The sequence below is a fragment of the Barbus barbus genome, assembly GCF_936440315.1.
Source record: "Barbus barbus genome assembly, chromosome: 3".
Classification (NCBI taxonomy): Eukaryota; Metazoa; Chordata; class Actinopteri; order Cypriniformes; family Cyprinidae; genus Barbus; species Barbus barbus.
This window is the reverse complement of record NC_136731.1, coordinates 29,797,520-30,003,342: the sequence shown is the minus strand read 5'-3', so window position 1 is coordinate 30,003,342 and position 205,823 is coordinate 29,797,520. Positions and strand designations below refer to the sequence as shown.

The 205,823-nt window shown below is 37.2% G+C and overlaps 8 protein-coding genes across 20 annotated transcripts; 5 read left to right on the top strand and 3 right to left on the bottom strand.

Moving 5' to 3' along the window:
• Nucleotides 1-7,698: 7,698 nt before the first annotated feature.
• Nucleotides 7,699-8,622, bottom strand: cdk5r1a (cyclin dependent kinase 5, regulatory subunit 1a (p35); the record flags this gene model as incomplete). The annotated part of the gene is made up of 1 exon (XM_079401628.1): nucleotides 7,699-8,622. One exon carries the CDS (start codon nucleotides 8,620-8,622, stop codon nucleotides 7,699-7,701), a length of 924 nt encoding a protein of 307 aa, XP_079257754.1.
• A 4,840-nt stretch (nucleotides 8,623-13,462) lies between these two features.
• On the top strand, nucleotides 13,463-20,714 carry LOC306851197 (26S proteasome non-ATPase regulatory subunit 11A-like). The gene is made up of 13 exons (XM_079387345.1): nucleotides 13,463-13,773; nucleotides 14,990-15,091; nucleotides 15,237-15,433; nucleotides 16,155-16,212; nucleotides 16,324-16,518; nucleotides 17,153-17,297; nucleotides 17,394-17,454; nucleotides 17,953-18,015; nucleotides 18,110-18,235; nucleotides 18,321-18,356; nucleotides 18,522-18,573; nucleotides 19,326-19,468; nucleotides 19,578-20,714. The coding sequence occupies exons 1-12, from the start codon at nucleotides 13,686-13,688 to the stop codon at nucleotides 19,466-19,468; spliced, it is 1,266 nt and encodes a 421-aa protein (XP_079243471.1). The 5' UTR covers nucleotides 13,463-13,685; the 3' UTR covers nucleotides 19,578-20,714.
• A 413-nt stretch (nucleotides 20,715-21,127) lies between these two features.
• Nucleotides 21,128-44,501, top strand: LOC306857025 (vesicle-fusing ATPase-like; the record flags this gene model as incomplete). 6 transcript variants are annotated; one of them, XM_079396662.1, is made up of 22 exons in its annotated part: nucleotides 21,128-21,211; nucleotides 29,064-29,149; nucleotides 31,135-31,234; nucleotides 31,646-31,685; nucleotides 31,770-31,936; nucleotides 32,027-32,134; nucleotides 32,236-32,311; nucleotides 32,408-32,563; nucleotides 32,734-32,933; nucleotides 33,032-33,197; nucleotides 34,903-34,977; nucleotides 35,086-35,273; nucleotides 35,368-35,463; nucleotides 35,571-35,727; nucleotides 36,383-36,516; nucleotides 36,672-36,738; nucleotides 38,003-38,082; nucleotides 38,220-38,354; nucleotides 38,798-38,911; nucleotides 39,261-39,316; nucleotides 39,469-39,520; nucleotides 43,497-44,501. In XM_079396662.1, the coding sequence occupies exons 1-21, from the start codon at nucleotides 21,200-21,202 to the stop codon at nucleotides 39,497-39,499; spliced, it is 2,244 nt and encodes a 747-aa protein (XP_079252788.1). In that variant the 5' UTR covers nucleotides 21,128-21,199. The 6 variants fall into 6 exon arrangements, with proteins under 6 accessions (XP_079252788.1, XP_079252789.1, XP_079252792.1 ...); XM_079396664.1 differs by having other exon boundaries at nucleotides 21,164-21,220; XM_079396663.1 differs by lacking the exon at nucleotides 39,469-39,520 and having other exon boundaries at nucleotides 21,130-21,211; nucleotides 43,497-44,496.
• Nucleotides 44,502-51,701: 7,200 nt separating this feature from the next.
• Nucleotides 51,702-109,692, top strand: LOC306845152 (thyroid hormone receptor alpha-A-like). The gene is made up of 9 exons (XM_079377779.1): nucleotides 51,702-51,968; nucleotides 93,520-93,733; nucleotides 101,216-101,277; nucleotides 102,002-102,123; nucleotides 102,205-102,352; nucleotides 103,182-103,387; nucleotides 104,009-104,152; nucleotides 104,750-105,008; nucleotides 106,292-109,692. The coding sequence occupies exons 2-9, from the start codon at nucleotides 93,684-93,686 to the stop codon at nucleotides 106,540-106,542; spliced, it is 1,242 nt and encodes a 413-aa protein (XP_079233905.1). The 5' UTR covers nucleotides 51,702-51,968; nucleotides 93,520-93,683; the 3' UTR covers nucleotides 106,543-109,692.
• Nucleotides 109,693-110,859: 1,167 nt separating this feature from the next.
• Nucleotides 110,860-114,567, bottom strand: LOC306845165 (dual specificity protein phosphatase 3-like). Its single transcript, XM_079377805.1, has 3 exons — nucleotides 114,179-114,567; nucleotides 113,665-113,888; nucleotides 110,860-112,962 (listed from the first exon to the last, which is right to left on the bottom strand). The coding sequence occupies exons 1-3, from the start codon at nucleotides 114,298-114,300 to the stop codon at nucleotides 112,748-112,750; spliced, it is 561 nt and encodes a 186-aa protein (XP_079233931.1). The 5' UTR covers nucleotides 114,301-114,567; the 3' UTR covers nucleotides 110,860-112,747.
• A 238-nt stretch (nucleotides 114,568-114,805) lies between these two features.
• Nucleotides 114,806-125,136, bottom strand: LOC306845157 (homeobox protein Dlx4a-like). The gene is made up of 3 exons (XM_079377791.1): nucleotides 124,639-125,136; nucleotides 123,415-123,608; nucleotides 114,806-115,636 (listed from the first exon to the last, which is right to left on the bottom strand). The coding sequence occupies exons 1-3, from the start codon at nucleotides 124,940-124,942 to the stop codon at nucleotides 115,388-115,390; spliced, it is 747 nt and encodes a 248-aa protein (XP_079233917.1). The 5' UTR covers nucleotides 124,943-125,136; the 3' UTR covers nucleotides 114,806-115,387.
• Nucleotides 125,137-177,587: 52,451 nt separating this feature from the next.
• On the top strand, nucleotides 177,588-183,999 carry LOC306853472 (uncharacterized protein). 5 transcript variants are annotated; one of them, XR_013782742.1, is made up of 13 exons: nucleotides 177,588-177,826; nucleotides 177,916-178,117; nucleotides 178,772-178,804; nucleotides 179,323-179,519; nucleotides 179,636-179,723; nucleotides 180,273-180,308; nucleotides 180,414-180,467; nucleotides 180,950-181,183; nucleotides 181,808-181,914; nucleotides 182,156-182,321; nucleotides 182,615-182,698; nucleotides 182,786-182,873; nucleotides 183,882-183,999. XR_013782742.1 is itself a non-coding variant. In XM_079390914.1 (12 exons), exons 1-12 carry the CDS (start codon nucleotides 177,759-177,761, stop codon nucleotides 182,819-182,821), a joined length of 1,305 nt encoding a protein of 434 aa, XP_079247040.1. In that variant the 5' UTR covers nucleotides 177,588-177,758; the 3' UTR covers nucleotides 182,822-183,665. The 5 variants fall into 5 exon arrangements, 3 of the variants coding, with proteins under 3 accessions (XP_079247040.1, XP_079247039.1, XP_079247041.1); XR_013782741.1 differs by lacking the exon at nucleotides 178,772-178,804; XM_079390914.1 differs by lacking the exon at nucleotides 183,882-183,999 and having other exon boundaries at nucleotides 182,786-183,665.
• Nucleotides 184,000-184,762: 763 nt separating this feature from the next.
• LOC306856770 (nicotinamide riboside kinase 1-like) lies at nucleotides 184,763-201,687 on the top strand. Of its 4 annotated transcripts, XR_013783041.1 has the most exons (13): nucleotides 184,771-184,970; nucleotides 185,051-185,141; nucleotides 185,250-185,298; nucleotides 185,427-185,592; nucleotides 186,190-186,261; nucleotides 186,348-186,454; nucleotides 186,548-186,644; nucleotides 193,115-193,173; nucleotides 195,249-195,276; nucleotides 195,487-195,584; nucleotides 196,460-196,510; nucleotides 201,147-201,292; nucleotides 201,533-201,665. XR_013783041.1 is itself a non-coding variant. In XM_079396225.1 (8 exons), exons 1-7 carry the CDS (start codon nucleotides 184,942-184,944, stop codon nucleotides 186,634-186,636), a joined length of 603 nt encoding a protein of 200 aa, XP_079252351.1. In that variant the 5' UTR covers nucleotides 184,763-184,941; the 3' UTR covers nucleotides 186,637-186,644; nucleotides 186,736-187,762. The 4 variants fall into 4 exon arrangements, 2 of the variants coding, with proteins under 2 accessions (XP_079252351.1, XP_079252352.1); XR_013783040.1 differs by lacking the exon at nucleotides 193,115-193,173 and having other exon boundaries at nucleotides 184,763-184,970; nucleotides 201,533-201,687; XM_079396225.1 differs by lacking the exons at nucleotides 193,115-193,173; nucleotides 195,249-195,276; nucleotides 195,487-195,584; ... (1 more) ...; nucleotides 201,147-201,292; nucleotides 201,533-201,665 and adding an exon at nucleotides 186,736-187,762 and having other exon boundaries at nucleotides 184,763-184,970.
• The last annotated feature ends 4,136 nt before the right edge of the window (nucleotides 201,688-205,823 follow it).

Below are 205,823 nucleotides of genomic sequence, written 5' to 3'. Positions count from 1 at the left end.
ATGACAGAATTTTCATTTTTGGGGGTACAATCCGCTTTAATTATGTGATGGTGGACCCTGCTGAACTGGCTTGGAAAGATGACGCAGAAGTGCATTCCAAGGAACATTTTTTGGTGCCCTGGACCCTTCATCACTTCAAAGCTCTCACTCGGGAGGGCAAACCCTTCGAAGTGATTAGGGCATCAGAATGAGCACTTCAGAATGGAACACAGTTTGTGATACGAGAGACATGAAAGCAGAGTCGTTTCAGTTGCTCAAATGAGAGGATGGATATACAGTAGTTGATAGATGATGATGAATTTTGGGAAATATCAGACTGCTCAATGTCACATTTGACCAATCAGAATCAAGTATCACAGGGACCTGGGTAATATGAATATAGCAAACACTAACTAATGATCAAAAGGATTATTAATTTTAGAATTTAAAAAAAAAAAAAACAACACTCGACATTAAGTGCTCATGTGAAAATCTCTGCCTGTTGACCTTACTAAAATGTAACTCTTCACCATGTTGACACACAGTAATTAGACTGTTTTAGGTTTTTCGTTCTAGGTGTCCTCAGGATACACAGTCAGTGATTAGAATCAGAACATGCCATGTAAAGCTGCTTGATTTACTCACTTGTCCCAACATTGTCCAACAGTTGCCAACATGTTTTTGTACATGCCAGATGTGTTCTGATATTTTGAGAGTCTGGTCTGGTCTCGAGTGTAAATCACAGATAATGTACCTGCTTTTCCAAAATGTTTTAGTTGTCAAGTTGAGATAAATGCAGAGCTAGAACGTAGGAAAAACTTTATTCAAAACCCCAAAATCCTTAGCTCAAGAAATCCTTTATTTAGTTTGAATACAGGCTAACATACAATCTTTGAGTTTGCAAGAGAATTGATACTGTACTACTGCTTATTTTATTTTATAAGAGAAATACCTTGAACACAAAAAGAAAGCACATTAGCTGTCCAAGTGTCAAGCCTTTGTTTATTGTATTGTTTCATTGTTTTCATGATTTTGTCTTATAAGTGTTAATTTAAGGAGAAGAAACTGACAGCAACGGTAGGCCATAAAAACGTGAACCCCAGTATGAAAACACATTATATCTTAATAAAGAAAAAACAGGACACATTCAGAGTGTGCTAGGCCAAGCAATGGCATCAGAATAAAGCTAAAGATTTATATGACATTCTCATAAATGTTTGATGAAATGTGTAATTTCTTAAATAACAATACAATTAAACTTTGCCATGGCTTAATGTAGCCTACTTTCAGTGATGTTTTAACATTTGATCATTCTGGCAGAAAGAGAAGAAAATCAAATTTACAACTTGAGTATAGTGATAAAAGAATAAGGATGCTGTTTGTCTGAGGTAAAGCACAGACAGAGTGTGTCACATCCAAAGTTTTCAAATATCGATCTCGGTCTATCTCTAAATTACTGTCAGCCAAAGTTAAATAAACTGTGAGAACTCACAGAAACAGACCACAGCGTGAATTAGAATGTACTGTGAAATGACTTCCTCATTTTCATATATTTTACACCTCATCTATTTCCTCTTGATAGTCTAGTGCTGTTGGGTAATTGTGTTGACAGGCTGGTGAATTAGTCATTTTGTTTTGTGTGTGTTTTTAAAAGTCATGGGTGAAAAAGGACAGTTAGCGTTAGCATGTTAATTTTAATAAACCGAGTTGTTTTTGAGATATTAACAGAATAATCAGGACAGAATAATTAGAAAATGTTAATTACAGACGATATTACTGAGCCCTAAAGTCTTCTGCAGCAACACACATTTTTTGCCAGTAATTTATCGGTTCAGTAATTCAAAAGTGACTACAGCATTGAGTAACAAGTAATATTCTTTCATTATGAGGGCTCGGCTTTTCCATAAATCTCTCCATAAGCACCCCTAAAAGAAACAAATTAACAGACTTTCATCTTTTCAGACTGTATTTGTCTCACTGACAAACTGACAGACACAGTTTAAATGTAAATGCAGTGTCATCGAATGTTAGACTGAGTCAGATTTGACAATAATGCTTCATTATATGTTATTATACAGCTATATTATAGTCTAGCAAAGATATGTTAAGTCATTCCCTGATTATTTTAGGCGTACCATGTCTGTAAGTGTGAGGATAACACTGCAGATTCATATGAAGTCATCCATTTGAGGCCAGCTCTGCTGAACACGTGTAGTTTGAGTGCCACCTTCTGACCACTCAATGCATTATACAGAAACGATGGGGAGGGTCAACAATGTACCTTTTTTTTTAAAAATAAATATGTTACATACATCCACATTATATAAACATGGTTTTTATTGCCTAATAAAATGCAGTTACCACATGCAGACACATGCATTTTTTTCTGCTTTCAAGAGAATGAGTCTGATATGCCCAGTGTAGTGGCTGTGTTGTGTGTGCTGTGACAGTTATTGCTCTCTATGACAGTCTGTTGTGCGTCTCTTTGATGTGGCTGCAGCTCCATCTGTGTTCTGCAGTGTGCACATGGTAGGAATATTCAGGAACAGCTGGTTTACAGTGTCCATGCTCTTAGATTTTAAATGGGTATTCTGCTTACAGACCCTGCGTCCCAATGTCCCAATTTAGGATGGATAGTATGTACATTGGGATGCAGGTAGAGACTTGGTCAGCCTGTCATAAAGTGTGTGTATAAGCATGCAAGCTACATTAAGAAGTATTTCTTAATGTAGCGTAGCTTGCATGCTTATACACACACTTTATGACAACTGACATTTTTTGACAGTGATGGCTGATATATGGTAAGAACAATGATTTCAATAAATGAATGTGAACTGAAATCAATATTTCTTCTTTGGCTGTGAATGTGAATTCTAACCCTTGATAATATTTCTTGAATATTTTCTTTATTAATCTTTATTCATGTCTTATTGTTTTCGACCTTGTGTGCAACCATAAGTTATCTGAAATCACAATAAAGAGAAATGTTCAATTAATCAGTTAATATGAGATATACAGTTTAAAGGCATTTATATTTTGATGTCTATATCACATATATACTAAAAAAGAAAAGAAAAAGTGATATAAGGACCAATCAGACAGAACAGAGACCCCAACAAATTCAGAATATTGCTGAATTGTGAAGACATGACATCACTTACATCTAGCCAGCGTAATTTGTATTAAAGTGTTACTTGTGTTATTTTAATAACTGCTTTGGATGACAGTTTTATCATTATTTAAATACTATTATTATATATTTTTAAATATACTTTACTTTTTTATTTTAGTTTTAGTGATTTGGTTATTTGTTTTGTCAGTTTTTAAAATCTTTTTTTTAATACATTGCTATAGCTTTGACCTATGTTTATTTCACTTTTAGTTCTAGTAATGTTAGTGTTTCATCTTTACATTATTTCAGTTCATTGACAATGTATTATTTTTCATTTTCGTTTAGGTTTTAAGTTTTCATATGTATGATTTATATTTTAGTTTATCTGTATTTCAATTACCAAAAAAAAAAACGAATTTAATTGTGTAATTTTATTTAACCATAACAACACTGCAACACTGTGGGGCGGGGCTGTCTATTTGCAGACCAATGACAGGCAGGGAAACTTTCTTCCCTAGGGAAACCTGTTTGAAAACAGTAGGCCTAATAATTTTGTGGTGGCACCATTAACTCGTCCTCACTGTGTGTCAATAGCGTTTGATACTTTAGTTACAGGTAAGCCACAGAGCTCTCTATGAATCTTGCAAATTAGACAGTAGGCTATTTAAGTGGCGGGAATACATTTAAGGCTGTTTTACATCTGCAATAACCGCGACGTTAGAAAGATGACAGGCAGCATAACGGAGGCGGCAATGAAAGCTTCACCCCACCCATATAGCTAAAATACAACCCACTGATATGAAAATCCGAGTTTTGTAACTCTGTTCTCCAGCGGATGGCAGTGTGCCGCATTGTGATGTGTACCTTACTGAGTTACGTAATACTGCAGTTGCCCCTCATTACTAGTCAATGAGGTGCCCATGCTTGTCTCTTATACTGTAATGTATGGTCACTGAATTAATACAAAGAAAATAAAAATAAAAAATAGAGGGGAAAAAATATTATAAATTTATAAGAAATGAAATTATGTTCAAATATATCAAGCAATAAGCCATTTGTTAATCTATCTATCTATCTATCTATCTATCTATCTATCTATCTATCTATCTATCTATCTATCTATCTATCTATCTATCTATCTATCTATCTATAGGAGTTGCAAAAGTATATAGTAAGCCATATGTATACAACATAGAATAAAAAACAAGACACATAATCAATGTTTTTGCTTGCAAATGCACATTTTTATATAAAGTAGATAGAAGAGTTGACCAAAGTCATTGCACAAACTCACATTCATACACACCCATATACTGTAACAGATTGCTTCTTTAAATATATTAGTTACATCTCATTTTTGTTTCATTTTGATCAACAAAGTTCACACAACGTGAAACATAAAGCAAAGAGAAAACCATATTTCAGTCTTTTGTTGCTATACAGTGTTTTTTTCTGTTGAAGAATGTTACATCAACCACAAAAATTGTATTAAACATAATAACACAATTTGGCCTCTTTCATTATCTATGACTAGAACAGAGTTGCTGTAATTAATGGTCTTTCTCCACCCCAATCTGTTATGGTCTGTTATCATCACATCCTGTATCCCGTTCTACCAATGGAGCCATTGTAGCATCAATGCAAGTACAGTCTTTTTGCCCTATGTACAAAACTTAACTACATTCAGCTAACCAATGAGAAAGGTCTTGTTATGGGTAAAATGTGATATCTTCATTAATAGCACCATCAGAATGTTTTATCAGAATGAAGCCAGACACAAAATATGGGGGATAAATGTAAATGCAGTATCAGCAAATGATCAGAAATATGTAAATAGCCTTGTGTTTAAATGATCCCATACATCAACTAAAAAAAAAAAAACTTACAAAAGACAAATAAATGGGTTTAAAGACTGTGGTCTGTTAGCTTTTGTTTGTCATTGATCTTTAAAACTTCAAATATGCATATTGCTAAACATTGACCTGCCATCTGAGTTGATTTGATCAGTTTTTGTGTGCTGCAGGTAATTCATCTTAGTATCTTACATTTCATCAGTATCTTATCATTTGCATATTGAAAAGCTGCTGTACTTCTATAGAGGCCTCTTAAGACTCTTAAGAAAATCTATTCAAACGCCCCTTTGCAAATGTTAATATTATACCTGTGAACTGTTTTAAAGTCCCTCCTTCATTACTGTTCATCACCTTTAACAAAAACTTCGCTTGTCCTCATGTCGCATGAAGAGTGAGTGAACAATGTATGGAGAGAATGCTGATGAAAATCTCTCATTCACAGGAACGACTACACCTCGTTCTCAGGATGATTACTGATTACACCACTTCAAAACATCTCATCAGCAACCAATCTACTACTAACACTGGTTTGTAATGTGTGTCAAATTATGGAAGTAAAATCAAATCAACTGTGCTTTCAAATTTGTTAATACTCTATCAGATATGTGAGAGCGCATTAAATTGCAGAAAAAAAGAAGACTAAAAATGAGTGTTTTGGGCAAAATTTTTGTAAGTGCTTTCTTTTGACAGGCTGACTTAAAACTGTGAAATAACCCTTTTTTGACTTAAATAACAATGGTTTTAACAATGGCAATTTTGCATGTGACCCATGTGACCCTAGAGGGTTTTTTTTGTATGTGATATAGGGCTTTTGTGTATTTAAAATAACTGTATGGTTTTGTTTTTATGTACGCATAATTATGAAAATAGTATTCTGAATCTATTATGGACTGAAAACAATGTTGATTTTCTAACAATACAAGCACGTTTTCCTTTCTTTTTTAACAAAATATTTGTGACATTGTATGTCTCCTACTCAAGTCTTTCTATAATGCCCCTTCTCCTTTGCTCCTTCAAAAATATCCCTTTCCTAATGAGAAGGCTACAAAAACTTAGTGTACTTCTAGCTGACTTTTATAACTTTTACGTTTTTATGGCACATTATTTTTGGAACACCGTCCAAAAGAACGTCATACAAAAACTGTGACCATCAAATCATAAACAAAGATCTTTTAAAAAGTGTGTGGTCTGTCAAAGAAGCATGCATTAACACCCGTATAAGAACATACAGTACTTGCTGCTGAAAATACATAAAATATCTACCTCTCCTTTTGTTTGTTCCCTATTAGACATTTCAGTTCTTTTCACAATGACAAGGTAGTGCAACTTGGAAAACAAGTCTCCTTCTCAAGGTGAAAGTTGGAAGCGGTGTGGTCATTTCTTCATCACAAATTGTGAATCATTTTAGCTCATAAAGCATAATAAAGTTCCTTAATATAAAATGTCATTAACAACAACTGATGTATGTTTGGACAGACCACTTCAACAAATGGCCTCAAACCTGCAGCAGTTTAAGTCCCAGACCTTCTTTAAAGGCCACTAAGATATGCTAAACAAACATAACATGTTGAAAACATGATGCCATGCAAGAGCAGCAGTTCATGGTCCTCATATATAGCACTTCATCAATCTGTAGGATTTATGTGAATGTAGAAATCGTAGAAGGTCAATCTAGAGTCTTTGGTTTGTATAATTTTGAAAGTGTTGCTAACTTGGCTCTCGTTTTCAAACTACTCACTCTGTTGTGAGCACGGCAAGCTGTAAGTATACAGCACAAGCTGAGCTTTTCAATTCATGCCGTTCAGTCTTTGTTGTGAGTCAAGAAGCATTTTTTTATTGGGAGTCATAAAGACTGCTGCTCATGTTTGTGTATGGATAGAATCACATGGAAAGGTCAACATGCTGCACGGTCGGTATATCCTGCAGTTGATTCGTTGAACTCAGGAACGCCGCACGACCAGTCAATGAACACCTTGTTGGTTGGCAAGGTGTCGTCCTGCATCTTGGTCAGATCTTAAAGGAATAGTTCGCGCACAAATAAAAATTTGCTGAACATTTGCTCACCCTCAGACCATCCAAGATGTAGATTAATTTGTTTGTTCATCGAAACAGATTTGGCATTACATTACTTGCTCACCAATAAATCCTCTGCAGTGAATGGGTGCCGTCAGAGAGTCCATAATGAGTCAAAATCTCACATCAAAATCCACCAACATCTTTGTTTAGCATGGTTTTGAACAGTTTTTGTTTGTAAATAGTGCTTTATTGGTGCAAATTTCTCTCCTGATCACTGGAGAAAGCAATAACATGGATAGAGAACTCGTATTTAAGATGAAACCCTTACTGATGAATTTATTTATTACAAACACACAGCTTTTAACTTCGCAAGACATTTATTGATTGGCTGGAGTCTTGTGGATTACTGTGATATCTTTATAAGCAGTTTGGACTATCATTCTGATGGCACCCATTCACTGCAGAGGATCCATTAATGAGCAAGTGAAACAAACTCATCTCTCTTGGGTGGCCTGAGGATGAGTAAAAATGCACATTTTTATTTGTAGGTGAACTATTCCTTAGAATGGCCAATCTAGTCGCATTCATTGCTACAAATAAGCTTCAAAAATATTCTCTGAAGCTTTTTAATACTAATGACACTAAAGTGTTTTTGTAAAAAAGAAAGAAAACAATGTTTTTTTCTGTGCACAAACGTTTTATGCACATTCTTTTTCTGTTTATGCACAAGCGCCTTACTTATCGATCCAGGCCTATAAGCAGCCGGCTCTCCTCCTCCTTTTGACTTTCGTTTTTCAGGTCAGCGAAAACCTGCGTGAAGTAGTGTGGGTCAGAGTTAAGCTGGAGCATTCTGCTACTCATGCGGTTGATGATCGCCAGACTGCGATTCCAGAAGGCATCCTTATCCGTCTCCACCAGGAAGGGCTTGAGCGGGTATGAAATCTCGTTTCCCATGTAGGAGTAAGACAGGTAGAGACAAGTGAGCAGCTCGGCCTGTAGCTCGCGCTCACTGGACACCTCGGCTGAAATGACCTCACGGCAGAGCATGTAGAGGAAGACCACGTTAGCCGGGGTGATGAAGCCCTGGTCCTGCCAGCCCTGCAACAGAAGGGAGCGGTCCACGCTGCGCAACCACAGAACGGGGTCGGCAGGGGAGAGCCGCTTCAGTCGGTAGCAGCGTCGGCACAGAAACTCGCCCAGGCTCCTCAGGAGCTCGCTGGTGGAAGCCTGCACGATCACTCTTTTGGGTGTACCCGCGTTGGCTGCTTGGCCCACCAATCCGGTGATGGAGGTCCTCTTCGCAGTGGAGGCCACATTGGCGGTGGTTTTGGAGGTGGGAATGGAGCTCACGGCCGGCTCCTGGGTGAAGCCGGCGAGGTTGGCACAGGACTGGGATTTCTTCAGGTTTTGGCTGTTGAGCGTGCCCACGCTCTCTTCATCCTGACTGTCCCCAGAGGCCAGCTTCTTAGAACCTTTTCTCTTGGCCGAAGCTGCCACGATGCGCTTCCATGGCAGGACATTGATGAACGACTGACGCTTCAAGCTCTTGTCCTTGGCATTTTTACTGTTCTGCACAGCTGTATAATGTGCCAGAGGGGGTGGTATTTCATCAAACAGGCCTGCCTTTCGGTAGCTCGGGGAGACTGAGAGTACAGTTCCCATGTTGCCTTGATTATTACGGGGTCTTTAGATACAGAATCTGCCCATAAAATAAATAAATATGAATGTTTAGAGACACAATACTGTTCTAAATTAAACTGTGATTTTGATGAAACCACAATCACCACTTAAACAGAACATTCGCGTTCAAGTTTCAGTATGTCTAGAAAACCAAATGTAAAAATATTACAATTATTTTTTGATACAGATACAGGTAGATTTCTCTTTTTTTTACTGAACTCTACCGCTGGTATGCGATTCACCAGGAGATTCAGCAGAATATGCGAAAGCATCCATCTTAGCTTCAAAATGGAAGGCGAGAATGTAGGCTAAACACATTTATTCCCAATTCATATCCATTCGTAAGAAAAATCCCTCTCGGTGCAAATTGGTCATTGTTTGCTGACTTACAAATGATTACATTTAAGCCTTAGCGCGTTTTGGTACTCATAATTTATCGAGCTTTTTAAAATTAGTGGGTCAACACGAGGAAATGAGAACATCACGCTGCAAACAAAACAAGCAGTCGTAAATCAAGATAGCATCTTTATAACGACGGGCTCGTGTGAAAAAAATCGTTTTTGAAATGAACATCATTTGATTAAAAAACCAGCATAAATAGGTTATAGGCTATACATAAAATGGGTTTCTTACTTACTAATCAATACGTCTTCCTCGCGGTGATAAATGTAGAATATATATATATAGGTGAATATAGAAATATTCGTCGATTATCCCCTTTTTCCCTCAGCGTGTCGCACTGTGGAACGTGCTCGTCGTTGTCCAAGGTTCTGAAAATGGGACGTCAGCGATTAAATAATGCTTCTACTTAAAGCAACTATGCAGGGTTCAAGATTCTCCGGTTGCTAAGGTTACTTCCCAGATGCCCGCCACGTCTTCCCACATAAACCCTCGATACAGGGCAATTTTGTTGTTTCTCGTTCATCACAGTCAATCTCGGGTCTGTTGCACATCTGCCCGTCTGTGATCTTGTCGTAGAACTGCGCAGGCGGAGGAATAACACGCTAGGCTTGAATGTAACTGGAAATGCGTAAAAATAAAGGTCCGTGCAAGACTAATCCTTAAATGAAGTCGATGAATTGCGTTCATTGAGCGCTATTTTTCTCGAGAGGGGGGCATCGGGGCTCTCTCGTTGGAGATGCTGAATCTCAGATGGGTGACTGAGCTCCCTCTGGTTATCTGTCCATGCTTCATGTGTGCGCTGTCCACAGCACCAGCATCTGTTATAGCGCTACCTGAGCTTGAACATGAAAGGTAGACTTTTAACTTTAGACGCCCTGTTTTTTTATGACGGGCCAGCTGTTGACAGATTAGAGTCTTTAATCAAGAACCAGAGAGTGTGGAAAGTTTCACACACAACGCTCGAGACTCCGCCGTAATGTCCGCCGAGGCTTTGTAGACCTCAGTGGCGCAGTGACATGAATGGGCAACCCCATCCCCCTCTGATCGCTCTCTCACACCCACCCACACACTCTCTCCATCTCTCATGCTTATCCAATCATCCTGCTCTCACTTTTTAAAAGTAAGCAATAGTTTTCTTAAAATGTTGACCCACCCCAGTGTTTTACACCCTTTTATGCTAATATTTTTAAGCTTATCCCATCCCACCTATAATCAGGACCTGTCTATCTATCTATCTATCTATCTATCTATCTATCTATCTATCTATCTATCTATCTATCTATCTATCTATCTATCTATCTATCTATCTATCTATCGTGGTGTGAAAAAGTTTTTATTTTTTTATTTTTTTTACATATTTGTTACACTTAACATCCCGTGGTAACTAGGAATTACAGAAGCTTCAGTCTGGATCCTACCCTTAAATGATCTGAGATGACCGAACACCTGAGAAAAGATAATGCCAACCCCTCAGAGGACCTCAGAGGATGCCAATGCTCAGACAACACACAGAATTACCACATTTTGCCATAAGTTAAATATATTAAGGTTCTGCAACATATAAATATATTGTGGAAACTTAATTTCCTGTAGAGCTGCTTTGCAACGATTTGTATCGTAAAAAGCGCTATACAAATAAACTTGAACTTGAACTTGAACACTTGAATGATTCAGATCATCAAACTAATTTTAATACTTTTACTTTACTTTTACTTTTAGTCATTTAGCAGACGCGTTTATCCAAAGCGACTTACAAATAAGAAAAAGTAACTAAAACTAAAAGTTAACACTCTGTAAATACTCTATACACACCCATTTAAGAAAATACAGAAATGAAATAAAATTGGCAAATGCATGCAACAACATTTCAATAGTAAACATAAAAAGGGAAAAAAATAAATAAATAAAATAAAAATAAAAAGCGATTCTTATATCCTTTGCCGGTGTCCTAGCCCGGTGGAGTCGCACGGTAGAGTCGATGGTCTTTACACTCTTTACTTTTTACTTTTAGTCATTTAGCAGACGCTTTTATCCAAAGCGACTTACAAATAAGAAAAAGTAACTAAAACTAAATGTTAACACTCTGTAAATACTCTACACACCCATTTAAGAAAAATGATTACACAAAGATAATCCGAGTAAATACAAAATGCAGTTTTGAAATAATGATTTTATTTATTAAGGGAAAAAGCTGTCCAAACCTGCCTGGGACTACATGAAAAAGTAATTGCCCCCTGAATCTAACAACTAGTTGTGCAACACTTTGCAGCAACAACTGCAATCAAACATTTGCAATAACTGGCAACGAGTCTTTCACATCGCTGTAGATGAATTTTGCCCCACTCTTCTTTGCAGAATTGTTTTAATTCAGCCACACTGGAGGGTTTTAAAGCATGAAAGGACTATTTAAGGTCATGCCACAGCATCTCAATCGGATTTAAGTCTGGACTTTGACTTGGCCACTCCAAAATCTCAATTTTGTTTTTCTTGAGCCATTCATGTTGTTGAGCTCACTTGATGGTGTGTTTGGGATCATTGTCCTGCTGCATAACCCAAGTGTGCTTCAGCTTGAGGTCACAAACTGACGGCCGGACATTCTCCTTTAGGATTTTCTGATAGAGTGCAGAATTCATTGTTCAATCAATTATGGCAAGTTGTCTAGGTCCTGAAGCTGCAAAGCAGCCCCAGACCATCACACTACCACCACCATGTTTGACTGTTGGCATGATGCTCTTTTTATGAAATCCTGTGTTGGTTTTACGCCAGATGTAACAGGACACACACCTTCCAAAAAGTTCAACTTGTCTCATCAGTCCACACAATATTTCCCCAAAAGTCTTGTGGATAATCAAGATATTTTTCGGCAGATGTGAGATGAGCCTTTGTGTTCTTTTTGGTTAGTGATGGCTTCTGCCTTGGCCCAGTCTCTTTCTTATTGTTGAATCATGAACACTGACCTTAATTGAGGTAAGTGAGGCCTGCAGTTCTTTAGATGTTGTTCTGGGTTCTTTTATGACCTCCTTGATGAGCTGTTATTGTGCTCTTGGAGTAATTTTGGTAGGCCGGCCACTCCTGGGAAGGTTCATCACTGTTCCAAGTTTTCTCCATTTGTGGATAATGGCTCTGACCATGGTTCGCTGGACTCCCAAAGCCTTAGAAATGGCTATATAACCCTTTCCAGACTGATACGTCAACAATTTTTTTTCTCATCTGTTCTTGAATTTCTTTAGATTGCAGCATGATGTGTTGCTCTTTAAGCATGCTTCACTTTGTCAGACAGGTTCTATTTAAGTGATTTCTTGATTCAACAGGTCTGGCAGTAATCAGGCCTGGGTTTGGCTAGTGAAATTTAACTCAGATTTCTAAAATAATGCGGTTAATCACAGTTCTTTCATGATTAAACATTTGCCAGTTGCCAGTTATCGCAAATGCTTGATTGCAGTTGTTGCTGCAAAGGGTTGCACAACCAGTTATTAGATTTAGGGGGCAATTCATTTTTCATGTAGGGCCAGGTAGGTTTGGACAGATTTTTTCCCTTAATAAATGAAATCATTATTTCAAAACTGCATTTTGTATTTACTCGGGTTATCTTTGTGTAATATTAAAATTTGTTTGATGATCTGAATCTTTTAAGTGTGACAAATATCTGTCTATCTATCTATTTATATTACAGTAGCCTACAAAATTATTCTTAAGTTGATTAAAAACTAGCTTCTATCTATAATTATTATTATTATTATTTTATTTTATTTATTTTTTTCAATATGGTATAAGGTTTTAAACTTGAGTTTGAAGAATTTTTGTGGTGGCTGTGTCTGAGTGAGAAAAGAAAAGAATAAGATATATATACAGTGGTGGCCAAAATTGTTAGAACACCTGACAGATCTGAAAATATTGACCTTTTTTGCCTCCAAAACATGATTTCATTTCATAATGTTCATGAAACATGCAGATAGTTGTACTGTTTTTATCCACTTTTTGCAGCAATAACAGCAGCACCTCTCTCTGGCATAGTGTCAATATATTTCCTGAGAGCTTCAACACTAATGTAATCCCATGCCTTCTGTAACTCAAGGCTTTCCTTTGAATGTACAATAGATCTGTCCAGTTTACTTTCCAACTCGCCCCAAATTTGCTTGATGGGGTTGAGGTCTTTGAGGGGGCCAGTCCAATGTTCCAGCAGATTCCTTCCATTGCAGTTCCAGTTCGTTTTATGATTACGTCTATGGTTTTATGGGTATTGTAATGGCCAATTCAATAAAAACTTCTGAAACCTCTTAAATATGCCAAGTGTTCTAAAAATTTTGGCCACCACTGTAAATGGAAAAAATGTCCTCACTAAATGTATTTGAAAATATTTGAAAAGCAGTTGAAAATGATCCACAGTTTATCTTAACCTACATAGATTGCTGTTGAGCTCACTCACTGTGTGAAGTTTGAAAATCATTTTTTAAAAATGGGTCGAGATTGTAAAAAACTGTATTTCTGATCAGCTAAACCCAAAACCCAGCACAGCCTCCTGGAGTGAGTCTTTCAGCCCGCTGCCTCTGTGAACTCAATCTCCCAGCGTGCCTCGGCGGCGCTTCCGGTAGCGTGTGTGGTGATGATTGTTATGTGAATCAGGCAATTGGGGAATTGGTAAGATGGCGGCTGCGGCGGTAGAGTTTCAGAGAGCACAGTCGCTGATCAGTACGGATCGGGATGCGTCCATTGACATTTTACATGCCATAGGTAAGCGTCTTCTGTCCCGCTGGCTTTGTAACCGCTTGTGCTGTTTTAGCAGAAGAAACTGTGCTTTCAACACACGGGCCATGTCCCTCATGTGATTTGCAGCTAAATGTGTTAGCCGGTTTCATGCTGCTGACTCACTGTGACAGGCGTGAGAAAGACTATAGCTGGACAAATACACTGCGATTTTACTAAAGGTTAGCTTTATAAACGAGCTGTTGCGCTCTTTCAGACTTTGTCCTCAAAAGTAGTTTTATTGCTTGTAGTCTGTAGTGGAAGAAAAGACTATTTTCAGTGAACTGCCATCAGTGTAAACAGTTAGCCAATCAGCTAGCTTCAGTTCTCAATGAACGCGAATCCCCATGTAGTGATCATCTCAATGTATTTGGAAAAACAGGGATAAATCAATGTTTGTGTTTAGGTGATGGGCCTCCTAAGTATGGGGAATTATGTACAATTAGAGAAACGACAGACGTTTTTCATATTAACGTTACGTTTGAAGGAACTGCCACAACTTTGCAAACTGAATTAACTGACAACTGAATTAGCTTCGCAAGCAAGTGACTTTCTGTTTGCTAACATTTAGGTATGAATTATCATCGGAAAGACAATTAATGTCAAGAATAGTCATTTCAACTACGTCATAAAAACATAACTTTAGATTTACAGCCAGTGGTCAGATACTTTTTTTCTCTTATTGCTTAGTTATGCTATAATATGTCAGTGTCAGCAAGTTTAGTTTGGCATGAAGTTTGATATGTGTTAGTTTGTCACGGATCATTTGATAGCATACCACGCCATATTTTGTTTATCTGCAGCAGAATATCATGTTTCAAGGGTTTTAACCTTTTTTAAACCTCTTCGTATAATAAATGTGACCTTGGACCACAAAACCAGTAATAAGTGTCAATTTGTTTTTTAAAAAATTGAGATTTATACATCATCTGAAAGCTGAATAAAAAAGCTTTCCATTGATTTATGGTTTGTTAGGACAATATTTGGCCGAGATACAAGTGTTTGAAAATATGGAATCTGAGGGTAAAAAAAAAAATATATATATATATATGTAGAAAATCGCCTTTAAAGTTGTCCAAATGAAATTCTTAACAATGCATATTACTAAACAAAAATTAAGTTTTGATATATTTACAGTAGGAAATGTTTGGCTCTACACAATTAAATTTAATAGTAAAATTATCTACTTTATATGCATTCACAGTCAAACGAGACATCCAAGACGATGATGAAGAGGCTGTGCATGTCAAAGAACAGAGTATCTTGGAGCTGGGCGGACTGCTGGCCAAGACTGGACAAGCTGCTGGTAAACATCTTTGACTAGTGGGTCATCATGGCCCAATCAGCATACACGCATATTAATGGATCTAATGTTTTTGAAGGCCACTTTTCTGTCAGCTGTCATTTTTCTCAAGGTTAGTACCTATTGTGCATGTATTGGTATTTTGCAGAATTGGGAGGTTTGCTGAAGTATGTCCGACCATTCCTGAACTCCATCAGCAAAGCAAAGGCAGCACGGTTGGTGCGCTCTCTGCTCGATATGTTCTTGGACATGGAGGCAGCTACTGGTCAGGAGGTGGAGTTGTGTTTGGAGTGCATTGAATGGGCCAAATCAGAGAAGAGGACCTTCCTACGACAGGCCCTGGAGGTGAGCACATCTAGTTTTGTAAATCAGAGGCTTCAGCAAATATCACCATTAAAATGTTGCTATATGTAGTTTTTTCAAATGGTGCACTCGGTAACTTGTTTGTTTTATGTTGAGTTTGGACAATGTGTTACTGATGTTTGTACCAAGGTAAAGTGACTGGTATTTAACTGGTCATGTGTTTGTTACATGACTCTCACTAGTTCGCTGTATGAGGAAGGATTGTGAGAATATGACTGTATTCAAACACAAATTCAAAACAATATTGTGCATTTTTTGTGATGTTGAGTAGACCACCGTTCAAAAGTTTTTAAAAGGTCTTTAATGCTATAAAGGCTGTATTTAGTTGATCAAACACAGTAAGAGCAGTAATATTGTGAAATATTATTGCAATGTAAAATAACTGTTTTCTGTTTAAATATGTTGTATATTTATTTTTTTATATTTAATTTATTCCTATGGTGACCAAGCTGAATTTTCAGCATCATTACTCCAGTCTTTGGTGTCACATGATCCTTCACGAATCATTCTAATATGCTATAGTATGCGTCCATATCAGATTTTAATCAGAATTAAAACCATATATCAGTGCTATTTGGATAGTGCTTGCAAACACTGGATTCTATTTATGGTTTTGCTGTCAGAGCTACTAAAAACAAAAAGGATTTGAGTTCGACATGCAGAGAAAAAAAAAAATCTTATCACTGTTACTTCAATCCTTTAGGCCCGTCTGGTCTCTTTATACTTTGACACCAAATGTTACCAAGAGGCTCTACAGCTTGGTGAGTCCCTGACAAGATCTTCCCTCGTTGTTGACACTTTCATGTTCTTAAGCTTGAGCGATGTACTTGCGGTCTGTAACCACTGTCCTCCTCTTCTTCCTCATCAATTAGGCTCTCAGCTCCTGCAAGAGCTGAAGAAGATGGATGATAAAGCTCTGCTGGTAGAGCTCCAGCTGCTGGAAAGCAAGACATATCATGCACTGAGCAACTTGCCCAAGGCCAGAGCGGCTCTCACCTCTGCCAGGACCACAGCAAACGCCATCTACTGCCCCCCAAAGCTGCAGGCTGCTCTAGACATGCAGTCAGGTACGTTTCCACAGAAGACCCTTAGTATCACACAAAGCCCTAACCAGGCATGACACCTAATTTGTCCCTCCACACTGAAAGCAAAATTGCTGTGCAACATGATACAATTACAGCCAGTCAGAACATATTTGTTTGTATTGTAACAGTGAGACATTCACATGCATCGATTGAAACGGCGTTAGCGCACACACTCATGACAAATGTCACTACCTGCTTCTCACAGCTTTGCTGCCACATAACATTTGGCTTGATATTTGCATAAAGTCAAGCATTTTCCAACCTTTTCGAAGCTCTCAATGCTTTCTCCGGTGCACTGTCAATCACACAGTTCACTGTGAAAGCATGAATTCAACTCCCGTAGAAAAGAATTGAAAACGCGTGCTCTGCTCTGCATCAGTGGGCAGCCATACTTCATCCTGCATTATCGGGACTGAGCCATCTTCCTGCAAATGTTTAATTAATAGTTATGTGCATTACGTAAGCTGAGCAAATGGAGGGAAAACAGATCATGCGTACTATAAGGATTTGCCCGATTTGTCAATGTGGGGAATTTTTGAGCTTGTATTGGGTATACCTATATATAGTTATTGTACTGAGTGCATCACATCCTCTTTGTTTTTTTTTGCCCTTGCAGGCATTACTCACGCAGCTGAGGAGAAGGACTGGAAGACAGCATATTCATACTTTTATGAGGCTTTTGAAGGCTATAACTCTATTGACAGTCCCCGTGCCATCACTGCACTTAAGTACATGCTCCTCTGCAAGATCATGCTCAACTTGTGAGTCCTGGGTTTTTCTAGTGTCTCTCGCATTTTCTTTTTTTTCTTCTTTAAACACTTTGAGCTCGTTAAACCTGTATGTCTTTGTCTTAACAGGCCAGAGGATGTGCAGGCCCTGATCAGTGGAAAGCTTGCCCTAAGATATGCTGGCAGACAGGTAGATGTCTGAGCTGAGCTCAATCTCATGGTGCAGCTGTGCAACACAGGAATAAATTACATCTTACAATATATTCAAATAGAGAAGTTATTTTTCAAATGTAGTAATATTTCACAGTATTACTGTTTGTTTGTTTTAATCAAATAGATGCAGCTTTTTTAAGCATAAGAGACCTCTTTCAAAAATATATATATTAAAAAATAAAAAATAAACTTTTGAACAGTAGTGTAAAACTTTGATTAAATGACAGTCTGGGGTGGAACATGTTTTTGAGAGAGCCTGCTAACTCACTTGGTACTTAGACTGAAATTAAAATAACATTGCAGACTGCTGCTGCATAGTATCCATCCATTTTCACTTTTATATGACCCTGTAGTGCCCTCTAATATGCACTCAGTCACAGCACCTCACCCTGTTTGCTGCTTGACAAGGTGACGTTTTTCTGTTGTGTTGGCGGAAGATTATGTGGATTAACTTCTCCTGTCTCTTTTTCTGTAGACAGATGCACTTAAATGTGTGGCTCAAGCCAGCAAGAACAGGTCACTTGCAGACTTTGAGAAGGTGCGTCAGATTCTCTTACTTAATGTTACCTCGTTCTCAGTCCACCTGCTGTTTTTTTTTATATTTAATTTCCTTCTGTCTGATCTGCATTCAGGCTTTAACAGAGTACAAAGCTGAGCTGCGGGAGGATCCCATCATCAGCACCCACCTGGCCAAACTCTACGACAATCTGCTGGAACAAAACCTCATAAGGGTCATTGAGCCCTTCTCCAGAGTGCAGGTAATGACATGGTTTACCTCAGTGTGAGGTGATGTGTGCTTAAAACACTTAAAATTGCACTAAAATTGCTCTTCCATGCCAACAGATGGAACACATTTCTGAGCTAATAAAACTCTCCAAGGTAAGGACTCGTTCCCTCTAATTTGCAGTTAAAACATCTACCTTCTGCCTTAAACTTTTAAATGGCAAGCAAATTCTCACTGTTCCTCTACTGCCATGTGTGTCAGTAATGTGTGCAGTTTTGTTTTAAGCAATTCTCATCTCTTCTCTTCCATTATCTCTTCAGGGGGATGTTGAAAGGAAACTGTCACAGATGATTTTAGACCAGAAATTCCATGGTATGCCATCATCCTTGTCTTTTATTTGATAAGTGTGCTGTCACACACAGGACTGGGTGTAAATGCAGATTTACATATTCGATTCTGATTTTCATTTGATTCTGTGATTTATTTCGGTATAATTTAGTTACAAATGAAAGATTCTCTGCCAATGCTGTTAATTTATACATTGTGTAACCCAATGATTTCCTCTAAGTATTTAAGTATGAAAAAATTAATATTACTTTCATTTCTTAATATAAAATGAAACGATAAACTCTGCTTAAATACCTGGTATAGATGAAACGTTACGGAGTTAAAAACATTAATATATTAAACTCAAAACCCTGTTTGTAAATTTAAATTTTAATGTAAATTCTTATACAGTCCAAAGTGAAGCATGCTGGGGAGGTAGAAATCTTTAACTCATTCAGTTTGCATTCTGCTTAATATAATCAGTTGAGTTGACATACCTTTTTGCAAATGCAATGAACTTTTAGTAATATTTAAGAAAAATAAGGAATTCAGTAAGTTTGACCATTAGGTTTTACAGTGTACAAAGCAGTGTTTCAGACTGATTCAAACCATCCGAAATTAATCAAACAAATCATTACAAGAACTTGCTCAAAGGAGTCATTCATTTCAGGAATTGGGCTTCACTGGATGCGCTCTATGTTATGGTCTATATTTTTACCCAGCCCCAGTCAAACATGCATTGTTATAAAATTAAATATTTTGTTCGTTAAGTTATGTGGTTTTCTCAATGCATTTAGGAATCCTTGACCAAGGGGAAGGTGTCCTGATTGTATTTGACGAACCTCCAGTAGACGAAACATATGAAGCCGCCCTTGAAACAATTCAGAACATGAGCAAAGTAGTGGACTCGCTCTACAACAAAGCCAAGAAATTGACATAGGCAAGTGCATGTTGTGCTTTTTGCATAATATTGATACTTCTCAGAGTGACATGGCATTACATTGAAAAATGACTCATCTCAGCTGATCTCTGCTCTTTCTTTTGTGCAGGTTGAGCATTGGACCCTGCAGCTGAGAGCATGGCCAGTGTGGCAGACTCTGAGGGAAGGGGAGGGGGATGTGATGAAGACATCATCAAAAAAGGTCTAACACCCCAAAAATGGACTGACTCCTGCTTTTGTCCTCTCTGGCTTCCACTTGGACATTTTTTACCACCTTCCTCAAAGGACAAATTACTTCTAGTACTATGGGATCACTTGTTTTTTTTCCACTTTTTTTTTTTGCTGGTAATGCATTTCTTTGTATCTTGGCTGTGCCTAATGGGCCATCAGGGAATCTTCAAAGAAATAAAAAAACTCACTTGCATTTATAACTCTATTTGAAATGTATATACATATATCTCTCATAGAGCAAAGCTGATATGAGAATGATTCAGTTCCCTTGCCAATCCAGGGGCCATTGTGTTGACAAGATTCCCTGCATCCCCAATCGAACGGTTTTAGCCCCAACTCCAGTCCCCTAAAGAAGCCCCTGGACTTGCTCCAGGCCTACCTCTCGTGTGGACAGCATACTTGGACTTTTTATGTTGGGCAGAAAAATTCTGATAAGATGCTGTCATCAGGACGGGGTCGTGAGCTGTTGTCATTCCCTGGCCTGTGCATTCCTGCCCTTCCTCCTCCTTCCTCTTTGTACATATCGTTACCAAGCGCCTCTGTCTGGCCTGTCATGCTATTGCCCTTTTTTTATAACGCTAAAAAGCATAATAAAGTCACCAAGAGAATAAGACTCTGAGTGCTTCTGTATGAGGTCCTAGGATTCATATCACCTGATTGGCATCTTTTGGGGGGTTTTTTTGTTAGCATTTTTTTATTTCTTGTATAAAAGTGAAGAAGTGCTACTTTTCCCTTGTAGCTTGATATTCAGTCGACTGCAAGTAAGAGTACTTGTCAGTTTACCTTAAAAGAGTGAATACCCCTGTTTGGTAGAGCATGTCGGTTGTGAGGTCTGTTAATACCTTTTCACAACCAGCCAAACCAATTGTGTGAGTTTGGAACTAATGTACGTACACACACACACACACACACACACACACATATTACAAGTTCACAAAATTAAATGCTTTGTTCATGATTTGAATTGGGTCATTTTCTTTCATCCATGTCCCATTCACAATGAGCGGAGATAACCAAATGAACTGATTAATTTGAGTATATTTTGTAGAACTGACCATTTTATTAACATACAAAGTCGCTTTGGTTTTATTACGTTTAAACAAGCAACAGGTCTTCAGTTTTGTGACGCACATTAATTTAAGTATTTTATGTAAATAATTTAGATTCTAGATTTGTTTTATGAGCTAAGTCATGGCTGCAACAAACTAAACTAGGACCGTGAAACTGTAATAACCTAACGAACTGCAGTAGGTTCTAAAAATTATCTTATTAGAACGTTTTGGATCACTACGCCAATCCATGACATCATTAACTGCGTGATTCCGTAAAGAGCAACTGACTCGTTTTTTGGAACGGTTCTCTGAAATGAACTGTTCGAAAGATTCGATTCACAGTAGTGCGAAGCGTCCATGCGCATGCGCAGCACTCGCCTGTGTCGCTGTCCGCTGCTGTGGTACTGCTCTAGTACTGCTGTGTGGAGCAGCATCATCTAACGCAAACATGGCGACCCGGGTAAGATATGCTTCCATTTTAATAATTCAACGATTAAGCTTATACGACATTAAGAATTAGCGCTGAGTTTAAATGTAACATAATATTTCAACAACAATCGCTCCGGAAAAGAGCTTTAGTGTCTCGTTTTCTAAAAAACCTTTCCACAATATAACCAGCCTACAGACAGTAGCAGATGACGACACGATCACCTGTGTGCACCAATGCAGATCTGCAGCGATATTGCTGGTGTTTGGTTTAAGTTACATTATTTTTCATAGCTTGCTAATATATGGCTACTGCACAATGATACGCGGGAAGCTTTGAACAGCCTAATAATAATAATAAGCCCCCGTGAATACTTGAATCTCGATGGTGGCACATTCATTTATTTTCCAGCATTTGCGTGAATGTTGAAATAGTGGTGATTGTTGTGATTGTTTCTTGTCTGAGCCCATCGGTAAACAAGCACAAGCCTAAAAGAACCGAGGTGGTTGTCCATTTGCTTTAGCCCATCGATTCGGTACAACACGAACCAGCAGGCGGTTGTTTCATTAATCTTGTGTGTTAATATGTATGTGTACAGTAGCCATGCACCGTATTTTGTGCTGCAGAACGCTGTCGTGAAGAGTGAAATAACAGGACTGTGCTCGGTCAGCGGATTTAACCTTGACATGGCTCGCGTAATGCTCCCATAAGCTCATCACACCACACTGTTTCTGCTTCGAGAGCTCGCGAAGTATAACCTTTAGCAAGCCTGCGATTTCCCCTACAGAATCATGCTTTCGCTTCAAAATGTCCACAGAAACGCATTGCTCCACCAATAGGAATATGTAGTGCGCAAAGCTACACTCCCTCTCCGTGCTGCAGGATGGTGCGCGGTAGAGCTCAACGGGAGCTTTGCCTGTCATTGGGAAAAAATGCTTTCAAAATGGCATCATTATTGTCTTTAGTTTTATCTGTGGATGAACTGAGATTTCAGTGTTTCATTTAGGTCCTTCTTTAATTTTCTATTTATTTATTTATTTATTTACCTAGGCTACTTATTCATTCAGAATCAGAATGATCTTTATTGCCAGGTATGTTTACACATGCATGGAATTTGTTTTAGTGACAGAAGCTCCACAGTGCAACAGAATGACAGTGACGACAAGACAGATAATAAAAAGAATAATATACAAAATAGACAATGTACAAAATAGCAAAAACACAATATACAAAATAGACATTCATTCATTCAATATCAGTAATATAATATTAATAAATGTTTTTTAGTATACAAATAACAAATAATATTAATGTTAATTATGTAGTAATATCATATTTAATAATAAATGTTTATTTTTGTATTTTAAGAAAGGATTTTTAATGATAATTTCATGATTATAATATATATATATAGAGAGAGAGAGATTTTTTTTTTAATTATCGTTTAAAAAAAATTGTAGATAATGTAATTCATTCCATACTCTCTAAATGCACTGCAAAATAATAAGGGATTTTAATTATGGTGGTAATCAAGCCAAATATTATTGGGACATTAATAAACCACGATAGGTATTTGGGATGTACACTCTTAAAAATAAAGGTGCTTCAAAAGGTTCTTCAAGCGATGCCATAGAAGAACCATTTTTGGTTCCACAAAGAACCATTCAGTCAAAGGTTCTTTAAAGAACCATCTCTTCCTTACCTTTTTATAATCTGAAGAACCTTCTTTCACCACAAAGAACCTTTTGTGAAATAGAAACGTTCTTCAGATGTTAAAGTTCTTTATGGAACCATTTAGACAAAAAGGTTCTTCTATTGCATCAGGAAGCACCTTTATATTTAAGAGTGTAATTGGACAATTAGGCACAATCAAAGTGCAAAAAATAAATAACTATACATTTTTGATCAATTAAATTATATATATATATATATATATATATATATAGAGAGAGAGAGAGAGAGAGAGTGATAAATGTAGATTGCATAAAAGATTGCAGATTACACAGTCACAGTTTACTATAGCTGTCACTGTATTTAATGGCTTTAGTATGCTTAAGGTAGGAGAGAACATGCCAGTGAAAGAGCAGGTGAAAGCTGTTCAGAAATTTGTGAATGCTTGTCACACACCCACGAACAACTGTACGAAAAGATGAGCATTTATGAGTCACACAGTCTCAATTGTTTTATTAGGTCCATCATGTTCCCTGGTGCGATTCTACTCAAGAAGAAGAAATCAAGATGAGAATACAGAGAGTGAACATTGAAGAATCTGTTATTCAGGTTGTTTTTGCTGAGATGTCATTGTCAGCAGAACAAATGATTCATTCTTTTGGTTATTATGAGATATTTCTTGTAAGCTGCGCTGATCAAACTAGACCAAGCCAGACAAACTCTGTGTGGGCATCCTTCACCCACAGAGTTTGGCTCAGTGTTAAATTATTTAATACTTTCACTGCCTTCTCAGAGAGTGTATGTATGATACACAGTCTGGTTGTGTCTGTCATAAAGCTCTCTATAGATATATGTCAGAGACAGTGAGTTCTGCTCAATATCTGTTACGATGAACCAAAGGAATATGAGATTTTCTTTTGTGAGTGTCTCCCATAAGTACTGGTTGTCTCTTAAGAGTATTTCCCTTTAATTCCAATTTACCCTGCTTTAAATAAATGCTTCTGTAGCACAAATATACAGCTCTTTATTTAATCAAAAATGACTAACTGTTTGAATTAATGTATAGGTGTGTGGCATGAGCACTAGAATAACTGCCAAGCTCTAAAGTATATTAAAACTAAACGAATAATTGATGTTGTTGAGAAATCCTCCCCATCAGTTGTAGCTCTAATCAAAGGCCCTGCATGAAAGCTATTTTTTTATTGTTGTGAATGCCACAGAGCTAATTAACATCACTTTTTTTTTGGCATTGATTTCTGTCTTAAGTCTACATTTTACCCATTAAAACCAGTCTTTGCTGACATTAATGGCTTCTTACTTCAATAAACTCACAAGCAGCAATCATCATCATGCGATTATTTTACATCAAGCAGATAAATGCATCCCACATGAGCCAAAAAAAAAAAAAAAACTGATCATAAGTGATTACAAGTTTTCTCTCTGCCCAGGAAATGATTTCAACTAAGATCTCCCTCTGGGGTAATTGTAAGCAAATGATAAATAAAAAAAAAAAACTTGAAATGTGTTTCCAAAATTGCAAGTCATGGTGTAGCAGTGTAGCAGACTCATTAAACTGTCCTTTTTTGTTCTCCTTTTTAAATTTTCTTTACTAAAATACATTGTATTTATTTTTCTTTAAACTGCTTAGACTGTAGTTTTTCTCAGAATGCTTTTCAGTTAAAGCTCTATCACACCAAAAACAATTATAATAACTCTAATCATAATTATATTAGTGTCCATACCAACACATGGGATGTGGTACTGTTTGGTTGTCTGCTTCAAATGCTCAAGTTATTGATTGTCTGTCAGTGCTTTTATTATTTATCAGCTGGACAAAAAAATGTTCTGTTGTTATCGTTACAGCTGTGGCGTGGACTCTCATAGAAATAGAATTAGAATTAAACTTGATAGTTATTGTTATAGTGATCGTCCTTGGTGGAGCCTTTTGGACTTTAACCTTTTGCAGTCCGCTCTGGAATGGCATTCCTTTTCTGATGATGTCAGTTTGAAGGCTCGGGCCATGGCTTGGGCAGAATATGTTTAGCCAACCATTGAGTTTGCTGCGAGTAAAAGATGAGAAGAGAAGCTTAAAAATAAAACCACGCCCTCTATTCGGTATTCCAGTTGGGAATATGTCACTGTACTGAAATAAAGTTAGCAGCAACTTCCGGTTCACACAGACTTTGATCTTCATGTTTTGCTTGCTATATAAGGATCATCCTCCATTAAGTGTATCAGGGGTACAATCCATAAACCGAAAGTAATTCAAGCCACCTCTGCACCCCGGTGTAATCCAGTAGTCTAGCCATTTAAAGTGAAGCCGCTTATGAAATGGCCACAGAAACTAATAATTCTTAATCATATCCTCAGGGTAGATAAAGTCATTAGCTGGTTACAAGAGCAGTTGTATTCAGTCCTGTGACAGGAGGTCCTCTGTGCAGTCAGGAGTTTATTCTCGACAGTATCGATCAGGCTTCTCCTCATTCCTCATTGAATATCTCTCCAGAGGCCCAGCCTCATTAAACATGGAGAATAGTGCTGCTTGAAATAGATTTTTACTCTGACCGATGAAATGGCATGCAGCAATTTATTTTGTTTATTCAGTGCTGAATTATACTACGTTTGTCTTTCTTTTGAAGCTTTATTTTTGTTCATATATAGGCTGCAATACAGTAAAAACAGCAATAATGTGAAATACAGTATAACAATTTAAAATAAGTTTTCTAGTGTATATACTTTAAAATGTAATTTATTCCTGGGATGGCAAAGCTGAATTTTCAGTATCATTACTCCAGTCTTCAGTGTCACACGATCCTTCAGAAATCATTCTAATATGTTGTATGCTAATATGCTGATTTGCTGCTCAAGAAATATTTCTTATTATTGTCAGTGTTGAAAACATTGTGCTGCTTCACATTTTTAAGGAAACCATTATACATGTTTTTTTCAGGATTCTCTGATGAATATAAAGTTAAAAAGGAGAACATTTGCAATAGAAATCTTTTGTTACATTGTAATTGTCTTTACTGTCACTTTTGACTAAATGAATGCATCCTTGCGGATGTAATTTTTACAATTCTTACTGACCCCAAACATTTGAACTGTACATACTATACATACATATTACTATATTTTTATATTTATGTAAGTTTTTTTCTTTTTTTTTGGTATGCAAGTAATGATTTAAAAATTCTAATTAATGGCCGACATTGATTTTGGCCGATAAAATCTTTAGTCTTTTTTATTAGATTTCTGTTTTCACTAAAGATTTTTTTGTTTTTGCTTTAATCTCTCACATGTGATATATTTTTCAGCATGTGCATTAAACCTTATTAATGCAACTTTTCATATTTCAAATGACTGACGAAAGTACATACACATTCCCCTACCACATCAGGGTTTGGTTTGCCTGCGATTTGCTCTTGCTACTCCTTCAAACACACTTGCAGTTGATCCTGATTCTGCTCTGCATGCTGCCTCATGCTGCACACTCAGTTGTTTCTCAACCACACGCTGTCTTTGCTCAATGTGGTGCTGGCTCTCTCAACTGTTTGTCTTATGTCCTTCTGCCCTCCCTCTTGCTTGCGTGCATTCATTGGCCCCCAAGGTTGTAATATTTTTCAAGGTATGTATGCTTTCCGAATGCCCTCTGCCTCTGCTTGTCTCGCTTGCCAGATTGAGCTGTATGCTTCACTTGCACTAGCTTTCTGCATCGCCCTTAGTGTCCTGAGAGCTGGCAGGCTGTAACCCCTGTTGCTATGACCCTTTTTGGTAGCAACGACTCGAGGGAGCACTACAGCGGTACAATGCCCAAACTGCATCACGATGCCATAGACACAAACCATCCAACTCAAGATCATCTGCTTGTGTTCTCACTCTCACAAATAAAGGTTGATTTGAGCTTGAGTGCTAAAAGGCCAGCTGTAACGACTGAATGGTGTGAGGGCCTGTGGCGAGTTTATTATGCGTGCTGGCAGGGAGCCATGGATTATTGCTATTCTGATCTGCAACTAAAGTAGGTCTAATTCCTGGACCGCTCTTCGTTAACCGGATTATGTCAGCCTGTTGAGTTAACATCCATGCCCAAGCTTTGAATCAGATGCAAACCCTCAAAGAGCCATTTACTGTCCTCTAGTTCTGCTTCATGGCCTGGTTCTGCTTTTTTTTAGAGTGGAATAGTGCAGTGTTTACCATTATTTGTGAACATCATCAATTTGTTTTTAATTTATTAATTGTTTAATTAATTACATCAACTTCCCCTTCCCCTCCAGCAATCTGTCAATCACTGTTTGCAATTTACAAGCGGCAAAGATCCAATGATCAAATGAATTTCAGGTGGACCAAATCAAGTCCCGTTGTTTTTACACATTTGAGAAGCCATTTCTCTCAGATATGTCACAATAGGGAAGAAATGACGATCACAACTTTCTTTGTGACTTTAATTCCACTGACAGGAAAAATGGTACCTTTAGAGATACAATAGCTTGTCACTCCTCTAAAGCAAAACAGTATATATAAGTGCCTTATATGTACCGTTAAGGTACTACTGTAAAACTTTTAGGAGTAAATAAGGTACAAAGATTTGCACTTTTGTCTGTGTTATTAACTTTCTCAGTTTAGGTTACATTTCCTTTAGTTCAGTGTTTATTTCTATTTTTTCATCTTGTGCTGTCCTGTAGACATGTGTTCCTCATTATGTGCAGAAAAAGCATTGTCATGTTTTCATTCATTGTTAATTCACTGTTTAATTTTTATTGCCAGAATCTTCAGGATACTAAATTCCTGAAATTTCTCTTAAAATGTTCCAAGGATTGTAAAACATTCAGAAGTAATTTTCTCTGTCTGTCTGTATACTTTCTGACCGTTATTTGTTGCATTTTGTTAATTTGGTGAAAACTTGGCTTCTTGAACTCAAAATTGTTATTGGTAATTGAATCATTAGCTGATTACCCTGTTATTAAGATCAGCTAAAGATTGTTTACAATTTTAACTGAATATGTTAACAGTGTTAACATATTCAGCATTTTAAACTAAAAATGTATAGAAATTACCAGTAACTTTGATTAATAAATGCAGTGAAATTATTGATTTTAATTAATGTGAACTATAGCTTTAACTACATGGAAAAAAGTTTAGAAATCTGATCTGTCTAGTTTTTATTCTCTTAATCTCTAATTGTTTTCACTGAAGCTTTGTTTTCTTGTTGAGTCATTCATTATCTTTCTTTCTGTGGCACAGTTCTTTTTATTTTGTAGTCTGTTTTATTTATGGTTCTTTGGTTGGTTGCATCAACTAAAGAAGGAACAAATACAGCTAGAACACGCATGAACCTTCACTGTCAGTCTTTGCTTAAAATATTTTTTTTGTCTTTTGTGTTTCTCATTTACCCATGTTTAACGCACTGGGGCTGTCTTGTAGATTTATGATTAATTTTTTGCTACTGTTCCCTTGGCTTTTTGTTTATCGCCTCATTTGTTGTTATCTAACACTGTTTATATCAACCCCCTGGTATTGTAGGTTTGTAGGATCTGTATTGCAATAAAACATGATGCATGTGATCCTGGAAGGGATGATTAGATGAGGTCTTTAAAAGAACAATCTCAGTGCTTCGAATGTTGGACACGTTTTCAACTTGCACAGTAGAAACAGCCTTCCATCTTGCTATTTTGCACCATGGGATTTTCTGTTTTTTTAAATTCTGCAGAGAATCATGGGAACTCCTTCATATGGTGTGGTTTACTGTAAATTTTTCATGAGGAGAAAGATCTTTTCATATAAGACATGGCACCCAGTGAGCTAATATAGCAAGATGCAATTATTAAAGCTGAAGTGTGTAATTTCTGTTCCACTAGCGCCACCAAGTGAAACTGCAAAGGGGATAGTTCTCAAACAGGTTTCTTTGAATACTCTCCTAATCACCATTGGCCAGTCAAACAGATAGCCCTGCCCCCAAAGCACACCATTGGTTGAGCCAATGTTTTTCTGTGAATCTGCTCAAATAAATTTGTGGAGAGCACTATAAGAGCACTATAACACAGAGCTACAAAACTAAGGGAAGTTAACTGACGAACGGCTTTAACAAAATATAAATTACACACATCACCTTTAAGCTTCAACATCAATGGTCAGACGTCTTGTTTTCATATTAGGCAAACCTTTCTTCTGCCTCTCGCCATCTTACTCTCTCTCTTCATTATTATCTGTCTTTCTGCAGACAATGCAAGCGGCTCGATGCCCGACAGATGAGCTGTCACTGACAAACTGTGCAGTAGTGAGTGAGAAAGACCTGCAGTCTGGGCAGTGAGTATTCACCCACACCACGCAGACTCATTCATCACATTTGCACACAGAAGCCACTCAAATGGTGTGATGGCCAGTACATGTATTGATATGTGTTAGGCAGCGAGTGAACAGTCAGTTCTTGAATTTCATACATTTGATACAGGAAAAAATGGGCAAGTGAAAAGGTCTGAGTGACTTTGAAAAGGGCTAAATAATGATGATTGGGTCTTAGCATCTCAAAAACAGCATGTCTTGTGGGGTGTTCTCGTTTGGCCGTAGTCAGTACCAACCAAAATGTTGCAAGTGTAACTGGTTCTACTTCGCCTTGCTCCGAGCGGGATTCAAACCTCAGTCTCCGGCGTGGGAGGCGGCGCTCTAACAAGGAGGCTAAAGGGCACGGCCTCTAACATCAGTCGCTAGAGCACCTCTTTTTGAGATCAGGGGAGTGAAGTTTACACACACCAGCACTTACTTGCCTATGTCTGTTACACTCACCCCCCTAAACCTCACTCCCAAATGTACGGAACCAAATGTAACCGGTTCTACCTTGCCTCGCTCCTAGCGGGATTCGAACTGCGGTCTCCAGCGTGGGAGGAGGGCGCTCTAACAAGGAAGCTAAAGGTCACGGCCTCTAGCGTCAATCGCTAGAGCACCTCTTTTTGAGATCAGGGGAGTGAGGTTTACACACACCAGCACATACTTGCCTACGTCTGTTACACAAGGAAGGACAACAGATGAACAAGGCTCAGTGTTGCTTGTGGGGACCAAAGGCTAGCCTGTCTAGTCCAATAACATGAGAAAACTATTGTAGCTCAAACTGTACAAAAACATACTGGCCATGAAGTGTCAGAACACACAGTGCATCCCAGTTTGCTTTGTTTGAGGCTGACGACCTTGATGACCCCTGTCCAAAAGTGCTAAGAAATAAAAGTTACCACAGTGTCTCATGTATATAAAATGTGTGACCAAAAATGTGTTATGTAACATTTCATGTCATAACATTCTGTTCTCATGGATTTAGTAGAAAGTTATATTCCTATGGGTTTGGTAGGGGGAAAAAATGCTTGAATGAACATACCTTATAAAGGTAAAATTTACCCCTAAAAAAATCACTTCTATGGGGCTAATTCTACCCCTTAATAAAAATGATCCTGTCATTTCTTTTAAGTTGTGGATACACATTATATGTGGATTCACATGTAACATGTAGTACATACTGGTAATATCTTTATGCAGTTGCAGCATATGGGTGTATCCAACACTGTAGGAAAAGTTTCAAGCATATAATTAGTGCTCCAGGAGCAGAGCTGATGATTTTCCCCAAGTGTGTGTGTGTGTGTGTGTGTATGTCCTTGGGATGCTGAATCAGTCCAGACATTAACTCAGACTGACAGAGTCTGCCCCAGTACCTCCTGCTGATGCCTCATGTCCAAGAATATCACAGCATGAGGGCCGATTTGTGTTGCCATATTGATATATGGCATGTTAATATGTGATGTAAATTGATGTGTCCTGTAATATATACTGTATATATTTTAAAAATCAATGTTTACATTATTATTATTATACATTTATGTTTATGCAAACACTTTTATCCCAAGTGAATTGCAACAATTATTATTTATAATAATAATAATAAAATTATTAGTAATTTTGGTGGAAATAACAAATATAGTCATCAAAGCTTCCAATTAGACCCCAAATATTTAGTCATCACATATATAAATATATATTATCCATGATTATGGTTAACTTGTGCTTTAACTGAATGAATTGTTGCGTGATGTAAATTTACAAAAAAAGGAACCATTGTCAGAGGTTCACGCATATAATCCCATGTGCTAATCTCAGATTATGTTGGATTGGTGCAGTTGTAAACGTAGGCAGTACTCGACTAAAAAAAAAAAAAAACTAGTTAAAGTGATGTTTCCAGATAAAAAGTTATCATAGTTTGTGTTAAACACTGTATTTTTTTATCCTTGTGTCATTGCCTCTCTCTCCAGGCATGTGACTGTGAGGACAACACCCAGCCACAAGTTTGTGTTCACAGTGAAGTCTCACCACTCTGTGCTTCCTGGAACCGTCGCTTTCAGTTTGCCACAGGTGCAGGACTCCTGCCAAGATCTTTTACTTGTGACACAAACCCAACAGAAGACAAACACTTAACATCTTATCCAAAACAACAGCTAACCAGACATATTTAAAGGGCTATTTCACTCAAAAGTGTCTTTGGATGTTGTTTCTTCTGTGGAACACAAAAGATGATATTCAGAAGAACATTGATAACCAAACAGTTTAGGTTACCACTGACTTCCATTTTATGAACAAAAATGTTGTTGAAAATGTTTTATGTTCCACAGAAGAAAGAACTGGTTTGAAATGACACAAGTTTGAATAAATGACCATTTTAATTTTTGGGTGAACTGTCCATTTGAGTACAGATAATCAGACGGTGCTTGGGTTTTTATGGACTTTTTGCTGTTTTATTCATTCTCTTCTTACTTTTTCTTAAAGAGGAAATGGGCAGGCCTGTCCATCGGACAAGAAATAGAAGGTGTGTACATGGCTCTTGGGTGAACATTTGCACAATTTTTTAGATCAAATACTCAAAAAAATGCATTTTTTCCTGTTATTTCAGTGGCCAACTACAACTTTGACAAATCCAAGCAGTGCATTGGTGCTTTGACCATTGAGATTGACTTCCTGCAGAAGAAGAGCACCGACTCCAGTCCCTACGACTCTGACAAAATGGCTGCTGAGTTTATTCAGCATTTCAACAATCAGGGTTTCACTGTGGGGCAGCAGGTCAGAATCACGTCACAAAAACCGAATAAATGTTATCTGATGTTTAATTATACATGCTAATTTTTTTGTCTTGTGCTTTTCCTGCCATAGCTGGTCTTCAGTTTCTGTGACAAGCTCTTCGGCCTAGTTATCAAGGACATTGAGGGGATGGACCCCAGCATACTGAAGGGTGAACCACCATCTGGCAAAAAGCAAAAGGTATTGGAAAGAGAGCAGAAATATGGAATTTGCACTTTAATGTCATATAAAAAAAAATGTACACAGTTAATCATCCTTTGTTTTGACATCTAACTTCACAGATTGAGACTGGTCTGTTGATTGGAAACAGTCAAGTGATTTTTGAAAAATCAGAGAGCTCATCTCTTACTCTAGTTGGTGAGTTTTATCACACTTAAAAATACGTTTCTATGGCCAAGTAAACAGCCTTGTAACTCTGCTCTGAATTTTCCTCTTTGTCCTCATGCTCACCAGGCAAGGCCAAGACCAAAGAAGCCCGTCAGGCTATCATTAACCCTGACTGGAACTTTGAGAAAATGGGCATCGGTGGTCTAGACAAGGAATTCTCTGATATCTTCCGCAGGGCCTTTGCCTCTCGAGTTTTCCCGCCAGACATTGTGGAGCAAATGGGTTTGTGCTGTCTTCACTTTCAATTTTTGTTATGTAATCTCGTAAAAAGCAAAATGGTTCGTTTATGTTGATGTTTGTAAGCATTATAAACGCATTACTTGGATGCACTGACTGTGTATAATGTCTGTTTTTTGAGTGTCTTTTGTAAAAGTGAGTTGTTTTCTCTGCAGGTTGTAAGCATGTGAAAGGCATCCTGCTCTTTGGTCCTCCTGGCTGTGGTAAAACACTGATGGCCAGGCAGATCGGTAAGATGCTGAACGCCAGAGAGCCAAAGATAGTCAACGGACCAGAGATCCTCAACAAGTATGTGGGTGAATCTGAGGCCAACATTAGGAAACTGTTCGCAGATGCTGAGGAGGAACAGAAAAGGGTGAGATGACAAACTGCCCTCTTAAAGGCACTGTCCTTATGATCCCATACATTATTGTACTATAGTATACTATACTTCTTTTGTGTTTTTCTCTGCAGTTGGGTGCTAACAGTGGCCTGCATATCATCATCTTTGATGAACTGGATGCTATCTGTAAGCAGCGTGGTACAGGTGCCAGCAGCACAGGTGTGCACGACACTGTGGTCAACCAGCTCCTGTCCAAGATCGATGGAGTGGAGCAGCTCAACAACATCCTCGTCATCGGTGAATAGGAGCAGCTAATATATGTTCTGTTGCTTTGCGATATTTAGTAGTCATAAAAGAGCTCTAAATCTATGATTGCATAGAAAGTTTAATACTACATACCAAGCTTTTCACAAAATTATTGTGACTTTTGAAGAACAAAAAAAAGATTGATTAACGTACAATTTTTTTTTAATAATGATAAGTTTTTAATAACAAAAAATATTATATAACTTAATTATATAAAATTATATAATAAACTTTTACTATTGCTGAAAGCTAAACATTTTTATAATATAAATTAATAATAACAACAATAACTTTTTTTGTACTATTATTATTGTTATTTAAATTGATAAGTAATCTAATGTGACTTGAAAGAAATGATTCATAAAAAGTAGTTTTTAATAATAATAAAAGCATTATATAATAAACACTTATTATTATTGAAAGTGCAGCGTGTTTAGCGTGTCACACTAGCGTAACGTTCAGTATGGGCCAACTGATCAGAAGAAAGATGTGACTACTGGAGAGAGGAAGACAGCACAGCAGGTGAGTGAACAATCAATACAAAGTCTTGTTTTCTGATTCAGTTTGATTTTGTATTCGGAGAAAAATGTACTCTTTAGCTTTTTGCTCAAAATGTGTGAATCACATAGGTAAACAATTAAAGTACAATAAATGATAATATCCACACTCTTGTTGGGTTTTTTACAGATACGTGGACTCAGTTTTGGACAGCATTTCTGAACACTTTCGACTCAATTGGAAACAGATTCTCATACACTTATGAATAATAAAAGAATAAAATAAAACTCGTGTAAAAATTCAACACTGTGTCAGATTCTTTGTAACAACAAAATGAAAGAAAACAATAGACAATGCTTTCACACAAAATATTGTTATCAGTAACTTGAATACCTCAACAATGCGATCAAATAGACAATCAGTTTGATTCAATATACAGAATGAAGTTCTGAATTTTCACTTTCAGTTGCAAATGAACCACTTTCTCCTCAAAACTTAATGATCTGTCCAATGTGAATCAGAGGCTCAACATTTGACATAAATTCTGTTAACCCGAGTTCATGAATTGAATAGATGAGTTCAGAAAACTGTTGATTCTTTTAGAATAGTTCAGGATCACAATTAATGTCTTTCGTTGAGAAATCAAAAAGGAAAAAATAGAAAAAACAAGATGATCTCAATGAGTCCGAGTCCCGTTTGTCAAAAAGTAAAAGAAAGAATCCTCCTACCAGTTTGATGGCTCAAAACACTGTTTAACAGAGGAAACGGTTCCGTGGGTGGCCCGCCATGTACAAACTGCACCTCGTGCGTCCAGCATGAATCAGGGCAGGGCTGCCGTAGGGGTCGGGGGGGGGGTTAGGGCGATTCTAAGGGCCCGACGATGGGAGGGCTCTGATTGGGAAACGTGATTTCTACCGAGAGGGGAACGCTAGAGTCACCATTATTATTATTATTATTAAAATATTTTATAACAATAATCCAATTTTCATAAAATAATCAATTATATTTTTAATAATACATTTTTTTAACAACAACAACAAATAATAATAATAATAATCACCATTAATATTATTATTACTATTAGTAAATATGAAATTACTGTCAAGTTTTTATTATGTTATTCATATTAAAATTAACTGAAAGTCTCAAATAAAAGCTTAGGTTTTTTCTAACCTTTGCATTTGTCTTTGTCTGAAAGGCATGACCAACAGGCCTGACCTGATAGATGAAGCTTTGATGAGACCTGGCCGATTTGAAGTAAAGATGGAAATTGGTAGGACCTCAAAGACTTGCCCTTTGTTTAGCAACAACGACAAGAAAAATTCAACACTCTCTCCATCACCGTTCATTCTTACCTATTTGTCTACGTCTTATCACCCAGGTTTGCCAGATGAAAAGGGCCGTGTTCAGATCCTGAACATTCACACATGTAAGATGCGTGAGTTTAACCTCTTGTCTGGTGATGTGGATGTTAAAGAACTGGCTGCCGAGACCAAGAACTACAGTGGAGCTGAACTGGAGGGCCTGGTCAGAGCTGCCCAGTCTACTGCCATGAACCGCCACATTAAGGTACAACATATAATGATCTATGCATTCCTTATCAAGGATATACTTTCATAATACTCCATCTGAAACGTCTAAACTGAATCGAATTGTATTCCAGGCCACATCTACTGTAGAGGTGGACATGGAGCGAGCAGAGAAGCTGCAAGTCACCCGAACAGATTTCATGGCGTCCTTGAATAATGACATTAAACCTGTAAGTGAATGATTAATAGCTTTCATCAGCAGAAGGATTGCAGAGTTCAGAGAAACTTAGTAGCTGAACTCATCGAGCGAAACCATTTTATCTTGTACTTTTGTCAGGCTTTTGGCACCAACCAGGAAGACTATTGCAGTTACATCATGAACGGCATCATTAAGTGGGGTGATCCAGTGACCCGAGTGCTGGAGGACGGAGAGCTGCTGGTGCAGCAGACTAAGAACAGCGACCGCACTCCACTCGTGTCTATGCTTCTTGAGGGTGAGTCTTCATTTTTAACATCAAAGTATGCTGACTGTTCATCATAACACAGGAAGGACGCCCCATGAATGATCTTCTCACAGAATTGTATGCTAATATTACGAAAACGTTCAGCAAATATTAACATCACAAGGACCTTCTGAGAATGTTGTTCTCTCAACATTATTAGAAAGCTCATCAAGTACATATAATATCACAAGGATGTTCCATAAATGTTGTTCTCACGTTTTATAATAACGTTCTGAAAACATTCAGCATCATAATGACATTCAGACAATGTTCTAAGAATGTTGTTCTCTCAACATTATTGTAATGTTCATCAAGAATAAAATAACATCATGAGGATGTTCTATGAATGTTATCCTCACAATATTTTATGCTAACATTGCAAAGTATTTTATTGTAATATTATCAGAATTTTCAAGAATCATCAAGTAAAAAATAACATCATTAGAAGATTACACACATATATCTAATGTAAATAATGTTATAAGAAAATTCCATAAACACTATTTTGAGAATGTTTTGTTTTAACATTTACATAACCTTTACAAAATGTTAGTGAGAGTAGCCTATTTTGTTAGGTAGGATTATCTCTGTTCCAATCCGATGTAGACTATTTTTCAGTCCTGACACACCATGTTTTTTGCCTCAGGACCTCCTCACAGTGGAAAGACAGCCCTGGCTGCCAAAATCTCAGAGGACTCGCAGTTCCCCTTCATTAAGATCTGCTCTCCAGACAAGATGATTGGCCACTCAGAGATCTCCAAATGCCAGGCAATCAAGAAGGTTAGTGGTAACATACTGTATGCTCATAAAGTTTAATATCATTTTAATTTAAATGTTACATTTTTACTCATGCAATCTATTCACATTTTTTATACTCAAAGCCAAAGTTATTGCATTGCACACTATCATTAAAAATGTTCCATATTTCTTCTCAGGTCTTTGACGATGCTTACAAGTCTCAGCTCAGCTGTGTTGTGGTTGATGACATTGAGCGTCTCTTAGGTTAGACTGTTTTATTATTTAAATGGTTGAATTTTTTTTATTAAAGTAGGGGTCTTCAACAGGGAAAACTGCCAATAATTGTTTGATTTTTAATCCGTTTTTAATCAGAAAAAAAGAATATATGCCTTAAGTTGAGTTTGAATGTCCCTTGTAAAAACGTTTTATACACTATATGGACAAAAGTATTGGGTCACCCCCTTCTATTGAACATGTTTGACTACTTTAGTAATTTCTATGAGTACAAATCTTGATTTTTAAACGTATAATGATGTTTTAAGGAATTGTGTGCTTCTAATTTTATAGCAACAGTTTGGACAGAACCCTTTTCTATTGCCTCTGTGTATAAGGCACGGTTCAAAAAGACATGATTGATTCAGTCAGTGTGGAAGAACTTGACTCGTCTGCAGAAAGCCAAGTCCTGATCCAAGCTGAACTCCTCTGGTGTGACTTTAAATGCAGACCTTGAGCCAAAAACTCATCACCAAACACCAAGAATATCATTATATGCTTTAACATTAAGATGCTTTAACATTAAGGGGGTGTCCCAATACTTTTGTCCATATAGTTTATTTAAAATGTGTTTATTTCATACTATGTGTAGTTCAAATCTATTATATTGACATATCTACATATTTACTGACATATCGTTTGAGACTTACTGATACAAAAATGATAATCAAACTTTATTTGGAGTACTACTTGTGCACAATGCACATTTCTTAATATCAAGCTTAAAATGTGTTTTAATGTCACTATTGAAGATTGTATGATCTTTGAATAATATTGGTCTTTAAATGCAAGATATTTCAAGTGTGCCTGAAGTATACTTGCAGTAATTCCACTTTAGTACAACCAAATATACTTCAGTATATCTTTAGGTGGACTTCAGCACAATTAAACTGCATCAGATACAAAATGAGTTGTTTCAGTGTAGCAGACTTTAAGTATACCAGTTTAGTATACCAAAAGTACAATTGCAGGGTATTTTTATTAAGCACATAAATATGTAAATGTATGTGTAGTATACTTAGAATGAAATAAATGTATTTCAAATACCTTTTTGTTATATTTATTTTTCACTAGGGGTATCTTTAACTAAAGTCGACAAGAAAATGTTTCATTGTCCCTCCCACATTAAAATGTAGATAAAACCAATGCACAAGTATATGACTCTGTACTTGAAGTGGTGAAGACCCCTAATTAAAAAAAAAAAAAAAATGCTATATTACACTATTAATGGTATTCTAATAATTATGTGAAACAGATTACGTGCCGATTGGTCCTCGATTCTCCAACCTGGTTCTTCAGGCCCTGCTGGTTTTGCTGAAGAAGACTCCACCTCATGTAAATTCTGATGCTTTTACATATGGGTCATATATGTACATATGCGACGGTGTTTTAATCTTTTTTTTATCATTGAATGCATTTATCTTGTTAGATTATGGGCATAAAACGTCTGGTGTTCTTCTCTTGACCTTAAGGGTCGTAAGCTGCTGATCATCGGCACCACCAGCCGTAAAGATGTGCTGCAGGAGATGGAGATGCTGGATGCGTTCAGCACCACCATCCATGTGCAGAATATCTCCAGTGGGGACCATCTGGTTGAAGCTCTAGAGGTGAGATCAAATGAAAGTCAGAGCTTATTTCTGTACTATCTTCTATCTATCTATCTATCTATCTATCTATCTATCTATCTATCTATCTATCTATCTATCTATCTATCTATCTATCTATCTATCTATCTATCTATCTATCTATCTATCTATCTATCTATCTATCTGTCTGTCTGTCTGTCTGTCTGTCTGTCTGTCTGTCTGTCTGTCTGTCTGTCTGTCTATCTATCTATCTATCTATCTATCTATCTATCTATCTATCTATCTATCTATCTATCTATCTGGACATGAAATCAGGAGACAGGATGTTATTTCAGGATTCTAGTTTATTTATTTAATGTTGTTTCAGCATTTGCCAGTAGAGGGCGATACCACCCTTTCTGTCACTTCATTTACATGCACAAAATGTTACTATCATACTTAGCTTTTTTTCTGTTAATTTCAAGCTCCTGGGCAGCTTCACAGATGCTGAGAGAACCACCATTGCCCAGCATGTGAAAGGAAAAAGAGTGTGGATTGGCATTAAAAAGCTTCTCATGCTTATTGAGATGTCTCTGCAGGTAAGCCTTAGTCTGTAAATACTGAACCATTAAGAGTCTCTCACTCCCATTAAATATTTGGATTTTTTTCTGCTAGAAGTATTCACTTAGAAATTCTCTCTAATTCATGTGGACTAGAACTTTAATGAGCTCAAGCTTCTTGCTTCTTGAAATGTGGTCTAAATAATTTAATTTATTTGCTGTGCTTTTTATAGCCGTTTCATGCACCGAAGAATCTGACACTACATCTAAAGTGCTGTCTAGCAATTTCATGAGCTCACTTCATCTTGTGACAGAGTCACATGCAGAGAACCATAAACGTGAAAACGAAAGTTTATTTATAGCATGTTGTGTTTACTGTCCTCTTTAGATGGATCAGGAGTACAGAGTCAGCAAGTTCCTCTCTCTACTCAAAAACGAAGGAGCGTGAGTACACCACTATGTTCATCATATGTTGCATATTTGGCACAACAATGTCTAATAAAAGAGTTATTGCCACAGACTCACTGGATCACAAACCTGATGGGGAGTTAAACAGGCATTAAGCTTGTTTTATACTTGATTTTCTTAATTGACAGGCTGGATGAGAACAATCACATCCGAATTTAACTCTGCTGGTGAAAACTGATGGTAAGGTGTCATGGTAACTATGAGTGCTGTATTTAGAGACATCAGAGTAGTTGCTTTGAAATGTCTTGATCCTTAGTGTATCACAGTCATATCACCCTGTAGCCCAAGACTGGTTGCCCACTGAAGCTAAGCAGGGTTGAGCCTGGTCAGTACCTGGATGGGAGACCTCCGGTGAAAACTAGGTTGCTGCTGGAAGAGGTGTTAGTGAGGCCAGCAGGGGGTCCTAACGCCCCAGTATAGTGACGGGGACACTATACTGTCAAAAAAGCACCGTCTTTCGGATGAGACGTTAAACCGAGGTCCTGACTCTCTGTGGTCATTAAAAAAATCCCAGGATGTCTTTTGAAAAGAGTAGAGGTGTGACCTCAGCATCCTGGCCAAATTTCCCCATTGGCCTCTGACCATCATGGCCTCCTAATCATCCCCTTACACTGATTGGCTTCATCACTCTGTCTCCTCTCCACCAGTAAGCTGGTGTGTGGTGGGCGTTCTGACGCACTATGGCTGCCGTCGCATCATCCAGGTGGATGCTGCACACTGGTGGTGGACGAGGAGACACCACCCCTCACAATGTAGAGCGCTTTGAGTGCTTAGAAAAGCAGAAAACGCTATATAAATGTAATGAATTATTATTATTATTAGTGTTTCCCTTATTAAAGATACAGAACCTTAAAACTAGTATCCTATAGAAATTCCAAGCCAGGCAGAACCCGACCTCTTCATGTGCTTTAATAGCTGCTTCGGAAAGCTTTGGGTCAGTAAGATTTTTTTTTATTTAACAAGGATGCATTCAATTGATCAAAAGCAACAGCAAATACATTCATAATGTTACAAAAGATTTTTATATAAAATAAATGCTGTTCTTTTTAACTTTTTATTCACTTTGGAATCATGAAAAATATATCACAGTTTCCAACAAAAATTTTAAGCAGCACAACTGTTTTCCGCGTTAACAATGAGAATAAATGTTTCCTCCTTTGACATCACAGGAATATTACATTTTTAAATAATTTTTAATGAAATAGAGTAATTTTAAATTGTACTAATATTTCTGAATATTACTGTTACTTGAATATTACTGTGTTACTGCAGCTTTGGTGAGACTTAAAAATAAACATAAAAAAAAAAACTATTTACCACAAAACATTTGAGTATCACCTTATAAATGATCATTTAATGTTGTGATTATTAGATATGTTATACCACACATTTAAATATTCAGTGAGATATTACATATACAATTGTTTAGATCTTCCTGCTCAGGGCCTGTAGAGATCAGACTTTTCCACTGTAAATCATCACCGATTATATTTACAAGTGATTCAGTCTAGTGAAAGTCAACATGCTGTTTTCAACTCATTCTAGAATCAGACATATTTTCAGGTGACACAAAATATTCAGGAAAAAGGAATGGGAAGAAGGAAAAAAAGAGCACATACAATTTGTATCACAATAGAGTGCACATATTATTTTCACAACAAGGATAGTTTTCACATGATGCTTTTACTAGGTGTTAGTACATTTAAATTATTATTAGTGCTGTCAAATGATTAATGGAGATTAGTCGCATCCAAAATAAAACTTTTTGTTTACATAATATATGTGTGTGAACTGTGTATATTTATTATGTATATACAGAGGGGCAAATAATTATTTGATACACTGCCGATTTTTCCCACTTACAAACAATGGAGAGATCTGTAATTTTCATCGTAGGTACACCTCAGCTGTGAGAGAAAAAATCCAGAAAATCACATTGTATGATTTTTAAATATTTAACTTCCATTTTATTGCATGAAATAAGTATTTGATCACCTACCAACCAGCAAGAATTCTGGCTCTCACAGAACTGTTAGTTTGTCTTTAAGAAGCCCTCCTATCCTCTACTCATTACCTGTATTAATTGCACCTGTTTTAACTCGTTACCTGTATAAAAGACACCTGTTCTCACACTCAATCAATCAGACTCCAACCTCTCCACTATGGGAAAGACCAAAGAGCTGTCGAAGGACACGAGGGACAAAATTGTAGACCTGCACAAGGCTGGGATGGGCTACAGGACAATAGGCAAACAGCTTGGTGAGAAGGAAACAACTGTTGGTGCAATTTTTAGAAAATGGAAGAAATTCAAGATGACTGTCAATCTCCCTCGGACTGAGGCTCCTTGCAAGATCTCGCCTCGTGGAGTATCAATGATCCTGAGAAAGGTGAGGGATCAGCCTAGAACTACACAGGAGGACCTGGTTAATGACCTGAAGAGAGCTGGGACCACAGTCTCAATGGTTACCATTAGTAACACACTACACCGTCATGGATTCAAATCCTGCAGCACGCGCAAGGTCCCCCTGCTCAAGCCAGCACATGTCCAGGCCCGTCTGAAGTTTGCCAAAGACCACCTGGATCAGGGATGGGCAACTTCGGTCCTGGAGGGCCGGTGTCCTGCAGAGTTTAGCTCCAACCCTAATCAACCACACCTGTCTGTAATTTTCTAGTGATCTTGAAGACATTGATTAGCTTCTTCAGGTGTGTTTGATTAGGGTTGGAGCTAAACTCTGCAGGACACCGGCCCTCCAGGACCGAAGTTGCCCATACCTGATCTGGATGATCCAGAGGAAGCATGGGAGAAGGTCATGTGGTCAGATGAGACCAAAATAGAACTTTTTCGTATGAACTCCACTCGCCGTGTTTGGAGGAAGAAGGATGAGTCCCAAGAACACCATCCCAACTGTGAAGCATGGGGGTGGAAACGTGCTTTGGGGATGCGTTTCTGCAAAGGACTGCACCGTATTGAGAGGAGGATGGATGGGGCCATGTATCGCGAGATTTTGGGCAACAACCTCCTTCCCTCGGTAAGAGCATTGAAGATGGGTTGTGGCTGGGTCTTCCAGCATAACAATGACCCCAAACACACAGCAAGGGCAACTAAGGAGTGGCTCCGTAAGAAGCATTTCAAGGTCCTGGAGTGGCCTAGCCAGTCTCCAGACCTGAACACAAAATCTATGGAGGGAGCTGAAACTCCGTGTTGCCCAGCGACAGCCCCAAAACCTGAAAGATCTGGAGAAGACCTGCATGTAGGAGTGGGCCAAAATCCCTGCTGCAGTGTGTGCAAACCTGGTCAAGAACGACAGGAAACGTCTGACCTCTGTAATTGTAAACAAAGGTACCAAATTTTAAGTTCTATTTTTCTATTATATCAAATACTTATTTCATGCAATAAAATGGAAACCAATTATTCAAAAATCATACAATGTGATTTTCTGGATTTTATTTTTTAGATTCTGTCTCTCACAGTTGAGGTATACCTACGATGAAAATTACAGATCTCTCCATTCTTTGGAAGTGGGAAAACTTGAAAAATCGGCAGTGCATTAAATACTTACTTGCCCCACTGTATAAATGCACACTCATACAATATATATTTTCAAAATATTTAAACTTATTTTGGATGCGATTAATCACCATTAATGGTTTGACGGCACTAATTATTATATAAAATTTAATATTATTTGAATAGTGAAAATTGTTTTTAATTTTGCACTTTTGTGTCAAATGCTTTTATCAACTAAACCTCTATATGCAGAGTAAAATGGCCAAAAATTTATGAGTATAACATAAATTTGGAAAAAAGCTTTTAATTTCATGGCAACTTTAAAGGGTTGTTAAGAATTAGGAATATTACGAATATAACAAATGTTTTTATTTAGAACAAACATGCACAAGAGTAGAAATGTGCATTAAGAAAGAAAGTAGGGTTCTTTTTGAACTTTATCTCTTAGAAAAAGAGTCAATATTGGTAGTGATTGACTTTCAGATGGAAGCCATCAAAGTCACAGAGTCTTTGTGCCAGAGCTTGTCTGTAAATTTGGATTGTGCCCAAACACCAAGGGGCTGAGGTGAAACCCAAAACCAACCGACATACACAGTCCCACAGAGTAAACTCTCTGCGCCTCTTCATGCTCCATCCTTCTCTCCGCAGAGATCGTGGTTTCTATGAGTAAGAGAAGACCGGAGAGAGGGACGGCCACTCTGTTCCTCCCAGCTGCATGTTCCCCTGGCAACTATGAGCAAACTCCACCCAAACAACACCCTCACAATACTGATAACCTGACGGAGATCACACAGCCGTCCCTCATATCAAACCAGTATCAAATATCGTCTTGTGCTTTGTGTAATATTTCTGTACGCTGTGTGTTTACATGAATATCCCTTTCGATCTACTCGAAGCCATGAAGATGTAAAAAATCTGATTAAACAATATGTGTATATGCTGCTGGATGCAGAACATATATAGCAAATCTATATCATGCAACATGTGAATCTCTAAGTAGGATATAAGAAAGCTGTTGGTGTGTGTATATACCGTAGTGAAGATGAGCTGTGCTGTTCGTAGTGTGCATACGCTGAACCCTTCCTTTGTGATTGTGGTAACACAAGAAAACAACATATAGATCACAGTGTTATTTGATATTGTACATAGGTTCAAATATGACAATTCGATTTGTTTCGTTTGTTTCAGTTGTATGTAGATTTAGTTTACTGTGCCAGAGCTGGAAATATATAGTATATCTATGTAAACTAGTGTTGGAGAAGCCAGCACTTTGAAAACAACCTTCTACTGTGGATTGATAATCTGTTGTGGTCACTACATGAGTGTGTGTGTGTGTGTGTGTGTGTGTGTGTGTGTGTGTGTATGTGAGTGAATGTATCAACAAAAGATCAGCTTTCGAGTGAACTAATTTGTGTGGCTGTATTCATCTGTGTAAGTGTAGTGTGGGTAGATATTGTTTTTGAAATGAATATTCATGACAATGTTGTTTTATGTATTTTTTTGCCTGCCCATTCATTCATATGGTTTCTGTGACCAGTGTTCAATGTCCAGAGCTTTTTGATCTGTTATGACTATTGGAGATGTACGGCCAGATGCAAAATTGTGTTACTGCAATAAAAAAAAACAGGCTCTCAGTAAGAGTTCAGTCATTTTTGTGCTGTTGTATATTCATTCTATTGCTATGCTAATGTAGCCATCTCAACAGGCATCTTCTAGTGCTATTACTGTTGTAATAATGCATTTAAAAATATAAATTAAATTAATGAATTATTATTAATATATCTTCCTAAATTAAATGGTAAAAAATGTGTTTGTATTATTCAGTGACTTTTTATGAGTCGTTGAATCATTTAATCAACTGATTCATTAAGCAATGAAACAAGTCTGTTAATGAATGAATCCCTGAATCATTTACTCAACCAATTTTCTTAAAATCAGTGTCATTCATGAACAAAACCCTCAGTAACCAGCACTATACTGTTACTTGATATTAACCTCTTTATATAACTTTTGTGTCACAGTAATAGTATACTCTAATTTAAATGAATTAGTTGATCTTAAAGTTGTATGTCTTTAACTGCAACATGATACTGATGTAATATGTGAAGAGCTTCTCCGTTGCTTAGGTCTTTGAGCTCTCAGTTTTATTCAGCTGGTGGCAGCAGAGTCCATTTAGTGCAGCTATGATTCTACCATCTGAGATGCTCTCCTAAATTATGAATAGTATACATAAAAAAAAAATACATTTGGACATCAATGACATGTTGACTCAGAAATGGAAACTAAATAAGCCAGATGAGTCTCAGATTGTTTTTCAGAAAGCAAGTCACTGCACTGATTAAAATATTAACCAAGCAGGTTCCTTGTTTTAACATGTTTTTATAAGAAAATAATTATTTTGCTATACCACAGTTTTCCTTTTGTGCTTTATTTTCTCAGCTAATCTCTTCCAAATGAGCCCTTCTAAAATCAAGAAAAACAGCACATTATCTTAGGCTGGTTTAAAGCAGGGATGAGATAACAAACACAGTACATGTCATCATTTCAGGCTTCCATAGCTGTGATAAGACAGCCCCCTGTGGGGTAAATCTTGAATGCTCTTTAGTGTTTTAACCACATGTAATTCATGCAAAGGTTTAGATTAATAGTTAAGCATTGAGCATGCGAGAACAAGACCAAACATCTGGTGAATCACTGCATTCCTGACATGTAGAAAGATCTTCTTCTTTGTGTTAGAAGGTCTTTAAAAAATGAAAGAGCTCTCTTTAAAAGTGTGCTCATTGTTATCTAATTGATATGCAGGATGTGATATCCTTTTATAAGCATGAGCAATAATAAATAAGAACATGAGGTTCAAACAGGAAGATCATAACGATCTGCTCTTAAAAGCACTGACTGCACGTCGACTGCAGCAGAAAGAACTTGAGCATAATAACAAGCATGTCTACAGTTACTAAGTGGGTGTAATATTTGCAGCTACCCATGTGCAAGAGATTCATCTTTCAACAGAAGTGGAGGAACGAGTTCTGAAAGGTTGCCCTTGATTTCATTTGTACTTCAACAATTCTATTTCATTTCAAGTACAAATGTGGGTGGAACTGAGCGTGACATTTAGAGTTATTCTCTGGAACGCTTGATTCTGATTGGTCAATCGCAACATTCAGCGGACAGGTAATAGTCTTTAACGTTAACACTAAAACCGGAAATGCTTTCGTGTTTCTCTTATCACACCACGCTTGTTTTATAGAATGCAACTAGTACCATCTAATTTTATCGATTATAATGCGTAAATGACCTCAGAAGACTCGAGCAGGCTATTATTTTGCTGTAGTATTGTTGCAGTGTATATCTTGTTGCTACGCCGATGGTTTCACTTTCACTAATGGACTTTTTTTTTTTTGTCTTAGCAGAAGCTTAAAGATAATTTAGGGATAATTATAAAGGAAAAAACGTTTTAGGAAAAAAAATATTATAAAGAGAATTATAAAGGAAAAAAGAGAATTATAAAGGTGAAAAAAGCCTTAAATAAATTCAAATCCAGATCAACCTGTGGCAGTTTTTCGATAAACTGTCTGATTAGGTAACAACATTAGAACTCAAGATGAAATCTGATAAATATTTTTTTTTGTATAATTTGTATTTCAATTTATCACTTGTAAGGAGTTGTCATAATCACTTCTTTGCACATATTGATGTTAATGGAATCAAATCATATTTTTGACATGAAGCAATGGACTTGTTAACAAGCTGAAATGACTTACACACACACACACACACACACACACAGTCCTCTTCAGAAGTACATCTAACACTTTCATGTGCCTGTGCCCTTGCCCTGTGGTGATGACTTTGATATGTGCTTTTATGGGATCAGTGGGAATAGGATTTTGCATGGTTATTATGACAGAGACCTCCCCATCTCTCTCATCCGCACTCCGCTCCTCTTCTTCTGCATAATCCCCACATGTTCTACTTCAGTCTTCATTTCCTTGCTGGTGGGAGGCCCGGAGAAACATGGGGAATGTTGTATTCAGCACCCAGTTCACCAGCAGATCATATCTGATTTGTGAACTTCATTGTAATTCTGGTTGCTCACCTTATGTTTGTCTGTTCAGTCAGATATTAAAGTAGATAAATCTATACAGCTTATTTTTAATTTAAGAATGGGTGCAGCCATTTTGTTACTTAGAAGCGCGAGGTTTCTGGTGTCATCCGGTTCCACTTATTTGATCTGTACAAAAATAGTCCTTTCTACTGCTTGATATTGCAAGCTGCAGGTTACCATGCCATTTGTTAAAATATTATTACATTTAATATCATATCATTTAATATATCATCATATTTTACTGTTTATACACTTTGCTATTCTGTTACCTCAGAAACACTCTCAGGCAAAAAAAAAAAAAAACTGTGCAAAGCTAGTAGTAGCCTATAAGATACTAGAATTTAGAGTTAAATTAAGGTATTTAAGCAGCGTTTATAAAAATGCCTTAAAAGAAAACATTAACCTTAACCTTAATCTTCTCTGCGCCATGAGGCGCATAAGGCCTGGACATTTTCTTTCCACTGCTTCCTAGAAGAAAGCATTACAGGTGTACATCTTGAGACTAACATATTTTAAGATGACATATTTTAACTCAAAGATACATTTTAGTTTGGGACTAGCCTTAAGCTTCATCTGTGAAAGTGGAGGAAAGTGTACATAAATAGCCCCTTTTGAAAGGGTACCACTCCAGTGACAGTTTTGTATTTTTTCAAGTAATGAATCTGAATGAAGTCTCAGGCATTCACAGAAAACAGTTTACTTCAACTATTTTTGTAGATTTATTAAAGACTTGACCGAACTTTGGGTCCAATACAATAAATAACATTTTAGGCCAATGATATTTATTAAGTCTTGCTTGGTTTTGTTGACTAATGAGGCTTGATGACAATATTATTCATAAATGTCATGTTGCCTTATTTCTGCATCGTGTTTTGCAGAACAGGTGACCAAGCAGAAAACGGTGTGTGGTGAACCTGTGTACTGTAAACTTCAGACAGCTGAGCGCCTGTCTCATCTACTCAATACAGAGGATTTCAGACACACAGCTCCCTGATGTTCTCATTTTATAAAAGCTTTCACATTATGTGCTATTTTAATTAATAAACACTTAGAAATGAATGAAGACATACACAGAATGTTGTGCAACATCTCAGTCTTCATTTATTGTAGTTCAAAATGAGACACACATGCCTAATACAAACCCAGATATTTGAATCATCCATAATAATGAGTCATCATATACTAGGCATTAAGCACTTGAAGTGCAGCGTTACTTTAAATTATATGATACAGTTCAGATTGACTGATTGGCATCAGATTCACCTTCAAATGAAAAGTGATCATCTAAGCAACGAGTTCAAGAGAGTATTAACAGAGGAATGCTTTTGAATAAAATAATGTATCACTGACCCAATTAGGTTTTCTAAGTAATATGACTACAATGAGACAAATATCTTAAAGTGAAGAGTCTGTATACTGACGACGTTTCAGCATAATGGAGTAGGATACTGCAATTTCAAAAGCAGCAGGCAAAATAAGTTCTGATTAAAAGAAAGCGTTGCTCAGCAGCAGTCCTTTTCTCGCTGTGAATTAACGTACAAACCGATACCCTACAGCCCAATTCACTAAGAACCGTTCCTCTACACTGGCACACAGTGAGCTGGGATTCTTAAAAGAGAGACTGACAGAGAAGAGAATGGTCAATCGGAGAGTTGATGGAGAGTAAATCAGCCATGAAAGACGATGTCCCCAAAGATTCATTAAAGCTATGGGTTTAAAATAAAATCTATACAGTGGCACTGCAACTGCTACTCATAAAAGCAAGACTAATTATGTGGCAATTTAGAGTGAAAGAGTGAGTCAGAAGTGTTGTTTATTCTGCTGCTGATTATCATTCATAATACATTTAATGAAATGAATATGCTACATTGTCCATATACAACTGTCTCAGCACTGTGAGTGATAATTCTCTCTGCTGTATAATTTTCCTGTCACATGACAACAAAATGACTTCTTGCATGTTGGTTGCACTGTATACAAAAAAAAAAGTTGTAAATAATACAAAATGGAGTACATTTTACTAAATAAATAAATAAACAAACAAACATCAAATCATATTTCTACTTCAAACTTTTTGCAGTTTCTCAGTAAAACCATTAACCTTTTTTTTCAGTGCACCACAAAGACTTTTATTTGTTGAACAAAAAAAATGTTTGAAGTATGAAAATATTTAAAATGTTTTCAGAAAATACTGCTACTACAAACGTAGTAAGCAATAAACAGCCATTTTTTGAACTTTAAAACTTTTATGACAACAAGACATTACGATATATAAGACTTTACTTAAAGGCTTTATGTACAGTATAATGCATTATTATAGGTATTTATAATGTACATTGTGTGCATTATATCATTTCATAAATAACTGTGACCAATGTTAAAATGCATTATGATATTTGAAGTTTTGTTTATCACGTGTTTTAATGGATTATACTTTCAAAAGGTGTAACAATTAATAAATAAGCATTACAATGTATTTTAACTGTGGATTCAATTATTCATAACATCATACATTGCATCATAAGTTGTATTAAAAGGCATAATTGATGCATTAAAACTATTTATAATGCATTACATATAAAGATTTTAAGTAAAGTAAAGAATTTCAATATGAACTGTATTTATAAAGTATTTTTGGATCTTTTTTTTTGGCAAAAATAAGTGGCACATAAGTAATTGTACTAGTAATTGTCATTTAAATGTAGCAGGAACTATATTAGCCTATATAATAGCTCAGTCTTTTTGAACTCATCACACTACATCAGCACTGTGCTAATACAGAAGGCCTGCTAAGTTTAAAACTGACAGAACAATTTTGAATGTGTATGAAGGTGTGAGACAAACACATTTACCCCTCCATTGAGTAGCTGAATGCAGTCTAAAACCACAGACAACCACATTCAAAGCATCGCTATGCAGTTTCTCTATATGAGAAGTTGGTCTCTATCTCAACCCTCTCTCTGCTTGTCCAATTCAGATAGAGATGATACAATTAACCACACACCCTTGGTATTGTTGTCAGTGTGTGATTTTATTAATGCACATGTAATTACTAGTTGACTGACACGCAAACCCCAGGGTATGGAGGTAAATTAAAAGATGCATCATTTGTGGGTGTATATGTGTTTCACTGATGACTGCTGGACTAATGCCATTAAAATGTTTATACTGAGAAAGATAATTTCATAATACTGAATCTAATGCTCCCTGTCTAATCATTACTGGACATAATTTATTTATGGTTCAAAAGTGTTGCTTAAGATGATAACAATTGATAAATATTTTAAAACTAGAAGTTATCTAGATTTGTGCCATGTTCTTAAAAAATATAATCTTTGTATTCATGTTGGTTATGTATGATTCCGTTCAAAAATGTTAATGTAACTTTTAAATAAAAGTTATATGATACTTCACTTGCACACATATTAATCTTTATCAAGAATGTTTCCATATATATTTGTCGAAGTAAAAATTATTTCTTACAAATATCATTCAATTTTAGTCATAGGCCCGGTTTCACAAACGGGGCTTAGCTTAAACCAGGACTAGGCCTTAGTTAAATTAAGTTATTTAAGACCACTTTTACAAAAATGCTTTAGAAGAAAACATTAAGGTGTGCATCTTGACACAGAACAGTGACACTGACATATTTTAAGATATGTCAGAACAAGATATTTTCAGTTGAGACAGCTCAAGCATGCATTTTAGTCTCTGGGACTAGCTTAAGCCTTGTCTGTTAAACCGTGAGTTAGTCTCCTTAAGGTTGCTCAATTTGACCTGAACAAAAAGTGTCTAATATTTGACTTCATATAAAGCAATGCAATATCTGACTGGACTGAATATATTTAATTATTTTTAAAGGAATAAGAAGAACTTTGGCATAATTTTTCATTATTCATATTTCATTATTTCAGTGACCAATAAGCAGTGACTGAGATTGATTTTAACACATTCATATATATATATATATATATATATGAATATATAGTGGTAAATAGTAGTGGGGAATCTACTCACCCTCCAATAAAAGTTGATCTAGTTCACATGTATTTACACATGTTGGACGGGACTAACCTGTTTAAAAAGCTGTTATTCAGCATTAGCTGATTAGGTTTACATTGAAAATCTATGAATTAGATGCTTAGATTTTTTGTAATCTGTCTCTAAATGTTTGTATCTCAGAGGATACGATGCAATTTTAGGGGTATAAATCAAGACATAAAAACATAAATATAGACTCTGTGATTTTGTGGCTTTTGTTTTAGAAAATTAGATCTTTTTGTAATCTTGACAAAACACATATAGAATTCAAATGTACAAATTGCATTTTCAATGTATTTTTGAATAACCACTTTTATATTTTTTACGTCTAAAAAAATAAGGTTTATGTCATTGACCTACACAATACATAGGTTCAATTTGAATGATTTTCATTTGATCATCAAAGAGGGAAATGTAAGCCTTCTCTGTAATAGGTTAATAATCTCATTGTATTGCATTTCCTACAGTAAAAGGGTTTTGAAGTAGCATGCTGCAAGATCACAACATTTCAAGGACGAGATGTATAGATATGGGGGGCACTGGCAACCGCACAGCTGTCTCGGGAAGTGCTTTCACACACAGGGTCATACATCTCACACAGGGTTAAAAGGTTTAAGCTGCTGTGAACCTGTAGAGAGCAGCATTTGATATAATCACATGCTTCTATACCATCAGCTCGTCCTTACAGTAAAGTGGGTGGAGCGATTATAGTAAAGCTCGTGTATTTTGCTGTTGTGGCAGCCGAAACCTAATCGTTTTCACACATAGACAAATACAATATGTATTAACTGCCTTTTAAGTGGATATATTCCGAATACAGGTTATTATTTTAACTAGTTCTTAGCGGTTTGAAAGGGTATCGCAACCCGCAGAAAGGCGATTCGCGACGAAGACCGCTGGTTAAGAAGACTGGTGGGACTTCGGTGGACCATCTCGTTTTTTGGAAGCAGTTTGTCTTTCTTCCTAAGGAGTGGGTGAGTAACTGTCCTGCGGTCAGCTGTCGTGTTGAGCTTCTCACTTCAGAGGTGTCCACTTATGGTGCGCGCAAAGGCGCAGAGCTGTAACACATCTTGCTGCGTCACTGCGCCGCTGCGCATGGTTTGAGCCTCTGCACTCTGCACGCGGCAAACGAGGACACCAAGAGAGGGATTCTTACCAAGTTCTGGGTTAGCGTACACAGCCCAAGACTAGACAACTTAGTTCCCGCTCTAGTGGCTCGTCTAAAGATTCTATAACCAAAATGTACTGTTAATAGCATCAGAGATGACTGGCGCTGGAGAGTGAGTTGTTCACCATCCTACTGTCACGTAGAAACATTTACTTTTTCATTCGTCAAGAGATAATATACAGTCTATCTAATGTATATATACAGTCAATATTTGAAGTGGATCAAAACCTTTCATCAAAGTTGTCCTGAAACCAAAACAATACCCGTTCTTGTCTTATGACAACTTTGATTAACTTTTTTGATCCAGTTCTAATGTTGACTACTGTTGTCAACCGTATGTTCAACAGGTTGCATTTATTTAACAGATTGCATGAACTGCACTCTTGCGTGAACTGCATAAATCACTTCTGCTTTTTCCCTCTCCGTAGGGGGTGGAGTTCCCCGCCCATTGGGTACAATTTGATTAGCCAACATAATAAGCTGGTTCCCGGGCGATTCTCTGAATTGGGTGCCTTTTGGGTCATACCTTTTTTTTTTTATATACCTTAAATAGTTATATTTCTGATCATTTCATGTGATAGTGGATTAGTCAAACCTTTAAGAAAATACATTTTCCCACCTCAGGCATGAAATTCTAATCGATATCGAGTGTTTTTTCTTACTGAAAGTTGTTTTGGAGTTCAACCCCGTCACAGACCACTTGAACCCTGTTTAAATATGATTTAAAAAGATTTTCAAGTAAATTTTTGTAGAAGCTTTTCAATGAGATGTCCCTTGTTTGATATCATTTATTGCATGTAGAATTTTATTTTTAAATACTCACCATTTGAATACCAAATCAGGTCATGAAAACTGCATCTAACATTGGTCTTCATATCTTATCACAAAATATGCATTAACATTAGGATTTAATTAGGCTTTCATATTTTTTACGACTGTCCTGTAAATTCTGCACACAGCAAAACAAACATTGACCTAATTTGTCTTCTTATCACGAAAATATTAATAAAAACTGTCAAATAACAGGGTTGAACTCTGCATAACGGGGTTGAAAATGATAACAGGGTTGAAGTGATGATCATTATTTCAATATAGTATGGATTTCTTACCTGTAAAATTAATGATATCACATTCAATAACATTTTATTTTATTAAAGTTGGCAAAAACAAACAAACATTTTAGTAAGTATTTAACATTAAATCAAAAGCATTAAGCATTAATTAATCACTAACATCAATCGATCTTTCCATTTGGAAATATTGAACATAAAATACCATAATTGATTATTTCTGACAGTTCACATTACAATACAACAAGTCTACAATTGAGTAATCTACTAAGAAGTGTCAAACTTTCAACCCTGTCACAACGATTCAACCCTGTTATAATAAAAAATGTGACGGGGTTGAATGTGACGGGGTTGAAGTTTTTGGCTAACAGTAGCTAAAACAGTTAGCTTAGCTAAGACAGTAGCACCACATGGCATTTAGGACATCATAAAATTTTAATGTTTTGCAAAACTATTATTTAATTCTTCTTAAACCGTTGTTTACTATCATTTAGTCATATAACAGAGTTGAAATGTTGAGCCTGACAATCTTAATCTGACAGTGAAAAACATGAAATATAGGTAAGAAAAGATACTGGCAAGTGCCTTTCTTTGCAGCATGTTCTTCAAGAGACTTGTGTGATGTCACTGCCTGGATGTGATGCCACAGGGATTGATCCATTATTTTTATAGGGGGGTAAATAGTATGGCGTGACGGGGTTGAAAACAAACTGGAGGACGTGTATAAATATTGCAATTTCATATATAATTAATGCATTTTTATATATATATGTATATTTTAGTTTAAGTAGACCAACATATGATTATATTAGCAGCAACATTTTGGTATAAATTGCACTTTTTATTTGTTTGATATTCAATGAAAATGTAATGATGGTTAGTGAGGACATGCAAACATGCTTGTTGTCTACTACTTAGGCAACCCATTATATTTAAATTAAAATAAAAAAAAAGCAATTGTGTTGCATTATAATGCAAAGGCACCTGGTTCTATTAATTGACAGCGTTAAAATGCATTTTGTGATTTCCTTCAATTGAAAATCTTTGAAGTAAGTTTGGGGGACTTGAAGGGCACCCAATTCAGAGAATCACCGAACATTGTTTCTTTTAACACAAAACAAATGAACCATGTTATAACACACATTCCCATTTGTTTCCTTCTAAACAGATTAAGCAAATTAAAGCGCAACATAATGTAATGTTATTTTCTTTTTCTTTCTATGTCACTTTCTTTCAATTATACCCGTTTTTCCTCTTTCTTTCTCTTTTTTTTTTTTTTTTTTTTTTTTTATAGGAACATAACATCTAACTTGAACTCAAATGTGTAACTGAGACAGTCAATTTTAGTCCAGGTAATGTTTTGGTGTTTTCACAACTCTTCCACTGGAAGTCACAACTGGTGGTTTAGTGTCCAGTAAAGGTGCAGCTGGGGGAACTGCATGAGTATTTAAATGTTCAGTTCCAGTCTCAGGAAGAACTGGTTCTTTTCCTCCTATAGGTGCAGCACAAGTTGTAGCATCCGGTTGCAAAGGTATTGCTTGCAAATGTTTCCTGTTTCTGCGCAGAACAGCTCCATTTTGAGTTTGCACCATGTACGATCTTGGTTCTGAAGTTTTGTTCAGCACAACGGCTGGCGTTTTCCAGTGTCTCTCGTTGTCCAGCTTAAGAAGGACCTTCTCGCCAGGATCTAATTCAGGCAGTACACGAGCAGAGTGTCTCCGGTCATAGAAAAACTTGTAAGACCCCTTTGCGGTTTTATCCTTCCTCTCCACTACTTTACAATCATGGGGTTGAGGTCGATATTTTCCCTCAAGCATTGGTAGGTTGGTTCTAATCTGCCGACCAGTCATTAGCTTGGCTGGACTCAGTCCGGTTGCGCGATAGCACATCAATGCCAGATGAGGATCAGGTTGGCGTAGAATCCGTTTAGCAGTTTGAACTGCTCTCTCCGCAGCTCCATTGGCTTGGGGAAAATGAGGACTTGAGGTTGTGTGGTGGAAATCATAGTCAGTACAGAACTGCCGGAATTCGACTGAGGCAAACTATGGGCCATTGTCTGATACAAACTCCCTGGGAATACCCCATCTCACAAACATGCACTTCAGTCTACTGATAACATGGAAGCTGGAGGGTGTCTGTAGGTGAGCTATTTCGATGTCACGCGAGTAGTAGTCTACAACTATTAAGTAGGTTTTACCATCCAACTCACATAAATCTGCTGCAATCTTACACCAGGGACCAGTAGGCAAGGGAGTAGTAATTAAGGGTTCTCTTCTTTGTGTGGGTTTATGGGCCCTACAAAACATGCACATTGAAACCCTCCTGTTAATGTCATTGCCTATTCCTGGCCACCAAACTGACATCTTTGCCCTCTGACGACACTTGGTGAGCCCCAGATGCCCTTCATGAATTCGGCTTAACACCTCCTCCCTCATTGACTCAGGAATGACTATTCTGTCCTCATACAAAAGCAGCCCATTGGCAAACGACAAGGAAGCCCTGGCTGTATGATAGCGGCTCAGCGGGAAGGGTATATGCTTTGGCCAACCCAAACTGAGAAAGCTTATCACTGCCTGGAGATCTGCATCTCCCTCTGTGGCCACCCTAATGGCATCTAGCTTGGATTGTGACACCTCTTTAGATGTGACCACTGCTTCAACATATGCCTTCACCTCATCTTCCACCTCTGACTGGCAGTGCCCACTCAGGGGATTCCGAGAAAGTGTGTCCGCCACCACCAAGCATTTACCAGGAACATGCACTGCTTTCACAATGAAGCGCATCAGGCGCATTAGTAAACACTGACACCTTAACGGAGCACGATCAATATCATACGAGTTGATGAGTGGCACTAATGGTTTATGATCTGTCTGCAGGCAAAATTCATCCAACCCTTGCAGGTAACGGGCAAACCGCTCGCAGGCCCACACTCCTGCCAGGCACTCCTTCTCAATTTGGGAGTATCTGCACTCTGCTTCAGTCAAAGTTCTGGAACAGAATGCAACTGCACGAGTTACATCACCATGGACTTGAAGCAAGGCAGCTCCTAACCCAAAACTGCTTGCATCAGCGCTAACCATTGTGGGTTTCTCAGGATCATAATAGGCAAGAGCAGGAGCTGTGGCCAACATGCCTTTTACTTTGTTCAGTGCCTGCTCATGGACCTCTGTCCAAAACCAGACTGCATCCTTTTTCAGCAGATCTGTAACTGGTTGAAGCTCTGTTGAAAGCCCTGGCACAAATTTGCCTAAATAATTGATTCATTCCTAGAATTTGCCTGAGGTCGGTCACATTAGTGGGACTAGGCATATCAGTTATTGCCATTACCTTTGTTGCATCAGGCTTGATGCCATCCTGACTGATGGTGTGCCCAAAATACTGCAGCTCAGATTTGTTGAAGTGACATTTATCACGGTTCAATTTAAGACCTGACTCTCTGATGGTTTTCAGAACAGCCTCAAGATTTTCGTCATGCTCGTTTTTGTCCTTGCCATAGACAAGTATGTCATCCATGACAACTTCAGTGCCTTTGTGCCCAATTAGAACTTTACTCATTTTCCTTTGAAAAATTTCAGGTGCTGAGGTAACCCCAAATGGTAATCTGTTAAAACAGAACCGTCCTACAGGGGTTATGAATGTAGTCAACGTCACGCAACTTGGGTCCAAAGGGATTTGCCAAAACCCTGAGGATGCGGCTAGTGTAGAAAAGACACAGGCACCTAAAAGTTTGGGGGCAATGTCCTCTAATGTTGGGAGAATATAGCGCTCGTGCTTTACAGCCTGATTCAGCCGCTTCAGGTCTACACAAATCCTGACCGAACCATTCTTTTTCACAACAGGTACCATTGGGGCACACCATTCAGTCGGATCTGTGACTTCTGAAATTATCCCTAAGGACTGCATGCGTTTGAGCTCCTGTTCAACCTTAGGCAACAAAGGAAAGGGAATTCTACGAGGGGTGGACAGACTATAAGGAGTAGCATCTGACTTTAGCTCAATTTTCACTGGTTCACAATTAAGCACGCCAATGTCTCCATAGACATCATCTTGGTCTGTAATTTCATCCACCCTCTGTACTAGGCCCATCTTACAAGCAGTGCTACGGCTGAGCAAATTGTTGGAAAATGGCCCATCAACGACAAAAATCCAAAATTCAAAACTTTCCTCTTTTCTTTCAGTGTTTGCCAGAAATTTTCCCAGGCAACTTAAGCCCGGCTCACACTGTGCGATTTTGGCCAGGATTTGGTCGTCTGAGACAAATTTTGAAAATCCTAAAATCCTAAAAGATTCCTATAATCCTAGGCTAAAATCGGTTGTCTAGATCGCTGGTTTGACATGTTCACCGACAGCCGATTAATGGCCGTTGCGATCAATTTTTTCCTCCGATTAAATTCTGGCAGTGTGACATCTCCTACGACGACCGTCAAACCAAGATCCAATAGGAGCACTGAACTTGATGACGCAATTAGCGCGACAACTTCAAACCATTCATTATTTGTAAAAACAATATATGTACAAAGTAAAGTTTACTTAAAGTTTATTTATTAAGGGGCAGGATGTTTAAACTCGAATAACAAAATTACCTCAAGTTCGCTCTGTAGAACTGGAAGTCACTAAAGTCCTCTTTTGCCCAGCCATGACTTGCTCCACACACGTCGTCTTTTTCGTTTTTTTTTTTTACATCAAGGCATGTAATTAATAAAACTAACGCTACACGTTGCTGTTGTTTGCTAGCTACCATTATAGCGAGAGAACGCGGGTCACGTATTGATGACGTAAAACTCCGGACAAGTCTTCTGACATTAAGACAACTGAGATCCTACAGTCTGACATGGGGATCATGTTCGTACAGTGTGACAAGCAACAATCGCAAAAGACTATTAAAAATCGCACAGTGTGAGCCCGGCTTTACTTTCCCCCCAGGACTCCGCACATTTATACTTGTTTTGACCAGCAGAGGGCGCTCTTGTAAGCTCTCAAACACTGAGCGTGACATGATGGTGATGTCGGCCCCAGTATCAATTTTGAATTTGACCGGCCTGCCCTGAATAGGCAGAGTAACACACCATCTGTCCTCTGCGGCAGACTCATTCATTACAGACCCTAGGAAAAATGCATCACTAGTTTCACTATCACACACTACAAGCTCTTTGACATTCTTCGTTTTACATGCAATTGCAAAATGTCCCAGTTTATTGCATCTCCTACACCTTTTGTTTCGTGCGGGGCATTTATTCTCATTGTGTGTGTGATTACAACGTGTGCAGTCCACAATTTGTTTTCTTCCACCGCCCTTTTCCTTTGTTGCTGGACCCATAAAGCGCTTTGAGCTTCTGTAACGTCCGTGCTGTACAGTGCTCACTTCAGCGGCCGCTCACCGCTCGCATTTTGCGTCTTGATGAGCTCCGACTGCCGGGCGATCTGGACCGCTTTGCCCAATGTCAACTCGGGTTCCATTTGTAACTTCTGGGAAACTTCATCTGCAATCCCAATAACAACTCTGTTCCGTATTTGTTCCTCTTTGCTCACACCAAACTCGCAGTATTCGGCCAGTTCATAGAGGCATCTCACGAAAGCCTCGACAGTCTCTCCCGGTCTCTGTGTACGCTGGTGAAAACAGGCTCTCTCGTGAATAACATTCCTTCTGGGCACGAAATGGTAATTAAATTTGACGACAACAGTCTCGTAATTATTTGCATGTGAAGCTTCAGCAAACGTAAACGATCCGAATATCGCTTCGACATCCTTGCCCATTGCATACAACAAAGAATTTACTTGTACTTCCCCGCTTTCCTTATTCAGCTTCGTCGCAATGCGGAACTGGGAGAACCGCTGGATCCATGCAGGCCAGGTTGCAGGCTGCGTAAAATCAAAAGTCTCTGGTGCGTTGAACTTGGACATTTTCACTTCCAAAACAGGGCGAACTTGGTTGTGGGTGTCGCGTACGATTCTGACACCATGTCATGAGAGGAAACCGTATAATAGTTCAACAGGTTGCATTTATTTAACAGATTGCATGAACTGCACTCTTGCGTGAACTGCATAAATCACTTCTACTGTATATATCAGTGATACTCAAATCTGGCTGGCGAGATCCACTTTCCTGCAAAGTTTAGCTCTAACCCTAATCAAACACACCTATATATATATTGATTGATTGGCAGATTGTAGAGAAGGGGAAACTAATTTTTCAGAAAATATTTGACCCTGCAGCGTCATTGACCAATCAGAATCAAGTATACCACAGAGCAGTGTACTTAAGGTACATATTGAGTGACTTGTCCTTGGGTTTACTAATGTTATTTGTACATTATATGTTATTAGTATGTTATTTGGTGTGTTTTTTTGCCTTATGATGGATTTTATGGCAAGGAATCAGTCAGTCATGTCACCTTGATACAGGTTCAGTTATCAGGGCAGTTTTGTAAGTCTTAAATTTAAAGGCCCCTTTGAAGAAAACTGTCATTTTAATATGCAAAGATATACATCTACAGCAGTTATAAATCTCCAGATGTTGTCATGAAGTCAAATAAACTCTAAATTCTAATTTTAAGTGAATTGAAGAGAAATTAAATATGAAATACTATTTGTAATATATTATTTAAATATTATACTTTCTTTTTCCGGTGCAGTCGTGCACTATGCGACCAAACCTAAACCAAACTCACATATGTAAAGAAGTTCTGCAGTTCCACACTCAAGGCCCGTTCACACTGAAGAGGTGTCCAGATGTTATTCACTTGCAATGAGAGTTGATATTTAGCAGCACAAGCAACAGAAGCATCAAAAGTTGAGCAGTTATTAGCTTTTTGCAAATGAGGGATCTGTCCTGATACAGCTTGAAGCCAAGTAGGCAGAGTATGAAACCAGCAGTAAACCACCTGTAACCTCCAGTTATTTTATTAGTCATTGTGAATGGGGCTTTACAGTGATTAAAATGCTTTGCTTTTGGTTTCTCTTAGATGTTCCTACTGTACCGCGGTATCTAACTACATCAGGGTGTGGGTCACTGTCTCCTCTCCCATTGCTATTTGATGCCTTGTGACCCACATAACATTAAGAAAATGACCAGAAAATGACCGATGCCAGGTTGCTTTTTTTGCTGCAGTTTGAATGTACAAAATTATTAACAAGACATAATAAGCATCGTAAATGAAACGTGTTGTGCTTTCTATTCATGTTATTTTAAAGTTGCAAAGTTTAAGTAAATGAAATTATTTGAGAATCCTGTATACACCACTGGAGAGAAGTCATTTTCACTTTCACTGGAAGGTGCAGTCGTGACATTTTGATTACAAGGTCAAAACATGAAAAATGAAACACATACATGCTTGATTTGTTCACAATATTTTTAACTGTTGTAAGTCGGGCAGTGAAAGCTAAGAATTGATATTTTAGAAATATATTACTATTGCATATGCGTAATATTAACAACAAATAATAGTAGTAAAAATAATAACAATTTATATCATATTGCTATAATAGTCAGTCTAAATCAATGGTGTCAAAGTTCCTGGAGGGCCACAGCCCTGCACAGTTTAGATATAAACAGATCTGATCCAGCTAATATAATCATTTAGGCTTATTTGAAAACTACATGGTGGGTGCCCTGGAGCCTCAGCGGATGCAACACAGGATTGAATAAGAGCACATGAGCTGATCTTGATGGTGAGGGGCTAAATAATTCAGAACACGATGGTAACGCGCGTCCTTAAAGAACCTAGACTGTGGAACATATGCGATAAATAGTCCGCCAGCTCCAGTCTTCCTCAGGTTTCAGCTTCAGACAGCGAGGACGCTATTTACGAATAGGGAAGTGCACTTCAGTGAGACTCTGGGGCCGATGCGACCCAATACGCCGTGTCCTGCATTTGGGGGTGAATCGCCAGTGTGCGCTTATCGGGGAAGTAAAGTAGTTCAGTTGCATAACAGCGCTGACGTGCCGATCTGCATTCATTATATGTTGACGCCAGGCGGCAGGTCATATGAGGGAACTGCTGCTTCTCGCGCTTGCTCTGATTGAACAGAATGTATAGAGGAGCTATTCGTCCATGTGCAGCGTTTCTGCGCCCTGTTTTAAACAGTCGTGGGCGCTTACCATACAAAATAGTGCCCCGTTTGTGCTTTATTTACAGTGCTTTATTTTTAGTGCGGGTTTGTGAGTGAACAGATTTAGCTTCCTGATCGTTTATAGCTCAGTGGTCATTTCTTTACGTGCCTGAAGCATGTAGAACATTGATTACAACAATAGAGACAGATGATGCCTGAAACTGTGAGGTGTTGTAGTGGTCTAGGAAAAATAATCACAAATATAAAGTGCAGTTATGCACAATTTCATATGCTAGACTTCATGTTTTGTATTTAAAAGAAGATATTTTGAAGAATCTTCCAATCAGATTTGTGAATAGATTTGTAGTTTTCATTTAGCCTATATATGTGTATATATTCATTTATTTTTTGTAATGATGGGATGGGATGACATAGGCTAAACCTCAAAACAGAAACGAGTTAACATTTTAGCACTTTTGGTTCCACTGACCTGAAGTCAATGGATTTATTTAAATGCCTGAAATAATAATAATAAATAATACAGAGGTTGTCTGGAACATAGAGATATGCATAGATGCATCAAAAGCTGCTGTTTCTATTGGGCCAAAGCTGGTCCATGAACACTGAAGAGCAAGTTAGCTGTGTGTCTGCATCCGTAGTTATGTACAGTATGCACATTTATATCTGCAATAGACTTCAGATATAAAATTCTAAATTAACTCAATACAACAATTTGAAGTTGTTAGCTAACACAACATTAAAAAGTTAGTATAGTTTAAAAACCTGTAATATTGAGTTAATACATATTAGCACACAAATAAACACATTCTCACCTGTGAAAGGTTTTCCCATTTCTTGGGAAAGTCTTCAGTGGTTTTTACAATCAGAGAATGCGCAGTGTGGCATCTTGGAAGACTCCTTTTCCTGTGAGTGATGTTATTAAAGTAACTTCTCATGTTGTCAAGTTTGAATGTAAAAAGCTGCTGTGGGAATTTCCAGGTCTTCTGTTAGTGAAGACATATTGTCTTGACAAATTTCAAATAAAAAAAATAAAAAATAAAAAAATAAATAAAATAACATGCACTTCATTTTCACTTCATTTTGTGCAAATATTTTATTGAATTACAGTAGGTCGAGAATTTATACTTTGGAACATTTAAATTTCTGCTCATTGAAAAGCCTTTGTTTTGATCAAAGCCAGTGTGCTAGTGTCACAGTTGATATCTGTGAGTGAAGCTGTAATTGGTTTCTATGTGATAGATGCATTTTCTCCCAGACCCTTTATAGGATCCATCACTGTAAATAAATGTATTACGCATATCCATACATGTTTCTTTATTGAATAAACAAGACCTATCGATTACTGCTGTGCAATTTATGGTGTACCAAACAACAGGACACCAGTATTACTGCTAATTAGACTTTTTAAATGAAGTCAATGAAAGATGGATATGGTCCCATGGACACTAATGGCCACTGAGTTTCTCCTCCTAAACCAGGTCCGACCTCGAGACAAGACTTAATGAACAGCTATCATCAGTAATTATCTCAGCAAATCTTAATGGTTATTTTAACACACTTGTGGTCACTGCAAAGAAGGATCTTTTGAAGACATAATTTGGCATGTGGCTCATATAATTGATTTAATGACTTTGATTTTATGAGAATTTAATGTTATGTGAAAACACACTATACACTGTAAAAAAAATGTTTCAAAACGTTGTTTCAACTTAAAATAATTTTTTAGTTTAGTCAACTTGAAATTTTAAGATACTCAATGTTAATTTAAGGGACAACTGGAATATTTAAGTCAGCAGGGTAACAAATTATTTTAAGCTGAAACAACTTTATTTTTATTAATTTTATTACAGTGATTACTGCAGTTAGCTATAGCCCCCAAATTCAGCATTCAAGGAGTGCAGATATTTGCCCAAACACAATATTTTACTTTTGTGAAACTTTGCTTGTTTTACTCTGGTTGAGTCTGCGTGCTGCTTGATGACACACAATATTTCATAAATAGGCTTCTTATCACTGTAAAAAGTGATGTTGACTTAACTTTAAAAAATTAGGAAACTCGTTGTCTTAAAATTATTAAGTAATTAATAATAAAAATATATAAGTTAAGTGAATTGTCAATTGTCACTTAACTTTTTTTTTAAATTATGATTTACTTAATCATTTTAAGGCAACAAGTTTCCTAAATTTTTTTAAGTTATGTCAACTTTTTACAGTGTAAGATTTTTTAAATATTTTAAGAGTTTCTTCAGCTCACCAAAGCTGCATTTATTTGATCAGAAATACAGAAAAACAGTACTGTTGTGAAAGATTATTAACATTTAAGATAACTGTTTTCCATTTAAATTCATATATATATATATTAAAATGTAATTTATTCCTGTGATGGCAAACTCTAGTCTTCCAGTCTTGAAAACAGTTGTTTTGTTTTTTTATTTATTTATTTTTTGTGGAAACGTGATACTTTTTTTTTTTCAAAGGGTGATGCTTTTTAGTTCAAAAGGACAGCATTTATTTGAAATAGAAATGTGTTTGTAACATACATTACCGCTCAAAAGTTTTTGAACTGTATGATGTTTAATGTTTTTTAAAGAATTCTCTTCTGCTCACCAAGCTTGCATTTATTTGATCCAAAATACAGCAAAAACAGTAACATTTTGAAATATTTTTGCTATTTAAAATAACTGTTTTCTATTTTTAAATATTTTAAATATAAATATTCATCCTTGCTAAATAAAAGTATTAATTTCTATTATTTCTTTCCAAAAAAATAAAAATAAAAATAAATAAATTATACTGACTCCAAGGTTTTGAATGGAATAGTGTATAGATGTAACAAAAGATTTTTATTTCAGATAAATGCTGATCTTTGGGTCTTTCTATTCAAAGAATCCTGAAAAATATGTACTCAACTGTTTTAAATATTGATCATCAGCAAATCAGCATATTAGACTGATTTCTGAAGGATCATGTGACACTGAAGACTGGAGTAATGATGCTGAAAATTCAGCTTTGCATTACAGGAATAAATTACATTTTAAAATATATTCAAACAGAAAACAGTTATTTTAAATAGTAAAAATATTTCCAAATTTTACTGTTTTTGCTGTACTTTGGATCAAATAAATGCAGGCTTGGTGAACAGATGAGAATTCTTAAAAAAAAAGAAAAAAAAAAAAATGTTAAAACCGTACTGTTCAAAAACATTTGACTGGTAGTGTAGGCTGATTGTTCTTATAGATTGAAATAAATGTGCTTCAGCCAGGATTAAGAGTATGAATAGTGCTCTGAGTTGCTGCAGAAAACCAAAAAAAAAAAATTGAGCAACAACAAAAGCATGTTGCTTGAGACGGGCTTATTCTTGAAAATGCAATCTGATTGTCTGCCAGCAGGAGGCGCTGTGAGAGCGGCAGAACTAGCGGTTTCCCCCGTAACGGCTGTAATCAAAGCAGCTCCGCTCATGAACACGACTTTATCAGATCAAATGAAAATGTCATCGAAACTTTTCTGAAGATAGTCGGTTCTCTTCAGAGATATATTCATTTAAAACACCCGCGACGCGTTTTGATTTTGAAACGTGTAGTGCTCATGTTTATTCAACAAAGTCAAACGCCACAAATAAATCAATGTATGAGAAACACTGGTAATGTATATCGAAATATCGGAAATGTGTTTAAAAATCATATCACCGTTATTGAAAAAAATTATATTGCGATACATATTGATATTGAATTATTGTCCAGCCCTAGGTTGGGATGCACAATATTTAATATTGGAGATTTGTGTCAGTTTTTTAAAAGATCTAGATGATCATATAATACTAATTTCAAGGGACAATGACATATTATGGCAGTGTTTTCAGCCTACTATCTTTTGAAGAGCACTGTCTCTTTAAGAGTGTATATCAGGAGTGGCTTGTGTGTCTAGTTTCATCCCTAGATGTGGGTCTGTTTTAAGTGTAAAGTCTTGTTCTGTTGTATTTCATATTAAACCGCTGGAGGTAAGAGGGACTGGGGAATCCAGACAGGATGTAGTTTGGCAGCTTGCTTGAAGAAACAGTTTAGTGATGTTAAGTATTTTGACATGAATGGTTCCTAAACATTTTCCAGATGTAAGAAGTGTGAACAGACTGTGTGATGGAACGATAGCAACAAAACTGGGCCCATTTGGACACCCTTTTCAGGGTTTGAGGTTGTTGCAACTGCAAATTAGTTACCTCTTTAGTATGGGTGAGTTACACAAAAGATTTTCCGCAATGGCACATTAAATTGATCAGGTGACAGTAAAGACATTTACAGTATTACAGAAGATTCTTATTTCAAATAAATGTTATTTTCTATTCATCAAATAATCCTGAAAAATATTAATATTCCACAAAAATATTAAGCGCCACAACTGTTTTCAGCATTGATAATAAGAAATGTTTCTTGAGAAGCAAATAATTTCTGACGGATTGTGTGACTCTGAAGACTGCAGTTGAAAATTCAGCTTTTCCAACACAGTAATAAAGTACATTTTAAAACATATTAATATATAATAATAACATTTCACAAAATCACTGTTTTTACTGTATTTGTGGTCAAGTTAATGCAGCCTTGGTGAACAAAAAGCAGACTTTTTTCAAACACATAATACGTTTTTACCATACTATATAATTTTCACAGTTCCCTCACATCACATCATAAGCCAGTACAATAAAATTAAAGTTATGTATTACTGATCTGTCAAGCCATGTGTTATTAGTGTGACTAATGTTAAACATTCACTATTAAGTTTGGATGACATGCATCCATCACTATTTGCTGTGAGTCACATCTCCTTCTCCTTTCTTTTATCCCCTTTGGCTAGAAAAACCTCTCAGATGGCATGATCAGAACATATGCCTGATTTACAAAGAAAAAGATCATATTTCTTGACTGCATTGCTCACAAATGAAGTCAGAATATCAGTATCAAACAGTTTTGTAAGCTTGCCAACAGATTACCTAATTTTTCTTGTTTACTTTATATTTCCTTGCGCAGTATACATCTGGTTAGTTTCATAATTCCTTTTGCAGTCGACAGAAATGCACAAACCCCTCTTTTCCCAGAAAGGCTTACCAAGAATGCTTCGGTATATTAAATGCACGTGTGGTACTGTGTGCCATAAGTGTATGAAGTGTCAGTGACTGTATAGAGTGGCAGCTTATGTAAAGAGCAGCACAGGTGCAGTGCAAATGTCCCCAGGGTCGGACCGTAACCCCTGCGTCTCGCCAAAAAGCCGTTTCACATCACAGCAACAGCACTGTAACCAGAAGATTGTAGCGGATCGTGTTTCACTGGCCTCTGTCTGCCCCCTCTTTCACCTCGTGCAGATTGTTGATTCTGTGCGAGTCCGCATGTATATATGAAAGAGGAAGAGATAGCATGTATATATATTGTCACGGGCTGAAGAATCACGCCACCGTGCAAAGTGAGATAAATTTCCCCGGAGGGTGTATTTATTGGAAACAAAGGTGCAAACAATCGTGGTGAACGTGCAGGGTGTGGAGTTCCTCTTCTGCCCGGTGCTCGATTCCCCCTTTTTTTCCTCCGGAAGCCATTGCTCGGTGACTTGGTGCAGGTGGCGGGCTGCTCGGTCAGCCAGTGCTGTCTGGGAAGGACAAGAAAAACGCACGTTAGCAGGTTGTTCGCTGGAGGCTTTTTGCTCCCCCTCTTCTGTCTTCCCGCGGCTTTTGTAGGGCTCCCCTAAGCCGCTTCAGCTGGGCCCGATCAGCCTGCAGTGATGAGAAGCAGGTGTCTCTTCTCCGTTGCCCGGGCGACGCTGATTGGTTCCCGGGACATGCGTCACAATATATATATATATACACTCACCTAAAGGATTATTAGGAACACCTGTTCAATTTCTCATTAATGCAATTATCTAATCAACCAATCACATGACAGTTGCTTCAATGCATTTAGGGGTGTGGTCCTGGTCAAGACAATCTCCTGAACTCGAAACTAAATGTCAGAATGGGAAAGAAAGGTGATTTAAGCAATTTTGAGCGTGGCATGGTTGTTGGTGCCATTTTCACGCACAACCATTTCTAGGGTTTACAAAGAATGGTGTGAAAAGGGAAAAACATCCAGTATGCGGCAGTCCTGTGGGCGAAAATGCCTTGTTGATGCTAGAGGTCAGACGAGAATGGGCTGACTGATTCAAGCTGATAGAAGAGCAACTTTGACTGAAATAACCACTCGTTACAACCGAGGTATGCAGCAAAGCATTTGTGTAGCCACAACACGCACAACCTTGAGGCGGATGGGCTACAACAGCAGAAGACCCCACCGGGTACCACTCAGCTCCACTACAAATAGGAAAAAGAGGCTACAATTTGCACGAGCTCACCAAAATTGGACGGTTGAAGACTGGAAAAATGTTGCCTGGTCTGATGAGTCTCGATTTCTGTTGAGACATTCAGATGGTAGAGTCAGAATTTGGCGTAAACAGAATGAGAACATGGATCCATCATGCCTTGTTACCACTGTGCAGGCTGGTGGTGGTGGTGTAATGGTGTGGGGGATGTTTTCTTGGCACACTTTAGGCCCCTTAGTGCCAATTGGGCATCGTTTAAATGCCACGGCCTACCTGAGCATTGTTTCTGACCATGTCCATCCCTTTATGACCACCATGTACCCATCCTCTGATGGCTACTTCCAGCAGGATAATGCACCATGTCACAAAGCTCGAATCATTTCAAATTGGTTTCTTGAACATGACAATGAGTTCACTGTACTAAAATGGCCCCCACAGTCACCAGATCTCAACCCAATAGAGCATCTTTGGGATGTGGTGGAACTTCGTGCCCTGGATGTGCATCCCACAAATCTCCATCAACTGCAATATGCTATCCTATCAATATGGGCCAACATTTCTAAAGAATGCTTTCAGCACCTTGTTGAATCAATGCCACGTAGAATTAAGGCAGTTCTGAAGGCGAAAGGGGGTCAAACACAGTATTAGTATGGTGTTCCTAATAATCCTTTAGGTGAGTGTATATTCCAGTGGCGTGATTTATGTGTTTGTCAGGTTTGTTGTGCCCTCACCTCCCTGTTTTCCCTCGCAAGTATGTGTTTGTCTTTCTGCTATAATGTGACATGTGTCTGTTAAGTTGTGTATGTATCTATGTAACTATGTGCTGCCACACCTTGAGCTCCATCGAGACAAAGAAAAAAAAATGGCTGATAGTGATTTGGGCAAACACAGACATATATAGAAACACATGGAGTACTCACTTATTATCAGTAACACAACTCCTGTAGATTGAGTTTACAGTCTATTATATTTGTTTATATAATTGCTGTAACATAACAACAGAGTTCCACTTTTAGCAGTTTTGGGCTGAATGACTGTGGCTATGTCTATCAGGATCAATTTGAAAATGCATGTTTTCTCTACATTTCGCCTTTCACACTGAAACTGCGTTTTTGTTTAGTGATAACTGGGCTTTTTAGGATGCTCTGGATATATTTTAAAACAGTTTTCACTTTGTAGTGTGGACTGACCGAACTGGTATTGGAAAAAAGGTTGACGCATTTAGTGAAGTGACGCATATTGTTCCCACATATATATCCATGTTGTACTCCACAGAGCGCTGCAGTCGTGACGTTAAAAACCAGAAGACTAATTCACTGCTGGTTTACTCCAGGTTTTCCTAAGGTTTAAGAGTAAAATAAGAGTAAAATAAAGCCTATGGCAAACATAATTTGATGATACTTGAACATTTTGTTCTATGACGTAAACCGCACACACTCACACCCCAAACATTCTTATCTAGCTGCTTATTAGAAACATACGTTTTTAAAAATGAACATGCTTCAATTTGCTTTTTTGGTATATACAAAATGTCAGACTTTATTTTACACATGAATTGAAAAATTTGAGGCATCCAGCAGTGAATAGTCTTCCATGTTTTGACGTCTCTACTGAAGCACTCTATTGTTGTGCCTGCTGTTTACTTCAATAATGTTGCTAAATATAAATGTTACTTTGTACAATCTTCATATTACATATTACAAAGATGAAGTATTTTCTGGCAATTGCTTTCCTGTGGCATGAGTTGCATTATAATTGGTGATGGAATGCCGATTTTGAGTGTGACCTGGACACAGCAGTGGGTGGTGGGTATTTTGCTAATAAAATGAGTATACCAGAAGAAGATTGCGAGAACTTTTTTTATGTCTGGTCTTTCGGTATCATCTCAATGAGCATTTATGACATTTTACAGATATGCAGGTAGGCCTAGGCATTTTCAAATGTGTTAGTGTGGACGAATGGAAAGCATTTAAAACCTATAGGCTTTAACGCTCTAAATGGTTCTTGTAGCCATGTTAACCGCAAATTAACCATGGTTTTGTTACTTCAAATAACAATTTACAAAGAAGTTTTAAGATAATATTTTATGTGGTTATAAAAACAAACCTAAGCCAAAAACAGCCTTTAAAATGACTTAAAATGAATTATATAAAAACAATGAGGCCCCTTCTGAAAACAAACAATAGAACCATCACAGAAAATTCTAATACCATCATAAATAAATCACAAATACCATTACAAACGTTACAAACAATCAACTTTTAACCATTAAAACCATTAATAAAATGGTTTTCTGTAGTGTGTTTTGGGACATATTCCATTAGGATTTATTGGTTTTAACAAGGCCAATTACCAATTACCAATTGACCAATTACCAGTAGAGACCCACAGGGTCCATTACAGTTTCCATTAAAACCAATACAAGTCACATTATAACCGGTAAAACCATTGTTGCACTTACAGGATGATCATATCCTTGTTTAATAGGCTATTGACAAAACATTTAATTCAAATATCCACTTAATCTTTAATTTTTGGCCACCTTTTTGCTATAGATGACACAGCCTCTATAATTTCTTCAACAAAAACATGTGGACAGCACAACCCTTATAGTTTTATCATAGTGAAACCGCTTAATTTTCTTTTGCGTGATTTCTGAATGCTTGAGATTAAATCAATCAGACAACTGTATTACTGCCATAGGTAACTGTCTAGAGCTACAATTGTAATTATTAAATAATGCAATTTAATTACTATTTATTTATTTACTTTTATATTGTATTAAAGTTATATTTTGACCCCTATAGTAGGTGTTTTTTTCTTCTTCCATAATATTTGAGGGAGGGGGCACAACAATACAATCCTGCTTAGGGCATCCATTTGGCCAGGAGCGGCCCTGCAGCCAGGACATTGAAAATCGATCGTGGATGGGTATTCCAGCATGACAATGACCCAAAACACACGGCCAAGGCAACATAGGAGTGGCTCAAGAAGAAGCACATTAAGTTCCTGGAGTGGCCTAGCCAGTCTCCAGACCTTAATCCCATAGAAAATCTGTGGAGGGAGCGAAGAGTGTTTAAAAAAAAACAAAATTATATTGATTTAGCCTGTGGCATGAGAGTTGCCTGTGATGTTCTTTGCAGAATCATGGGTATGGTTTATTAATTATCGCTCAAAATCAGTTTTCCCATGGAGAAAATGAATGGGATTACTTGCTTTATTGTTTACACATACTTATATAGGCTGTTTCTTCTTGTTACTGTTTTAAACAACAGATTCAGAGTATACTCTATTCAGTTAGTATTTCATTCCATTTTGAACAGAGAAAAAAGTTTTTTGTTTTGTTTTTAGTGCAGCACCTCCTCTCTTTGCAGTTATCACGTGTAAAGAGCAGTGTTGGCAAATCTACTTTCAAACTTTACTTTGCTAAGCTTGCAAGCATGAGGCTTTTTGATGAATGAGTATCGATTTGGGAGACTGTTTATATAGAGGCTTGAATTGGTGAATCATTTCTTTTTGAACGGTTCATTTATTTGAACTTTACAAACAAACTTTATCACTAAAATGACTCAGACTTTACAATACTTTCACTTTTGAGAGCGAGAGGATATTTTAGGAGCACATGATGTTTGATTATTACCTCAGTTTGTTCGGCTGTAGAGCTGCGTACACAATATAATATAACATAAAACAGCCTCGTAGAACTACTTCTCTGAAAAAGTAGCTTGTTATAGGAAAAGCTCCACTGCTTTGAAAAACAGAAACAACAGGGGCTACAAAAGGACTGAAAACCCACTTGGGATGTTTACAGCTCAAAGTGAAGTGAATTCAGTGTGTCCCCTTGTGTTGGTTTTTATACATCAAGGTCCCTCCAGAGAGCTGATATCTCCCTATAGATCCATTTACACTGATCTATATTGACCCTTATCATTGTTTGCTATACTGTGTCTCTAGAGTAAGAATATTGTGCAGTTAAGGTATATATTACATTTACATTTATATGGGCTAAATTAGTTAGAAATTGCTCTTTAAGGTAACATTTATCTTTTATTTTGTATTATTATTATAATTTTTTTCCTTTTCACAAGTGACTCTGTGATTTAAACTAGCCAACGCCAAACAGGAGAAACAATGTGTGCAACAAGACGATCAGAAGGCTTTGCAATCTACACATCGCCATCATTTACCATAGATTTACTGTAGTAACACTCACTGCACCATGGTATTGTGGCAGAAATGTGGGATATTCACATTGAATTTTATTACAGGAATAATGGTGTATAATTATAGTGTATGTATTTATGATTAAGCTATAGCATGTGCATTTATACAGAATGTTTTTAGACTACTGTTTTTCATACAAATAGGCTAACGTACCTAAAAACCATATAGTTATATTTTTTACCATGGTATTGAGGTGCTATATGTGTGGTTTTAATTGTGTTTATCATGATTTAAATGTATGCTTCTATGGGAGATCATACGCTTAATTTGAAAGAAAAAAACTTAACCACATAAAACTGAGGTTCGTACAATTTTTACAGATGTTACTGATTTTAAAAATGAACAAAAATTTACCTCTGCATCCTAACTCAAGCTACTATCAAATGTGCATTTCTAAGAGACAAAAAAGTGATATTATTATTATTATTAATAATAATATTATCAGGCAACCCAAACCTGTTTCTTGATTTGAAACAATATCACTCATTAGAACATGCAGAAACTAAGAAATAATTTTTTGTATTTAGATATTTATTTTGTTAAGGAAAATTAGCAAATGGTGCAAAATTCTGGCTTTAAACTTGAAAGAAATAAAGATTTGACATTTATTGTGATAATTATCGATATCGACTGATATGAAAAAAATTAACGTGATAATTTTTCTGGCCATATCGCCCAGCCCTAATTGACAGGGATCCCATACTGCAACATTTCATATTCTGGAATATGTTGGAATACACATGAGGATTATATTAATATTTTAATTGGAATACAATACAGTGTCTTTATTTTGTGCTGTAAACAACAAAGTGAACCAGTTTGTACATGAACTTTCACCATCAAGATAATCTCCACTTTCAAATAAAAGACTAAAAAGCATCATGGCACTTTTGAACTTAAGAAGGAATGATCTTTATTATATAGCAAATGCCAAACTGATAAAGCTCTGACACATTCAGCCACTGCTCGAATTGAAGGGGGGCTGGGGGGATCCGGGACCCCCCATAAGGCATTAGGGACCCCCCATAAGAAGTAAAAAATAGACTTAGGGGGGTCCCTCAGACATTTTTACTTGGAGTAAGCCATTTAAAAGAAGAATAGTAGCTTATCTCTCTTTGTTATGCAACATTAAATAGTATATAGTTATGCATATTATGATCAAATATATTGTTTATTTTGTATAAATTGTATATTGCGAGACTAACCCCCACCCCCACCAAAAAAAAAAAAAGTCTGATGGTGGGGACCCCCCATAAGACTTGATTCAATTCGAGCACTGCATTCAGCTATTCATTCACTTACAGTAATGGTTTATGTTGACTATTATAAAGATGAAATGATTAGTGTTTAGCTTGTCAAGAAATGATTTAAGGCTATTATCGAGTATTAATTTCTTTTTGTAAATTGAGGAATGAAGAAAGATTTCTCCCTTAATAAATACTGCTGTCTGTCACTATGTACGACTGTGTTTAGTTGTATTTAGTGTAAATTGATCTGCTCAAGCTTAATGCTATGACAGCAATTAAGAAAACCCTAATTGTTTTTGCCACTGGGAAATAAAGCTCTGATTAAATTATTTATTATATTGTTGAATATATTTTAGAATATATTGCCCTGTTTGTGTGGGATTTGTTGGAGCTCTGCAGGTTGTAATAAGTGATGGAACATCACAGGGTCAGTTGTTTTTTTTTACCTCTCGGGAGCAAGATATTGCCAGAGGACCTAAATCCAACTCCTGCCCATCTATACATTTGCCTGGAATGTTTTAAGCATGAACCTATACAGGTAGATTATGTTTGTAACTTTGTATTCCCTAGTTTCCTGCCCCCATGCTCTCCATTTCTTCCCCAGGAACAACAGTCCTGCTAAGCCCCAGCTAACCCCTAAATCTAATGCTCAGCCTGCCTGGTGCCATGGACCTCATGGACCTAATGCCTGTGTTTTTGTGTTTTGTAGGGATCAGGGGTTGTTGTAAGAGCAAATTCAAACATTGGATTTATGTTGCATTACCGCCAACAATCTGATTTGTCCTTTGCATCGTTAGCAAACAGAAACTCACTACTTCAGGGTTAGTTGGCACTGCAAATCAAGGTAAGGTAAGGACGTGTTCCTTTACATTGTGAAAACATGTGAGAGCCTTTTACAATATTTAATAGAACTTAACATGATCTGACACAGACACTTAATGCAGCTCTTTGCATTTTCTTACACAACCCTGTAACCTGATGGGAAATAAGGCCACACTGTATGTGACAGGTTTACTATTATTTTAGAGAAAAAGAGTAAAATATTACAAAATAAAATACAAATGTTTTCATTCTGCTTTCAAAAGACACATGAGATTATTTATTTTTATTATTTAATTATATTGACAGCCATAGTTTTATTTAACTCCAATGGTAAATAAAATAAATATAAATGGAAAAATAAATATAAAATAAAAAAACTTTTATTTTATTTTTTATTTATTTTTCACAGCATAAGTTTAAACCTTCAGTGTTACATAATCCTTTAGAAATTATTCTAATATACTTATTTGCTCAAGAAACGCTTTTGCTGCGTAATATTCTATAAGATATTATAATAAGATTCTCTGATTAGTAAAAATAACCATTTATTTGAAATAGAAATCTTTTATCACTTTATAAATCTCTTTTACTATTACTTTTGGTTAATTTTAAGCATCCTTGCTGAATAAAAATATTAATTTCCTTTAATAAAAAAAATCGTACTGACCTCAAACCTTTGAAAGGTAGTGTTTTGTTCTCAAGTTCTTCATACAGTTACGAATATTTACCATAGTGTCATTGTTATTGTGTGGTTATGACATTTCTCATTTGGAATTCAAATTGAGCAATTATATAGCTTATGATTCATATCCAGCTTAGTTCCATAACCTAATGCTAAAGGTCAATACAAGATCCTGTCATCATCATACGCTCAAAAGGTCGTATATGGGCTTGGAGCACCATGAGGGTGGGCTGATGATTCAGTTCACAACATGATTGGATTTAGACATTTGAATTGGTGATTTCTTCCACAGCTTTTGTGCATCTCACAAAGGCACCTCACCTTAAATGAATGGGAGTGAATAACCAACACTCTCTCCACCCTCAATACCACGACTGATGTGAGACCCTTGAGCAAGGCACCGAACCCCCAACTGCTCCCTGGGTGCCGTAGCATTGGCTGCCCACTGCTCCGGGTGTATGTTTATGTTCACTACTGTGTGTACACTTGCATGGGTTAAACGCAGAGTGCAAATTCGGAGTATGGGTCACCATACTTGGCCACACACCACTTCCCTTTCCCCCTTTCCCTTAGAGGGGATCGAGCATACATTTCATTCATTTGTTTTCAACCCTCATGACCTCAGCCGCCAGTACCTGAAATAATCGCTCTGAAACAACAATAGTCTGTTCTTCACTTGTTTTTGAAGGCCAAATAGGAGGACAGTTACCACGGTAACAAGCAGCAGATTTGATGGTTTAAGAAGGCCTTGTAAAGACGTTTACTCTCTGTAAGGCACATGATATGCATTCACACTGGGAAAAAATATATATTTTTGTTTTGTTTCCAATTAAAATATCTAAACAAAACAAGTTTCCTTGAGAAGCAAAACTATGTAAGTGTAACAGCACGGCCAGGCTCTCCACCCAGCCAATTGCCATGATCCACGTCACCTGCTTTCTAATCACACGCACCTGCACCCCATCACCATCATCACCGAGAACCACACAAAAGCACTCACCTCCAGTCACTCAGTGTCCGATCTCGTTAATCCAACGTGGACTCCATTCCTGCAAGCCAAAATCGATGAGTATTATCTCCTACCCTTTACCTGTTGTACTTACCTCCTGTTCTCCGTCCCGTTGTCTCCCTGTGTCCAGATTGTTCCTCTCCATGGTCAGTTTCTCTGTCGCCCCGATCCTCATCGGATGCTCTGCTCCTCGCTCCTGGAAAGCACAAAGACAACACTCAGTTCCTTCCCCATTGGCATCCCAAACTTCTTCGAAGCGGACTCTCACCTCTCATCCCCAGCCGCACTCATCCACTGCACGATCTCTGCAAATAAAGTCACTGTGTTTTACACTTACCCTTGTGTCCGGCTGCATCTCTAACAGAAGATCGGACCAACACCGTTGACATGATGAGCTCGCCGGATCCCTTCCAGGAGCTTGTGGACTCGCTGAAGAGGTTCCTCACACAGTCTGCGGCTCCATCACCACCCTCCACTCCGCCAGTTCCGCCAACCGCCAGTTCTCCTTCGCCTGTAATGTTCGCCAGTCCCATGGCCCGACCAGCGCCCTACTGTGGTGAGCCCGAGGAATGCAATGGTTTCCTTATGCAGTGTTCGCTCACGATCGATCTTCACCCTCAGATGTTCACCACGGAGCAATCTAAGATAGCGTTTGTGATCACCTCCCTCTCCGGGCCAGCGCTGAAATGGGCAGAGACGATCATGACTCAGGCCGGCCCCGCTACTCAATCCTTCGCCCAGTTCACTACCCATTTCCGCGAAGTATTTAGTCACTCTCCTGGGGATTCCTCTGTGGGCGAACAGCTGTATCAGCTGCGACAGGGCTCTATGACCATCCATGAGTATTCCCTCAAATTCCGTACCCTCGCGACCGCGAGCGGATGGAACAAACCCTCTTTATTGACTGCTTTCCGCCAGGGCTTAGATCCACCAGTCCGCCTCCAGCTCGCTGCCTATGATGACACCTATGGGCTTGAGAAATTAATTCAATTGGCCATTCGCTGCTCAAATAGGATGCATGCATGCATGCCGCTCCGACTCCATGGCTTCCCCCATCTCAAGCCCGCCTTCCTCCTTCCAACCTGCAACCAGGGACCAGCCCGAGCCCATGCTCACTGACTCCTACCGGCTAACACCAGCAGAAAGACGGAGACGTCTGCAGGGGGGCTTGTGCCTATATTGTGGAGACAGCACTCACAGGATCCAGGAATGCCCTACCCGTCCTTCTCGTCTCTTGGTGAGTGGTATTTGGCCATCCTTCCCTAAGATGAAACCCTTAACCACTCAGGCTCTGCTAACCGTTGGTACCACTTCCCTATCAGTCACCATCCTCCTCGACTCCGGGTCAGCAGGGAATTTCATCGCAGGGTCCCTCTGCAAACAGCTCCAGCTCCAGACCCTCGCCACAGAGACCGCCTACCAAGTACAAACCATAACAGGTAAATCCCTTTCACGTCGTCATGTGAGATGCTGCGTTGGGCCCCTACAGTTGCGCATAGGGATGTTACACCATGAGACTATTCACCTGTTGGTTTTGGAGGAGTCGAGTGTAGACATCATCCTAGGTCTCCCGTGGCTAATTAAACACAACCCTATCCTGTCGTGGCGTACTGGAGACATCCTAAAATGGGGTAACTGCTGTTTTCCTCAGTGCTTCCCTCAAATACCTCGACCCTCTCCAGAAAGGCCCATGCCCTTACCACTCCATGCTACCACCATCGAGAGCCCTGTCGCCCAGCAGTCAGAGGAGATTCCAGATTTTGTCACACCCACTGGCCATTATGAATATAGGGTTATGCCCTATGGGCTCGTCAACGCCCCCTCCGTATTCCAAGGATTCATGAATGAGGTGCTCCGAGAGTTCCTCCACCGCTTTGTCATCGTCTACATTGACGATATATTGATCTACTCTCGGAGCCGGGCAGAACATCGCCAACACGTTGCGGAGGTCCTCAATCTACTTCGCAAACATCATCTCTACCTCAAAGCTGAAAAGTGTACCTTCCACCAACCTACCATCCACTTCCTCGGTTACGTCATCAACAGTGGTGGCATCCGCATGGACAAGGGGAAGGTGGAAGCCATCTCTTCCTGGCCACAACCCCAGTCCATCAAGGAACTCCAACGCTTCCTCGGATTCGCTAATTTCTATCGCCGCTTCATTTCCAATTTCAGCACCGTCACAAGCCCACTCACCGACCTGCTCAAGGGAGGAACCAAGACCCTATACTGGACCATCAACGCCACGAACGCCTTCCAAAAACTAAAGGAAGCCTTCACCTCCACACCTCTCCTGGTCCACCCCGACCCAGAGTTACCCTTCGTCGTGGAAGTGGATGCCTCGACCACAGGAGTAGGTGCGGTCTTGTCACAGCAGCAGGGGACGCCTCCCAAATTCCATCCATGTGCCTTCTTTTCCCGTAAACTCAGCCCAGCGGAAAAGAACTATGACATAGGAAACCGGGAGTTACTTGCCATCAAACTCGCCCTGGAAGAGTGGAGGCATTGGCTGGAGGGGGCCACACATCTCTTCCTAGTACTCACAGACCACAAGAACCTCCAGTACTTGCGTGATGCAAAGCGGCTAAACCCTCGTCAAGCCAGATGGGCCCTATTCTTTACCCGTTTTAATTTTAAAATCTCCTATCGCCCCGGGCCTCGCAATGTGAAGGCAGACGCCCTGTCATGAGTCCATGTATCCGTGGAGAGTCCGGAAGAACCAGAAGGTATCTTACCCACCGAGATAATTACAAGTCCCATCCAATGGTCCTCTCCACCAGTAGCCTCAACCACTCCACCAGCCAATCCACCGGGCTGTCCACCCGATCTCCAGTATGTACCCAGGACCCAACGAACCCCGTTCATTTTCTCAACAATTTTCTCAACACACACTTCCCTCGGTACTGGCCACCCAGGGGCCAACGCTACTCTCTCGTTGCTACAAGATCGCTTCTGGTGGCCCAACATGGCCAGGGACGTGAGGAGGTTCGTTCAGGGCTGTCTGGACTGTGCCATCTCCAAGAGCCCCTGTCATCTCCCAACTGGCAAACTTCTTCCACTTCCCACACCAAACCGCCCCTGGTCACACCTAGGAGTGGATTTCATCACAGACCTACCTTCCTCGGATAACTGCACATGTATTCTAGTCGTAGTGGACTGTTTCTCGAAGTCCTGCCGCCTTATTCCGCTCTCAGGTCTACCCACTGCCCTCCAAACCGCCGAGTTACTCTTCAACCATGTCTTCAGATACTACGGCATCCCTGAGGACATTGTTTCCGACAGAGGACCGCAGTTCATCTCGAGAGTTTGGAGAGCCTTCTTCTCCCTCCTAGGTGTGACCGTGAGTTTGACCTCCGGATACCACTCACAGTCCAACGGACAGACTGAACGCAAGATCCAGGAGATTGGTCGCTTTCTGAGAAACTTCTGCCATAGCCACCAGAACTCTTGGAACCAGTTTCTAGGCTGGGCCGAGTACGCACAAAACTCCTTACGACAAGGCTCCACTGGACTCACGCCCTTCCAGTGCATACTCGGCTTCCAGCCCCCTCTATTTCCATGGTCAGGAGAACCTTCCGATGTTCCCGCAATCGATTACTGGTTCCGAGAGAGCGAGAGAGTCTGGGATGCGGCGCACCATCAGCTGCAGCAGGCAGTGCGCAGGCAGAGGATTACAGCAGATGCCCGACGCTCTGCCACCCCCACTTACCATCCTGGGCAGAAAGTGTGGCTGTCCACCCGGGACATCAGACTGCGCCTGCCTTGCCGAAAGATAAGTCCCAGATTCGTTGGTCCCTTCACCATCCTCGAACGCATCAACCCAGTCACATACAAACTTCAACTACCACCACAATACAAGATTCACCCGACCTTCCACGTCTCACTACTAAAACCCTTCTCTCCTCCTGTCTCCCCAGAGCCTGGTCCGGTCGAGGAACCCCCTCACCCTCTCGTCGTGGATGAAGGCGCCATCTACAGGGTCCAGGAGATCTTACATTCCCAGCGCCGTGGTGGTAAATTAAAGTATTTGGTCAACTGGGAAGGCTACGGCTCCGAAGAACGCTCATGGGCTCTTAGAGAGGATGTTCTTGACCCGACGCTCCTGGAGGAATTTCATGCCACTCACCCAGAACTCCCTGCTCCACGGGGTCGGGGCAGACCACCACGACGCCGGGGTCGGCCCTCAGGAGCGGGCCGTGGAGAGTGGGGTACTGTAACAGCACGGCCAGGCTCTCCACCCAGCCAATTACCACGATCCACGTCACCTGCTTTCTAATCACACGCACCTGCACCCCATCACCATCATCACCCAGAACCACACAAAAGCACTCACCTCCAGTCACTCAGTGTCCAATCTCGTAATCCAACGTGGACTCCATTCCTGCAAGCCAAAATCGATGAGTATTATCTCCTACCCTTTACCTGTTGTACTTACCTCCTGTTCTCCGTCCCATTGTCTCCCTGTGTCCAGATTGTTCCTCTCCGTGGTCAGTTTCTCTGTCGCCCCGATCCTCATCGGATGCTCTGCTCCTCGCTCCTGGAAAGCACAAAGACAACACTCAGTTCCTTCCCCATTGGCATCCCAAACCTCTTCGAAGCGGACTCTCACCTCTCATCCCCAGCCGCACTCATCCACTGCACGATCTCTGCAAATAAAGTCACTGTGTGTTACACTTACCCTTGTGTCCGGCTGCATCTCTAACAGTAAGATAATAAGAATAATTAAAAGAACAGTTTAAGAGTATTATCAGTTTTTCTTGTTTCAAGAATAAACCACTTATTTTCTTTTGTAATTTAGCTTTTCAAATAAATTGATCTTGTTTAAAAGATGCTGTTTAAAAAAATATTAATTATTATTATAATTATTATTAAAATACAAAAATGGTAAATGTAAATAAATAAAAAATAAAGCTGGAAATATAGACATTTTCAGCTTCACTCTTACTTTTGAAATATATTAAATCATGACAGAAAAGTGGGGCCTATGATTTCCGTGAAGTGGAAAACGCAGGCGGAATTGCAGAATCCAGACATAAAAATGTAATTTATTGTATAACGTGGAATGTCACGAAATTTACAACATTTTGGATGTATACAACAAAAGTAGGTTTGTACACTTAAAACGTGAGATATTGTCTGTGAATATTAAGCTGCAAAAAATATGTCCTGCGTGTTCTGCATGTCTCTGTGTGAATGCAGTGTTTTGCTCGCAGTGTTTTCAGCCTCTGCCATCTCAATATATGAACATGTAAACAATCACCAGAGCTGCTCTGAGAGTCACTTCATGAGCACTTTCTTTTGATTAAAACTATCGTCATATATACAAACACAAATTTAAAGGTTTTCATAGCAACTCGTCAAAATAAAAGTTAGGTTTCACTTGAAGAAACTGTGACAGAAATATTTCTTATATAATGATAGTTCTACCACTACTAATAAAATGATTATTAAAACATATTTTTTAGAGTAATATTTACTAGAAAATTTATTTACCAAAATTTAATTAGCAGAAAATTGCAAATACACAACAGTATTTCTGGGGAAAAAATGTACAGAATAATATTTTTTTAATAAAATCAGTTCATTAGAGATGCTGTTGATTATTAATGTAAGGTTATTACATATAATATTAATACGTAATTTAAAGAAATAGTTTAATTTAGCTCAAAGGGAATCATTTATGATTTTATAGGGATTTGAACAGAATCAGTGTTACTGCGATTCACTGAACGAGTCGTATAACAAACTCTGCACTGGATATTAAAATCCAAAATATAGTGAAAACACTATTAAACAGCATTGTAACTAGATCGGCAGATTAAGACATTAACTTGTGAGCAGGAAACACAAGATACTTCTCTTTTCAATATAAATCAGATTTTATTTATATAAACCTAAGACATAAACTAATCTAACACATGAACACAAGCATTCACACAGTCACACGTTGCAGAAAGAGAGAAAGTGAGGAAAGGATGAGTTTAAGAGAATGAAAATGTGAAATCCCAAGTTTACAGCAATATGTTCAATTGCATAGACCTGAACAACCATCAATCACTTATTTAACCCTCGCTTTGAGTTTCTCAATGAGGCTAAAATTTATGTTAACTGCACCTGATTCAGTTAGAATTTGGAGGTGTAGCTTGCGTGCTTTTCCTTGTTAGGGGTTTCCTTTGTGTCGTCGTTGCAGACAGGGGGGGTTTCCCGAAGTGTCTGATTGGCTGGAAGTTCAGTAGTCTTTGAAGTGACGTCTTTTGGGCGTTGGCTGAGGATGCGGAGTTCTTTCTGGTTGAAGTTTGAAGCGGGTCGGAGCTGGACTTTGTAGCAAACTTACATTAGAACACGAAACTCCACGGAAAGAAAATAAACTAAAGTAAAAGAATAAAAAAAAGGATGTAACGAGACTAAGTTGTTTTCTTTCTCATTACGGCACGTGGGCCAGAGCACGCTCAAAGAGCAGCACTCGGTGAGAGGGACAAGGGTTGGAGAGAGAGCTAAGAGAGAGAATTTTACGATGTCCTGAGTTTTTAAACTCAGCTTCTGGACCGTCCCATCTGGATGTCTTGACCAATTAGATACTGTCCTTGCTTGGGGTATTGCTTTGTTTCTCCACCCCTCTAATAAATCTGTTCAGTCAGAGGTCTGAACGTTACAGGCTCGTGCAAAGTATACCTTTTCAACATTGATTTTATAACAAGACTATGATACATTTGACAAAGAATTGACCGGAAGAAACATTTCAAGCATGAATTCTCAAACTCATAGATACTAAACATGCAATAGGTCTCTTTAAGGCTCGAGCCATTCAATACTTATTAAAAGCAAGACATATTGAGTTATTAAAACAAGGATATTCAAATGGGTTACATACACAATATGCAGTTATGCATAGAAATTATTAGTTTCATTAAAATTGAAAATGAAAGTCTTTATGTGGTTCTATGGAGAACGAAGGCATGTTCTTTAGAACAAGGAATGTTGGGTTGGACTGTCTTCTATGTGTGGAGAAGTCAGTCTAAGGAAGCTTGTGAATACAATCGTGGAACACGTGATGGCCATCTCTTTCACAATCAGTCTTGATTATTTGCAACAAATTTGACAGTCTCCTTGTTGAATTGGAATTATCAATAAGTGTTTCTTTTGCCTCAGTGTTGCAAGTTGTTTTGTGAAAGAGGCTTGCTAGTTGGGATTGCTTGCTTCCAACTAGATTTATGACGTCCTGTTCCTTAAGGCCTCTCTGCATTCCAGCTCCTCAGGTTTCAGTGTTCTGATGCATCTTAAAATTGTCTGATTCAGTCTCTGATATCCTACATTAATGTTTAATGAAACCATCAAAAATGAATCCAGAAAATTAATGGAAAATAGAATTTGGTAAAAATAAAACTTAATGAAAGAAGAAATAAAACATATTTCATAGGGCTTTTTTTGATTAATATTTTTTTTTTAACCATTAAAACTAAAATGAAAAAAAATTTGGGAATTTGGGAAAAAATAAAGCATATTTTATAGGGCCCTAGAAATGTCATCCTTTACTAAGAGTTGCCATTAAGTTCTTGTGGATTTGATTGGAAAAGGAGTCTTTTTCTCTTCTGTAATTGTGTTGCATGTACCCAACCCTACCCAACTTACCTGGACTTTAAAAACAATACTCGTCCACACCAGGGCACTTCAGAGACGATGACTTGATTGATTTACATGTCAGTTTGGTAGGCAAATTTACATCTCAAACTGTATGTCACCAGACCAGCTGCACACTATGAACTGACGAATGCCTGGCGAGGAACTGAGTCATTGAGAGCACATGACACACACATTAGCATGCTCGTGCCTTCTAGTTCTCTGCATGTTTCACATAGGCATCATTGTCAGATGCTTAAATTCATTCAGTAAGTTTTGAGATAAAATCCGGCATGCCTTAAAATGAAAACATATCCTTAATGGGTGGTGATGGCGCAGTGGATAAGACACATGCCTTTGGTGTGAGAGACCCAGGTTCGAATCCACTGTGAGACACCAATGTGTCCCTGAGCAAGACACTTAACCCCTAGTTGCTCCAGAGGCGTGCGACCTCTGACATATATAGCAGTTGTAAGTCGCTTTGGATAAAAGCGTCAGCTAAATGAATAAATGTAAATGTAATGGCTTCATCTGGTCATTGATTTCAATTGGTTACAGTTATTTTATAAATGTTGTTATTTTTTAATAGCTTGTTTAATTTTTTAAATATGAATAAAAGGAGCCGCTGACTCCATATTCTTCTTTGTCAGCAAAAAAAAAAAAAAAAAAAATCCAATCACGACGAATAGATTTCCTTGCTCTTTCTTTAGTGTCATAGATTTTAGATTTTAAAACTTTGACATTTAAATAGATATATTTTTTTGTCAAATTTGTATTTTTTAATGCTTTTTTTTACAGAAAGAAGGATACCCCTTCAGTATTTCAGTAGGAATATAATGTAAACTGGAGTAATTTTTGGAATATCAGCATTTTTTAAAAAAAGAAGGGTTGCTGTTACACCAATTTCACACATCAAAGTATGTAGACAAATATGTGTGACAAGATGGAAAGATAAATAAAACAGAAGGAATAAGGGAAATAATAGAAGTTAATTATATACCGACGTCAGTCCTTGGTCATACGATCCCTTTTCTTTACAAAGGGACATTTTACACACAATGTTGTTATTGTTATGAATAATAAATCAATTTAACCATTAAAGAACCTACTCAAAAATACCCCTTAAAAACTGTGACCAGTTACATTTTCTTTTGAAGCACTTATGCAAATGCTCTATTGCAACTTAAAAGTGCCTTAGTTTTATAAGTGAGACTTGCGTGCTGATCAGATGGCTGTCATTATAACTCCTGGTATAGGTAATGCAAAAGAACATTTCATATTCAAGAAGCTTTTGTTTTGATATCTGATTTTCTGGAGATTGGATGCAAAGAATTTGTTGCGCAGTGCATTCACCATAGTATACAGTGTTTGTTTACTATAAGAGCCCATAAATGAGGATTTTTTTCCCATGCACAGTTTTGGGAAATTCCCATGGCCTACTTTCTGGCATCGACTTCTCAAAGAATGTCTCAAGCAGTGTGATCTCATTTCATCTGCTTTTGTAAATAGATAGAAATTGTGGTTTTATTTAGAAATGTCTGCTTAACACAAGTAGCTTTTGAGGAGTCTCAAACAATTCAGTTGTAACCACACAGGAAACGAAACCAATCCACCATAATGGTGTTTATTTACAGCTGTCATGTTTTCTGCTTTTATCATACTTAGAAAGCACAAACTCCCACACAGCATGTCAATCATAGTCCGTTTCTCACCTTCCTCTCAGTTATAGCTCTGTGATGTGTCATAAGGGATGTAATGTTAAACTGATCTCAAGATAAGAAAAAATGGGTAAATTTCATCCCGTGTGTGAATCATAGTTCTGCAACATAATCCTTTAGATTCCCTCTTTTGTGTGCCATTAACAACTTTTTAATGTCTTTACTTGCACAGGGGGAAAAAAATAAGATCAAAGCATAGTTTCATGTGTTCAGAGTTTCAATTAGATTGTCTTGTCTTCAGTTAACTACAGTGAAAGACTCATCCCACATTCATCCTTGACTTTTGAGAGAGAGAGACCAACAAGTGTCCAAGTCATTGTGTTTGACTTTGCTTTTTTAATGGTTAAGTGTGTTAAAACTTGAAAAACATCTTAAAGTGTATTTGGCAAATCTGCCACTTTGCTAACATGGTTTTAGCTTTTCAACTACTGTAGCTAGACAATCTGCCCAGACATGCATTTCCTGACTAATACCCACAAAAGCATGAAAGAAACAGACTCAGTCAGCGCTCAAGGTACTTATTTGGGTTTCTGTTATTTAATTCTAAACACACAATGCTGGTTTCCTGGTTCTGCTCGCTTTATATCCCCATTGAAAATAAGTGAGAGATGGAAAGCGGGGCAAGTGGTCCACTTCACCAGGGAGGAATTGAGAGAGATCAATTTTGTTTTGCAAATCCAGTCATTTTCTTGGCATCCCAAGAGTCCTCTTCTGCCAAAATCTGTTTAAGCCATATGGACTGTGTGCATGTGCTGTATACAAATGTATGTCCTCTGTCTGTACTTGAATGGTTTCGGAAAGCAGCAGAATTGAAGCTGCTTTCAGTCTGCTTAATTTGTTACTGGTTTTACAAATAGCCATTTAGCTGATTGAATCAGGACATTGTGGTCATCTGAAGTACTGCTACAGTGTTTATTTATATATTTAAATTTATTTATTTATTTATTTATTTGAATGTTTAGAGTGTGTTCAAGGCTCTATGGTTGAATCAATCAGATTTAAAGAATAGATTTCCTGAGGGAAGGTTATGTATGCAGCTATGGCCAAGGCTGTTGCTGTGCCTGCTACACACACACACACACATATGTTGGTTTTTGTGGTTTATGGGGACTCTCCATAGGCGTAATGGTTTTTATACTGAACAAACTGTGTGTGCTATTGCCCTACACCAACCCTACACCTAAACTTAGCTCTCACAGGAGACTTTGTGCATTTTTAGATTTTCAAAAAAACTAAATTTAGTATGTTTTTTAAGCCTTTTGAATTACGGGGACATAGGCAGTGTCCTCATAAACCACCTTCATATTGTAATACCTCTGTCATACCCATGTCATTATACAAATTTGTGTCCTCATAAACCACATAAACATGCACACACACACACACACACACACACACACAAAATCAGATTGTTCCATTAGAGTGACAATAGAAGCTATTGCCCATAACTATTGAATGGGAAAAGTACAACCACAGTAGCTTGTTGAATAAAACAAGTTATAGCATTCAGGTTGATATTTTGATTCTTTACAATATGCGTGTAGTGGCTGAACAAAATAAAACAACTTGTCCTATAACCTAACAATAAAAATTGTTTTGTCTAAATAAAAGCTTATTTCTGCCATGTGATTAATATGTGTGATTGCCTCTGTGAATTTAAACTTTTCATAGAGATATAAACTCTCATTTCTGACTGTTTTCACCATTAATTAATTAATTATAAACTACGATTTGTGCCCCAATTAACACCTAGTTTGCTGCTTTTTAATTGTTAGTAAGGTTGTTGTTAAATTTAGGTATGGAGTAGGATTAAGGTATCTAAAATATAGTCATGCAGAATAAGGTGTTAATAAAGTATTTTATGAATAAAGTACTAATAAATAAGCCAATATGCTAGTAATATGCATGATAAGCAAAGTTAATTGTCAGAATTTGTCCCTAAACTAGTGATTATATCTTAGTGAGTTTATTTCTTGCAACTTATGACTGGATTCCACAATTCCATCCATGTTTTCCACATTGCAGACGTCACACGGCCCTACATATTATTTGTATTAATGTAGTATAACAGTGGTTCTCAAACTTTTTATACCACCTCAGAAAATATTTGGCTCTCCAAGTACCACCATAATAACCAACATTAAAATACAGTAGCGTAGTAGGCCTAATTATTCAGCTACAGCTCTGCACAGTTCAAAAACGAGGCAGTTTTATTCCTAATAACAATATTTATTATGGTCGGCCACTTTAAACATGGTAAATACAGAACATTAACGCTGCACTGTGCTCACATACAGGTAAATAAAAAACTTAAATGATTAAATTAAAATGTACTTACCTAAAAGTTCAATAAAAACAGTACTGTACTTAAATGTAAAGTAAAAAAATGTACAGTAGTTGATCAAAAAAATGAACAGGCATCATTTAGCCACTTTGCAAACTTTTTAAACGCGTTTTAACATTAATTTATATTTAATTCAGTGATTCTTCTGCGTACCGCTAGAGGGAGTGCGTACCACACTTTGAGAATCAATGTCAGAAAGCAAAAATAAAAAAGTTTAATTTTAATTTGCACAAAAGCTAATAGACACTAACATAATAAATAATATTTAATTTTAAAAAGCAGCATCTCTACTTACTTTATTGTAGCTTGACCAATCTAAAGCCTAAAACCTATACTTTAGAGTCTCTAAAATAAGAGATTCAGCAGGTCATTGTGTTTGTGTTCAGGGGGCGCCTTATGTCTGATCGTGTCATGGGTGCCGTCAAGTGGGTCACCACTTCATATATCACACTGATTCAGATTGAGGTACTTTGTGACGGCCCTTGTGTGAGTTGGTAATCATCTTTGTCCTTTTGAGGTGATTGTTGATTGGGTGCACCTGAAACCTGTGAGCCAGTGGAGATAAAGCTCCACTTGGTCAAACTACTGGAGGATCTTCTTCTCTGCAATCCAGATATCAACCATGGCCTGAACACGCCGACTGTTATATTTTGTTTTGGGTTTACTTATGTTATAGAGATTCTCTATCGGCATTTAAATTGTTATTTGTTGGTAATTCTTTTGTTAAGTAAAACACTTTTGATTATTTATGCTGCCTCGTTCCCTTTTTTGCCATGACCCTTGAGCCAGGTTGTGACAAAATGGGGGCTCGTCTCGGTCTTAGAATTCGGGCAATTTAATAAGATATCAATATTTAATACGTAGGACTATGTATTGTGGTCCAGTTTGTTGGGAGCGTGGCAGCCCGTTGGCATGGTAAGAAGTTTGTTTTACTTTGGTAATTGTTTGTTTGCTTGTTTGTTCATTTGGGGTAGTGCTGGGGTGATGTACAATAGGTTTGTTGGTTGAACAGGGTAAGTGAAGGTTTGTTTACTGGCATTTGAAAAACTTGTAGGTGATTTTGTTTTCTCACAAATTATTTATTGTTGTTTTTAGTCAACAGGTAATTCAGGTGACTGTTGTGAGCCTTGTGTGTATTATTAAAAGTGGTTGGAGTTTTCTCTTTTAGGCTGTAGCGACGGTCCATTTTTGGGCTTGTTGTGCGGGTCCTTGGTAGTGTTGTGGCGAACGTGGGTGAAGCTTTTAGCTTGGGAGCATGTCCGTGGTTTTGAGAGGGTCGCTAGTGTGCTAGTTGCTCTTTCAAGCCAGCGGTCATTAGTGCATAAATACCCACCACAAGTAGCTGCATGAAGACTAGGGATGAGTTAGTTAGCTGGGTTGATTTAAGACAGTGGGAAAACTCCATACCACGGGAGGTTTAGTCCTTTTAGTACGCACGAGGAAGCTACACTGTCTTGCTGGGTCTGTTGCTGTGGTTTTGATGTGCCAATTGTAATTAGTTGTAATGGCAGATTGTGATGCGTTTATTGCTGCTCCGTCTGAAGAGGCGTTGGAGCGTTGTATTAGGGAGCAGCTACTGAAGATTGCGGAGCACTTCTCTGTAGTGGTAGGTGTCAAACGCCTTAAAGAGAACATTAAGGTAGTTTTGAAGTCTGAGTTGAGGAAGAGGGGTGTGTTGGCTGTAGATGTGAAAGATGATTCTCCAATTTCCGCTGGTGTACTTATCCAGACTCAGGGCTTAACGTTTGCGCAACAAAAGGAACTGTTGTTGATTCAGCTTGAGCATGACAAATGTAAATATGAGTTGCAAATTAAAAAGCAGATTGAGGTGGAGAGGATTCGGCAAGAAATAGAGCAGGCCAAATTAGATCTGGAAGGGCACCGCTTATCTTTGGCAAATGATAGTAAGGAGTCCAGTGAAGATCAGAGTAGACAGTTGTCTAGAGCTATGTGTTCTTTTGATATTAATAATTTAAGACTACTGCCACAGTTTAATGAAAAGGACCCGGATATTTTTTTTGTATTATTTGAGCGTGTTGCTAAAGCTAGAGGTTGGCCTGATGCAGATTGTGCTTTGATGCTTCAGTGTGTGTTGACAGGACGAGCGCAGGAAGCTTATTCATCCTTGAGCACAGAAGATAGCTCTAGCTTTATAAAAATTAAGTCTGCTGTGTTAAAGGCGTATGAGCTGGTACCAGAAGCGTATCGCCAACGTTTTAGGTTTTGGGAAAGACGCACTGGTCAAACTTATATGGAATTTGCTCGGGACGTAACTCGTCATTTTAAATGTTGGTTGGATGCGCTGGAGGTCACTACTTTTGAGTATCTGTGTGACCTTATTGTTTTGGAGCAGTTCAAAAACATGCTCCCTGGCTACATTGCAACATATGTTAGTGAGAGAAAGTGTGTCACGGCGGCAAGTGCGGCTGCATTAGCAGATGAGTATTTGTTACTTCATAAAGGGACTTTTAGAGAGCGTGCTATAACACGTGAGCGTTCTTGGAGAGCTGGTGCGCCAAAGTTAGAAGCAGTATCGCGAGGTAATGTTGACACTAACTGTAACTACTGTCGTGAAGAGGGTCACTGGAAGGCTGATTGTCCGCTGCTGCATTTTAGAAATAAAACTGTAATATCGAAGGTGAACCCTGTGGCAGCAGCTGCGCCGGTTGTTACGGCTTGTGTGTCTGAGTTACTTACAGCGGAGCTTGAACCGGATGTCTTGGCAGCTTATGCCCCATTTATTAGAGATGGGTTTGTGTCACTGGTAGGAAGTGAGGTTAAGGTTCCAATAAAAATTGAGGGACACAGGGGCCTTTGACTCTTATATTGTGGGATCGGTGTTGTTGTTGTCAGAAGAAACTGATACAGGTGACTGCATACTAAGTCGTGGCATGGATTTAACTGTTTTGCCCATACCGTTACATAAGTTAATTCTGGACTGTGAACTGGTAAAAGGAGAGGTAGATGTAGGTGTTTGTCCAGCGTTGCCCATTGAGGGGATTCATTTAATTCTGGGTAACGGGCTGGCTGGTAGCCGTGTCTGGGCTGACACTACTCCCTGGCAAGTTGTTGCGTCTTGCCCAGTTAAGTCTGTTGTTGACCATATTGCCTCTGATTTACCTCAAGTTTTTTCAGCCTGTGTAAGTACACGAGCTATGAGTAAAGCTGAGTCTGAGAGGGAATCTGAGGAGAGTGAAGTGGAGTTCGTGATTCCATCGATGTCGGACTTTCCACTATCTGTGTCAAAAATGGAGTTGTTACAGGAACAGCAAAGTGACTGTTCCCTTAAATAAATGTTTGATTGTGTTGTATCTGCTAAGGAGATCAACAGTTTATCAAGTGGGTATTTTGTACAAAATGGCTTGTTTAGGAAATGGTTGATTTTGGGTACTGACTTCGTTGGGGATGTTGTTGTTCAGTTGGTGGTACCGACCAAATTTCGTTCCCTTGTCTTAAAAGTCGCTCATGATGAGAGTGGGCACTTTGGGGTGAAAAAGACTTTATCTTAATGTTTTGAAGCATTTCTTTTGGCCACGGTTGAAGAAAGATGTTACAACATACATTAAGACCTGTCATGTGTGTCAGTTAACGGGCAAGCCCAATCAGTCTGTTAAACCTGCTATATTACAACCCATTTTGGTGAGGAATGAACCATTTGAGCACCTGATTGTGGACTGTGTGGGTCCATTACCATGCTCTAAGTCTGGCTGTAAATACCTGCTGTCTGTGATGTGTCAGAATACTCGTTATCCTGCTGTGTATCCATTGAGGGCAATTACCACTAAGGCGGTAGTGAAAGCCCTAAGTCAGTTTATTTCGATCTTTGGCATTCCGAAGGTCATCCAGAGCGATCAGGGGTCCAATTTGTCTTCGCACATGTTTGGTCAAATTTTGAAATTGTTGCGTGTCCGTCATAACCAGTCATCAGCCTATCATGCACAGAGTCAGGGGGCCTTGGAAAGATTCCATCAGACTTTGAAGTCTCTCCTACGTGCATATTGCACAGAGCTGGATAGAGACTGGGAGGAGGGTCTTCCCTGGCTTATGTTGGCTGCAAGAGAAGCTGTGCAGGAAAGTATAGGTTTTAGTCCTAATGACTTGGTTTTTGGACACAAAGTGCGTGGACCCTTGGCTGTTTTAAAGGATGGCCTGGTGGAGGCGGAACCGCCTAGAAATTTGGTTGATTTTGTCAATGGCTGTAAACATCGTCTGTTTGTAGCAGGTGAAATGGCGAGCGAGAAATTGCAAGTGTCACAGAGTAAGATGAAAAATATCCATGATCGCCGTGCGGAGCATCAAGAGTTTAGTCCGGGAGATCAAGTGCTTGCACTGATGCCTGTTGTGAGCTCGCCATTTCAGGCTAAAAATGCTGGTCCTTATACAGTTGTTGAGAGAAGGTCTGACCTGAATTACATAATTGCAACACCAGAACAGAAAAAGTCAACACAGTTATGTCATGTCAACCTTCTCAAACCATATTATAAACGTGAGGCTGAGGTAAGCCAGGCAGTAAGAGAAAAGGGGCATCCGGTTCTGCTTGTGAGTCCGGTGGCAGAATCACAGGAGGTAGATGGAGTGCCAGAACCGGATGACAGTTTGTTATATGGTCGTCTAAAAAATTCTGAGACACTTTGTAATCTTGGTAGTTTGTTGCATTTGACTGAATCTAAGCGTGGTGAGTTGTCTGATTTGATACAGAAATATCCATGTTTGTTTGACGATGTTCCTACACGCACAAATTGGATTGAACATGTTGATGTTGGAGATGCACAACCGATTAAACAGCGTTTTTGCCGCATGTCTCCAGAGAAACTTAAACATCTAGACTCTGAAGTTGCTTACATGTTGGAAAATATTGCAGACCACTTGTTGTGTACACAGATCACAACCCGCTGATATTTTTACAGTCACTGAAGTGTCCCAATCAGAGACTCATGAGGTGGTCGTTGTTTTTGCAAGCCTACGCACTGGAGATTAGACATATTAAAGGAGTGGATAACGTAATAGCAGACGCGTTGTCACGTGCCTCTATGCTTTAAGTTGTTGAGGCCGCTTCTTGTTGTCTTAAGACCTGTTTTTCCTATGCCTGTTTTCTTAGTTTGATTCCCAGGTATCGGGGTTGCTGAAGATGGAATGGAGGGAGGCAGTACTCTAAACGCAAGTTGAAGTTTAATGTGTATTTTTGCTGTATATATTCTGCCATATTATTGTATTGTGGTAATTTTGTAATACTTAATGATTTTGCTTATATTGGGTTATATTATTTGTGGTTTGTTTTGCCGGTGGCTCCTTTGGGCCACCGACTTTATGGGGGGGGGGGTGTGACGGCCCTTGTGTGAGTTGGTAATCATCTTTGTCCTTTTGAGGTGATTGTTGATTGGGTGCACCTGAAACCTGTGAGCCAGTGGAGATAAAGCTCCACTTGGTCAAACTACTGGAGGATCTTCTCTGCAATCCAGATATCAACCATGGCCTGAACACGCCGACTGTTATATTTTGTTTTGGGTTTACTTATGTTATAGAGATTCTCTATCGGCATTTAAATTTATTTGTTGGTGATTCTTTTGTTAAGTAAATCACTTTTGATTATTTATGCTGCCTCGTTCCCTTTTTTGCCATGACCCTTGAGCCAGGTTGTGACAACTTTTATTGGCTGTTTAAGAAAATGAGATCCTAAGGTGTGATACGCAGGTGATAATGCATGTCAGTGCAGAGAAAGAGAGAGAAAAGAGCAGAAAGTGTGACATCCATCACAAACTAAATCTCAACGATCTTTAAAAAAAAAATTGGGAGTAAATTAATCCCAAAATGCAATGATATGCTGAATTATTAAACACTGAGGTCAGCCATTATGGAATAATCCAGTTCATCTTTCCTATAATTAGACAGAGGCCAAATGGTTGCCTTGGAAATGGCAGATTTATTGACCTTGCACGGTGAAGCCATATCGGCTTCAGAGCAAGAATGGAAAAATAACACATAGGCGTGAGGGATGTGCATTTATCAGCTGGCCTTTCCCTCTAATGAGAGCAGCTTGGCCTGAGCTCCAGGGGCAAGAGTTCAGACAGGATGATCTGGTGCGCATGTGCACCACCGTGTGTTGAAATGGAGTCACAGCTGCTTTACAAATGGAGTGTGGTGCAGCCTCTAGAGGACAGGAGCAGGGAGGTTTGACTCTTTTTCTGCTAATTCAAGACGAATGATGTGTTTCTTTCAAACAGGTGTAAAGGCGTTTGATCCAGAGGCAGAATACACGTGGCGGTCTGTCACCATGAGCCGTCCAATAGCAGCTGACTGATACTCACCCTGCGTAAGCTGAGCAGAGCGGCGAGGGTCGAGTCCGCCTCAGTCTCCTGTGATTGGACGCTGGATGGAATCAAGGTGAATGGAACACAAAGAGCAGGAGCTTAATCTGCCAGAGGGAGATGAGACACGGTGAGTTATCCCGTGTGTATTTATAAAATGTCAGCTCTTAAAGCGGCAGTTCAGCTAAAAACAAAATTTCTGTCATCGTTACTCACCCTCATGTCATTCCAAACCTGTGTGATATATTTTTTAGTAATGTATTCAATGTTTTTTGTTTGTTTGATGATAATGAAAGTCAATGGTAACCAAAACTGTTTGGTTACCAAGATTTTAACAGAAGAAAGAAAACCATACAGATTTGAAACGACATGAGAGTGAGTAACGATGACAGAATTTTAATTTTAGTGTGAACTGACTGACTTGATTGACTAATTTGCTGGTATTTGTCCGGGTTGAGATGACCACTAACTGTATCTGTTTCAGCAAATAACAGAAGTTTTAGAAAAAAGATATTGTCCAAAAGGATTTTTTAATTAGTAATGTTAAGAATTCAATTCAATTCTACACCGACAAGGTGCTTCATATAAAAGTTTTATTTATAAATATTAATATAATATATCATTTTATTTAAAGTGCTGTTTTGATTAAACCCTGGGTATATTTTGCAATAACGAAGAGCTGACTCTACACAATCCAGAATACTACTGTCACGGTGCACACAGCAGGGAGGAACAAGGAACACGCATACGAGGACGTAACTCAAATAATAACCTTCTTTAATGAAGACAGGGCAGGGAAGGAAAAGGCAAGTCAGACATCAAACACCGGGGAGTAGCGAGTAGACCACACGAAACTTACTTAACAGACAGGACTATAAATACACTGGATAATCAACTCAAACACACCTGGAACAGAATAAACTACTAATCACATTTAACAAGGACAGGAAACAAACCAAATATGGGCACGGAAACACAGGGAGCACGTGGAAAAACAAGACACACAACAGAGGTCTGACAACTACACTTACAATTTACCAAATTAAGTAATAAATAATTTTACGCTATTTTTCGATAAATAATCGAGCAAATCTGTTACCTTTTTTGTGCTTTCATTAATATTATAAACCTTTCAGATCTTAACGTTATTCCGACACCGTCATAATAATATTATAATAATAAATATAATCAACTCAAACATTATTTTTATTATTATTTTAGAATTTATTATTATTATTATTAATGTATTAGAATAACAATTTGAGTGGAAATAATAATAATAACAACAAGTAACAATAATATTTATTTATTTATTAAATATATTAAAGTGTTAAAGTATATATCGTTTAATTATTTATTAATGTCGATAATTATGAAATATTCAAGTTGAATTAATCAAAACAGATGTGTTTTCACTAACTGTCACTCTTACTACTTACCAAATAAAAAAAAAAGAATGGGCATGAAATACTGATTTGAGTTTAAATTATTTTATTATGTGATATGAAAGAGGCCTCGGAGTGATAAGAGACACATAAAACTAGATTGGCTAACAGGAATAATGGTCAATAATACAGTCTAGCGTCATTATACAAACATATTTAACCACTCAGTGCTTTGACTGATCAATCAGACTCAAGTATATAATAAAATCACACATAAGAATTATTATAACATTTAAACTGATATAAGGAGTCATTGCAGCACACATATGCAAGAAGCAAGAAGTCTTTAACATCACCTAACCGAATGCAATTGTAATCCAGAGTGCTTGATGATTCATCAAAGTGTTTGAAGTGTTTTACGATTAGATGATACGATTAGATAATGGAATAAGACAAATAGAGAGTGAGATTTATAGTGCAGGAGAGAGAGAGGTACATAGGCCAGATGGGGCCACAGTGTAGCAAGGGACAATTCAGGACATTGAATCATTACGACAGACGGTGGATTGTCTGTGGCCAGTGTGTGTCATTGAGGCAGAGTGTGTGTGTGTGTATTTGGAGCGTCCAAGCACGTGTCTCTCACATGTGCTGCCTCACGGTCACGCCCTCCCCCAGACGAGTTACTGCATGCACACCACCGCACACACTCTCACACACAGTTCCAGGGCCCCGTGGGTCAGTTATGGGATTATTTTGCGGCTAGAGAAGTTTTAGATGGTTCCCTGAAAGGTATATTTGTCCTGTGCCCTACCTTGCCCTGCCATTTAATTACACCTCTGTAATTTGATTAGCAGAAAGTGCGCGTGAGTGAGCATTTAAAGGCTTATTCACTCTGAGTGTGTGCACTCTCTCAGTGCCTCAGTGCCTAGAAAGCATGTGCGGGAATTAAAAAATGAAGTGGAACTTTGACGTGGATTCTGCTTTGATGTGTCATCCACTCACGTGTAGCTTTAGCCACGAGATTCAAGAGGATAGAACGCTCTCCTTTTTAACTCGTTCGTACTCAAAGAAATGCAGTAGCTGTTAAAAATAAAAAATGGTGTGCATTGATTTTCTAACTAGATGTGTGCTAAAAATATGCATTGAGGTGCAAAAGCCCGAGGAAATCTGGGAATAAAAAAATGTCTTTGATTTAAAATGTTCAAAATCATACAATTTTGTTGACGTTTTTAAAAAGATGTGGAACTTAGATTTTTCAATGTCTTTTTGCATGCATAAAAAGGTAAACCAGAAGAAAACATTGTTATTATCAAACGTGTTGACATAAAATGAATAAAATGCAAAACAGAAGTATTTTCACTAGTATTTTGAACCATACTGAAGATTTAAAATGTTGTTTTCTGCTCTAACACAGTTCTGTTGATGATTTATGCATGAATGTATTAATATGTTGAAAAAAAACCCTGAACATAGTATCTGAAGTATGTGTAAATGACAACAGTGCAGATGGCAGAGGGTCTTTTGCCACGAGAGAGTGAAGAGGAAGATGAGAGCGGAGGGTTAGTGATGCAGGAGAGGTGGGGCTCACAGGGCTGATGCACAGGAGCCGTGGCAGGAGGAGGAGTGTGTGGAGAGGCAGAGCGGAATGGAATGGGGTGAGAGAGAGAGAGAGAGAGAGGTGTCATCCTACCAGCTCAGAGTCCCTGTTACCGCAGATAGATTGCTGACAGCTTTGCGAGAGGAGGGAGACCGCAATCATGCACATTTTACAGCCCCATTATGTCAACAGGTTAGAATATAAGTGTTCTTTCTCCATCCATCCCATTCCCTCTGTTTGTTCAGTCGTGTCTGTTGATGTACGGGCAGATTGTCAGTTGGACTTAATACTGTGCTATCCAATAGAGAAAAGCCATTTCATTGTTGTCAGTGGTTGGATATCTTGTGTGTGTTTGTGTGTTCAAATCCCACATGACTGATAATGTTGGATTGCATTAGAATATGTTACATTTCAGTTATTTGCAATGTTTGCAGGCATGTTGTAGGCTTAGTGGATTTGTCATGTTTTGGTCATTTGTAATATGCAGTGAATAAATAATGTAACACTCGTGTATAGGGCTGGGTATCGTTCAAAAATGTTTGATATCGATACCGATACCTTGAGTTTGATACCTGTTCCTGAACGATACTTTTTTCGATACCAATTTTATGAAAACCGTTTTAACAAGATTACATTATCTCAAAAAACTTTGGTTTTATTTTTTCAGCTTGTTGACATGTATACAGACTCATCTCCTGAGCCACTGCACAAAGGAACAAAATATAGCCAACACAATAAATCAGTACAAATAATTTTAATAAAGCTCAAATAGTTTTCAGTTTACACTAGTGCGTGCTCGTTTTAAAACGCATAGCTCAGACAGAATCATCATTTCTATTCATTTATTCTAGGTTGTTAAAGACTTCAAGAAATTTTAAATCTTTATCCACTTTCATAAGTGGATGTTTTATTTTATTTGTTTATTGTTATTAAATTCTATGTTGTAGTATGTCAAATTTATTCTTAAAACAGCCTTATGAAATGTTTTATTTTTCCTCAGAAATTCTGTGTTCTGTATCTGGTTTTCAAATGAAGGGATAAAACATTAATTTCATTTTTCTTTTAAATTATTGAAAATAAAACTTTATTTATTTTGGCAAACAATTTTACTATTAAAACATGGAAGAAATGTTGCGTGATCATTAATTAAAAAATAAGAGTTTTAATAATTTTAATAGTAGCCTAGTAGTAGCAGTATGTACACTCTGCTGAACAATATTAATTTATTTTTGCCAGTGTCTTCCAAGTTAATCCGAACTTTTATTTTGACGGGTTTCCAGGAATACCTTTACAGTTCTGTGTGTATATGATATGACGCAAGTTTTACTCGAATCAAATGGTAAAATGCTCATGAAGTGACTCTCAGAGCAGTTCTAGAGCTGTTGTTCATGTGTTATGTCCTCATTTAGTGAGACGGCAGACGCTGAAATGTCACGTGAGCTTCAGTCTGTGTCAAGTAAGCGAAACTGCACGATATAGAGAGCAGACTGCTCTGTACGCTTTCGAATTGCTCTCGCAGATGTCAAACACTGATCCATCAGCACCGGGTCACTTCTAGTCAAACACACCTAGTGCTGCAGGCTTATTGGCTCACTCACGTTAATTAGATTAACCCCTTAAGCCAAGTTCACACTACAGGACTTTACACGTCGGCAGATCGTTGTGCCGTTCAGACTACATGACTTGATTGTCTGTCATTTAGTCGTTGCGGTGTTCACACTACATGACTCTATGTAAATTATCCGCAACCAGGGGTTACACACTACAGAGCTGTCACCCAACGACTGGATTCGGTCCCTAAACCACATTTTGTCATGAAAACACGCGAGAATTGACCGTTCGCAAAGAGCTTGATTGAGAGGTGATCTGACCAATCAGAACATGCCTGACAGCTGGCCAGTCTTCACAGAAATACATGTTAAAACGGGGTGAAAAAGATTGACTGAATTGAAAGTTTTTCAATATAACTAAATATAAATATGTGCTGAGGGTTAAGCTGTGTTGTTGTTGGCTGCCATGGTAACGGCAATAAGCTGAGGTATTTAAAAGTGCTTGTTTTGCTTACCAGAAAATCTGCTCATGCACTGTATGCATGGCTTGCAGCGCTAAAGTTAAATAATAAAATATGTTAAAAAGTGTGCTCTTAGCATTCTGTGGACAAAATCCCGTGAACTTCGCCCCGATCAGGAGCTGTATGTACACATGTGCGCTCATCTGTTTACAATGCAGGTTAACCGCGAGCTTCATGTCATCTTCCACTCATTAAACTATGACAGGTCCTTTACTGCAAAAAGACTGTCACTGCGGCACTGGCAAAGTGATGAAACTATGGCGCTATGTGCTTTTTAAAACCATTTTCATAGGTTTCACGTTATACAGTGGATTCGAAAATATGTAAATGCGCATGCCCAATAGCCACAGCTGTATCCCTTCTAACCTTAACCACAAATCAGACAGGAGTAGATTAACTTCGGTGGACTTAAAATGGTGTGTTCCGCGGTTGAAATTAAACACCTTCTGATGTTTATTCATGTTCATTTCGTGCATTAAGTAAATATGAAAAGACGATCGGTTCATGTGTTTGAACTGAGGCAATACAGTGATCTGTCACGACACCTTGAAGAGCCACAAAAAGGAATTTATTGTTTGAATTTCTTTAAAAATGACTCGATTTAAAAGCTGAGAGTCCTGAGACCTTGTTTCATATCAGCAGTAACCTGCTCTGTCTTCTGTGTGTCGGTGTGTGGTCTCCTCTTTGCTCCCAGATGTGTTTTTCACTGCTTGAGAACAGGAGTGTAGTGTGAGTGTTTGTCGGTCATGGCAACAGTAACTATTGGTGGTTAATAAAAAATATAGCAGCCAAAAGCCTGTGAAAGATGCTTATGCGCAAAAATATAAGCCTTTTCTTTAAGCGAAGTTGCTGTTTTTCTTCCGGTGACCTCAACCCATGCCTTGCTCTTTCATTGGCTGTAGCTCGTCACCACATGATGTCGAGTCGGCCGACCTGTCCAGATATTTGGCATGCTAGATATTTGTTTGGCGTCGGCGACGCGTCAGCGAGCGTTTTTGATGCATCGTTGTGTAGTTCACACATAAAGAACGCGGAGTGCCGATCACCCGCACATTTCCCCCCGATTACAGCCCGACCTATCGGCGAGCTTGTTAACTTGCAAATCGGGTTTAAAATCCTGTAGTGTGAACTAGCCTTTAGGTATCGAAATTTGGTACCGAACGACAAGACGTTTTTCGATACAAGGTGGTATCGAGGCAATTCGGTCGGTGCCTAAAAAGTATCGAACTCGATACCCAGCCCTACTCGTGTATATACTATGTGTTGTGTTTAGCTCTATACACACGAGCATTGCCTCACACCAGCTGGACTCTGTGCTGGTTCATGGAGGTTCATGCTGTACACCGCTAGTGAGTTCATAACGTAGACAGAGACTTCTGTTGTTGTTCATAGGAACATGCATGAAAGTGTTGCTTATGTATTTTATTGTGGTTTTGGAGTCATGAAGGCAGTCACATGAGTTTAACACATGACACCGGTTTGTGGTTTGCTTTCTGTTGCTGTACAGAACGTTCCTTTAGTTTTACATGGTGATGCAACACTTGTGATAGACCAATTATGCAGTCAACAGAGGTGAATAATGCAGTGTGAAATTATTTTAAACAGTGCCACCGTGTGGTCACCACATGCATTTATTCTGCCCACTTACTTAAAGGGATTGTTCACCTAAAATGAAAATGCTGTCAGCATGTATTCACCCTCATGTCGTTCCAAACCTGTATAAGGACTTACTTACATGGAACACAAAAGAAGCTGTTCTGAAGAATGTTGCTAACTAAACCGTTTTGGTTACCATTGACTTCCACTCACAAAAAAAGGACACATTTCTCGAAATATCTTAATTTATGTTCCACTGAAGAAAGAGTGTTTGAATGTTTTCGTGTTAAAATAGTGTCTCATTATTGTGTTTGTTTGCACATTCTGACTCGCCTGACAACAGTAGCTCAACGAGTGGTGTGAGTTTGGGGAGGGACTGTCTGTCTGACTGGTGACAGACGAGTGGAGTGTTTGGGCATTATTCCGTTGATGATTTCCATTTTTACTGTTAGGCCTTAGGATACATACTGTAAAACAGTGGAAATAATGAAATGCATGTTACACTACCTTTCAAAGGTTAAGGTAAGTTTTTTTTTTTTTTTTTTTTTTAAGAAATAAATACTTCTATGTAGCAAGGATGCATTAAATTGATCAAAAGTGACAGTAAAGACATTTATAAAGTTACAAAATGTTTCAAATAAATGTTGATCTTTTGAACTTTCTATTCAAAGATTCTTGTATCATAGTTTTCCACAAAATCTTAAGCATTGGTTTTTCATTACATTTAAAACCTATTAAATTATAAGTTATTTATGATTCTAATATTTCACAGAATTGGTGTTCTTACTGTATTTTTGCTCAAATAAATGCAGCCTTGGTGAGAATAAGATCAATCCCAAACTTTCAACGACTGTGTATATACAGTAAGAGGTTTTTAATCTTTAATAATGCCAGTGTTGTGAAATAGAAAAATAATTTAAGATTTTACTGTATACTTATTTCCCCTCTTCTCTTTTTCTCTAGGTGGTCGAATGGAGTGAAGAGAAAAAGAAAGAACAGTCAATGCTCTATGAAGTGCACGTCTGGTAAGGAATCTGTCTGTCTGTCTGTCTGTCTGTCTGTCTGTCTGTCTATATCTATCTATATATATCTATCTATACACACACACACACACACACACACATATATATATATATATATATATATATATGTATATGTATATATGTGTGTGTATCTGTATTTGGTCAGTTCAGTTGATTCAGGTTTCAACATTGTCCGCAGATCTTTTTGGAATAAACTAAAAATACTGTTATCATCTCCTCACCCTTGTGATTCTCGAAATGCTTATGACTTCCCAGAACACAAAAGGAGTTATTAACAATATGACAGTCAGTGTTGGTGAAATGCTATCTCAGGGTTGTAGAGGTAATGTGTGTGTGTGTGTGTGTGGTCCTGTTATTCCCTACATTATGGGGATCAAATGTCCCCTCAAGGATGGTAATACCAGCCATTTTTGACTTTGTAAGGACATTTTTTGGTCCCATTGAAGAAAATAGTTTGAAATGAAGTTTTTTGAAAATCTAAAAATGAGGGAAGTTTTGTGTGAAGAGTAGTGTTAGGCTAAGAGGATAGAAAATAGAAAGTTTGGACAATATTAAAAACCATTACGCCTTTGAAATGTCCCCATAAAACTTGGCTGTGTATATGTGTGTGTTCTGCTGTAACAGCCCATCTCTTTTTCATTTGAGCAATGGAAAGGCGCTATATAAATAAAACTTCTTCTTCTTCTTCTATCTCCTCCTCTTCTAGTGAAGATCATCTCTGTTCCAGGGTATGTTCCCAGCTATCTGGAGAAAGATGAGCCATGTGTGGTATGCGGGGACAAGGCCACCGGCTACCATTACCGCTGCATCACATGTGAGGGCTGCAAGGTGAGATTTCCAACCCCTGAACCACTTGATATTTATAATCAGTCTGTACTTCCGCATTAATCTGCTTTCCTCTTTTCCCAGGGTTTCTTTAGGAGGACAATACAGAAGAATCTTCACCCTTCCTATTCCTGTAAATATGACAGCTGTTGCATCATTGACAAAATCACTCGCAACCAGTGCCAGCTGTGCCGCTTCAAGAAGTGCATCTCGGTGGGCATGGCCATGGACTGTGAGTGTTCACACAAACACACATGCACACACACATTTGTTTGGCTAAATGAAGACATATTGTAGTATGTCATATTCTTTTTGCTATATTAAGTTAATAAAAATGACTACAGACTAACCCAAATATTTTATTTTATTTAGTATATTTATATAAAAAAAAATTTGTATTGGGACCAATTCTCACTATTAACTAGTTCCTTATTAGGATGCATATTACTAGCAAATTAGCTGTTTATTAGTACTTCTAAAGCACACATTCTGCATGACCATATTCTACATCTCTATTCCTACCCAATACCTAAACTTAACAACTACCTTACTAACTATTAAGGTTCATAGTTAACAGTTAGTCAATCGTGAGAACTGGACCTTAAATTAAAGCGTGACAATTTAATTTTATTTGATTTCAATTTTAAAAAGTATTATTATTATATATATATTTTTTTTTTTTTTTAAATTTTAAATTTTATTTTAGAAAACACTTACTAGTATCTTAAAAACAGAAAATGTTTCCTAATGTTTACAATTTTTATATTATAAAGTATAAAATCATATATGTATTTTTTCAGTAGTTATTAATATATAAATCCTGCTGAATTTTTTTCCAAAGTATTAATTCAGCACAATCTGATGGTGAGGTCTCTGTAAAAATCTTTAAATGTCTTTAAATTGCATTGTTTCTCAAAAAATAAAAATATAAATCTGGCCTTTGAAAAAAAACTGCTATAATCTTCTTACACATAATAACATTACATAACTGCCTGTCATTTCCTGTTTAGTACTGAGAGTATTAAATGAGTGATTGTGCGAGTGATTCATGTCCCTGGCAGTGGTGCTGGATGATTCAAAGCGTGTGGCCAAGAGGCGTCTAATCGAGGAAAACCGGGAACGAAAGAAGAAAGAGGAGATGGTGAAAACACTGCACAATCGGCCTGAGCCCACCATCTCGGAGTGGGAGCTGATTCGTATGGTGACGGAGGCTCATCGCCACACCAATGCCCAGGGCCCTCACTGGAAACAGAAACGCAAGTTCCTAGTAAGAGGCCTGGATGTGTCTGTCTGTGATCAGTAAACATATCAAGTAAACACAGTGAAAACAGCAATTCTGTGAAATATTACAATTTAATAACTGTTTTAATGTTTAAAAATGTAAAATAAAATGTATATGTAAATGTAATTTATTCCTGTGAGGCAAAGCTGAATTTTCAGTGTCACATGATCCTTCAGAAATCTTTCTAATATGCTTTGCTACTTAAGAAACATTTCTTATTATTATCAATGCTGCTTAATAATTTTGTGGAAATGGTGTTAATTTTTCAGGATTCTTTGACGAATAGAAAGTTTAAAAGAACAATATGTATTCATTACTGTCACTTTTGATGCAACTTAACGCATCCTTGTTGAATAAAATATTCACTTCTTTCAAATAAAAAAAATAACTGACCCCAAACTTTAAGTGTTTTAAAATAGTAGGCTAGTAATTTATTTATTTACTTTTTAAAGAAAACATACATAATCTCACTTGTTGTTAAAATTAAATGTATTTCTTATGGTGTGGGCAGTAAATATGTAAAAAATGTGAAAAGCAGGAAAAGAACAATCAATAGCAACATCTGTCAGATTTTTTATTGGATTTCTATATTGGTTTGTCTTTTAGCCAGAAGACATCGGGCAGTCTCCAGCCCCCACATCAGACAACGATAAAGTCGACCTGGAGGCCTTCAGTGAGTTCACCAAGATCATCACCCCTGCCATCACACGAGTTGTGGACTTTGCCAAAAAACTGCCCATGTTCTCTGAGGTCAGTGTCTGTGTTTTCAAATACTGCACACGACCGTCTCCGTTCTCCACAGGTCCTGAAAAAGCCTCTCCGCAGCTGATGCTTACTCCATAAATACACATTTTCATAAACAACACCATGCTGCATTATTGCATCAATTGTCAGAGACCACTGCGAAAGAGCAATTATGCGCTCAGGTCCAGCTGTCACTACTTTCTGAACCAAAACTGCATGTCTGTGTTTGTGTGTGAATGAAAGAGGCTGCCTTGCTACTGCATTTGATTAACGTCCTTATCAAAACATTGGCTGTGATTACAGGCTGTTGCTGTGAATCACTTTGAATGTGCTGTGTGCTTTGAATCACTTGTTATTTTGCCACTCTAATTGCTCATGTGAACACATAATGATCACAAATCATCACTTGTTGACTTGCTACATTGGAGGACATTGAAGCCTCTAGTTAGAAGCCTCTAAGGGAGATATTTGATTGTGCTAGGAATCTCAAAAGTCCATTTAAAAGACAGCAATCAAATAATGGTACGTCCTTGGTTTTGAGTCTTGATTAATATCATGCATACAGGAATCATTTGTGCTTTATTGTCTTCCACTGGTGTCCAGCTGCCCTGTGAAGACCAGATCATCCTGCTGAAAGGCTGCTGTATGGAGATCATGTCCTTGCGCGCAGCGGTGCGGTACGACCCGGAGAGCGAGACGCTGACCCTGAGCGGGGAGATGGCTGTCAGTCGAGAGCAGCTGAAGAACGGAGGGTTAGGAGTGGTGTCTGATGCCATCTTTGATTTGGGCAAGAGCCTGTCACAGTTCAACCTGGATGACTCAGAGGTGGCGCTGCTGCAGGCTGTGCTGCTCATGAGCTCAGGTGAGGTGGACTACAGCCATATGTGTGCCTTATTAAGATCTTCATGTTGTTTCAAACCTGTATGACTTTTTCCTTTTCTCCCATTGAACACAAATGGAGAATTTGTAAATATGAAATTTTAAAGGTTATTGTTCACTAATCATCTTGCCCTCCGCTGCAACTTTCAGATCAAATATGGCGTCCATAAAATCACTGTTTGATGTACGTTTGACACACAAACTAATGATGTTTGAACTGGGAAGGAGGTTTATCTGTGAATAATAACTCTCTGTTGGTTCCTCAAATAATTCGTTTGTATATCCTTTCATTTTCAAGTGCTTAATATACAGTTCCATTCAAATGTTTGGGGTCTGTAAGATATTTTTGGTTACACTATTTGAAGGTGTCCTTGTTACAGTGTAATTATACATTTAAGCACTGAGTAATATTAATTAACTACATGTACTTACTATATGGTTAGAGTTAGAATTAGGGTTTGGTTTAGAGTTACTTGCATGTAATTATGCATAATTAATTGTTATTATAATAGTAAGTACATAAAATAAAGTTTCACGATTTGTTCATGAAGAAATCAAAATTGTATTCAGCAAGAATACATTAAATTGATCAAAAGTGACCGTAAAGACTTTTATACGTTTAATTATTAAACTTAAAATGTATTTTACTTAAAATTATTTATTTTTTGTTTGCTCGTTTGTTTCAAATAAATGCCATTATTTTGAACTTTCTTTTAATCAAGCAATCTTGAATAAATGTATTACTGTTTCCACAAAAATATTAAACGGCACAAACGTTTTTAACAGTTATTGATGGATGGATGGATGGATAGATAGATTACAATTGTTGTATTGTATCTACTGACAAATGGCACCATCTAGTGGATCAAAAAATCATAGCCAAAGTAGCATTACAAATATCTTATTTAAAATATTTCATAAAGTATTAACTTTTTATGTAACATCCATCCATGCTCAAGTGAGATGGATTACAGAAATGCCTGATGTATAACATTTTAAATATAACTAGTCTGTTAAACAACTGTACAAAAAAGCATTAATATAACCCTAGTTAAATATTGGTTCTGCATTTCAGTTATCAAAAATAAACGTAAATAACAAAAATAAACTTAAACAACTGTCAAGGAATTTTCTTTTGTGTTCAATGGAAAACATAACAGCATATGGGTTTGAAACCACATGAGAGTGAAACCACTATCCCTGTAACTTTCCTGTTGTGGCCTCTGAATTCTGAATTTAATATTAGTTTAATCTTCTATTGCACAGATCGTTCCGGTCTCACATGTGTGGAAAAGATCGAGAAGTGTCAGGAGATGTACTTGTTAGCATTCGAGCACTACATCAACCATCGCAAGCACAACATCTCGCACTTCTGGCCCAAGCTGCTGATGAAGGTGACAAACCTGCGCATGATCGGTGCCTGTCATGCAAGCCGCTTCCTGCACATGAAAGTGGAGTGTCCCACAGAACTCTTCCCCCCGCTCTTCCTAGAGGTCTTCGAGGATCAGGAGGTGTGATCGAGAGCCACAGGGGAACTCGGGGAGGGAAAACTGATCGTGAATTTGTTTTCGCAAAGCATTTGTTTTTTGCATCCTCATGCAACGCCGAGTCGGGATATGTTTTGGGTTGTCACAGTCACTTGCCATTCAGATTCCTCCCACAGACGGACAAAAAGCTAGCATGCATCAACCTACCTCTCGTACTGACATACCTCCCAACCTCAGAAGGAGCTTGTTTTAAAAGCGTGACAAAGAAACCCACACATTCAAAAGCTATTTCATAACCTGTTTCGGAAACGCTAACTTATAGAGGAAACGTCTATGAGCAACATCGAAGACCTACATTTGGGCTCTACACGATTAACCTAATTTCCGTCTGATTACAGTAGTATTTCAGCATTTATCTTCCTCTTTGCACGCATTGAATATCTCCTTTGTGAACATAACTACCTGTGTGCACTCGTACACTCTGTACATACATTAATATGTACATTAATACTTCTCATACCTCATATACACCAGCATACAGGCATACATGTAGCAACGTCCATACATGTATGTATGCGTACTACTCTACCTGCATTAACCCATTTATCTTCTTACAATGCAGCTTGTATGTTACTTAAGCTGAACATTTAGTGACCTCATTTTCTGAATAGCCTCTTGTTGCTTTCTGGCGTGTGACCCATATAGCTGTTGTGAGGTATTTCCTCCTGTATTCATCTGTCCTAGTGTTGTCTGTTTGGGCAGACAGATTGATGTACATATGTATTAAGCCATATGCTGTGGTTTGAGACGCATCCATTTCCATTATGGCCTTCAGATCGCTCATTGTGCTCCAATTGTCCTTGCTCATCAGATGGTGCTACCATATGGTATTACATAGAACTTCAGAGAAGACTATGGTATTATTCAAAAAACATGGTAGTGCCATGGTACATATCTTAGGGGAATATTACCCTTGAAATCCATCATACCATATATGTGGTCAAATCAAAATAAACAGGATGGTAAATGATTCCTGAAAATCAGAATTTGACAGATGATAACAAAAACAGAAACTAAGCGTTAGATCACAAGAGTAATAGGGTACATTGGGGCTAAACATCAAAATAACCACTTCAACAAAAGGCGTTGAACAATTTTGTTTATTTAATTGTGTTTGAAATATGATTAAATACATTTTTAGTATCATATTTAAAAATATTTTTTTCTACATTGTTTCACACTTTGTTCTCCATTGTTATTGGAGCAGTCCCTCAAATTGTTCAAAACCTCAAGTTGTTGCTGTTGAGCACAAAATAAGATATTTTGGAGAATGTTAGTTCCATAGTATGGAAAAAAATATATATCCTGGACCATCAACTGTTTGGATACCAGCGTTCTCCAAAATATCTTATTTTGTGTTCGACAACAGAAACTCGTACAGGTTTTGAACAAGTAGAAGGTGAGTAAATGATGACAATTGTATTTTTAGTGTGAACTGTCCGTTTAAATCAAGCAAAAAAGCTTCAAGATAAATCTAAAGATAAATTTCAAACTGCTATTTCATCAGTTAATAACATAATTGTAGGTTTGTTGTGAAATGTTTATACAGAATTACAGTTGGCATGAAATGAAAATTCACTACATCTGTTTTCTAAATGCACGTTATTGATGATTTTGTGAACTATTCATTTATGCATATATAATTTTTTTTATGTTTAATCAAAATCATATACACTCAGATGTATGTCACAATACAGAAGAAAAGATTTGTTGCTACTTTAAGTATTTACCTAATACAAATTTTTCCCAATTAAAAGTTCATTTATTTATTAATTGCTAGTTTGCTAAAAAAACAAAAAAACGGTTGACTTACTCACCTTCAACAAAACTGAGAATCAAGTTTTTGTTGCAAAATATATAATTTCAAGGATTCTCATTAGTTACATCTGCAACTTTTACAATAAAAAAACAAATCAATAAATGACTTCAAATAAACCGTATTTATTGCACAGTGACTAGCAACAAACAGGTCCTGGGGGAAGTTCTGTAGTTATGTTTGTGGCTATTCATTGTCTGGAGAGGGAAATGAAAAATTGAAAGGGCTTTTAGCACCATTGTACCCTACATCTTTGCTGATTTTGAAAGTAGAGCACTTACAATCGCCACAACCTTCTTGCAAGAGGAAATGAAACGAGTGTCACTTACCTCTCCATGTCTTCAAACAGACTCTACCTCACCCCTCATCTGTGCATCACCGTCTACAAAGCACTTTTTCCACTCGCCTGATCATGCTTAAACCTGTACATAAACATGCACACATTTACACTAAAAAGTCACATAAGTGTGATAGCAACCTCACTCGTTTGTGTGTGTGTGTGTGTGTGTATACTGCTTTCCCTTTCACTTATGATGTGGGACCAAGTGTCAGTGTTGTTCCCAATTTCTGAGGACCGTAAGATTGTGCTGGACTGAGTTAATTTCACTGTGCTTTGACCGAGCTAATCAACTGCTTAGCAGATTATTTTGCTTTTAAGCAAGCACCGGAGAAGCAGCATAGGAAGATGGCTCCTGTGTAACACATTTTTTGTCAGCCCAGATATGTGGTCCCTGTGCCTCCAAACCTGACCTGTTCATGTGCACCTGTACATCTCACACAAGAACTACATGAACTCTGCCCCAGCAAAGGACACAGCCAGACCCCCAAAGCAGTTTAACCATCTTAATTTTTCTGGTTCAGATGCATAGAAGGGTTTCAATGTCCTTTTTGACTGATACTGTGTCAGTATGGCTCCGGCAAATGAGACACAGCCTCCATTTAAAGTGACACAGAGGAACAAAAGGGCAGAAAGGACAAACTCACTGTGACTAGCTAAACTCAGGCACGGAGCTCCAATGAGGCCATGCACCTGACTCAGGTTCAATCTAACCCACCAGCACTGCAGACATGCACTGCCCACAGTCACAATTTACTGCACCAGCAAAGGTCTGCTCTCACAGACCCTGTTCTTGATAGTGGGGAATCAGGAAGCCATTTGTTTTGCTGGATGTCCAAACCTGGTTTACAGCACTTTTATTAGAACAGAATTCAGTCCTTTACGCCTAGCCAGATCATCAATATGTTGATTTAGACTTTGACTCTTAAAGGGGTCATATCATTTTGAAATAAAAGTTCATGAAATCAGACTGTAACTTTCAGAACTTCTTCCCTTGTCCAAATTTAAAGGGCATTTACTGAAACTACACAGCAAAGATGTCTTTTTCTGAATATTAACATATATGACCACCAACATTTACATATTAGCAGTTCTTGTTTGGTGTCTACTCACAATGACAAAGTAGGATAGGTAATATTATTGGTATAACACCAGAAGGACTAACGATTGGAGTAAAATGTTGGATATTGTGTTAAACGTTGTGCTTTTCCTGGCTGTGCGTAGCACCTACAGCTCTGCAGATCTAAGGAATAGTTCACCCAAAAATGACAATTCTGTCATCATTTACTCATTCTCATGTTGTTCCAAATCCATAAGACTTTTGTTTATCTTTGAATACAAATGAGGATATTTTTTTATATATTCTCCTAATTTTTGTCTTTACTTAAAGTCCACGCAATCGAAGGTTTGACACATCAAAAAGACATCTTAACAGTAATCTATATGAATCAAGCAGTTTAAATCAAGTCTTCTATAGGGACACAAGTGATTTATATGTTAATATAGGATATTGATTTTCAAATGCAAACATATATATATCACCAAATATGATTTTGACCATTTTCTGTAAGAAACCCTAACCCTAAAATCCCTTAAATTAACTTTATGATCCAATAATTTTTGGATGAACTATTTCTTTAAGAAAATTTTTAAGGTTTCAGTGCACATTTCAGAGCAGATTGGATCTAGTTTACAGATGCGTACAGCAAAGCCCTGTTGTTTATTTCACATGCAAATAAACTGTTTATGACTTAAAGGCAAAAAAGCCTCTTCAATGCTGAAGATTAGCAACAAGATGTAAAAACAGTTATTAAAACCTAAATTTTGACTATTGTCATAGCAAAATAAATTATAAGTGGACCTCATGGGAAACATTTTAAACGATAATAATAATAAAATGTATGATATGACTCCTTTAATAGATCTTAAGAAGGGTATAGTCTTCTTAACAGCCATCTGGAATATTCACAGGCACCAATAAATCCCATGTCAACTACATGTCCACAGTCTGCAATGTAGCAAGCCATATTTGAGGTCCAAAAGTCCAAATGTGAAAAGAGGACCTGCCATTCTGTTTGGAAAAAAAAAAAAAAAAACCTGTAAAAAATAAAAAAGACAAAGCACTCATTCTTTTGTCAGAATACTTGCTGTATTTAATGCTGAATGGACATACACTTGCAGGCTGTGAATTTTAAGTGAGCAAATTGCGGCAAAGCAAAACTAAAGTTGATTTCAGACAATGTGTTTTGTTGTACGTTTTTCAATCTGAACTGTGCTGTTGGTGTGTAAGTGCTCAGTGTGGACAGCCATCGTGCTTCTCATGTGTTTAGTTGGTTTGACACACTTCATTACTATTTACTCTGTCTCCCATATCAAGACTCTCTTGTATTGATTTGATGATGAACACTGTTATTTCAAAAATTCGTACCTCACATGTGAACGATTTAAGAGGATGAGTTCAACATAGACTTATTAATGTCACATTTGTGTCAAACAGCAGTTTTCACTCCTCCAGTATTAGATTGCCACAATGTGATCAGGCTGAAATGAATGTAGTTGTAGGTCTGACAGTTTGGAAACAAGATGCCAAGATCCTTGTCCAGTCAGAAAGAGACATCTGCAGCAGATCTGTGTTTCTTTGAGAAGTAATCCATTGTCACCAGTACCTCAGTCTACAGTATTCAACAGGGTCTAACACACAACAGGACCTCAAGCACTTACTTTAAGAAACCATCCTCATCCATTTTGTAAACCCATTCACTGCAATAGACCAGGGGTACAGAACTCAGTTTAGTTCCAACCCTGCTTCAACACATATACAATGTAGTTTTCAAACCTGAAGGACTTGATCAGCTGGATCAGGTGTGTTTAATTGGGGTTGAAGCTTAAATCTGCAGGGCTGTGGACCACCAGAAACTGAGTTCTGCATCCCTGCTACAGACTGTATTTTTATGTTCGATAAGTGATAAATAGCTATATTTTTCTTCTATAAAAATGATTTTATCTGCATTCTCTATCACAAATAGCTCTGTATAATGACAAAGACGATGATGCTTGCACAAATGTTTGTCTGTGTCCTTTTCTTGCTTGTAAAGCAAAATCTATGTGCTTTTACTGGATTTTGAACACTATATGCTTATATGAGAAATTGTTAAGATGCCATCTCCTTTATGGGTCGGTGATACACCATCTAGTCCAGTGATGCAGAATTGCTGTTAAATCATCCTTTGTAGCATTGTACATTATCCTATATGAAACTGTCCTAGTACCAACCTGTAATGGATGTGTAAGGCCTGTGAGGTTTGTCCCCTATTCAATGCCTCTGTTCAGTGGGTGCAATGCAGACTATGTTTATTTTTTTCTTCTTTTTTTGTATTTCAACTTCATTTGAAGAAAAAAAAAATCAAGTTTAACTGATTCTCAAACCAGTGACTATCATTGGACTTTGGCTAGGTATATTCAAGATGTTTGCTTTGAGCAATTATATTTGCATGTAGTAACTAATTTAACAATTAAGATCATATTTTCACATGCAGGAACCAAGTGAAAATGATTAATAAAAAAATGTCCTATTTGCAGCTATACAATGAAAATATGTGTGTGTTCAATACAGAAAGCAGAACGTGTGGGAGGGGTTTAAAAGTAACTCAGGTATGTGTGCTACTTTTCACTTTAAAAATGTTTAATAAATGATTGTTGTCTGTTGTGAAGACCTCTTGTGTTTGATTATTTGGGACAAAGCTGTAATTATCATTGGCTACTCAAAAAGGGCTCACTGTAACTGATACCACAGCACAAAACTAGTAGCTATACCCAGAAAGACAGGTTAGATTTAGCAAATAAGCAAATAAAAACCAGCAAATTATATGTGTCCGGGCAACTATGTATATAGAAAGAGCTAGAGAGCATAGGTGCTTGAATTTTAAAGGGATAGTTAACCCAAAAATGAAAATTTAGTCATCATTTACTCACCCTCATGTCAAAACATTTATTTAGCTATTAATCACTTCAGATATCTATATTTAGGTATTATCAACACACAGCCTTCGTTCACCTTCCAGCCTGTAGTTCAGCTGGCAGAGCTGGCGCAGGAATCCATCATTGGGCCCGATCTCCCGCTTCTCTCTCACTGTGGCCACAGCAGCTCGTACATCCATCCTGTGCTGCAGCATCAGGTGTGCGATAACTAGAGCTGCCGAACGACTGTAGCCTTTCTGACAATGGACATACACTTTACCTACAGAAAAATGAGAGAATGTGACTATTTTATTGGATAACATTGAGCGCAACTTATTCAATTCTCAAAGCAACTGTCAAGATTTTAATGTCAAGAGACCCTGCTGAAAAAAAACAATAGAAACCATCAGAGAAATAGGCCTACTAACGGTTTCCACTACAAATACCATTACAAACCATCAACTTTTAACCATTAAAACTATTTCCTGTAGTGTGTTTTGGGACATATTCCATTAAGATTTAGTGGTTTAAATAAGCCACCAATAGAAAGCGACCAATTACAAGTAGTATAGACCAACAGGATCCAGTACAGTTTCCGTTAACTAGTAACTAGTAATTAACTAGTAAAACCATTACAAATTTTGCCATGGTTGCTTTTGTTTTGTTTTTTGTTTTTTTACAGCAGGGCACTGAACATTGGGCGTGGAAAAAGCAACAGAAAATGTAATAATTTTATGAGTTGACGATTTTATGTGAATATTAGAATGTAGAATTGATGTGCAGAATTAAGGAAAAGGTCAGATTTTTAGAAAACTAACCCTCAAACACGTTCCTACGGTGAGGAACTATCCCTTTAACAGAATGCTTTATTAATGAGCATTTAGCTCTGAAGAAGCAAATGCAGTACCACTGCCACCGAACAAGGGATGAGAAAAATAATTCATTCATTTTAAGTACTTCTTTTTACCAAGACCCTTCAGACCTTGCATTGCCAAAGCCATTTCAATGAAATTAGAAGCCTCTTCAAAATATACGCTGAGATCGAAATGGTCAGTGTCAAAGGCTGGTATCCCATGATAGATGATCCCTGTGTCTGCATAGAACTCCGCATCCGTGTTCACATGCATGTCCGATTGGCCTTCTGCAGCATTGAGGATGTGTGTCACTCCCAGTTGATGCAAACGTGTCACATTTGTAGCTACAGACCTGTAATATAACAGCAAGTGGTGTTTTTCACTCTCACAGTCATTAGAGAATTAGAGGGCGTTTCACACATGGAAAATAGTCCATGTTTATTTAAAGGCTTGCCCTTGACAATTTGCAACAGGATACATAAACATGTTTTGAATCTCAACTTATCAGATAAGCGAGGCTAAACGTATGACTGCAAAATTTAAATGTTTGTTGAGCACTGCTGCTATAATACTTATAATTAAGGGTATGAAAAAAGAAAATAATCCACCCTCGACATATCTGGAGGCTATGTGAGGACTTACTCATTTCCTAGGAGTATCCCCGGGTAGACTTCATTAAAATGTTTGGAGGGCATACAGAAGTCTCCGTTTTCATCTGTCAACAGATCATTGAGCTGCTGAACAGACACTTCATAGTCTGTCATGTTCAGCTCAAGATATATTGCCTTTCAAGTAGAAAATGCTGTTCCTCAGGCCTCAGTGCCGATGTGACTTTCTGTAATCCAGTTCCATCTTCATTGTGTTCCCTTTTAGAGTAATAAATAATGGTCTAGTGTTTTCCGTCCAATGGTCAGTATTCAACTCAACATAATTCTAAAGCGGTTCACATTCATCTGTTAGTTGTTTTTGTTTGTTAGGCCTAGAGTGAGTTAACTACAGCCAAACGCTCAAAGCTGAGACCCTCTTTGTGTGTTTCAAACCACTAGGTGGCATCAGATAGGCAACATACATGAAAATAAATATAGCTTAGGTTGGAAATAGATTATATTTTTAGACTTTTAGATGAAATCCATTTGGTATGTTTACATGTCCTTGTGGCATGACATGCTATACTCAAAAAAATTTAAACATCATTCTGTTAATTATTTTGTAATTATTATGCATGCAACTTTATTTTTCATTTAACTTTATTTGTTTTGTATTTATTTTGGATTTTTATTGTATCAAACTTAGAGTCCACATGGAATAATTGTAGTTTAAAAAAATCATTGTTACATGGCAGGGACATAAAACTTGTCATAAATATAATTTCTAAAAATGAATCTGAAATTCCTGACAATGAAATATTGAGCACATTATATTAATGAAAGGGTCAAACTGAGAAGTTTGGAAACCAAAGCAAGATTTCAAGAATGCTATTGTAACTAAGAAAACAAAATGCAACTGATTGATAAATAGTCAAGAAGAATGACTGAGGTTGCAGGCTTTGAAATACAGGACAGACGTACATGCAATCAGACAATAGTATTTTATTAAAATTTACAAGAGTTTACAAAATCCACATTTAGTTGCTTATTCGGTCTATAAAAAAAAAAAATCCACCACAAAAAACCTCCAAGCAGAAAAGTCAGCATTGTAAATCTTCATGAAGAAAATACTGGGGAGGGACTTGAAGAAAGTTTGGCTGTGAGTAGACAGTGCTAAAAAGAGCTGGTGTGATCTGAAACAGAGCGAGCTGGTCGAATCAGTAGAGGGTATGCAGATCCACTGTAGATTGTCCTAAACATCCCGTCACATCATCTGAGTTCTGGCCATTGGATCTTGATGATGACCAGGGTACCAGTGCCCAAAAGAGTTTATATATCCTCCAGAGTGGATGGAGGCATCTTTGGTTGACATGGAAACATCCCACAGGGGTGGCATTCCTGGTGAACACGGTGTTGCAGAAGCTGCTTGAAGGTGTTCTCCTTCTGGTCCACTTGAGCCATGCTTCATGATCTTTTTGTACTTGGAACGTTTGTTCTGGAACCATATCTTTACCTGCAACATTTGCATTTGGATTAGCATTTGTTATTGCAACACGTTTTCATCTGTTTACAAGTATATGATGAACTTTATTTTTATTATTAATTACACAAAAGTCAAGCAAGATGGGAAGGAATTATCAAAATAAATGCAGAAGAGTAAGCATTGTTTGGGCAGGATGTAGGGTAGGACGTTTCAGATATTGACCTTATATTTCAACTAATAAAATGTCAAATAGAAGGCCCCATGATGATACTGTATAAAGTTGTAATCAAAATCAGCCATTTAAATAAACAGACTAAAATTCACACATAGAAACACATAGACCACAAACGTACTGCTCTAATTATGAACAATATACAATGCAAATAAAACAGCCTGATCACAAAACAAAAGACATTAACCCCTGGTTTCACAAACAAGGCTTAAGCCTAGTCCTAAACTAAAATGCAAATCTGAGCTGTTTCAGCTGAAAGAAACTTGCACTGACTGATCAGTGCCTCTGTTTTGTCTTTAGATGCACGTCAGTAATGTTTTTTCTAAGGCACGTTTATAAAATTACTTAAATGTCCTAATTGAACAATGGCCTAATCCTGGTTTAGTCTAAGCCCTGTCTGTGAAACCGGGCCATAAAGTAACAATTTAAATAAAAAAAAATTAAGCAAATCTAATGCGTCACAAAAAGACTTCTGAGCCTTTTTTTTCAGTGCAAAATTATGCAGTAACTTAAGTAAATGGAGTACTGTAAAAGCCCCCACAGGTTACTATAAAGGGACATATGTTATCTAGTTAAATACAGGTTTTCACAGTAAATTGTTACATGGTTCTTTTTAAACAACAAGTAATATTTTACAGTAAAATTATATGTATTCTCCTATGAAATTACATTTGTTTACTATTTAATGTAAATTAACTTAAAGCATGAACAGATTTTACTGGACCATTTTAATTTTTTTCAGCTAAAAATTACTTACAAGTTTTTACTAACATTTTATTAACTTTCACAGTATCAAACACAGCGAAGTCAGACTTTTTCTTGTCTTTTTGTAGTCGTAGAGCTTCTACATATAGTTCTACAAACACTGGTTTTCAGCATCAGAAGAATAAGCAGAAGAATTTCTTCCAGCTTTGAGTCAGAATGATTTTTTATTTTTTTTTGGCACAGCAAGGCTTCTGCCAACACCAGCTTGAGCTGGCTGCAAGTGAGAAGGGGGGAAAGCTTGACAGTTTTTTTGGATGAAACACAACTCCAAACATTATTGCTGTTACTTAATCAGTCCAAAATTTTACCCAGAACTCTCCCTTGCACAAACTTGTGCATGCCTTTCTTTTTTTAAGAATATATGATATAAACTAGCCATGATATTATACTCATGGTGTTTATAATTTCTTAATTGTGTGACCAGCTGGAAAATTGCTGTTATGAATTTACAATCAAAGTGACACCCACAGAGCTGTAAAATCTTCTATAATGAAACATAATTAAAGTAATGTTTTCCAAGAGACTTTTAAGCTGTATAAAAGTCCAATTACCCTTTTAACATTTTCTTTGCACGCTGACACCCAAAATAATTAATCTAATTTAGGCTTTCAAAATGTTTTTTTAAAATGTGATCTTCATCTTCAGAACACTTCTGTTATGTGGTGATGCTTTTATTTTTTATCATTAAAATGATGTCTGCATGTATCAGAAATTAAATTAAATGAGCTGCCTGGACTAAAAAGCATGAACAAGTGCCAGAGGCAACATTCAACACTTTTTGACTGCAGCAATGACAGAATCTCAATTTCTAATAAAGAGTATTTGGCTCTGCAAATTGGCCACACACTATCACGCACACATCTTTTTGATATGTTTTGTCCTGCTGAACAGATAATTATCTGTAAATGTCCTCAAGAGAAAACTCACAGACCTCAGCCTAAACTCCTCACTCTATGACTGGATTCAAGACTTCCTCACCGGCAGACCTCAAGTGGTGAAAGTTGGCCAGTTCACCTCAAACTCCATCACCCTGAACGTAGGAGCCCCACAGGGCTGTGTCCTGAGTCCCCTGCTTTACTCTCTCTACACGCATGACTGCGTATCCTCTCACAGCTCCACATCTATTATCAAATTCGCTGATGATACTGTGGTTCTGGGCCTCATCTCCAACAACAATGAGACCGCATACTTGGATGAGGTAGAGAGACTCACATCTTGGTGCCAGGACAACTGTCTCTCTCTGAACGTGAGCAAAACTAAAGAGCTGATCATGGACTTTAGGAAGAGACAGCAGCAGCCCTACACTCCTCTTATGATCAGTGGGACCCCTGGAGAGGGTGAGTAGCTTCAAGTACCTCGGTGTAAACATCTCCGAGAACCTGACTTGGGCCCCGTCCACACGAAGACGGGTTTCTCTGTATACGCATAAATTGTTTGCCGTATAGGCGTTTCGTCCACACGAAACCGGCGTTTTCGAAGAGTGAAACCGATCATTTTTGAAACCGGGTCCCAGGGTGGATAAATTTGAAAATGCCGTTTTCATGATTTCGTGTGGACGGCGAATCCGTATATTTTCTGAAACGATGACGTCATCAGACCACGTCTCGCCCCTAATCAGACACCGCTACGTCACATAACAGCGACAACAACAACAACAACAATGTCAGACTACGTGCCTGTGTTCGTGCTGCAGAACCTACTGAGCTCATTAGTTTTATTAAAGCAAAATCTTCTGCTTTGTGTGTTAGTTTATATTCAGCGCGAGGGGGAGCAAGATGGCGGAGTGAGCAGTCGCAAAAGTCGCAGGGTCCGACAGAAAAAGTGATTTTGACATTCAAAATACTTAAATTTGACCAACAGTCACCTCTCAAGCCATTGTGAGGTAAACAACACTCTTAAAAGACTATTGTGAGTCACTTTTTGAAAAGACGCACAAAATAATACACTAGAAAAAGAAAAAAAATGCTCAGGACCAAGATAGCTTAAAGGATCATGACTACAGCGTGGACGGGATACGTGAGGCATGTTTTGACGAATGTGTTGAAGAAGAGATGCAGAGGGCAAAACCTCTGAGCGACCACACTCCGTTACAGAGTCCAAATCCCAAAAAACTGAAGAGGAGAGCTAAATCAAAAGAAATAAGCATGGAAAGCATATACGATGCTATTCACACGCTATCACAAAGATTTGAGGAAAGGCTGGATGCGTTCGAAAGAAAGTTTGAAAACTTTGAACAGCGCATCCAGAATAACGAAAAAGAGGTGACAGAAAATAAAAATGGAATAATTCAACTCAAAGTGCAAGTGGATAGGCTGACAAAAGAGAACAAGGAGCTGAAGGAAAGATGCCGGGAAATCGAGCGATACGGAAGACGATGGAATCTCAACTTGATCGGGCTACCGGAGAAGGAAAACGAGGATACAAGAGAGATGGTGATCGGCATTCTCACAAGAGTGATTCCGATTTCAGTGGAACAACTACGAGACAAGGTTGATACTGTCCATCGTCTGGGAAAGAAAGATGATCCCGCCTTCAACATGAGACCACGACCGATCATCATGCAGTTTGGTATGCGGACGACGAGGGACGAGATCTGGAGGAGGTCGAGGGAGGCCAGAGTCTGCAAGGAGCTGCATGTTCAATTTAGACAGGACTGGTCAAAAGAAGATCGTGAAGCCCGGGCAAAGCTGTATCTGACGGTACAGGAGGCCAGACGCAACGGGAAGAAAGCTTACTTGAAGGAAGGGTATGCTATTATAGACGGAAAAAGAGTGGAGGCACCTTTCACAGGTTAAGTTTAGTGTCATCACCTTGATTTAGAAAGTTTGATTAAGGGGACTGTTACTGTTAATGTCAAAGTTGAAATCTATGACAGATTGTTTCATTCCTGCCTGAAATTTACTTTCTAAGCGCATCTAAGAGCGTGTATTTTGTTTCATTCGTATGTCTATTGTTTTTAGTTCTTTAAATGTTCGAGGTTTAAAGAATAACATTAAGCGTAAGGCCATTTTTTTATTTTGTAAGGAAGTCAAAGCCAACCTTATTTTGCTACAAGAGACACATTCTAATAAGGACGATGAAAAATTTTGGAAGCAACAATGGGGAGACAATATTTTGTATTCACATGGAACTTCTCACTCTGCAGGAGTGATGATTTTATTTTTTAGGTTTGTGGGGAAAATTATTGATTATAAAAGTGATGAAGCAGGTCACTGGCTAATGGTTGTGGTAGAAGTATTTGATTTTAAGATGATTTTGATTAATGTATATGGGTACAACAACAGGTCTCTCAATAAAAATATGATGTTAAAGTTAACTCAAGCTATCAGGGAATGAAGTGCAACTTATGGCACGGATAGCATAATAATAGGAGGTGATTTTAACATAGTACCTAATTCCTGGCTTGACAGGAAACCTCCCAAGGGGTTACAACCAGAATATAATGACATGTTAAACAATTTTTGTTTATCCAATATGGCTTGTGTCTCCAAATATTACTAATCTTACACCAAAATGTGATATTCAATCATCTCCTCTCACGGATCATTGTCTTGTTTGTCACTCTCAATAGTCAAACAAAAACAAAAATCAATCAATATTTGGAAATTTAACAATGCCTTGTTGCTGAACGAAGAATTTTGTAGCCAGATTAGAATAATATGTCTTGAAACTGATGACATGGATTTGTCAGATATAAGTAAGTGGGGGTGGTTTAAATTTCGAGTAAAGCAACAAGCTATTGAAACTGATAAGAAAATAGCCGACAATATTGGTCTGGCATGTGTACTACATCGTTTTCAGTCGGTTTCAGTGATTCCGTGTGGACGCAGATATTTCCTGAGAAGACTCCGTGTTTACGGAATTTGAGGCAAAAAAAAAGATCAGATAGGAGAAATCCGTCTTCGTGTGGACGTAGCCTTAGACTACACACATCCAAACACAGGTTAAGAAAGCCAGGCAAAGACTGTACCATCTGCGACAGCTGAGGAAATTCAGGGTCTCACCAGCAATCCTGAAAATTTTCTATTCAGGGACCATAGAAAGTGTATTGACTCAGTGCATCTCAGTGTGGTATGGAAACAGCTCCAATCAGGACTCCAAAGCACTGCAGAGAGTTGTGCGCTTAGCTGAGCGCATCTCAGGGTCTGCTCTCCCCTCTCTGCAGGACATCTACCTCAAACGCTGCAAAAGTAGAGCTGTTAAAATAATCAAGGACTCAAATCACCCTGGTAACCAGCTATTCACTTTGCTTCCATCTGGTAAGCGCTTCCGTATCCTGATGGCAAAAACTGAGAGACTTAGAAGGAGCTTCTTCCCCCAGGCCATCAGGCTCCTAAACTCTAACTCTGTGTCATAACATCATATGACTCCATGTAAATATCACTATATCAATAAGCTTCAGAATTTTTTCTACCTCATATTGCTGCTATTTACATACCCTGTACAACTTTTTGCACATTCCTCTTACTATTATCTAAGTCAACAACATACTGACCTGCACATTTATATTTATATTTATATTTTTTATCTTTATTTTATTTTATTTTTTTCTACTTTTCTTTTTCTTAATATTTGTATACTTTATAATTGCAATGTCCTTGGAGCGGACCTGACCTACATTTCACTGCTGGTTATACTATAATTGTGTATGTGACAAATAAAAAATCTTGAATCTTGAATCAGAATCAGAATCAGAAAGAGCTTTATTGCCAAGTGTGTTTGCACACACAAGGAATTTGTCTTGGTGTTATGAGCTTCCAGTACAGAAAGTACAAACATAGTGCAGACAACATATAATTAAGGTGACAGTAAGAGAATGACTAAACACAGAACAAACAAACAAAAACAACAAAAGTATGGGAGCGTTCCACACCACAGCAGTCATACTCTGCGCCATCTTGAGAATTGTGCTATAACTAATAGAATCAATAACACTAGTCAATGAAAAATGTGTTTCCAAACCAAAACAACAGAGTATTTATAATGTAATTGTATTGGAGGTTTAATATATGCTACATAAAAAATAAAATAAAGTAAAAATAAATACTGTTCATTTACAGTTAAGTTATGATGGAGCAATTAGTATGAATGAAGGTCATAATGTGTTTAAAATAATGTATAAATTATTTTCAGACCATAAATATTGTTTTTGGTTTCACTTTCACTCTTTTTGAAAAGCTAAATATATGGAAATAAATTAAAAGTTTTAATACAAATCATATAAAAGTAACTGTAATAATAATAATAAAAAATGATGATTCACTAAATTGTTTTCTGAGTTACATAAGTTTTCATTGTTTCAAGTTAGACTTTGTTGGTGGGTGGATGGTATGTAATTTTTTCTAGCTTCAGTGTGTCCTTTCATTACAGTTACTGAAATGTAGGGTGAAGTCAGGTGTACTGGGCCACCGTGTAAAATGGGTCATATAAGGTTGGAGTAGAGAGGAATTGAGTGGAGGGGGGGGGGGGGGGGGGGGGGTCCTTTTCAATAAGATGTATTCATATTGCATCATATTTTATTTAATGATTTTTGAAAATGTTTAGTGTTGCTAAATTATGATATTATCTATATGTTGTTGCCCATTTTAATTTAATTCCAGAATATGTTTTAATATTTCCTTTCAATAAATCAGTTAGCAAGCATGTTCACACATAAGAATTCAAAACAAGTTGCAATATGTTACTTAATGTTGCTGAATATAAAACAAGAAACAATTATAAGTCAGGGTTTCAGAAATATTGGTGCTCTAAAGAGATTAACCCTAGAAAGCATGCTTGGAAAAATAGAATGCATATTATTTCTAAAAACACTGTCATGAGAATAAAATAATTTAGAATAAATGTGTGAACCCAAAGACTTGATGTAAGGGAACTATAAGTAAATCACTTTGGGTACAATTGTCAACTACTGTAAATGACAGTTGGATATTTACTTTCTTAATATAAATCTGAACAACAAAAAAAACGTTATAGGCGTATTCTATGTATGGGGACTTAACGAGTTATTCCTACAGCTTCCCTTTTTATTATACTAAAATCAACTTAATTGGAAAAATGATATGAAACGCTGCAGATAACATCGAACCTATTTGCGCTCCCTTTGGTTGGAAACGGAACGAACTAAAGAAAACTTTACTACAGCTACAGTCATATATCCGCACTGCACACTATATCTGCATTCATGTTGTCTAAGTTGGCTATATGCAGTATCTACTTTTCACTACAATTGTGCAATATGTGATTGCCACGATTTCGATTATTACAGCAGATTAGAACCTGCCATTGATGAAGGAATAGACTCGTGCTCACTTTTAATTATTCAGTCTTGTTTGATTGCGAATTTTACGGTGAAAATATTTTGTAGGGTTATATATTAATTGTATAAGAAATAGGCTATTATTAAGAATAACCTATAGCCTATCACCTCGAAGTTGGACCTATCAACGTGAGCCAATATGAAATTTGAACTTTTTCATTCCTTTGTCCCTGATAAGTGGTTTGATAAGTGACTCGACGCTTTTGATAGCCTATTTTACGAACATGTTTACTTAATATTTAGATATTGGGGAGCGTGCACTTCACGCGCTAAAGTTCTGCTTTCCTATACAATCCTATTAGGCCTACACAGCTTTACCTGTTGAAGACTTCACATTGGTTTGTATTGTTCTTAGTCTAGACCCAGCCTTCTGATATTTCAAAAATAACTAGCCTACTTTTTATTCCCTATTCATGCACCGTTTTTTCCCCCACACATAGATACACACATCATGGTTTTTTACATCTTTGATTCAATGTTGTCGTATGTGCGTACCTGTGTTTGTGTCAGCCCCAGCTTGGCCGCCAGATCGGCGCGCTCCGGCAGCGCGAGGTACTGGGTCTGTTGGAAGCGCTGGTTGAGCGCCTGCAGCTGTAAGCTCGAGTAGATCGTGCGGGGTTTGCGAATCTTCTTCCCCTTCCCGTTCAGCCGTATCTCTCCACTTTCAATGGAACTTTGCTTCTCGGAATCTTGAGTAAGAAGATTGACATTTAAAAAAATAATAATAACAACTATTTAAATATAGGCTACTAATGACTCTTAAATGAATCAAATAAAATAAATAATTTCTCAAAAATGCGTAGGCCATTCTGTCAGAAGGAAACATTTATCAACCGCATACAAGACATTAGGTTTAAAACAGTCATTTTCACGAAATCTGAAAAAGCAGTTCCTGTGTGTTAAACCATATAATTTGTAGCTAACTTTATAGTCAAATTTCAGTTTAATAAAAAAAAAAAGATATAGGCTAAAGAATTATGTAATTATTAAACGTTTTTTATATGAAGAATAAAACAAGCTAGTAATAATTTATTTTCTATTTTTTTATCTTGCAATCTAAAGGCAGGTTTCAAAGACAGATCCGTGTGTGTGTGTGTGTGTGTGTGTGTGTGTGTGAGGGGTCCAACAATTAGGCTGCTTGATTTGTTAATTGGAGTGATTACAGTAGCTATATAAATCCATATTGCGAAGCCAGTAAAGTTAATGTGGCATTAGAAAAATATTAGGCTATACAAAGTCTCCATTTAAAGTTGGATAAAACTAAAGCAAATAGCTATGCTCGCTCTTAATATAGTCGTTAAATCCACAGAGTAGCCTGTAATTACATTTGACAAAGTGATTTAACGATTTACCGTGTATTTTCAATTTTCTGTCTTTAGGCTACTAAGCTTTAAATGAGCATTTCTATTTCTGCAGGATTTTTAATGCGTTCAGCCCGTTTTAAAAATTGTAAAGATATAGCCTAAAACTTTGCAATAAATCTCTGACCCATTTCACAGTGTTAATTTAAATGTGTTGGCGCGTTATTAATTAGAATTGCCTCGGCATTTAAATTCTGCTCAAATTCAAAAACTCAAATTCTGCATTTTAGTCTTCCGAAAACAATCACGAATGCTGCGACCCGTATAACAAATTGTCTCCGCCAATAACTTAACTTTGGCGCAACACGGAATTTAGTAATACGTTTTTAATCTGTAGGTGAAGGAAAGCGCACTTTACCTGCATCCTCTACTCTTGAATGGCCGACTGCGTTGTTGTGTTGATACTGTAGGTAAGCTCCGGGGTGGTGATGGGCTGTGGGATAGTGGTAAGTGAGCGGACGGCCGTATGAAGCTGCGCTCGAGGAGAAGGCCGCGTCGTACTGCGAATGTGCGCCTTGATGCAAACCGTGCAGCGGATAGTGCGCGTGAGACACGCCGGGCGAATGCTGCTGGTGAGACTGGTAACCGTGACTGAACTCCAGAAAAGCCGATTTTGAGGGGTCTGAAGCCACCAAACTTTCAGACAGTGAAGTCATAGTCATTTTTTAGAGTTATGTCCATTAGACCGATGCACCATAAAATGCAGCATCTATTTAGAAGAGTCGTGTGATTCCCATCGCTTGAAGAGGTCCATTAGAAAATCAATGTCCGTGAAAACTTGTGTTTGCTTTCGTTTTGGCTGTGATTGAAGTCTGTGAAGTTCATCTCTAGAGTCTCTACATCACATACTGGAGTTGATTCCAGCAGTGAGAGCGCGCGCTCTTATTGGCTGCACGCGCCGCTCCCTCATTTCTTAAGACGCAGTGATGTCACAGTAATATGCACGGAACAGTTCACAAGTCTTCAGCTTTTGATGTATCAAGACGATTTATAAAACAATCGTTTGATTCGTTGGAGTAATACCATTAATACCAAGAAATAAAAACAGGGCATTTAGGAAATTTCTCAAAAACTTTACAGTCTAAACAATAAGATTCATAAAGGATGACAAATCAAATTAATCAGTGGGCCGTGGATAGCCTATAAATAAGTATGAGATCGTCAACCTAGATGTATGTGTGACAGCTGTGATTTCTAATATATATATTGTGAATGTTTCAAGCATTACGGAGGAATTTTGGGAATCACTGCTACATCATGTGATTTCGTAGTAGCATATGGCTACCAACCTATCTGCTAATAAAGTCTTTTTTTTCACTGAGGAAAATAACATATGATATGCAAAGCCACATGATTAGTTATGGAAATTTGTTATCAAAATGATATTCAAACTTAAAGACGAAACTCTATCAACACACGTTATATAGGCTACTAAAGTAATGCAATAAACTTAAACTAAACAACATAAAATGTAGGCTAATATTAAACAATCTTTTGCACAAAAGGAAGAAACGAACTTATTAAAATGTATTAAATAAAATTAAACAAAATGTGATGGTGTAAGCGAAGGGAATTTTGGGAACTGCATTAAGAATGAGACATTAAAACCAAGACCATCCCTAGACAATTATACTTAAATAAAACAGCTCATTTAAATAAACAGAATTAGCATATACAGTAAGCCTAATTCATAGCTAGGGTATTTTAACCCCCAAACAATATATATACATATATATATATATGGGTAGTAGACAAATAAAAATTCGACTGTGTCCTATGGTGTGACATAGCAAAAATGTAGAAAAAAACTTAACATACCAGTAACATGTATCTAAAATGTATCTTCATTTTTAGAGTTACAAATAGCATGAGAGAGGATTGTCCTTAAGGATAGAGTTTTTATTTTATTTTATTTTTTTACATTTTTCCGTCACACCATTTATACGTCAACTATAAAAAGTGCTACACCCACAGAGTAGGTTTTATATACTTTAAATAGTTGTAATCTAGTCTATTTTATTTGTTTTATACTAAAAAGTATCAATATACTTCCTCTTTACTTAAAATATGTCAGTTTTTATATAACAATATATTTTAAATAAATCTATTGCAATTTATTTGGGTAGTTTATTTGTATGTGGTTGTTGTGTACAAGAAATGTTATAAAAGTGAGTTGACATACACAATTTATTAGAGCAGCTGTAGATGTGGCAGGTGTGTTCATCAAACGTAAATATTTAAAAATATTTAAGTTGACATTATCCCTTTTTCACTGGCGGGGACTTTCCCAGGCAGATGCAGCATCTTCCTCGCACTTCAACTGTTTGTTCGTTCCAGTGGATCTGAATTTCAGTGACTGATTAACACGGTAAGTTGAGCAAATTTAGCCGAATTATTGGTGATGTAAAGTCACGCGAAATCGCTTACTCCACTAGGGAGCTGAGGTTAGGTTTGCAAATTGTACTGTACAGCTATAGCTATCCTGAACACATGGCAAGTTGGCTGCACAGTGTTAAGGTCTCTGCACACTGAGTCCGAAATGTTCGCACGCTAAAAAAATAATAATAATTAGTATACTTTATATGCACATTCACAGTTCTGCACATTCACAGGACACATGCACATTCACAGTTCTGTCTATGGTCATGTCTCTTTTCTGTATATTTTTATTTTTATTACTATTGTTATCCTTAATTATTGTATATTCTCTTCATTAGTGTTCTTTATCACCTTAATTATATGTTGTCTGCACTATGTTTGTACTTTCTGTACTGGAAGCTCATAACACCAAGACAAATTCCTTGTGTGTGCAAACACACTTGGCAATAAAGCTCTTTCTGATTCTGATTCTGATTCTGACTTTAGCATTACTAAAGCAGATGCACATATTTGAATGTAGAGATGTATGCTTAGTAGTCTGTCTGATTTTAGAAATTTGATCCATGTTTTTTTAATAGGCTACTGCATAGTCAATTGATGACATTTGGGTTGAAAAAAACCCTAAAACTATTTCTAAACAAGTTACATTTACCATTGATTTTTAACCTTATTCTAACATGCATTTTCCTGATCTTTAGATACCCAAGCGCTTTTGTTTCCCGGGGTCTTAAGTTTCACATCCAGGTAAGAAAAAACTTCAGAATAGATAAATTACAGCTATTACTATTCCCAGGTAAGTAAAACATAGGTAAAATTGCAAACAATAGTGTGGGCTCCATACAATTACATTTCTGAAGATGTTTTTATGTACCAACCACCACACTGAAAAAAAAATTGGAGTAGGATTTACTTGAAAAAAGTTAGAAAAGTTTTTTCACTTAGAAAATGTGAGTAATTTCAATAGAATTCCCAAGTAAAAACTAAACACAAGGAACTGTAGCTTAATTAGAAAATCTCAAGTAAAGTTTACTTGGAATTTCCCAGTAAATTGTATTGACTGTTTGTTTATATATTTTACTTAAGTAATGCTTATAAATGTTTTTTACACAATAATCCTAGTTATCTCATTTAAAATTTTGAGTAACCTTTACTTTAAATATTCTTTTAACATTACTTGATGTTGTTTATGTATTTAAATGGTGTTCAATAAAATAACACTGACATACATTTTACTTGACTACTTTTATTTCTATGAGATTCCTTAAAGATGGGAACATGAAATAAAAAAAATAGTAAAACTGCATCAGTTTGATGGTTCTGGTAAATGGTACACTATATAGTGCATTTTATTCCAGTAAACTTTTTTAGAACAACCACACAGTACATTAAAACGCATAAGCATTCAAACATATAAAACCTTTCTATAAACATATAAAACATAAACATTTTACAACAACCTCAGTTGCAGATATCAAATACAGAAGTGTAAAAGTGCAAATAATGTCAAACTAGTAGCTGCCTTTCATTAGCTAACTTTAATTTCAATAAGATTAAACTAAGGGAACAAAAACATCAAATAAAATAATAATAAACTCTGCATCTATGGTCTCCAGCAGAATAGCATTACTTAAAATGCATAAGAATGGTTATGTTAAACAGTACTGTAATTGAAGTTGTAGTTGTTTTCTGAACAACCTTGTAGTGCAAGTAGTGCCCAACAAGCAGATTACATTAGAAGCTTTCTATGCAAAGAGTTAACCTTTGGAGAAAATTTTAAAGCATCTAGCCCAAGAAAGATTTTCTGAAACACTTCAAATGTGTTTCTCAGCTTTGGGGGATAGCTTAAGTTTAGGGAGTAAATGCAGCCCATGAGTGAAAGACATGCATTTGTGAGATTTTTACATCCCAGCAGCACCTCAGTTCCCTCGATGACAATGATCACATCAGATATACTGGCATCTTCCTCTTCTACAGATCTGCTCAGTACGATGATTTTCATGACATGACTGGAGAAGGTATCCTTAATCATGTTTCTGCTGATATCCTGTGAAATACACAAATCAGTGCAAAGTGGTTAAAATACTGTACAGTATCAATTTTTCAATTTTCCTCAATGGGTTCCTGTTCTGAGACAAACTTCAGCAGTAACTGTATGATGTTAAGTTATACTTTTACATTGAACACAATAATGAGACTCGTACACTATTACTACAGTAGATAGAAACATTTAGTGATGCTAATAAAGATAACACCATACATTTAGAGTCAGGAGGGTGTAAACCTCTGGAAATGATAATTGGTGTAAATTGTTATGTCTTTTGGGAAACATTTGAATGGTTTCTAAAGACAATATATAAATGAAAGATAAGAAATATAAACAAAATAACAATTTACACTGGTAATCCTGTCCAAAAGTTTACATACACCTGCATTTAAATGTATGGTGCTGCCTTCTTGACCATCACTGGGTGTTCTTTAAGTTTTGTAACAATGGTGTATAAGCCTTTCAGTTTTCCTCAGTACGAAAACATGGATCTCAGCATCATCGTCAGTGCTTGACAGGGTTCAAATATGCAGAAAATTCTGCAAAAACAAAGATTGTGGAAGATTTCCTTGTAGACGGTTTAATGGCTCATGAATAAAAAGAACATCTAACACATAACACAAATACAGTATATCAGTCAAACCACTACTGTCTACATCCAAAATCAAGGAAAAATAGAAATGGATGTAGCTGTGTATGCAGCCAGCTAACTGCTAGCTGCTACACTAATTATTGTATATCCATGTTTGGACCCCACCTCCCAGTAAGACGTTAGATGACCCAAGACTTGTGCAATGATGACGCCAGGCCATGCAAGGACTTCAAACAAAGTCAACACTAGACTATTAATTGATTATTGCTTTTTCTTTGATTTGTTTCAATTTATTGATCATTCAACATTGTGTTTTTTGTAAAGCTGCCTTGTAACATTGTACACTGTAAAAAGCACTATACAAATAAATTTGAATTTAATTGAACTTGTACTACCTGGTGGTCTTCAATGAGCTCCTCAGCTGATTCTCCCAGGAAAGACAGGAGGCAGCGAATCACAACGTCTTGCCTATCTTCAAGCCTATCTTCTTGCTGATAAAAACAGAAGTAAAATGCAGTGAACATTAAATGTGTATACATCTACATATAACAACATATTTACAGAGTCAGGAAGCAGCATATCATCACATGAGTAATTCACAATTGTAACATTTCTTTACATTTTACCTGGCTGAGTGAATCCAGCAAATGTCTAATTCTTATGCCAGCAACCCCACCCTTCATCTTAAACAAAGCCAGGAGTTTTGGAGAATAGAAGTCCAGCTTTTCCAAGAATGTACGCTCCAAGGAAATTGTGGGGATTCTTCTGAATTCATTCTTGATCTAAAACAAAGAAAATAAAACGTAACACAATCAAGTGATGATTAGTTGAGTGCACTGGTATACATTTTTTTTATTGCACTTCAAAGTTTTTTTATTTGAAATCACTGCATATTAGGCCAACAAAGAAAAGAACTAATGTTTACCTAAGATTCACAGAAAAGGGCTGGCCATCTCTCCATGAAATCTTTAACAGCAGGGCAGTCCTTAACTACTTCTGTTCTTCGATATAGGAGAAAGTCTTCTCCATTTTCTCACCAATTATGTTTTTGTTGTTTTTATTCCTAATTTCATTAAGGAGATCTAGTCTCTCCTTCTCTAAACTTTCTCCTGTTTCCCCAAATGGAAATGGTGGCAAGTAATTTACTTCAGCCTTCCTAGGTCTTTTGAGGCGTTTTGGAGTAGGGTTTTCATTTGCCTTCCTTTTTTGGTTCACCTCATGCTCTGGTACCTACAGTAAACAAACGATGCACATGTGAATGCATACTTATTGCTATCTATCTGAGGCGTGTTGTAATAAAGTATTGCCAACTTACCTTGCATTAGCTTGAATAGTGAGTGCAATATCTGTAAAAGAATGCAAGAAATGTTCATGTCAGAATTAATTTTTTAAACAGACACAACTAAATTTACCTTTACAATTCATTGACTGTGGTTATGCAGTTATGTAAATTAAAAATTAGTATTTTAAACTACACTAACTTTTTTACTCAAGATTAACACTCATATGGAAACAAATTAGAATCTCCATCTGCTTGTAGATATCAACCACGTGTAAAGTGGATGTTGGTCAGTAAAAGAACATCATGAAATAAAATAAAGGCTTTACAACTTAAATAAGGTTGATTGTTAAGTAATTAAGATTTATTTAAACAAGCATTTAGACTTGTGTAATTGCAAAAGTGTGCAGTACAGTCACCTTATCGATTTCTACCCAGCAGGCACCGGACGTCAATATGACGTCAGATTGACGTTGGACCCCAACGTCGGAGAGACGTTGTATTTTGGTTGAAAGTGAAAATCGGGTTGACGTCAGAACCCAACGTCAGATTGACGTCAGAACCCAACGTCAGATTGACGTCAGAAACCAACGTCAGATTGACGTCAGAACCCAACGTCAGATTGACGTCAGAACCCAACGTCAGAATGACGTCAGAAACCAACGTTGGACAGACGTTGTATTTTGGTTGAAAATGAAAATCGGGTTGACGTCAGAACCCAACGTCATATTGACGTCAGAACCCAACGTCAGATTGACGTCAATCTCCAACGTTGGACAGACGTTGTATTTTGGTTGAAAATGAAAATCGGGTTGACGTCAGAACCCAACGTCAGATTGACGTCAATCTCCGACGTTGGACAGACGTTGCATTTTGGTTGAAAATGAAAATCGGATTGACGTCAGAACCCAACGTCTGGTTGATGTCAGAACCCAACGTCAGATTGACGTCAATCTCCGACGTTGTATTTTGGTTGAAAATGAAAATCGGGTTGACGTCAGAATCCAACGTCAGACTGATGTCAAAACCCAACGTCAAATTGACGTCAATCTCCGACGTTGGACAGACGTTGTATTTTGGTTGAAAATGAAAATCGGGTTGACGTCAGAACCCAACGTCAGATTGACGTCAGAACCCAACGTTGGACAGACGTTGTATTTTGGTTGAAAATGAAAATCAGGTTGACGTCGGAACCCAACGTCAGATTGATGTCAGAACCCAACGTCAGATTGACGTCAATCTCCGACGTTGGACAGACGTTGTATTTTGGTTGAAAATGAAAATCGGGTTGACGTCAGAACCCAACGTCAGATTGACGTCAGAACCCAACGTTGGACAGACGTTGTATTTTGGTTGAAAATGAAAATCGGGTTGACGTCCGAACCCAACGTCAGAACCCAACGTCAGATTGACGTCAGAACCCAACGTTGGACAGACGTTGTATTTTGGTTGAAAATGAAAATCGGGTTGACGTCAGAACCCAACGTCAGATTGACGTCAGAACCCAACGTTGGACAGACGTTGTATTTTGGTTGAAAATGAAAATCGGGTTGACGTCGGAACCCAACGTCAGATTGATGTCAGAACCGAACCTCAGATTGACGTCAATCTCCGACGTTGGACAGACGTTGTATTTTGGTTGAAAATGAAAATCGGGTTGACGTCAGAACCCAACGTCAGATTGACGTCAGAACCCAACGTTGGACAGACGTTGTATTTTGGTTGAAAATGAAAATCGGGTTGACGTCGGAAACCAACGTCAGAACCCAACGTCAGATTGACGTCAGAACCCAACGTTGGACAGACGTTGTATTTTGGTTGAAAATGAAAATCGGGTTGACGTCAGAACCCAACGTCAGAACCCAACGTCAGATTGACGTCAGAACCCAACGTTGGACAGACGTTGTATTTTGGTTGAAAATGAAAATCGGGTTGACGTCGGAACCCAATGTCAGATTGACGTCAAAACCCAACGTTGGACAGACGTTGTATTTTGGTTGAAAATGAAAATCGGGTTGACGTCAGAACCCAACGTCAGATTGACGTCAGAACCCAACGTTGGACAGACGTTGTATTTTGGTTGAAAATGAAAATCGGGTTGACGTCAAAACCCAACGTCAGGTTGACGTCAATCTCCGACGTTGGACAGACGTTGTATTTTGGTTGAAAATGAAAATCGGGTTGACGTCAGAACCCAACGTCAGATTGACGTCAGAATGAAAAATACAACATCTATCCAACATTAGAGGTTGACGTCAATCTTACATTAAGTTCTGATGTCAACCTGATTTTTTTCAGCCTCCAACAGTGGACTAACATTGCATTACATCCCTATCGAAACTGGCCATTACCACATTTGTTATCAACCTGTGAATACAAAAGGAAGAGGAGTTAAATGTCCAAATAATTAATTATACATAACACATTATGAACCGCTTGTTGTAGTTTGTGTTATGTTTGTCATATCTAATGTAGATGTCACATTGGTTCTACTGTGGTGCTAGATGGAAGATCATGGGCCCACCCAAATTGCTATGCTTTTATCTTCTGAAGACAAAACTGATATTGCACAATTTCGAAACCTAAAACCTTCCTGGTGTTAATGCTAAAAGGCAGTGAGGAAAAATCTCTAAACATTTACTTGGGTCTGTTGTATGTACACAAAAGTGAGAGAACAAACAACTGACTGAGCAAATTATGACTCTTATATGGTACCAAAAGCAATGTTTTTGGATATTTCACACTATGAGTTCAGTAACATCAGCAGTCTGTCATTATTTTGTAAGTTGGCAATATTAGCACATATTTGCAAACAAGGCTTGACATTAACATAGAATCATCCCATATTTAAGGCATATGAATGGTATTCCACATTACATCAATATGAGCGTGGTTTGTCCCATTTTTTATTTACTTCAGTTTTATGTTTGGCAACCGTTACTGCCAGTCATTTGACCGTTTCTTTATTTTTTTTTTAACAGTGTAAAACTGTTATTTTATGGATTTTTTACTGACCAATTAAATAAAGTGATAGCACTAAACCGTGTACAGAGGAACACTGTCCTTTCACAGATTTTCCTAGATTATTATGATCAAACGCATTCAATAAAGTGCTAAAAGTAAAATACTAGTCTATAGAGAAAGACTTCTTATTTTACAGGTTATTAAAAAACAAAAAATTATAGTGTTAAAGGATGCTGACAATTGTAAATTAAAAGTTTTATTTTGAAAGACAAAATACAAAGTCTCTACATATACTGTACAAAACTGAAAATGCAATCATTCAGTTTTTAAAGTAAAACAGTGCAAATTTGAAAGGAATTACATTTCAGATACATTTCAACATTTAAAATACTGTACCAATTAACAGAACAGTTTGATGAGAAGTTAATGAGTTGAATTAAATATTCTCAGCACAAGAAATACAAAATATCTACAAGTTTCAAACGACTATTAATTCTAAAGGCGGGATTACACTACATGACTTTTCAAATCTGAACAGATTTTTAAAACACTAGGCATCATACATACATTCAGGTCATCGACACAATTCTAACATTTTTGGCTCTATACTCCACCACAATGGATTTCAAATGAAACTGCAGACTGTCAGCTTTAATTTGAGGGTATTTACATCCAAATCAGGTGAACGGTGTAGGAATTACAACAGTTTGCATATGTGCCTCCCACTTGTTAAGGGACCAAAAGTAATGGGACAATTGGCTTCTCAGCTGTTCCATGGCCAGGTGTGTGTTACTCCCTCACTATCCCAATTACAATGAGCAGATAAAATGTCCAGAGTTAATTTCAAGTGTGCTATTTGCATTTGGAATCTGTTGCTGTCAACTGTCAAGATGAGATCCAAAGAGCTGTCACTATCAGAGAAGCAAGCCATCATTAGGCTGAAAAAACAAAACAAACCCATCAGAGAGATAGCAAAAACATTAGGCGTGGCCAAAACAACTGTTTGGAACATTCTTAAAAAGAAGGAACGCACCGGTGAGCTCAGCAGCACCAAAAGACCACGGAAAACAACTGTGGTGGATGACCGAAGAATTCTTTCCCTGGTGAAGAAAACACCCTTCACAACAGTTGGCCAGATCAAGAACACTCTCCAGGAGGTAGGTGTATGTGTGTCAAAGTCAACAATCAAGAGAAGACTTCACCAGAGTGAATACAGAGGGTTCACCACAAGATGTAAACCATTGGTGAGCCTCAAAAACAGAAAGGCCAGATTAGAGTTTGCCAAACGACATCTAAAAAAGCCTTCACAGTTCTGGAACAACATCCTATGGACAGATGAGACCAAGATCAACTTGGAAAGGAACTGCTCATGATCCTAAGCATACCTCCTCATCAGTGAAGCATGGTGGTGGTAGTGTCATGGCGTGGGCATGTATGGCTGCCAGTGGAACTGGTTCTCTTGTATTTATTGATGATGTGACTGCTGACAAAAGCAGCAGGATGAATTCTGAAGTGTTTCGGGCAATATTATCTGCTCATATTCAGCCAAATGCTTCAGAACTCACTGGACGGCGCTTCACAGTGCAGATGGACAATGACCCAAAGCATACTGCAAAAGCAACCAAAGAGTTTTTGAAGGGAAAGAAGTGGACTGTTATGCAATGGCCAAGTCAATCACCTGACCTGAATCCGATTGAGCATGTATTTCACTTGCTGAAGACAAAACTGAAGGGAAAATGCCCCAAGAACAAGCAGGAACTGAAGACTGTTGCAGTAGAGGCCTGGCAGAGCATCACCAGGGATGAAACCCAGCGTCTGGTGATGTCTATGCATTCCAGACTTCAGGCTGTAATTGACTGCAAAGGATTTGCAACCAAGCATTAAAAAGTGAAAGTTTGATTTGATTATTATTCTGTCCCATTACTTTTGGTCCCTTAACAAGTGGGAGGCACATATGCAAACTGTTGTAATTCCTACACCGTTCACCTGATTTGGATGTAAATACCCTAAAAATTAAAGCTGACAGTCTGCAGTTAAAGCACATTTTGTTCGTTTCATTTGAAATCCATTGTGGTGGTGTATAGAGCCAAAAATGTTAGAATTGTGTTGATGTCCCAATATTTATGGACCTGGCTGTATACGGACTTTGAAAATCGTGACAAAGGAAAACTGGGCATCATACACTACATGACCGAGGATCATACACTACCAGACTTTAAAGTTGTTCCGAGCACAACAAACTCACTCAGAAACATGAGCCTTGGAGACGCGTGACAAATGGAAACAATATGCGTTCTAAAATCGGCTGAAAATATCAAACATTTTTGATATCCTCCAACTGGATAGAATCGGAGTCTGAAGCTAAAAAACCGGAGTCTGTGACTATCATACACTATGCCATTTTCTGTTGAATCGGTCAACTAACAAATCTGCAGACTGGCTCTGACTTTCGGCAACTAGTGTCAACTTCTCCAGACTGTAAATTGGCGGAAAATCAGGACAAAAAACGTGTAGTGTATTCCAGGCCTAATTATATATGATGCCCAGCTTTCCTTTGTCATTATTTACAAAATCGGTAAGTGTATGATGCCTGGTGATTTAAAAAGCTGTTCAGATTTTTAAAAGTCGTGTAGTGTATTCCAGGCTTAAAGGGATACTCCACCCCAAAATGAAAATTGTCATTAATCACTTACCCCCATGTCGTTCCAAGCCTGTAAAAGCTTCATTCATCTTCGGAACACAATTTAAGATATTTTGGATGAAACCCGGGAGGCTTCTGTCTGTCCCATTGACTGCCAAGTAAATTACACTGTCAAGGTCCAGAAAAGTATGAAACACATTGTCAGAATATGTTATGTAATGTTATGAAGCGATGAGAATACTTTTATAGAAATACAACAAAAATAATGACTTTATTCAACAATTAGGCACCGTAACGTCTCCTCTGCATCAGCACAGCGCCATTTTGGAGATTATGCCCTGGACGCAAAACACATACACTGTTCTGTATCAGCCTTGACACAGGGATGCGCTGTTTGCGTTCAAATCAAAGCATAAATCAACGCAGAAGACGCATCCCTGTGTCGAGGCTGATACAGAAGAGTGTACACATTTTGTGTCCAGGGCATAATCTCCAAAATGGCGCTACGTTGACACAAACAGTATTCTTGTCGCTTCATAACATAATGATTGAACCACTGATGGCAGACGGAGTATTCTGGCGATGTGTTTCATACTTTTCTGGACCTTGACTGTGTAATGTACTTGGCAGTCAATGGGACATTGACAAGCCTCCCGGTTTTCATCCAAAATATCTTAAATTGTGTTCAGAAGATGAACAAAGCTTTTATGGGTTTGGAACGACATGGTGGTAATTGATTAATGACAAAATTTTCATTTTGGGGTGGAGTATCTCTTTAAAACTGTTTCATTATTCAGATGTAAATTTGTGTAAGCACATTTCCTGAAGAGGAATTCTTGAGAAGCAATTGAAAAAATTTGGGTTAGTATCATAATTTTTTTCTTTTAAAAAGATTGTGCAGGGAACTGTACTTTAGCTTGTATTATCCCAATCAGGTTTATAGTGTTTTTATCAATATTCGATTGACCCTTTTGGGCTCCAATATAGCTCTGATAATATATGTGGAAAAAAAATTACATTGCATTTTAATCCTGAATACTAGCTACACAAGTGTAATAAAAAGTAAAATCAAAACATACAAATAAAGGTCCATGATTCTGCACCAGAAGTGACAGACACAGTAGATAAAGAGCAGTCCTCCAAATCTGAAGTAATCAGCTGGATCCTTGCTGCATCTGGGGGTTAAATAAATAAAAAAAAATATATAAAAAAAAAAGACAACAGATTTATTGAAAAGTCCTTAAAAAGGAGGATTCCATTTATGTACCTTTTCTTTAAACAACATTTGGCATTATGAGATATTCTGACTAATTTATTTATTTAGCTGTGACCTAATGGTTAGAGAGGCAGACTCGTAGCCTGAAGGTCATGGGTTCGAGTCTCAGTCCTGGCAGGAAACCCACTAGTGTAAACAGGGCTTGAGTTACCCTTGAGCAAGTTACAAGTTAACCCTACTTGTAATTGTAAATACATTTACATTTAGCAGACACTTTTATCCAAAGCGGCTTACATTGCATTCAAGTTACAGTTTTTACATTTTATCAGCTCTTGCTTTCCCTGGGAATCGAACCCATGATCTTGGCGTTGCTAGCGCCATGCTCTACTATTTGAGCTACAGGAAATACAAATAAAGAAATGAGTATTCACAACAAATAACAACTTTTCCCAGATGTAAAAAAATGGCAATTAGTACACTAAAAAAAAAAATAATAATATTTTATCAATTGCTAAAATGCTAATACCTGTATATTTATAACTAATAAAATTATTAATCTGTTTACACTGCTTTTCTATCACACGTGGGTGATGTCTAACAAATGTACTTGAGGAGATCATTAAATTACTCAAGTATCTTCATACTTCATCCACCTTATTCCTAAACGCAGAAGTAAGCCTGGGCGAGACTTCAAGTTCATTAGCCTTAAATAACAATAACAACATGCAGTAAATAGTAAAACTGTTTGTATTACAAACCAGTGTGTTCATAATTAAGATAATACACTAAAATAATATGGTATGACAAACCAATTTGCAATATCAAGCACCTAAACGAGCAGTTCTGTACAGCTAAAAAAGTAAAAATATCTGGAAGCAAGACCCATAAAATCTATAAATGGGCCATTTTTATGTGAAGAATAAGGTGGATATGATGAAAATGATGTCATCATTTACTCACTTATGTCTTTTCCAACCTGCATAACTGACTTTTTTTTCTGTGGAACACAAAAGAAGATTAAAAAAGACATGAGGGTTAGAAAATGATGAGGGAGTTTTGATTTTGAGTGAGCTAAACTCAAGAATTAAGTCTGAATCAGAGTGGTGCCTTGGTGCAGAGTTTGCCTGCTTTGCCCATGTTCACATATAACGGCACATGATCATTAAAGTATTATGAATACTCACTTTTACAGAAGATCATATGGCAGAAGATTTTCAATCCCAAAACCTCTGGACCATGAGAGGGAAAACACACACACACACACACACAAATATTTAACAGGTTTAATAAAACAATAGTAATTGTTGACTTACTGACAGAGACAGACAGGCTTACAAAAAGTTTGGCTAACTTACTCACCAGCTTTATACAAACACTTAGCAGTAAGTTGGATCCGAAAGCATGGTTTGCATAGTATTCTTCAGGTGCTTTCATGATCTCTCTGTTGAACACATGTCAGTTGTTCATGTTCCAGAGTGAGACATTTTATTTTACAATAAAATAACAATATCGTTATTTTTACTATTTCATTCTGTTATTAAAAATAAGATCAGCAAAAGGCGGCCTTCAGTACTTAACTCATATTAAGGTCAAGCTCCCGCTATTTATTCTGTCATTCATGTATATGTATCCATTACATAAACCTCCAGAACTTGTAGTACTAACGCTACGCGGATATATTTACATTTCGCGATATAAAAACAACAACAACGAGTCACTTTTAATCATGCCCAAGACATCGTCACACAGCCTTATCTGGACAGTATTAAAACATAATCACAAAACACAGTAACAGATTATGTCATCGCGATTATCATATCACTTTAACAGTAACAAAAAAACAATTATAAGAGGTACTTACCTTCTGTGTTTCCATTATGTGTCCATAGCCATTGTGTCTGTGTTCTCAATCGACACCGCATAACTCAAAATCGGTCAAAATAATAACTCATCTGTCAGATATGAGACAATCATGTGAAAGCCATTCCTAGAGCACTGAACGGAGCAGGACTGCAGATAAACAGAGCTGCTGTAACGACTGAGCTCAATATTCAAATCTGAGCGGGAGGAGGCGTGCCCTGCTGTCATTGGTCAGATTCCTGGATGACATTCAGATTAACCAATCACGAACAAAGCAACATAGAGAGACGTCAAACAACATTGTAACTGTAGAAAAAAAAATGTTTTAAACAAAAGATAGCAAATATGTATTGATTTTTATTTTTTAGGCTGTTACATGTAAGTAATTGGTAAAATTGTGTTTTCACTTATGCTCAAAACCAGGGTCAGGTACATCTGTGCCATTCACTATTCACCTATAATTTCCATATGAATTTATAGTTAAAATAGGGTTAGGTTTATGAGTACAGAGAAGGTGTTTACATGTCTGGCTATACTTGTAAATTACAGTTACATTCACATGACCAATGATGACCCTTTTGAACTTTAACAAATCCCTTGCCTCAACTGTATAACCACTCTTATGCCTAAATGCAGCTGTGCCTACAACTGTGGCATTTTCTATATCTGACCCTTTGCTGTAAGTGTTACACCACCTGTTGGTTTAGGTTTATTCCTTTGTCCACAGTAACACTTACTACAAACACTATCATAATTGCAACATTTGTCTACACTGACTGCAGTGGCAATGCTGTTACAGCATTTGTGGTATGGGAAAATGTAAACTGTAAATGTTGATGTGCGACTAATTCAACAATAATTGAGGCCTTTGATAATGAATGTACTCTTATTAATTTCATCACTGTATTGCTTGCAACAGCAAATTACTCCGTGGTTATGCAGTCACCTCACAGCAAGGTGTTTCCATAACGCAGACATGCACATTTGACAAATTGAGGATTCTAAATTTTCCATATTTGAAAGTATGTTTTCTACACATTGCATGGAATGTATGCATTCCAGTCCTCTCAGACCCTTTTCTCTATGCTCTTGTTTTTTTCTCATTTCAAATTTCTCAGTAGATATAGGGTTTCTCTCACACAAATAACAAATGCATACTCTGATCAGATAGCAAACCAATATTTTTCGATGTCTGTATGACGTGTTTGTGAAGTCAATGTTTTTTTGTTTGTTTTTGTTTGAGCTTTTAAAGATTATGCATACTTTTCTCTGTTCACAATTTCCATTGCAAAGCTATTTGGATTAGCTGGTGTGTGAGCAGAGGCATGAAAGTTTCAACCTGGAGAGTAGTGCAGCTTTAAAAAACAGACTATGCATATTTTGATGTAATGAAATAAGTCAGCTATATTTGTGTTCAGAATTGCAGAGTTTAAATGTAAAAACACCTAAATATAAAACTGATATGATGTGCTTTAAAGTTACAAAGAAAAATGCTAAACAGCTATGGACATAAACCTTTAATGAGCTACATATTACAGATTATTTGTATGAATTTACATTAATTTATATGCAATTTAAGACAACAGAAAAAAATAGAGTATAAATAATACAACCATTTTCCTGTCTTAAAAAAATTGTGATTAATAACATTATAGCTACTTAAAATAACATTTGTTAATTTATAGAAGTTGTTCTAAAGAATTTTGCTAATAATTTAAAATAACAGAAAAATACTGTAAAAACAGCATTAAATGTACAGTTCTCTTGTGAAATTTTTATTTTATTTTTTTAACTCATGACTATATCAGTATTTGACGTCAATATGACATCGGCTTAAGACGTTGGCTCGACGTTGGATTTTGGTTTGTTAATGCGACAACCTAAACCTAACAAAAGATCAACATCTAATGATGTAAGAATTTGACGTTGTGTGTACATTACCATTATAACATCTACGTGACGTTGGGTTTTGGTCGCCATACCTAACAACTGAATGTCAGTAACTGACATGAATATGACGTTGGCTTGAGATGTTGACTCGACTTTGGATTTTAGTTAGTTAATACCGCAACCTGAAAATAACAAAAGACCAACGTCTAATGATGTTAGAGTTTGACACTGAGTGGGCATTACCAATATGACGTCTAGGAGACGTTGGGTTTTGGTTGCCATACCTGACGACTGTATATGAGTATTTGACGTCAATATGAACGTGGCTTAAGATGTTGGCTTGACGTTGGATTTTGGTTATTTTATGCCACAACCTAATACTAACTATAGATCAACGTCAAACGATGTTATAATTTGACGTTGTGTGGACATTACCATTATGACGTCTAGTCGACGTTGGGTTTTGGTTGCCATACCTGACGACTGTATATCAGTATTTGACGTCAATATGATGTTGGCTTAAGACATTGGCTCGACGTTGGAATTTGGTTAGTTAATGCCACAACCTAAAAACAACGTCAAATGATGTTAGAATCTGACGTTGTGTGGACGTTACCATTATGACGTCTAGTCGACGTTGGGTTTTGGTTGCCATACCCGACGACTGTATATCAGTATTTGACGTCAATATGACGTTGGCTTAAGACGTTGGCTCGACGTTGGATTTTGGTTAGTTAATGCCACAACCTAAAACCAACGTCAAATGATGTTAGAATCTGACGTTGTGTGGACGTTACCATTATGACGTCTAGACGACGTTGGGATTTGGTTGCCATACCCGACGACTGTATATCATTATTTGACGTCAATATGACGTTGGCTTTAGACGTTGGCTCGACGTTGGATTTTGGTTGCCATACCTGACGACTGTTTATCAGTATTTGACGTCAATATGACGTTGGCTTAAGACGTTGGCTCGACGTTGGATTTTGGTTAGTTAATGCCACAACCTAAAAACAACGTCAAATGATGTTAGACTCTGACGTTGTGTGGACGTTACCATTATGACGTCTAGCCGACGTTGGGTTTTGGTTGCCATACCGGACCACTGTATATCAGTATTTGACGTCAATATGACGTTGGCTTTAGACGTTGGCTCGACGTTGGATTTTGGTTAGTCAATGCCACAACCTAAAAACAACGTCAAATGATGTTAGAATCTGATGTTGTGTGGACGTTACCATTATGACGTCTAGGCGACGTTGGGTTTTGGTTGCCATACCCGACGACTGTATATCAGTATTTGACGTCAATATGACGTTGGCTTTAGACGTTGGCTCGACGTTGGATTTTGGTTAGTCAATGCCACAACCTAAAAACAACGTCAAATGATGTTAGAATCTGATGTTGTGTGGACGTTACCATTATGACGTCTAGGCGACGTTGGGTTTTGGTTGCCATACCCGACGACTGTATATCAGTATTTGACGTCAATATGACGTTGGCTTTAGACGTTGGCTCGACGTTGGATTTTGGTTAGTTAATGCCACAACCTAAAAACAACGTCAAATGATGTTAGAATCTGACGTTGTGTGGACGTTACCATTATGACGTCTAGGCGACGTTGGGTTTTGGTTGCCATACCCGACGACTGTATATCAGTATTTGACGTCAATATGACGTTGGCTTAAGACGTTGGCTCGACGTTGGATTTTGGTTAGTTAATGCCACAACCTAAAAACAACGTCAAATGATGTTAGAATCTGACGTTGTGTGGACGTTACCATTATGACGTCTATGCGACGTTGGGTTTTGGTTGCCACACCTGACCACTGTATATCAGTATTTGACGTCAATATGACGTTGGCTTAAGACGTTGGCTCGACGTTGGATTTTGGTTAGTTAATGCCACAACCTAAAAACAACGTCAAACGATATTAGAATCTGACGTTGTGTGGACGTTACCATTATGACGTCTAGGCGACGTTGGGTTTTGGTTGCCATACCCGACGACTGTATATCAGTATTTGACGTCAATATGACGTTGGCTTAAGACGTTGGCTCGACGTTGGATTTTGGTTAGTTAATGCCACAACCTAAAAACAACGTCAAATGATGTTAGAATCTGACGTTGTGTGGACGTTACCATTATGACGTCTATGCGACGTTGGGTTTTGGTTGCCACACCTGACCACTGTATATCAGTATTTGACGTCAATATGACGTTGGCTTAAGACGTTGGCTCGATGTTGGATTTTGGTTAGTTAATGCCACAACCTAAAAACAACGTCAAATGATGTTAGAATCTGACGTTGTGTGGACGTTACCATTAGGACGTCTAGCCTACGTTGGGTTTTGGTTGCCATACCCGACGACTGTATATCAGTATTTGACGTCAATATGACGTTGGCTTTAGACGTTGGCTCGACGTTGGATTTTGGTTAGTTAATGCCACAACCTAAAAACAACGTCAAATTATGTTAGAATCTGCCGTTGTGTGGACGTTACCATTATGACGTCTAGCCTACGTTGGGTTTTGGTTGCCATACCTGACCACTGTATATCAGTATTTGACGTCAATATGACGTTGGCTTTAGACGTTGGCTCGACGTTGGATTTTGGTTAGTTAATGCCACAACCTAAAAACAACGTCAAATGATGTTAGAATCTGACGTTGTGTGGACGTTACCATTAGGACGTCTAGCCTACGTTGGGTTTTGGTTGCCATACCCGACGACTGTATATCAGTATTTGACGTCAATATGACGTTGGCTTTAGACGTTGGCTCGACGTTGGATTTTGGTTAGTTAATGCCACAACCTAAAAACAACGTCAAATGATGTTAGAATCTGACGTTGTGTGGACGTTACCATTATGACGTCTAGCCTACGTTGGGTTTTGGTTGCCATACCTGACCACTGTATATCAGTATTTGACGTCAATATGACGTTGGCTTTAGACGTTGGCTCGACGTTGGATTTTGGTTAGTTAATGCCACAACCTAAAAACAACGTCAAATGATGTTAGAATCTGACGTTGTGTGGACGTTACCATTATGACGTCTAGGCGACGTTGGGTTTTGGTTGCCATACCCGACGACTGTATATCAGTATTTGACGTCAATATGACGTTGGCTTAAGACGTTGGCTCGACGTTGGATTTTGGTTAGTTAATGTCACAACCTAAAAACAACGTCAAATGATGTTAGAATCTGATGTTGTGTGGACGTTACCATTATGACGTCTAGGCGACGTTGGGTTTTGGTTGCCATACCCGACGACTGTATATCAGTATTTGACGTCAATATGACGTTGGCTTTAGACGTTGGCTCGACGTTGGATTTTGGTTAGTTAATGCCACAACCTAAAAACAACGTCAAATGATGTTAGAATCTGACGTTGTGTGGACGTTACCATTATGACGTCTAGGCGACGTTGGGTTTTGGTTGCCATACCCGACGACTGTATATCAGTATTTGACGTCAATATGACGTTGGCTTTAGACGTTGGCTCGACGTTGGATTTTGGTTAGTTAATGCCACAACCTAAAAACAACGTCAAATGATGTTAGAATCTGACGTTGTGTGGACGTTACCATTATGACGTCTAGGCGACGTTGGGTTTTGGTTGCCATACCCGACGACTGTATATCAGTATTTGACGTCAATATGACGTTGGCTTTAGACGTTGGCTCGACGTTGGATTTTGGTTAGTTAATGCCACAACCTAAAAACAACGTCAAATGATGTTAGAATCTGACGTTGTGTGGACGTTACCATTATGACGTCTAGGCGACGTTGGGTTTTGGTTGCCATACCCGACGACTGTATATCAGTATTTGACGTCAATATGACGTTGGCTTAAGACGTTGGCTCGACGTTGGATTTTGGTTAGTTAATGCCACAACCTAAAAACAACGTCAAATGATGTTAGAATCTGACGTTGTGTGGACGTTACCATTATGACGTCTAGGCGACGTTGGGTTTTGGTTGCCATACCCGACGACTGTATATCAGTATTTGACGTCAATATGACGTTGGCTTTAGACGTTGGCTCGACGTTGGATTTTGGTTAGTTAATGCCACAACCTAAAAACAACGTCAAATGATGTTAGAATCTGACGTTGTGTGGACGTTACCATTATGACGTCTAGGCGACGTTGGGTTTTGGTTGCCATACCCGACGACTGTATATCAGTATTTGACGTCAATATGACGTTGGCTTAAGACGTTGGCTCGACGTTGGATTTTGGTTAGTTAATGCCACAACCTAAAAACAACGTCAAATGATGTTAGAATCTGACGTTGTGTGGACGTTACCATTATGACGTCTAGGCGACGTTGGGTTTTGGTTGCCATACCCGACGACTGTATATCAGTATTTGACGTCAATATGACGTTGGCTTTAGACGTTGGCTCGACGTTGGATTTTGGTTAGTTAATGCCACAACCTAAAAACAACGTCAAATGATGTTAGAATCTGACGTTGTGTGGACGTTACCATTATGACGTCTAGGCGACGTTGGGTTTTGGTTGCCATACCCGACGACTGTATATCAGTATTTGACGTCAATATGACGTTGGCTTAAGACGTTGGCTCGACGTTGGATTTTGGTTAGTTAATGCCACAACCTAAAAACAACGTCAAATGATGTTAGAATCTGACGTTGTGTGGACGTTACCATTATGACGTCTAGGCGACGTTGGGTTTTGGTTGCCATACCCGACGACTGTATATCAGTATTTGACGTCAATATGACGTTGGCTTTAGACGTTGGCTCGACGTTGGATTTTGGTTAGTTAATGCCACAACCTAAAAACAACGTCAAATGATGTTAGAATCTGACGTTGTGTGGACGTTACCATTATGACGTCTAGGCGACGTTGGGTTTTGGTTGCCATACCCGACGACTGTATATCAGTATTTGACGTCAATATGACGTTGGCTTTAGACGTTGGTTCGACGTTGGATTTTGGTTACTTCCCAACACAACCTGAAAACAACTAAATATCAACGTCAATTGACGTCGGTCCTGGACGTCAAATCAACGTTGTCATTAGACGTTGGCTTGACATTGAATTTTGGTCACCTGACGTCGCGACCTAAATCCAACCTAATATTAACGTCATATGACGTTGTGTGCCTGCTGGGTATGTATAGCTATCATACCCGATAGTATAGGGAAACAATATAAATAAAGTTCAAGGTAATATTTGCCTTGTACAGTGCATTTTAAGAACTAACGTTAATCCTGTGTGATTAATAGCGAAAAACAGGGTGATTATTACATTTCGGCAGCTCGAACTTTTCTGGGACAGAATGCTGGAACACGACAGGGCAAAGCTTGCATGGACGTTAAAACTCATTTTTACAATAATCGTCTGACAAGATTAATGTTATATATATAAAACTTAAGACAATTGTTTTCGACAGAGATGCCGTTTGCTAATAACGGATGGTGGTGCAAATCGCAAACTCTGTCAACTATATTAATAGCTTCATTTAGTAATGATTTACACTGTTAACAAAACTAAGATTACGTTTTAACGTTATCCAAAAATCTGTTAACATTGCTAACATGAACACTGTTAGCATCTGTAACTCGATAAAAAAGAAACGGTAAGCACAAACCACTGCTGATAGCTTAATAACGCTACACTTTTCTGCAAACATACCTCAATTAATTAATAAGCATATTAATTAGAGGAGATTGTATTTAAATTTACATATGTATTTTAGAACAATAAATGACAAAGAAACGGCAAGTATGTACTGAATTAAACATGCCATTTTTAAATAAAAAGACAAAATAGTAGGCTATTTGTTTGTAAAACATACTTAAATAATGTTTGCATTATTTACAAGGTCAAAAAAATCACTTTTTACAGTGCAATAGACGGCAGATATGATCACCTTTCTGTCTCCTCCCCCCCTCCCCAACAAACAGTAATAATCAACCAATTAGAGCAGTTACTTATTATCAGTCAGTCTTTCTCTTCAGTTTGGTAAGCTGTCAGTTGCCACTAACGTTTACTCAACTTTTTCTGTGATAATTTTAATATACTGTACAACTTAAAACTACCAGGCTTTTATCTCACTGATGTATGTCCGCTCTCAGACTACAAGGTTGCAGGAACGCGTGACGCTGAAGCGCCATATTTTTCTGGAATAGATGCACGTTTCATATACCGTTTGGTATAATTCAAGTGGTACTGATGTATGCATTTTTCACAGTTCTCTTCGAGTTTCTTTTATATACCACGCACATACAACAAAGAATGCTTGCTAAACAATGCCAGACTGAATGTAAAAATAATATGTTGTTTTGTCATCTTTTTAAGGCTACATCATCAAAATGGAGGCAGCTGTAAAATTTAGAGTCATCCTTGACCATGACATAAATAAACTTTGTCTTCCTGGAATGCCACATACAGTTAAAGAGTTGGAAACAACAATAAAACAAACATTTGGGATCTCAATGGACATAAGCCTTCAGTGCAAAGACCAGGATTTTGATGACTTTGTTACTTTAAGTTCAATTGATGACCTGAACGATAGGGACACACTGAAGGTAGTGTATGTTCCACCTGTCATTTTGTTTACAAATGTTGACATTCCTGAGCTCCCAACAGAAGATTGCCCTGTCTCCGGATCATGCAGTGTCAGAAAATGACTCTGTGTCTCAACCATCAACATCAAGTGGTTCCATCTCTGCGAAATCTGATGACACTATAATACTCAGTCCCTGTAGCCCTGGAATGCACAAGCCATGACCAACTGAGTTTCCTATTCCAAAGTTTTCATATAACACTAAACTACTGCTTCAAAAAGGCAATGAAAACTACCTCAGAGATGGTTCCCTTTTGTGCAAAGAGAAGTTTTACCCTGGTGTTAAGTCCAACAATCTGGAGTGTTTAGCTGAGCTCATCTTTTCTTACACTCCCTACCCAAGTGATGCACATCGATGTGCAGTCGCAGAGGCTCTCATAAAAAAGAACCCATGTTTGAAGGGGCCAGGCTCCTTCAATGGTCTCTATGGATGGCAGCAGAGCCTGAAGTATAAACTACCGAAGCAAACTTCGGATGCATGGGATTCCAGAAGTCTTGGTGAACTCTTCTGAAGACAAGCAACCAGCAAAGAATATAAAAAAAACACGGAAAGCTGAGGTTAACTACACTGTAAAAAGTAATACCTAGATCTAACTTATAAAAAGTGAGGCAAGTGGCTGCATTGGATGTTTTAAGTTGAGTCAACTTGCAGCCTTTTTTAAGTATAATAAACACTGCAATATTACTTAATACAAACGCAACAAAATCAAGTTGAGTTAACTAATAGTACTAGTATTACTCAGTTAGATAAACCTACTTTTTCTTGGTACAGGTTGCTACAAGTAACCTATACTCATTTTAATTAGGTTTTAATGAACTTTATGTTCTTAGTAAAATTAACCTAATCATATGAATAAATATTTTAATTGAGTCCTGGCTATAACCTCAGAAAAGAAATCTAAATGTATATATTCTAAGCACTACAGTAATTAACTTTACATAAACACTTTGTCAATAACAATTACAAATTCATTTGAAGAAGAAAAAGATGGGAAGATAGATTGAAGACAATAACATTTATTCAATGTCAACCACCAGCGTCACTTTTAACAGTGACTACGAAACATGTACACAATAATATAAAACAAACACTGTATAAGTGTATTTTCAACCTGTTCAGAACAGTAAAGTGCAATATTTAAACTGTCCAATCTGCAATGTTTAGATAAAGGTAAATGTGAGCCATAATATCACATTGTATCACAGTGGAACTGCAATGTCAAAAATGACTCCAGTATTTCCATATTTTGAACAACTGTTATTTTTAAGAACTCCCAAATTGTGCACACAACACCGTTGAGTATATACCTCATGAGGTAAGGATCAGCACAGAACACAGTCCAAAGTCCACAGTAATTAAGGCACTGAACAATGAGCACAAAAGGAAAATACCATGGAAATGATATTACCTGAGCAACTTGTACCTGTCTTAAGGTAAAAAAAAAAAGAACATCTGTAAGACTACTTATTTTAAATCAAAATACTGGTAAAATTCTGAGACAAATATTTATATCACCCTGAAGATGATCAAATTATCTGATTATGTTACAGTACGTTTAAGTTAGTATTTGGTAAAATCGCCTACCAAAGTGATTGCATTTTTTCAAATGATGGCAAACAATGCCAGATGCCATTGAGAAATCATCTAAGACAACTTGGTGAGGAGATTTTCATACTTGGATGATGGCTTAGGACGCATGGGGTCCAATCCCACAAAGAGCCTCTGATATATCTCAAAAGTATTCACCAGTTTGGAGGGATACTTGAGGTCGAGGGCATAGGTAAGTCCAAACAGGAGGCAGCATGCTTTCGACAGGTTTGGGAGACCTCTGACCACGGGCATACGATAAAAGCACCTATAATTTGTGTAATTCTCTCGTCACGTCACTATTTTGGTTTAATAACAGGTGTCCTTCAACCAAAACATGTAACAACCTCGCGCATCAATAGCGGCTCTTTTCAGCGCTCCTCCTCTCAAAAATGAGTTTTCATGGAAATCAAACAAGGTGGATTAATTAGGCGTGGGATGATGCAATCACTTTGTCTTATCTCAGTTCGTTATTCAATTATAATTAGCTTGAGAACTGTTAAACTGTTTGCCTAAAATAACTACATTTCTGTCGAAACTTTCCTGTAAGCCTATCCTCAAAATATTAACGTTAGTCATTTTAACAAGAAATACTGCAAATTATCTTACAATAACACGGTATTTTTTTTAAGTTATTGTAAAATATCTGTATAAAAAATATATAATATATATATATATATATATATGGGATATGGGTACAAAACATGTAATAATTATTTATAATTATAATTGGATAACGAACTGAGATAAGACAAAGTGATTGCAGCATCCCACGCCTAATTAATCCACATTGTTTGATTTCCATGAAAACTCATTTTTGAGAGGAGGAGCGCTGAAAAGAGCCGCTATTGATGCGCGAGGTTGGTACATGTTTTGGTTGAAGGACACCTGTTATTAAACCAAAATAGTGACGTGACGAGAGAATTACACAAATTATAGGTGCTTTTATCGTATGCCAAAATTCCTCAACAACACATACAGGTACAACCAACCGTCACGACAAGCCCAGCCTCGATACTGTCCAGGCTGAGAAAAACCTAACCTTTAATGCCAAAACTCGACTAAATCTATAGAGAGTGACACTAGTTATGTAATTTGAGAACATGACAACCTCATTTGAATGTTATTTTATATTAAACAAATTTTAACACAATTTTCACAATGCACTATTCATCTTGTACGTACAACTACAAGAGAATTAAATAACTACAAATATTTTAATTTCCTTAACATTTGGTGGTATTTGTGCTAAACAGTATAGTCCTCTAATCCTCTGTGATTGACTAAACTAGCAAATGTGACACAAAAGGGCAGAGAAGGAGAGTGAGATAACGAAGAATGGAGAAAGTCTGACAGGGATAAGTGTGATAAGTCCATGGGCCACAATAAGAGAGAAAGAGAGGATAGCACAAGAGACGCAAAGAAAGAAAGCATTCTCAATCACAGTCTGTAATTACGTGTACATTATAGAGGAGAACAAAGCGAGCCCCTGAAGTCATAACACAAGGATATACCCTCACTTTGGTTTTCATTCACAGTGGGGGAAAAGAGGTTAATAACAATACTTCTCGTCTTAGGCCAGACTAGCCGGCGTCACACTGTGTGTGTCTTCTGGTGTGTATGTATGTATACTTCTGCACTATGTTGCCCAGAGACTCTGTATTGTGTAGGTGTGTTTGTGTCACCTATGATTTGAGGGCAGGTGATAATGCTATGGCACGTGTTTCACTGCCTAAAGCTGACAAATGCTCTCCTGATGTAGGTTAACTCCAGTGGATGAGGAAGGAACAAGCCCTGTAATCAATACAAAAAGAGTTAAGGAGACATGTGGAACATAGTTTGATTTGAAATATGTGAGATAATAGTTTGGCATAACAAATTAGATAAATTGACAGGGAATCCAAATTCTTTGAAGTACGTTGTAATTAGCTTAAGTGTAGATAAGCTGTCCATTTGATGGGCTAATAATATCTTGTATGAGCAGATCCTAAGAGTGATACACAAATATGTCATCCAACTCAAAAGTACCTAAAAGTCCATTCACAGTTGTAATCTTTCATTGCCAATTAGGTGAATGTAGCCTAGTCGTCATTTATCAATTATCAATGTTACCCGATCCTTATATCAACCTTTTTTAAAATCTGGTTAAAAAAGAGAGCTAATTGAAACCGCATTGAAATAAAAAAAAAAATAATATAGCCTATATATTTAAATATTTTAAATATAAATGATTTATTTCTGAGTAAAACAAACATGTCCTCTGCAGTACGGAAATGAGGAATCCTCCAATGTCCCAGGAAGGGACACAAACCACTTCTGTTAACAACCATTTCGGTTAACCATAATAGTAGCGGTTTACAAACATTTAAAAATAAAATTCACTCACAAAAACCACTTCATGTGCGCTTTTGTTCTGGTTATATCGCAAATGATAAAATGAACCTGCTCAGTGAAGACATTCTATTAATGTGCATGCTTATGCAAATAAACGTAACACCATTTCAAAGTCCCGAAGATTTATCCTCTTATCCATTATTTGGAAGGTAATCACAATTTTAATGCAGGCATGCCAACCCACGTCTAAAAGAAACACATCCTATAATTACAATGCACGGCACATCCTCGTTAATGTATTATTTCATGTGGTTCTGTCAAATATGTAGGCCTACCCATTTTAACAAGGGATTGGAGTTTGACAGTTATAGCCTAACTTTTTGTTTTCAAGACACAGGATGTTCTCGTGAACTAATTCATTTCGGAATTAGGTTTTATGAAACAATCTAATAACTTTTAACTTAGATATAGCACAAGTTATTATAAAGACGTGAATTGTTTTTGCATATTATTAGCAAGAATGTTCTCTTTAATTGAAAATGTTATGCTGTCTGAAATGATAAACTGAAGCATGTGAAATGTAACAATTACTTCTCGTAAGTAAAAAAAAATAAAATCTTAAAAAAGTCAGTTTAGGGTGGGTAAATAGGCTAAATAAATAAATAAATAAATAACCCACATACATAGTCTACATATATGAATGAATGAATGCTGAATACAGCCGGACCGGTATGCTATTTTATGAATGATTTGTAAACAGATGTGAAATTATATCTCCAGCATAGTTTGGTAACTTAATTTTGGAGTGTGTTTTTACGTTTTCTCGTTAAGACAGCATGTACTCCTAAATAAATATAGACCAAAATAATAGATCACTTGCAATATCTCACTATTTATTTGAAGTTATAAACCATAAAGAATCTTATACTAATACAGTAGTTTTACAATATGATGCATTTTTTTCCCCAAGGCACTTGATTGAGGGATTTAAACCTTTCTCTTTCATTTCTCTTTTAGTGTATTGATGGTGTATAAAAATAGCATTGAATATAATGTTGGTTATTTGTTATCACAACAGAAATAAATGTAAAAAGTAAAATATACAATACACAACTGATATTTTTCTGACCATCTTTCTGCATTTTTCCTTGGACATAGGTCCACAGGTTGCATTTCAAGATCATTTCAATGCATGGTTGTGGAGTTTCTGATATGATTATCATGAACTTACAGAAATAATGTCACACTGAATGAACAAATGACTCTGAAGTAGTTTTCTGTAAATCACTATGTTAAATCCAACTTCTGACACAATAATCACAGACCTCAATACATGCAACAAACTTTAATGATCACGAAGCACAATTGGGTGAATGAGTGACTTAATGTTCCCTGTAAATGGCAATTAGTTTGAACAATCATCCAGATATTCAGCCTTTTGTCAGTAATAACTGGTAAAAGTGACAAATTTGAGAGGTGTCTGCATTCAAGACTGACCTGGTGACTCTGCACCTCACTGCGTCTCAGGTGCCTTTACCTGTCAGTGTAATTAAGGTGCTTGATGAGCATGTTTCAGTCGGTGAGTGTGTTTTAAATCTAGCTGCAGGGTTTTGGGTGGTTTAAGGCACTGCTCAAGCTGGGCGGTTCACCAGAGAGACAGATTGTCTCCTTCTGTCTAGCGGCTGCCAGCAACATCAAAGGTGTTGATGTGAACTCATTTTGCCTTTGAACATTGCCGAAGTTCTCTCTACCTTACACCGTGTGTTCATTTTATTTCTGTCTGCTGTCTCCCTCTCTGTGATCTGGCATCTGGGAGCAGGCTCTGGCAGGTCTACCCAAGCCTGGGGCAGATATACGGAAAGAAAAGAGGGATGTGTGGGTAGATGGCAAAGCAAGACTGTGAAGGGCATATTTGGGAAAAAGGTCTGATCTACCAACCCTGAGGATTCTACCCATAAAACATATAAAACTATACCTGCCCATCCATCCATCTGTTCATCCATTCATCCATCCATCTAAAATATATTGCTAAAATATTTTTTTATATATTTATATTTATTACAGTGGGCAAAAAATTATTTGATCCCCTGCTGATTTTGTATGTTTGCCCACTGACAAAGAAATTATCAGTCTATAATTTTAATGGTAGGTTTATTTGAACAGTGAGAGACAGAGTAACAACAAAGAAATCCAGAAAAACGCATTTAAAAAAAGTTATAAATTGATTTGCATTTTAATGAGTCAAATAAGCATTTGATCCCTATCAATCGGCAAGATTTCTGGTTCCCAGGTGTCTTTTATACAGGTAAGGAGCTGAGATTAGGAACACTCTCTTAAAGGGAGTGCTCTTAATCTCAGTTTACCTGTATAAAAGACACCTGTCCACAGAAGCAATCAATCAATCAGATTCCAAAATCTCCACCATGGCCAAGACCAAAGAGCTGTCCAAGGATGTCAGGGACAAGATTGTAGCCTTACACAAGGCTGGAATGGGCTACAAGACTGTCGCCAAGCACCGTCGCCAGTTGGTGCGATTATTCGCAAATGGAAGAAACACAAAAAACTGTCAATCTCCCTCGGACTGGGGCTCCATGCAAGATCTCACCTCGTGGAGTTTCAATGATCATGAGAACAGTGAGGAAGCAGCCCAGAACTACACGGGAGGATCTTGTCAATGATCTCAAGGCAGCTGGGACCATAGTCACCAAGAAAACAATTGGTAACATACTACGCTGTGAAGGACTGGAATCCTGCAGCGCCTGCAAGGTCCCCCTGCTCAAGAAAGCACATGTACAGGTCCGTCTGAAGTTTTCCAGTGATTCAGAGGAGAACTGGGTGAAAGTGTTGTGGTCAGATGAGACCAAAATCCAGCTCTTTGGAATCAACTCAACTCGCCATGTTTGGAGGAGGAGGAATGCTGCCTATGACCCCAAGAACACCATCCCCACCGTCAAACATTGAGGTGGAAACATTATGCTTTGGGGGTGTTTTTCTGCTAAGGGGACAGGACAACTGCACCGCATCAAAGGGACGATGGATGGGACCATGTATCGTCAGGGCCAGGGCACTGAAGCCAACCAGGCTTCATTGAAAATGGGTCTAAGGTCCCCCTGCTTAAATATAACAATTAATTTGAAATAACCCAATAAATTCATTAAATAATTCTTACTGTTTTGGATTTAAGACAAGTCTGGGTCTGTCCTAAATTTAAGAAGTTATTTCCCAGACAGCAACATAGTTTTGGCCCAGAATAATTCCTCTTTGCCACTCAGTAATCTCCTTTTCCAGTGTGTATTTGGCCTGTTTATACAACAATCTGTCCCCATTCCTGCAAGCATCTTCTTTGGCCTGACGGAGCTGTCTGAGTTTTGCAGTGAACCATGGTTTGTCATTGTTGTATGTTAAATGAGACCTGGTAGGAATGCATATGTGCTGCTGCTCCGCCGACTACAACGTTCAGCAAAACGTCTGAATAATCGAAATCCGGTAAAAAAGATTTTGTGGTGTGTTCTGCCGAATGTTCAGTAGTTCATCCCTGGAAAAACTGATCGTGTTTGAGGAACAAAAAACAGGAAAAACTAACAAAAACTGTACAAATTCTGGAGAGCTAAGCACTGTGGCTGCCATGTGCGGCGCCATCTTAGATCTGTGTATCTTTGTGCCAAATTTCACAAGAGAATTGTCAAACAAATCAAAAATCACATTTCACAATGCAAATGGGCTCAGGAGTACTTCAGAAAACCACTGTCATTTACCACAGTCTGCTGCTGCATCAAGAAATGCAACTTGAATATCTGTAGGAGAAAGCTATACATCAATTGTTGTGATGCTGCTGGGTTCTCTGGGCCTGACCTTATCTGTCAAAAAGACTGCTGTACAAAATGTGTGCTGTACTCCAATGAGTCCACATTTCAACTTGTTTCCGGGAAAAATGGATTTCGAGTTCTCAGTCCCAGAGCAAAGGGACCATCCAGACTTTCATTAGCGACAGAAGCAAAAGCAAACTTCTCTCATGGTATGGTGATGCAGCAGAACAGACGTACCATTGACATGGAGGTATATGTTGGAAATGTACAGAGATATATACTGCCATCAAGATGATGTCTTTCATGGGAAGTCTATAGCTGTTAGATCAAGACAATGCCAGTACTCATTCTGCATGTGCTACAACAGCGTGGTTTCGTAGAGACAGAGTGACAGAGGCCTAGAGGCAGAGACAGAGGCCTACCTTCAGGCCAGATCTATCTCCAATTGAAAATGTATGACCAGTCATGAAAAGGAGAATCAGACAACGACGACCCCAGACTGCTGAGCTTCTGAAGTCTTGTATCAAGCAAGACTGGACAAAAATTTTGCTTGCAAAACTTTAACAATTAGTATCCCCAATTCCCAAACGATGAAACATTGTAATTAAAAGGAAGGTTGATGTGACACAGTGTTAAAAAAGCCTCTTTCCCAACTTTTCTGGAGTGGGTTGCAGCCATCAAAATCAAAATTTGTTCATATTTACGTTGGTCAGTGAAAACTTTGGAAATCTTTTCTTTGTATATTTGTCAATTAAATAAACATTAAAGAGAGTGAACAAATCACAGATTCTTGATTTTATTGCATTTTACAAAATGTCCCAACTTCTCTGGAATATATATATATATTACAAAGTGTACTTAAGGGAGAAAAATCAACCTTATTGAATACATACACTGCCCTCCAAAAGTTTGGAAACACCCCAACCTTCCTAAACCTTCCAAAAAGACAATGACCACAAGCACACTTCCAAACTGTGCAAATCCTATTTGGAGAGGAAACAGTCAGCTGGCATCATGTCTGTCATGGAATGGCCTGCCCAGTCACCCGACCTCAACCCAATTGAGCTACTTTAGGAGGAACTGGACCGTGATGTCCGTAAGAAGTGTCTAACCAGTGTGAATCATCTTTGGACAATTCTTCAGGAGGCTTGGAGTAATACAAAGTATCAAGTCAATGTTTGAATAAACTGACAGCTCGGATGCGCAGATTACGCAGAGCTGTAATAGCTGCTAATGGTGGATATTTTGATGAATCGAAAATTTAAGTTTTTTCTATGTATAAACTGTTTATGTAATAAAATATGTTTTCGATTTTCAAAATTATCACAATTTAAAAAGGATTCATGCCAATATTGTCTAAAACCCCACTTTTCTAGGGCGTTCCAAACTTTTGGAGGGCAGTGTACGTACATTCATACATATGTCATCCCTGTGTTAAACAAGTGACAACCTTGAAGAGGCTCACATATTTTTTCCTTGGCAGAACGCATCTACTAATACAATTTACAAAGTATTGTGTAAGTGGCAATTAATTAAACAAGTGGTTACAGATAAAAGTCAAGCACCAAGAACAAACTCTTAATTGTCAGTAAAAGCATTATAACAACAGTGAACATACAACTGGCACTTGATAGATTTATAACTACACATATTCTCTGGAGGATTACAAGTAATTTATTGATGAAAATATGTGTTTGTTCATTCATTGATTGTTCCTCTATTTAAATGCTTTCAAAAATATACCATTAGAAATATACCAATCAAAATATCAGAAATACCATTAGAATGTCTGTATTGCTTTTTGACCAGGAACAAGGAAAACTCAGCATAAATAAAAGTTATATTAAATATGATTAATGACCTACATTATACAATTTCAATTGTTGTTCTTATATGCCAGGTTTGTTAAAATTAATGGTTATTGTTCAAAAGATCTTTTTCCACAAGCATTGAATGTGTACAGTAAATGAAGGGGAATGTCAGATTGTTTGGGTACAGTACACACTCCCTGTTCATGTTGGCTGAACTGCTGTTACTCCTATTGCGGATTTCGAATGCTGTTGTAAAGGTTTTGAATGATATCCAAGAGCCACATCTCTGTAACACTGAACTGCTCCACACAAGTCTCACAAATAATCAGCCAGAGGAATGTAGCCCAGCTACTCTGGCCCATTAGCCAAATTTGTTTTCAGCAGTGGGTGTGTCCATGTCCCGGGGCTCCTGAGAGGAGACTCGAAAATGTAAGAGAATCAAAGATGGAAGATTCACACCTCTGCCAGGAGGAAACACCCAGTAGCCACCTTGCTGGTGGTAAGAACTTAATTTCCCAGTACACACCCTCTCGCGCACTCAGTTTTAAGGTCATCAGTCATTTAGGGGCTAACATTAGAGCGTGTCAAAACAAAAACGTCATGTAAAGAGCATAAGAGCAGAGGAGAGGAAGATGGACTCCAAGTTTCATTTCTAGACACAGAAAGCACATAAATGCAAGCACTGGAGCTTCTGTTATTAAGAATTTTGTCAGAATTTAACATCGAATAATTGTACAACAATCAGTTCTTTTTCATTTGATCAGTCTTTAGGTCTTTTTTTACCCATTTTTGGTGAATAGGTCATATAGGCCAGACTTTTGTTGTTAGAACCAGGCTTTACGATAATGTCAAGAATGTCTAAACAAATTTACCTATCTCTGATTTCATCACATTGTTAGACACATATTGGTCTCTCTGCAGTCTTAAAAATAAAGAAAGAAAGGTTCCGACATGTTTTCTTTTCTTTTTTTTTATTCAGCGATGCCATAGAAGAATCATTTTGGGATCCCCAAAGATCCTTTCATTGAACAAGAACCATTTTTTTTATCTCAGTGTGAAGAATAGTTAAAAAATCTAAAGAAACTTTTGGCACTATAAAGAGCCCTTTGTGTGATGAAAAGATTCCAAGGAAGTTAAAGGTTCTTCGTGGACTCGTAGATGCAAATAAAGAACTTTTATTTTTCAGAGTATATACCCTCTTTTATTGAGCATATTTTCTTGTCCTCTTCCATTAAACACAGTGCAAATTATTTACAATGCAATAATATAATATTATATTATATTATAATATTGTGGAACATTCAGAGTTTTTTTTAACTATATTTACAGTAAATGGCAGAAACACTAATGTAAAGAACAAAATGTTTTAAAGCAAAACAAAATAATTTATTTTGCAGGTTCACATTCAAGTAACACATTTGCGTTGTTAGTGATAAGGCTGGGTGCATATATATATATATATATATATATATATATATATATATATATATATATATACACTACTTTTTAGCAGTGTCACTCATTCAGAAGATGAGAATCTCCAGTGCCAGCCGTGTTGCAGTTTGGAGCGGTTAGCTAAGCCCAGACCTGGATCAAACAAAAGTAAAAGCACCCTCACTTGAAGCTGTAATAATAGCATACTGGCAAAAGAGATCTGGCAAACTATCACTGCAACAGCTCCAAGCTCTGGTTCATCACACTCCTCCTGAATAAATGAGAGAGAGAGAGAGATATTAATCACCAACTAATCTACAGTGAATTAATTTTTTAAACCCATTTTATGATTCACTTCTGTTCAATTAAATGCTGCAGATTCCGAAGAAAGTTAAGTATGTGCTAGTTATGAATTTGAAAAAGATTTGACAAACAGTTGTTGTACTGTAAAGTACAGGCATATAAATTTTATTTAGGCCAGATAGCATAAGGAATTGGATATTTTTAACAGGTGACCACAAATAATTATGTAATTAAAAATCAAACACTTTGCTACACAGCATGTTTACAAAGAAAAATGGTCCACTTTATATTCATCAAAAAGTCAAATCCTATACTGAATACCAGTGAAAAGGTCATATCCATGTTCATTGTACATTAATCTTAAACATTCACTTAATGTCAGCCAATATAGTCATATTAAAAGCAATATTAATAAGCAGAAACCAACAATACAAACTCAAAGCATTAAAAAGCCTATTATTAACAGAATGCCTCAAATAAAAGTTAGAGACTTACTTTCTGCAGTAGAACACTAAAGATTATTTACAACATTATTAACTGTAATCCAGAGCCTCAAGAAAACAGTCCTGGAGCTCAAACTTTGTCACATGAAGATGTAGAGTAGCCTACTTGTCAAACATTATGATTTTTCAATGTTTTCAATGGAGTCTCTTATGCTCACAGAGGCTGCATTTACGTGTTCAAAAATACAGTAAACACACTAATACTGTCAAATAGTATTACAGTTTAAAATAATTGTTTTCTATTGTAATATATTTTAAAATGTAATTTATTCCCGAAATGCAAAACTGATTTTTTTTGCCATAATTACTTAAAATCATCATATTAAAATGATTTCTGAAGTTCACGTGACACTGAAGACTGGATTAATGATGCTGACAATTCAGCTTTGCATCACAGAAATAAATAGCATTTTACAGCATATTCAAATAGAACATCATTATTTTAAATAATCATTTTACAATATTATGGTTTTACTGTATATGTGATCAGAAGACTTTATTAAAAACATTTAAAAATGATAATGTTTCCAAACTTTTGAAAAGTAGTATATTCATGGTAGAAAACTTTGAGTTAACTGATGCCATTGTTGTTTACAACAGTGTGTAGTGGATGTGTGTGTTGGAGGCAGCATGTCATGGGGTTATAGGACTATGGATTTAGTCTCTAAATTGTTACCCTATTGTAATAGCGATAATTGCAAAAATCAAATAATGAGCAATGCTACCACACATTAATACATTACAGCATGTCGCCTGGCCAGGCTGACAACTGATTCTGTTTATTTCGACTAAAATGCCATTTAGTTTTAGTCACATTACAGTCATCTGATCTGGAGCAAACAGCTATTAACTATTTTAATATGAATTATACTAAGGTTTGAACATGCAATATTGACACTGCTGTGACCAACCTGGCCTTGCTGTGACACATGCAAATGTAACCACTGGTATTTCATTGAAAAGAGGACCATGTTCTTGTTTCTTTATGAGAAGTGGTTTGAAGTGATTTTAATATAAAGGCATGTTGGCTTCTCATAAAGAAACAAGAACATGGTCCTCTTTTCAATGAAATACTAGTGGTTACATGCATTCATTATAACAACTTACTTGCTTACAACGTTCATTCTTTCAAGCAGACATATTTATTTATATAAATTAAATTTAGATGAATCTTTTTTAAGGCCACTAAAGAGATTCAATCAAGAGCAGTGGGTGATTTTATCTCTTCCTTTTGTTGCTTCATTAATGATACAGACAACAGCAAGTAAATTAGGCCAATGTCCTTTTAAGACCGAATGCGCTAATGCAATACTGATACACATCCGATATTCTCCAACTGTTTACGTTCACGTAGCCCAGTGTTTGCGTGAATACTTGTCAAAACAGATATTTCAACATAATTTTGTGTGTATTTCTCAGCTCATGTGCGACAAGACGTGAAAGAGACCTGAATTCAGTACTCATGCACTGCCTGGGAAGCACTTTTCTGTAGATTTTCGTCATAGTTTTTATTTCGTCATCGTGAAAAATGTCATTGGCTAAAATTATGATGAAAAACACAAACATAAAACCATTAACCTCATGAATCATATGATAATGATAAAGAGACACAAGAGACCTTTAACTGTTTCTGCATAATAAAAAAAAACATCCCGAAGAACACCTCTAGAAACAAAACTTTCAATGTATCTGCCGTGCCAAACATCTGATTTAGTAAGTATCATTTTCATTTATATTACACTATGTCAACAAACTGACAGCTTTACAAAACTAATTATTTAAGAGTCAAGTGTCTTTGGTCCAGAGTATGTTATAGCTTCATCAGTAACAAAGTATCTTCAAGCTGGTTAACTGGAATTTTTATCCATGGATGATCTCTTCCTTTGATGAGGAAGAGATAATCCATGGATAAAAATTCCAGAACGACAACACTTGTCTTAAAAAGGATCACTACTTCAAGAGGCACTTCACTTACTCAGGTTACCAAGAAAGCAGTTTCAAGAAGTGACAAGAGTCTCAGGTGCACTTTACCTACATTTAATGGTTCAGAATCACAATTAAAATTTTGATTTGCATTTACAGAGGTGAGCATCTGTATAAAAGATTTTAAAAGCACATTTATATGATTTGAAAACACTCACTTATCAAAGACTTGTTGTGTATGCCTAGTGTGAGAATGCTGCTTCTCACACCCTTGGAAAAGAACCAAAACAACACAGAGGAAACATTCTGTACTTTAGGCAATCCACGGGTGTTGTATTTATCAGGCGTCAAAGCCCTATATAATTCACACCTTTGAAGAACTAGGTGTCACAGTGTCTGTTAAACAGTGCTTTGTGTTGCATGCATCTAACATTAATCATCTTCAACCAATTAATTTGACAGGACACAGCACCTTGAGTCAGATTTTCTCAGAGCTTGCGTGCTTTGCCACCACTATTTTAGCATACTTATGATCTTTTTGGCCTGATTTCAAATCCTCACCCATAAGAATTTGACATCAATACACAGAGGTGCTACCTGTAAAAGTAAAATGCCTGGCTTGCATTATCATTTAATCTCTGGAACTTTTTGAATTGACAAAGAATTCTGGTCACTTAGCCTATAAGAACTACAGACTTGTTATTATTTACCCTCCAATAATGTTCCAAATCTTGATTTCTTTTGTAGAAAAGTATCAATTATAGCAGATGCTTGAGTTGCTGTTTTCCATGCAGTGAACATGAAAAAGGATAAAAAACCACTGTAAAAGTCTTTTGAAGTATTTCAGTACCTTTATGTGAGAAACAGATTGAAATTTGAGCTATTATTGTCTGAAATCCTTTTTAAAATAACTTGCTTTATGTTCCATGAAAGACAGAAAGTCATATTGTTTTCATGAAAGACATGAAGCTGAGTAAATGTTGACAGATTTTTCATTTGTGAGTGCACTAAAATAAATAATTGGCATCAGAGGACACATGATATTTTCAGACAGGAAAATCTACACTACTGTTTCAAATTTTGGGGTAATATATATCTTATAGTCATCAAAGCAGCATTTATTTAATCAAAAAGACAGTAAAAATGGTAATATTGTGAAATATTATTACAATTAAAAATAACTCTTTTCTATTGTAATATATTTTGTAATTTATTCCTGTGATGGCAAAGCTGAATTTTCAGCATAATTACTCCAGTGTCACATGATCCTTCAGAAATCATTATAATATACTGATTTGCTGCTCAAGAAACATTTCTTACTATTATCTATGTTGAAAACACTTGTGGATTGTTTTAGAAACTATTTTTTTTCCAGAATTTTTTGGATGAATAAAAAGGTTCAAAAGAACAGCTTTATTTTGAAATGGAAATCTTTTAAAAAAGACTTTATTGTCATAATTTATCTGTGTGCCCTTGCTGAATAAAAGTACATTTGTAAAAATAGGTCATTTCTTTCATAAAAAAGTGAAACAATTTATGACCTCAAGCTATTGAACAATAGTGAACATTGGAAAAACATCGCAAAAGAAACTAATTGACTCGCTCACATTTAGCCCGACAATTGTTCAGGTTGTAATGTAATTCTTGGGGAAATACAGTAAAAACACAGAAATAATAACAAGGAACTGTGCTTTTTCATCCGCACTGAGACACTGAACATACTATGTATGGTCGTAGGCTGATTAGACTCATAGATAAGTTAGCCAGACTCTGACCCTGCCGCTGCCGTGCCCTCTGTGGACTGTGGAAGATGGCAATCTGTTTGTGCCCTCCCCTGTGTTTACCCACCCAGTGGTTTCATACTGCAGGCTGAGCTGCAGGCCTGGGGCACATATGGGAACTGGTGGTCTGCTGGTGGTGCCCCTTCCTGTGGCTGTGGTTCATTACTCTCTGTAATCACAGCACTGTGGGTGTCTGAGCTACAGGGGACCTGTGTGTCGCACCGGGCATCATCAGGACACCCAGGCAAACAAGGTGATGCCAGTCTGGCTGACGAGCTGGTGCTTTCATAATAAGGGAGGGAAAAAAATCCCACACTTGTTTTATTTAAATGAATTAACAATTTATATAGTCTTAGGGAAAACACTTAATAACACATTATTAACACTTAATAACACACACACACACACACACACACATACATACATATATATATATCTCTGCACACAAACAGAAAATATAAATAAAAATGTATCTATTAGAAAAAAAAATAGGGAATGAATGAGTAACATTTGTAGCTGTCAGTAGGATAAATGACTGTAAAAGGCCTTATGATTGTAATAATTTGGCAGGTTGTGACTAATTTAGCATTTAATTTCAGGATTCTTGAAGGTTTTAAGCGGTTCTGTTGTCTTCATTGAAGTCAAGCATATAAAAAATCATCAAATGATCAGAGAGTGCATTTTTTATTATTATACAACAAAGTCATTTTGGGGAAATGCATTGATGCTATTTTGGAATGGAAATGAATTTTACAATAGCAATGCAATATAAAATCTTGTGTTAGAAATGCACTATTCTATCTGTTTGTATAAACCTAAAGAAAAACACCAGAAATTCAGACACAAGGCAAACAGAGAAAGAAAGATTGGAATTTTTTCTCAGATCTTCAGGGTTTTGCAGCAATTATTGTGAAGTGTTACCAGATGTCTCGTGGTGGAGGTTATCTTATCCTTGAGCTTTGCTTTGCTTAAAGCTTTCTCAGATTAAAAAAACAAAAACACCATGCAACCACATGGCAACAAACTATGATTTATGATGCCATCCACAAGGTACAGCTACATCAGTAAAATACAACCCTGACTCTGTCTTTGAACTTTTATCGAGCTCTCATGAGTTTATTGACAGCCCATCCCGTAGTGGATTGCATTTCAGCTTTCAGCCTTTCTTGGACTGAGCGATTTTACCTTAATCCTCAAATTGCGCTGAAAATGTAGCTGTATTAGCGGTTCTTTTCTCTGTGTGGATGAAATATTTACTTAAACAGTCTTTTTCAGTCTTTCAGGGCAGTCTCAGTTATTTAACCCTGAGGTGGTTTTGATTTTATCCAACGGCGTTTGAGAGAGAGAGCTCTGTTGATTTTGGATGAAGCAATATCATGCCACGTTTGGTCTCAAGCAATTTTCGGTGACAGCTTAGATTTTATTCAGAGAAACATGCAAGACTTGTTTCAAAGCCAAGTCTTCAATACCCTCGAGAATGGGTAAATTGCAACGGAAGCCTGTGCTACTAAGCACCGGTTGTTCATTTTGCAGATAGGGATCAGCAGGCAAAAGAGCGCCGAACACACATCTGGGAGGTTTGATGCACCGTACATGAGACGTGCCATGAAACACAAAGGTTTGCACCAGCTATCTTAATTGACCTTCACAAAGTCAGCACATATAATGTTTAATACAGCATAATCTACATCGTGCAGATGATTTGAGTATAAAAGCAAAGCACGGAGCTTGGAAACACATGATATGGTGGAAACTTTGTTCGTGAGGCTAAGTGGCAGAGAATGTCTGGCATGAGATGAAGATGGCAAAGTCTGCTTTCTCCAGTCTGAGGTGACAAATAACTTGTAAAATCCCAGCAGGAGGTGTAATTGAGCCATAATGAAACATTTTATTGTCTAGTAATTGTGTGATGAAAAAAGAATAGCATTAAAACCAGTGCAAACGCACATATGCACTTGCACGTTGCATGCTTGCATTGGTATAAATTCTCTTTGAAAGCTGTAGATGCTGTCCAGGCATTGAGATTAGACTGCGTTCTTGTATAACTAATGTCACTTTAATGACAGGATCGAAAACCCACACGGTGTTGTGTGGAAGCCTCCAGCCCTGTAACTTGGGAGTTCACGGAGGCATTTAATGAGGGACCTGCAGATTTAAGAAATAACATTTTGAATTCAGTGTGTGGTAGGGCAAGAGCACAGAGGTGGAAAGAAGGACTGAATAGAAAAACAGGTAAGGAGTGGAAAGGAACCCAGCTAACAGGGAACGTTCTCAGAACATTCTCGCTAGGTTGTCTCAAAATTAGGAACACACGATCTTCCAGTAACATTAATAGAACATTCATTCAACATTATCTGGTCTTTAACTAGCGTTCTCAAAACATTAGCACAATTTATACAAAATTTATACATTTATGGAACGTTTCTCTAAAGCATTTTAGTTGGACATTCGAGAACATTCCCATAATGTTTGCAAAATTATGAATATGAACGTTTCCCTTAATGTTGTTTAATGCTCTCATAACCAAGAATTTTTTTAAAAACATTTGAAAAATGGCCATTTTGAATCTTCAGAAAACATTCAGAAATTTTGTTTTCATGACTTAATGGGAACCTCAGCAAAATGATCTTAGAACTATTTTTTTTTCTTGTTGGGAAGGTGCTCAGGACTATTTTACACTTAAAAAATGTTGCATATTCTTAGGTTAATGGACACAATTATTTAACGTATTCCTGCTAAAAAGTCTTTGTGGTTGGTTGAGCAATTTTGTTATAATAATTTTAGATGCATGATAGAGTATAACCAGTAGTCAAAATGCTGCTATTCTTAGCATCAATTAAATTTTTTAACAGAAATAAAAAGAATAAATCTATAATGTAGAATAAATTCTATAAATATATTGACAACTTATTTGCAGGTTATGTGCAATTTCATAGGAAACATTTTCATATGATTTTAAATTACATATGGATTTAGTTGATTATGAATGAACTAAGGGTAATTTGACTGTTTATTCAAGTCAAAGAAATTATGTATATCCCTGAATGAACCTGGGTTGGGCTTAACCAATGAGAATAATTTATAAAGAATTTGAAAGCATATAGCTTCCCTTTAAGCAATTTAAGCAAAGCTGTAAGGAGTCAAGGAAGCAGGGACTGATGAAAATTTTCTCTCTTTGGTATAAAGAACAGGACTCCAATCAAATGTTTGATAAATGCAAAGTAAATTGTGCTACTCTTATGTTTGACTGGAACTATTCCCCAGTGTTTGATGAGTCCATAGACAACATCACTCAGAGAAAGCAACATGCTTGTAAACACTTTATCTGAACGCATATGTGTGTGTCAGTGGGAGGGACAGTCGTGGCAGATCAGCCGCCCCCCGGCCTGCCAGCAGATGGCTTCAATTGAGCAGGAGATGGTGGGTGGACGTGCTTGCTGGTAATTACTAGGACACCTCTACATGATTCCTTAAATAGCAGCTTTGTTTGGACTAAAATAAACTCTGGAGTACATAAAGGAATCATGACCTCTGACCTTTGACAGAAGGCTCAGAAGACTTTGACCGTGGCCCCATAAACAGCGGCGGTCCCATTTACAGATCACCTGCAAACGCGTACATATACACACACACACACACACACACACACACATACATACATGCCTACACACATAATAAGCTATAATTGTAGCACAGCCGCAGGCAGCAGGGCTTTGGCTCAGAATAGAGGGCAACTCTAATTTAGATTGCAGAAGATTGTAGTTCAGAAATCCCATTCAAGTTCTGTAACTATTAATGATTACTATTAATGTTTTCACTCACAACATAAAGATATCAAGTGACAGCAGCACATTCTTTATACAGAATACATGGATGTTTTGCAGCAAGGAGTTTGAAGGTCTCTGGAAATGCTGTCTTCAAACATTGACTACATTCTTAAATAGCTTCAGGTTGTTCAAAAACATGCATACAAAAGTTGTCACTGGTGCTGTACTACAAAAATGTACAAAAATGTATTTAGGTACAAATATGTACACTTTAGGTACTTTTAAGTTACTAATATGCACTCTTTAGGGGTAAATAAGGTATAAAGGTGTACCTTTTTTAAATGTACCGCCCCAGTTACAGTTTTTGTCAGTGTCACGTTTTTTTTTCTGACAGTGTACGAGTAGATCATTCAATTTTTCATTTAACCTTCATTTAACAGATTTCCTGTAGCTCAAATAGTAGAGCATGGTGCTAACAATGCAGAGATCATGGGTTCGATTCCCAGGGAAAGCAAGAGCTGATAAAAATGTAAAATCTGTAACTTGAATGCAATGTAAGTCGCTTTGGATAAAAGCGTCTGCTAAATGTAAATGTAACCATTTTTTCAAAACACTTATTCATTCACGGATAAAACATATGACTGTCTTTATGACTGAGTCAATGAATTATTCACTCAACCAATTTTTTCATAAACACTGATTCAGTAAGTAAACACCACTGTGTGTGCTGCTCAGAAATGCGCAACGGTTAGTTGTGCTTCAGCACTGTGTTTGTAACTATTTTCATTAAAGGAGCAATATTAGACAAAATAATGTAAATACTGCATTGTCCATTATATAAGTTACAATATTAACCTCTTGTTCATTGAACTGTTGTGTAAAAGCAATATTCCACTCACAACTGACCCTTTGCAAATACCCACCCCCTTAGTTACTGTTGCTATGGCCGACAAGCCATGCCATTCTTATGCCACATCATGTTCTCATGCAGTGAAAAATACATCGCGGAGCAAAGAAGAAACTGACAACACGCTGACAGACAAGACACAGCAGGTTACTTCATGAAACTAAATCTTAGCTTTCAAATTTTGTAATGTTTTAAGGAATTCAAATAATAATGTGTCCTTACAGATCACTGTAGCGCCTCTGTTAAAGCAGCACATGAAGCGATCATCTCTCCCTCTTATACTAGTTATAGCATGAAATAAACATGAATGAACAACATCAGAAGGTACCTTGTTTAGAATGCTGAAAGATGTCAATGAACACCATTTTTCAAGTTCAAGTCCACTGACTTTAATCTGTTCTCCAGTCTGTTTTTTTTTTTGTCAGACAAAAATGGCAGATTTGCCGTTATGATTGGTCAGATCGCCTGTCAGTCAAACTCCCAGGGTCAATCGTGCTGTTTATGTCAATTGTGAACACAACAGCACTTGTAGTAGACCTATTAATTAAATTAGCTATCAAAGGACTTCTTTTTATAACCATCTGAATATTCTTTTATAGTCTTACAAGCTAATAAAAAAATATATGTATTATGGATTCATTTCTACGTTTTTTTTTGTTTTTTTTAATCGGTTATGCAAGCTGTACAGTTTTAAATATATAACAGCAAAATATAAAACCCACAAATACTTGGCTATTTCTCTTTTCTGTGGCTTATAAAATGTCTCTGACTTTCTTCTCACCTGTATAATGGGCTGCAACAGATGTTTGAATCCAATCAAAGGTCTAAAAACAACACAGAAAAGCACAGACACACACACACGCAAACCAAACCTTCTCTTTCACCTGGGAATACTCTGCAACCAGGCGTTGCCCAAACCATCGAACCTGCATGAACTTTGACCTGGCCTTCACCAAGCTTCAGCCGATAGTGATCTGGCATGCCGTAGACATAAAGACAAATGGCCCTATCAGTGTAAAGTGCCTAATGACTGACAGGTGTGTGGGGTTTGGGGGGTTTGTGTGGTCAGACACATGTATGAAATGAAAGGGCTCATTTGTGAGTGCTCTGTGGATCAGGAACCTCACCTCCAGCTGAGAGAGGAAACAGGTTAGTTTGCTCCAGCTATGAAAGAAGCAGAGTCTACCACACAACCATTATCCGAACTTGACCATGACTGACAAGTGTACTCAAGCATACAACCAGCATCCAGGATGCTTTTCAATTATGGTTGTCTTGCCATAATATGGAATGAATTATCATATTAGTGGATTTGGACGAGTTCTTTCTCAGCATTTTTACAATATTGCCATCATTCATGTGTAAATGTATTCTTTCTCTTCCAAGGTTATAAAACTAAATAGTGTAGACACTCAGATGATTTCATCTCGGAAGAATGTGATGATGAGAAATGTTTGAGTTTACATTAAAAATGCTGGCATTTATTTGCAATACTGTGTTGTCAAGTCTGAGCAGAGTTTATGACATTAAGATCTCTTTGGAGCTCTAGATGATCACTACCAGCATGCACATGCAGTAAGAGCAAATGTTTTCATTAAAAAAATATATATATTAAAACTGTTTTTTTTTTTGTACAATATACACTACCATTCAAAAGTTTGGGGTCAGAGTAGTTTTCTTTTTGTTTGTTTCTTTCTTGCTTTCTTTTCCTTTTTTCAGCAACAAAGTATTAAATTGATCAAAAGTGACAGTAAACACATTTATATATATTTTTTTTATAAAGGATTACTATTTTAAATGAACGTTGTTCTTTTGAACTTTCTATTCATCAAACAATCCTAGAAAATGCATCATAGTTTCCATAAAACTGTTAAGCAGTACATCTGTTTTTAACATGAGAACATATTTGCTTTTAAATTGCAATAATATTTTACAATATTACTGTTTTTACAATCAAAGAAATGCAGGCTTGAGATTCAAGCATAAGACACTTAACATTACAAAATCTTACCGACCCCAAACCTTTGAACCGTGAACATTTGTACAGTTTGTAATGTAAAAATGTTGTCTTAAATTATAAATGATTTTACTGAATTTCAATTGAAGATTGTAAATTAAAATATGACACAACATGTTTTCAAAAAAGACACTTCTTTTTTGCATATTGGAAAAACCTTTACTTTTTTTACTTTTATTTTTATATATTCATTTATTTATTTATTTTATTTTTTGTTGTTGCAGTGATCCATTTGGAGACAGTCACTGCAATCTCCAGAGAATTTGTGGCACGTCTTTAGCCCCAGTGGCTCTCCCTGGGTCTATAGGAACTGATGATTGTTTCAGTATGTTGAAAGTCCAAAAGCCTCAAGAGTGAAAAAGGGAAGGAAGATGCCTGAGATCCATTCAGCTACATTACCGGAAAGTATTCCATAGGGCAACAGACTTTTCTTTTGTGAAGATTCAGCCTGATGCAATCTGTTTTCTCACTGTGTGATCATCTGACATCTTGCATGCTTGTTTGTTTTAGGTTTGTCGATTCCATCAGGCCCTGTTTTTCTTTAGCTGAGTGGGTTGTTTGGAAGTGTGTGCTCATGGCACTATCCCACGTCAAGCCTTTTTTGTATGTTTAATCAAGTACATTATAAGAGTTGAGCCTTAAAAAAGCTTAAAGTTAAAGTTAGAATGAAAGTTTGGGTGGTGATGGCGCAGTGGATAAGACACATGCCTTTGGTGTGAGAGACCCGGGTTCGAATCCACTGTGAGACACCAATGTGTCCCTGAGCAAGACACTTAACCCCTAGTTGCTCCAGAGGCGTGTGACCTCTGACATATATAGCAATTGTAAGTCTCTGACATATATAGCAATTGTAAGTCTCTGACATATATAGCAATTGTAAGTCTCTGACATATATAGCAATTGTAAGTCGCTTTGGATAAAAGCGTCAGGTAAATGTAAGTTAGTTTCTTTCTTTCTTTCTTTTCTCAGGCATATAAAATAATAATAGAATCTATAGACATTTTATTTAAATCCATTTAAATTAATAAATAAACATTAAATAAAATATATGATAAATTATTTATTAATTCAACAAAAGCAAAACATTACAAATTCTCTTGATATTTCAGGGGAAAAACATTTGTGACTGATATCAGAATTCACTGTATTTTAAACTACTCAAATGTTTGTATTCATTTTGAACACTTTTATTTCCCGATTAACCTATGTATGTAAGCATTTACATCTCCTACTAGTGTGTGTGTGTGTGTGTGTGTGTGTGAATTTGTAAAAAAACTAAATTTACAGTAACATTAGGTATTTGTTGTGTAACAATAAAACAGCTAAATTTAAAGAACAAAACTGTATTTTAAGCAGTCAGGCACTGAATGGTTTTGTTATTGACCTGTTTACATCTCCTTTTTTAACACAAGACTTTTTACTGTAAAGCCAGAACATCTAGCTGTGATTTTAGTAGAACAGCTGCACTGTAAAACTATTATGAAGGCCAGGAATTAACCATCCAGCTGTTCTGTAATAGATTTGTAATGGCTGAAAGAGAGCTCTCCAGCTGTTCTGTAATAGATGTATAATGACTGTGAACAAACTCTCCAGTGCTTTTGTATTTTACTGGTGTCAGTTAGCCTAAATCTCCAGCTGTAATCAAGCTGAGCTAAGGTTTTCTCAACATTATATTAGCATATTTCTCAAAACTACTTCCATACTTGAAATACAGCAAATTGTTTGACGGTTTATGATGGTACACCATCTTTCTTTATTTTATGCTTTTTACTGTGTCACCTCACAATTTTTTAGAATGTACAAAAAAAAAAAACATAGATTTGTTAGACATAGCACACTTTTTAAGACTTAATTTTGAAGATGGGAAATATCAGTTAAAGATATATAAAAACATTAAGATATAAGTGAGAATATATTCAAGCTCATAAGATGTGGTTAAGATTCCACATCATATACTTTTATAAAGAAGAAAGATTTTATACATTTATTTTTGTCACTTAATTTTTTTTTAAGTAATTGGAATGTTTCAATTAGTTTTTTTAATCTTTTAGTTTAATTAATTATCGTAACCTATGGCTGTGGATTCACAATACATCTCGCAATCATGATTCAACAAACACACAATTGATAGTAATGTTAACTGAAAATAGGTCTAGTTAAATGCAAATAACAAATAAATCAGTCGCGCTTTGTTAATCTTGATAAACTGTACGTAAGTGAATATGTGCATACTATTACAGAAAACACATTATCCTCACAAATGTGTTCCCATTCTGTAAAAGTTGTTGGTTGGTGCTGCCCTCTACTGGTGACATTCATTGCCTTCATTTTATCATAAAGCCATAAAGTTAGACCTACACACACACACACACACACACACACACACACACATATATATAAAATCTATTTATATATTTCTAATTGTGATTTAGCTAACCACAGTCACACAAATGCTATTAAACTGTGAACATGAAAAATGATTCAGAAACAGTTTATGATTGGGTGAAGAAGCCAAAATCTTGGATTGGCTAAAGAAGCCAGAAAAGGATTTTCCAAAGGTTCAGTAAAGACCAGAATAGTCTTACTTTCCATCATGCACTTAAAGAGAATATACTATACAGAGCAAAAAACAAAACAAAAACAAACCGTCTTTATTAATTCCTAATGGTGGGTTATTTGTCCATTGGGAGTCATAATATTTTATCAAATGAGGACAATAGAGACATACTGCTTTGAGCACAGTATCTAAAGTATCAACATCGAACAAAGCGATATTCAACTAAAGCACATACTGTAAAATGTGGTGTACAACATAGACTAGTAAGACTATGATCTGAATACAGGGAGGTGTTTTTTCTCAGTATCAGACGGCGCTTGATGCAGAAACACAAAATCGGGCTCTGCAACACTATAGGGAGTGTTTGACTGTTAGATTAGCATTAATGATGAGATAACTGATAATAAATGAAGAAGCCACAAACGAACTTTACGATTAAATTCAAAGGCTGAGAATGAAATAATAGCCTACCTCTAGTGCAGAGCTTATAGTCACTTGTAAATCTTGAACACTGCAAAAAACAAACAAACACACAAAAAACACTATAATTTCCATAAAATAACAGAGAATGTACCGGCAGCTCATTGCAAGAGACATTCCCTCGGTTTCACAGACAAGGTTTAAGCCTAGTCCAGACTAAAATCTTAATCTGAGCTGTTTCAACTGAAAGAAACTTGCTCTAACTGATCTTAAAATATAACAGTGCCTTTGTTTTACCTTAAGATGCACACCAGTAATGTTTTTTTCTAAGTATGTTTGCAAAAATTACTTAAATGTCCTAATTGAACTATGGCCTAATCCTGGTTTAGTTTAAACCCTGTCTTTGAAACCGGGCCATTATCCATTAATTTTACCAACATTTCTGTTAACTCTAAAACACAGTGCAATGCAGTATAAATTAAAAATACTGATAAAACACTTGTAAAAAATGACTATGGAAAACATTTCTTCAAATTATACATTACACTGTGCTCTATTTTTTCAGACTTTTAGTGTTGCCATGATGTTTTCTCACATTTTTTTTTCTCACATTTTTTGTCAGCCCCAAAGCCACCTCATTTTAATCAAACTATACTGTAAGGAACATTATGGAAGAATTAAACAAATGTTGTTGCATGTTGTCATGCAAACTGTCTGGTTTGAAGACCGTTAGTGAAAAGGCAAGATTTACACTTAAAATAATGCAAATGGATCTTCATTGAAGATCCATTTGCATTATTTTAAGTATACATATAAGAATCGCTGATATGCTCCCACTTTGTAGCTGTTGGTTAAAGCTGCAGTTCAAACTATATCTTTAATCATAGTTACTGTGTCATAAAAATATAGTGACAGAATAAAGAAGCAATCAACACATCAAGACCTGCAAACCCAATCCCTGCTGACACCCTGCTAAGGCAATTGCTGCGAACAACAAGGATGACAGAGGAAATGAAGAGATATCATTTCAGCAGGCTGTCTGATATCAGAGACAGCAGAGAACAAGTAATAGGATACATGACATTACATATATGTTTCTAGAATATGCTTTCAAACTGAAGTGAAAATGATTAACGCAGTTATAAGAAAACAAAAAGTTTTAATAAGTATATTGTGGAAATGTTATGTAAAGTCCTCAAAATCCCAGTAAAAACAAAGGATGTATAAAGCAATCAGCATTAGTGTAATTTGCCAATGGGGTGCAATAGAATGCTCAAGTATACTTTTTGCATGTATAATCTATAGATACCATAGATTTACAATTCATATATGCTTTATTAATTTAAAGGGAGTTTTATTCATTATCTATCCTTACAAAGACAATGAGGAGGTGCAGGAGGTGGAAATATATACCAGAGTTGTCAAATCAACACTTATGAACAGCATGTGTGCCCTCTGGATACACAGGGGGGAAAGTCGTGGCCTAATGGTTAGTGAGTCGGTCTCGTAATCCAAAGGTTGCGGGTTCGAGTCTCAGGCCAGCAGGGATTGTAGGTGGGGGGAGTGAATGTCCAGCGCTCTCTCCACCCTCAATACCACGACTGAGGTGCCCTTGAGCAAGGCACCGAACCCCCAACTGCTCCCCGGGCGCTGCAGCATAAATGGCTGCCCACTGCTCCGGGTGTGTGTTCACGGTGTGTGTGTGTGTGTGTGTGTGTTCACTGCTGTGTGTGTGCACGTTGGATGGGTTAAATGCAGAGCACGACTTCCGAGTATGGGTCACCATACTTGGCAGTATGTCACTTCACTTAAAGATAAATGTGATTTTTGATAACAATACTTCTCATCGTGCTTTCCACTTATTTTAATTCCCTTTCTGATGTGCAATGTCTGCAAAAAGTACTGGTGTATTTGGTGAGAAATACTTCAAACTAAACACTATTATTATTGCAGATAGGAGTTGTCTGCAGGCTTGGCAAAAAAAATGAACATCATGAAAGGATGGTATAGGCCTATGCCTATTATAATACATTATTATAGATATGTATGTCGCTACAGTAATGCAGGAACTCTTCAGGTTTCTTCAGGCTCTTTTCAATATAAAACAACCCTTTATGTTAAATGTATTTGTATAATCATACTACCTGGAAAATTTGAAGTTGTCTTAGACATGAAAGAATGAAACCAAAGCTGACGCTACATACGTGAACCACCAAACACTGTGATATTTCTTCGATTTATCACTAAAGAGTGAACATCAACCCATTGTGACATTTTTTTTTCTTAGAGTGAGGCGAGGAAATTAGATGAAAACAGAAAAAACAGTTCAACTGTCCTGACCAGACAATGTGGTGAGGACCTAAACATCAAGCAACTGAACTCATATGCTGGTCAATCATCTGAAAGCTGAATAAATAAGTTGTCCATTGATGTATGGTTTGATATGACAGGGCAATATTTGGCTGGATAGAGATACAACTATTTGAAAATTTGTAATCTAAGTGTGCAAAAAATTAAAAATAAATAAAGTTGTCCAAATTAAGTTCTTAGCAATGCATAGTCATAAATTAAGTTTTAATTGTCTACCTAGGCCTATTTATGGTAGAAAATTTACAAAATATCTTCATGGCACATGATCTTTATATCCTAATGATTTTTTGTCATAAAAGAAAAATTTATAATTTTGACCCATGCAATGTATTTTTGGCTATTTCTGCAAATATACTCATGCTACTTATGACTGGTTTTGTGGTCCAGGGTCACAAATATGTGTGAATGGGAGGAGAGCGTAGTGCCTGATGTCTCTATATAGGCTAAGCATCTGCGGCAAACAGCAGAGGATCTGAAACACAAAACACAAAGCTTACAATATCTTGAAATAATGGACATTTTTAAACTGTGAATGTTGTTGGATCTTGTCCCAGTGAAGACAGGGATATCTGGACCGTGAAGAACCTGCAGGTTGAATTTTTTTTTCATTATTAGCCTGTGTCAGTAATAATATAGTTTCATTTTTTTCAAGTAAACTGTCTGAACTCTGTTCATTTGTCTTTGTCAGGAGACACCAAAGGAAGCAGATATATTAGTGCGCATTGCTGATCTGGTGAAGCCATCCAAATCGCAGCAGTTTCATGAATTAATGGGCAGGAGCACAGGTACAGTGTCTTCATTTCTCTTTAACTCAAGACTTTGGCTGCACTAGGCTATAATTAGCCTAAAAAAAATCAATAAATTTATAGCTATCATGTGAAATGTGATTACTTGCTCCAGTGTTACTTTACCCTACAACTTGAATTAAAAATGAGAAATCTGTTTTATTAAGGTTGGTTAAGTTGTTTGGGAGTTTTTAGTTTATTATCTCTCTTTAGGAATCACTCAACCAGTGCGACCTGGCCAGAGAAGTAGGTTTTTGTCATTGTGTGCATTAGGCTGCTTGTTAATTGGACTGGTGCATAAATTAAACCGATCCCTCATCTCACATATATTTTCAGGAAACAAGGGGGAGATCTTTGTTGTACTTAAGGGAAGGAGATCTTCTGGTGGAGGTAAAGATGGGTGCTTTTATATTAAGATGATTTTTTAACAGTTTTTCGAGAAGTTTTGGATTCCTATGGGTCATATAAAACTTGCAATTTCATTTTTTTTTTTTTTATCTGCAAAATTAACAAAAGCTTAAAGGAAATCTATATTCATTTTCTGCTTATGTTGAACACTGCATTGGTTAAAAAAAGAGGCTCATATTTATTGAAACATACGAGGCATGGTGGTATCGTATTTGAGAGTGGATCTGTTTTGAGCCTTTTCTTTTTACTGAATTGCTTGAACTGGTTTGCAAACTGAAAGATTAATTAGCAAATTATTCTGAATAGGGAAATTTTATGGAAAATTCAATTGTAGTATAAGTGTGTGAACACTTTTTTTACACTTGTTTACAGATTTTCAAGAGGAATGGGACAGACCACAACTCTATTAACTATGTGCAACTGAAAGTTTTAGCTATGCCCTCTTGTCGTGTTACACACAATTAATTTAAAACACAATACATTTTCTGTTGCAAAGTTTACACAAACATATTGCATGAATGCACCAAACCATCTATAGCTGTTCAATGATATCATCTTTTCCCAAATTTTTAAAACCTGACAGAATTACACAATTTCTGTTAGATCAAGAAGTACACAGCACATTTAGGCTATTTGAGGTGTTTCCATTTTAAAGATGATAAAAAGTGTGCTAAATGATTGATTAGAATCACTTTACAGTGTTCTCTGAATTGTTTATTATATTTATTATGTCTGTAAGTTGATCATTTAAAAAAAAGTAATGAAAAGGGTTGCAAAAAAATAAATAAGAGGCTAAACAACAATAACTATGACAACAATGAATCTGACTGCATTGCCACATATTCTCTTAAAGCATATTGCTGTTTGTGGAAGTGTAAAAAAGAAATAGGCTAGGCCTTCATTTCATTTCAGCATAACCGATGCTGAATGTCCTTTAAAATGTACAGCCATAATGTATGTTACAAATATTAATAATAATAAAAAAATCTGAATTAAAAGTAAACAGATTCCAAGAGAAAATCTTGTTAATTGCGATAACTTGCAGCCAAGCAATATCACTCAATCTGAGCTGGAGTCTCATTTTGGCCAGTAGGTGGCGACAGCTGCGTTTCCGGTTCTCGTAGCTGGACACCACAGAAGAAGCAGAGCTCTGTTGTTTTGGTTTTTGGTGCCCAGTCTGTTTGCGCGAGCGTCTTTTGAAATATAATACAAGGCTAAATAAAACAATCTGTCCCTCCGTTAGAAAAATATACAATTGGTAGATCATTTAAATGCTGAGCCTCCAAACACGATGGTGTATCATTGTTGTGCATATAACTGTAAAAACACTGCGAAGAACAAGAGTCTCTCATTCCACAAGTAAGTGCAAAGATTTCACTTCATAAATGTTAAAAGTGGCAGACTGTATTAAGTATTAAGCTATGTTCTTGTATTTTGTTTTATTTCAGATTCCCGATGAAAGACTCTAACTTGCTGAAAAAGTGGCTGAAAAATTTAAGATGGAAAGACTGGAAACCTGCTCCAAACAGTAAAATCTGCTCCATCCACTTTGAAAAGAAGTGTTTGATTGAAGATGGGAAGAGAACAAGACTTCATTCATGGGCTGTGCCGACCATCTTTTCATTCCCAAATCGATACCTAGAAAGAAAGGTGAGTAAAAGTTGAGGTGATGATAGGAGCATACGTGATGATGGTGTTCTTTAATATACATGTTTATGGATTGCTTGTAAATATCAATATTTTATGCTCAAATTTACACGTTTTAATGGATGCACAGGGCCTGTTTTATGTCACTGGTAATTCTTAGGTTATTTACCATTTTAAAGTGAAGTATGGTGACCCATACTCGGAATTTGTGCTCTGCATTTAACCCATCCAAGTACACACACACACACACACACACACACACACACACGGAGCAATGCTGCGGCACCCGGGGAGCAATTGGGGGTTCGGTGCCTTGCTCAAGGGTCTCACCTCAGTCGTGGTATCGAGGGTGGAGAGAGTGTTGGTTATTCACTCCCCCCACCTACAATCCCTGCCAGACCTGAGACTCAAACCCACAACCTTCAGGTTACAAGTCCAACTCTCTATCCATTAGGCTACAGCTGCTACTTTTATTAAATCATAAAAATAAAATATTAGCTTAAAGTAAAGCAAGTTTAGTATAAATAAATATAATAATATTTGTTTAATTATATTATGCCAGACCACAATGCTGAAACTGCTTGAAATTTTATGTCAACTACCCATTTAAATGCAATCTTTCTTCATCACATTTAAAAAAAACTTTATTGCCTACAGGTTAAAATCAATCCTAGAAGCAGAAGAGCTTTGGTGAGTTACAGAAACTTTTTATGCATTTTATATGCATTTTGCAATTCTGAAATATTTCTTTGGATTGCACACGAAGGGTGTATTTACACAGACAATTAAAAAATGCATTTAGAGATAAATTACAATTTCTAAAATGAAATTATAGATCAGAAATATAAGACCATAAATAATAAAATATATTACAGATTTAAGGCTACACTGATGCCGCATCATCAAAAAATCGTTTCCTTCGTTCACTGTTTTGACCCTTTCTAAATATCTGGTGACACCTTCTGGTCAAAATAGTGTAAATGCAACAGTCCGAGCATGCAAAAAAAACATCTTTTACAATCCAATTGCAAATGTTTTATTGAAAGTGTAATCTATTTATTTATTTTTTATTAGTTGGGCTTATTGTATGTGTTCTGTGGAGGACTTGACAAATCATGCAACCTAAGACCATTATCTACTACTATACCTTTTCATTATATAAATGTGCTATTTAAAATTTCCCTTTTTCTGATCATTTGGAATTTAAGGGAATTGTTCCCGCCTCTTCATCTGGTCAAGCGGCACCTGAAGTGACTGCAGAAACCTCGCAAGAGTTTAACTCAGAAAAGTCTGAGCACAGAACTACAGAGAGTTTACAGCCAAACACAACCAAAAGTAGTTCTAGCCAGACGAGAACAGACCCAAAGAGCATTTCCACACAGCAACTGACCGAACCGGAAAAAAGGTCTGCAACAGCGTCTGAAGGAGAACCTCTATCAGATACATGCTATTCTGTGGTGGTGTTATTCTGTTTTAATTGTTATTCTTTCCTAATGTATGTTTTTCCATGTGCTTTTTCAGCCCACAGTGGACCATCCTGGGTGATGAAGCTCTCGACAGAAGCATGACTATACCCAGTTTCTTTCACAGTGGATATTGTTTGCCCAATGTAATCAACATTTTCATTTTTCACATAATTGTTTTTCCCCCTTTCCTACATTCTTAAAAATAAAGATGCCTAAAAGGTTCTTCACAGCGATAGCATAGAAGAAACATTTTTGTTTCCACAAAGAACCATTCAGTCAAAGGTTCTCTAAAGCAGGGGTTCCCCCCCCCCCCAAGTTTGTCTAATTTCACACCATTCTCACTGTCGCCTAACAGCGGGAGTCAGATTGCCCCCTAGCGGATGGCTGAAGATTTGAAAGCTCGTATTCATAAATCTTCAAGGCAATGTCTCTGAATTAATTGATGCTTTCAACCCACAGGTTGAAAACCCCTGCTCTAAAGAACCATCTCTTTCCTACCTTTTTATAATGTGAACAACCTTCCTTCGCCACAAAGAACCTTTTGTGAAACAGAAAGGTTCTTCAGATGTTAAAGCTTCTTTATGGAAACATTTAGACAAAAAGGTTATTCTGTGGTATTGTGGCGCACCTTTATTTTTAAGAGTGTATGCACCAAAATATGGTTCATAAATGAACTGTTGTTTTTCCTTCAGAACATCCGCTGGGCTGGAGACGATGAATTAAATATTGTAAGTAACTATGATGTACTGTTGAATAAAAGAGAGTCCTAAATGTAAATTTCCTTTATGATTACTATGAAGTGTTGTTCATCAGTACATAATTCTCTTAATCAGATGCCTCATGTGGCTTATGGAGTTTTAGGACAAATGAAACCCCATATCATCGAGGTAAGGCCTCTTCTGATTTACATCAGAACTGTGATGCAACTGTTGCCACAAGGTATCTGCTAGGTTTCATCAGAAATTTTGACTTTGAGTACGTATCTGGGGAATTACATTATTACAAATGATATGATGACAAGATATCCTATCAGGTGCTATCTGCCGCACCAGACTGTTTAGGATTGAGTGCCATTTTTGGTAAACCACTTGATTTTTCTGCACTTTTCTTCAGAATTTTAATAAATATTCTAATTCTGTGAGAATATTGAAATCCACAACTATAATGGTAAAAACTAAGAGGAATGATATAGTTGGAACCACTTTCAGAATAACTAAAACATTGACATCAAAATCCATTTAAATTAGCAGATGACATAAGGCAGCATGCACGTAAATGAATATAATTTTATCATCTCTTGCTGTGGACACCACTATAGTTATCGTTATAGTTAGGCTTTTTTTAAACCGTTTCACTGCCTTTCCCTCAGGTTAAAGAGCGGTGGGAATGGCTTGGGCTGGATGTTAGAGGCCCGTTCTCTCCGACAGTAGACCAGCACACACACATCATGACCCTGACTGACTACCATTCCAAATGGGTGGAAGCGTTTCCTTTGACTCAGAACCTCAGTCAGGATGTGGCCAAGTGTCTCGCTGAAGTCATCAATCAGCAAGGATACCCTCTCGGAATTCTCTCCCGGCTTCCCAGGCGGATCCTCATGGAAGTAAGAGACACAGACACCTTTCCAAACTTTTGGAGTCAGTAAGATTTAAAAAACAAACAAAAAAAACTTTTATATAACAAGAACACGTTAAAATGATCAAAAGTGACATGAAAGGCATTTAGAATTTTATGAAAGATTTGTATTTCAAATAAAGGCTGTTCTTTTGAAATTTCTATTCATCAAAATCGTTTAAAAATGTGCCACGACTTTCACAAAAATAATAGGCAACACAACTGTTTTCATCATTGATAATAATGAGAAGAGTTTCTTGTGCATGTTATCAGCATGTTAGAATGATTTAAGTATTGTGTGACACTGAAAACTGGAGTAATCAGGCTGAAAAGTCAGCTTTGATCATCACAGGAATAAATTACATTTTAAAATGAATTCAAATAGAAAACTGTTATTTTAAGTTGTAATAATATTTCACAATATTACTGTTTTTATGGCCTTGGTGAGCATAATAGACTTTTAATTCAGTGCCTTTAAAAAAATGATAACATCCATTTTGAACAGTAGTGTATGTAGGAATTCGCTTGGAAATCCTTTGAATTTCCTTTGGAAAAACAACTGCGTTTCATATCATGGATTAATGGTTGTCAGTTTTCTTCTTGCTCTCTTTAGGTGAACCGTGAGTTGAAGAAACGCCTGAGGTTGAATTCAAACGCCTTAGTCATACATCACCGGCAAACTGGTTACATGGACTTGGTCACCGAATCGCTTCTTAATGAGTACGACATCTTCAGGCATTTACTGCTCAGTTTATCTCAGCTGCCAATGAATTATTTTGAATTCGAGAACTTTCAGTATGTGATGTTACATGACTTAATTCTAATATTTACGTCTTAACTGAGATGACATTTTAACCGTTTCATGATCAGTTCAATTTTTTTTTATCATGTGAATAGGAAAATCTGTATTGCTGAAATATATTGTTTCTACATGTCCAGCATTACTTCATGTATATTTCAGGATGCTGGATGAGCTGGTGAAGAAGCATGGCAGCATCTGGCATATCCTCCTCCCTGCTGCCACTCTGCGCCTCTGCTGCACCAGGCACCTCACTACCAAAGAGAAACCCTTCACCCGCATGTGTGCCAGTGACCCGCCGTTCTCATCCGCACCCAGAGAACTGCCTGTAAGTCACCGTGGCCCTCACAGTTTACATTCTTTCATAAGAATGTACTAAGCCATCATTGCATGATTGGTAATCAGGGTTGGGGAGTAACAGAATACATGTATCTTAATTACATACATTAAAATACAAAAAAATCAATAACTGTATTCCATTACAGCTAAAATAGCTTTTTAAAGTGTAATCTGTAGTCAAATACATTTCAAAAGTAACTTTCCCTTGTTTGTAATGTACTGTAAGTTGACACTCGTGGCAGTTTGGTTTACTTGTTTTCTTTGTTTGCTTGGTCTCTATAGTACAGTGCTACTGATGTTCGCTTGAGTTCTTTTGTCATCCCAACCACTGACGCCAGCAATCTAGGAGCTGTGTCAGACACTTCAGTAAGAGGCCTGAATAAAGATGAAATTAGATTGTGGTTTGATGTGGTTTTATAAGTGAGCATAATTTTTTTACATCTTATTTTTCAGGTGCACTCTCTGAAGGATCAGATTTTTTCCCAGTAAAGAAACTAAACATTTTGTCACATTTTCTTGAGAATTTCATATACACTTTGCAGTACTGCAAAATGTTAATTATTTTACTAAAATAAGACGAAATAAGAGAAATAAAAGAAGAGAAAATAATAAAAAATTACCCCATTCAAAGGTTTACATACACTTTAATTTTAATACCGTGTTACCTGCATGAGCTCCAGCTGTTTTTTTGTGATAGTTACTTTACTTACTTTACTTTCAGTCATTTAGCAGTCGCTTTTATCCAAAGCGACTTACAAATAAGAAAAAGTAAAACAAAAAGTTAACACTCTGTAAATACTCTATACACACCTATTTAAGAAAATACAGAAATGAAATAAAATTGACAAATGCATACAACAACATTTCAGTAGTAAACATAAAAAATAAATAAATAAAATAAAAATAAAAAGTGATAGTTGTTCATGAGTCCTTTGTTCAAACAGTCACTGATGCTCCAGAAGGAAACACGATGCACTAAGATGCTGGGGGTACTTTTGTTTTAGTGACATAGGCCACGACTTCCCCTAAAGGCCACGACTTCCCCTCTAGGCCACGACTTCCCCCTACTTGCATGTTTCCCAGAAGACAAAATAAGTTACATTTACCCTGATCTTCAAATTCAAAAAGTTTTCAAACCCTGGCTCTTTATGCATGTTTTTTCCTTCTGGAGCATCAATGAGCGTTTGAGCCTTTTGTAATAGTTGCATATGAGATGGATCTCAAAATCATAGTCACTGTAGGAAAGGGTTCGAATACGCAAATGATGCTGGAAAACCATGGGACCTGAAGAATTTCAGGCAGTTTAACTGTTCAGGATAAACAAGGGATTCATAAAAAACTAAAAAAAAAAAAAAAAACAGCTGTGGATAACAGCTTGTGAATCAAGGGGATGTAAACTTTTTTTATAAATTCACCTATTATTTTCTCTTCTGTTCTATATGTAAACATTGTTTATGTGAAATATCTTATTCAGGTCAGTAATAAATAAAAAAAAACATGCTTTTTGTATGATCCGTCTTATTTTGGTAAAATAATTAACATTTTGCAGATACTGTGTATGCAAAATTTTGACCACAATTGTACATAGACTGTAAATAGAGAAGCAAATTTGCACTGTTGCCTTGTACAAATATTATAAAGAAATAAAATTATTTTTAGAACTGTACAAGAAACAATATTTTGTCTTCATTTTTGTTCATATTATACAATTAGTTCCAATGTGATTGGTGTCCAAAATTGCTGATATAAATTCCAATGGCGCTGAGAAGTTTAACTGTACATATCCCTCTGTTTTTGTATATATATGGTTCATCTACAATATATGAGCTAGATCAGGCATCCTCAAATCTGGCCCACTCCTGCAGAGTTTAGTTACACACCTGAGCATGCTAATCAGAGTCTTCAAGATTATTAGAAAATCACAGGTAGGTGAGTTGGATCAGGGTTGGAGTTAAACTCTGCAGCAGATTGGACCTCCAGGGAAAGATTTGAGGAACCCTGAGCTAGATCGATCAAAACCTTTTATCAAAACTAAGGCATAGTTCACCTAAAAACCAGCATTTTGTCATAACTTTTTTCTTCTGTGGGGGAAAAAAAAAATATATGTATGTGTATATATATATATATATATATATATATATATATATATATATATATATATATATATATATATAAATAATAAAAAAAATTATCATCGTATGGAGAAAAAATACTGAGCCATTTCTCAAAATATCTTCATTTATGTTTCACAGAAAAGTCATACAGGTTTGAACAACATGACGATTATGACTGAATTTTTTATTTTTGGGTAAATTATCTTTAATAATGACATAATTTTATAATAATCTGGAATAGTACTGAAACTGCTTGTGAATGGATCTGTACTCCAGTGAGGACCCAGCGCTGCAGGCGGCGCTATAGAGCAGTTTTGATCCGTGAGAGAAGAAAGAAGAAGAGCTGCACCATACACGAGTTTCTTTAGTTGAGCTAAGTCCACACTAACTAACAGCTAGCAGAAATATTCTCAGTCCTCTTAAATGCATGCTTCCCGCTGCTCAACAAAAGATGAAATGTTAACATGCGTTGAAAAACTGCGGTATTGACGTAAAATGAGAAAATTAATTATAGGAGTTGGTGGGTGAGTAAACAGCCTGTAAAAAGTTCAGATATTGCCCCATGTTCAGTCCCAGCTTATGTGAATTGTACATGAATTGGCAGGATGACAAATGGAGGAAAGACCACTTTGAGTAAAAGCCTCCAGGAGCTTCTGCATAACAGCTTCGTTATCTCTCAAGACAACTTTTTCAAAGTACTACGCCCACTTTGTGTGTTAATTTAGTTGTCACTGTCTTAGTAGATCGATTAGTCATTTAGACTTTAAATGTCGAATACTTTTTCATTTGTGTCTACTTCTCAGGATGACTCAGTGGTCCCTACTGATGTTAATGGCTTTAAGCAATATGACAGTAAGAAAAGTCCTGTCATTTGATACTTAGATTTGCTTTTCTATGTTAAATGTCTTGTCAACTTGCCAGTTGTCCTGTTTTGCAAAACAGTGTGTTTTATATACATTGTTCACAAAACTCTTCCTCAGCTTTGGATGCCCTGCACATGGACAGGATGATGGCAGACATTGGCTCGTGGCAGGAGGATCCTCAGGGCTTCATGACGTCTCGCGATCATGCAGTGGAAGCCACAGCATCTGAGCCATCCAGTGCGTTTGTTCTTATAGTGGAGGGATTCCTCATTTTTAATCATGGGTAATTTTGTTCAACAGACTACCTTTTATGTAAGTCATACAGGAGAACAGGAGTTTTTGTACAGTTGTTATGTTTGGAAGGCAAGATAGGACAGAACTCTTATCTATCTTGCTCCTCATCAGATGCAAACGATCTTTCGTGACAAACTTGTTTTGACATTATAGTTCACCCAAAATGAAAATTCGGTAGTCATCCTCTGAATAGACACAGTCGCTTTATATGATGAACGTATTTAATTTCGGCTTTACTTGACATATAAAATAATAAAACCAGTCAATGCACATACATAAACCTAATCATTAAAAGAATTGCAATCCTATTATTCATGCAAATTTAAATGGGCCTTTAAATTACCTTATGTTTGCTCTTTTGGTTGTCACCGCAAAGAGGAGTGCTTTAGATCATCACTGAACAATCTTAAAACCTGTATTTTAAGATGTTGAGGTATTTATAGTAATATCAGTTCAGTAAGTATTGCAACAAGTATCTTTATTGTGTGAATGACCTCTGGATCACCTAAACATGCTTGACTTTGAGTTTGGATTGCTCCATCAGGAACAGTTTACATGTTTTCATGGATCCATGTTGTACTTCCAGGCCACTTAATACATTGTTCAACAAGAGGTACTTCCTGCAGATCCCTTATGAGATATGTAAAGAGAGAAGAAGGTAGGAGCGAGATTAGATGAGTGTGGTTTGATGAACATTAATGTTTTGACTGAGTCTGTCACCTTTTCCCTTTCTCTAATCGATAGATCACGAGTCTATGTGCCTCCGGATCCACCACGCTACTTTGATGGATATGTCTGGCCCATGTACTTGAAAAACAGAAAAGCGATGGAAGAAACTGCAAATGACATTGGTACTGTAATATTTTAACACTCAATAAGCACAGTGACTTAAATAATTTCTATTGTGGTGAATTGTGTGAGTGACGTATTTGCACTTTATACAGTGTTTCTGGATGGCACACAGAAGAGCGAGATGTTACTTTCAACTGTTCTTGCAGACATTCAGGAAATGCTTATGGTTACACAGAGATGAGGTGTCATGTGAGTAGTTCAGCAGTAATATTGCAGCACACTTAAATGATTTTGCCATTTACACTCTTAGACATTTTCTCTGTCTGAATTTACCTCCCAGATTTTGAGGACCATGATTTCCAGAAGTCAGCAGTGTTTTCTGCAAGCATATGAATACATCGAGTTTCTCATAGCATGTCTTATTTCACTTCTTCATTAAAGTCGATTTGCCGCAAGCAATGTCATATGACAATCTAAAGCATGTACATAATACAAACAAACATTACGTCCTGGAACGTAACTACTAAAAATTGTTCCAAATATATTTAAACCTGATTAAAACCATTCAAACTTATCCACCTTTTTTACCGTGCTCTCGTGTTCCAGTCTCAATATAAATCAGTGTTAAAATGGGCTAAAAAGATCAACTGAATTAATTCAACTTAAACCTTTTAAATGTAACTAAATAGAAACACCAAAAATTAGTTTTGTTTAAATCTGGAAGCCATAGAATGAATAAGACTTTATTCATTAAAATATTGTTTATCTTTATTCATTAAAAAGCATCATATCACTATATCATCATCATACACAAGTCACAGTGTATTTATTGAAATGTGGAAGTAATAGAAAGAACATTTTTATTTTCATTAAACAATATAATGGAATATTTTAAATAATGTCCTTTATTCATTAAAATGCATTATTTCAACATAAGGCATATGGTCACATAAAACCAAAGAAAAAAAAAAGATTGATATCTTTAGACATAAAACAATATTACACATCTTTTATTAGACAGTAATTGTAAGAAATTTACTGGTAATGACGCCGTAAATGAGTCCTACCTGTCGCGACATTCCCTACTCTTAAAAAACACATTTTTTTTATCAAGGTAAAATCTACATATATTCCAAACAAAAGTAGCTACTATTACTACTAACTAGTAGCTACAACCCACGCCATCATCTCCAAGAACTAATAGATTATAATATATTAAAAGGTATAATTCAACTGAATATTACACAAGGACAGGCAGCTCTTAAAGTAACCACCTGTCTGTCATTCATGTTAAACAACAAAAGAGAGAAAAGCTCCTTAGTCAAAAAAATCCAGTATCTCAAAATATTAGAATATTTCCTAAGATCAATAAAAAAAAAAAAAAAAAGATTTGCAAAACAGAAAAGTTCAAGTTTTTTAAAAGTATGTACATTTATGCACTCAATACTTGGTCGGGGCTCCTTTAGCACAAACTTCAGCATCAGTGATGAATGGCATGGAAGCGATCAGCCTGTGGCTCTGCTGAGGCACTATTGAGCCTTCAGCTCATCTGTATTGTTAGATCAATTGTTTCTCATCTTTCTCTTGAAAATATCCCATAGATTCCATATGGGGTTCAGGTCAGGCATGTTGGCTGGCCAATCAAGCACAGTAATATCATGGTCAGCAAACCACTTGGAAGTGGTTTTGACACTGTGGGCAGGTACTAAAGTCCTGCTGGAAAAGGAAATCATCATCTCCATAAAGCTTGTCAGCAGATGAAAGCATAAAGTGCTCCAAAATCTCCTGGACTTGATAAAAAACAATGGACCAACACCAGCAAACGTCACAGCACCCCAAATCATCACTGACTTCCAGAAACTTCAAACTGGACTTCAAGCAGCTTGAATTCTGTGCCTCTCCAGTCTTCCTCCAGACCTTGATTTCCAAATGAAATGCAAAATTTACTTTTATCTGAAAAGAGGACTTTTGACCACTGAGCAACAGTCCAGTTCTTTTTCTCCTTAGCCCAGGTAAGATGCTTCTGGCATTGTCTCTGTTTCAGAAGTGGCTTGGTAGCCGTTTTCCTGAAGATGTCTGAGCGTGGTAACTCTTGATGCACTGACTCCAGCTTCAGTCCACTCCTTGTGAAACTCTCACAAGTGTTTGAATTAGCTTTGCTTGACAGTATTCTCCAGCTTGCGGTCATCCCTGTTGCTCGTGCACCTTTTCCCAGTCAACTTTGCACTTAATTTGCTTTGAAACAGCACTCTGTGAACAGCCACCCCTTTCAGTAATGGTCTTCTGTGACTTTCCCTCTTTGTGGAGGGTGTCAAAGATTGTCTTCTGGACCATTGCCAAGTCAGCAGTCTTCCCCATTATTGTGGTTTCAAAGAACAAGAGATACCCGGAATTTATACTGTAGGGATATACTCAAATGTAAATGCAAATATTCTTTTACTGATGTACCCAGTGCTTACAAAAAAAATACTGAATGTGATGAGTGTGAATCTGCAGAGGATCGTCTTTGTGTCATCTCTGTTTCTCATTGCATTCTGCCATTTATGTGAATGGTGGATGCTAGCACAGCATGTGTGGAAACAGTGTTATGTTGAGACTTCCACACTGGCCCCCTGTCAATATGCAAGTGTCATAACTGACATTTACTACACTTATTGGACAATACAACATTTTAAGACATAAGGGTCCTAAATGCAAGTTTTGCTTGTCTACATCCGGTGGGTTGTAAACTTTAATGGTGGGGGTGTTACGTCCCAGGATGTAATGTTTGTTTGTATTATGTTTGGTGAATGAAAAATAAGATTGTTGCTGTTTGTATTGTTGTTTTGTGTTTCTCCTCCTTTGCTTCTCATTCCTCCATGCTTTCAGCTAACAGGTATTAACGACTACCACCTCATCCCAATTACATTGTTGGGTCCTCTACCTGTTGAGATGACTGGAAGGATGTGATATAAACCTTCACTGCTCATTGCGAAGAGGGAGAGACAGAACTAAGCGCATTGTGAGGAGCGGGTTCCTTTCTCCTGCCCCAGCCGTAGTTGTTGTGGTTGTTGCTGCTTACAATGTGTGTTTGGTGTGCTGTGTGCCACCCTTTGACAAATTGTATAGTAACTCAAAACATTGTAATAAATAACTACTTTTTGAGTAGGGAGGTGGGTGCCTACTTATGTTTAATAGTTTTCTCCTGTTTTTGGTTTAGTAAGGGAGAGAGGCTAGTTTCCTGTCCATTTATCTGTTTCTTTTAAGCAGGTAAGTTAGATTTTCCTTAACCATTGAAAGAGTTGAAGTTTTGTTTGTTGTTTTGGCATAACCCCCTCCTGAGACTCTTTGTTTCTTAAAATAAGTTTTACTTTGGCAAATTAAGTGTCTTGCTTGTGTTGCTGGGGCTGGAGATTGGAAGTCCTCCTTGTCTCTCTCTGATGCAAAATCAAATCCACGTCAGACGGTTGGGTTGAAGGAATATGCAAATTGATTTAAAAGTTTCAAAAAAGAGAACTGTAAATCATAACTCGAAAATGAAACTTTAAATTTTAATAATCATATGCAATGACGGCATATGCACATGAACTGTTAGTGCAATTTTAGTTGAGAACCATTATAAGTCAAACCGAACATATTTAGAACCATCTAGAATTAATAAAAATCATCTGGAATGAATAACGACCACCTGGAAGGATTAACAAATATCTGAAGAGAATAAAAACCTTCATAAAATAAAAATCTTCTGAAAAGATCTTAAATTTGAGGTGCACCCGAACAGTTTTAGAGTGAAGCCAAAAAGAGCGGTAGAGAGGCGAATGAAAGGAAGAAGTAAGAAGGGTGCAGTACATTCTCTACTTCTACCCTTGCCTTGCAAGATCAGATATGCAGATTAAATGTACAGAAGGCCAATGTGCTAAACAAAGCTGTTTCTATGCCTCAGAGGGGCAGAAAACTCTGTTCATCATCAAATGTAACATTCCAAAGTTCAGTCACGACCTCGTACATCGTGACCTTCAAATAAGATTAGCTGGTGGTTTCTCACCTCCCCAGGGACCAAAATGGTATCCCTTTTTAGTTGCTAAGACAGCCCTGCAAGTCTGACAGCTGTTAAATATAAAAATCGGTCAGAGAGCAATAGTCTTTAAGCTCATTGTGTGTTAAACATCCTTATTCAAACACATAGAATCATAATAGTGGATTAGATACATAATTATAAAAAGTAATTTTGTTAATCATTGTTTATTGTTAATATTGAAATAACTCACAATACATAAGATATTTCTGAATATGCAAATTCGCAAGGGTAAATTCACCACTCTCAAATGATTTAACCTTGTTTGCCATTTGCCATACCCCTAAACTGGGGACGGAAGTAACCGTAATTAACATAATGTGCATGATTGTGCATTTATAACTACCCTGACTATGCTTTACAATAGCATTTTATTCTAGGGAGTGATAAGAGACAGCACTCCTTGGCAGCCAAATGTGACCAAACACCTTAAGTAGTGTAACTTCCAGTGGCTTTTACTCAGTTTCTCGACGGTAGAACTGCGAAAGCCGGCCACTGATGTCACTGCCATTGTATGATTGGCTGAGGAGCCTCACGTGAGCAAGTTAGCCGTTACACTTTTTCCAATGCTAAGTTAGGTAATACAGAGCCTCCCATCTCTCAAGATAATATCTGCTCCACCCAGTTTTTCACTGGAACAGAATGTTACACAACACCGGATCCAATATACTGTTACACAAGTGTTTTCACTTCACTTTTACTCAGCTTTTTGCTTTTACTTAAGGTCTCAATTACTTTGTATAGGCTACGAGGATACTTGCAAAGACGGGCATTTCGTTGTTGATTATGTTTCAACCCCTGCTAACACAAGACATAACCGTTACGTAACGTATTGGTAATTTTTGGTAATTTCACGACTTACCAATAGGCAATGTAACCACGATGTCATATGCACATAATTTCATTACCATCCCATTACCAACTCACAAGGGGGATTTTCAAGATGGCCCCCTGAACGCACACGTTTCGATGAGTTCGCAATCCTAATCACTTAAACGGTCCTTAGTAACGTTGTTGCAAAGAAAATTTTGAAAGTTATCTCAAATTGATATTACAGTGATTCACCAGAGACTATAATGGGTGGCTCAGAAAAAAGAAAAAGTGCTGGTAAGAAAGCTGGAAAGTCCGAACCGACTGTACATGCTAACTTGGCTAGTAAAAACACCATTAGTTTGCAGGGGACCGAAACTTCTGTTAAAGTCTCTTCTAGCGACTTGATTGCAGACAACTTGCACGACTATCTTAAACAGGGTAATGATCCAGAAGAATTTATGCTGGCAGAGGAGGAATTTCCATGTTTCCCTGAAACTCCCTGTAAATCGCCAGCCCCCAAACAACGCAGAGTTGTGGATAAAGACACATCGGTCATCCTCTCGCAGATCTCGGACCTTTCTATAGATAGATCGGACACTCTAGAGAAGTTGGTGGAAAGAAATTCACAGGTAGCCTAATAAACTAAATGAAAACAGAAGTCAGTGTCAACACAAAACAAATCACAGAGTTAAAAGAAACGATCGAGTTTATCTGCGCCGACGTCAATGCCATGAAACCTCGTCTGAAACCATAATACCATCTCCATTCTTGGACCACAAGGCTATTTCAATAAGTATTGCCTTCAGTTCTTCTGTAAATTTAACTCAAAAGTCTGGATACTGGAAATTAAATAATTCAGTACTTCAACATAAAGAAGTAATCTCTGGCATAGAAAAAAATATTTTGACTTATTGGAATAAAGCAAAAATTTAAAATAAATACTGTAGCAATTGGGAACTTCTCAAATTTGAAATAGGAATTTTTTTTAGGAGGTACTGTAGTGAGTTTGCAAAAAAGAAGAAGGCTGAAGAGGATAACATTTTATTTAAAATATCTACTTTATTATCTAAAACAATAGAAGAATTATCAGAATTCGATAAAGCAGAAATTACTGAACAGAAGCTTAAGCTAGAGGAGATTTACAAACAAAAGGCTGAAGGAGCTTTTATTAGGTCTCGAAGGAAATGGCTTGAAGAGGGCGAAAAGAGCTCTGTTTATAGACTTGACAGGCAACAAGCTAAAAACAATCATATTGGAAAATTGAGGATTAAAGGAAATATTGTGGAGGACCCTAAAATTATTGCTATTTTTTGTTCTGAGTTTTATAGTAATCTGTATACCTCTAATTTCTGTCAACAATCTACATCTGAGTTTTTGGAGTCCTTACATAATATGAAGCAGATTAGTAATGAAGAGTTGAATATATGTGAAGCCCCTCTTAGTTTACAAGAAATTACTGATGCCATTAACTCTTTGAAACATGACAAGTCTGAGTTTTATAAAGCATTTAGCAAACCTTTGTCCCCTTTCTTGTTTGAGGTTTTTAAAGAGAGTATAGAAAGAGCCTTGCTTCCTCCGACTTTGTGTCAAGGATTTATAACTTTAATCTCAAAACCAAATAAAGATCCCTTGTTAATTGATAACTGGCGACCAGTTACATTGCTAAATAACGATTATAAAATTATTGCTTTGGTTTTATCAAAAAGATTAAAATGTGTTTTGAATAATTTAATTGATGAATGTCAATCTGTCTTTCTACAAAAAAGGCACATTTTTAATAATATACGTCTGGTTTTAGACATTCTAGATTATTCAGATTTTTTCTCTAATGATAATTTTATTCTCTTTTTAGACTATTATAAAGCCTTTGATTCCCTGGAGCATGAATTTTTGTTACAGACTCTTCACAAGGTGGGATTTGGTGACTTCTTTTGTAGATCTATTAAAATGCTTTATACTAATTGCAATAGCTCTATCAAATTCAGCAGTGGTACCTCTCCTAGATTTCCTCTCAATCGGGGAGTCAGGCAGGGATGCCCAATCTCCCCATATCTGTTTCTGATAGCTACCGAACTTCTGAATTTGCATATCAGAGAAAGCCCTTTAAAAGGAATAACTGTCGATGATACTGAAGTGGTAATAAGTCAGTTAGCCGATGACACCGTTTTGTTTTTGAAGGATGCCTCTCAGGTTGCGGTAGCATTAGAGACTCTTGAGCCCTTTTCTAAAGCCTCAGGTCTTCGCCTTAACATTAACAAATGTGAGTTACTCCCAGTTGGTATTTGTTTGAAATCCTTAATCTGTAATATTCCTGTAAGAGAGACTGTGACTTATTTGGGAGTTAAAATAATCAAAGATGATAAAATTAGATGTCCTTCCAATTTTCTTCCGATTATTGAAAAGACACGTAAGGTGTTAAACCATTGGTTGCAAAGAGATTTATCACTCAAAGGCAGAGTACTGCTTACTAAAGCAGAAGGCATCTCTCGATTATCGTATGCCGCTCAGTCGATCTCTGTTGACAAGCACATGTGTAAACTAATTGATGGTATGTTGACAAAATTCCTGTGGAAAAACAAAATTCATTATATTAAAAAATCTGTAATACTTAATTCATATGATAATGGTGGGTTGAATTTTATTGATTTTAGTTCTCTAAACAGTAACTTTAAAATAAATTGGATAAGAAAATTTCTTCAAAACTCTTCATCTATTTGGAATATAATTCCTCGGTTTATTTTTTCTTATTTGGGTGGATTAGAATTTCTTTTGATGTGCAATTATAAAATTGAAAAACTTCCAGTCAAACTTTCTAAATTTCACCAGCAAGTACTTGCTGCCTGGAGTATTTATATTTATAAACACAACTTCTCCCCTCACAGTTTTCTTATTTGGAATAATGCCAATATTCTGTATAGAAATAAGTCTTTATTTTTTCATAATTGGTTTAGTAATGGATTGTTATTAGTGAATCAGTTATTTAATAATGAAGGGAATTTATTTACGTTTGCAGACTTTGTCTCAAGATACAAAATATCTATCACTTTAAAAGAATTCAAAATGCTTACTAAGGCCATACCTGCAGGTGTACATATGCTGTTCAGAGGCAGTGTATATACATCCACACTTTCTGTCTGTCCTCCTAGACCTGAACATACCTCAGTCTGCTCTATCTGTTTCTCTGGATTAAAGCCTAACAATGATAAAATTAGATCCTTGTTTCTGAAAGAGATTATTTCTATACCTTGTTATTTTTTATTGGAACAGTATCTTTAATAATGTAAATTGGACTCAAGTTTGGTCATTACCTCAAAAATTCCTCCTATGCCTGTCTTCAGTGTCACATGATCCTTCAGAAATCACGCTTTGCGAAAACAAGAATAAATTACATTTCACAATATATTCACATAGAAAAATTATTTTAAATAATAATATTTCACAACATTACTGTTTTTATTTATGATCAAATAAATGCAGTTTTCTTGGTGAACATAAAGAGACTTGTTTCAAAAACATAAATAACTGACCACAATATTTAATAACACAAGGGATTCGAATATTCATTCATTTATTCTAATAAAATGCCAGAAGCTCTTAAAAATATTAACGTAAATAGTCATCTTTTCCTCTGGTGATTTGTATTGTATACCCAGAATGCAATGCACAATGATGTAGATTCCCATTCTCTATACCCAAGCTAGACACTCTCAAACCGTGTCTACACTGGACGCGACAAAGGGACCATTGAAAATCATCTGAACTTTGTGTCAGTACGTCATAAATAGAACGAGGCATGAGTTTACGGTCAGGGATTTGTTGTGTTGCACCGCGCCGCATCCAGTGTAGACATCATCATATAATTATAGGTTCTATTGTATTTTGTTGCGCCATCCGGTGTAGACATGGCATTAGATCTCCTATTAAATATCGTTACATATGATGTATGTATGATGCCATCCATAATTGATAGAATGTTTCTATTTCAGAGACTGAAAATCATCAATAAACAAAAAGGTAATTATAATTTATTTGAAGAATAATAATAAGAATAAATAAAAATGCATCTGTGACTTAATATTGCTTCTTATTTTTCAGTGGGTTGAAAGTTCTCATTAAACACATTGCTTTCTTCTCATCTTTGCGCATTTTCAGATGTTGTGCATATTCATGAATCATAATTTTTTACTTTATTTTGTCTTTCTCTTTTTTTTTTGTTGGGTTTAGCTCCAACCCCAATTAAGCAGACCTGAGCAGTTGATCAAGTATCACCAGAAACTCTGCAGAACATTGGTCCTCCATGCCCAGGACTGGACACCAGTGTTGTAAGTCATCAATCTAGAAGTCATCCTGCCTCTCTGAATTGTCATGTTAGGAGATCTCAACATTGTCTCTCAAGGTCCACTTACATGCAGAGTTTTGCTCCAACCTAGTGCAATGCACATGAACAAACTAAATCAAGTTCTTCAGTTTTACTAAATATAAAGTCACAAACAGGTGAGCGTGATCAGGTGTGGACCTAAACTCTGGGTGTGAATCACTCGGGTCCCTTGCTCAGTAGTCAGTGTTTAAGGGCTGTCTCAATCACAAAATTTAGTTTGCTCCCTAAAAAAGCTGTGAAAACCAGGAAGCATCGATGCTCACTATGTTCACTATGTAAGTTCTGAAGCTCAAAACTTAAGAGATAATTCGCTACAAAATGACACGTGATAGATTTTAAAACACAAACCAATATTATATTTCAGCATAAACATACATCACTAGACAGGTAATGTCTAATCTAGCAAATATTTATTTATGACTGAAATCTTGCACATACAAAGTATTTAACATAATGTGCTGAAAATAGCATAAAAAAATATCAGTTTTACTGTTGTGCATAAATGTCAGTAGTGATGTTGTACAATGAGGACGAAAATAGTCACCAGTGTGTAGTGAGCCACTGTCCTTACCAGTGCCTGAATTTGTGTGCACAATATATTAATTCACAACCTAGCGAACTATGAAGCTGATTGAGACGCAACTTCTGTATGACAGTGGACCTTGAGGGCCAGAGTTGAGAACCCCTGACATACTGATTAGTTAATAATCACTCATTAAGAATGAGTACACTTTAATTTGTACAGAGATATGCAATATTTGACTCATATTCAGCGACGCTATTATCTTTTTTCCCCTTTTGTTTGTGTGTCAATCACAGCTACATAAAACCAAAGGCCATTCAGCCACAGGTCACTGCATCTTTTGCTGTGTAAGTTATTTTTCTTTTCTTTTTTTTTGAATGCCAAACACATTCTCAGTTTTTATATTTGGTTTGGTTTTTATAACCATTTTAGAGTCACTGTTTTGGTGCGGTTCTTATGTACTATCCTTGTAACATTTCAGCAGCTGACTTTTTTTTTAGTACTTGCATAGTAATTTTAATTGTACCACATTTGCAATGCATATATAGCAGGGCTCCAGACTAACTTCAGCGCCACTAAGTTCTACAGATAATTAAATCATAAAATTATTATAGTTTTGCATTAATAAGTGTAGTTACTCGTAATATTACACATTTATTTTTTGGTATTGCACATGTGACAGTAAAGCACTGAGCTTGAGTTAGGAAGCACAACAATTGTTCGTATCCTGTAAGTCCTCACTCTTTTGTGCCCTGAGGTAGAACTGCCCTAACAGTAGGGAAAACTAAAGTGTATGCTTTTACATTTTAGACAACCAATGTTTTTTTTTTATTATTATTATTTTTACATTTACATTTGGGTTATTGTTTGCTTTCTCACTTTAGATGCTGGTGAAAAAACCACCAGACAATTTAAGACATTTGTTCATCTTTGAAACATAAATGTAAATCTTTTTAATGAAATCTGAGAAATTTTCAGGTAAGTTTCAGTTTAGTTTGCGACAAATATGGGTTTTAGGTACCATGAAAGTGGTTTGGCTTTTAGCAGTGTTCATCGCCATAGTAACTTGCACTCCACAGCTAACCTGCTCCGGGGCAGGTTATGTTCTGGTTTAGAGATCTCAAACCGAAATTTGACCAATCAGCTTCAAGCAAAGTGACACATCTCTGACGCAATAAAGCCACTCCTCCAGTTTCTCTTACTCCAAATTAAAGGACGCTACATAATAAAACATTTTTAAAGATAAAATCATCTGATTTTTAGAGATGATTATTTTTTATTATTTATATAATTATTGTACCTTTAATCCATTACACAAGCCAGCTTAATTGAATAGTAATTATTAAGCTTTTATTTTAAATTAATATAAACATATAGATAATATGCAATATAAATACGTTTTAGAATCAATAGCTGTAAACATGACTACATATGAGTTTAAATTTTTAAGTGTTGTTATATCTATAAATATTATAAACGTTACAAATTTTACTTGCACTTATATGGTAAAATAAGTTTTTCTCTTTCATGGATCGATTGTTTCATCTTGCAGTGTAAATGTGTTGAAATTCTTCATATTGTTCAATCTTTTAATCTTTTGGTAGTGACTCTCATGAGAAGTGAATCACAGTTTCAAGGCATGTGATTGGCTGCTCATTACTGATGTCACACATTCATGTGCACGAGCTCCATTAACTCAGGATCAAGCCTGAGTTGACAGAGAAAGTTGATGATCAGCTTCATGGTACCAACAAAGCCGGATTGAACTGGTTTGGTTTTGTCAACTCAAAACTAATCCTGTAACCCTGAGGTTGTTTAGCCACCATCATGGTATAGGCCCCAGTTGTTTAACCTCAATTTATGATTAGTTTAGGTTTGACCTATTTTCAGTCACTTCACAGCCAGGGTTATATATGTGAAGTGGAAATAATCTTTAGACAGTGATACATGAATTTTTGTTATTTGTATTTGTATTTGTATTTGTGAGTGCATCTAAAATGCTTCGTGATGGTTAAAAACTTTACTCACCCCCATGTCATTCCAAACCTCCTTCTGTGAAACATAAAAAAGATATTATGAGAAATGTGTTTTTTCCCCCATTTTGGACAACAGAAGTGAATAATCACCAAAAATGTTTGGTCACCAACATTCTTCAAAATTTCATATTTTATGTTGCACAGAAGAAAGTCAGGTTTGAAACGATGTGAGGGTACGATGACAGAATTTAAATTTTTGGGTGACCTAGCCCTTTAAGGTATAAAAACATGTAAACTATCAATGTCAAAGGTAGTTACAACGTAGCACTTATCTGATATGTAGAAATAAGCAAAATGACTCATAATGCTAAGAAAACACTTGACTTAATGCAGGAATACTCATCATCTACACACTGTCCAGGTGTTGGTTTTGATTTCTGAACTATAGTGCCAGGAACACTTGATTCTTCAATGTTTTATCTCTAAACCTTTTATATCAAACTTAACATCTTAACTTCTGTTTGATTGGATGCTGTGATCTGATCAAGGCTGTTTCTTTAATCGTTTTTAGATGAGATCAAATATAGAGGTGACAATTTCACCATTAAGTGTCCTGCACCTCAGAAAGACGCCCTGGGTGTATATCTGTACAGCAGACGTGAGATCAGCCGACAAGTCTTCTACTACTTTTTCATAAATAATAAATTAACTGTCCATAAAGACTTTGATGAACGTGTTAAAGTCGAATCTGACAACAAGATCCTGACAATAGACATCGTTAACCTAAAACTGACAGACACTGGGGCTTACTGGTGCACATGCAATACTGCGTTTGGGATATGTACAATGGATGAGTCCGGTGCTTTTCTTTTGGTGCACGGTGAGTGGAAATTAATGTTTTGTTTATTGAAGTAATTTTCAGTATTTAATTACAGACTATTTAGAATTTACCATAGCTGTATTGATAAGTATGATTTAAGATAAATATTCCATTCAAAAGTTTTGGGGTATGTATGTATATAGTGATCAGTTAAGTTAATCAAAAATAGCAGCACAACCATTTTCAAGATTGATAATGATAAGAAATGTTTTGTGAGCAGCAAATCAGTATATTTGAATGATTTCTGAAGGATCATGCAACACTAAACACTAACCCCCGGTTTCACAGACCAGGCTTAAGCCTAGTCTTAGACTAAAATCTTAGTCTGAACTGTTTCGACTGAAATAAACTTGCATTAACTGATCTTAAAACATGTCAGTGCCTTTGTTTTGTCTTAAGATGCAGACCAGTAATGCTTTTTTCTAAGGCATGTTTATAAAAATTACTTAAATGTCATAGTTGAACTATAGCCTAATCCTGGTTTAGTCTAAGCCCTGTCTATGAAACCGGTCCTAAATATTTCATATTTTATAGTTTTTACTGTATTTTGATCAAATACAATCCTTGGTGAGCATTAGAGACTAATTTCAAAACCAAAAAACTTTTCAGCGGTATAGTTTATTTGTATTGTGTTTTTTTCTTGGTCCTAAATAGAGCCCTGCACGGGCCTCAACTTTAGGCCCTAGCCCGGCCCTGGCCCGAGACGCTCGGGCCCTAGCCCGGCCCACGTCAGACAGCTTATCAGAAATACCGACCTGAGCCCGTCTTTTTTTCCCCTTCTCCTAAAACAGTTTATACTACTGTTTCGGCTATTAAAATAGTTCAGTTTAGTGTGTAATGGCAAAATTATTATATTTCGTTTTGTTTTTTTATTAAGTTAATTTAGAAAAACGTTTGGAGCATTTTTGTTCGTTAAATAGCCTACAAGTTTTTGTTTTTTAAAGTAACGACCAAGCGGTCAGCTGCATGAGCTGATCATAGCCTATGTTTGATAAATGTATCCTTCTCATATCATCACGACTTGCCTAAAATAAAATCTACAGATATACTAAAACAGTTCAAGTATATAACAATGTTTAAACGTTAAACCTGCGCTATAATAATAATGTGCGCTAGCCTATATCTCAGTTTGTGCGGAGAGTGGAAGCTAAAGCGCGCTCTGCAGGACATGGAGACACCTGCTTTGGATTTTTTTTCAGTGGAAACAAATTAAAATAGCCTACGCCGTCATTTATTTTTTTGATAAAGGTAAGAGTAATACATCATTCGGACCTGTAAAGGGTCTACTTGTATTTGTGTGCACTCACAATACCAACAAAAGGTAGTTCTTTTATAAAACAAAGAAAACACACATGATGCGCTTTCTGCCGTCTTTAACAGGAGCGCTTCACAAAAATGAACCGAAACTGAGCGAATACATGCCTCACAGACATGATAAATATATCTATAGAAAGCTTTAAATTATCACTTAACAAAATAAAAAAAATCGATTTTTTTTTATTTTATTATAATTTTAATCATAATCAATAAAGATGCATTTCTCTCTAAAGGCGGGTCTAATGAGGAGACGGTGAGTCAGGATCAGCAACTTCATCCTTGTTGACACAGACTCAGAAAACATTAGTTTATTAGTAAATAATTCAAATATCCCCTTACTATTTCCCGCAGACACATTCATGGTTATGTTTGCTGGGGTTTTGCAGCAAGCTTTAGCCTATTGTGTGCATTTGAACGCAGAACTATTCAGCTGCTGCTGCTGCGGGACACTAAACAGCATCGAGCTGCTCTCAGTTGCGGCAGCACGCTCGTGTGTTGTTTCCACCAGCGCGGCAATTTTTTTCATCACTAATCAATAGAGGTCTACAATATAAAATGAGGAGAAACCCAAAACAGGCCCGATGCCCTGCCCGCCTCTGAACTATGACGTGGAAATTGGCCCGAAGCCCGGCCCTATAGAGGCGTAAAAAAGTTGGCGGCCCGTCGGGTCCGGGCCGACATGCAGGGCTCTAAAGGTACAATTAGTGAGAATCTACAAAAATAATAAATAATTCATAGATTTATTTCTGCTGTTTTGAAGCTACGTTGGCTGAGTGGCTGTACTGAAGTTATTTGTACTTCAATTTACAGAGCCACTGATCAGTCTGGCTCCTCCTACAAGTGCTAATCCAGAATCGGGTGGCATGAAAGACTTACTGATCCCAGTGGGGGCTCTCACAATTGGCAGTGTGCTCTTACTCTAACTCCTTGTGTTTGGAGTGTGGCTGGTGCCCAAGGTGAATGTCTGTCTGTCAATCCAAAGGTCATCAGAAACTTACACATATGCAACCTGGAAAGTGCAGATTTCAAATTTGTCTGTTGTTGTATTTTTGTTTACCTCCAGCCATATGTTTACACACTTAGTGTCTATGACCCATACTTTTGTATTATATATCAAAGAGGCATTTTCCATAAAATGTGTTTAAAGGTTAATAATCAAGCTGAATTGTTCCTCTCTTTTGTCCCGACCTAAGCAGAACAAGAGAAGAAGAGAAAGTAGAAGAGGAGAAAAGGTTTAACAATGGAGTGGACAGAGTGTATATGAGACATTCACATAAATATCCCCTGTACTGTTTTTTTTTTTTAATAAAGCCAAGCTACTGGAAAACCAAATAATTTGGTGTGATATATCAGTGGTGTGCGGTGGTGTTCTGAAATGAGGACATTTTAATCAAATGTAAATTCATGTCCCAGTCACTTTATCTTACTTACACTATCAGAGAAAGAAAAGAGAAAAAAAGGAAGGAAAAAATTTTATTTTATATTTTTATATTAATGATGTAATCCATATTCAATATGGAAGGTATCCTGGACTATTTTCAAAAGGAATTGCAAATTGTATTTTTAATTGTTCTTTCCATATATGGACACATAAATTGTGACATAATCCAAATGCAATTGCAAATCTTGCATTACCATTTGCATTTTCGCTTTGGCAAATGCACAGTGACTGCCAAATTTCAAATGAAAAAGCAAAGTCCATTTGCAACTGTATTTCCCATGTCTTATGAGTTATAAGCTGTCGATCAATATCAGGGGTGGGACTATACTATGGGGTGTGTTTGTATTGGGAGGTGACGTCACTCACAGACGACTGTGCCGAATGCTTTGATCAATGGAGGTATTAGGTAAAGGCTCCAATAAAGCCAGCTGCTAATTAGTTAGTGCCTGTGTGTACAAACAGACAGTGCAGCCTTCTTGGCACAATAAATAATTCTGTCTTTTTTTACCCCAAATGCAGCGATTATTCCCAGCGGGAGCCACAACGGTACGCATAGGTCAATATTCACTGTAGGATATCAGAGACTGAATCAGACAAATTTAAGATTCGATCAGAACATTGAAACACGAGGAGCCAAAATTCCAGAGGGGCCTCAAATCTGTAACAGGACGTCATAAATCAGATTCCTAGCTCCAGCCCGTCTGAAGAAAGTCTAACCAAGCTTCTTTCACAAAACAGCTTGCAACATTAAGACAAAAGAACACTTATTGATAATTCCAATTCAGGAAGGAGACTGTCAAATTTGGGTAACCAAGTCTGATGGTCAAAGAGATGGCCATCACGTCTTCCACGATAGAAATCACGAGCTTCCTTAGACTGATTTTTCCCCCATACAAGACAAAGACTTAGACTGAAATTCCTTTGTTCACAGAACATGCCTCTTATACTCCATAGAACTACACAGAGGCTGTCTTTTCCATATGCACCAAAAAAAATCATCTTAAAAGGGCTTATGAGTAGTATCTTGTGTTTTGTGCTCACAAGTTAATGTCTTAATCTGCCGATCTTGTTACTGTGCAATTAAATATTGTTATCACTATATTTTGGATTTTAATATCCAGTGTAGAGTTGATGCTACGGCTTGTCCACTGAATCACTGCTGACTCAGTGATCAACTGTAAAACAGTGATTCTGGTCAAATTCCCAATAAAATCATAAATGATTCCCTTTGAGCTTAATTAAACTGTTTCCCTTTAAATTACATATTACGTTTACATTACATTCACGATTAACCAAATGCTTTTCAGCTGTCTCAGCATCTCTCACTGTTTACACTCCAATTGATGCAAGTGAGCAAACAGACAGTGCAATTCTGCACATATTACAGTACATTTTATTCCACTCTTTTTTATCCGTAATAGCATGTCGTGCCTGTCTCAACACTGTAAAAACTTATCGTGATTTTAACGGTAAAAAACTGTGAAAATGCTACGGTAAAAACCTGTTACATGGTTAACGGAAAGTTCCTGTAAAATTTACAGGGAAAAACCGTAAACTGAAGTTCCCAGAATTCCCTGCATTCCATTTCAAATTCTGTTTGAATTTGACGTTTTTTCTTTGAAATAACTTGTTTCTTCTTAGTTTTTTCTTATCAGTTATGTTTATTAGGGTTGTATGTTACATCTAATGTTGTTAAATTAATGTTTATAGCATATTTCAGTTTAATGAGTCTCACCATGATGTTGTTTAGTGCTTGTGTGAATGACACTGTGCACCTTTTGTATATGCTATTGTTTAAAAGTTGCTTGTGATGGGTTTTGGCTCATCATGTGACTTTCTCATCATCACCTGCATTTGGTGGATATCAGTGTATTTCAAAGGAACAAAACAGATTTCAGTACTCTAATAGGTTGGTATATTAAGATTATATCAGTTAAAGAAATTACGGTATTTAACTGTAAATTTAAGTTAAAACCGTAAAACCTAAAACATTACTACCGTATTTTTTTACGGTAGAATTCTGGCAACCACAGCTGCCAGTTTTTTACCGTAAATTTTACGGATTTTTTTTTACAGTGAAGGTCTTTTACTGTTTGCACTCCGATTGATGCACTTAAGCAAACAAACAGTGCAAATCTACACATATTTACCTATTTGCCACTTAGATCTTATTCCTATCTTATAATGGAAGACAGGACAACAGTGGTTGATGATCGGAGGATCCTCTCCATGGTAAAGAAAAACCTTTCACAACTGCAGCCAAGAGAAGAACACTCGCCAGGAGGTAGTTGTGACACTGTCAACGTCTACAATCAAAGGTGCAAACAAGGCAAGATTAGACTTTGCCAAAAAAAAAAAAATCTAAAAAAGCCAGACCACTTCTGGAAAAGCATTATTTGGATGGCTGACATTAAGATCAATCCTGTACCAGAGTGATGGGAAGAAAAAAATTATGGAGAAGGCTTGTTGTTCTCCATGGACATCCTGGCATTTTTATGTTGCTGAGCTCACCAGTGTGTTTTTTTTTCTCAAGATGTACCAAACTGTTGATTTGGCCACTACTAATGTTCCTGCTATCTCTCTGATGGATTTGTTTTGTTTCTGAAGCCTAACAATTGTCTGTTTCACTGGAGAGATCCTTTGACCACATGATGTGGGTTTACAGCAACAGCTTCCAAATGTAAATGGCACACTTAGAATCAACTCCAGACCTTTTACCTGCTCAACTAATGTAGAAATAATGAAAGAATAGCCCACACATGTCCATGAAACAGCTTTTCAGTCAATTGTGCAATTACTTATGGTCCCTTGCACTTTAAGACCACATTCATTATATAACTGTAACTTGAATATGTTTTGGTCAACAGCTAAAACAATACAAATTTTGCCTGTGTCCAAATATATATGGACCTAACTGTATATATAGAGCTTATCAAATATGGTAAACGGAAGCCCAGCAGTGCTTGTTTGGTGCGTGAGACCCAAAGAGGACTGACTTGAGGATGAGTAATTGGTGACAGAATTTCATTTTTTGGGTGAACTATTGCTTGAAGACATATTCCTAAATCAACTGCAACGGAGCTGTCAAGATCTATGGGCCAGTTGTCTTTAGGGTCTATGGCCTTCTTGTTCAGGTGAAGATAACTTGAAAAAAATCCCAAAGCCCTATTGGACTGATGACAGGTTTTTAACAAGGCTATGCTGTTTAATTGACCCTGAATTGAATATGTGGTGGTCCTATATGCACCTAAGTCTATTTGATGATGCATGCTTTACATCCTGTCCTGCCGCCCCTTACCAAAAAGTAGTATACTTCAAGTTTATTTTATTAAGTATACTTAATTAAAGTTCAAGTATATTTTAAGTATACTTTATGTAGTAAGTATACAAATATCAGTGTACTAGTAGTATACTCGTAAGTGTACTATTTCAATACTCATTGGGACTAAATTGGCCCACTTTCTAGTATATAAAATATACTTTTATGTATACTTTAAGTACGTATACCAGTAATAAACTTTAAGTACACAGCTAGTTTACATCAAAGTTTTTAGCTTGTACTGGAACTATACTAAAATACTATACTGTAGGTATACTGATAGTTTACTAATTAAATACGTGTAGTAGCATTTTTAGTATACTTTGAAGTAGTCTCAGTAAACTACTAGTTTAGTAGTTTTATACTGCAAATATACTTGTAAGTTTTCTTTAAGTGAACTTTACATCATACTTTAAGTATACTACTATGTCCCTATTTATTAATTTGAATACATTTTGTTGCATGAATATCTGAACATATAAAACATCAAAAGAAAGAACAGGGTATCTGCTTGTAAACAAACACATTTTATTCTAGCTTCATGCATTCTTTTTTAAAGACTTGAATGTGGGTAAGTTTCATAAATAAAAAATAAAGAAATAAACAACATTTTCAACAAAAAGCTGAAAAAAGAATATGAATTGGATTCAGAATGATAATCAAAACATAGATGGAGTCAGTCAACACCCCACACCTTGACAGTCATTATTACCTCTTCATTGGTTGA

Bases quoted from the DNA above. Each gene is read 5' to 3' on its own strand.
- LOC306845157 (XM_079377791.1), bottom strand. From the start codon at position 124,942: ATGACTATGACTTCACTGTCTGAAAGTTTGGTGGCTTCAGACCCCTCA. The intron at 123,609-124,638 runs GTAAAGTGCGCT...TTCTTACTCAAG, and splicing joins TTCAAGAGTAGAGGATGCAG to ATTCCGAGAAGCAAAGTTCC. The intron at 115,637-123,414 runs GTACGCACATAC...CAAATGTTGCAG, and splicing joins TGGGGCTGACACAAACACAG to GTAAAGATATGGTTCCAGAA.
- LOC306851197 (XM_079387345.1), top strand. From the start codon at position 13,686: ATGGCGGCTGCGGCGGTAGAGTTTCAGAGAGCACAGTCGCTGATCAGT. The intron at 13,774-14,989 runs GTAAGCGTCTTC...ATGCATTCACAG, and splicing joins TGACATTTTACATGCCATAG to TCAAACGAGACATCCAAGAC. The intron at 18,016-18,109 runs GTGCGTCAGATT...ATCTGCATTCAG, and splicing joins CACTTGCAGACTTTGAGAAG to GCTTTAACAGAGTACAAAGC.
- LOC306856770 (XM_079396226.1), top strand. From the start codon at position 184,942: ATGAGAAAATTAATTATAGGAGTTGGTGG. The intron at 185,299-185,426 runs GTAAGAAAAGTC...ACTCTTCCTCAG, and splicing joins TGGCTTTAAGCAATATGACA to CTTTGGATGCCCTGCACATG. The intron at 185,593-186,189 runs GTAATTTTGTTC...TTGTACTTCCAG, and splicing joins TTCCTCATTTTTAATCATGG to GCCACTTAATACATTGTTCA.
- LOC306845152 (XM_079377779.1), top strand. From the start codon at position 93,684: ATGGAACACAAAGAGCAGGAGCTTAATCTGCCAGAGGGAGATGAGACA. The intron at 93,734-101,215 runs GTGAGTTATCCC...CTTTTTCTCTAG, and splicing joins CCAGAGGGAGATGAGACACG to GTGGTCGAATGGAGTGAAGA. The intron at 101,278-102,001 runs GTAAGGAATCTG...CTCCTCTTCTAG, and splicing joins CTCTATGAAGTGCACGTCTG to TGAAGATCATCTCTGTTCCA.
- LOC306845165 (XM_079377805.1), bottom strand. From the start codon at position 114,300: ATGACAGACTATGAAGTGTCTGTTCAGCAGCTCAATGATCTGTTGACA. The intron at 113,889-114,178 runs GTAAGTCCTCAC...GTTATATTACAG, and splicing joins GGGATACTCCTAGGAAATGA to GTCTGTAGCTACAAATGTGA. The intron at 112,963-113,664 runs GTCTGAAGGGTC...ATTTTTCTGTAG, and splicing joins AATGGCTTTGGCAATGCAAG to GTAAAGTGTATGTCCATTGT.
- LOC306853472 (XM_079390913.1), top strand. From the start codon at position 177,759: ATGGTGTATCATTGTTGTGCATATAACTGTAAAAACACTGCGAAGAAC. The intron at 178,118-178,771 runs GTGAGTAAAAGT...TATTGCCTACAG, and splicing joins ATCGATACCTAGAAAGAAAG to GTTAAAATCAATCCTAGAAG. The intron at 179,724-180,272 runs GTAATCAACATT...TTTTTCCTTCAG, and splicing joins GTGGATATTGTTTGCCCAAT to AACATCCGCTGGGCTGGAGA.